This window comes from Odocoileus virginianus, chromosome 7 (genome assembly GCF_023699985.2).
Source record: "Odocoileus virginianus isolate 20LAN1187 ecotype Illinois chromosome 7, Ovbor_1.2, whole genome shotgun sequence".
Classification (NCBI taxonomy): Eukaryota; Metazoa; Chordata; class Mammalia; order Artiodactyla; family Cervidae; genus Odocoileus; species Odocoileus virginianus.
The window spans coordinates 47,709,995-47,981,210 of record NC_069680.1 but is presented as its reverse complement, the minus strand read 5'-3'; the positions used below and the strand labels follow the sequence as shown (position 1 = coordinate 47,981,210).

General features: G+C 45.2%; 2 protein-coding genes and 2 long non-coding RNA genes across 14 annotated transcripts; 2 read left to right on the top strand and 2 right to left on the bottom strand.

Annotated features, from left to right (window-relative positions):
- The first annotated feature begins 20,697 nt into the window (after nt 1-20,697).
- On the top strand, nt 20,698-30,486 carry LOC110147581 (uncharacterized). Its single transcript, XR_011488750.1, has 3 exons — nt 20,698-20,731; nt 21,316-21,373; nt 30,185-30,486. It is a non-coding gene; the product is annotated as an uncharacterized lncRNA (long non-coding RNA).
- A 30,967-nt stretch (nt 30,487-61,453) lies between these two features.
- RASGEF1A (RasGEF domain family member 1A) lies at nt 61,454-197,171 on the top strand. Of its 6 annotated transcripts, XM_070470674.1 has the most exons (15): nt 61,454-61,628; nt 68,676-68,738; nt 68,852-68,955; nt 186,219-186,419; nt 188,717-188,839; nt 190,839-190,976; nt 191,308-191,529; nt 192,085-192,159; nt 192,471-192,563; nt 192,974-193,076; nt 193,161-193,240; nt 193,932-194,123; nt 194,495-194,657; nt 195,085-195,157; nt 195,404-197,171. In XM_070470674.1, exons 4-15 carry the CDS (start codon nt 186,225-186,227, stop codon nt 195,426-195,428), a joined length of 1,482 nt encoding a protein of 493 aa, XP_070326775.1. In that variant the 5' UTR covers nt 61,454-61,628; nt 68,676-68,738; nt 68,852-68,955; nt 186,219-186,224; the 3' UTR covers nt 195,429-197,171. The 6 variants fall into 6 exon arrangements, with proteins under 6 accessions (XP_070326775.1, XP_070326776.1, XP_020764867.2 ...); XM_070470675.1 differs by lacking the exons at nt 61,454-61,628; nt 68,676-68,738; nt 68,852-68,955 and adding exons at nt 106,118-106,428; nt 158,405-158,528; XM_020909208.2 differs by lacking the exons at nt 61,454-61,628; nt 68,676-68,738; nt 68,852-68,955 and adding an exon at nt 106,118-106,428.
- LOC110147617 (uncharacterized) lies at nt 192,638-206,950 on the bottom strand. Of its 3 annotated transcripts, XR_011488749.1 has the most exons (4): nt 203,532-206,911; nt 198,263-198,479; nt 195,044-197,620; nt 192,638-193,425 (listed from the first exon to the last, which is right to left on the bottom strand). It is a non-coding gene; the product is annotated as an uncharacterized lncRNA (long non-coding RNA). The 3 variants fall into 3 exon arrangements; XR_011488747.1 differs by having other exon boundaries at nt 192,638-197,620; nt 203,532-206,950; XR_011488748.1 differs by having other exon boundaries at nt 192,638-197,620; nt 198,268-198,479; nt 203,532-206,950.
- Nucleotides 206,951-215,657: 8,707 nt separating this feature from the next.
- On the bottom strand, nt 215,658-270,881 carry LOC110147625 (chondroitin sulfate N-acetylgalactosaminyltransferase 2). Of its 4 annotated transcripts, XM_070470671.1 has the most exons (8): nt 270,733-270,879; nt 245,513-246,439; nt 243,225-243,441; nt 241,769-241,870; nt 238,399-238,577; nt 236,702-236,796; nt 225,824-225,905; nt 215,658-218,652 (listed from the first exon to the last, which is right to left on the bottom strand). In XM_070470671.1, exons 2-8 carry the CDS (start codon nt 246,171-246,173, stop codon nt 218,360-218,362), a joined length of 1,629 nt encoding a protein of 542 aa, XP_070326772.1. In that variant the 5' UTR covers nt 246,174-246,439; nt 270,733-270,879; the 3' UTR covers nt 215,658-218,359. The 4 variants fall into 4 exon arrangements, with proteins under 4 accessions (XP_070326772.1, XP_070326773.1, XP_020764923.2 ...); XM_070470672.1 differs by lacking the exon at nt 241,769-241,870 and having other exon boundaries at nt 270,733-270,880; XM_020909264.2 differs by lacking the exon at nt 270,733-270,879 and having other exon boundaries at nt 245,513-248,076.
- Between the last annotated feature and the right edge of the window lie 335 nt (nt 270,882-271,216).

Here is a 271,216-nt window from a genome sequence, read left to right as displayed (position 1 = left end):
TTAAAAATATTTGTGTTGACATAGTCATAAATTTCCCTTTGCCCATTTCACCCTTGTTAAACTGAGCCAATGAAGTCAAATACATACCCAGATTTCAGATTAGAGCATAATTTATGAAAAGGGTCTCTTATCTAGATCAAGTTGCTCTCATTCCAAGAAATGTCTCTCCTTTAAACTTGTTTATCCACATCTTTGTATAAGTTAGTTAAAATAAGATTAAGTGTCTGATAAAGAGCATTACTTACTTATTTGGCAATAATAGAATAAAAGAATGTTTTTACTGGCATTGAATGTTACGGTTGAAAAGCTGAAAACAGTAGCTTAATAGACCAAAGACACTAGGATTGGAAGGGGTCTAATTCTGTTTATTAGCACTGAATATGACTATGAATGTCAGTAGTTTCTAGAACCTTGCCTGGAAGATAAAGAATGCATAGAATTTGTGGTCACCTGAAATCAAAAGCAATCAAAACTTGACAAAGTCTTTGCTGTATCCAATACAGTAGCTCATCTAAAAGTCCCCTAATGTTTTGCAGTTATATGTTAGGCAGTGTTACCAAACAAAGAGAGCTACTGTTCTGTTCTATTCCAGTCAGACTACAAAACAGGATGACAAGTTCCTCCCAGAAATGTTTACCAAATTAAAATGAACTACTGAAGTTGAAGATTAGTGAACAATGGGAAATCATATTTTAAAAGTTGTGTAGCACTTTTTCCTCCTGTCATGTAGAATGTCTTGTAGTTTCATGGATAAAGTCTTTAAGTTCTTAATAAACTAGTGAAGTATTAATATATTAACTTCTAATGATCAACATTGGAATTTTCCATAGAGAGGGTCTGAAGCCATCTCTGCTCCACCACGCAGCACTTGGAGAACCAGTTTTGCCACTAGAACTGGGTGGAGTTTGCTGTATTCTACTTTTTCATCCATGGTGACTAAGACCTTCAAAGATACTAGGCTTGGGCAGAGTGGGGTGCACAGGATCTCAATTTGATTTCTAAATTGGCATACTTGCCTTGGGAAACAAGAGGCATTGCTTCTGAAAAGTGGAATAGTGCAAACATGGTGCCCAGCAGCAATGCCCCACTTAAGGGCCTCAGAGCACAAACATACCAGCCCCAGAAGTGAGGCAAGGGCAGTTGTTGGAAGTGGGAGCTGAAACCGGTTCAGTGCTGAAAGTTCTAAGAAAAATAACACAAAGTATGAACATAATATGTTTGTGTGAAAGTTCATATGTATTTAGAATAACAGAACAATTCCTTTTTTTTTAACTGCATGGCTTGTGGGATCTTATTTCTTGGACTAGGGATTGAACCTAGGCCCAGGGCAGTGAAAGCACTGAGTCTTAACCACTGGACTTCCAGGGTTAATATTCCAAAGTGTGTGCCCATTTTACAGATGAGAAATGGAAGTTTGGAAGGATTAAATGAATTCCCCAAGGCCAGACTGACTCCAAAGTCCCAAGTTTTAACTCTGTTCAGTGCCACACTTTGCAGTATTAACTGAATCCTCACGACAATGTTATGAAGTGGACCATGTTAGTATTCTGTCTTATCTTTGGGGAAGTGGAAGCAAGGACAGCCAGATGGTAAGTGGTAGGATCAGAATTAGAATCCAGGGGACTTCCCTGGCAGTCCTGTGGTTAAGACTCCGTGCTTTCATTGCAGGGGGGTGCAAGTGCCATCCCTGACTGAGAAACTAAAATCCTGTGTGCTGTGTGGAGTGGCCAAAAAAGTCAAAAAGAAAGAATTAGAATCCAGAAGGTCAGTTTACGTAATCTAGGCCTCTAGGCCACAGACAGTGGCCTCAGGGTGAGACCAGGTGGGAAAGTAAGAAGAGAATGCAGGAGAACTGAAGTTGGGAGTTGACATTTCCTACCTTCCCAAGTCCCTCCGTTGTTAACTCACCCCCCGTTCTCCAGGAGTTTGCTAAGTGCCAGCAAGGAGGTGGTCCTGGAACACAACACAAAAATTAGCAGACTGCATGGGGCAGATGAAGCCACGAGGTGTCCACGGTGGGTTAAAACAGATCCTGTTTTTCATCAGCCAGTCAGGGATCTTTAGCAAGCCAGGAGAAATCCCTGGACCCTCCAAATTCACAGCTCTTTATGCCTCAGCAGAACAGAGTCAGTTGGGAGGAAACCCATAGTCAGTTTTGTTTTCTCCAGGCAAAGTGCTACAGAATTTTTTTTTTTTTTTTTTAACTTTTCAGCCCAGCCACACAGCTTGTGGGATCTTAGTTTCCTGACCAAGGATGGCACCTGTGCCCCCTGCACTGGAAGCACAGATCCTTAACCACTGGACTGCCAGGGAAGTCCCTACTGAAGTTTAAAAAAATATGTATTTATTTATTTATTTGGCTGTTCTGGGTCTTAGACGCGGCGTGCAGGATCTTCAGTTGTAGCATATGGGATTTAGTTCCCTGGTCCCCAGGCCCCCTGTGCTGGGGGCGTGGAGTTTTAGCCATCATCAGGGAAGTCCCTACAGAGGTTTTTATGTATAAGAAAATATACATTATGTATATGAAGGAGACCTGGGAAATACACTCACCAGGAGAAAGAGAAGGGCAAAGAGACAGTGGCTGCCGGGTTTCAGAAACTGTAAATCTGGACCTGCCACAGCAGAGGTGGCACCTCAGCCTGTCCCAGGGAAAGCCCTGAAATAAGCTAATTTGTACCAATGAGTCTCAGAAAGGACTAGGAATTAGAGCGCCAGGACCTTCTGAAAGGTGTATTTGGATGAGGCTGGAGGACTACCTGGAAGTCTGGGAACAACAGGGCGCTTCCTGTTTGGCACGTCCTCCCACCTGCCAGCAGCTTTGTGTGTCTGTGTCTCCGAATGTTGCTTGTTGTTGCTCTCTGAATCTGTCTGAGACTTTCTGTCTCTCTCTCATCCCTCTGGGTCTCTTAAGTTGTTGGCATCTTTATTTTTGTATCTTTGCTATATCCATGTGCCTCTCAATGCCTCCCTGCTTTAGTTTCTCTGTGACATTACTGTCCCTCCAGGCCAGGCCCAGAAACTGCCCCCTCAGGCCACAGCCCCACCAGGCATGAAGCCAGTGGTCAGCTCATCATTGCACTTACCCAGAGCCCTTTCTGTGGCCTGGCCTCTGAGTCAGGCAAGAAAGGGTGTGGGATCCCAAGGTGGTTTTCATTTGGGGAGACAGGGAGGAGTCCACCCCCATTAGCCATTAGGTGGCAGTCAAGGACTGCTTCAGCATTGGTTCTTCCCCTCTGCGGCCCCCACTAGACACTCTAAGGTTAGCGAGGAGTAGATTTTGGGAGCAGCAGATTTACTCTACCCTGAAGTTGCCTTTACAAATCAGGAGTAGCCCATTAATTCTCATGACACCTAAAATTTATAAACTTACTAGTGCACCAGATGTTTCCTTGTTGGGCCCCAGTTTCCTCTACTCTAACTTGGGGTTAATCCACCTGGGGAGGTAACTGAGATCAACCTAAGTGCCCAGTGCCTATGGAATACCGTTACTATCACATTCTTGTATTTTTCATTCATTCTTTTTTTAAAAAAATTATTTATTTTGGGCTGTTCTGGGTCTTCATTGCTGTGTGGGCTTTTCTCAAGTTGCAGTGCACAGGCTTCTGGTTGCAGTGGCTTTTCTCATTGTGGAGCATGGGCTCTAGGGCACACGGACTTCAGTAGTTTCAGCTCCCAGACTCTAGAGCACAGGCTCAATAGTTGTGGCACACAGGTTTAGTTGCTCCATGGCATGTGGGATCTTAACCAGATCAGGGATTGAACCCAGGTTTCCTGCATTGGCAGGTGGATTCTTTACCACTGAATCACCAGGGAAGCCCTTCTTATCCATTCTTACCTCTGGCTGGTACTATCCCCATGGGTCAGTGCTCCCACTGGTACTCCTGATACAGGACTTGACAGGACTGTTCTTGGCTTGACCTGGCTGAAGCTGTTGGTGGGAAAAGCTTGTCTTCATAGCATTCAAGTGCCTTAACAACTACACTTAACTAACCATTAAGTATCTGATTATATGTTTCTTGAATCACTCTATACATCTTGTTTATCAAGAAATGTGAAAAATATATTTTCCTATGTATATAGTGTCAACTGAGACATATTTATCTAACTACTGCATATAAGCATCACTACGAACAAAGATAGTGGAGGTGATGGAATTCCAATTGAGTTATTTCAAATCCTGAAAGATGATGCTGTGAAAGTGCTGCACTCAATATGCCAGCGAATTTTGAAAACTCAGCAGTGGCCACAGGACTGGAAAAGGTCAGTTTTCATTCCAATCCCAAAGAAAGGCAATGCCAAAGAATGCTCAAACTACCTCACAATTGCACTCATCTCACACGCTAGTAAAGTAATGCTCAAAATTCTCCAAGCCAGGCTTCAGCAATACGTGAACCGTGAAGTTCCAGATGTTCAAGCTGGTTTTAGAAAAGGCAGAGGAACCAAAGATCAAATTTCCAACATCCACTGGATCATCAAAAAAGCAAGAGAGTTCCAGATAAACATCTATTTCTGTTTTATCGACTATGCCAAAGCCTTTGACTATGTGGGTCACAATAAACTGTGGAAAATTCTTCAAGAGATGGGAATACCAGACCACCTGACCTGCCTCTTGAGAAATCTGTATGCAAGTCAAGAAGCAACAGTTAGAACTGGACATGGAACAACAGACTGGTTTCAAATAGGAAAAGGAGTACGTCAAGGCTGTATATTATCACCCTGCTTATTTAACTTATATGCAGAGTACATTATGAGAAACGCTGGGCTGGAAGAAGCACAAGCTGGAATCAAGATTGCCGGGAGAAATATCAATAACCTCAGATATGCAGATGACACCACCCTTATAGCAGAAAGTGAAGAGGAACTAAAAAGCCTCTTGATGAAAGTGAAAGAGGAGAGTGAAAAAGTTGGCTTAAAGCTCAACATTCAGAAAACTAAGATCATGGCATCTGGTCCCATCACTTCATGGGAAATAGATGGGGAGACAGTGGAAACAGTGTCAGACTTTATTTTGGGGGGCTCCAAAATCACTGCAGATGGTGATTGCAGCCATGAGATTAAAAGATGCTTACTCCTTGGAAAGAAAGTTATGACCAACCTGGATAGTACTAAAAAGCAGAGACATTACTTTGCCAACAAACGTCCATCTAGTCAAGGCTATGGTTTTTCCAGTGGTCATGTATGGATGTGAGAGTTGGACTGTGAAGAAAGCTGAGTGCTGAAGAATTGATTGATGCTTTTGAACTGTGGTGTTGGAGAAGACTCTTGAGAGTCCCTTGGACTGCAAGGAGATCCAACCAGTCCATCCTAAAGGAGATCAGTCCTGGGTGTTCATTGGAAGGACTGATGCTGAAGCTGAAACTCCAATATTTTGGCCACCTCATGCGAAGAGTTGACTCACTGGAAAAGACCCTGATGCTGGGAGGGATTGGGGGCAGGAGGAGAAGGGGACGACAGAGGATGAGATGGCTGGATGGCATCTCAGGCTCGATGGACATGAGTTTGAGTAAACTTCGGGAGTTGGTGATGGACAGGGAGGCCTGGAGTGCTGTAATTCATGAGGTTGCAAAGAGTCAGACACGACTGAGCGACTGAACTGAGCTGAACTGAACTGAACTACTGGATATGCAAATAGTTATCTTTACCAATCTACACAGATAAATCTGTATGTTTACTATGCATGGGCTTCCCTGGTGGCACAGTGGTAAAGAATCCACCTGTCAATGCAGGAGACATAAGGGATGTGGGTTCAGTCCCTGAGTTGTGAAGATCCCCTGGAGGAGGAAATAGCAACCCACTTCAGTATACTTGCCTGGGAAATCCCATGGACAGAGGAGCCTGGAGGGCTACAGTCCATGGGGTTGCAAAGAGTCGAACACAATTGAGTGATTGAGCATGCACGTACTATGCATATGTATACCATTTCTCCACTTAGAATTAATTCAAGCACTATTCTACACTTTTTCTTCATTTTTAAAAATATTTATGTAACCACTATATTTGTCTAACCATGTAATTTTTATTAAAGTAGTCTTCATCTCTGTCTTTAGGGAGATAGATGTTATTACATTTCTTATATAGATGGCAGATTCTTTCTCTGTTTTATGAAATGTTTGATATACTGCATGCTTCATATTGCTGACATCTGTGTACATTTCCAGTGCTCTTCATGAGGACCTATTCCATCCAGGCTGTTGTTGTTGATCACTGTGAACCTGAGTCTTTGGGGCCTTCAAACCAATCAGCCTAAATTATCATCATATATCACATGTCTTTATTTAGCACTTATGTATGCATGTCCCCATTGTGTTCCACAGTTCTTACCAAAGGTCCCTGTCCTCTCTGCCCTTCTCACGCAGGATAGACTCTTAGATGATGTGGCCTTTGGTGGCAGCGGCTCAGCAGGCCAGCGTATCATCCACATGGCTCAGGGTAGCTCCAAGGACACCACATGCACTCGACTAACACCCTCCCTTCCAAAGCTTACCTGTACTTCTCACTTTTCATTGCCCTATCCTTTTCTTTGGGAAGGTTTTCTCTCATGGTGGGAGGAGGAACGGTGTCCCAGGACAGGTTACAAAGGTCATACATCATCTGGGGGCTGTAGGGGAACAAAATTCACCATTCCAAAATGTCTCTCTGGTATGTGGATTATTTCCAGCTGAAAATAGTCAAGGACCAAAAGACTCTGGAAGAAACTTTGGCCCTGCCCTTCACCTCCCCAGTCCACATTCAGCCTGTTCTAGTGTGAACAGGAATTCAAGGTGAGGTAGACCAACAGAAGTGAGAGTTCATGGGAAACAGGTCAATAACCATCTCGGGACTTCCCTGGTGGTCCAGTGGCTAAGACTCCGCACTCCCAATGCAGGGGGCCTGGGTTAGATCCCTGCTTATGGAATTAGATCCCACATGCTGCAACTAAAGATCCTGCATGCCTGTTTTCACCTCACAGTTATGGGGGTCAGGAGTCCAGGTGTGGCCAGGCAGGGTTCTCTGGCAGGGCCCCAGGGGCCAAATCAAGGTGTGGGCCAGCTGGGTTCTTATCTGGAGGCTCTGAGCAGGAATATTTCTAAGTCCAGTTGAGTTATTGGCAGAATCCAGTTCCTTGGGGTTGTAAAACTTGCAGCGCAGGGGCGGGGGAGAGGTCCTTGAGGGTAGTGGTCCGTGGAGCCCCAGAGCCCACCTCTCTCCCAGGGGCCTCAGCCCCTAAGCCCCACCCACCCACAGCAGTCCACCATGGCCTCCATGGTGATGGTAAACCTCAGCTTTCATCTGGCTACCCTTTTCATCTCTCAAGTATAACCCAGGGAGATGGAACGGGAGGTGAGATGAGGTCTGGTGCCCAGGGCAGCAGGCACTGGGAGGACAGGGTGGGGCTAAGAGCCTAGATGGAAATGGAGGGATATGGGGAGGGGACCTTGAGGGTCCTGGGTCCCAGAGCAGAGTTTAGAGCTCAGATCAGTACACCCTGGTCCTTATTGATGTCACTGCCTGCATCCACCTTGCCCTCCTTGCTTCTCTGGATCATTATGTTCATTATGTTCATTATGTTCTGCCCCCTAGTATTCTACACCTGTCCATGGATTAATAGCCCAGGGAGAGGGACCTCCACAACCACCCTGATGATTTAAACATGACTCTGAGCTTGGAACTGACCTTGGCACTGCCTTTCATGCTCCTACTGCATGTGTGTTAGTTGTTCAGTTGTGTCCAACTCTTCCGGACCCCATGGACTGTAGCCTGCCAAGCCCTCCAGGCTCCCCTGTCCATGGAATTTTTCAGGCAAGAATACTGGAGTGGGTTGCCATTTCTGCTTCTGGCCAATTCACTGTCCCAAGACATCCTCCTTGCCCTGACTCTCCGTGAAAACTTGGTTTCATTTTGACTAACTTGACAGAAGCAATCAGGAGAGAATCTCTGGGCTGCCCTTCAGGGAGAACTCTTCTGCTCCTCCAAGTGACCCCTCATTGCCTCTCCTTGCTCAGGGACATGTTCCTCCACTCCTGCACTTCCTCTGTCCTCCTCCACTGAAACATTCCCATCAGTAGGAAAGCATGACCCCACTGGTCTTTCTTGACCTAGCAGATATTTCATGGATGATAATTTCTTTCTTTTTGAAGTATTCATAGTTTTTTCCTTGGCCTCCAGCACCACTGTCTCATTGTTCTCTTACCCCACTGGCTGGTCCTTCTTGGACTCCTTTGCTGGTTGCTGCTCACCATCCTGACCTTTTAAAGTTGAAATGCCCAGGGATCAGCCTTTGGAATTCTTCTCTAAAACATCCAGTGCCTGGGGGTCTTTTTCCTTCCTCAGTGAAAGATCATGATTCCAAATTTCTCTTCTTGGACCAGGGATCAAATCCATGTTCACTGCATTGGCAGACAGATTCTTATGCGGTGAGCCATCGGGGAAGTCCCACACACAGCTCTTTGCGGAGCTCATTGCTCTCTCTTCCCCTCCAGCCTGCACTGGCCTCTTCAGCGTGGCCTCTCTCCCAGCTCCTGTAACAGAGTCTATTAGACACTGCCAGGCCCTCAACCTGCCACTGGGATTCTTCTTCCCTTTCTGAAAAATATCCTAGGCATGTCTGTTCCCACCACACCACTCCCTTTCTGTCCTCCCCCAGCCCCAGTGTTCCTGGGAGCCACTTTGTCAAGGCTGTTCCTGGCCCTTCCATCTCTCTCTCTCTCTCTCTTTTTTGTCTGCGCAACACAGTTTGCAGGGTTAGTTCCCTGACCAGGGATCAAACTTAGGGCCCCTGCAGTAGAAGGTTGGAGTCCTAACCACTGGACCACCAGGGAAGTCCTGGACTTCTTCATTCTTGACTTCCTGAAGCCTCACAATAGGCAGAGTGGCTTGGCATCTAGGGTCATGGGTTAGGGTGCCAACTCAGGTTCAGGTCCTGACCCAAGCACTTCTAAGCTGCATTGTTTTGGGCCTGTTACTTCCCCTGGGAGGAGATTCCTTTCCTGAGAGAGGGAGATGAGGGCACATCAACCCACTTAGGATGAGCCGAGGTGTAGGTGCCTGGCAGCTGGTACTTGATACATGAGTGTTTTACTGGAGGACTTTGTCTCCTGCCTGACAGCCTTACTGCTGGGCCTCCAATGGCCTGACTTTGGCTTAGTCCCAGAATTTCTGGTGGCTCCTTCCCTGAGAAAATACAGCAGGATTTTTTTTTTTTAAGTATTTATCTATCTTGGGTCTTAGTTGAGGCATGCAAACTCTTATTGCAGCATGTGGGATTTAGTTCCTTGTTGTTCAGTTGCTAAGTTGTGTCTGATTCTTTGCAACCCCATGAACGGCAGTACACCAGGATTCCCTGTCTTTCACTGTCACCCAGTTTGCTCAAACTCATGTCCATTGAGTTGGTGATGCCATCCAATCATCTCATCCTCTGTTGTCCCCTTCTCCTCCTGCCCTCAATCTTTCCCAGCATTAGGGGCTTTTACAATGAGTCTGCTCTTCCTATCAGGTGCCCAAAGTATTGGAGTTTCAGCTTCAGCATCAGTCCTTCCAGTAACTATTTAGATTCTTTGACTAGGGATTGAACCTGGGTTCCCTGCATTTAGAATGCAGAGTCTTAGCTATTGAACCACCAGGGAAGTCCCTAGCAGAAGCTATTTTTGTAAATTTGCTCAGACAGTAAAGAATCTGCCTGCAGTGCAGGAGCTGCAGGATACATGGGTTCGATCCCTGGGTAAGGAAGATCCCCTGGAGGAGGGCATGGCAACCCACTCCAATATTCTTGCCTGGAGAATTCCATAGACAGAGGAGTCTGGTGGGCTACAGTCCATGGGGTTGCAAAGAGTTGGGTATGACTGAAGTGATTAACATTAATACACTGATCAGTGAAGGCATTGAGAGCCCTGGGCCATGGCCAGGACCACACAGCTTTTTATTTATTTATTTATTTATTTTTATTTTTTTCATACAGCTTGATTTCAGATACACACAGCAGTAAGTGGCAGCTTGTGTCAAGCAGCAGTGAGCAGTAGCAGGGATCAAGATCGTAGTTCCCAGCCTGGGAACTAAAAGGTTTTTACAACCACTAGACCACAGGACCAGTGACTAGGGCCTAGACTCCCTAGTTCTTGCCTGCCTTGTCAAGAAAGAATTCAGGCAAGGAGGCAGAAGGTAAAGAGAAAAGTAAGTTTAATGGAAAAGAAAATTACATATGCGACAATGCACGGGAAAACTCAGAGAGAGGGTTGCACCTTTGGGAAGTTTAAATTCTTTATAAGAGAGAAGTTTTTCAGGTCTTTGTCTTCCTTCAGGCCAATCATTTCATTTTGCTCCCCCTGACTAATTAATCTCAGGACCCTCCCCTTAGTTGTGCATATACCCCCTCAGCCAAGATGGATCTTGATGTGAAGGCATCTGGGAAAAGTAAGACTCATTATGGCCTGACATTGTCCCCTGACTCTTGACCTTCAAGGACCCTTTCTTTGCATTTGTAGTGTCTCCCCAAATGGCAACCCACTCCAGTGTTATTGCCTGGAGAATCCCAGGGACGGCGGAGCCTAGTGGGCTGCTGTCTATGGGGTCGCACAGAGTCAGACACGACTGACGCGATTTAGCAGCAGCAGCAGCAGCCCCTGTCTCAAGAAGGTAGGGAGTGGAGATCCCTTAATCCGTTACTCAAACAGGGTTTTGTTCTTCTTCATTCGTGCCATGACTGTTATCTTAAGGTGTTTACAAGAGACAAAGCTTGGCTATTTACCCTGTTTCTACTGTTACTTCCATTTCAGAGAGCAAACAGAAGGTTGAATGTAAACGCCTTACCTGGAATCCACCTATCTCCTATCTCAGGAAATGCAAACAGGAGGCCAGTTGTAAATGCCTAACCTGAAGCCTGTCTGTCTCCTGCCTCAAGCTGACCGCGGTAGATCCTGCATCAAAAACTGACCCCTTGATTCAAGGGCACCGCTTCTCTGCTCTGCTTCAGACTCAATCCAGGTACGCAGCCCTCTCTCCAGCCCTCATTTAGCATCTAGGAGCTGTGTAGACGTAGCCTAGGCTCCACCCTGCCCCCTGGGTCTGGGCCTCCAAAGCCCGGTGGGTGCCCTCCCCCAGCCCTGCTTTGGCCTCCCCAGGTGCTGCTCCTCTCACATTCCTTTCTCCCTTGTGCATTCCTGCTTCCTCATTCTGAGGCTCCTGGAGGTTGTGAAAGCAGTCCTTTGGGCACCTTGCACAGCCCCAGGAAATTCGTGCTTCTACCCACCTCTGATCTGCCTCCTACTCTTGCTCTTCTGGTCTTTCTGGCTGATCTGGGTGCAAAACTGTACTGCTGCCTCACCCTCCATCCAGTTTCTAGGCTGGCTGCCACTAGTTGTCTCTCTCCTCTGTCCCCTCGTTGCCCTGGGGACTTACCCTCCTCCCACACCTTATCCTTTCCCAGACTTGCTTGGCCGCTCTCCCCTCCACATCAGATGGAGTTTTCTCAAGCATTGCTCTAACTACACCTGGTCCCTGCTGGAAACCTCCCGGGGCTTCCTCCTTCCTCCCCAATCATGCCCAGCTCCTCAGCTCCAGCTGCAGCATTTCCCTGCCTGCTTGATCACTCCCTGCCTATTCCACCCCCTCTCCAGCTTCTCCCCAACACCCAGCGTTTGCTCCAGGCTGTCAGATGCCTCTTCAAACTCACAATATGCTCAGGCCGACTGCCTGTCCCCTTCTCTTGTCCACATCTCCAGTGCTGGCAGTCAGCCTGGCCCTCATGGCATTTGGAATTGGAGGTGTGCCCACAGTATTGTGCAGTCCAGGGTGGAATGTGCTGGAAGGGACATTCAGAAGCATGTGGTATGATGGACTGTGGAGGACTGCAGGGCAGGATTGAGGCAGGAGATAGATGGGCTCCAGGCTGGGTATTTACAACTAGCCTCCTGGTTACATTTCCAGGGATAAGAGGCAAGTGGGCTCCAGGGTAGATATTTATGACCAGCCTTCTGCCTGCACTTAGAGATAGAATTAGCAAGAACAGGGTAAATAGCTGGTCTTCGTTTCCTGTGGATTCTTTAAGTTAACAGTTAAGGCAGGGACGTGCATACATGCTCAGTTACCCAGTTACTCTGGGACCGCATGGACTGTACCCTGTCAGGCTCCTCTGTCCATGGTATTCTCCAGGTGAGAATCCTAGAGTGGGTTGCCATTTCCTACACTAGGGATCTTCCTGACCCAGGGATTGAACCCATGTCTGACAGAGAGGGGCTAAACTCTGTCTGACTAAAAGCTCAAGAGGTTACATATTCCCCACCATTGGGGCAAGAGATATACTACACATGTTTGGAAAAGTCTCCTGCAGGGGTGTGTCAAAAGGCAGAGGGCGACAGACCATGAGTCATGTCAACCTCCTCCTCCCCCAAGCCTTTGCACTAAAATCCATCTTGGCTGAAACGTGTGTGCACACATAGGGAAGGGTCCTGAGGCAAATCAGCCATGGGGTCAAAGCAAGACAACTGGCCAGAGGGAAAGCAAAGATTTGGAAAATTGCCCCCGCTTGAAAGGATTTAAACTTCCCAATGTCTCAACTCTCATGCTGACTCACCAGTGCGTCTGCACATACTCTGCTTTTCTACTAAACACTTAACTTGCACACTGTGGCATGCTTTCCTCTCTATCTTCTGTCTCCTTGTCAGAATTTTTTCTTTTCGAGGGAGACAAGAACCAGGACCCAAACTCTAGCAACTGGCTCTATGGTCTAGTGGTTAGAATTTGACACTCTCACCACCACAACTAGGGTTTTTTTTTTTTTTTTCCAACTATTTATTTCTGGCTATGCTGGATCTTCATTGCTATGTGTGGCCTTTTTCTTGTTGCAGTGAGCAGGGGCTACTCTCTAGTTGTGGTGAGTGGCTTTCTCATTGAGGTGGCTTCTCTTGTTATAGAGTACGGGCTCTAGCATGCAGGCTTCAGTAGCTCTGGCTCCCAAGCTCTAGAATACAGGCTCAGGAGTTGTGGTACATGTACTTAGTTACTCTGGGGCACGTGGGATCTTCCCAGATTAGCAATCAAAACTGTGTCCCCTGCATTGGCAGGTAGATTCCTAACCACCACACCGCCGGGGAAGTCCTGCAACCAGGGTTTGATCTTTGGTCAGGGAACTAAGGTCTTGCTTCAAGTTGCTGCTCATTGCTAGCTACCATTCAAGTAGTGGCTGTTGTTGACTCTCAGCTGAGTCCTGCTCCAGGAACTGCCTTTGGCCCAAGGCCACAATCCCTCCCTGGGGGCAGTCCACCTCCAGTGACACAGCAAGGCAATGCATTGGCAAAAAAGCTCCCTTGCCTCAAGGCAGGACATCCCTGACCAGCCAGCCAGGCTCCAGAGCTTCTCTGTGGGCTTGAATGAGGTCTCTGGTGTCCTGGGTCACTCCTCCTCTGCCCATCCTACTTTCAACCATGTCTCATGGATATTGTTCCCAAGAACACTCACCAATAAACTTCCTGCATGCACATGGCCAGTTCAGCCTTCCCCAGGGATCTTGACCTAAGGCAGTCGGTTCCAGGGTGGGTCAAGATAGGTGGGACCCTAAATGGGATTCTGGAGTTTCATTGCTGAGTTGTTGCCTAGTGAAAACCTCCCACCCCGATCCCCCCATCACTGATGGTGGGGATGTGTTGATGCCCATGGCATGCTGAGAATAGGTGACATTGTTAATTCTTTCGCTGGTGGTAAATTGGGATGGGAGAAAAAAAATGCACTGGAGACACAGTGTCTCAGGCTTCTGAGACGTTATTTCTGGCTTCTGAGAGGACTAATTATAAGGTCTGGAATGGGATGGCTGCTGTTGAGACCACTGACTAGGAAAAGACAATGAGAAGCTAAGTATGACTCATCACCAACAGGTAGTAAAATGTCAGAGTCAGAAGCTTTCCATGCTGTGTTTAAAGAGACACTTTTTCCTGCTGCTAGAGCACTGAAAACGCTGAGAACTGGACCCACGGCTTAATTAGACCTGGAGCAAACGAGGAACTCTCAGCCTTAGCAAGTTTCCCTTCCCTCGTTGAGACAGAAGTTCCCTGAGACTTAGCACGGGGACATCTGAGCAGATAATTGTACTCAGATTTCCATGAACCCTCTGCACCTGCAGAAGTGCCTTCCCTCCCTTTCAGGATCCCCCTACCTCTAACCTGGTAATAATACCAAGTACTTGGGCTTCCCTTGTGGCTCAGCTGGTAAAGAATCCGCCTGCAATGTGGGAGACCTGGGTTCGATCCCTGGGTTGGGAAGATCCCCTGGAGAAGGGAAAGGCTACCCACTCCAGTATTCTGGCCTGGAGAATTTCATGGACTGTATAGTCCATGGGGTCACAAAGAGTTGAAGACCACTGAGTGACTTTCACTTTTGGGCAGTGAAAATGCTGAGTCCTAACCACTGGATCACCAGGGAATTCCCAAGGTGGCCACTTTTCTTGCTTCATGAGTGTGTGCACTGGGGTTACTCAGTTTTCAGCTAGTTACTGGGGTGATCTGGGGCCCATGATGGCTTCATTTATGTGTCTGATGCTTTTGTTATGACCAGAAGCTGGGCTCAGCAAGTTCTCTCTCTACGCAGTTTCATGGGCTCTCAATATGGTATCTTCAGAAAGGTAGCAGAAATTCTTACCTGGCAGCTGAGAACCCCAAGGCTGAGTGTTCTGAGAGACATAAAGTGGAAGCTTCTAAAATCCTGAGCCCCAAATTGGCCTAGCATCACTTCCTCTATATTCTATTGGTCAAACCAGTTGAAGAGCCTGACAGACTTAAGGGGAGGGGACATAGACCCCACTTCAGTATGGGAGAAGATCCAAAAAATTCATGGCCATCTTTGAACTGCCATGGTGGCACAGCAAGAACCCTCTTTGAAAGGAGAGTCCATACTCAGACTAAGTGTCTATTCCAGTAAGATCAAAGGTGATTTTTCTTCCATGATGTAAGCTGTCCAGCAGAATCAACTTGGCACTGTGGCCACTTTGCTCATGAGCCCATTGGGTGATGACAGGGTGGCTGAGGAAAGAGGCTGAATGGTAACCACAGAAGGGATCATCCTATCCTCTTGATTATTAAAATTCTCCTCTGCTGAAATCACACTTGGGTGAGCATTCACACAAGACACAAATGGTTCGGTTTTTGTTTTGCCTATTCAGAGAAGCAGATCCACATACTTCTTCCCCAAACCTCACTGTCACCAATATTGCAATTGTGTTCCTTGTTAAATCCCTAAACAACCCAGTTCACTGTCATTCTCCAAGATCTACCTGTCTTTCACATATGCCAAAAGAGTGAGTTGAATGGATTTGTGGGTGGGAATCACCGCCACTCCAGTATCCTTCAGATCCTTGATGGTGGCACTAATCTCTGCAATCCCTCCAGGAACAGTGTTTCATTTTTTGTTTTGTTAACTGTTCTGGTAGAGGCTGTTCTAGTGGCTTCCACCTGGCCTTTCCTACGATAACAGCCCTCGGTCCATAGATCAAGGAACCAATGTGCGAATTGTCAGTTGCCAAGTATGTCTATTCCAATTCTGCAACTGGGCAAATAACCATACGGTGACCTCAGGGATCCACTGTAAGATGGACCGAAGCTAAAACTTCATTCAGAAATGGTGATCTTCAGAAATTACTTCAGAACCAATATGCAGTAATTTCTGAAAAGTATGATTATCTTTACCCATTGCACTGTAATGACGCTGGCAAACAGCTTTTAATCTTTTTGGGGAAGGCTGAGAGAAAGATTAACAATATCTGTGGTTGTTTTTGGCTCTCTGCTTCTCAGTTTCACGTGTCCTACAGAAAAAAGTTTCTCTGCGGGGGTGTGGGGGATCAGGAGCGGCCAGCAGGATATTTTTATTCCTCTGGAGGTCCCTTAAAGTGACGAGAAGGGTCAAACATCTACCTCTATGACTTTGCCAGGCCCCAGAAATGAGGTTTCTACCTGAGCCTTAAATCCACTACCCACCTGGTGCTTCCAGGCTCTCAGCCGGCCCCGCCCCGCACCCTACCGACCAATCCGAGGCTCCGATCTGTGAGAGTCACAATGACGGCTTCGCAGCCCCGCCCATGGTGTTCCCATGGTGATAGTAGGTAGCCATTGTATATAGAGAGGCTCACTTTCCTGAGAGCAGGCAACCTCAGGCATGGAGACCCGCACAGGTAACTTAGGCTGAGACTGCAGGGAAAACAGTTTCTTCAGAGGGCCCCGCGCCTCCCCCGCAGCCCTCCTTGTTGGTTAGTGAAAATTTTGGGTTCACCTAGCGTGTCTTCTGTTTCCCTCATCTTCTCACGGGTACTCTGGCCTCTTCTTGTCTCCGAAACCAAAACTGTAGTAACATTCGTGGGGTGCTCTGAGCAAAGTTCGCGGAGCCTCCTGAGGGCCGGTCTTTGTGTCAGGGAGGAGGCAGCCTGGCTCAGTGTTGACCGTATCCCGAGATTTGGTACGGGGGACGGGTGTGTGGTTTGGGCGAGTTTTGTTCTGGGTAAATGGTATGTGGAACTGTGGTGCCACCTGTGACCATGAAGGGCAGGAAGAGCTTGTTGGGGAAGTGGGCTTAGTTACGGCGGTTAAGAGGCTGAACTAACGAAGCCCACCACCGGTAATACCCATTTCAGCATCTCCCTCTCACTCACATCTCCAAGCTTTCCAGTTTACCTCACCTTCGCTCTTCTTTGAAGCCCTTGTTCACAAAAAAATTATTCACAACCTTAAAGTTGAGGGTTTACTGCAGGAGCCTAAGAAGGGATCACCCTATTGCTGCTCTGGATCCGTATCTGCTCTCCCCAAATATTGGAGCATGTCACCTTGAACTTTCCCCCCACCCCATCCCTGTTCCTGAATTTCCCTGTCCTGCTCACACCGGCCCCTTGCAGTTCTCCTGGCTTTGAAAACTTCCTCCTGCATGACCCACCTTTGCTGATCATTATATCTAAACCTGCCCCTTGGTCCAAGGCACTCCAAAATAATACTCCAAAGTAAGGAATACCACTAATAAGCATGTAAGGTAGTGTTCAGCGTCACAGTTCCAGTGGAATTACTAGTCTGGATGCTTCATTTTCCTGCAGTAGGGAAATGCTGATGTCATCAGCCACCATGACATCATGGTGAGTGGCATGGACTTCCTGTCCCTTGACACTGGGCTTGGCAGGGACTTGTTTTGAAACTCTTGTGGTTATGATGTGAGCAGAGACTTTTTCTCCTGTGTTTCTGCAGCACACAGAATGTATGCTCTTTCTGCAGCAGAAAAATGTATGTGGGTTGTCATTGGTCCCAGAAGAATTAGAGACCCAGGGAGCAGACCTGAGCATACCGTGTTGGCTGAAGTCCAGCCACCCCATGGGTGCATAAATGTGGAACAAAGTTTTTTACACCGTGGAAACTTTGTGGCTGTTTGTACATAGTATTCTGGCAATAACCAACCAATATACTTTTACAGGAACTTTTATACTTCAGAGATAATTTTTCATCTGTGAAACTGGCAGAGATATATAGATATATAGACTATGAAATGTGTTTGGGGACTTCCCTTGAGGTCCAGAGGTTAAGATTCCATGTGCTTCCAATTCAGGGGGTGTGGGTTCGATCCCTGGTTGGGGAACTAAGATTCCACATGCCTCTTGGTGTGGCCAAAAAATAAAATGTAGAAAACCCCAAAACTATGAAATGTGTTTTTGGTAAGGGCTCAGGAAACAGGAATGCCAATTTGTGGCCATATGTGTTAAAATTATTACACTAGCCCATTACTTCTATTACTAAAAACTTACTTTAAGAAACACTTAAGGGTCTTCCCTGGTAGTCCAGTGGTTAAGAGTCTGCTAATGCAGGAGACAGGTTCAGTCCATGGTCTGGGAAAATTCCACATGCCTCAGGGCAACTAAGCCCATGCACCATAACTACAGAGCCTGCGCTCAGGGCCTGCATGCTGCAGCTGCAGAGCTTGTGTGCCACAGCGACTGACGCCTGAGCGCCCTGGAGCCCATGCTCTGCAACAAGAGAAGCTGCCACAGTGAGAAGCACACACACTGTAACTAGAGAAAATACACGCGCAGCAACCAAGACCCAGTACAGCCAAAAAAAACGGGGGTGGGGGGGCATGCTCAGAGAATTTTTATTATTATTATTGACAAGGATATTCACTAAAATGTTATTTCAAGTGGTGCGTGTGTACTAAGTCACTTCAGTTGTGTACAGCTCTTTGCGACCCTATGGACAGGGTTGATAAATATTCCCCTGACAGCCTGACAGGCTCCTCTGTCCATGGGATTTCCCAGGCAAGAATACTGGAGTGGGTTGCCATCTCTTATGTCTTCTGCATTAGGAGGCAGGTTCTTTACCACCACCGCTACCTGGAAAACCCATAAGTGAAAGTGTTAGTCGCTCAGTTGTATCCAACCCTTTGCAATCCCATGAACTATAGCTCACCAGGCTCCTCTGTCCATGGAATTCTCCATGCAAGGATACTGGAGTGGGGATTCCCTTCTCCAGAAGATCTTCCCAACCTAGGGATGGAACCTGGGTCAGTTGCACTGCAGGTGGCTTACTGTCTGAGCCACCAGGGAAGCCCGTTTCAAAGGGTAGTAAAATGTAAATGTTAGTAGGGGACATTGTTGTTTTATAAGCCTCCAATGATAGGCAATAGAGCACTTCTGACATAGGCCTCAGTTATAGGGAATGTTTATCAATGTGCCAGGCAAATATTACTAGCTCTCTCCGTGAGGACTGGGACCCACTTTCATCCTATGGCCCAGACTTCACCCTCAGGCCTAACAATATGGAGTGGAGCTTGTCGACAGCCATTTGCTTGCCCACCCTGCTCCTGCCCTAAAGAACTGGAGACAAAAACCTAGTTAGGAATGTCAGGTTCTTCAGCAGGGAGGGGCCCACAGAGGGCTCCCTCCAGCAGGAGACAGGGGGCATAGCCCTGCAAGGGGAAGGGCACACCATTGTTTTAGGGAAGCTACAGAAACTTGCTATAGTGACTTTATGAGTCTCTCCTATGTTGTCAAGTGGCCCTGGGTGAAGCACTTTCCCGTGATCTCATTTGATCTTCAGTTTGGGGCTGAGATGGACAGTGGTCACCAGAGCTCAAGCAACAATCTTCCTCGAGGTCTCTGGATGAAAATGACAGCTAACACCATGGGCACTCGTAAGGCTATTCTTAGTTTTTTGAACATATTAATTCATTGAAGGTTACAAGGCAAGGGAAGAGGCTTTCTTACCATTATTCTATAGAAAGGCAGCGAGGCCACAGCCAGTTTGTGGCAGAGCTGGGTCATGAACTTAGGAGTCGTCACTCAGGTTCCACACACTCAGCCCCTCTGGCCTAGATCCCAGCTGGCTCCTGGATCCACCTCACTGGTTTTCAGCCTGACTCTCAAATGTCTTCTCTGCCTTACTGCCTGTCCCTGGGAAAAGGGCAGGCCCTGAGGGCTGGGAGTAAGTGAATTGTCCTGTTTGGCCACACTAGGGCCAAAACGTACGGTTTCCTCTTTTTTTAAAAAATAATTTTTTAATTGAGTTATAATTCTCATGCTTTACTTGCACAGTTCAGTGACTTTGGTATATTTACAGAGTTGTGTAACTATCACCACAGACATAGAGATTTTTTTGGGGGGCTACTCCCAGCACATAGGACCTTAATTCTCCAATCAGGGATTGAACCTGTACCCCCTATATTGGAAGAACTTAGCTTAGTCTTGGCTGCTGGACCACCAGAGAAATCTCTTACAGTTTCTTCTTGATGCCAAGCCCACTTTTAGGCAGGAATGAAGCTGAGGAGGATTCTGGAGTGGCAGCTGCCGGCCTCTCTCAGGCATGAGCCAGGCATCTGTCATCTTGTGGGGTGGGGGCTGGGGGCAAGGCACTCTGGACTATCCCTGTCTTTGTTTCCTTCCCCTCCATAGCACAGGCATGTCTACTCATGGAGTTCATCAGACAGAGTGAGGGTCCTTGCCAGAAGATGTGATTCTGTTCCCCTGCACCCTGAAGGCAAGGCAGTGCCAACACATGATGCAACGATGTGTCCATCTCCGTGGATTCCTGAAACACAGACAGGTCAGTGTCCCAGGCACACAGTCATGATTCACTTGCTTTTGTTCTGAACTCAGAGTCCTAGAAGCTCTCACTCAGTTCCCTGGGACAGTTTTACAGGTGATGTTAGCTGATGCTAAGAATCATGTACCCATGAGTCTTTCTTGTAGTGTCCTTTGCTGAGTATACAATCCAGTCCTTCCCATCCTGGCTTTGAGAGGATCCTTTGTTGGACATGCAGTTTCTGGCTCTTAGCTTAAAATGGGTCTTCAGGCAAGCCTGGCAGGAAAGCAGAAGCCATCTGCTGAAGACATGACTGCTTGACCTGGTGAAATTATTACAGTAACCAGCAATATCAGAATGAAGAGAAGTAACGTTTCGAGGGGTTTGATACAGAACTACTTCACACATGACCTTTCCCAGAGGCCTGAGCACCATGACATAGCCAGACCTTCTGAGTCACCCTGTAAAGTGTACAAACTCTAAAATGTTTTTTTTTAATAAAACATTTTATTTATACTCCGTACATTTTGCATATACAAAATTAACCTCTAAAAGGTTGAACTTCATTTTTAGATTTTAGAGCTTTTCCTACCCTGCAGGCTGGATAAATGGGTCAGCAGGTCAGTTCTTTAATGTTGCTTTAATAAAAAATGTGGAGCTAATTAAATGTAAAGGATAACGCTATGCCTCTTATTTCTAAGGTCTCTTACATGTGACTGCTATGACGGGTGGTAAGTGAAGGAACAAAAATTTCTGGGGCTTTTGCTTATTCAGGAGGCATCAAAATAGATTGGGTGTAAAACCACATTGAGAGCACTGTTTTTCCCCTGGAGTTTAGTGTCTGATCATAAGAAGGGCAACACCAAAAAGGCTTGTCTGGACAGACTGACCTCTTGGTTGAGGCGGAATCCTGACTTCCTAATCCTAACTTCCTGGGAGGAAGACACAGGCACAAGGTCATGGACAGAGACTGTCCAGGGCATGTAAAGCCAGCCCTTTCAGGATACGGTGCAAAGGGAGTAAGACTATGAAGAAAAGCAAGGATTAAAATTGAGGATCAAAGTGAACCCCTGGGTGGGTCTCAGGGATATGACCACATCTGGTTCGCCCACCTCTAATTGCAGCTCAGGCTCAGGTACACAGAGGACCTCTGAGATGGTGGTGTGTCTACTTCATCCACTGAGACTTAGTAATACACTGGCCCTACTTCCTAGTGTTCTTTTTTTTTTTTTTTAAGTCTTTATTGAATTTGTTACAATGTTGCTTCTGTTGTTTATATTCTGTTTTTTGTTTTTGTTTTTGTTTTTGGCTGGAGGCATGTGGGATCTGACCTCCCCTACCAGCAGTGAAACCCACATCTCCCTCATTGGAAGGTAAAGTCTTTAACCCTGGACAACCAGCGAAGTTCCCCTAGTGCTCTTAATGCCCTACCTTTATGACCTCTCATATACATAGTGTGACATTTATTCTTTCAAGATGAGAAAAACGATTACATATAAAAACTTGAATCACCACAAAATCTATGCAAGCCTAGAATACAGCACTGACACTCACAGCCCCGATTCTCCCTGACACAAATGTCTTGTGCAAATCTGATACAGGAAAAACTCAATTCCAAGATGAGATAAGGAAAAGAAACCAGCAAAGGATTGTTTTGGAGGTCACTACAGGAGAATTCCCCAGGCAAGAATGCTGGAGTGGGTTGCCATTTCCTTCTTCGGGGGATCTTCCTGACTCGGATCAAATTCGTATCTCTTGCATCTCCTGCATTGGCAGGCAGATCCTTTACCACTGAGTCACCCAGGAACCCCCCCAAAAGAAGTCCAGGCAACACAAATGGATGAGGGACAGCTGCCATGAGGCACATCTTGTGTTAAGTGACGGTGACTGATAGAATCCCTTCTGCAAACAGGAGACAAATACAGAGACACAGAGCTGAGGGGAAGATGGCAGGACTTCAGAGATGAACTGTGACCTGGAAGCGCTCAGGGATGGAAAAGCCCAGCTTGGGAGTGATTTCCTCTGAGAGCAGGCAGTGGGAAAAGGAGGAGGGAGTCACTATCTTTTGTGATACAGCCTTAGAGAAATATTTGACTTTTCCAACTATGTGATACGTAACTAAGATTTAAAACATTTACAAAGAGCCTCTTTCCTCACCCGACTCAGTGTCTGAGCCCTCTGGACAGATTGCTTGCAGGAATGATCAGGAGTCTGCCCGCATGTATCCAGGGCCTGGTGGCCTATTCTAGGACTGCTCTACAATGGAGAAGGCCTTCCTTAGGATGAGCTTTTCTCTCCCCCACCTTAATTCCCCACTAGCTAGTCCTAGATCTCTGCTTTTTATGTCTCCATGAACTTCTGGGCTTCCGCTCATGGGCCTCCCACTCATGTTCCCAAGTCACATTAAATCCCCAATCCTTGACCTCTCAGATGCTACACAGCCTTGGACCATAGGCTCATAGTTCCTGACCTCAGAGGCCCTCTGCCTCCTGTCAAAAGCACCCTGGCCGCTCCTTCCCCAGGACCTTTGTAGCCCCACTTCTTCGTGTTCTGCCTCATTGCACATAGACATCTGAGCACTGAATTAGGGATGGGGGTGTGAGGACCTGGACATGATACAGAAACAAGAGTTTAGGGTTGTATGTCATCATCATGGAAACACCTTCTGTGATCTGGGTGCAGCTTCAGAGAGGTGGGACCAGAAACAGACCAGAAGAGGCACCAGTCACCTCCAGTTCACAGTGTTTCTCTTACTGAGCTTCTCTCTCCTAATTTTGCCAGAGCGTTGGGTCCCTGGGAAGCGTCAGATTCCTGGGCCTTAGTGAGCAACTGGGGAGCTCTTGGGTTGAGTGGCTGCCCTCTGTAGTCTTAATGTGTGAGGGATGCAGAACAAGTATCAGATAAGGAGCCCATCGCAGGACACCTACAGCTGACAAAGAAGCATAAACACCAGCTAAAGGAGATAATCAGAAAACCCTCAGGATTACAGATGTGAGTAAGTGGGGTGAGGACTGTCACCACTCAGCAGACCAGAGAGTAGAGAAGCCAGTCTTGGAACAGAAATACAGGAAGAGGGCTAGGCATACTGGAAGACTCCCATGACCCAAGAACTCAACACCTCTGAGTCTGGCTTAGAAGAGGCCTAAGTCCTCAAGCTATGTTGAGGGCAGGGCTTTTAATGAAATAACATGTTAAGAAGGACTGAGTGACTTAAACGCTGTTCTGCTTGAGGATCCATGGCCTGGGCCAGTTTCTTATTGTGCATTGGCAGCCAGTGCCTAGTACCATTTTATTCTTGGAGCTCCACTTTCTTTAAGACATTGAGTGAATCAGCATGAACTGAGCGAGAGTTTAGAAATGTCTGCATAGAAATGTAGCAAGTGCTTGGAAAATGGCCAGATTGTGAATAGAGGGCCAGAGCAACAGAGTAGCCTTTTGAAAATACCACATGGCTGGCCTCCAAGAGGCAACTCCCAAAAGATACGTTCATAAAAATCTCTCCAGAAAAGTCACATCTGAGTCAAGAAGGCTCTTTTGGCCTGTCTCCTGAAACTGGAGAAGTCTTTCACCACCCATTGGGTGATGTCCCAAACTGACTCTCTAGTTTCTAAATGTGTCTGAGAATGAGCCTCAGCCTTGACTAGGAAGTCACCCACAAGTCCTCAAAGTCAAGCCACATACAGAAGGCCACACACAGAACTGAGAGAGTACCTGAAAAACTATGGATAGAGGTTCATGACATTGTACAGGAGGCAGTCCATCCCTAAGAAAAAGAAATGCAAAAAGGCAAAATGGTTGTCTGAGGAGGCCTTACAAATAGCTGAGAAAAGAAGAGACGCTAAAGGCAAAGGAGGAAAGGAAAGATATACCTATCTGAATGCAGAGTTCCAAAGAACAGCAAAGAGAGATAAGAAAGCCCTCCTAAGTGATCAATGTGAAGAAATAGAGGAAAACAATAGAATGGAAAGACTAGAGATCTCTTCAGGAAAATTAGAGATACCAAAGGAACATTTCATGCAAAGATGGACACAATAAAGGACAGAAATGGTAGGGACCTAACAGAAGCAGAAAATATTAAGAAGAGGTGGCAAAAATACACAGAAAAACAATACAAAAAAGATCTTCAATGACCCAGATAACCACAATGGTGTGATCACTCACCTAGAGCCAGGCATCCTGGAGTCCAAAGTCAAGTAGGCCTTAGGAAGCATCACTACAAACAAAGATAGTGGAGGTGATGGAATTCCAGCTGCGCTATTTTAAATCCTAAAATATGCTGTGAAATCCTTAAAAATGCTGTGAAAGTGCTGCACTCAACATGCCAGCAAATTTTGAAAACTCAGCAATGGCCACAGGACTAGAAAAGGTCAGTTTTCATTCCAATTCCAAAGAAAGGCAATGCCAAAGATGTTCAAACTACCGCACAATTGCACTTACCTCACGTTAACAAAGTAATGCTCAAAATTGTCCAAATGAAGCTTTAACAGTATGTGAACTGTGAACTTCCAGATGTTCAAGCTGGATTTAGAAAAGGCAGAGGAAGCAGAGATCAAATTGTCAACATCCACTGAATCATAGAAAAAGCAAGAGAATTCCAGAAAAACATCTACTTCTGCTTTATTGATTATGCCAAAGCCTTTGACAGTATGGATCACAATAAACTGGAAAATTCTTCAAGAGATGGGAATACCAGACCACCTGACCTGCCTTCTGAGAAAACTGTATGCAGGTCAAGAACAAACAGTTAGAACTGGACATGGAACAACAGACTGGTTCCAAATTGGGAAAGGAGTACATCAAGGCTGTATTTTGTCACCCTGCTTATTTAACTTCTATGCAGAGTACATTATGTGAAGTGCCAGGCTGAATGAAGCACAAGCTGGAATCAAGATTTCCAGGAGAAACATCAATAACCTCAGATATGTAGATGACAGAAAGCAAAGAAGAACTAAAGAGCCTCTTGATGAAAATGAAAGAGAGTGAAAAAGCTGGCTTAAAACTCAACATTCAGAACACAAAGATCATGGCATCTGGTCCCATCACTTCATGGCAAATAGATGGAGAAACAGTGGAAATAGTGAGAGACTGTTTTTTGGGCTCCAAAATCACTGCAGATGGTGACTGCAGCCATGAAATTAAGACATTCACTCCTTGGAAGAAAAGCTATGACAAACCTAGATAGCATATTAAAACACAGAGACATTACTTTGCTGACAAAGGTCTGTCTAGTCAAGGCTATGGTTTTTCCAGTAGTCATGTATGGATGTGAGAGTTGGACCATAAAGAAAGCTGAGCACCGAAGAATTGATGCTTTTGAACTGTGGTATTGGAGAAGACTCTTGAGAGTCCCTTGTACTGGAAGGAGATCAAACCAGTCCATCCTAAAGAATATTTATTGGAAGGACTGATGCTGAAGCTGAAGCTTCAATACTTTGGGCACCTCCTGTGAAGAACTGACTCACTGGAAAAGACCCTGATGCTGGCAAAGATTGAAAGCAGGAGGAGAAGGGGACAACAGAGGAAGAGATGTTTGGATGACATCACCGACTCAATGGACATGAGTTTGAGCAACCTCTGGGAGTTGGTGATGGACAGGGAAGCCTAGCATGTTGCAGCCCATGGGGTCGCAAAGAGTCCGACACGACTGAGTGACTGAAATGAACTGAACATACAGAAGGCCCAGGGCTGCACTCACTGGGTCTCTGGAGGGGCCGGCAGCCTGCAGAGGCAGCTGGGGTAGGGGCAGCAGGAAGCACAATGCTGGGATGTGCAGCAGTCAAGGCCTGAGATTTGCAGAAAGGAAGAGAGGAATGCAAGGCACAAGAAAATGCAGAGACAGGAACAAGCAAAACCCATCAGAGCAAATAAAAGCATACAAGGAGGGACTTCCCTGGCAGTCCAGATTTCACTTTTCGATGAAGGCAGTACAGGTTTGATCCCTAAATGGTGCTAAGATCTCATATACCTCTCAGGTGAAAAAAACAAAACATGAAACAGAGCAATATTGTAACAAATTCAATAAAGACTTTGCAAATTGTCCATATTAAAAAAAAATCTTTAAAAACAACCACAGCGACAACAACACACATGGAGAGGAGTCAAGAACTGCAGGAAAAATGACAGAAAACCATGGACCCATCTGGAATGCAGGCAGGCATCCTTGGTACCCAAGAGCCCCAGAATACCTCACTCCCTCCGCTTAGTGGCCACACAGAAAACTCTGGGGTGCTCAAAGCGGCCCTTTGGTGGGAGCTGAAAATCTTTGTGGCTGGCCTTCCACTGAGCAGGAACCTGGCAGGCAGTGGGCTAGGGAGCAGATGGTACTTATTTGGAGACTGCCTCACTTTCACAAACCTAATAACACACTTCTTTTGCTTTATACCTCGCTAATGACCTATATGCTGTAAACGTCTTTGTTTGACACCTAATTTTTCTTGACAAGTGGTGCCAAAATGTTACAGTGCTATTTGACTATCCCATAGGAGTGTTTTGGTTAAAAAAGCAGACCATCGAGTGGTTCCCAGTGACTGGTATTGGATTGTGGCACAGAAGCTGCCTTCTTCTTCTTTTTTTTTTTGACTGTGCCTCAAGTCTTGTGAGATCTTAATTCCCTGACCAAGGATTGGATCTGGGCCCTTAGTAGTGCAAGTACTGAGTCTTAACCACTGGGCCACCAGGGAAGTCCCATGAAAGCCCTCTTGTTCATCCCCACAAATTGGTTGGGAACATGTGGCTTGCTTCCAGGATTATTCCTGACATTGCTCAGTGACCATTTTAGTCCATCAGTTGCTCCTCTAGGAAAAAAGATTAGATAACTTAATTCAAGTAGGGAAAAAAACTGGACCTCGAGTTACAAACAGGAACCCCAAACACCCAAGGGGAATTCTGGATTGCTTTCTTCTTTCCTCGGTCTTCTTGATTTCATGCTTTACAACAGTCCCAGAAAATGGGGGACTGCCATGTGCTATGACTCAGAAACCAGCAGGCAACTCAGACCAAGCACTACAGTGCTGTAGATCTCATTATAGAGGTTTCTGAATTGGGTGGGGACCACACCACCCTTGAGGCAGGTGTGGACATAACATTTAAAGGAGTGCCCCAGATGCCTGTAATCCAGATAATATTTTAATGTAGTCTTTTTAGAAATAAAAATTAATGCAAAAATTTCACAATGAATAAAATATCAACATTTGAAATAAAGAAGGATCAGTCCCATGCTAAGCCAAATTGGAATTTGAAGCTAAAGAAACAACCAGTAATGTTGATTTTATTTTTATTTAAAATGTTGATATTTTTCTCATCATGATTTTTTTTTTTTTTGCATTGGTTTGTCACATTCACCTTACTCTAGTTCTGCATAAAATTGGACAGGGGATGGTTCAAAACAGAGTGTCCTTAGCTGTACCAGTGATCTCTCAAGGGGACGATGTGATATTTGGGAGGAAAAGGCAGTACTTACATTCCTGTGCACCCATCTGGTATTTTTAATATTAATATTACTAAAAAGATGCAGGGGGAAAAAAAAGAAGGCAGATATGAAGGAGGAGGAGGCAGAGGAGGATGAGAAAATTTCAGCATTGGGTGATTTTAGGCAACTTCCACTTTTTTCTACTGCTTAACTTTTTCATTTTTACTAATTTTCTACAATCAACAGTAATACATAATAGAGATTAAAAAATGAAAATAGAAACAAAAATAGTCAAGGGCAGATAATTCACAGAACCAGAAACGTACTTTTAGCTTTCAGGTTCAACTTCTTGAGTTGTTACGTGAAAACCAAAATCCTGTTACTCTTTTTCAGTTCTCATAGAAACAGATTAAAAACTCTAGGATATGAAATAGAGAGGGACTTCCAGGGTGGTTCAGTGGCTAAGACTCTGCTTTCCCAATGCAGGGGGCCTGGGTTTGTTTCTTGGTCAGGGAACTAGATCCCACATGCTGCAACTAAGACCTGGTGCAGCCAAGTAAGTAAGTATTTAAAAAAAAAAAAAAGAGAGTGAGAGAGGGAGATAGCTGATAGACAGATAGAAATGAGAGAAAAGAATAAAAAGAGAGATTGGAACTTCCCTGGCGGTCCGGTGAAGACTCCACATTCCCATCACAGTAAATGTTGGTTTGATCCCTTGTTGAGGAACTAAGAACCTGCGTGCTTCAAGGCGTAGACAAAAAGAAAATAAAAAGAGAGGTAATAACATTGACATAATTCACAGGCAATGTGGCCATCTATTAAGAATACTCTCCAAATCAAACAGTCATTTCTGTGTTTTGTCCCAAGCATCATGAATCTCCTCCTTAATCTGGGTGTCTTCTCCCTGTGGACATGACTTTAGGAAAGGAGGCAGAAAATGCCAGGCAATGGTAGTTCCCACAGTAGGAGTGCTAGTTTCTGCCTCTGGCATCCTAGGGGTAGCATGAGAGGAGAAAAGACTTGGGATTTACCCTACCTGCAAAAGTAAATTTTACTATTTTTACCATGTTTAATACTTTTTCTGGGCTTCCCAGGTGGTGCTAGTGGTAAAGAATCCAGTTGCCAATGCAGGAGACTTAAGAGATCCCTGGGTCGGGAAGACCTCCTGGAAGAGGGCATGGCAACCCATTCCAGTATTCTTCCCTGCAGAATTCCATGGACAGAGGAACCTGGAGGGTACAGTCCATGGGCTCGCAAAGAGTCAGACACAACTAAAGCGACTTAGCACGCAAACAATGTCCTTTCTACCAGTTCAAAAATAGCTCACTCTCTCTCTCCACACACACACACACACACACACACACACACACACTACCTTGACCAAAGTAGTGTAAACTGGAATTAGAAAAGTATTTACTAAGTGACATTTCATGTTGTGGGCCATTAACTGTCTCTTAGGTTTTACATCGGAAAGAAAGGTAGGACTTCCTTGGTGGTCCAGTGGTTAAGAATTCACCTTCAAGTGTAGGTGATGGGTTTGATCCCTGGTCTGGGAAGATTCCATGTGCTTCTGAGCAACTAAGCCCATGTACCACAGCTACTGAACCCATATTCTGCAACAAGAGAAGCCACCACAGTGAGAAACTCATGCACGGCAGTGAACAGTAGCACTGGCTTGCCACAACCAAGATCCAGCACGGCCAAAAATGAATGAATAGAGAAATAAAATTAATTTTAAAAGTAGAGTATATATATAAGCAAAGATAGGTAATTGTATAATTGAGTGTCCATCCCAGAGGAGAAAAAATCAAGTGTTTAAATGGTTGACTCTCCATATCCTTGGGTCCTGAATCAGCAGGTTCAGCCAATCGTAATAAATTGGGTGAATCCTCAGAGGCAGAGCTCTTAGAGACAACCAGCTGGCTTACTGTGTCATTTTATAAAAGGGACTTGAGCCGCCACACATTTTGTTATTTGTGGGGTCCTGGGATCGATCCATCGAGGATATCAGGAGACTACTGTTTTAAATAAGAAACAAAGCCAAAAGCCAACAACAGTCAAAGAAAACTCCAATTTACCTACTCTGGAGTCACTTTCAGGATTTTTTTTGTTGTAACTGGAAATTCAAAGATCCTGGTGATTGTTTCCAGGAACTGAGCCCAGAGAAAGTGAAGGCATTGATACTTAAAGAAATGTTTACATCTTTAGGAATATATTTCCTTTGATAGGCACTTCTTGCCTTTCTAGGAGGAATTAGAGATAAACTGATGGGACACCAAAAGCTAAGCACTTAGTCTGATGCCTGACACAGGCTGAGATTTCAGTTCTCACAAACTCAGATAGTACAAGCAGCCATGGGTTCACAGGGCCAGCCTCTCCAGTACACAAGGATGGGAAACCAAGATGGTGCCAGGCAGCCACTGGACTTTAATATTTCAGAGGCTTTCCTGGCGGCTCAGTGGTAAAGAATCGGCCTGCTAATGCAGGAGACACGGGTTCAATCCCTAATCCAGGAAGATCCCACATGTCTCAGAACCACTTAAGCCCATGTGCCACAACAGTTGAGCCTGCCTGTGCTCTAGAACCCGTTAGCTGCAACTACTGAAGCCCCCATGTACCCTAGAGCCTGGATTCTGCAACAAGAAAAGCCCATGGACCACAAGAGAGTAGCCCCAGATCACCACAACTAGAAAAAAAGCCTGTGCAGCAGCAAAGATCCAGCACAGCCAAAAATAAATAAATAAAATTAAAAAAAATTTCTCATTGCATCCTTTAGGTAAGCAAACCAACATGTGGAAGACTCCCCTGTTGCCAGGAAACAAATGTAACAAAGAAGCCAAGTCATTAACAAGCTAATTTATAATATAAACCTAATCATTTGAGTAAATAAAATTGAATGTTTATCTCTCAGGCCAAATATAGATCAAGAAGCACAATTGTTGAAGAATTATTAAGTAAGAGACAAGTTTCATATAAAAGGAAAAAAGAAATCTGGAAATGTCCTAACAGATTAGTTCTTGTAAAAGATTGGTTCTCAAGTAAAAATTATAGGAAGAACAAGACTTAGGTAGAAAGTCTTTTCTGTGTCAAATCTGTTGAAAATGACTTTCTACTTAAATCACCTGGAGGGTTTTTTTTTTTTTTTTTTTTGGCATCACTTTATTATTATTATTTGGCAACACAGCGTTTGGGATCTTAGTTCCCCCAAGTAGAGATTGAACCCATGCCCTCAGCAGAAAAAGCACAGAGTCGTAACCACTAGACTGCCAAGGAATCTCACTTGGAGAGATTTTTTTTTTCCATTTATTTTTATTAGTTGGTGGCTAATTACTTTACAATATTGTAGTGGTTTTTGTCATACATTGACATGAATCAGTCATGGATTTACATGTATTCTCCATCCCGATCCCCCCTCCCACCTCCTCTCCACCCGATCCCTCTGGGTCTTCCCAGTGCACCAGGCCCGAGCACTTGTCTCATGTACCCAACCTGGGCTGGTTATCTGTTTCACCCTAGATAATATACATGTTTCCAAAACATCCCACCCTCGCCTTCTCCCACAGAGTCCAAAAGTCTGTTCTGTACATCTGTGTCTCTTTTTCTGATTTGCATATAGGGTTATCATCGCCATCTTTCTAAATTCCATATATATGTGTTAGTATACTGTATTGGTCTTTATCTTTCTGGCTTACTTCACTCTGTATGATGGGCTCCAGTTTTCATCCATCTCATTAGAACTGATTCAAGTGAATTCCTTTTAATGGCTGAGTAATATTCCATGGTGTATATGTACCACAGCTTCCTTATCCACTCGTCTGCTGATGGGCGTCTAGGTTGCTTCCATCTCCTGGCTATTATAAACAGTGCTGCGATGAACATTGGGGTGCACGTGTCTCTTTCAGATCTGGTTTCCTTGGTGTGTATGCCCAGAAGTGGGATTGCTGGGTCATATGGCAGTTCTATTTCCAGCTTTTTAAGAAATCTCCACACTGTTCTCCATAACGGCTGTACTAGTTTGCATTCCCACCAACAGTGTAAGAGGGTTCCCTTTTCTCCACACCCTCTCCAGCATTTATTGCTGGTAGACTTTTGGATAGCAACCATTCTGACTGGCGTGTAATGGTACCTCGTTGTGGTTTTGATTTGCATTTCTCTGATAATGAGTGATGTTGAGCATCTTTTCATGTGTTTATTAGCCATCTGTATGTCTTCTTTGGAGAAATGTCTGTTTAGTTCTTTGGCCCATTTTTTGATTGGGTCATTAATTTTTCTGGAGTTGAGCTGGAGGAGTTGCTTGTATATTTTTGAGATTAATCCTTTGTCTGTTGCTTCGTTTGCTATTATTTTCTCCCAATCTGAGGGCTGTCTTTTCACCTTGCTTATAGTCTCCTTTGTTGTGCAAAAGCTTTTAAGTTTCATTAGGTCCCATTTGTTTATTTTTGCTTTTATTTCCGATATTCTGGGAAGTGGGTCATAGAGGATCCTGCTGTGATTTATGTCGGAGAGTGTTTTGCCTGTGTTCTCCTCTAGGAGTTTTATAATTTCTGGTCTTACATTTAGATCTTTAATTCATTTTGAGTTTATTTTTGTGTATGGTGTTAGAAAGTGTTCTAGTTTCATTCTTTTACAAGTGGTTGACCAGTTTTCCCAGCACCACTTGTTAAAGAGGTTGTCTTTTTTCCATTGTGTATTCTTGCCTCCTTTGTCGAAGATAAGGTGTTCATAGGTTCATGGATTTATCTCTGGGCTTTCTATTCTGTTCCATTGATCTATATTTCTGTCTTTGTGCCAGTACCATATTGTCTTGATGACTGTGGCTTTGTAGTATAGTCTGAAGTCAGGCAGGTTGATTCCTCCAGTTGCATTCTTCTTTCTCAAGATTACTTTGGCTATTTGAGGTTTTTTGTATTTCCATACAAATTGTGAAATTATTTGTTCTAGTTCTGTGAAAAATACCATTGGTAGCTTGAATCTATAGATTGCTCTGGGTAGTATAGTCATTTTGACAATATTGATTCTTCCAATCCATGAACACGGTATATTTCACCATCTGTTTGTGTCCTCTTTTATTTCTTTCATCAGTGTTTTATAGTTTTCTATGTATAGGTCTTTTGTTTCTTTAGGTAGATATACTCCTAAGTATTTTATTCTTTTTGTTGCAATGGTGAATGGTATTGTTTCCTTAATTTCTCTTTCTGTTTTCTCATTGTTAGTGTATAGGAATGCAAGGGATTTCTGTGTGTTAATTTTATATCCTGCAACTTTATTATATTCGTTGATTAGCTCTAGTAATTTTCTGGTAGAGTAGGGTTTTCTATGTAGAGGATCATGTCATCTGCAAACAGTGAGAGTTTCACTTCTTCTTTTCCTATCTGGATTCCTTTTACTTCTTTTTCTGCTCTGATTGCTATGCCCAAAACCTGGAGAGATTTTTTTAAACATACAGATACTCAGGGTCTCATCTGGAAATACCTAGTGCAAGGGAGCTAGGACTGGTCTGAGAAATTGATGCTTTTAAGAGTCTTGGAGGGACTTCTCTGGTGGTGCAGTGGTTAAGAATCCACCTGCCAATGCAGGGGACACAGGTTGGATCCCTGGTCTGGGAGGATTCCATGTGCCACAATTACTGAAACCTGTGCACCTAGAGCCCGTGCTCCATAACAAGAGAAGCTAGAAGCCTGTGCACCGCAATGAAGAGTAGCCCTCACTCACTGCAACTAGCCATGCACAGCAACAAAGACACAGCATAGTAAAAAAAAAAAAAAAAGAAAAGCAAAAAACAGTGTCTTGGAGTCTTTCCATTTAATAATAGTGACTCTCAGTTGGCATTTCCTTCTCTTTTCAAAACCAGATAAGAACAAATATGGTCTTCAACTAAACTAGGGAGAGCTGAAATGCCAAACCAATCAAGTAGAAGAGGAGCCATCCACAGGGCCAGAAGAGGGAGGTTGCAGAATGGGCTGCAGAAGGAGTGGACATCCTGCAGTCCAAAATGCAGACACCTCTCTTGTGAGATCAGGAATGAAATGCAACCAGCTTCTCTACAGGGAAAAAAATGAATGAGTATGAATAAGGAACCACATACTGGTCACATAGAAGATAGTTTGGTGGAAAAAAGGAGTGTGGGGGGTTTCCCCCATGTCTCCCACTGTCCACTCACTGTTGGTGAGAATGACAAAAATATGAAAGATGTGAAGGACATAGAACAGTGAGCCATATAGAACAGTGAGCCATCTCTGAGAGTTCGAGCATTATCAGTACAGTCACATTGGAAACCAGTGTGCAGGGTGGGGTAGACTTGGGGCCTGTCCCAGATCCCAGCAGTTCCTCTCCAAGAAGCATAGCCCGTGGGACTCTTGGAAAGGAGTCCCAGGGACCAGGTGATTTTGTTCTAGGCAGTCTAGATGGATAACATCGTGGAGTCTGGGACAACACAAAGGTCCTTCAACAGAAGAATGGAGAAATCAGTTGTGTACAGTCAGTAGAATGGAATGCCATTCTGAAGGGAGTGTAACAAGTGTCAGTCACCACCATCTCCAGCATGGAGCCATCTCTCAAATATGATGTTGACTAAGAAAATCATATCAGGGACTTTCTAGGTGTTCCAGTGATTAAGTCTCTGCCCTTCAAGGGACATGGGTTCTATCCCTTCCAATGGTTAGAAGACACGCCATTAAAAAAAAAAAGCAAATCATAGAAGATGATATAAAGCATAAAACTGCATCTTTGAAAGTCCAACTATATATAATACTATTTAATAGAATGTGTAGACATAAAAAAGGACACTGAAAATTATGAAAAATAACAGGGATTAGTAAGCACACATTTAGGATTATGTTGCTTTAGGGTGGGTGCCCTGCAAGGGCCCCAAAGATAGAGATAGCACCTGATTTTGTTACCTGAGTTCCAGATACACTGATCTTTGTTCTATTTTCTTTCTTTAATCTTACATATACATTTTATATTTCATATATTCTCTCAATTTAATTTTTCAAAATGCAAAAGAAATAATTACACATTAAAGCCTTGACTAGCCCTGGGCCCTCCTCCAAGTGAACCTTCTGCAAAGTGCTGGTTCAGAAAACACCTCAAGGGAGATGAATTATCAAAAATGAACCGGAGAAAGTTCTATACAAAGACATTACAAGGGAAAGGGAAGGAAGAGAAAAAAACAGTTGACCAAGAACTTGCAGAAAAACACTGCTACAAGACCAATAGAAAGGAAGCCCAGCATTTCCCATGAACATTTACTGAGGTGTGTGTGTGTGTGTGTATGAGTGTGTGAAAGTTGCTTGGTCATGTCCGATTCTTTGCAACCCCATGACTACAGCTCCCCAGGTTCCTCTGTCCATGGAATTCTCCAGGCAAGAAAATTAGAATGGGTAGCCATTCCCATCCCCAGGGGATCTTCTTGATCCAGGGATAAAACTGGGGTCTCTCGCATTGCAGGCAGATTCTTTACAATCTGAGCCACCTGGGAAGCCCTTACTGATGTGATCACCGCTAAAAAACAAGACAGATTCTTATAGAAATACAAGAGTTCAATACTAGATGGTGGTCTAGCTCAGCAAAACTGAGCATGGAACTGCAACCTGGTCCTGCCCTCTGCCTGTGTGTCAGGGAGAATGAGTATGTTCCCAGGGACTAAAACTGACTTGGGGAACTTCCCTGCTGCTTTAGTGGTTAAGAATCCGCCTTGCAATGCAAAGGACTCAGGTTTGATCCCTGGTCAGAGAACTAAGATCCCACATGCCATGGAGCTACTGAATCCCTCTGGCTCTGGAGCTCTGGCACCACCACAAGAGACCCCCTGCACGGCAACAAAAGACCCACAATGACACAACAAAGATCCCAAGTGCTGTGACTAAGCTGACACTGCCAAATAAATATGAAAAAGATAAAATAAAACTGACTTGGGAGAGTTTCTTAAGGATCTGTCCAGTCTCCCATATATCCTAACTGAACCACTTAAGCCATTTCGAATGATATCTATTTCATTTTTTTTCATTTATTTTTATTAGTTGGAGTGAATGATATCTATTTCATTTTTAACCGCTGTCTTTCAAACATTCCTGCATGTCAGGTGCTGTGCTAGGCAAGTTGTGTTCTAGAGCCCTTGGTGCCTGGAAGTGGAGATGGTGATTAGATGATTAGATGGTGCCACAGGAGGGGGTATCTAGGTCCCCTCTATGCAGAAGCATCTAACTGGTCTAGGCGTCTGGGAAATTTGCCAGAGGAAGCATCCCAGATGGGGCCTGAAGGAGGAGTAAGAGTCAGCCAGGGAATATAAAGGGTGGGGGGTGGGAAGAATGTTCCAGATAGGGAAATAGAATATCCAAAGGCCTAAAGGAGGCAGAGGGTATGGAATCCTAAAGGAAAGGCTTGAGTGGCAGGCCAGGCCCAAATAGGGATGCCTTGTAGGCCAAGTTAGGGAATGTATTTGCTGCTTATAGGAGTTGGAAAATACCATTTTAAGCAAGAGAGTTATATATCAGACTGGTATTTTAGACCCCACCTGTGGCACGGGGCAGCCAAAAAAAAAAAACAGTTATAGAGGTCAGAAATCCACCATGGGTTTCACTGGTTGTATTTGCTAGGATGCAAGTCTCCTGTGGCTCCTGCATTACAGGAGGATTCTTTACCCGCTGAGCCCTCAGGGAAGTCCATCTCAAACTTACTACGTCCCAGATAGAACATCTGATTTCCCCACAACCTGTTATCCTAGCTTCTCTATTCCAAGAAATGCACCCTCTCCACTCATTTGCTCAAGACAAAGACCTGTGAGTCTTTGCCTAACCCCACTGCCAGTGCTGTGGAATTTACCCTACAGGTGCATCTACATCCATGTAATAAAATTATTGTCATAGCAGTGCTATCCAATAGAACTTTCTGAGATGATGAGAATACTCTATCTCTGCATTGTGTAATTTGGTGGCTACTAGTCTCATGTGGCTGTTAAGCATTTGAAATGTGGCTAGTGTACCCAAGGAGTAAATTTTTAAGTTAATTAGCTACATGTGGCTAGTGCTACCATATTGGAAAGCACAGGTCTACTGTGACTCATTTCATATCCTTTTTTGTTCTCAGCCCACTCTACTTATCTTTTCCCCCCACTTCTCTACCAGAATTTCTTTTCTCAAGGCCACCAATGGTTATGTGTTGTCAAGTCTGGTGATCATTGCTCTGTCCTTTTTTATCTTACTTCTCAATTGTTATTGGCTCAGTTGACCAGACCTTCATTTTTATTTTAATTTTTTTGGTTGTGCAGCATGTGGGATTTAGTTCCCTGACCAGTACTTGAACCCGTGTGTCTGCATTGGGAGCACGGAGTCTTAATCACTGAATGGCCAGGGAAGTCCTGACCAGACCTTCATTATGAAGTGTTCTCTGCTGGGGTTCCATGACTCTCTGTCTTCATCATTCTGTACCATTGTCCTACTCCATCCCTGTGGCTGGCCTCTTCCTCTGCTTAAACTGGAAGTGTCTGAATTCCCCAAATATCTATTCTATACCCTTCGCCATCTATTCACCTCTTTCCAGGTGCTCTCACCCAGTTACCTAGCATTAGATACAGTCTATGTACTGATCAGAACCAACTCTGTGTCTCCAGCCCGTCTTCTCCACTGAACTCTGAACACTCATATCCAATTGCCTACTTCACATATCCATGGAGATTTTCAATAAGCACCTCAAACTTGAGCTGCCATCTTTGCCCCTGAATTATGGCAAAAACCTCACCATTGTTTCCTCTGTTGCCACCCTCCCCCCACCACCACTACATACAATGTCTGTACAGCAGCCAGAAAGAACATTCAAAATTGCAAACACTTTAGAAAATGTTTTGAAAATCCTCCAGTAGCTTTCTCTTGCATTTAAAATATGGGATCAGTGAGTCTCTCTGTCAACCCACTTGGGAATTTCCCCACCTCTGAGTTTCATATAACGAGGTCCTGCACTATTATTGTTTAAACCTCTTTCATTTGGATTTACTGTTACTTGAAGCCAAACACATCCTAACTGATCCAGTGCTCAGTGGATCCTTACTGAGTGTGTGTGCTCAGTCTCTCCAGTTGTGTCCAACTCTTTGCGACCCTCTGGACTGTAGCCCACCAGGCTCCTCTGTCCATGGGGTTCTCCAGGCAAGAATACTGGAGTGGGTTGTCCTGCCTTCTTGCGAGGGATCTTCTCGACCCAGGGATTGTACCTGTGTCACTTTCGTTGCAGGTGGATTCTTTACCCGCTGAGCCACCTGGGAAACCCAGAGAACTGCATATTAGTAAACAAAGTCCTCTAAGATGGCAAGCTTCTAGGGTCCTAGAGAACTGTCTTGCCAGGGTCTGGATGGAGGGAGAGGTGAGGAGGTAAAGTAAGAAGACCAGTAAACGTTGTTGCAAAGATGTTCTAATTTTGGCCTGACTGGGGAGGAGGTGTGTTAATTTCTTCTTTCCTGCAGCCATTCACAGGTGGGCTAGATCAGGATGTTTCCTTTGAGCTGAACAAAGGTATTTTTAACCTTCAGGCATGGGGGTGTTTCTCAGAGATGGGCCATCGTGTAAATTTTAAAATAGACAGCATCCCTTTAGTGATTAACTTGTAGCAAAAGCAATAGAAAACAAAGGTTAAAGTAAAAGAAACAGATCTAATATGGAGTCAGATTTGTTATTCCCTATCCTTATCCCAACCTAATTCAATTAATAAATTTTTAATTAGATGAAGGTAAACCTGCAGGCCTGGATCTAAATAACAATCAGTTCAGAATCATGTCAGAAAGTGACTGAATTACCAAAATATCTTGTAGTTTTTCTTACTGTATCAGAGGAGCTAAAGGAAGGCAGTTCTTTTTTTAAAAAATTACTATTTATTTATTTTTGGCTGCTTTGGGTCTTAGTTGTGGCACATGGACTCCAGAGTGCATGGGCTCAGTTGCTCTATGGCATGTGGGATCAGCCCTGACCAGGGACTGAACCTGTGTCCCCTGCGTTGGAGTGGACTCCCACCCACTGGACCACCAGGGAAGTCCCAGAATGGCAGTTCTGATCAGGCCAAAAATAAAATGGAAAAATCATTATCCTATAGAAAATGACTACAGGGTAACCATAGATGAACTTATTTTAAATTATTTAAGAACAGCGAGCTGGAAAGCATTCTGGTAGAGAGGAGTGTTGTAATTGATGAAGGTAAATTCTAGCTCCTAGGAAGGAAGGGTCTGTCCAGAGTCCCTCAAGACAGTCTCTGCAGAACTTGAACCAAAATGATTTTTTAGAAGTCCCCAGATCAAATATTTGTACTCTATTTATTTTTGTCAATTGATGCTCCTATTCAACTAACATTTCTGAAGCCCTACTATGAGTCAGTTACCATTCTAAGCACTGTGCATGTAGCATTGAAAAAAGTCCCTGTTTTCGTTCCTTCTAATGGAGGGAGATAGACATCAAAAACTAATTTAGGACTTCCTTCATGGTACAGTGGATAAGAGTCTGCTTGCCAATGCAGGGGACATGGGTTCAGTCCGGGAAGATCCTGCATGCTACGGAGCAACTAGAGCCCATGTACCGAACTACTGAAGCCATGCTCCTCAGCAAGAAAAGCCACTGCAATGAGAAGCCAATGGAAGAGTAGCCCCGGCTTGCTGCCACTACAGAAGACCCACGCAGAGCAACAGAGACTCAGCGTAGCCAAAAATAAAATAAAGAAATTAAAAAATAATTTACCGTGCAAAACTGGGCAGGTAGATGGAGAGCAGGAGTGATAAGGGTGGGACTCATGAAGGAATGGTTAACTCTGGAGCTCAGATCTGCAAAGAAAGGAGGGGCGAGGAGATCTGAGGGAAGATGGCTCTAGACACAGAAAAGAGCAAGCGCGAGTCTCCAAGGAGGGGCTGCCTGATCTGTTTGAGAAACTCAAGGAGGTCAGGGTGGCCAGAGCCTGAGGAGCAAGGGGGAGGTTAGCAGGTGTCAAGAAGGAGCCAGATTGCTGAGGGCCTTGGGATGTTTTAAGAACTATACTGGGACTGTGGATGAGACCATGTGCCACAGCCATGAAGACTTTAAGCTGTGTCAGAATCTGACTTGTACTTGAAAATTCTCAGCCTGGCTGCTGTCTTGATGGTAGGCATCAGAGTTCAGGGTGAAAAAAAGGGGGCTGGTTAGAGGTTCCCCTTGGATGCAGGTGAGGGCCCTAGGGGCTTTAACCAGAGCAGTGGTGGGGGATGGGGTGAGGGGAGCTCAGATTCTGAGGACATAGAGCAGAGGGGAGTCACTGACAGGCTGCAGGTGGAGGCGGAAGAATGAAGAGAGTTAATAGTGACTCCAAGGCTTTCGTCTTGGGAACTGGAAGAATGAGGTTTCCATTTTCTAAAATAGGAAGATCCCAGTTCAGGTTTTCTCTTTTCATCTGTAGCTCTCTCTCTCTCTCTTTCTTTTATTTATTCATTTGACTGTGTTGGTTCTTAGTTGATCATGTGGGATCTTTCATTGTGGCACAGGGACTCTCTAGTTGTGGTGGGTGGGTTCAGTGGTTGCAGCGTGCAAGCTTAGTTACTCCATGGCATATGGGATTTTATTTCCCTGACCAGGGATTGAACCTGAATCCCCTGCATTGCAAGGGAAATTCTTAACCACTGGACTGCCAAAGAAGTCCCTGTCAGTCTCTTTCTGTCTCTCTTCCTTTGTAATGTATTGCTTACCTGTTGAAAAACTAGGTTATATGATCTATATGGTTTTCCACAGCACGTATCTTGTTGATTGTTTCCCTTTGGTTCATTTTGATGTGTTCCCCTTTCCCTTGTATTTTCTAGCAGTTGGGAGGTAGGACTATTCATTCCTGTGTGCTCAGTTGCATCTGACTTTGTGACCCCACAGACTCTAGCCCTTCAGTCTCCTCTGTCCATGAGATTATCCCAGAGTTTGTACTTGAGCTGGTTGCCATTTCCTCCTCCAGAGGATCTTCCTGATCCAGGGATTGAACCCTTGTTTCTTGCATCTTGTGCATTGACCGGCGGGTATTTACCTATCCTTTAGGACTATAAGCTTGGTGAAATCCATGTCTGATTTGTGTCTGCATTGCTTCACAGTAGTGCGGGTACCTGCTCTCCTATCCCAAACCCATGAGACAGACCTCTTCTCGTTTCACTTGTGGATGTGGTTAGCGGACATGAGTAATCCTCCTTGTGTGGATGCATGCTCAATCACTTCAGTTGTTTCCAATTCTTTGCGACCCTATGGACTGTAGCCTGCCGGGCTTCTCTGTCCATGGCATTTTCCAGGCAAGAATACTGACATGTGTTGCCGTCCCCTCCTCCAGGGGATTGTCCCCACCCAGGGATTGAGCCTGCGTCTCTTGCATTGGCAGGCGGATTCTTTACTGCTGAGTCACCGGGGAAGCCCAATCCTCCTTAGATTCTACTAACTTTTTACAAGTTACAAAATGATAACACTCTAATTTACCATTTAGCCTTTATTTATGAGCTGAAATATTTTCATAAAGGGAGTATCTATACTAAATATTTAGTTATATTACACTTCATATAGGTAACTTGGACTTAATGCTGTATTTTTTTGCCTTCATATACTATATTCATATATTCAAAATAATGTGTTAGTTACCTAGCATCTTTCAAAATTAAATGTTTTTTTTTTTCAGTGAACTCATAGAATTAAATATCCTTGATGTATTTTAATTCATTGCAGGAAATTCTGATTCATGTTAATTAAAATCTTTCTTCTTTGACCCTGGGGATTTTTGAATGGTCGTCTGTCTCCAATAATTTATTTGTTTCTAGTATGACAATATGTTCCAGACACCTTTTACCATTTCCAGCCCTGGAATCAGCCATTTCTCCAGGAGCTTAGTTTTCTCTTAAAAGAAAATGGTATTGAGTGGTGATATTCTGGTGCCAGAGGTTGGTCCTTGTTTGGGGACTTTGTCAGTGGACAGAGTTAGAACATATATCTACATTTTTAAAAAAGATAACATCATCATGGGTTTATAATAACACTTAAAAAAGCTTCTGAAAAGTAATTTTATTTATTTATTGGCTGCCCTGGGTCTTTGTTGCTGGTCGGGCTTTTCTCTAGTTCCAGTGAGCAGGGACTACTTCCACTGCAGTGGCTTTTCTGGCTGTGGAGCACGGGTTCTAGGGCTCTCAGGCCTCAATAATTTTGGCATGTGGGCTCAGTAGTTGGCGATCCCTGGGCTCTAGAGCACAGGCTCAGTAGTTGTGGTGTACGGGCTTAGTTGCTCTGTGGCATGTGGAATCTTCCTGGTCGGGGATTCTTTACCATCTGAGCCACCAGGGAATCCCATGAGAAGAGAGTAGGGCTACTTTAAAGATTACTGTCCTTAACTGTTCTATAGCAGTTCCAGGAAAACACTGTAAAAATGAAAGTATAACTCACTTATTTTCTGATATTTGAAGATGCCTTTGCATGCTAAAAACCCCTCCTTGTGGCATTTTTCTCCCTACGGAGCACAAAGTATGGACCAGAGTGTCTCACTATGTGCAGATGTAGAGAACCGTGGTGGGTTACAACCCAGTGGCCAGCCCATTTACAATGCCACCTCCATGTAAGCAGTATGTCATTATTCTGGCAAGCTGTTGACGTTGTTGAACACCTCAGGTAGGCCAAGAAGGAGAATGTTACTTTTCATTACTGTATTAGCTGGTGATTGGAATGACCGAAACAATCCAACAGGTGTGGTTTATTCTCTGACCAGTCCAGTCTTCAAAGTGCTGGCAACTGTGAAACTGAAATAGAATCTCTTGGTCTGTTTTCTGGGTAAGGAAGCTAAGGAACGTATGATAAAAATTTCATTGTCTTTATACATTTTTTTTCAATTTTTTATGCAATATGTGTATGTGAATGCTTCCGGTGTTTAATGATCAGTAATTGTTTTGGGCAAAAGTTTATCAGAGCTCCTTGTGAACTTTCAAGTAGTTCCCTTTGAGTTCTTCAGTTGTCTTTAGGCTGTCTGCAGGTAAATAGCATAGAGAACAGTGATAGAATTTAGACTCTTTTCTGTCTGTAGTCATTTAACAGTATCTGTTGGTCTCAAGAAATCCTCTCTAAATTTCTTTCTTCACAATGGCTTACTTTTAGGATGTGTATGTGTATACATTAGGGGTGTAGAAAATAAGAGAGTTACAAACAGTATACTGGAAGTGTCTTTATTGCAAGACCCATACATTCTGGGGTTCTTGGCAGTAAGTTCGATATGATGACAGAACACCAAATCTCTCTGTCTCTAGTATAACATAGTGGAGATAATGCACATGCTTTGAGTCAGAGAAACACAGGCTCGCACTTTTCAGCATTGCTGCTCCTGGGGTATGTGGCTTTGGGAGAGTTCGTTGAACTCTTCTGCCTTAGTTTCCAGTGTCTTTTTTCAGTCAAATAAAGATCATAATGCCCATTTCAGAATGATTGTGAGAATTTAATGTGGTAATGTACTTAGTGCTTATTATAGGACTTGACTCACTTAAGGAGTTAATAAATAGCAAATGATATATTGATTATTTCTTGTAATATTAAGCAACTTTGGAAGTATCATTCTGTTAGAGATCAGCGGGCTGTTTGGAGTCAGTGTTGTACTGAAGTCAGTGTTGTAGGGATTTGCTCACAGAGAAGAGTTATAAGCAAGACAATTAATATTTTGAAGATTTAAGTACTGTTTCTGTGCAAGTTCAGTTCAGTTCAGTTTAGTCACTCAGTCATGTCTGACTCTGCGACCCCAATGGACTGCAGCACACCAGGCCTCCCTGTCCATCACAAACTCCCAGAGTTTACTCAGACTCATGTCCATTGAGTTGGTGATGCCATCCAACCATCTCATCCTCTGTCGTCACCTTCTCCTCCCATCTTCAGTCTCTCCCAGCATCAGGGTCTTTTCCAGTGAGTCAGTTCTTCACAGGAGGTGCCCAAAGTATTGGAGCTTCAGCTTCAGCATCAGTTCTTCCAAAGAATATTCAGGACTGATTTACTTTAGGATAGACTGGTTGGGTCTCCTTGCAGTCCAAGGGACTCTTGAGAGTCTTCTCCAAAACCATAGTTCAAAAGCATCAATTCTTCAGTTCTCAGTTTTCTTTATAGTCCAACTCTCACATCCATACATGACTACTGGAGAAACCATAGCTTTGACTAGATGGACCTTTGTTGGCAAAGTAATGTCTCTGCTTTTTAGCATGCTGTCTAGGTTGGTCTTAACTTTTCTTCCAAGGAACAAGTGTCTTTTGATTTCATGGCTGCAGTCACCAACTGTAGTGATTTTGGAGCCCCACAAAATAAAGTCTGTCACTGTTCCCACTGTTTGCCCATCTATTTGCCATGAAGTGATGGGACCAGATGCCATGATATTAGTTTTCTGAATTCTGAGTTTTAAGCCAGCTTTTTCACTCTCCTCTTTCACCTTCATCAAGAGGCTCTTCAGTTCTTCTTCACTTTCTGCCATAAGGGTGTCATCTGCATATCTGAGGTTATTGATATTTCTCCTGGCAATCTTGATTCCAGCTTGTGCTTCATCCAACACAGTGTTTTTCATGATGTACTCTGCATATAAGTTAAATAAGCAGGGTCACAATATACAGCCTTGACATACTCCTTTCCCAATTTGGAGCCAGTCTGTTGTTCCATGTCCAGTTCTAATTGTTGCTTCCTGACCTGCTTACAGATTTCTCAAGAGGCAGGTCAGGTGGTCTGGTATTCCCATCTCTTGAAGAATTTTCCACAGTTTATTGTGACCCACACAAAGGCTTTGGCATAGTCAATAAAGCAAAAGTAGATGTTTTTCTGGAACTCTCTTGGTTTTTCAATGATCCAACGGATGTTGGCAATTTGATCTCTGCTTCCTCTGCCTTTTCTAAAACCAGCTTGAATATCTGGAAGCTCATGGTTCACGTACTGTTGAAGCCTGGCTTGGAGAATTTTAAGCATTATTTTACTAGTGTGTAAGATGAGTGCAATTGTGCAGTAGTTTGAGCATCTTTTTGGCATTGCCTTTCTTTGGGATTGGAATGAAAATTGACCTTTTCCAGTCCTGTGGCCATTGCTGAGTTTTCCAAATTTGCTGGCATATCGAGTGCAGCATTTTTATAGCATCATCTTTTAGGATTTGAAATAGCTCAGCTGGAATTCTATCACCTCCACTAGCTGTGTTCATAGTGATGCTTCCTAAGGTCTACTTGCTGTTGCATTCCAGGATATCTGGCTCTAGGTGAGTGATCATACCATTGTGATTATCTGGGTCGTGAAGATCTTTTTTGTACAGTTCTTCTGTGTATTCTTGCCACCTCTTCTTAATATCTTCTGCTTCTGTTATGTCCATACCATCTCTGTCCTTTATTGAGCCCATCTTTGCATGAAATGTTCCCTAGGTATCTTTAATTTTCTTGAAGAGATCTCTAGTCTTTCCCATCCTATTGTTTTCCTTTATTTCTTTGCATTGACCACTGAGGAAGGCTTTCTAATCTTTCCTTGCTATTCTTTGGAACCCTGCAAATGTGTATATCTTTCCTTTTCTTGTTTGCCTTTCACAGAAGACCTGGGTTCAATCCTTAGGTCGGGAAGATCCCCTGGAGAAGAAAATGGCAACCCACTCCAGTATTCTTGCCTGAAGAATCCCAGGGACAGAGGAGCCTGGTGGACTGCCGTCTATGGGGTCGCACAGAATCGGACACGACTGAAGTGACTTAGCAACAGCAGCAGCCAGGTATTTCTTGACTTCCTACTTTTATATTCCAGTCCCCTATAATGAAAAAGACATCTTTTCTGGGTGTTAGTTCTAGAAGGTCTTGTAGTTCTTCATAGAACTGTTCAACTTCAGCTTCTTCAGCATTACTAGTCGGGGTATAGACTTGGATTACTGTGATATTGAATGGTTTGCCTTGGAGATGAATAGAGATCATTCTGTTGTTTTTGAGATTGTATTCAAGTATTTCAACTACAACTCTTTTGTTGAATATGAGGGCTACTCCATTTCTTCTAAGGGATTCTTGCCCACAGTAGTATGATGGTCATCTGAGTTAAACTCACCCACTTCCAGTCCATTTTAGTTTGCTGGTTCCTAAAATGTTGACGTTCACTCTTGCCATCTCCTGTTTGACCACTTCCAATTTGTCTTGATTCATGGACCTAACATTCCAGGTTCCTATGCAATATTGCTCTTTACAGCATCAGACTTTACTTCCATCACCAGTCACATCCACAGCTGAGTGTCGTTATTGCTTTGGCTCAGTCTCTTCATTCTTTCTGGAGTTATTTCTCCACTGATCTCCAGTAGCATATTGGACATCTACCGACCTGGAGAGTTCATCTTTCAGTGTTTGCTTTTCTGTGCAAAGCCTTGTGCTAAAGTTACAGACAAGTGTAACCTATGAACTCTAAGAAAGTAAAATCTGTAAAATAAGAAATTGATTGGTTCAGACAATTGGTGCTTTTGCTATTTGGAGAAAGAAGACAAGACCATGCATGGCTGGGATGTTAAAGTAATGCTTTGTTAAAGAGGTCAAAAGGCAGTTTGAGTTTGTCGAAAGAGGCTAAACAAGAGTCTGAAAGACAGAACATGAATGATCCTTTAGGCCATGGTGAAAAGTGTTTTAGCAGAAACAGTGCTGTGCTCAGTTTGCGTGCTCAGTGTGTGACTCTCTGTGACCTCATGGACTTTAGCTCACCAGGCTCCTCTGTCCATAGAATTGTCCAGGCAAGAATACTGGAGTGAGTGGGTTGCCATTTCTTATTCCAGGAGATCTTCCCCCACTCAGGGATTGAATCCATGTCTCTTGCATAGCCTTCATTGGCAGGCAGATTCTTAACCATTGGTGCCACCTGGGAAGTCCTGAGAACCATGGATGGGGGCAATAAATCCTTAAGGTCCCTACAGTTGTTTTTCTTTTTTTTTTTTTTTTATTTTATTAATAATTTATTGTCAGTAAGAAAGACTGGTTAATGGTAGTTTTCAGTAAAAACCTTTACAAGACCTTGCATCACAAATATACAGACACTATAAAAATTGTGTCCTGGTGGTTTTGGTTCTAAACGATTCTGCAGAAGGTCCTCATTACACTTTCCAATAATGAAAAATGTTTATAATCCTAAAATACAGCAACCCATTTATTTAAGACATGTTCATGGATCAGGTCTGTCCTCATCCTATGTACAGCTGGAAATGAATGACTATACTGAAATGTATGAATGAAATGTCCTACTTCAGTTGAAAAGGACAGAGAGTGAAACCCTGGTTATATTAAAAAAAAAAAATCAGGGTGCTAGGTAAATGACACAAACACTACCAAAATCCGGTCAAAAACAAAATGCACAAAGTTATCTTGAAAATCTGGGGGAAAACTGAAAAATCAAATCTCCTACAGTTGTTTTTCTGTCCACCATTACTTATCATGACTTAGCTACTGAGCATGCACACATGCTGGGCCACTCTCATCTTCTGAGATGGTTCATACTCTGTGAAGTGTGTTTCTCTCTAAATAAAACACTTCTTATAAAGAAGAAACTGCCTGAAGGTTGGATGAGGTAATATTTATACTCTTTGCAACCCCATGGACTGTAACCCTCCAGGCTCCTCTGTCCATGGAATTTTCCAGCCTAGAATACCAGAGTGGGTTGCCATTTTCTCCAGGGCATCTTCCCAACCCAGGAATCAAGCCTGCATCTACTGTGCCTCCTGCATTGGCAGGCAGTTTAATGCAAAGCCACCTGGGGAGCACTTAAAATAAGTGTGTATGTCAAAATTTTCAGATTGCTTGTCAAAATGCTGATTCTCATGATTCTGTCTTGGTAGAACTTGGTTGAGGCACAGGAATGTTTGTTTTTAACAAACATCCAGGGGTCATTCTATGACCTGTACATTGAAAAATACCATCTTGAATTTATGGCATGAGGTCTCTAATGTTGGATTTTCAAGTGTCAGTCCTCCAATGTAGGAGAAAATTAAAGGGAACGTTAGAATTTGTCTGGCCAGTCGAAATAAAATAACATACACAACTACCTCTTCCTTCAGCTAAAATATATTGACCTAGTGCTTCCCTTGTGGCTGAGCTGGTAAAAGAATCCACCTGCAATGCCAGAGACCTGGGTTCAATCTCTGGGTTGGGAAGACCCCCTGGAGAAGGGAAAGGTTACCCACTCTAGTATTCTGGCCTGGAGAATTCCATGGACTGTATAGTCCATGGGGTCACAAAGAGTTGGACATGACTGAGCGACTTCACTTCACTTCAGTGGTATTTTTCAAACCTTTTTCATAGACTAAATATTGTAAAGTGAATTTCAGCCTTCCCTTCTGAGTCATTTTTTGCATCCCAGTTTCTATTTTCCAGGCTTATTGATCCATAGAACAGCTGAGGCAAGGAAAAGGAGTGGTTGATATAGCTAAATTTCCTGTATTATTGTATTCTGCACATGTCCAGAGAAGAAATAACACAATTTAATACAAATCTTTCATTTGCTATTTTAAAAAACTAATGTTTGCTGTAATTGGTTTTTTCCCTCCTTCCTGGTAACATGTAATTTTAAATATCCATTTACTTCTTAACTAAGGCTGAATTATATTGAAACTGCTGTAGTAGTACTTGTGACCTCCGTTTGAATACAAACTATATTCATCAGCATCATGGCAATTAAAAGGAATATCAAATGGGTTTATAATAGCTATGCACTTAAAATGTTATTGTTTTAAGAGCCTTACTAGCACTCAAGAGTTCATTTGGGGCTCTATAGTTTCTGGTGATACTTAAGATAAAGAGTTGATTTTGTATGTATATGGACCTCATTTTTATTTTGATAAATGTTTGGTTATACCATACTATTAGGTAATGTAGAATTACTCATTCATGCCTTCTCAGAAATTTTACTAGGATGGTATCTACAATATGTGATCAGTAACATTCTCTCTTCTTTTTATTACTACAAAATTCTTTTTATTTATTTATGGTTGTGTTGGGTCTTGGTTTTTGCACAGGGAGTTTCTCTAACTGCAGTGAGTGAGGGCTACTCTTCTTTGTGCTCGGGTTTCTCATAGTGGTGGCTTCTCGTTGCAGAGCACAGACTCTAGGCACATGCACAGGCTTCAGTAGCCGCAGCACTCAGGCTCAGTAGTTGTGGCTCTAGGTCTCTAGGAGGCACACTCAGTATTTGTGGAGCAGGGGCTTACTTGCTCCGCAGCATGTGGAATCTTCTGGATAAGGATCGAACTTGTATTCCCTGCACTGGCAGGTGGAATCTTATCCACTGTACCACCAGGGAAGTCCACAAAATTCTTTTTTTTTTTTTTTTTTGGTCTGGACACTTTTTTTTCAAAGCTGTTTACTCAGTACTAGACGTGTAGTGTTCAGGTCACAGGTGAGCCTTGTTTAGCATGTGGGATCTTCTTGGGTAAGGGATTGAACTTGAGTGTCTTGCATTGTCAGGCAGATTCTTTACCACTGAGCCACCAGAGAAGCCCCCACAAAATTCTTAAAAAAAAAAAATTCTAACGCTTTTTTCTACCTTTCTGACTATATTTAGTGTAATTTTCATTGCTTCCCAGTGTATCATTTCTTTTAATTTCTCAATGTAGTCTTATTCTCATAAGTCATTGTTTTATTATTATTATTATTATTTTTGTTTAAAGTAGCAATATAAATTATCCACCCTTTGGGGTAGTTTACTGTTAGATCTTGTGCCTATTGTAAAGGAGTTAAGTTCACAAATTTGCCTATAAAGTAAGCTGTGTAAAATTCAGCATAACCTTGATGATACTAAACTGTGATTTAGGGGCAGCCAAAAGACAAGAAAGTTGCCCAGTCGTGTCCAACTCTTTGTGACCCCATGAACTATACAGTCCAGGGAATTTTCCAGGCCAGAATACTGCAGCGGGTAGCCTTTCCCTTTTCCAGGGGGTCTTCCCAACCCAGGGATTGAACCCAGGTTTCCCCCATTGCAGGCAGATTCTTTACCAGCTGAGCCACAAGAAAGGGAAAGATACACCCATCTGAATGCAGAGTTCCAAAGAATAGCAAGGAGAGATAAGAAAGCCTTCCTCAGTGATCAGTGCAAAGAAATAGAGGAAAATAATAGAATGGGAAAGACTAGAGATCTCTTCAAGAAAATTAGAGATACCAAGGGAACATTTCATGCAAAGATGGGCTCAATAAAGGACAGAGATGGTATGGACATAACAGAAGCAGAAGATATTAAGAAGAGGTGGCAAGAATAAACAGAAGAACTACACAAAAAAGATCTTCATGACCCAGGTAACTATGATGGTGTGATCATTCACCTAGAGCCAGATATCCTGGAGTGTGAAGTCAAGCAGGCCTTAGGAAGCATCACTACAAAGATAGTGGAGGTGATGGAATTCCAGCTGAGCCATTTCAAATCCTAAAAGATGATGCTGTGAAAGTGCTGCACTCAATATGCCAGCAAATTTGGAGAACTCAGCAGTGGGCACAGGACTGGAAAAGGTCAGTTTTCATTCCAATCCCAAAGAAAGGCAATCCCAAAGAATGCTCAAAACTACTCCACAATAGCACTCATCTCACACGCTAGTAAAATAATGCTCGAAATTCTCCAAGCCAGGCTTCAACAGTACATGAATTGTGAACTTCCAGATGTTCGAGCTGGATTTAGAAAAGGCAGAGGAAGCAGAGATCAAATTGCCAACATCCATTGGATCATCGAAAAAGCAAGAGAGTTCCAGAAAAACATCTACTTCTGCCTTATTGACTATGCCAAGCCTTTGACAGTGTGGATCACAACAAACTGTGGAAAATTCTTCAAGAGATGGGAATACCAGACCACCTGACCTGCCTCCTGAGACATCTGTATGCAGGTCAAGAAGCAACAGTTAGAACTGGATATGGAACAATGAACTTGTTCCAAATTGGGAAAGGAGTATGTCAAGGCTGTATATTGTGACCCTGCTTATTTAACTTATATGCAGAATATATCATACAAAATGCCAGGCTGGATGAAGCACAAGCTGGAATCAAGATTGCTGGGAGAAATATCAATAACCTCAGATATGCAGATGACAGGGCAGAAAGCAAAGAACTAAAGAGCCTCTTGATGAAGGTGAAAGAAGAGAGTGAAAAAGCTGATTTAAAACTCAACCTTCAAAAAACGAAGATCATGGCATCTGGTCCCATCACTTCATGGCAAATAGATGGGGAAACGATGGAAACAGTGACAGACCTTATTTTGGGGGGCTCCAAAATCACTGCAGATGGTGGCTGCAGCCACGAAATTAAAAGACGCTTGCTCCTTGGAAGAAAAGCTATGACCAACCTAGACAGCATGCTAAAAAGCAGAGACATTATTTTGCCAGTCCATTGGGGTCACAAAGAGTCGGACACAATTGAAGGACTGAACTGAACTTACAGAAAAGATAGGAAAACATGATGCTGACATTCTAACTTAAAACCTATTTTTAGCAAAATTCTACACTTTGGTGAAGCTATCAAGAAAGTGAATTTCCCGTTTGTGATATGCCTTATAAGAAACTATGATATATGACTCTTGTAACAACATCTTATAAGACATCACTCAAGTGCAACTAAAGATGGGCATTTTCAGTAAATGAGATCTATGCTGACTAGTCAGTATGTTAATCAAAAGATGAATCATTTATCTAATAAATTACTGTGTTAAGTACTGAAATTGGAGAATACAATTAAATGGGAACAAAGAAGGAAGAGGTAAAATTAGAGAATTAAACCTAGTAATTAAACCCAGCATCTTCATAGAGGACACTGTATAGTAAATCCCCTACATATGAATGAGCTTTGTTCTGGGAGTGTATTCATAAGTCAACCAAGTTAGCCTTGGTACGCAACCAACACGATCAGCTATATAGTACTGTACTGTATAGATGTACAATATTTTTCACACAAATAATACATAAAAAACACAAAAATTAAAACCATCTTAAATCTTACAGCATTGTACCTTGAAAAGTACAGTAGTACAATACAACAGCTGGTGTAAAGGGGCTGGCATTGAGTGAACAGGCAAGAAGAATACTGACTGGAGGAGGGAGAGGAGGTGGGAGATGGTAGAGCTAAAGGATTATTACCAATAGGAGACAGAGGGCAAGCTGCAATTACACTTATGCCTGACATTGATGGAACACATGTTCGCATCTTTGTTGTTCGAAACTTGAAGGTCAGTATATAGGGGACTCACTGTAGTTAAAAGGGACAGAATGATACAGAAGAGATTGGAGGCTATTTCAGTAGTGTGGATCAGAGTTGGTGGAAGTCTCAGCTGCAATAATAGAGGGAATCAAGCCACAGATATTTATTGTTTCTTGTGTATCAGGAATTGTGATGTATGATGTATAGGCTGAGATGTAAAGGATTCATATGAGTCAAGTAAGAGGAAAATGGCAGGGGAACTTCTAGGTTTGAGATGTCAGAATGGGCAGTATTCTGAGATGCAGGTCAAGAAACAGGATTTTGAGGGAAATGGGAGAGATCAGAGTGGCTGCAGCAGAGACTTAAGTGTGAGAGAGAGGAGAGCAGACAGATCAGTCCAGAGTGTCTGTGTGATGTTGAGGGTTTCACTTGAAGGGCAAAGGGAATGGTTCTAAGGGAATTCTGGCTGTGATGTGGAGAACAGAATCCAGAAAGGGCAGAATTTGTATGAAGAGACCATCTGGCACAATGAGATTGGGTGAGATTGGGAGGTCCAATTGGAATTAACAGGAAATATTTTTTTTTTAAGATTAGATAGAATAAACAGGATCTGTGACTGCTTCTATGTGGAGCAACTCTGTTGTTATTTAGTTGCTAAGTCATGTCCAACTTTGTGATCTCGTGGACTGCAGCACGCCAGGCTTCCCTGTCCTTCACTATCTCCTGGAGTTTGCTCAAACTCATGTCCATTGAGTCGATGATGCCATCCAACCATCTCATCCTCTGTCATCCCCTTCTCCTCCTGTCTTCAGTCTTTCCCAGCATCAGGGTCTTTTCCAATGAGTCAGCTCTTTGCATCAGGTGGCCAAAGTATTGGAACTTCAACTTCAGGGTCAGTCCTTCCAATGAATGTTCAGGGTTGATTTCTTTTAGGATTGATTGGTTTGATCTCCTTGCAACTTTGTTGTTGTTCAGTAACCCAGTCATGTCTGACTCTTGGTGACCTCGTGGACTGTAGCACGCCAGGCCTCCCTGTCCCTCCTCATCTCCCAAAGTTTGCCCAAGTTCATGTCCATTGCATTGGTGATGCCATCCAGCCATCTCATCCTCTCATGCCCTCTTCTCCTTCTGCCCTCAACTTCCCCAGCATCAGGGATTTTTCCAGTGAGTTGGCTGTTCTCATAAGAGGACCAAAATACTGGAGCTTCATCTTCAGCATGTCTTCATCTTCAGTGAGTATTCAGGGTTGATTTCCCTTAAGATTGACTAGTTTGATCTCCTTGCGTCCAAGGGACTTTGAGGAGACTTCTCCAGCACCACAGTTCAAAGGCATCAATTCTTTGTCATTCTGCCTTCTTTATAGTCCATCTCTCACAACCGTATGTGACCACTGGGAAGACCACAGCCTTAACCATATGGACTTTTGTTGGCAAAGTTATGTCTCTACTTTTCAACACACTGTTGACTTTAGGGAAGGTGAAAATGCAATCCTCCCATGTACCTAGAGGTAAGGATAAAATGAATGACATGAATAGTTGTAAAGCCTTCATAAGGTGACTCAAAGAGGTCATGGGAGGAGCAGGAAAAGAAAAGGAAGAAATACTAGTTTGAAAAAAATGATTGAAGGAGAGGATGCTACTAATTAAAGGGACTCAAAAATAATGATCAGAGCAGAAGGAGGAGAATCAAATTAGAAAAGCCTTACAATGGGGACGCCAAGGAAAATGAGTGCTGAACAATCCACAAGTAACAAAAAAACATAATCAGGAAAACTGAGCTGTCAGTCAAGTCTTCAGACATCAAAGAAGGAAGCCAGCCCCTGGCTTTGGCTCTTTGGAGGCCATTGGAGTTTCCCATCTAGTGGGTGGAGCCACTGAAGATTGAATGGGAGGGACTTCCCTGGTGGTCTAGTGGCTAAGGATCCATGCTCCCAAAGCAGAGGGCCTGGGTTCCATCCCTGGTCAAGGAATTAGATCCCACATGTCATAACCAAGACCCAGTGCAACCAAATAAATAAATAGAGAAGGAATGGGAAAAGGAAACAGCAAGTGAAGTTTTTTTAAAAAGTCCCATGTAAAAAAAAAAAAAAGTCCCATGTAAACGGGATGGCTAAATACAGAATTGCTGCTTAATCAGGAGTCAAAGCAAGGAACTGAGATTTTTTAAAAAATAATTTTAAGGGTGAGGAAATTAGGAGTAAGTTTATAAATGTAGGAGTTGGTGGAACTGATGAGGATAAAGACGTGAGAAAAGGAACATATAAGACACTGAAGAGAAAACAGAGTATTCTGGACAAAGAATTAACACCTGCTTTGAGAAAGGAGTTAAAGGAAAAGGTGGAGATTTTCTTTAAATTCTATTGACCAATACCGTTCTTGACATTTTATCTCATTTAATTCTAAAAGTTACACGATGTGGGTTTTATTAGCTGCATGTTACAAAAACAGTGTCAAGAGGTGAATAAACACACTGAAGAGGAAAAGCTGGAAGAGGAAAAGCTGGGATTCACAGCCTGGGATCTATCCTATTATAAATCTTTCTCTCTGACACACTGAGAAAGTGTGAACACGCAGAGAGGTCAGTGCCCTGCTCCCACAGTGAGGGTAGAACAGACCCTAGCAGGAATCACACCCACCCCGACGATTCAAGCATCATGAAAGAACCTGCTGTTATTTACTCTTTCTGTCTTTGATTAGAACTACTCTTTGTCAAGTGGCCTTTGGTCAAGTCCAATATTTCAAAATAAATAAATAGAAAATAAATTTAAAAATTAAAGAAAAAAACTTAAGGTCAGATTTACTGAGGATAGGCCGCGCTGTCCCAGGGATGGGGAGGGGAGGGAGGCAGGAGGAAGGGCTGCGAGTTGCCCTTAGAGCCGACCACCACAAGAGGGCGCCAGAGCACCACCAGGGCCCGCCCGCAGCTCCTCGACCAAACCTCCCGGCTCTGAGATTAGGGTGGATGTGGTGTTGGCAGGACCCTAAGAAGGTGCCCAGAGAGGAGGAGCCGGTTATCGGGTGCCTCTGAATTTACAGCTCAAATTGCCTCACCTCAAATACGGGGAGAAGTCGGCCGTCAGCTTTGGTGGTGGCACTTCCAGCCTGGTGGGGTGACCCAGTGGTTATACAGCCTGACAGGCTGACTGGACTGATAGACTTGTTTCTCCAGAGGCAGGGTCCTGGACCCAGAAGTATCTGATTTCCTGGTGGGCTGCTGGGAAAGGTTTTAAACTGCAGCTCTGCGATGGTGTCGGCATCTGGAAATCGAGACTGCTGGTCCCGAACCCAAAGTCTGTATTGGCTGGGTGGGCTGTGCTCATTCCTGTGCCCTTTCTTTTTCTCTAGAGTTCTCCGCAAAGAATTTCTTTTCTTTCTCTCTGATTCTTTACTGTTTCCAACCCCCTGCCAGGGGGACCTGACCTAAAGCCAGGTCGCCTGAATTGAGGAGGAAATGATTGATTTAAAGCCTGGTGGCATCATGTGAGTTCACTTGTTCAGTGGCTAAGTTGTGTCTGACTCTTTGTGACCCCATGGACTGCAACATGCCAGGTTTCCCTGGGCTTCACCGTCTCCCAGAGTTTGCTCAAACTCTTGTTCACTGAGTCGGTGATGCCATCCAATCACCTCATCCTCTGTTGTCCCTTCTCCTGCCCTAAACCTTTCCTAGCATCAGGGTCTTTTCCAGTGAGTCGGCTCATCACATCAGGTTGCCAGATTATTGGAGCTTCAACTTCAGCATCAGTCCTTAGAATGAATACTCAGGGTTGATTTCCTTTAAGATTGACTGGTTTGATCCTGCTGTCCAAGAAAATCTCAAGAGTCTTCTCCAGCATCACTGTTCAAAAGCATCAGTTCTTTGGCACTCAGCCTTCTTTATGGTCCAACTCTCACATCCATATATGACTACTGGAAAAACCATAACTTTGACCATACGGACCTTTGTCAGCAAAGTGACATCTCTGCTTTTTTCATATGCTGTCCAAGTTTGTTATAGCTTTTATTCCAAGGAGCAAGGAAGCGTCTTTTAATTTCATCATTGCAGTCGTTGTCTGCAATGATTTTGGAGCCCAAGAAAATAAAATCTGTCACTGTTTCCATTTTTTCTTCATCTGATGCTGAAGCTGAAACTCCAATATTTTGGCCACCTGATGTGAAGAACTGACTCATTAGAAAAGACCCTGATGCTGGGAAAGGTTGAAGGCAGGAGGAGAAGTGGATGACAGAGGATGAGATGGTTGGATGGTTTTATTTATTTCAACTTTTTTATAAACTAGTAAATTTTATATTGTAATATCTAGTTCATGACCAAACTTAAAAAATGAAGCTAGATCTTGCACTGTGTCTGTCTAAATATGTCTTGGTATGTCTTTGTCTCTGGGTAATATTTTTTAGGTTAATTTGTAAATGAGCTCTATTTAATTGGCTAAAAAAAAAAGGTAAGTGCTTACAAATCAAATAATTCTAAATTAAACAATGAATTCCAGGTTCAGGTAAACTGGAAAATATTTGGTATTAAATACCTGATATTAATGTTTGTTTGTTGACCTATCTAATATAGACATGTCTTAGAGTAATTAACATCAAGTAAAATATTTTCATTATGCCTAGGTTTATTATAAGTTAAATATTGTGATATCTGTTACAAGTTTGTCAACAAGGAAAGTACCTGAAGTAAAGAAACTTCAAAAAAAATGTAAATGAGATAGGAGTTTTTAGATAAACTATTAAAAATCATCATACTTTAAAAATGTCTCTCTAAAACAGTCCCTTTAGATTTTGGTAACCTGAATTTCTAGGGTTGTGCTAAATTAAGTGACTGATTTATTGAATAGCTAGATCATTGCAAAAAAAAAATAAAATAAGATTCTGAAACATTCATTACTGAATACGAACTTACAGAGGAACTAAAGATTTTAGACTATTAATAAACAATGTTTGATGCCATCCTGAGATGTTCGTTAGAATTTTTTTAGAAATTATCACTGGTATTTATGTTCACCAATCTATAGAATGCTAATATAAAGGTAAATTCTTGGTTGCTTAAAGAAAGTAGGATGTGTGTGTTCAGTAAAGAAGGTATGAGGATTGAAGTTTTATTTTATGAAGGGAAAAGTAAGTATGTCTGACTTACAGGTGGCTGTTTCAGGATGAGAGAACAAAGTAATGGGTACAGAAAGTGTTAAGAAGGTTTGATGGAAAGTGCACTCCAAGGAAAGAGTTTTGTGCATAAATACAAGTTTTCTTGAGATGTTAAACTGCCTTTGATAATGGATTTTAAGTTTCTTTACCTCTGAAGTGATCTGTTCTATGTTTATCTTTAAAATCTTCTTTTTCACTTTGGCTAAGTAAATATATTATTTCACAGTGATCTATATGATTCTACCTGACAGAGTACTATAAACCCTTTTGATATTTATTGACAAAACTGCCTAAATAGCTTGACTTCTAGCTGACTTTGGGATGCTTCAGAGGGCCCCTGAAACATCCCAAAGAGCTATTAAACTACCTGAGTTCATTTGACATGTTAAATTGCATGGGAATTATTGTTGGAAGAGTGATAAATCTTCTCAGGTTATATTGTATGGTTGATGTTACTTATATAGATATCCTAGAAATTATGAGAAATTCATGAAAATCTGATATGTTCTGGTAAAATGTTGTCAGTTATAATTTTAGTTATCACGTTAAAGTGTTACAAGTCACAGCAATGACCAGGCTACTTTGTCAATTACAGTTTAATTAGATTTTAAACATGCCTTGTATGGTTTCACTCTTAAGCCTTTAAAAAAATACTGCTAGTTCTTCAAGATTTATAAAAAGACTTTTCTAAGATTAACTGAAAAATTTTGTTTGTTTGCTATCTGGTAAATTGGTAACAGACTGGAATTTAGTCTACTCTCTATGTTAAGAGAACAGTTTTCTTAGAATGAATCTTTCAATAACAGATTATGAATTTCTTTGCCTTTAAGTGATTTATATTTGTTTTTAAAATCTTTTGTTACTTTAGTAAAGTAAATAAGTGTTATTTAAGATTATGGTACATATAAAAGCTCATTCTGCTTCTACCAAAAATAACCCCTCACTGTTAGACTTGTGCTGTCTTACTGTCTTAAAGCTGGCAACGCCCCTGCTTACACTTCTAAATCTTTTCAAGACTTTTGTAAAAGGTTTCATATAAAACATAGCATAGGTATCCCTTATAACCCATCGTAGAAAGAGCACATCAGACCCTAAAAACTCAAAATTTAAAACTACAGGAAGGTGAGTTTAAGTATAGTTCCCCTCACCAGATTCTACAACACACTCTTTTTGTGATAAACAATCTAAACACTGATTCATTTGGGGTTACTGCAATGCTCCGACATTGGAGTCCAGAGCAGCAGAGTACAAAACCTCTGGTTAAATGGAAAGACCTTCTTTCAGGACAATGGAGGGGTCCTGACCCATTACTAACCAGCGGCCGAGGGTGTGCTTGTTATTTTCCCCCAGGGTGCTGAGTAGCCAATTTGGATCCCGGACAGACTGATTCGCCATGTCTCAGTCCCCCAGACATCCGGTTCCCCCGTTGCTTAGACCACAAAAGAAGGACACTCCTCTGCCCCTGCCTCCGCCGCCCACCTAGAAGGTCCAGCAGACTCTGAGACAACCGGCAGTGGAGATCCCGGAAGAACAAATGGAAACCACCAGGACGTCCAGCGCGGGCAACTCAACAAGCCTCCATACCCACATGGGGGCAAATTAAGTCACTCTGTCATCAAGCACAGGGAATAGCTTCCCTGCAGGGATTCTCAGCCTCTCCCAAAAGGGTTTTTATTGCTATGCTTGCTTTACTTTCTTGCCAGATAAATGCTACCTCTTCTACATCAGAAAAATATTGGGCATATTTCCCTGATCCCCCGACCTTCCAAGTAGTTACTTGGAACAATGACCCTATACGGGTCAACACAGACCAGCCTCATCTCTTGGGAGGATCCTATACTTCTTATAATAAAGATCATTATCCCATCAATTTTAACTATACTTTTAGGGGATTAATGGATGACCTTCCCTTTTGCTTTAACTTCCCCCATAGTCATACAAGCGATCTTATCACTCCCTCTAAGGAGGGGTGTGTTGGAGCCTCCAAAAAAGAAATTCTGACATTCTCCAGCATGAAAATTTTCAGATAAAACAGGAGATCAGCTGGTTTGGATATTACAGGCCAGTATGCCCGGGGTCCTTGACCCCTATAAATCCTTGTTCCTCAACGCTCCACCAAAATATCCAAATTGTATTGATGTTGCTCCTTCAGATGTCATATGGAAAACTATAGACAACCGCCTTGGATACCTGGTATGGAAATCTTGTACTTATAATTCAGAATAGATTATAGAATACTGGGAAGCGGAAACTATTCGGTACAAGACTGGAGCAATCCAAATCCAAGTCAGAATCCAGGATCTGTTTCTGACCATGTCAGTAGGTTTAGCAATTGGAAAGATGATTCCCTCCCTTGGCCATTGGTGGCCAGCAGATGGTATTATAATCAATTTGTTCCCCCCATGTTGTCCTATACAACTAAGGGTAAAACTTTTTGGCAACCAGAAATTTGGGGAGCCCTTGCTGCCACCTCCCTTGTTACTCTATCTTGGCCAGAAAATGATTCCACCTATTCTGTGCTGGCTTGTTTACCCTCCCCTTACATTTTTTTGCTTACTAATGATTCAAAAAGGCTTCATATACAAATGAATTATTCAGGTGGACCAAATATAGTCTACTGTGAGCAATGCATGCTTTCATCCTGTTTAACCCCTCAGTATAATATTTGTTCTTTTGTGGTGCTGCAACTCCACCTTATATTATGGTGCCCATCACAGTGAATGCCTGGTGGTATGACAATTACGGTTTAGCCTTTCTGCAACAACTGCAAGATTTAATGTGTTCCGACGGTTTGTCTGATTACTTATCTTAGGGATTTCAGCTTTGATAGCAGCAATCACCTCTGTCACTGTGGCAGTGATATCATTGACTCAACAGGTACATACTGCTCAATATGTCAGTGATATGTCAAAAAATGTTTCTTTAGCTCTAGCTACGCAAAAATTTATGGATAGAAAATTAGAAGTAAAAATAGATACCCTAAAAGAAACAGTCATGCATATTGGAACTGAGTTGCAGGCTTTAAGGGTAAAGTTAGCACTATCCTGTCATGCCGACTATCGATGGATCTGTGTAACACCCCTGAAAGTAAATGATACAGATTACAATTGGGAAAGGATTAAAAATCATATTTCAGGTGTATGGAATAGCTCCAGCATTAGTTTAGATCTTGGAAAGCTTCACGGTCAGATAAAAACCTTAGAACATTCCCGCCTGGACTTTACTGCTGCAGGAGCTGCTAATGATTTTTTTCATACCTTTTCTAACTTTATTACTGGAAAAAATATCCTATCAACTATCTTCAGTTACGCTGCTGTAGCAGCCCTAGTTTTACTTCTCATTATAATCCTTCCTTGCATTGTCAGAACTCTCCGGCAGAGCACTCAGAAGCTCGCGACTGAGATCCATCTGGCTGTCTTAAAAAGTAAAAAAGTAAAAAAAGGGAGAGATGCCGGGAGCCAACACTCAAGACCCTACCAATGACAAGGTCATGAGGGAGAAAACCTGACAGGCAAGGCGGATCAGGTTTTCGGGGGTTTCGAAAAGGCCAGCTCACGAGATCCCACCCATGAAAAGGTCACGAGGAGAAAGCCTGACAGGCAAGGCAGATCAGGTTTTCAGGGATTCCGAAAAGCTGCCCCCGGCGCTCACCATAAAGATGATATCTGTCTTTCTGATGCCTGCCTCAATAGACTACTCCCTAATTTCTGTGACACAGGCAGGAGGCCTTCCCTGATCTCTTCCCAAATAAGAATCAATTTAGAACTTTAATCAGTAAGTTTCCCAGGTAGTGGTATTTTATGAGATTATTCAGGGTGAAAGGAGTGTTTTAATTTAAACTCCTTTGCTGGTAGTTTGTTAGACAAATGTATTTATGCCCTTGGTACTAATATGCATGATTGCTTATAATACCCTAATCCTAAAATAACATAAAGAACCTGATCATATAAAGGCCCTAATAGACATAGAGCCCTTCGGGGGGTGAGGAAGCCCTATTAGAAAACATGAGAAAAATTATTCTAAAGGTGGTTATTGGGTTAACATTTGCTTGCTGTGTTTTTACTCTTAATGTGCTAAGGTTGTGTTATGGAAACCATTGTTAATATAGTTAAAGATCTAGAAAAATAAGAGCTTAGCCCTAGTGTGGTAACAATGAGATGGTTGTTAATTGTCAGCCTGGAGTGCTAGGCAGAAGCTGCCTCACCAAAGTCTCAGAGTCAGTGTGGGGTAAACTTCTTAGATAAATGCAACTGACAACTTCTGCAGAAGGATTAATTTTTGTGTTAACAAGGTTATACTTCTACTCTGTATAGAAGTCTCTGTTGCCCCATGAGACTGCTACCTTTCAGTTAAGGTCACCACAGAAACAGAAAATAGGTTTACATTCACCTGACTTGCATAAAATATTAATAGGCCCCAAGGCCGGAAGATAATGTACAAGACCCTCATAAGCAAAGAAGTATGCAGAAAACACCCTGGTTTTGTGAAGAACAAGCTGATGTAATGTTAAACTATCTTCCCCTTAGAAATGTACTAACTTAGGGTATAAAAGCTATGGTAAAAAATAAAGGATTGCCAGACTCTGCCAGACCCTGCAAACACCCCCAATCTGGTCATTCTCTCTCTCTCTCTCTCTCTCTCTCTCTCTCCCTCACAGACTTGGCCCTATCAAGGCTGGTCTCACGTGTCTTCTCTCTCTCTCTCTCCCCGATGCCGTTCATCCTGAGGGTACCCCTGGATCCTGCCGAGGCTGGACCCTGGCAGATGGCATCACCGACTCAATGGACATGGGTTTGGGTGGACTCTGGGAGTTGGTGATGGACAGGGAGGCCTGGTGTGCTGCAGTCCATGGGGTCGCAGAGTCGAACATGACTGAACGACTGAACTGAACTGAACAGAACTGAACTGAATCCTTCCTAAGGTCCACTTGACTTCACTTCACACTCTAGGATGTCTGGCTGTAGGTGAGTGACCACACCATCATGGTAATCTGAGTCATTAAGAGCTTTATTGTACAGTTCTGTGTATTCTTGCCACCTCTTCTTAATCTCTTCTGCTTCTGTTAGGTCTATACCATTTCTGTCCTTTATTGTGCCCATCTTTGCGTGAAATGTTCCCTTGGTGTCTCTAGTTTGCTTAAAGGCATCTCTAGTCTTTCCCATTCTACTGTTTTCCTCTATTTCTTTGCATTGTTCACTTAAGAAGATTTTCTTATCTCTCTTTGCTATTCTTGGGAACTCTGCATTCACTTGGGTATATATTTCCCTCTCTCCTTTGCCTTTCACTTCTCTTCTTTTCTCAGCTTTTTGTAAGGCCTCCTCAGATGACTATTTTCCCTTTTTGCATTTCTTTTTCTTTGGGATGGTTTTGGTCACCACCTTCTGTACAATGTTACAAACCTCCATTCATGGTTTTGCAGGCACTCTGTCTACTAGACCTAATCCCTTGAATCTATTTGTCACTTCCACTGTATAATCATAAGGGATTCGATTTGGGCCGTACCTGAATGGCTTAGTGATTTCCCCTTCTTTCTCCAATTTAACTCTGAATTTTGCAATAAGAAGATCATAATCTGAGCCACAGCTCCAGTGAGTTCAGGGGCTATTTAATTTGAAGCGGTGGGGTAGGGAGGGGTGAGTGCCCTGGGAGATAAGGAAAGAGAACTATCCTCATGTGTAGGGCACTTCATTGCGCTTAGAGGGAGAGGAGGAAGAAATCAGGCTGGCAGTGCGTAAGACCAGTGTAGCCCCTGGTATGGGGAGGGAGCGGAGGAAGGGCTGAGAATTGGAGTTAGAGCTGATGGCCACAAGAGGGCGCCAGAGCACCACCGGAGCCCGCCTGTGGGTCCCTGGCCACCAGGCTCCGAGATGGGGTTGGATTTGGGGTTGGCAGAACCGCAAGCAGGTGCCCAGAGAGGAGGGGTTGGTTACTGGGCCCTCTGACTCACTGGCTCAAATCGCTTCACCTCACAGAGCAGGCAGAGGTCTGCCTTCGGCTTCGATGCTGGCACTTGCAGCCTGGTGGGGTGCCCAAGTGTCCAGACAGGCTGTCTGCAGACTGAACATCTCTTATTCCTCCAGAGGAGGGACACTCTGAACCCAGAAATACCTGGCCCAGCTCTTGGGTTTGCAGCTTTTAAGCTGCAGGTCTGCGAGGGTGTCAGCATCTGGAAAGTGGGGCTGGTGGTCCTGAACCCGAAGCCTGTAAAAGCCCTGGCACTTGTTGGGTGGGTTGAGTTCATCCCTGTGCCCTTTTCCTCAAAAGTTCTCCCCAAATGCTTTCCTTCCCTTTCCACATGATCCACTTCTTCCTGTGCCCACAGCCCTGCTAGGGGAACCTGACCAAAGCCAGTTCACCTGAATTAATGAGGAACTAATAGAGTTAAGAGGAGAGTGAAAAAGTTGGCTTAAAGCTCAATATTCAGAAAACTAAGATCATGGCATCTGGTCCCATCACTTCACGGGAAATAGATGGGGATACAGGGGAAACAGTGTCAGACTATATTTTTGGGGGCTCCAAAATCACTGCAGATGGTGACTGCAGCCATGAAATTAAGACGCTTACTCCTTGGAAGGAAAGTTATGACCAACCTAGATAGCATATTAAAAAGCAGAGACATTACTTTGCCAACAAAGGTCTGTCTAGTCAAGGCTATGGTTTTTCCAGTGGTCATGTATGGATGTGAGAGTTGGACTGTGAAGAAAGCTGAGTGCCAGAGAATTGATGCTTTTGATCTGTGGTGTTGGAGAAGACTCTTGAGAGTCCCCTGGACTGCAAGGAGATCCAACCAGTCCATCCTAAAGGAGATCAGTCCTGGGTGTTCATTGGAAGGACTGATGCTGAAGCTGAAACTCCAATATTTTGGCCACCTCATGCGAAGAGTTGACTCACTGGAAAAGACCCTGATGCTGGGAGGGATTGGGGGCAGGAGGAGAAGGGGACGACAGAGGATGAGATGGCTGGACAGCATTTCCGGCTCGATGGACATGAGTTTGAGTAAACTCCGGGAGCTGGTGATGGACAGGGAGGCCTGGTATGCTGCGATGCATGGGGTCGCAAAGAGTCGGACACGACCGAGCGACTGAACTGAACTGAATTGAGTTAAAGTCGGGTAACTTCATCTGACTTTCGGGGGCTGATTGATTTAAAGTAGTGGTCTGGGGTAGGGAGGGGTGAGTGCCCTTGGAGACTCTGAGGGAGAAATACCCTCCCCTGTAGGGAACTTCATTGTGCTTGGAGGGAGAGAAGAAGGGATATCAAGGTGTCAGGTGTCCAAAGCAAGCGCAGCCAATAAAGTGGAGGGAGGCAGGAGGAAGGGCTGAGAGTTTATGTTAGAGCAGATGGCCACTAGAGGGCGCCAGAGCACCAAGGCAGCTCACGTGAGGCGTCCCAGCTGGACCTCCAAGCTTGGACTGGGATTGAAGGTGGCGTCTCCATGTGGCCGCCCCAGCATAGAGGGGGCCGGGGGGGGGGGGGCGCGCAGACTCCTCACCTGTCAACTGAGATACCCAAGGCACCTGTTCCAAGAGAGTCCAGGAGGAGGCTGTGTTGACTCGGATGACTGGCCTTTGGAGCCTCGTGCTCTTGGTTGAGGCAGCTATTGAGGTCTGCCCAGGCTCAGGGGACGGGACTCAGCCTCTTGCTGGAGGCGAGTTCCTGTAACACTTTAGAAAGAGCATGTGTGGCCACCTGTGGGAAATACTGCTGCAGGAGTTCCTACATTAACGTTCAACCTGAATCACAATCTGTTAAAAATATGTAGCCCATCCTGTTGATAAGTTCCACCTGCATTTTTCTAAATGCCTCTTTCTCTAACACCACTTCCATGTCTGTCTTGACCGTTGAGGGGGACTGAATGATCCCCACCCACCAAAGGCAGATTACAACCTTCTGGGCTCCAGAGATGTGAGTTCTGGTTCTGCCACCTATAAACCTTGTGGCTTCGGTCAAGTCTCTTAATCTCCCCAGCTTTAGTTTTGTTATTTTTAAAATGTCGGTGATAATATCTCTTTTCAGAAAACAAATATTTATTGAACTCTTACTATGTGCCTGACCTGTTACTTTGGATTGTTGGATGCAGTAGTCAAACACGCCTCATGGAGCTTATACTCCAGTGGCTGTGCTGGCTTGTGAGCTGTTGAGAAAATTCAAAGAAACAGTGCACAGGATGCAGCCCAACCTGGCCATAGGACTGCTTGGGAATCCAGGTCATCATCGTCTTCAGCATCCTTCTCCTCTCTTTGATGCTCTTCCTCCTACGATAGGTAGAATATGTTCCCACAAACAATGATACCCAGGAAACCTTAAGACAATGAATTTGCGTTTCAGATCAAGAGTCTGAATCTTTTGGGACAAAGAAAGAGAAGAACTGGCTGGGGAAAAAAAAAGTTAAAAGCATTTCAAGCACATCATCACCAGTGTTATAATCACTTAAGAACAGTTAAGTCAACCATGAAATTAACAAGAAGCAGAAATCTGTGCTCCTTCCACTCAGATCTCTGTGGCTGGGCTTCACATTTACCAAGATAAACGTCTCCAACCATCATCCTGTGCCTCCAAGAGAGCGTCCTTTCTCAGAGATAATATTCTTATTAACGCTAGTCAAACAGAAGGCAGGCTTTGGCAGGAGTCCCAGCCCTGACAATCTCTGAGTGCATGACAGTCTCCCTCCTGTGGAGAACCCTGGGCTGGGGACAAGGACAGAGGTCATCTACATATGGTTCTGCCCTATATGCAGCCCACCCCATGCACACCAACCGGTGCACCTGTGGTCTGCTTCCAGCCTCTGGTCTTCGGGGTCTGTGCCATCCCACCTACACTACATGACCTGGGGACCGGCCGTAAGCCTTCGGCCAGGTGTGCTAACACCTGGGATACCTGGCTTGTCTTCTGCCTGAATGTCTAAAATAGGATCTGTGACACCTCATCCCAAATGAAGGCTTCCCTGGTGATTCAGTGGTAAAGAAGCCGCCTGCCAATGCAGGAGATGCAGGTTCTATCCCTGTGTGGGAAAGATCCCCTGGAGGAGGAAATGGCAACCCGCTCCAGTATTCTTGCCTGGAGAATTCCATGGACAGAGAAGCCTGGCAGGTTTCAGTCATGGGGTTTCGAAGAGTTGGACATGACTTAGCGACTGAGCATGCATGCGTGCATCTCAAATAAGTCACTGACAAAATTTCATGATTACTGAAAGACTTGGGGGACTTCTCTGCTGATCCAGTGGCTAAGACTCTATGTTCCCAATGCAGGGGACCTTGGTTTGATCCCTGGTCAGGGAGATAGATCCCACATGCTGCCACTAAGAGTTTGCATGTCACAACTGAAAAAAAAAATATCCCTCAAGCTGCAGCTAAGATCCAGCACAGTCAAACAAATAAATGTTTTTTAAAATGAAAAAAGAAGAACTTGGAAGATAAGTAATGATACTATTTTTACACTGAAACACAGCCAAGAATGCAGCATCACTGAGTCCCTCTCGGTCTTCAACCCAGAACATCCAAGATTCTCCACCTGTCCACCCCCTCCCTCTGCTCCATCACTCCTGGCCGTGCCACTCCCAGCCACTGTCCTTGGTCCCCTCCTGTGCCTCTGAAATTTGGAGAATTTCTCTTCCTAATTCACTATACTAAGCCTGATGGGTGCTTCTTCCTTCTGGGGAGATGGTGAGAAACCAACAAATACCCCCCGTCTGCTGTGCTTGTATCATTCAGCGTGGGCTAAGAGATGATGCTGAAACAAATGACCCCAACTCTCAGTGCTACATGACAGCAAAGGATTATTTCTTACCTGTGTCTAAAGTCCACTGCAAGCTGGCCTCAGCTCTGTACACTTAGGGTCTCAGAATTCAGAAGCAGTCAGTCTGTGGGACCTACCAGTCTCCCAGGCAAGAGAAAAGAGCAATGGGAGAACCACATGATGGCTCCTTATGTTCCACTTGGAAGAGGCACATGGTACTTCCACTCAGATTTCTTCGGCCAAAACAAGTCAGTTGCCAAACCCACTGTCAGTGGGTGGGAAGCATGGTCCTAAGAGGGAGGGGCTGTAGGAGGGACATCAGGCTTTCAGAGCAAGTCAGGCCAAATGCAGCAGAACCACTCACTGGGCTGGTGCTTCTCTGATGGAAATGCCTTGAGGCTCCTCCAGGGAACCCTGTGGAGAAGATAGAAGTGACTCATTGTATAGAGATAAATGGGGGCTCTGGGGCCATGTGAGCAGCAACTCAGGGAAGGTCTGGAATTCTCTCTGGAGAGCCCTGGAGTGCTGCATTCCAGCACTGGTTTGGAGTCAGAGTGACCTGGGAAATTCCGTAGGGAATTCCAGCTCTAACCCAGGTGGGCAGAGGGACACAGGATGTTTAGGGAGACATGCAGAGGCAGCTGGAGTTCTAGTCAGATTGGTCAGGAGGGTCCAAAATGGCCCACGGGTGGGAATGGAGTGGTTAATGGGGGGGACTGGGCTGATCCATAGGTAGGCCAGCCTTTCCTGCTGGGAGCAGCCCCGCTGCTCTGCAGAATACCATCTGAATTTCCGTTCTGAGACTTTCTCCAAAATCAAGGGAGGACCTTTTGGTCCTGGCTGACAAGGACCCTGTTTTCCCCATTCTTTGTTTCTAGCTCCATGATCCTGGGCTCTCAAAAGCTGGGCTTAGCAATCCATGGCCAGAGACATTCGCTCACAGGTGTTCCCTGGACCCAGTGGACTGTGGAGCCACCTTCCCTGAGAGGTGGAGCCCCGTTGATTGAACTGCAGTCACACAGTCTTTCGCTGCCCACCAAGTGCAAGTCCTTGGGCAGGACAAAGCAGAGTCCTCAGTTCAGACACTCCCACTAGACTCCACAAGCCCATTTGCAAAGAAAGGAGGCTACACAGTCTCACACAGTTTTCTTTTTGGAAATCACCCAGTTGCAGAGCTTCAGAGCTAGGAGGGCTTTCAAACACCCTACAGTCCAACATGCTCTTTCCAGAACTCACGTCCAAGGGGAAGAAGATCAAGAGCAAAGTCACCAGCAGTTTAGGGCTGAAACAGAAACCAAGCATATTATGGCCTACCCCCTCCTGTCCCCAACAGTGTCTGGTCCTATGAACAGTGAGAGCCATGCTGTGCCATCCTCTCCAGGTGTTCCCAGAAGCCAGAACATGCTGCAAGGTCGCGGACCAGCCCCAAGCCCTGTCCTCCAGAAGGCTCCCTTGGACGTGTAGCAGAATAGAGTGAGCACTGGATTCAGAGCCGCAGGCCATGAGTCAAGTCCTGACTGTCATTTATTGCCTGTGTGACCCTGAGGAATTGACTTAACCTCTCTTCTCTGAGCATCTGTAAATTTGGACTGGAGCTGCACCAACCTTATTTGATGGGTTTCAGATGATAAGAAGACTGCACTGCTCGTTCCCACCTCCCCTGGACTTCCTACAGACAGACTAATGACTTCTTTGGGTGTATGGAGTTGATGGGAGAGAAACCATGCATTTAATCAGTTCTGAAATGTAAACTTGTATACCTCAACATTTCAGAAATCATGTCATATCTCTCCATCAACAGTTTTAATTTTCTGTTGGCTCGGTGGCAGCCCTGGGGTTAATATTGCTTCCTGCACACGTTACTCCTGGTAGCTTACTGGATGACCTCACCCCCTCAATGTTTCTGTCAACAAACTACTGAAGGACCATTGGAGGAAGGAACCAGAGTCTTGAATGGTGTCTGAAGTGTTCTACTGATGCCTTCTGGGAAGATCAAGAAAGAGCCAGCACGCAACCTTGTAGAATGGGGATCACTGGTGTATCTTGAAAAAGCTAATGGGGTGTTGTGTTTAGAAATGCCACATCATTCATGCTCCTGTTGGCATGGAGGAGAGCTTCATGTGGAAAAACCTAGAGGTTGATGTCACAGAGTTAGAAAGTGCCCATCAGCACCTCTCTGTCTCCCACACACATACACACTCATCCCCTACCTTTGGACAAGTTGTCTCCTGTGATGGGGCAGAGAGTCATGTTCTTTCCTCTTTTTTCTGCCCCAGGAAGCCTTTGTGACTGGGAATGCAGCCTAGGAGGCCACATTAAGCATAACCAAGACCTGGCAGGTACTTTCACATATATGCCCATTGTTTGCTTCCAATCAAAACAAATCTGTTATGTTTACATTTGATTATATTCTAATTGCACAAATAGTACATACACATGTTCTGTTATTTAGAAAAATGAAGCTTAGCAATGCATCAGAAATCTTCTTTCATGGCCACCTGCTCCCTGCCACTAAGCCCAAGGCCCTCCCCAAAGATGACATCATAACTGTCTGGGGTATGTATCCTTCCTTACAGTTTTTTGCTTGATTTGCTTTTGCATAATTTGGGTTTCATGGTGAGTTAACACAAATTGAAAATGAACAGAGATCATTCTGTCGTTTTTGAGACTGCACCCAAGTACTACATTTCAGACTTTTGTTGACTGAGGGCTACTACATTTCTTCTAAGGGATTCTTGCCCACAGTAGATATAATGGTCATCTGAGTTAAATTCACCCATTCCAGTCCATTTTAGTTCACTGGTTCCTAAAATGTTGATGTTCACTCTTGCCATCTCTTGCTTGACTACTTCCAATTTGCCTTGATCCATGGACCTAACATTCCAGGTTCCTATGCAATATTGCTTTTTACAGCATTGGACTTTACTTCCATCACCAGTCACATCCACAACTGAGTGGCGTTTTTCCTTTGGCTCAGTCTCTTCATTCTTTCTGGAGTTATTTCTCCACTGATCTCCAGTAACATATTGGGCACCTACTGACCTGGGGAGTTCATCTTTCAGTGTCCTATCTTTTTGCCTTTTCATACTGTCCATGGGGTTCCCAAGGCAAGAATACTGAAGTGGTTTGCCATTCCCTTCCCCAGTGGGCCACATTTTGTCAGAACTCTTCACCGTGACCCATCCATCTTGGGTGGCCCATTGGAAAAGACCCTGATGGTGGGAAAGATAGGCAGGAGGAGAAGGAGATGACAGAAGATGAGATGGTTGGATGGCATCATTGACTTGATGGACATGAGTTTGAGTAAGCTCTGGGAGTTGGTGATGGACAGGGAAGCCTGGTGTGCTGCAGTCCATGCGGTTGCAAAAAGTCGGACATGACTGAGTGACTGAACTGAACTAACACAGATAGTTAACATAAATAGTATTCCGGGTAGTTAGACTTTTGCAATATACTGTCTCTTTAACAAGAAATCTTGGAGAACCTCCCATATTAAGGGCATATAGGAAGATCTCATTTATAAACAATATTGATAAAATGTATTTACCCTTTTTCATGTTGATAGACATTTGGTTGTTTATTTTATATATTTGTGTTGCTACTATTGTTGTTGTTGTTTTTGTTGAGTTACTTCATGTCCAACTCTTTGCAACCCTGTGAACTGTAACACACCAGACTTCCTTGTCCTTTACCATTTCCTGGAATTTGCTCAAACTCATGTCCACTGAGTTGGTGATGTCATCCAACCATATCATCCTCTATCACCCCCTTCTCCTCTTGCCCTCAATCATTTCTAGCATTAGAATCTTTTCCAATGAGTTGGCTCTTCACATCAGGTGGCCACAAGTATTGGAGTTTCAGCTTCAGCTTCAGTTCTTCCAAAGAGTATTCAGGACTGATTTCCTTTAGGATAGACTAGTTTGATCTCCTTGGGGTCCAAGGGGCTCTGAACAGTCTTCTCCAACACCACAGTTTGAAAGCATCAATTCTTGGTACTCAGCCCTCTTTGTGGTCCAACTCTCACATCTGTACATGACTACTGGAAAAACCATAACTTTGACTATATGAACATTTGTTGGCAAAATGATGTCTTTGCATTTTTTAATATACTGTCTAGGTTTGTCATACCTTTTCTTCCAAACAGCAGGCATCTTTTAATTTTGTGGCTGCAGTCGCCATCTGCGGTGATTTTGGAGCCCAAGAAAAACTTGTTTTCACTTTCTCCCCATCTATCTGCCATGGAGTTATGGGACCAGATGGCATGATCTTCATTTTTTGAACGTTGAGTTTTAAGCCAGCTTTTTCACTCTTCTCTTTCATACTCACCAAGAGGCTCTTTGGTTCCTCTTCAATTTCTGCCTTTAGAGTGATACCATCTGCATAACTGAGATTGTTGATATTTCTGCTGGCAATCTTGATTCCAGCTTGTGATTCATCCAGACCAGCATTTCACATGATGTACTCTGCATATAAGTTAAATAAGCAGGGTGAATATATATTGCCTTGACACGCCTTTCCCAATTTGGAACCAGTTGCTACTATCAGTTGAGTTCAATTTGGTCACTCAGTCATGTCTAACTCTTTGTGACCCCGTGGACTGCAGCATGCCAGGCTTCCCTGTCCATCACCAACTCCCGGAGCTTGCTCCAACTCATGCCCATCAAGTCAGTGATGACATCCAATCATCTCATCTTCTGTTGTCCCCTTCTCCTCCTGCCTTCAATCTTTCCCAGCATCAGGGTCTTTTCTAATGAGTCAGTTCTTAGCATCAGGTGGCCAAAGTATTGGAGTTTTAGCTTCAACATCAGTCCTTCCAATGAATATTCAGGACTTATTTCATTTAGGATTGATCTCCTTGTTGTCCAAGGGACTCTCAAGAGTCTTCTCCAACACCACAGTTCGAAAGCATCAATTCTTCAGTGCTCAGCTTTCTTTATGATCCAACTCTCACATCCATACATGACTACTGGAAAAAACATAGCTTTGACTAGATGGACCTTTGTTGGCAAAGTAATGTCTGTGCTTTTTAGCATGCTGTCTAGTTTGGTCATAGCTTTTCTTCCAAGGAGCAAGTGTCTTTTAATTTCATGGCTGCAGTCACCATTTGGAGCAATTTTGGAGCCCCCCAAAATAAAGTCTGTCACAGTTTCCATCGTTTCCCCATCTATTTGCCATGAAGTGATGAGACTGGATGCCATGATCTTCGTTTATTGAATGTTAAGTTTTAAGCCAGCTTTTTCACTCTCCTCTTTCACTTTTATCAAGAGGCTCTTTACTTCTTTGCTTTCTGCCATAAGGGTGGTGTCATCTGCGTATCTGAGGTTATTAATGAAATAATCAAAATGAAAAGGCAAAAAGATATGACACTGAAAGATGGACTCCCCAGGTCAGTAGGTGCCCAATATACTAGAAAATATATGCCCAATATGCTGCTAGAAAAGAGTGGAGAAATAACTCCAGAAAGAATGAAGAGAGGAACCAAAGTGAAAACAACATCCAATTGTAGGTGTGACTGGTGATGGAAGTAAAGTCCAATGCTGTAAAGAACAATATTGCATAGGAACCTGGATGTTAGGTCCATGAATCAAAGTAAATTGGAAGTGGTCAAGCAGGAGATGGCAACAGTGAACATCGACGTTTTAGGAATCAGTAAAGTAAAATGGACTGGAATGTGTGAACTTAATTCAGATGACCATTTATCTACTACTGTGGGCAAGAATCCCTTAGAAGAAATGGAGTAGCCCTCATAGTCAACAAAAGAGTCTGAAATGTAGTACTTGGGTGCAGTCTCAAAAATGACAGAATGATCCCTGTTCATTTCCAAGGCAAACCATTCAATATCATAGTAATCCAAGTCTATGCTCCAACCACTATTGCTGAAGCTGAAGTTGAATGGTTCTATTAAGACCTACAAGACCTTCTAGAACTAATCCAAAAAAACAATGTCCTTTTCATCATAGGGGACTGGAATGCCAAAGTAGGAAGTCAAGAGATAGCTAGAGTAACAGGCAAGTTTGGCCTTGGAGCACAAAATGAAGCAGGGCAAAGGCTAACAGAGTTTTACCAAGAGAGTGCACTGATCATAGCAAACACCCTCCTCCAGCAACACAAGAGATGACTACACATGGCATCACCAGATGGTCAACACTGAAGTCAGATTGGTTATATTCTTTGTAGCCGAAGATGGAGAAGCTCTATACAGTCAGCAAAAACAAGACTGGGAGCTGACTGTGGCTCAGATCATGAATCCCTTGTTGCCAAATTCAGACTTAAATTGAAGAAAGTAGGGAAAACCACTAGACCATTCAGGTATGACCTAAATCAAATCCCTTACAATTATACAGTGGAAGTGACAAATAGATTCAAGGGACTAGATTTGATAGAGTGCCTGAAGAACTATGGATGAAGGTTCATGACATTGTACAGAAGGCAGTGATCAAGACCAAATCCAAGAAAAAGAAATGCAAAAAGGCAAAATGCTTGTCTGAGAAGGCCTTACAAATAGCTGTGAAAAGAAGAGAAGTGAAAGGCAAAAGAGAAAAGGAAAGATATACTCATCTGAATGCAGAGTTCCAAAGAATTGCAAGGAGACATAAAAAAGCCTTCCTAAATGATCAATGCAAAGAAACAGAGGAAAACAATATAATGGGAAAGACTAGAGATCTCTTCAAGAAAATTAGAGATAACCAAGGGAACATTTCATGCCAAAATGGACACAATAAAGGACAGAAGCGGTATGGACCTAACAGAAGCAGAAGATATTAAGAAGAGGTGGCAAGAATACACAAAATAACTATACAAAAAAGATCTTCATGATCCAGATAACCACGATGGTATGATCACTCACCTAGAGCCAGACATCCTGGAGTGTGAAGGCAGGTGGGCCTTAGGAAGCATCACTACCGACATAGCTAGTGGAGGTGATGGAATTCCAGCTGAGCTACTTCAAATCCTAAAAGATGATGCTGTGAAAGTGCTGCACCCAATATGCCAGGAAATTTGGAAAGCTCAGCAATAGCCATAGGACTGGAAAAAGTCAGTTTTCATTCTAATCCCAAAGAAAGGCAATGCCAAAAATGTTGCTACTATAAACAAGGCTAAATAAATATCCTTGTTTAGCCAGCTTATGTATTTCAGTTACCCTGAACTGAAATTGTTTTACACTTTAGTAGATATGGCCAAATTGTCCTGAAAAATGCTGTACCTATTTACACTCTTGGGGCTTCCCTGGTCGCTCAAACCGTAAAGAGTCTTCCTGAAATCAGTCTTATCAATTCTAAATATTATTCATTTTTAAAAGATAAATTAGTGAAAAATGTACCTCATATCTTGAAGTTTTACAAAGTAATATTAGTGTAAATTTATTTTATAGATTCTGTACTTTGTGTCTTAAGAATGACTTTCCTACCTCAATATATATTCTTTCATATTTTCTTTATGTATTTTAAAATATTTTCTTCAAATGATTTTTATCATTTTCTTGGAATAAATCATCTGTTTGTTTTAACTATCTACCTTTATTATATTATAAATATATAGTTAGTCAACCCAGGACCATTTTAAAAATAGTGTATATATTTTACACTCTTTCAGTTTATATAGTAAATTCCTAAATGGATAGGCCAGTTTCAGGAAATTTTGTTCTTTCAAAGTGAATATCTGATATTCTGTATGTTTATTCTTACATATTGCTTCAATCACAATAGTTTATTTTATATATTTATATATCACAGATATTTCATATTTCATTGTTTTACTTTTCCAAAACAGTCTTGACTAGTCTTGCACATTTTCTCCTTTGACTGAAAGAGTGTGTTTGTCAATTTCATGGGGAAAACCCTGTGATATTGTAATTACTGTTGAATTTAAATTCTATACTAATTTTGGGGGAAATGGACATTTGTGTCATATTTAATCTCTCCATCAAAGAACACAGTGTATCTCTTTTTTTTAATTAAATTTTTTTCACAGTGTCTCTCTTTATTCATGTATATTTTAATTAGAAAATTATACATTTTATCATTTTCTCGTATAGGTACTGCATGAGATTTTTTTCTGTGGTTGTTGGCTTATCCCTCACTGTGAGATAAGTGTTGCGATTATGAATGACATTTTTCTTTATATGTTATAATTCATTGCTGGTAGATAGGAGGGCTTGACAAGACAGGCAGTTCTCTCCACCTAATGAAATTTATCCAAATTATTCTTACAGTTTGTTAGCTCAATTTTCTTGGTAGGAAATCACATTGTCTGAAACAAATGACCCTGCATTTTAGGACAAACTTTGTACTCTCTTGTCCATTTCCTCCCTTGCAGTTATTAGTTTGAGTTTTCTCACTCTTTTTGATAATTCACATTTTTCTGTGAATTTCTCCATGATGTCTATGATCTCAAGCCTTTTACCACACATATTGGCCTGTTGTTGTTTAGTTGCTAAGTTGCGTCTGACTCTTTTGTGACCCCATGGACTATAGTCCTCCAGGCTCCTCTGTTCACGGAATTTTCCAGGCGAGAATACTGGAGCGGGTTGCTATTTCTTTCCAGGGAATCTTCCAGGGGTTAGACCTTCATCTCTAGCATTGAAGGCAGATTCTTTACTACTGAGCCACCAGGAAAGCTGATATGTCAGCCTGTTATGATTTAGTTTCCTTGATCTTGCTTCATTTTCCCTCACCTTGTCTGTGTTTTCTCCTCGTGGGTCTGACCGAGTTGCAGTACCCATGTTGTAAACATGCATGTGACAGCACCGAACCACTCAGCATTTATGCAAACTCAGCATTGCTAATTCCGAGAGAACGTTTTGGGTTTTATGGATTAACAGGGCAAGTTTTTTCCTACTGTATGTTTGATTTCTATTTTATTACATTCATCTTCTTTATCAATCACTGTTCAACTTTCTTGGGTTTGTTTTAATGTTGGCATTCCTGCTTTTGAACTAAGATAGTAGTTTAATTATTTTTAATTTTCCTTTCTTTAAGTAATGCATTTAAGGTTCTAAATTTTCTTGGGCTACTGCTTTGGAAATTTTGAAAACTACTGCTTTGAAAACTGCTTTTGAAAACTTTAAAAAGTGGAGTACTCTGCCATCTATTCCTCAGTTGTCATCAATTTCTGTTATTGTGTTGGTAATTTCTGTCATGGTGTTCTTTTAAATACAAGAGTTATTATTAAGTGTATTTTGTAATTTGTTGGTGGTGGTGGTTTAGTTGCTAAGTTCTGTCCAACTCTTTTGCAGCCTCATGGACTGTAGCCTCCCGGGCTCTTATGTCCATGGGATTTCCCAGGCAAGAATACTGGATTGGATTGCCACTTCCTTCTCCAGGGGATCTTCCTGACCCAGGGATTGAACCTGCACCTTCTGCTTGGCAGGCAGATTCTTTACCATTGAACCACTTAGGAAGCTGTTATGTAATTTGGGGGATCACTAATTTCTAATTTAATTACTTTGAGGTCAGTGAATATGTCTATATGAGTTACACTTTTTAGACTTAATTTAGAAGTATCTGAGAGCTTCAGTCTTTTCACTCACTCAGTCATGTCCAACTGTCTGTGACCCCATGGATTGCAGTATGCCAGGCTTCCCTGTCCATCACCAACTCCCAGAGCCTACTCAAACTCATGTCCATTGAGTTGGTAATACCATCCAACCATCTCATCCTCTGTCATCCCCTTCTCCTCCTGCCTTCAATCTTTCCCAGCATCAGGGTCTTGTCCAATGTGTTAGTTCTTCATATCAGGTGGCCAAAGTATTGGAGTTTCAGCTTCAGCTTCAGTACTTCCATTGAATATTCAGGACTGATTTCCTTTAGGATTGATTGGTTGGATCTCCTTGCAGTCTAAGGGACTCTCAAGAGTCTTCTCCAACACCACAGTTCAAAAGCATCAATTCTTCAGTGCTCAGCTTTCTTTATGGTCCAGCTCTCACATCCATACATGACTACTGGAAAAACCATAGCCTTGACTAGATGGACCTTTGTTGGCAAAGTAATGTCTTTGCTTTTTAGCATGCTGTCTATGTTGGTCATAGCTTTTCTTATATCTCAGGAGATTTTGTACCTTTTAAAGATTAATTCTATTGTTGATAAAAAGATTTTAGTATCAAACCCAGGTCTCCAAGCCCAGATCTCCTGCATTACGGGCAGATTCTTTGCCATCTGAGCCATCAGGGAAGTCCAAAATTAATTCTACTGTTGATAGAAAGATTTTAATGGCATTTTTCAAGTTTGTTTATTGGTTTTCCACTTTATATGGTAATTTACTAGTAAGATAAATAGATCTATAAATAATTATATATATAAAAAACCTACTATGTGTGTGTATGAGCTAGTTTAATATCTTCTAATGTTTTCCATCAGTTTTAAAAAATAGCTTTACTGACATAATTCACGTTCTATAGAGTTCACACATTTAATGAGTACAATTCAATAGCTTTTGATCTTATTACATTATTAACTTTTTAAAATTGTGGTGAAAAATATAACATAAAATTTGCCATTTTAACCATTTTAAAGTACACAGTTCAGTGGCATTAATGACATTCACAACCTTCACCAGTATCTATTCCCAAGGTTTTTTCGTCACCCCAAACAGAAACTCTATCCATTAAACAAAAACTCCTCATCTTCTCCCAAGACCCTGGTAATCTTTAATCTACTTTCAATCTCTATGAATTTGCTTCATATATTCTGGATGCCTCATATTGTGAAATCATACAGTATTTTCACTTTTCTGGTTTTTTCACCTTATTTTCAAGGTTCATCCATGTTGTAGCATGTATCAGAACTTCATTTCTTTGTATGGATGATATGTCATGTATATAATACATTTTGTTTATCCATTCAGTTTTTAATGAACACTTGGGTTGTTTTCACCTTTTGGCTACTGTGAATAATGCGTTGAACACTGGGATGCAAATATCTGTTCCAGTTCTTGCTTTTCAATTCCTTTGGGGTATATAACTAGGAGTAGAACTGTTGAGTCACAGTAATTCCATGTTAAGCTTTTTGAGGAAGTTCCAAACTGTTTTCCACAGCAGCTGCATCATCTTAACATTCCCACTAGCAATCTCTGAGAGTTCCAATATCTGTGCTTTTGTTGTCTAATCCAAAAAATAATTGCTAAATGCAGTGCAATGAAGATTTCACTTACATTTTCTTCTAAAATATAGTTTCAGCTCTTATTTTTGAGTCTTTCATCCATTTTGAGTGAACATTTTTAATATGGCTTCAGTCTGACTTTGTTTACGTGAATATCCAGTTTTCCTAGCATCTTTTGTTGAAAACATTATCGTCTCCTTATTGAATGATCTTGGAACCCTTGTCAAAAATAATTTGATCATGTGTGGGAAGGTTTACTTCTGGGGTCTCTATTCTGTTCCATTGGTTTAAATGGAATACAGTCCAGTACTGTACAGTGCTGTACTTTAGGCCAATACTGTACTGTTTTTGATCACTGTAGCTTTGTAATATAGCACAAAATCATAAACTGTGAGGCCTCCAGCTTTGCTCTTCTTTTTCAAAATTGTTTTGGCTGTTTGGGGTCCCTTGATATTCCATATAGGCTTCCTGGGTGGCGCAGTGGTAAAGAATCTGCCTGCCAATGCAGAAGATATAGGAGACTTGGGTTCGATTCCTGGGTCAGGAAGATACCTTGGAGTAGAAAATGGCAATTCACTCTAGTGTTCTTGCCTGGAAAATTTCATGGTGCAGAGGATCTTGGTGAGCTACAGTCCATAGGGTTGCAAAGAGTTGGACATGACTGAGTGACTGAGCACCCATGATATTCCATATAAATTTTAGGATTTTTTCTGTAAAAAATGCCATTGGAATTTTGATAGATTGTAATTATTCTGTAGATTGTTTTGGATATTATTCTTATGTTAACAATATTAACTCTTCCAATCAATGAACATGGGTTGACTTTTCATTTATTTATGTCTTCTTTAATTTATTTCAGCAAAATTTTCAATCTTTAGTATATAAATCTTTAAGTTCTAGGTTAAAATTATTCCAGTAAGGACCTACTTCAGAGCATAGGAAACTATGCTCAATATTTTATAAAAATCTATAATGGAAGACAATCTGAAAAAATAGCTGAATCACTGTGCTGTATACCTGAAACTAATACCACATTGTAAATCAACTACACTTCAGTAAAATAAAATAATAAAGATTATTACTAAGAATTTTACTCTTTTTGATGCTATCACAAATCAATTAAATTTTATCTTTTGATGTGTTTGTTATGAACATATAGAAATATAACTGATTTTTGTTTACTGATTTTATATCCTGTAACTTTCCTGAATCATGTATTCGCTCTAACAGTTTTTTTGTGTGTGGTTAAGAGCTTTATTGAGTTGTAATTTATGTACCATAAAATTCACTCATTTTGTGTGTATAATTCAATGAGTTTTTAGTAAATTTACAGAGTTGTATAGCCACTGTGTGTGCTAAGTCACTTCAGTCACATCTGACTGTTTGTGACACTATGGACTGTAGCCCACAGGCTCCTCTGTCCATGGGGATTCTCCAGGCAAGAATACTGGAGTGGGTGGCCATGCCCTCCTCCAGGGGATCTTTGCAACTCAGAGATCAAAACCAGGTCTCCCGCATTGCAGGCTGAATCTTTACTGCCCGAGCCATCAGGGAAACCCATGAATACTGGAGTGGGTAGCCTATCCCTTCTCTAGGGGATCTTCCCAACTCAGGAATCAAACCAGGGTCTCCTGCATTGCAGGCAGATTCTTTACCAGCTGAGCTGCCATTACTCTAATCCAATTCTGAACATTTCAATCACCCTGAAAAAACCCTTTATGTCCATCTGTAGTAAATTCCTATTTCTACTCCCAGCCTTAGGCAATCACTAATCTACTTTCTGTCCATAGATTTGCCTTTTCTTGGCATTTAATACAAATTGAATCATAGAATGTGTGGTCTTTTGCTTCTGGTTTTTTTCTTTCACTTAGCTTTCAAGTTTCATCTTTGTTGTAGCTTGTATCTGTACTTTCTTCCTTTTTATTGCCAAATAATATTCCTTTGTATGGATACACTAATTTTGTTTACCAGTTCACCAGTTGGTGGACTTTTTGGCTACTATGAATAATGCTGCTACAAACATTTGTGTACACATCTTTATGTGGAGATAGGATTTCATTTACCTTGGGTAGATACCTAAGAGTAGGTATCACTTGGATCATACAGTAAATTTATGTTTACCTTTTAAAGAAAGTACTGGAGTGTTTTTCCAAAGTAGGTGCATTTTCCAAATGCATCATTTAAGTTTCATCAACAATGTATGCATTCCAATTTCCTGTATTCTCACCAAAAACTGGTATGGATAGTCTAGATAGTCTTTTTATTACAGTTATGCTCAGTCATGCCCGACTCTTTGAGACCCCATGCACTGCAGCATGCCAGGCTTCCCTGTCCTTCACCATCTCCCAGAGTTTGCTCAAACTCATGTCCACTGAGACGGTGATGCCATCCACCCATCTTGTTCTCTGTCATCCCTTTCTCCTCCTGCCTTCAGTCTTCTCAGCATCAGGGTCTTTTCTAATGAGTCAGCTCTTTGCATCAGGTGGCCAAAGTATTGGAGCCTCAGCTTCAGCATCAGTCCTTCCAATGAATATTCGGGGTTGATTTCCTTTAGGATTGACTGATTTGATCTCCTTGCAGTCCAAGGGACTCAAGAGTCTTCTCCATCACCACAGCTCAAAAGCATCAATTCTTCTGCCCTCAGTCTTCTTTATGGTCCAACTCTCACATCCATACATGACTACTGGAAAAACCATAGCTTTGACTAGACAGACCTTTTGGCTAAGTAATGTCTCTGCTTTTTAATAATGGTGACCTCCTTCAGAAGGTCTTATGCACAGTTATGCTAGTGAATGGCAAATGATATGTCACTGTGGTTTCAATTTGCATATCCCTAAATGATGAATGATGATGAACATCTTTTCATTTGCTTATTAATGATCCCTACATATTCTTTGGTGAATGTCTCTTCAAATCCTTTACCTATTTAAATTTTTTTTTTTTTTGCTGATTTTTAAGAGATCTTTATATTCTGAATACAATTTTTTAAAGCAGATAGATGATTTACAAATATTTTCTCCCAGTTTCTGGCTTGATTTTTAGTTTTCTTAATCATGTCTTTTGAAATATAAAAGTTTTTAATGTTAAGAAAGTCTAATTTACCTGTTTATCTTTGATTGCTTGCATTTTAGGTGTCATATCTAAGAAACTATTGTTTAATCCAAAGTCGATGATTTATACCTGTTAGCTTCTAAGAGCTATGTATATTTAGCTCTTACATTGATGTTTCATATTTATTTTCAGTTAATTTTGATATATTGTATGAGGGTAGGATCTGTCTCCATTCTATTGCATGTGAACGTTCAGTTGTCCCAATACCATTTGTTGAAAAGATGATTCTTTCCTCCATTGTATTGTCTTGGCAACATTTTCAAAATCAATTACTCATAAATTTGAGGGTTTATTTTTGGCTTCTCAATTCTATTTCTTTGATATCCGTGTATATCCTTATGCTAATATCACAGTCTTGTTATTGTAACTTGGCGGTAAATTTTGCAACCCCTAAAATTGGAAACCTCTAATTCAATATGGCTGTGTGCTTATAAGAAGGGGAAATTTGGACATAGACATGCACACAAAGGGGCTTCCCACGTGGCAATAGTGATAAAGAACCTGGCTGCTAATGCAGGAGATGTAAGAGACAAGGGTTTGATCCTGGGTCAGGAAGATCCCCTAGAGGAGGGCGCGGCAACCCACTCCAGTATTCTTGCCTGGAGAATCCCATGGACAGAGGAGCCTAGTGAGTTATGGTCCATAGGGTCACAAAGAGTCAAACATAACTGAAGCTTCTTAGCACACTAGCTAGGAGAGAGGCCTGGAAGAGACCTTTCCCTCATAACCATCAGAAGAAACCAAACAAGCCAACAACTTTGTCTTAGACTTCTGGCCTCCAGAACCATGAGATGAAAAAAAAATTCCTGTTTAAGAAACAGACCCAGACTTAGAGAATGAACTTATGGTGCTGGGGGAATAGATAGGGAGTTTGGTATTAATGTGTACACACTGCTACGTTTAAGATGGATAACCAACAAGGACCTACTATGTAGCACAGTGAACTCTGCTCAGTGTTATGTGGAAGCCTGGATGGGAGGGGAGTTTGGGAGAGAGTGGATACTCTGTCCACCTGAAATTATCACAACATTGTTTATTGACTATACTCCAATATAAAGCAAACAGTTATTTTTTTAAAAAAGAAAATTAAAAACATTTCTATTTAAGCCACCTATTTTGTGGCATGTTGTTATGGCAGCTCTAGCAAACTAACACAGAATTGTTCTCTTAACTTTATTTTTAGATTGATCACTGCTGATATATAAAGATAAAACCGATTGTACACTACTGATCTTGTATACCCTGCAATCTTGCTGAACTCATTTATTAGCTCTGATAGTTGTGTGTATGTGTTTTTAAATTTTATTTATTCTTTGGCTATGCTGGCTCTTTATTGATGTGTGTGAACTCTGTCTAGTTGTGTGTAGAGTTCTCATTGTGTGGTGTCTCCTGTTGTGGAACATGGCTCTAGGTGTGTGGGCTTCACTAGTTGTCATACACAGGCTCAGCTGCCCCATGGCATACGGAACCTTCCTGGATCAGGGACTGAACCTCTGTCCCCTGCATTGACAGGGTCTTAACCACTGGACCACCAGGGAAGTCCTGTATGTGTGTTTGTGTGTGTGTGTGTGACTGAGTGTGTATTCTTTAAAATTTTCTAGATACTAGAGCATATTATCTGCAAATAGAGATGGTTTTACTTCTTCCTTTCCAATCTGGATGCCTTCAAGATTTGTAATTGAATATTTCTCTGGCTTCCTAGTCAGTCAGATCTGCCTGTGGATATTAATTACACTTATGCTAAAGTCTTTTCTGTTTGCTCATTTAACTCTAGGTCCTTGAATGTCGATTTCCCCTGGATGCGTTTGTTTCCTCTTTTGTGGGATTTTTTTCCTTTGGCACATGTTAAATCACAGGAACATGTGACTGTCACTCATCCTTGTCTTTGCCATTTCCTGTTTACTCTGTAGAAATGTCCTATTTCTTCCTACAGCCTCCTGCTCAAGGAATATGAGGGACAGGGGCAAACCTTGTGGTCAGTCATGAGCCCCAGTGATGGAGGTTTCTAGACAGGGGACTACTTGGCCTCCTAGAAGTTGCCCCAGGTTTTGTCCTCTGAAGCCCAAGTGCCCACACCTACTGCTCCCGGAGCAAGTGAAGGAAAGAGCACTTCCCAGTGTCCCAAGTCTTGTCCCCTCTGCTCCGTGTCTATTTCCTCAGAGCCTCCAACACAGCCCACCTTTCACAGAGGTCTCTTTTTGATGTGCTTTCTTTCTTTTTTTTCACAAAGGTAGTTTTTTGTTCCATAAAGTTGTGACTCTGTGCTATGTTGCTTCAGTGTGTCTGACTCTGTGCAACACTATGGACAGTAGCCCACCAGGCTCCTCTATCCTTGGGATTCTTCAGGCAGGAATACTGGAGAGGGTTGCCATGCCCTACTCCAGGGGATCTTTCCCACCCAGGGATTGAACCTGCATCTCCTGCATTGCAGGCAGATTCTTCCCTGAGCCACCAGGAAGCTCAAAGTTGTAGCCACAAGGGATTAAAAGACTGACCTCATTGGTTCCATCCTCTCATCTGTAAAATGGGTATACTATTCCTTCTCAAAATGTCAACATGGAAAGGAACACGGAAAATTTCAGACAGCACCTGTGCATTGAAGTGCATTCAGATGTCCAAGACTGTCCTCACTGCAAGCAACTTTGGGAAGTGCCTGCACCATGCTAGCTTGTCTGTAGGCCCCAGTCCCTGGCCAGTGGGTGACCAGAGTCTCTGGGAACTCATGGGAGCAGGAAAGGTCACATTTTATCCTGGCTCCACCTCCTTGAGATTTCTAGAAGCTTCAACATGTTTTGCTACCTTCCTGGCAGTGCCCACATGACAGATGCCCAAACCGTGATGGTGGCCAGTTGACTGATGCTCACCTGAAGCTTGGCAAGACTCAAGGAAACAAGCCTTATTCACACACATGCCCCCACACCTGGCTCATGTGTGTGTGCAAACACTGTCCCCTTAAGGAGTCAGTTTTATTCTTTCTTTCCCCATCCTTACCCGTTTCTTCATCTTTTCCTGTCCTCTTTCTCAAGAAGTCTTCTCTTCCTCCATCTCTCTGTCTCCCTTTCTGTTCCATCTGCCTCAGTTTTGGTTTTCTGTCTGTGTGTGGTTTTTTGAATATTTGTCTGTGCTGGATTTTAGTCGTGGTGTGTGGGATTTTCTATTTTTGTTGTGGCACATGGGATCTAGTTCCCCAACCAGGGATCGAACCTGGGTCCCCCGCACTGGGAGTGTAGAGTCTTAGTCACTGGGCTACCAGGGAGGTCCCTGTTTTGTATTGTTTTTACCAGCCGTCAGCTGTGCTGCAGGCAGAGCAGGGGTGGTCAGTTCAACAACAGTCACGATGGCCCCTGAGCAGGGGGCAAGGCTGAAGCTGCCCCTTGGTCCTGACTGGGGAGGGCTGGCGCGGCGTGAGAATCAGGACCACTGCAGTGCGCTCGTGGAGCACAGACCCTGCTGCCCCTGGAGGAGGCTCCGAGCGCTTCCAGAACACCTCATCCCTCTTCCCTCATTTCCTGCGCAGGGGTTCACGGGGCACCGCTGCGGGGACAGCTGTGATTCCAGTCCTGGGGTCCCCAGAGGAGACTGGAACCTGGAAGAATGGCCAGGGGGCTGGCTGTGAGCCACTCAGGCTGCAGGAAGGGTGGGGCGGGCCTGTTGCTGTGCGATCTGGACCCTGCCTAACCTCTGCCATTGGCTTGGAGCCAGTCCCCCAGCGCCTTGACTCAGTCTCCTCTGTCAGACGGCTGCGTGTTTTCCCTGTGAGATGTGAGCGTTAGGGGACCTGAGTGGCCATCTTACCAAGTTAAGCAAACACCAGTTCTCCCCTGCATCTCCCACTCCTCTGCCTGTTTTCGTCATTCATTCATTCACTCATTCATCCGTTCAGCCTGCCACGCGCTGGACATGGCCTGTGTTTCGGGGCTGCAGCAACGCGCTCCAGCCCTGGCCCTTTGAAAACTGTTTTCTCTTTCATGCATCCCACCTTCCTTGCTTCTCTGGGAACCTTTAACTTATGGGCCCCCCCAACCTGGACCCCACTATTTGCTTCCTTGAAATTGACATTTAAAAGCAGATAAATCAGAAGAATGGAGGAAATTTTTAAACCAGTTATGATCTGTTTAGATCAGAGATAAATATTGTTAACAGAAGCACACATGTAGGAGCTTTTTTATCTATCTCAGAGCTTTTTATCCAAATGAGAAATGAGTCATTTAATAAACTGTGAGGAGGGGCAGAAGTTGGATTTCAACAAACACGTCAACCTTCAGAAAGACAAGAGTACTCAACTCTCTCGGTCTCAATTAGCAGGACACCCCCCTACTCCCCAACCCCATATGTGGTTCTGTTTTCAAGTAGAGAAAAGAGTGGGGAAGGGGGAGGGGGAAAGAGGAATGGATGTGTCCACAGACCACCAGTGTCCTGATGGGTGTGGGTCAGGAGCCTGGGTGGTGAGGGAAGCATGGGTGTGGACCCAGGGCTCCATGTCCTCTCTTTTCAAATTCCAGCCACCCCCTCTCCTGTGGGGTTGGGGGAGTGGACAGCACATCGTGTGGGAAGCAGGGCATCAACTGCATTTTCTGAGAAATGCTGTCGGCCTCAGGCATTTATCACTTGCAAATTGTTTTCATTATTCAAAACTCAGTCTCAGAGAGCATGCCCTGATGGATGAGTTAAGCAGGCTTTGAGCGGTGTGTGTGTGTGTGTGTGTGTGTGTGTGTGTGTGTACTGTCAACCTCTGTTGATCACTGCCACTGTGAGGACTTTCCTGGTGTCTTCCACATGTTACCTCCTCCTTTATCTAAAGAAGGAGCTTCAGCTGACTCACTTGACTGAAGTGGAAACGGCTGCTTGTGGCGTATGAGGGATTGCCCAAGTCCGAACAGCCAGTGAGTGGCAGAACTGGGACAGAAATCAGCTGTGACCACTCCCAAGCCCTCTGGGACCACAGCTCTGTCTGCCTCTAGTGCAGCTGTACCTAACAGCTTTCCTCACCTCTCAGTTTGGGACACAACCCTCCCCTCCAGATCCCCATGCTCTGTGCGTTTCAAGCAATCTCCTTACTGAGAGGCACCTTGGGCTTCCAAGGAAGCAAATCCTGTGGCCTGGGAGGCCACCATACTGGCCTTCAACAGTGTAAGGGTAAACGAAAGGGAAGTGACCAGGAAGTGGTCATGGCAAGGGTCCACCTCCCACCCCCGGGACAGCAGATAGACCGCGATGCGCAGCTGCTCAGCCTTCATGACCCCTGGCTGGGGATCTGCTGCTCGTGACTCAGTGTCCAGAAGGGCCAGGCTCAGTTCACAGGCCCCCAGTGTGCAGCTTAGCAGGAGGTCATGTCTATTGAGCATGTACTGTGGGCTAGACACCTTTTAGTGGAATTTCTTCCTGGGCAGTGCATGAGAGAAACATGGAAAGACATGGTGTGGAGGCTGGGAAGTTAACACTGTATGGCTATTTGTGCATCAAGGCTGGTCTTCCTGTTGAAGTCTTAATTTCAGGAGCAGAGACATTGTAAGCCCAGCATTGAGCAATACCATTTGTTTGCTGGCCCTCAAATCTAAATGGCCCCTGACTACCTAGAGAAGCTCTTGGCTGTAGTGTGTCATTTACTCCAGGATCCCCACCCCAGGAATCCTCTGCCCTTGGAGTCATTCAGTATGTAACAGGGACATTGATCGGAGGAAGATCTGAGTGGCAGTCCTGGCTACAGTTCCTGGCTGTGATTTACCCTCTCTTAATCTCACTTTCTTGTCTGCAGAATGGGAACAGCAGCCGGACCCCCCCACAGGGTTGCTGTGATGGCCAAAGAGAGAACACAGGTAAAGAGATCAGTGTTTGTGGGACATTGGAAGTGGTCAGTAGAAGGTAGCTTCTCAGAAGGCCAAGAAGGAACCATGTTGCTCCACTCAGTGATCTGAGAATGGAACTCTGCCCCACCCCAGAAGTAGTGTTGGAACCCTGGGCTGGAACCTGGGGCAGCCTCATCCCATTGTGACTCTCCCCCTTCTCCCTCTTGCAGTGGTTTCTACTGCTCTCAGGATTTCTCCACTTAAAGGTGTATCTATAAAGGCACTTCCTTTCCCATGTCAAGAGTCCTTGGAAAGCCCAGCATCCCAGGTGAACAGCATGAGCACACAAACTAGACAGAAAGTGTGTTCTGAGCCAGGAGGCAGAGCCATGAGGCCACTCTGTGTTGGTCAGGTAGAGCTTGCCATTTGGGGAGGCATGTCACATATCTCTCTCCAGTGGAATTGTCCAGACTCCAGTCTTCTCATGACATCCATTTGTGCCAAATGTTTGCCTCCTAGCCCCTAAGTCAGTGTCTGTACTTTAGAAGGTGCCACTAGATAACTAACATTGTGATGACAAGAAGGGGGATGTCAGCTGCTTGTGGTATTTGCAGGACACCTGGGTACACCCCTACCCTCAGTCTCACTCTTCCTGGTATCCGTGAGGAGGCTCTTCTTTCCAAACTTGACATCCAATAAATCTATTAAGTGCCGGTCCGGGAGCTGTCCTTGGTGTTGACCAACATCACACCTCCTTATGACAAGCTGCCAAGGATCCCTATGATAGAGGGTGAGCTTTAAAATTTTTGTGTAAATCTGCATTTGGTTTCAGAATTGCAAGCTTCTAAGTGTTCATGCTACCTGAAGCCTGATGCCTCCTGACTTCTCAGACTCAAGAGGTGCTGAGACCCCGTTTGGCCATGGGACAAGCACAGCATGCACAGTCTGCTGCTTGTAGAGCAGGAAACAACCGACAGATCACAGTGTCTAGAGCAGAAGCAGCTGCAGTGAACACACTCCCCCATCAGAGGTAGAAGCTCTACCCCATCCAGGGCAGAGAGGTATCAGTCTTGGCCTTTGTTTTAAATATGTATTTGTCTGATATTTCCCTTTCCATGTAGTTTAAAAAAATCCTGTTCTTCTGTGAAATGAGAGAAATTTGACATCTTTAAGGAGACAAATTGAACCCAAGCCTTGGCTACTGATGGAACTGAACTCGCCACCACCGTCTGGGGCAGGGTGCTTCTGTCTCTGCCACAGGACTTCCTGGCTCAGGGTAAGGACTGAACCTCACTCAGAAGCCCCCATGCCTTTCTCACAAGGAGGCTCTGAATCAATCGTACTCATATCATCCATAAATGTCTGACCAGGACTCAGACCGTGTTCCTAGCATAGATACACACAGAGCTGCTTGGATGAAGTGGGGATACAGGCTCTGGGGTCTCACACTCAACCTCCTTCTCACTCCCCAGGGACCCACAGAGTTCACTCTGAAAACCATGACCCTAAAAAGAGCCTTGTAAACAGTGGTCTTTGAATGGGTCCATGTGGAGTGAACAGAAAAGTTGAGCCTGGGGATATTTTGAAGGACCCAACCTCTTCTACCTTCTAGCTTCTCCTGGGCCTGATAATTTGGTAAATGCACATACTGTGGACTACTTTAAGGTATGAGTGCTTAGACTGGATGAAAGAAAGAATGTCTCAGTTCAGAGAACTAGCCCATAATCATGCTCTAGATGCAAGAAAAATGTTTAGCTTTTGTACTTGATGCAATACACTTCTGGATAAGATGGCTACATTTGTACACAATGCTAACCTCTTTACAAATTTCCATCAATAGAATACAGAAATAGGAAAAGCATGCATAAATGCTAGAAGGTGGAGCAATGTGGCATTGCCAAATCATAAATTCAGATGTCTGAGATATTCTTCCAGAAAAAAAATGGGATATAGCCAAATAGAAACAAGGACCAACTGAACCCCTGGTAGAATACCAGGAGCATCGCCTGTGGACATCAAGGGGTTAGAGGCAAGGACAGCTCAGGATGCAAATAGATTTCAGCCTCCCCTCTGAGAAAGGACTAGAGCCTTGGGTCATAGCAAAAGTGTTGCATAAGGTGGCACTTGATTTGTGTCTAGTAAAAAGGGCGACTGCACTAAACAAAGAATGGGAATACTGCCCCAATTATGGTTGCCATTACAAATATGGTTAAAGCAATGTCTCTGATCGGGTCAGAGAGCAGTGCCAGAGATCTCTGAATCTTCATCTAACCCTCAATAGCTGAGTGACCTTAGGAAAGCTACTTCATTATCTCTGAACATCAATTTCTTCCATCAGTGAAGATTATCTTAGAATCAACTCCACAGAGCTGTGAGAATTAAATATAATAAAAATTTACATAAACTCACCACAGGGACTGTCCTTAGTAGGTAAATATTCCTTCCTGAGCTCATTCCAGTGTTAGGTGAGGAAGATGATTCATTTATATCTAATTATTTAAAATAGATAAGTTCAGCTTTACCAATAGCTAATATGCAGACCAACTCAGGTACCTGCCTTGACCAAGTGTCAGGTGGATTTTGGTCACGTCTGGTAAAGGCCACATACTTTTTAAAGGGCAGAGCAGGAACTCCCACTGCAGAAGGTGGACAGTGCTTTCCTCACATGTTTTCCTGCTGTCATAATTTTGTACCTACTATAGTTTCCATGGGCCCAGCTACACACAAATACATGTAGACTGTATTTTCTTAAGTAGCTGAATCTTTGTTTGTACTATCTTTGTTTCAGCTCTGAGGGTAATGTTAGCCTCACCAAATGATTTACAAAGTCATCCCTCTACTTCAGTCTTCTGGAAGAGTTTGTAGAAAATTGGAATACTTTCTTAAATGTTTGATAGAATTCATCAGTGAAAGCATATGGGGCTGGTGTTTTTGTTACATTATAAATTACTAATTCAATCTCTTTAATAGATATGGGCCTATTCAGATTATCTGTTTATTCTCAAGTGGCTTTTGGCAGATTGTGTCTTTCAAGGAAATGGTTTGTTTCATCTAGGTTATCAAATTTTTGAGCATAGAGTTGTTCATAATCTTCCTTTGTTATCTTTTTTAATATTCACAGGCTTTGTAGAAATGTCCCTTTTTCATTTCTGATAAGTTATTTGTATTCTTTCTTAGCCTGGCCTGATACTTATTGATTTTATTGATTCTTTCAAAGAATTAGCTTTTGGTTTCATGGATTTTCCTTTTTTTAAAAAAAAAAACCTTTATATATATAGAGTTGGTTTACAATGTTGTGTTAGTTTCTGGTGTTATTCAGAGTTAAAGTGATTCAGAGTTAGGTTCATTTGTGCCATATTTTTATTCCATATATAAGTGATACCATATGATATTTGTCTTTGTCTGACTTACTTCACTTAGTATGATAATCTCTAGGTCTATCCATATTGCTGAAAATGGCATTATTTTGTTCCTTTTTTAAAAATAGCACTGAAGAATTGATGCTTTTGAACTGTGGTGTTGGAGAAGACTCTTGAGAGTCTCTTGGACTGCAAGAAGATCAAACCAGCCAATCCTAGAAGAAATCAGTCCTGAATATTCATTGGAAGGACTGATGCTGAAGCTGAAACTCCTAGTACTTTGGCCACCTGATGTGAAGAACTGATTCATTGGAAAAGACCCTTATTCTGGGAAAGATTGAAGGTGGGAGGAGAAGGGGATGACAGAGGATGAGATGGCTGGATGGCATCACCAACTCGATGGGCCTGAGTTTGAGTAAGCCCCGGGAGTTGGTGATTGACAGGGAAACCTGGCATGCTGCAGTCCATGGGGTCGCAAAGAGTCAGACACAACTGAGCTACTGATCTGATTACTTTTAATCTATATAGGTCTCTATTTAAGTGGGTTTATGCAGACAACAGGCTTCCCTTGTAGGTCAGTCAGTAATGAAATCTGCCTGCAATGTGGGAGACCCCAGTTCAATTCCTGAGTCAGGAAGATCTGCTGGAGAAGGGATAGGCTACCCACTCCAGTATTCTTGGGCTTCCTTTGTGGCTCAGCTTGTAAAGAATCCACCTGCAATGTGGGAGACTTGGTTTCGATCCCTGGATTGGGACAATCCCCTGGAGAAGGGAAAGGCTACCCATTCAAGTATTCTGGCCTGGAGAATTCCATGGAAGAAAAGCTATGACCAACTTAGACAGCATATGAAAAGCAGAGACATTACTTTGCCAATTAAGGTCCATCTAATCACAGCTTTGGTTTTTCCAGTAGTCATGTATGGATGTGAGAGTTGGACCATAAAGAAGGCTGAGCGCCAAAGAATTGATGCTTTTGAACTGTGGTGCTGGAGAAGACTCTTGAGAGTCCCTTGGACAGCGGAGAGATCAAACTAGTCAATCCCAAAGGAAATCAACCCTGAATATTCATTGGAATGACTGATGCTGAAGTTGAAGCTTCAATACTTTGGCCACCTGATGCGAAGAGCCGACTCACTGGGAAAGACCCTGATGCTGGATAAGATTGAGGGCAGGAGGATAAGGGGATGACAGAAGCTGAGATGGTTGGATGGCCTCATTGGCTCAATGGACATGAGTTTGAGCAAGCTCCGGGAGATGGTGAAGGACAGAGAAGCCTGGCATGCTGCAGTCCATCAAGTTGCAAAGAGTTTGACATGACTGAGTGATTAGACAACAACAATTTAGATAATTGACACTTAAAGTGATTATTGACATAGTTGGATTAATATCTACCATATTTGTTATTCTTTTCTATTTGTTGCCCTTGTTTCTGTTTCTATTTTTGTCTTTTAACACATTTTTTCTGCCTTTTGTAGTTTTAAAAATTTTTATTTCTTTATTTATCTTTGGCTGTGCTGGGTCTTTATTGCCGTGTGGGCTTTCTCTAGTTGTGAGTGGGGGCTACTCTTCTTTGCAGTGCTCAGACTTCTCATTGCTGTGGCTCCTCTTAACAGAGCACAGCCTCCAGAGCACAGGCTCAGTAGTTGTCACATACCTGCTTAGTTGCTCCATAGCATGTGGAATCTTCCTGGACCAGGGATCGAATCTGGGTCCCCTGAATTGGCAGATGGATTCTTAACCACTAGACCACTAGGGAAGTCTGTGCCTTTTGTAGTTTTAGTTGAGCATTTTATGATTCCATTTTCTCTCCTTGATTAGCATATTTGTTCTACTTTTTTTTTTTTTTACTGTTTTTAGTGGTTGCGCTAGAATTTTTACTGTATATTTACAACTAATCCAAAGTCACTTTCAAGTGACTATGGTTTTATACTCATGAAACCTACTCAGTGAAAGTATCTTATATAACAAAATATCTCTAATTCTTCCCTCCCATCCCTTGTATCATTACTGACAATAATTTCACTTATATATAAGTATAAATATGGTTATACATATAGTTATTTTGAACAAACCGTTATCTGTTAGATCAGTTTAAGAAACTAAAAGTTTTTGTTTTACCTTCACATATTCATTTTCAAGTGTTCTCCCTTTCTTTATAAATAAGACTTTATGACCTATATAATTTTCCTTCTCTCTGAAGAATTTCTTTTAACATTTCTTGCAAAGCTGGTCTGCTGGAAACAAATTCTCTCAGTTTTTTTTGTTTGTCTGAGAAAATCTTTTTTATCCCTTCTCTTTTTAAGGAGATTTCACCAGGATACAGAGTTCTAAGTCAGTTTTTTTTTTCTTTCTCTAGACACTTAAAATATTTCACTCCATTCTCATCTTGCTTGCATAATTTCTGAGGGAAAGTCAAACATCAGTATTATGTTTGCTTCTCTATAGGTACGTTCCCCCTGCCCCCTGCCCCGGGCTTCTCTCAAAATTTTTTCTTCACCTTTAATTTTCTGAAGTTGGAACCCAATATGCCTGATTATAGGTTTTTTATTATTATTCTTTGGCATTTGTCCTCCTTGGTGTTTTCTGAGCTTCTCAGATCTGTGGTTTAGTGTCTGACATTAATTTGAGGGAAATTAATCAGCCAGTATTCCTTCATATATTGCTTCTTACCCCCCACCCCTTTTTCTTCTTTTGACAGTCATATCATATACATGTTACACATTTTGTAGTTGCCCCACAGTTTTTGGATGTTTTGTGCTGTAGGTTTTTTTTTTCTCTTTGCTTTTCAGTTTTGGAAGTTTCTATTGTCATGTTTTCAAGTTCAGAGATTCTTTCCTCAGCCATGTTCAGTCTACTAATAAGCCCATCAAAGGCGTTCTTCATTTCTGTTCTAGTCTTTGTGATTGCTAGCATTTCTTATTGATTCTTTCTTGGAATATCTATCTGCTTACATTACCCATCTGTTCTTGCATGTTGTCTATTTTTTCCATTAAACCCCTTAGCATATTAATTATACTTTTAAAAATTTCCAGTCTGATAATTCCAGCACCCCTGCTCTATCTGGCTCTTATTCTGATGCTCGTTCAGTCTTTTCAAACCGTGATTTTTCCTCTTTAGAATGTGTTGTAATTTTTTTTTTTTCTGTTGAACTCTGCAGATGATGTACTGAGTGAAAGGAACTCTGGTAGATAGACCTTTAGTAATATGGTGGTAAGGTGTGGGGGAAGGGGAAACTATATAGTCCTATGATTAGATCTCAGTCTTTTGATGAACCTGTACCTTGGTCTGTGAACTTCACTAGTACTTCTCAGTTGTCTTCCCATCTTAGGTGGGACAGGATGGCTAGAAGGGGCTGGAATTGGGTATTTCCCTTTCCCTGGGTAGATTAGGCTCTGATAGAGCTCCAGTTAGGCTTTGGTAAAACAGATTTTCAAGAGTCCAGGCATTGTTAAGAAGAACAGAATGCTCTGATATATTTCAAAATTATTTCCTTTCCCTCTTCTCTGCCAGAATCTTGGGGGATTTTTCTGTGATATGCACTGCTGGAACTTGGTAGGGCTCTTGGAGATAAAACTCACAAAATGTCCAATGACTAGGAACCCCTGAAATTTTTAACTCTCAGACTTGTCCATAGGGCTTTCAGAAATCCATCAATTACAGTTTAGGTTGCTCTGACACTAGTTCCTCTGGAGGTTTCTGCTCCATTAACTTGTGATTTTCCGTATCTGCCTATCTCTCCAATTTGGGGAATAGTTTGTCCTGTGATTTCACTTCTCTGAAGAATCTAAGAAAAGGTGTTGATTTTTCAGCTTGTTCAGCCTTTTGCTTGTTAGGACAGAGTGACAACTTCTAAACTCCTTACATATTGGACTAGAGTACCAAAGAGCTGAATCTTAATGTTCTCTGTGAGGAGACAGAGGACAACCATGAAAGTCTTCTGTATCATGGACAGCTGTCCTGGTTACTATGTGCAAATCACTAAAAGGAGTTATTGAAATTCATGGTGTTACACATTTTTCTTAGACAAGAGGATAAGTGTTCTAAGGTGTTGACATTAATGGAACTTTTGCTTGATCCTAAATGTGATGGAAAATGAATGTCTCAGGGAAGGGAGAGACATGTCAGATTTGAGTGTTTGAAAGATCACTGTGGCTGCATCAGGCAAAATAGGTCTCAGGCAACCTCAGCAAGAATGGTTTTAATCTAATATTTGGGGTGGAGCTCTTTGTTACTCACTTTGGATACCAAATATATAGGGTTTTTTTTTTTTTTTTTCCCTCTTTGTACCAACCAGTTCCCTGACTCTTCAGACACGAACAGGGTATTCTTAATTCAATTAGATTTTGACATCCTGAGTTAGAATTAGACTCCACAGGTTTAAAGACTTAGTCTCAGGGAATTTCCTGATGGTCTAGTGGTTAGGATTCTGTGCTTTCACTCCAGGGGTCTCAGGTTCAATCCCCGGTCAGAGAACTAAGATCCCATGAGCCATGTGGCTGGCCAAAAAAACAAAACAAAACAAAAACCCTCTCAGTCCCATAAGACTGCCTTTACTTCAGACTTCAGTCACAAATGTTACCCACATTACTGTCTTACTTGGATTCCCATGACCACCCCCTGCCCCAAGTTTTGATAATTTGCTAGAACAGTTCACAAAACTCAGCAAAACAGTTTACTTACAGTGGTTTATCATAGAGGATATGACTCAGGAACATCCACACGGAGGAGACACGTAGGTCATGGAAGGAGGGCACGATGTCTCCAGGCTCACCACCCTTCCAGGTCTTCAGTGTGTTCACCAACCAGCAAAACTCTCCGAATCACATTGTTTACCTCCATTTTATGGAGGTTTAATCATGTAGGCATCATTGATTATTAAATCAATCTTCAGCCCTTCTACCTCCTGGAGGTTGGGGAATGGGGATGAAACTTCCAAGATTCTTATCAAGGTTTGGTCTTTCTGGTGACCAGCCCCCATCCTGAAGTAAGGCATTTGCCAAAAGTCATCTTATTAGAAGAAAATGCACTTCTCTCACTCAGGAAATTCCAAGGCATTTTGGAGTTCCATGCCAGGGAAAGGGGACAAAGACCGAGTATATATTTCTCATGCCACAGAGGTTCAGGCAGATTGGAGGGAGACTGTTAATTCTTTCAAGAAGCCTGGGAATTTGCTGTATGTCTCAGGAAACTCAAACAAGGGCTCTATACCAACCTAGAGGGGTGGGATGGGGAGGGAGATGGGAGGGAGGTTCAAAAGAGAGGGGAGATATATGTATACCTATGGCTGATTCATGTTGAGGCTTGACAGAAAATAACAAAATTCTGTAAAGTGATTATCCTTCAATTTATATATATATATATATATATATATATATATATATATATATATATAAAAGAAGCCTGACTCTGGGTGGGAAAAAAAAGGCAGGATGGACTCTATGAGGCATGGATATTCCAGGTATTTTTTGAAAATGGGAAAGCTTAGGTGTTTAAATGGAGGACACTAAAGAGAGAGAAGAGAGAGGCTATATTTAAATGCACCATATTAAAGAGGAGATATGTGGAATGGCAGCCAGGGCAGAGGAGGAAAGAATGACCTCTGAGAGAGAAAGGATTGTGTCCTCCATTGTGACAGGAAGGAAGGAGGGGAGGATGCAGACAAATGTATAAATTTGGGATAAGAGTTGAGGCAGTTCTTGGTGACAGTTTAGAATTTCCCTGTGAGATCCAATATTTTGGCCACCTGATGCAAAGAGCTGACTCACTGGAAAAAAGACCCTGATGCTGGGAAAGACTGAAGGCAGGCGGCAAAGGGGATGACAGAGGATGAGATGGTTGGATGGCATTACCAATTCAATGGACATGAGTTTGAGCAGACTCCGGGAGATGGTGAAGGACAGGGAAGCCTAGTGTGCTGCAGTTCATGGGGTCACAAAGAGTCAGACACGACTGAACAACTGAAACACAACAATGAGGTAAAAGTGGGAGAGTCACTATCTGATATGGAAAGAAATAGCAGTCTAGGGATTGTAAAGGCCTGGAGGACTTGAAATTCTTGGGAGTGTTTGGAGAATTTAGAAAAGAGTAGGGTGAAAAACTCCCAGGTGGTATAGTGGTAAAGAATCTGCTTGGCAATCTGCCTGGAGATGAAATAGAAGCAGGTTCAATCCCTGGGTCAGGAAGGTCCCCTGGAGTAGGAAATGACAACCCACTGCAGTATTCTTGCCTGGAAAATTCCATAGACAGAGGAGCCTGGTGGGCTACAGTCCGTGGCGTCTCAGAGAGTTGGACATGATTAAGCACACATGCATGCAACAACACTGAGTGGGAAACTCAAACCATGAAAAAAAAGCCATAAATGGGATTCTTTCATATGAATTATGACTATTATCAAAAGAACACAGAGAGGGTGGTTATACAAGTTATGAATCAGGAGACAGTTGTCCAAACAATTGAATGTTTACCAATTTATAACACATTTAACTCTCATCATACCAATATTTGTGTGTACAAAAAGCTTCTAAATCAATAAGAAAAAAGAATAATCAATAGAAAACTGAGCAAAAACCTTGAACAGGCATTTTACTAAAGGGTAAACTCATCATGTTGATGTTTGACAGAAAGCAACAAAATTCTGTAAAGTAATTATCCTTATTATCCTTCAGTTAAAAAAGAAAAAAAAAAGAGCAAACTCAAATAACTAATAGATATATGAAGATGTTTGATATTATTCATAATCAGGAAAATAAAAATTAAATCAACAGTGAGATAATACTATACAACAAACATTATCAAAAAATGAGAAATCAACACTTATAAAGTATTGGCAAGGATTACGTAGTATTTTCCAATTGCTGCTGGAATAAAGTACCACAACCCCAGTGGCTTAAAACAACACCTATTTCTGGAGGTCAATCTCACTGGGATAAATTCAAGATGTTGGCAGGGCTAGTTCTTTATGGAGCCTATAGGAGGGAATCTGTTTTCCAGACTTTTACAGCTTCTACAGGCTATCCACTTTCCTTGGTTTGTAGTCCTGAAACTGTATACCTCAAGTTCGGACTTGAACCCACAGGCTGGTACTTGAACTCAGCCAAAACCCAGACTAGGGCTTGAACTCATGGTCTTTTAGTTAGAATTACTCATGTGGTGTCTGGACCTACTGAGGCTCAGCACAGGAATTAAGCAGGCTACATTTTTATAATGAAAGGAAAGTGGGGAGGGGGAGAAGACCACCTTCCTCCTCATTCTTTGAGTAGAAGCCAGGCTTACCTCATTAGCTCCTCCTTTGCATTGGGCAGGAGAGTGTTTGATCCTGTGAGGTCAAACTAGGACTGTCATGGTGTTTATTCAAATCAGCAGAAGGGTGGTGACATATACTAAATGATGTTAAAATCATCTCAGGTTTCAGTGTAGTGAGGGTCTCTCACTTTGGAATGTTACCTTTCCCTGATATCCTGTCCTTGGTTCTAAGGATCATCATCTTGCTGGACTTGAGCAACAGGATGCAGGCCTCATTTTTTTCACTTAATGACCAGGGGCATAGCCTGTGCTTTTATTGATGACTTTATAGTTAAGCAAGTCTGATGCATTCCAGTAGCTTTCTTGAGTGATCATTAACTTATAGTGGTCTCCCAAAGTTTCCTAAGTTTCCCTATCTATAACCCCCTAGTGGGATTTCTAAAACTACCTGTGTAACTATCCTATTCTATTCTTATCAGTCCCTCCTTTCATCTTCAAAGTCAGCAATGAAGCATCTTCAAGCCTCTCTCAGAGAAGGCAATGGCAGCCCACTCCAGTACTCTTGCCTGGAAAATCCCATGCACGGAGGAGCCTGATAGGCTACAGTTCATGGGGTCGCTAAGAGTCGGACATGACTGAGCAACTTCACTTTCACTTTTCACTTTCATGCATTGGAGAAGGAAATGGCAACCCACTCTACTGTTCTTGCCTGGAGAATCCCAGGGATGGGGGAGCCTGGTGCTGCCGTCTATGGGGTCACACAGAGTCGGACACGACTGAAATGACTTAGCAGCACCAGCAGCAAGCCTCTCTCACCCTTTCTGACCGCTGCTTTTCTTATCACATCTCCTGTGACTCTGAACCTCATGCCACCCTCTGTTTAAGTTTCATTATCATTGCGTTGGCCACCCCCATTCCCTCCAATCTCCCCAAGTCAAGATCCTTAACTAATCACATCTACAAAGTTTTTTTTATAATATAAGAAAAGGAAACATACTAACAGATTCTGGGAATTAGGACTTTTGGGGTGCCATTATTCTGCCTACCACAGACTGAAACAATGGGAACTCATTGTGCTGCTGGTAACTGTATATACTGATATAGCTGAAATTGAGTCTCAACTCAGATTGAGACTTGAACACATGGGCTGGAACTCAAATCCAGCCAAAAGTCAGATTGGGACTTAAACCCATAGTCTTTTAATTGAGATCACACACCTGGTTTCAGGACTTAATGAGGCTTGGGTTCTTGATGTCTTACCACAGGAAGAATTCAGTGAGAGACAAAGTAATAGATAAGAAGTGAATTTACTTAGAGAGAAACTGACTCCACAGATAGAGCATTGGCCATTTCAGAAGGAGAGAGTGGCCTTGAAATTTTTTTCAAGTGGCATGATTAATTTTTATGGGCTGGGTAATTTCATAGGCTAATGAGTAGGAGGACTATTCCAACCATTTTGGGGTAAGGGGTAGGGATTTCCAGGAATTGGGCCACGGCTCACTTTTTTACCTTTGATGGTTGGCCTCAAAACTGTCATGGTGCAAGTGGGTGTGTCATTTAGCTTGCTGATGTGGAAGTCTACCCATTTGCCATCTTGGACTTACTTGATTCTATTCAGTTTGTGTTTATCCTCAGGCTATATAGTTCTTTTAAACTTTGTGCCCTGCTCCCTTCCTTCCTGTTTCAAAACTACTTTAGAAAACAATTGGATATTTCCCAGCAGAATTGAACTCATGCATTTCCTATGACCCAGGAGTTGCACTTTCAGCCTCTACCTGAGAGAACCCTTGCACCCAGGTACCAGAATAATCAAAGAGATCTAGTTCAAGTATCTCTCTGATCTCATCTCCTTTTATTTTTGGACTTGCTTACTCTTCTTCAGACACAAAGGGTGTTTTAAGATGAAGAATTTGACTGATCTTTGTCCCTTGGTTCCTGGGACAGAGCTCCTGAATCCTTGGAATTTCCTCAGTGATAGAAGTGTCTTTGTTTTGTTAGTTTTTGGTCATGCTGGGTCTTTGTTGCAGCACTCAGGCTTGGTTGCCCCATGGCATGTGGGATTTTAGTTCCATGACCAGGGATCCTCTACATTGGAAGGTGGATTTTTAACTACTGGACCATGAGGAAAGTCCTAGAAGTGCCTCTGTTATTCATGGTGGGCCCTCAGATCACACCTAAGTTCATGCAAATGATGTGATTCAGGATGGGGGCTGGTCATGCCAGAAAGACCATATGATAAGAGGGTTGGGGCTTTGAGTCATGTGACATGAGCCCATCTTATGGGGGAAGGGGCTGCAGATCGAACTACATGGGCAACAGCTGATTTAATCATACCTACTTAATGAAACCCTGGACACAGAAATAGAACTCAGGACACAAAAGCTCAGGGGAGACTCCCTGGATAATAATACTCTGTGCCAGGAGGGTGATGCATCCTGATGGTGGGGAGTAGACATGGAAACTTTGTGTTTGGAATCCTCCTAGATCTTGCCCTGTGAGACTTTTCTTCCTGATTTGAATCCTTTTTATTATTGTAAGATTGTAATCATAAGTAGAGTGTGTACTTGAGTCTATTCTTAGACTTGAGGAGTAGGGGGGATCTCCACATGTTTAACCAGTTTTGGGTGGCCTGGGGACCCCTGAGCTTGGAGCTGGTGTCTGAAGTGGAGGTAGTCTTATGGGGAATGTGCCCTTATCTTGTGAAGTTTGGCCTAACTCTGAGCAGTTAGTGATAGAACTGCACTGTACAGGCCCTTCTGTGTGGGTCATGCCTTGAAACTGCCACGCTGCTCCTTATTCTGCTAGAGCTTCTTTTGCTCACCTTAGATCTTCTCACCTTAGATGGCTGTGTGTCTTGTCTTAGATGTCAACTCAGTGGGAAACCTGCTTATTTAACTTCTATGTAGAGTACATCATGCAAAACACCAGGCTAGATGAATCACAAACTGGAATCAAGATTGCCAGGAGAAATATCAATAACCTCAGATAGGCAGATGATACCACTCTAATGACAGAAAGCAAAGAGAAACTAAAGAGCCTCTTAATGAAGGTGAAAGAGGAGAGTGAAAAAGCTGGATTGAACCTCAACAGTCAAAAAACTATAATCATGGCATCCAGTCCTACCACTTCATGGCAAATAAAAGGGGAAAAGTAGAAGCAGTGACAGATTTTATTTTCTTGGGCTCCAAAATCACTGTGAACAGTGACTGAAGCCATGAAATTAATAGATGCTTGCTCTTTGGAAAGAAAGCTGTGACAAACCTAGACAATGTATTAAAAAGAAGAGACATCACTTTGCTGACAAAGGTCTGTATAGCCAAAGCTATGGTTTATCCAGTGGTTATGTATGGATGTGAGAGTTGGACCATAAAGAAGGCTGAGCGCTAAAGAATTGATGTTTTTGAATTGTGGTTCTAGAGAAGACTCTTGAGAGCCCCTTGGACTGCAAGGAGACCAAATCAGTCAATCCTAAAGGAAATTCTGAATATTCATTGGAAAGACTGATGCTGAAGTTGAAGCTGCAATACTTTGGCCACCTGATGCAAAGAGCCAACTCATTGGAAAAGACCTGATGCTGGGAAAGATTGAAGGCAAAAGGAGAAGGGGGTGGTAGAGGTTGAGATGGTTAGATAGCATCACCAACTCAATGGACATGAATTTGAGCAAACTCTAGGAGACAGTAGAGGACAGAGGAGCCTGCTGTGCTGCAGTCCATGGGTTGCAAAGAGTGGGACACAGCTAGCGACTGAGTAACACACAACAGTAGCAACAGTGGGAAATACATAAAGCCTCCCATCCTGGTACTTTCCATCTCTTTCCCTGCTTTTGTTCCTAATTAGGACATCTCACCATTTAACATACAATATAGCTTATCTATTCTTAAAATATTGATTGTAGTCCTCCACACCTAGAATACCCATGTAGAAAGGGATTTTACCAGTTTTGATCACACTTCTATACTAATGCCTAAAGTAGTGCCTGGCATCTACTATAGTAGATGCTCAAGAAATGCTCAAGTAGATGCTCAGGGAGCAAATGAGTAATACCAAAAATGTCAGCTCCCCAAATGTCTACTAATAGTAGGCCAAATAAATATAACAGAATACCAAACAACACATGAATAAACTACACACACAACATGGGTGAATCTCACAAGCCTAATATTGGTGATACAAACAAATGACAGTGGAAAATATACAATATGATTCCATCCACAAAAATTCAAAAATAGGCATACATATCTAGGGATAAAAGTTTAAACAGAGGCATGAGAATTAATATCAGGATAATGTTTACCTCTGAGAGGGAAGTGGTAGGGAGAGGAGATGAGACAATTGGGGAGGACACATATGGGACCTCACATGTACTGTACAAATGTACATACATGTGTGCTCAGTAGTTTCTGACTCTTTGTAACCTCATGGACTGTATGTAGCCTGCTAGGTTCCTCTGTTCATGGGATTTTCCCACCTAGAATACTGGAGTGGGTTGCCATTTCCTTCTCCAGGGGATCTTCCCAACCCAGGGAATGAGTCCGCATCTCTTGCATCTCCTGCATTGGCAGGTAGGTTCTTTACCACTAGCACAAACTCTCAGGTACTGACAATGTCCTAAGTCCTGATTCCAAGGTTATTCTCATTGTGATTATTCTTGAAATTGTACATACACATTTCATACACTCTTCAGTCTGTCTGACATATTTCACAGTTAAGGAGAGACAAAAACATAAAAGGATGACTGAATAATGTTGAGTTCTCAGTTCCATTGATGAATTTACTGTGAATTTAGAGTGATAGCTAGGCTGTGCTGCCTCTGGCAGTGCTTAGATACCTGAGGGTACATCTGGAGAAGGCAGAGTTGGATTTGTCTGTCACTGGAGTTTTGCAGGTGGGAGGCATGAAGGTAAAACGAGCAAGACATTTAGTGTATTGGAAAGAGAATAACCAAAAACTTGTTCTGTGGAAACAAGGCTGAAAGGGGAGGCAAGTGAAACCAGGAGGGAGAAAGCTGAAATCCTGGAAAGATCTGGTTTGGGCCAGGGATCAGAGATCTTGAGGACCCACGGAGGTCAATGAGCTGGACTCCATGAAAGTAAAAAGCTGCAAGACGATGCAGTCATGGTGTTGGGAGGTGTTCAAAGGGGGCACAAGCCAATGTCTGGTGCAGGGGCTGAATTGTCATAAACATATTTATTTTAAAAATATTTCTATTAATTATTTATTTGTCTGTGCTGGGTCTTAGATGTGGCATGCAGAATCTTTAGTTGCGGCATGTGAGATCTAGTTCCCTGAACATGGATTGAACCTGGGCTTTCTGCTTTGGGAGCATGGAGTCTTAGCCACTAGATCACAAGGGAAGTCCCAGACATATATGTCTTAGTTCCTACACCTGCAGAAATCCCTCTACCCCAAACAGGCCTAAATAAAGCAACATTCAAAGCACTACCAGCGTCCCACTGTGCAGAGGTACCTTGGGATGGGACGTGCTCCCCAGCATGGGAAAGGGGCTCAGAAGCAGTCACTGGAGCCAAAGGATTTGGGGCTCCTCCCTTTTCTCTGACCCAGGCACTTCTGGCTCCATATGCAGTCCGTGCCAGTTGCAAACGTTTAGCACCATTAGCCCTATTAGCTCCACTAGGTATCCTAGTCTGTCACCATCATCCATCATCTAACTATTGCAACAGTCTTTTAACCTCTCCCTCCACTTCCCCTGTGCATCCTACAGACTTCATCTTTGTGGCAACAGTGGCCATGTTCACTGGTAGTAATGTATCATCCTGATTCCCCCCCCCAACAATAATGGATACAGCAAAAAGGAAGGGACAGTCACAAACTTATGGACAACATCTCAAGAAAAAGAGATGACAAGGTAGTCATAGAGGCCCATAATTATACTGGAGATTAAAAAAAATTAATTTACATACAGTAAAATTCACTCTTTTTGGTGTACAGTTACTTTAAGTCTTGACAATGCAGAAAGTTATATGATCATGACCACAAATCAAGATACAGATACGCTCCATGGTTCCTAAAATTTTACCTAGGATGTAGTCAACCCTCCTCTGCCCTCACCCTACCAACTCCTGGGGACCACCAATCTGTTCTCCATCTCTTGGAATTTTGCCTTTTCTAGAATGTCATATAAATGTTATATACATGGACTCATTCTGTTTGGATTCCTTTGAGTCTGGCTTCTTCACTCAGCATAATGCTTTTGAGAATCATGCATGTTGTTGCTCAGTAGTTTTCCACTCTGTGGATGTATACTCATCGAAGGACTTTTGGGTTGTTTGCAGTTTGTCCCAGGAACTGACAGAATACAAGATACAGTTCAGTGGCAATATAGATTTGGACTTGACTAATCTGGGGCGAAAAATTGATGCTTTTGAACTATGGTGTTGGAGAAGACTCTTGAGAGTCCCTTGGACTGCAAGGAGATCCAACCAGTCCATCCTAAAGGAGATCAGTCCTGGGTGTTCATTGGAAGGACTGATGCTGAAGCTGAAACTCCAATAATTTGGCCACCTCATGCGAAGAGTTGACTTGTTGGAAAAGACCCTTGTTGGAGGGATTGGGGGCAGGAGGAGAAGGGGACGACAGAGGATGAGATGGCTGGATGGCATCACCAACTCGATGGGCATGAGTTTGAGTAAACTCTGGGAGTTGGTGATGGACAAGGAGGCCTGGTGTGCTGCGATGCATGGGGTCGCAAAGAGTTGGACATGACTGAGCGACTGAACTGAACTGAACCAACCTGACCTAACTCATACATACAGGATTTTCATTCTTTTCAAAGGCATATGGGACATTTACCAAAATAGAACCTATTCTGGGTCATAAAGAATGTGTAAGCAGATTTCATATAATTGAAGTAATTCAGAGTCTCTGCCTTTAGTATAATTAAATTGAAACTCAATAACAGGAAGATAACTAGAAAAATCCCCTAATACTTGGAAACTAAGTAACACCCTTCTAATAATACATAACTCATAGGCTAAGAGAAAAATCAAAATGGAAATTTAAATATTTTGAGCCAAATGATAATTTTAAAAAACACTTAAAATTTGTGAGAGACAGTAAAGCAGTGCCTAAAAGGAAAATTATAGCTTTAAATGTACCTAGTCAAAAAGAAGTTTGAAAATGAGCCTAGCTTCCAACTTAAGAAACAAACAAAAGGACAATAAATATCCCTCTAAATGTAGAAATATAGACATGATAAACTAAGGACAGAGATCAATTAAATAGACAACACAATAGAAAAAAACTCAACAAAGCAGAAAGTTGCTTATCTGGAAAAAAAAATGATAAAATTGACAAAATTCCAGCAAGACTGATTAAGAAAAACACCAAGAGTCCCAATATCAGAATGAAAAGTGGGACATCACTACAGAGTCTACAGATATCTGAGGGATAATATGAGGATGTTATGAATAACATGTCAGTAAATCTGAAAATTTACACAAAATGGAAAAATATTTCAAAAACAGTTTACCAAAGTGATACAGGAAGAAGTGGATAATCTGCATGGTCCTCTATCAAAGAAAATGATTCTGTAATTTAAAACCTTTCCACAATAAAAATCAAGGTACAGATGGTTATTAGTGTCCTCACTGAAAATCTATCAAGCACAAATTTATGATTTATGTACTATTGCATATGTATAATATATATGTTATATAGAAAGCTGTCGGTGTTCACTTAAATAATATAGGGAATGGTGGGTGACGGTACAGATGGAGCAAAGTTGGCCACATATTGATGCTTACTGAAGCCCAACATTGGGCTTATTATGCCTTCTTAGGGCCTACTTTTGAAAATGCAGTTTTCCATAATCAAATATTTTTGTTAAAAAAAAGTCAGCATAGCATCACTGTGAAAAACCCTCCACCAGCTATGTAGCTCCCTCTGAGTCAAAGCCACAGTGGGCTGATGGCCAACTAACCAGGCTCTTCCTCATATAGTCACCCTGGCACCCCCTGGAATCTCATCACCACCACACTCTCACTCACTCTCATATCACTCTGACCTCCTCCTTATTGCTTGCACACATCCAAGGCATACTCTCATTTCAGGGTCTTTGCACTTCCTGTTCCCTTTGTGTCACATCTTCATTTTTCAGATTGAGCATGCTTTGCCTAAGTCAAATCTTTGTTCTAACATCACCCTTTCAGTGAAGACTTCCCTGATCATAGTCAAAGCCAAAAAACCCCATAAATTGCCCTCTCCTCACCATGCTTTTTTTCAGAGCATCTGCATCATGACATATGGAATATTTACTTGTGTTTTTTATTTATTGCTTACTTCCCTCAAAAATGTAGACTTCAACCAGACAGGGACATTCACACCTGTACCCCAGAGCCCAGAATGGCACAGTAGGTGCTCAATAAACATGTACTGAATGAATGAGTAAAAAAGGTCCTCAGCTTCTCCAAGGGGTGTGGTGGGGCACCAGACCTGTTCCTAGTCACCTGAGCCTGAGTCACTCCTGACCCCTGACCCCACCCCCACCTTGTTGTTAGAAAACAGGGGTATCCCTTCAGAGAGCGAGAGGCAGGAGGCTCCTCTGGGAGCCAGAAGACCTGGATCGTCCTCTTAGTGGTTTTGGAAAAATGGGGACTATGGAATCTTGTAAGATGATTTTGGACTCTGGTTCTGCCCCTTATCAGCTCTGACATGCTGCTGGGTCACTGCACTTCCCTGGCCATATATCTGTTTCTGACCAATGGCAACAAAACCAAAACCAACCCCACAGGATGGTTGTGATGGTTGGAATAACCAAAGGGACCAGATTTGCCCACGGAAGCGCTTTCACTGTCAGATGCCGATGATAAGAATTTTGGCAGCTCTATGAGAATTTCCAAAGGGTCTTTTGCCTGAGGCGGCCACATCACCTTTTGGGGTGTTTGTTGCCTTGTCCTTTTTAAAATGAAAGGCTGACCCTGTGTCTCCCTGCGCCCCCCCCCCCCCTTAGCCCCCAACCCCCTGCCCCCGCCCGCCGCCCTGCGCCCTGGACACGCGCCCTACCTCTCCTTGCACCTTCGTCCCACACTGTCGCTCTCCACTCGCCCATCCCACACCACTCCTCACCCCGCTCTCTCTCTCTCTCTCTCTCTCTCTCTCTCTCTCTCTCTCTCTCTCTCAGCCCGCCCCGCATCCTCTCGCTCCCCGCGCTCTCGCGCCCGCCTGCTCCGTGCCCGCTTCGTGCCCGATCCGCGCCCGTTCCGTGCTCGCTGCGTGCTCGCTCGCTCGCGCTCCCCGGCGCCGGCTGCGGAGGGAGCCGCTCTGCCCGCAGCTGGCGCAGCGGGGGCGGCCGTGGGTGGGCGGGTGCCGCGGGCCCAAGTGCAGAGCATGAGCCGCCGCCGGCGCCGGCCGCGCGCTGCTTGGGGCCCGACTGCGGCGCAAGGGCTGCGCGGGAGCTACGCTGGCCCGGACCGAGGTAGGCAGCGGCCGCCCGATCCTCAGTCCCTCCGTCCCTCCCTCCCTCCTGCGGGCCGTCCCCTCCGGTCGCCCACGCCGGCAGGGCGGGGCGTACGCGGGTCCAGGGTCCCGCCCGGCTCGACCGTCGTGGGGCCGGGGCGCGGGCTCCCGGCACGGGTCGGGGGACGCGCGTGGAGAAGGGCGTGCGGGAGCCCAGTGCGGAGTTCCCGAGAACTCCGCCCGGGGCTGGACAGCGCCAGGACCCCCCAGTCTCCAGCCTCTGCAGGGCACCGGGCGGTCTCAGCCTGGGCGTGGAGGGAACGCACTTGGCAGGCTGGTGTTGGCTCCCGCGCGCTGGTCCTCTGACCCGGGCCTGGCGTGGAGGAGGGGGCTGGGAAATCTGAGGAGCTGGGGCTGCGCAGTTGGAAGTTTCCATTTGCTTGTCTGCATTCTGGGCCCCGCGGTGGCATCTCGCGCCCTTGCTGTTTGGCGAGGAATTGGGGCGTGAGCTCAGCCTTTGAGGAGAGCCGGCCAGGGCGAGATGCCCCTCTCTGCACGGTGGGCAAGGGTCATTTGAAGGACCGCGCTCTCTTTGCCCCATGCCCTCCCTGCTGGAAACGAGTCTGGGGCAGGTGCAGCTAGTTCTGATCTGCGCTTGTGGGGGTGGGGGCACTGCTGTCTAGGGAGAGACACACAGCAGGCCCGTGGCGCCCTCATATCTAGCTGCTTGGGCGTGTTGGAGCTGGTGGACAGTTACAAGGAGGCCGTCTACTTCTTGGGAACCACCTGGGGCTGAGATGTGGTGGGGGCCGGGACACCCTCCTTTGCCTGCTTAGAAGTGGGAGCCCCATCAGATTCAGCCTCCCCACTGCTCTCATACATCCCTCCAAACCAATGGAAGGGCTCCGATGGCCACCTGCCCTGGGAGCCCAGAATGTGCAGAGTTAGCTTGGCGTGCTGGGGGACCTCGAAGAGGCAGTGGTCTGTTCTGCCCCTCAGGGGTCTCCCACCTCCCTCTGGACATAGTCTTTCCCAGCCCAGCCTGGGTCCAGGCCCTTCCCTGCCCAGGTAGGAGGCATAGAGAGCAAAGCAGTAGCTCTTGTGTACAGTTGGGAGGCCACGGGCCTTGACTTTGGAGCTGTGGGCAGGCTGCAGGCTCCATTGAGACTCAGTTTCCTTGCCTGTAGAATGACACCATGGTTTCAGTGACTTCTGAGGGTATGTCCCCTACATTTGGGGACACTTTGCACTGGCACCTCTGGACCCCAGCCCAGAATAAGAGGAGGGGATTCAGAGTGGGGGGATGTGGAGGGTGTTGGCTGGGGGCACAAGGGTAGGTTTTCTCCCCTCCTGCCTTTCTTCGTTCGTAGGGACATGTATCATAGTGACCAGCAGGTCTCTGGAGTCTGGGTGGGCCTGGGTGGGGGTGGCAGTGGAATCTGCAAGCCCTGCCCCTGAGAAGAGTAAGCAGTGTGGACCCACAGGCTAACACCCTCCCGAGGGCAGCTGTGTGCTCCAGCACATGGCTCCGGGGTTGGGGAGCATAAACACGTGTCCCCAGGTGTGCCCTGGGGGCCAGAGAGACAGCCAACAAGTTTGTTTTTCTCTGGGAGGCATCCTCGAGCTGCCAGCCTGATGGCTCCCTTCCACCTGGCAAATCGTGGAAATGGAACAGTTCACACAGAGCAGAGGGGTTTTCTGGTGTAACTTAGCAACTGCAGGCGGAGGAGGAGGAGGAGGAGGAGGAGGAGGGGTAGGAGGAAGAAGAGGATGGAGAGGAGGAGGAGGATTCGGGGAGGAGCAGTAGGAAGACGAGGGGGGAGGAGGGAGAAATACCAGCACCACCAGCGTCTGTGCTGGGTCGGCCTGAGTGAGGCTGGTGGGCCCAGGCTGGTGGGGGAGGGCATCCTCTGCAGCTGGCCAGGCCAGGAACAGACCCACCAGTCTGTCTCCTGGGTCTTCCAGAGGAGATCCATTGGAGGCTGGGTTGCTCAGGTATAGCCTGAGTACCCCTGAGCCCACCTGTCTCCTTATCTGTGATAATAGGCCGAATGGGTGGGACTGGAATAGCTTTGGTTGATATTTGCTTTTTAAACCACAGAACCCTGTTCTGAAGCCATATGTTTCAAAGCCAAGTTGGTCAAATAGACCAAGTGAAGGTGCAGGGCTAGGAGCTGAAGTTGGGACCAGGGTGGGCGAGGGTAGGCTGCACATCTCTGTATGACCCTACCCCAGAAGAGGGGCCCCGGGCCGCCCCACAGGGGTGCTGGGGGTAGGTGCCAGGCCACAGTGGGGGAGAGGGGCAAAGATGCAGGAGAGGCCTGTCCAGGTGGTCTTGGCTCAGTGTGGCTCCCAGTCCAGGTCGGCCCTCCTACTGCCCCCTGCTGGGCCGCCTCCTCCCTCCCTCTCCCCTCCCGAGGCCATCTGCTTGCTTCAGCTCTGGTCCGCTCTGGCTGTTTTTTCTCTCAGAGCCTCCAAATGCTGAGCAGAAATCTGCTTCGTGGAGCTCCCACCCACTGCAGGCTGCCGCTCATCCCTTTGCCCTTGCCTGCCCACCTCCCTCCTGAGATGTGTGTTTACTTGGCAACGCGGCTTCCAGCTGAATCTGAGAAGGGAGGCAGGGAGCACGGAGGCAAGCAGAGGGGATGAAGGGAGGCCTGGAGTCACAGGGCGGCTTTGGTGGGAAGCTCCCGGGCCCTTGGCCACAGGAGGGAAGGATGGCCTCTTGACACCCACTGGCCGCATGTCGGGGGCCCCCGATCTGCTGGGGTCTGGGAGGACACTCTGCCCTCTTTTACGACTGTGTTTCTCACCTCTTTCTGGGCACAGAGCCTGGGGCTTTGTGTGTGTGTGTCAGAGAGTGAACACAAGGATGCCCTGGGTGTGCAGAGTGAACTGGCCTCTATGGATCCATTCAGAATGTCCCTGCAGTGGGGACACTGGGAAGTCCCAGTCTCACAACCCTGAAGCAAGCTTTGGGTAGGTCAGCAGACATCAGCATGGCAGGAACCATGGAAGGGAGAGTCAACAGCCTCATGTTCTGGCCCGCACAGAGTATGGGAGGGCTGGGGGCCTGGAGTGGAGGAGCGGGGGTCACCTTAGGGCAGGGAAGGCCTCAAGGACTCACCTCCTGAGATGGGGCTCAGGCCTGAGAAAAGGTGACAGGTGTCTGGTATGGTGGTGTTAGGGTCACATCGATGCCTGCAGGGCCAGGGAAGGGTAGGGGTGTGAGCCCTGCCTGGCACTGACCCTGCCTCAGGGTGGACAGACATGGTTTCCCGTGTCTGTGTGCCAAGCATTTTTCTTGTGTGCAGAGCATTTCCTCAGAGCCCCACAGGGGTCTTGGGGCAGGATTCAGGGCAACACCCAGGGGTCCTGCCCTGGATGCTTCTCCCCAGCTCACTTGACAGGGCAGCTCCTCAGGGCTGGTGCACGGGCTGGGGAGCGGAGGGGCAGGCTGCGGCCTGTTCCGCCCGGGCTGGTGGTGGGAGCTCGAGGTCCCCGGTGTCCATTCTGAGCGGCTGTGTTCTCCGCAGTGCAGGGTGACTTTGGGGAGTGGTGGGTGAGTGCCAGCTCAAGGAGGAGGGGCTTGGGCCTTGGTAAGTGCCCTAGCTCTTCAGAGGAGAGGTCCCCATTTCTCCCGGGGGACACACGTGCTGAGACCCCCAGCCAGGGAGCTGGCCCGTTAGGTGTAGCCTTGAGAACTCAGGGGGCGCTTTGATTGGCTTGTCCAGCTCCTCCCACCCCGGCTCCTCCCTGGTGCGGTGCTGCTGCCCTAGTTGACATGCCTCAGAGGTGAAGCCATTTGCCTACTGCTTCTTCCAGTTTCAACACAACAGCAAACCTTGCTTACTGTCTCTCCCTCTGGCTCTTCTGCACCCCGCTCTCCTCCCCTGCGCGGGGCTGACTGTGAAGGGTGTGCTCTGCGTGCTCACTGCACCCCATCACCTCCCACACAGCCTGGCCCACTCCCAGCTGTGTGCCCCCCACTCCTGGGGAACAGGCTCCAGGGGCCTGGGGATGTCTCCGGCCCTGCTCCCAGGCTCTGGTCCCCAGGGCTGTGCAGGTCCCCCCTCCTCTCCTGGGGCACTCGGTGTCCCCCTTCCTGGGACCTGGGCCTCCACTTTCTCTTCCTCAACCCTGGTTTCCATTTCCTCCTTGGTGCTGATCCCACCCCAGCTCTTCCGGGCAGCATTCAAGCCCAGACCTGCCTGCTGCCTCCCAAGTGACCACTGTCATTGCACCCCTAATCCTCCCCTGCCCCGTCCCCTCTCTGAGCAGGTGGGACAGCCAGGGTCTCTCTTAGACCTCTGCCAGGTCAACCCTGGCATTGATTGAGCATTCAGCTAGTTTGCCCCCACCCCTGACTTCTCTTCCATGCCTCCCCCTCCCTCTGCCCACTGCCACCTCCTGGGGCGGGGCTGCCCTCCCCCGGCCTGGACACCCCAGCAGCCTCCTGCCCCTGCAGTGCCTGCCCCACGGTGCAGCCAGGTGACCTTTTTAACCTTCCCTTTGTAAAAATGCTGAGCCTTATGCGCCATGCAGCCCTGCCTCTCCCCACCTAGTCGGCTCCCAGCCCTCCTCAGGGAGCCTCCCTGCACAGGTGTGCTCTGAGGGTGCCCTGGGCACGTGGTGTCATTGTCAGGCTGTGATTCCTCAGGATCAAGTCTGTACTTGGCCCGTTGGCCCCAGTTGGACCACCAGCCCTGAGAGTGTGGCTATGCTGGAGGATTCAGCAGACATTCGTGGGATGTGTATGAAAATCTACGAGCTGCTGTGCATGGCGGGGTAGAGAAGTGCACATCTGTGTCTGGGAACCTGTGTGTTGGGGGTGGGGGCCCCCCATCCCCCAGCCTCAGCCATCTTGCTTCCCCTTTCAGGGAGGGGAGAGGTGAGCAGACCCACAAGCTCTGGGAATGGCAAGAGGGGGGCATCTCTGGGGATCCAGACCCCTGTTCAAGGAGTAGTGGGGTGGGGCTGGGAGGCCAGGCCCTTGCCCGTTGTCACCACCACTTCCGTTTCTCCAAGTGTCACCCTCAGACTCTACCTTGAAGAGAGAGTTCTCCCTGGATCTGGTTGTCATGGCAACGCTGTTAACAAAGAGTTGCTTCCGTGGAGGAGGCTGGCTCACCCAGAAACTGAGGGGGCTGGGCGAGGGTGTGTGTTCTGATGGGTTCATTAGCAGAGCCTGTTTCCCCAACCCCCACTAAGGCTGCCCAAGTTGCATGGACCCCTCTCCTGGGCCGCTGGTACCCAGACCCTCCCCATGTGACTGTCATGAAGCCTCCATCCCGTCTGGGTGTGGCTTGTATTTCAGCCACAGCTGGCTCTCGGGGCAGGACCAGGGAGGCTCCTGAGTTGGGGGGTTTCAGGCTGTGTTCTGGCACCAGGCACTTCCCAGGGTGATGCCCTTGTGGAAACCCAGGCTCAGAGGCCCAGACTTCTCTTGCCCAAGACTTTCCTGAAGGCTGGTTCTGTGCCCAAGACCATTTCAGTTGTGGACTCTGAACAAGCCCTGTCCGGACTCTGTTACTGCTCTGAGGTTAGGGCTTTGGTTAAATGAGGGGCAGCCCTGGCCAAGCTGATGGGGGATGGTAGGCTCTGGGGTCCAGGTCTTTGCCCCTAGAGTGGCGTAAGACTGAAGGAAGGCAAGAGCTGGCCACGTGCACCAGCTCAGGGACAAGACTGGGTGGGTTAGGGTTGAATGGGATTAGAGGCTCATAGGGGAGGAGCTTGTGGAGTTCTGAGGCGAGCTTCCTCAGCTTTCCTGAGCTAATCACTCTGAGCAGGCAGGAGGCTCCGTCAATTATTTGTTTGACTGTGGTTATTAGCAGTGGGTGGCCCCCACTGGGCAGATGAGGCCAGGAGCAGGAAGACATCAGGGCTGCTCCTGGAAGAGCCTGCGTCCTGTCCACACCGCCCAGGTCTGATAGAAATTAATAATAAAACAGAGTCTAGGTATTTGGAAAATTTGAAATACATGTATAAAGACTTAGTGAATCCAATAAGCAATCATAATGGAAATGAGATGACAATGACAGAAGCATTATGAGGGACACTTGTTGGACTCAGCCTTCATGGCACTGCAGATGTCACCAGCTGACCTCGTCTAGAGAGCCCGCATCCGTGTCCAGGTGCTGCCTCCTCGACCCTGGGTGCTCTGAAAAGGGTCAGAGCAGTAGGCAGGCCTCCCGAGACTGCAGGGGTGCCTAGGGGAGAATTCAGTATCCCTTGGCTTCTCCATGTGATCACGCCAGGCTGGGTCTGGGGGAGCTGCCTTGCCCCCAGTACACAGACACAGCTTTTGAAGAATATTTCTTTGGCTGCGCAGGGTCCTAGTGGCAGCATGTGGAATCTCCTATCTTCCTTGCGGCATGTGGATCTTTAGTTACGGCGTGTGAACTCTCAGTTGCTGCATGTGGGATTAAGTTTCCTGACCAGGGATCCAACCCAGGGCCCCTGCGTTGGGAGTGAGGCGTCTTTTTTTTTTCCATTTATTTTTATTAGTTGGAGGCTAATTACTTTACAATATTGTAGTGATTTTTGTCATACACTGACATGAATCAGCCATGGATCCACATGTATTCCCCATCCTGATCCCCCCTCCCACCTCCCTTTCCACCCGATCCCTCTGGGTCTTCCCAGTGCACCAGGCCCGAGCACTTGTCTCATGCATTCAACCTGGGCTGATGATCTGTTTCACCCTAGATAATATACATGTTTTGATGCTGTTCTCTCGAAACATCCCACCCTCGGGGAGTGAGGCGTCTTAGCCACTGGACCACCAGGGAAGCCCTGAGACCAAGGCTTCTAAAGCACATCCTCTGGCCATGGCCACCATTCACACATCATAGCCACTCCCACCCCCGGAGGGGAGACACCATGTGTGTCTCAGGTTGGACTGAGACTTTGAAAAGCTGTGGTTCTGTGAGGTGACTGGGGCACGTTAGGGGAAGAAAGGGGAGGACCGGTGCAGGGAAAGGCCCAAGGCCGCAGAGAAGAGCGAGGACGGAGCCGTGGCAGCGTGGCGGCCAGAGCGCTGCATCGCCCCGTCTGTGCTCTGCATGTGTATGTGGGCTCAGCTTGTGTATCCCATCTGGCGTACAGCGTGTGTATGTGGGCTCCGTGTGTGTGCACACTCACACGCAAGCACCGGCCCAGCCCTCTATCCCAAGGACTCTGCTGGGCATTTCACTAATACCTGACGTAATTTAATGCTGTAGACTTCTTTTTTGATGCTGGTATCATTATACCAACTTTGCTCATGAGCCTCTTGGGTCTGGAGAGAGAGGCCAAGGCAGGGTTTGAATGCAGGTCTTTCCTCTGGGCCAAGGACACTTTGGAGAGTAGGTGATGTGCTTCTTCAGTGCCTCTCCTCATCTTCCTGTGCCCTTCGTGCTGCCCTCTCCCTGGCTGCAGCCCCTGAGCGGGCTCTTGTTCCCTTCCCTGGCTTTGACTGTGACCTCCCCTTGCCTGCTGTGCTTCCCTGAACTCACACTCACACCTCAGGTCTCAGCTTGGACAGGGTTCCTGGCAGGAGGCTCTCCACCCCCTGGGTTGCACCCCCTGGGGCTGCTGAGGCTGTGGAGCCCCAGGGGTGTGTAGTGGGTGTAAGAGGCTCCCCAGGTGCCAGTTGTTCTTCTGAGTACTTCGTCTGTATCCACTCATCTCACACACACTTTTGAAAGATCAGGTTCGCTAGACACAGAGCCTGAGATGGGGCTTCTGACATATGGGGTGTACAGGGTGTGCTCTTGGGGGCATATGGAGGTGAGTAAGCAGGTAGGAAAAAGGAGAGGCAAGCATGCAGTTTCACAAACATGCAGTTCCTTTTCTATTTATACTATTATAAATAGTATAATAAATTATTTATACTATTTATATTTTGTTTCGGAGTATATTTTGGAGTATACTATTTTATTGGATATAATTTACAATGTTGTATTAGTTTCTGCTGTACAATGAAGTGAATCAACTGTATGTATACATATACCTGCTCTCTCTTGGACCTCTCTCCTGCCCCACAATCCCAACCCTCTGGGTCATCACAGAGCCCCGAGCTGAGCTCCCTGTGCTATACAGCAGGTTCCCACTAGCTGTTTCACATGTGGTAGTGTATATAGGTCAATCCTACTCTCTCAGTTCATCCCACCCTCCCCTTTCCCCCTTGTATCCATATGATTATTCTCTATATCTGCAACTCTATTCCTGCCCTGGAAATTTTACTTTTATTGGAACATACTTACTTGATTTACAATGTTGGGTTAGTTTCAGGTGTACAGCAAAGTGATTCAGTTGTACATATACATATGTCCACTCTTTTTTAGATTCTCTTCCTACGTAGTTCATTACAGAGTATTGAGTAGAGTTCCCTGTGCTATACAGTAGGTCCGTATTCAGTTCAGTTCAGTCACTCAGTTGTGTCTGACTCTTAGCGACCCCATGGACTGCAGCATGCCAGAGTTCCCTGTCTATCACCAACTCCCAGAGCTTACTCAAACTCATGCCCATAGAGTCAGTGATGCCATCCGACCATCTCATCCTCTGTCATCCCCTGGTCCTCCCACCTTCAATCTTTCCCAGCATCAGGGTCTTTTCCAGTGAGTTGATTCTTCACATCAGGTAGCCCAGAGTATTGGAGTTTCAGCTTCAGCATCAGTCCTTGCAATGAATATTCAGGACTTATTTCCTTTAGGATTGATTGGTTTGATCTCCTCAAATTCCAAGGGACTTTCAAGAGTCTTCTCCAACACCACAGTTTAAAAGCATCAACTATTCGGTGCTCAGCTTTCTTTATGGTCCAACTCTCATATCCATACATATTACTGGAAAAACCATAGCTTTGACTCTTTGTTGGCAAAGTAATGTCTTTGTTTTTTAATATGCTGTCTAGGTTGGTCATAGCTTTTCTTCCAAGGAGGAAGTGTCTTTTATTGAATGGCTGCAGTCACTATCTGCAGTGATTTTGGAGCCCAAGGAAATAGTCTGTCACTGTTTCTGTCAATCCCAATCTTCCAATTTATACCTCTTTCCCCCTTTGGTAACCATGAGTTTGTTCTCTACATCTGTGACTTGATTTCTGATTTGTAAGTAGGTTCATTTGTACCATTTTTTTAGACTCCACATATAAGCAATATCATGTGATATTTGTCTTTCTCTGTCTGACTTTATGCAGTATGACTATAGGTCCATCCATGTTGCTACAAATGCATTACTTCATTCTTCTTAGGAGCTTGTTTTTACCTGCCCTTGCCTTTCACCTCAGGCCTCCTGATAAGGCAGACTTGTTTGGAAGAGCCTTCATCCATGCAGGAGTCCCCCACCTTAGCGTTACATACCCCCACACCCACCTACTCAGAACTGAGTAAATTATTCTGAGTTGAAATCGTTCTGAACTGAACTAAGTCGTTCATCTGTTTTCCCATTGTTTGTTAACAGGTTGACTCAAACAGTTTTTAGAGCTCAGGTCCCCGAGGGGCTCAGGGGAGGACTGGCTTCTGTCAGTGCTCCTGTGCACACCCCCCGGCAGGCCTGAGCTCACCTGTGCTGTGTGGCTTCCGCCAGGGGCTATAAATGTCCTCCCATAGATGACCGCTGCAAACCTGAGCCTCTGCAGCTCTGATGTTGGAGGCCTGTGGGTCCTGGCCCCAGGCTGCAGCCGTGTGCCTTGGCTGGAAGTGCCAACAGCCCAGTTGGCCAGACCCTGGGCAGTAGGAGGAGGGTGGTTGTGGCCTTGTGAGTCTGTCAGCGCCAAGGGGGCACCTGGTGCCCCAGGCCAGCAGGGGAAACTGAAGCAGGGCCCACCTGCCCTCGTGGGAACCCAGTGAGGATGAACCCAGTTTCCATCAGACATTTTATACAGGGATTAAAAACTATAAGCACAGCCTAATGAGATAGTCACCAGGGCTAGTGCTGGAGAATGATAACATGTCTGTCCCAGGCCTGCTCCAGGGTTGGAGGAGGCCCTGGACTCTGGAAGCTGTCATTGCCCAGGGCTCGGTGCTCTCATGGTGGGGATGAGCGAGGCAGGAAGAGTGTGCTTCACAGGACACTGATGCTGGGTAGATCAGCAGGCCAAATCAACAGAGGTGGAGACTGGGCAGAGAGGAGTATGGGGCCCAAGTGCCCATGAGGGGAGGTGGATGTGGAGAGGTGGTCAGATACAAGCGCGAGCCAGGTGGCCATGAAAATGGTCACCCTTGTAGCAACAAGTCTCCAAGGGTTTGAGAACCTTGCCCAAGCCCAGACAGCTGAGAAGTGGCCAGTCCAGGATGTGGACCCAGGTCTGCACTCTTCACCACACTCTGCGGGCCAAAAGAGACCCATAGTCTGAGGTGCTGCCCGTCCTCACTTCTTTCTGAGATGGCAGAGCCATGGAAGAACTGGAAGTACCTGGATGGATGCCCATCTGTCTTCGTCCCATTCCTGAGGGTGTGCGCGGAGGACCTTTGTGCCAGGCCCAGCCCAGGCCCAGGGAGTGCAGATGCTATCCTAGTTTGAAAAAAGCTAGAGAAAGGCAGAACAGGGAATCAGAAATCAATGAGGGGGAGGGGGAGGGAGAGGAAGCACCCGGAGGCTTCTGATCAGAACAGAGGGACTAGGACAGCCTCACTGGAAAGAAAGAGGAGGAAGCTGCATGGACATCGGGAGAGAGGGGACTCCCTGCAGCTGGTGGTGGTGGTTTAGTCGCTAAGTCATCTCTGACTCTTGCGACCCCATGGATTGAGGCTTCAGGGCTCCTCTGTCCATGGGGAGTCTCTAGGCAAGAATACTGGAGGCCATTTTCTTCTTCTGGTGATCTTCCCAACTCAGGAATAGAACCCAGGTCTCCTGCATTGCAGGTAGATTCTTTACTGACTGAGCTATGAGGGAAGCCCCTCATACTTGGGGAGTCTAAGTAAAAGTACATAGTAACAGCATGGATCACAAGTTCCTTGAAAGTCCGTGATATAACAGATTATGTTAGTAGTTCTAATTCCCTATGCAATTACAAAATGGTCAAAGAGACCAGGAAAAGGTGATGGAGAAAGGAAAGTTTGGTCCATGCACTTTGCTTATCTCTGGCCGCTCCCCTGGCAAGGATGTTGGGTGTCTCTTGGCATTGGCAGGTCGATGTTAAAACCCCGATAAAACTCCCCTTTTGGGGGCTGCCTTCAGTCATTACGAGGCACCACGAAACTGCAGAGCAGGGCTCATCACTTGCTTGGGCAGTGTCATTCATTCACACAAGCACACCGTAGAAGTTAGTAAAGTAAAGCAGAAAACGTACTTACTGAGAAAGCAGAGAGGCTAGAGCTGAGTCTTCTTACCTTGTCCTGAAGATTCTGGACGAGCCCCCAAGATGATAGCTTATGGTGAACAATGTCAGATTTGTGATCTCTGAAGAAGATTTAGCTTTGGGACCAGGGACTAGGCTTGATCATTCAAGAGCATTTGTGTAGCAGAGTTTTTTTAAAGTAAGAAAAGAGAGAAAGCTTCTGACATGGACATCAGAAGGGGTATGAGAGTGCCGCTGCAGAGGGTGCAGCTAGCCCCCAGCCCCGAGGTGGACACACACTGACACATCTGGGAATGCCAAGTCAGTGAGGGGATACAGTCTGGGCAGACAGTGACTGTCACCACTAGTGACAGGTCACCCTGGGGTGAGCCAGGGGAGTTGGCTTTGACTGGGGTTTCATGCCACCTCCATGGCTCAGCTGTGTCCATGTGTGGATGACTCTGGCGGAGGGGCAACTGACCCCCCACACCAGCCGTGTTCCAGCCCCACGTGGACAGTGTTGCACCTCCTCCAGGAGAGAGCCTGGTGGTGGGCCTTGCTCAGGGGGCCTGCCTGGGGGAAGAGGCTGAGATCAATGGAGTCAGGTTGATTTTGAGGTGCTCTGGGAAGCTGAGAGAGGCATGGCTGGCATGTGGGCATGTGGTTGTGTGGGTGGAGCCCTCCCCAGCTCTTCACCCTCCCCAGCTCTTCTTTCCTAGGGATTCCCTTCCCCCTCCTCAATGTACAAATTCCAATATTGTATCTATTCTAATAGCATTCAAAAAGTAGAAAAGGGGGAATTCCCTGGCAGTGCAGTGGTGAGGGCTTAGCGCTTCCACTGTTGGTGGGACTAGTTCAATCCCTGGTTAGGGAACTAAGATCCTGCATGCCTCATGGTCAAAAAAAAGTAAAAAAAAAAAAAGTGTCCAGGTGGAGCATGTCTCCTTCCATCCCCAGCCACTTGATAGCTCCTCCCAGCTGAAGCCCTGTTTTTATCTGTTTCCTGAGTATCTGCCTTGTATTTCCGGTTCCCACACACCGGCAGTGCATTAATCTCCGTCAGGCACGTGGTTCTCCCCGGAGCATGTTGTAGCTCCTGTCTCAGTGTGTGTAGAGGGGCCTTGCTGCTTTTAGCACATATGTGGTTTTCCCACAGTGGATGTATGTGTGATGATAACTCAGGACTTCCCAGGTGGCTCAGAGGGTAAAGAATCCACCTGCAATACAGGCAGGTGCGGGTTCTATCCCTGGGTTGGGAAGATCCTCTGGAGAAGGGCATGGCAATCCACTCCAGTATTCTTGCCTTGAGAATCTCATGAACAGAGGAGCCTGGAGGGCTATGGTCCATAGGGTTGCAAAGAGTCGGACACGACTGAAGCGACTGAGCGCGCACGCATGATAACTCATTCATCCAGGGACTGAAAAGTGGACATTCAGACTGTGTCCACGCTCCTTTTCTAAGCAGTGCTGCAGTGAGGATCCTTAGACATATATGCTTTTGCTCAAGTGTGAGCATATTTGTAGGAGACATCCCTAGAAATAAAATAGCAAGGTGAAATGGTGGTGCATTTATAATCTTGATAGATTTTGCCCAACTGTCCTCCATGGCCATACTTGGTTATACCTCTGTTGGCAAGTTATGTGAGCCTCTGTTTTTCTATCCTCTTATCTTGGCCAGTCTGATAGGTGAGAAATGGTATATTGTTGCAATTTTATTTAGAATTTCTCTGACTATGAATGCGATTGAGGATATTTTTGTATGTTTAAGATCCACCCGTAGTCTCTTTTTGATGAACTGGTGTTTGAATTATTAACATAGTATTTATGTTGGGTTGATGGCATTTTTCTTATGATTCACAGAAGTTCTCTATGTATTGAGGCAGCTGATATTTTGGAGTATGAGTTGCAAATCTTTTCCCCAATTTATCTGTATTTTCATTTTGTTATGATTTTTGCCATGCAAAAATTTTTAAAATGTATGCATCCAGAACCATCATTTTTAAAAATGGTTTTGGGGTTTTGTAACATACATGAACTTGTGTGAAATTACTATTTCTGTAGGCAAAAATGGTTGCCTACCAGTACTTTTGTGGGATTCAAATGAACAGAAAGACCTTCTCTTCTGTGAGAGTATAAAGAAATTCTTGTATGTTCTCATAAACTTATGGTTTCATTTTTTTTTCAAGTGTGAATGTTTGATCCATCTGCTGGACTCCAACTTAATTTTTTTCCAGATGGTCATCCATTTGTCCAATGCTACTTATAATTACTTTTTTTTCTACTGATTTGAAATATCACCTTTATCATATATTGAGCTGCCATGTGTTTGTTTCTAGACTTTCTCATTGGCTTCATTGCTCTGACTGTATATTCATGGGCTGATACCGTGTTTTAAATTTAACTGTTATGCAAATTTTCAAATGCCATGGAAGGTAAAAAGAATAGTCATGAACCCTCATATTCTTATCACACAGATTCAGTAGTTAGGATTTTACCCACTTGATTCACTTATATTCATTTTTATTTCTTCCTATCTCTTTTTGTCTCCTGTTTTTCTTTTGATTGAAGTATTTAAATCAATCCCCAACCTCAGTAATTTGCCCTTATATACTCTGGTATGGATCTCTAAAACAAACAAGGCCATTTTCAAACAAAACCACATGGTTATTAGCACATTTAACAAAATTAACAGCAATTTCTTGCTATCATCTAACACCCAGTACACATGCCATTTTCCTTAATTGTCTTGAAAATGCCTTTTTGCAGTTGGTTTGTAAAATTGGTAACTGAATTAAATCCATATGTGGCATTTGGTTTGTATTGTCCTTAAAGCCTCTTTAATCTAAAGCAGCTTATTTCCCCCACCACTCTCTTTAAAAGCTGTTGGCTTGTTGCATAATCTTGAGTTCTCTAGAGTGTCCTGTTTTCAAGACTTGTCTATTTGCTTCCTCTTGGTGTCATTTAACTAGTTCCTCCAGTCCTAGCATTTCCTCTAAACTAGGATGTAGCTCAAACAACTTCATTTTTGGGGGGTTCATGTTATCTGGGCAAGAATGCTTCATGGTGTTTCCCTGTGTCTGGCATTGTGACAGGAGTCTATCACGTCAAGTCTGGTTGCAGTGGTCATGAACGTGGGGGAGAAAGGGGGAGATACCCTCATGCCCTGGCATCTCTTTGTCCTGATTGTTTGAGCCATTAATGACCACCGTCTGAGTCAAGCATGGCATCCAGGGTTGCAACATGGCACCTATCTAAGTGTTCCGTCTGAATGCATTAGTGGAATTCTGTGACAAACGTCCCTTCATCAACCAGGGCTATTTGGGTGCCCTGAAATAATTTCATTAAAAAAACGAAGATAAGTGTTAAATTCTTTCCTTTACCAACACATGGTTCCTCTGATTTTTGCAATTTGTGCTTGTTCTAAAACTCAGCAGCCTCACCTGACCACATTCCTTCTCAAGTTGCCTTTACCATTTTTTTTTTTCAAGTTGTGTCTTGAAAATACAGTCCTGTATTTGCTGTAGGATTCCTTTATCTGGTAGGACTTAGCCTTGTTAACTGTGCTGGTATTTACTGTGGTTGTCACTGCGACTGTTTCCTAGTGTGACATCACACCCATGGGGGTGGTTGACCCGACCTGGTTTTCTCATCAGTCCTGATATGCTGAGGGTCAGTCTTACAGCAGGTGAGGCTTTTTTCTCCCTGAATGCTAGATCTTGTTGGAGCAGAAATACATGCACATTTGAGAAGCTGGTGAAGAGGATTTGTGGGGGGAGACCAGCCTGGGATGTCTCAGCTTTCGATCCACGGATATGAGCTGTCTGTGCATTAGGAGAGAGGGTGGGACGAAAGCTGAAGGCCTTAACAGACCCAGCATCTATTGAAACCAAAGCAGCCTCTTCTCATGGTTGAGAACATTAGAGAGCATCAAACAGTGGCAGCCTCATGACATGGCAGGGTTCCCAGCTGGGAGGAGACCCTGGAGCTCTACGAGAGGTGGGGCACCCACTTGGTACATACAGAAGCTGGGTTTTCCCAGTGAAGGGCTTAAGAAGGTTCAGACTTGTGATGAAGAAGGGCCCCTGGAGGCACAGACCTGGGCCTTATGGGTCAGCAGGGTCTGTGGGGGCAGGGCCTGTGGGGGCAGGGCCTGTGGGAGGGGCCAACACAGGGAGTCCCTGTGGTCTAGATCCCAGCTCAGAGTCCTGCTCCATCCATGCTGGCTTTTGGGGATCTGAGCTCTGTCCCTGTCCTGCGATGCCTGGGTTCTGCTGAGGCCGTCTATGGATGGGCTGATGCTGGTGTGGATCATGGGCAGTGAGCAGGGGGTGTCTGACTTCAAGGGCCAGAAGAGTCCACCAGTAGCAGAATCCACACCTAAGAGTTCTCTTGCCTCTTTCTTGCCAGGAGGCCTTTCACAGCCTGGTCTTGCTCCAAGGCCTGCCTGGCTGGGAGTGTGGACACTGACAGCAGGGATTTGTTGTTGTTGTTGTTTAGTTGCTAAGTTGTGTCAGACTCTTTGTGACCCCATGGACTATAGCCCACCAGACTCCTCTGTCCGTGGGATTGCTTCGGCAAGAATACCGGAGTGGGTTGCCATTTCCTTGTCCAGACAGCAGGGATGTGTGGTGCATGTACAAAGGGTCTCGAGTGTTTAGGCAGCCTCCTTCCCTCTCCCCTTCCTCCTCCCTTCCCCCCAGCACCTAGCCCCTTTGCTGAGTGAATGAACAGGCAGAAGCTGTCTCCTCGCCAATGCATTGCTGGAGCCACAGAGGCAGCCACGCCTGTGGCCCCCTGGCTGCTCTACGTCTGATTCTGCAACGGTGTTGGCGCAGCCAGAGGTATGTGACCAGTCACAGGGCTTTGCTCAGCTGGGGGCTGGGAGCCTCCCCGGAGGTGAAGCTGAAGGATTGGTGGGTGATGGACAAGGGCCCAGAAGCAGGAACACGCACCATGGGGGGAAGCAGGTTTCTAGAAGCTCCCAGGGCCACCTGTCCAGTGTGAGGGACAGTGATGGACAAGGGTCCTAAAGCCCAGGGCTCCTTTCCTGGCAGGCTGGGGTGTTCTTGCCGTGAGGTGTGGCCTTCATCTTGAGCTACCTGCATCCCAGCCCTGCCCAGCCCAGCCTGGACTCCTGCCGACCCTGCAGCTGCCTCTGATGGGGAGGGGCACCAGGCTCTGACCACAGGGCCTCCTTCTTTCTGCTTCCCAGGCCCTCTCCCAATTATGATTTTATTTTACTTAAAATATTTAGTTATTTATTTTTGGCTGTGCGGGGTCTTTGTTGCTGAGTGTGAGTTTCTCATTGCGGTGGCGTCTCTGGTTGCAGAGCACGGGCTCTAGGTGCACAGGCTTTAGTATATGCAGCTCATCGTCTCAGTAGTTGTGGAGCACAGGCTCAATAGTTGTGGCACACAGGCTTAGTTGCTCTGCGGCATGTGGGATCTTCCCAGACCAGGGATCAAACCTGTTTCCCCTGCACTGGCAGGCAGATTCTTAACCAATGGACCACCAGTGAAATCCTTCAACTATGATTTTAGATCAGCGGTTCTCAGAGTGGGATCCCAGGACTGTGTTAGAAATGCAGGTTCTCAGGCCCCAGCCCCGACCTCCTGATCAGACACTTTGGGGGAGGGGCTTCCCACCAGGGGATTCTGATACCTTCTCAAGAGCAAACAGACCAACCCAGGGGTTCAGGCCTGGGTGAGAATAAGACCCTTCCTCTTGTTTCTGGCGTCTTCCCAGATCACAGTCTGCCGTCCTGAGCCAACTGGGCCCCACTGACTGCCACGTCTGCTCCCAGATGTGGACTGACCAGAGCCAGCCCCAGATGTCAAGTTGAGTTGGGACCTGGACACTACTCCCTGCACTGGGGAGCCCGAAGGTCTCAGCGCAGGGACCTTTCATTTGATTTGCTTTGGTCTCTGGAGAGCTGCCCGGTGGCCTTTGGCCAACTCTCAGCATCAGTTACAGAGTCATGGGGCAGAATCGTGGGGCAGATCAGGTCCATCACACCCTTGGAGATCCCTCAGGGGGCTGTGGTTCATGCCCTTACCTGAGAGCCTCTGGGAGAGGTTAGTGGCTGGCCCAGGGCCAGGACATGGGAGAGCACTTTCCTAGGCCACCTCTGCCTGTTGCCCGCCCCCTCACCCCCCCGCCCCGCTCACACACACACATTCAGCTCAGACAACCACTCGGGTGTCACTTGGATCCAGTTACTCAGAGCACAGATGAATCCGACTTTCCGTAACCGGCATTCAGGAGCTTGAAAGGGCTTCGAGGACATGCGGGGACCTGATGTCTCTCCCTGGTGTCTCTCTCCGTGCCTGGGGCAAGACAGCATCTGGGTCAAGGAGTCACTGTGTTAGCAGGAATCTTATCTGGCAGGAGTGTTCCCAGGTGGCTCAGCGGTAAAGAACCCACCTACCAGGGCAGGAGGTGCAGGAGACATGGGTTTGATCCCTGGATTGGGAAGATCTCCTGGAGGAGGAAACGGCAACACACTCCAGTATTCTTGCCTGGGAATTTCCATGGACAGAGGAGCCTGGCGGGCTACCGTTGATGGGGTCGCAGAGTTGAACATGACTGATCATGCATGTGGTGTACCTACCTGGCAAAAACCTTCTCTAAATTGACCATTTGACACGGATCCCTGACTTTGGGTAAGAGAGGGGGCAGGTTGAGAGGGAAGGGGATGTTTTCAGGTGAGATCTCTTCATTCTCATGCCTTTTCCAGTCCTATAGAAATATAAAGTAGGCTCAGAGAGGCTGGGAAACCCAGGAAAAGTCACACAGAGTGGCCACTCTGTGGATCAGAGTGGATCAGAGTGGACACTCATTTCCTGTCTGGCTGTCCCCAGAGCCCCAGGCCCTATCATCAGGTAAAACACAAGCCTCAGTCTTTAGGAGCAAATGTGTAACCTGGGGGTCCCCTCTCTCCAAAATACAGGGAGGGATATTTGGTCATTACATAGCAAGTTAAACTGATGTGTTTATCATGGGCTTTGCTGGGACCTTAGTGTATTCATTTAGTTTCTGAAGTTTCAGGAGGGAAACAGGGTGTTTAAAATCTTCATAGCCTCCAGGGAGGAAGGACTGGTCCCACTAGACCCTGGGTGAGGGGCCCCTGGACTGGGAGGCTGCACAGGCAGCTGTGGGCCAAGGCCCTGGGAACCCGCCCCCAGCAGCTCCTCCAGGCTGACCAGCAGCCTGGCAGCCCAGGCCATGTGGTGCTGGATTTGCCTCGGGTGGGGGGCGGGGAAGGCAGGTTCAATGGTGGCCCTGGGGACCACAGCCTGGCTGCCTGCCTTCCACTGCCTTCCCTGTGCACCCATGGGGCCCAGGCCGCAGCCCCTCCCCTTCCCAGTCCAGGCCTGGGGAGAGTGGGGGCCCTTCGTTGTTAGGTGCAGGGGGTAGTGAGTGGACGAAATGTCCCGGGACAGGTGTTCCTTGAGAGCTCAGAGGTGGGTCTCACCTGCCTGGCTGAGCCTCCCCCCAGGTTCTGGGTGGATGCGAGCAGAGACTCAGCCCCGGGAGGGTGGGGGACAGGACCCTTCACAGCCCAGGGGGAGTCCCCGGTGGGGGAGCGTCCGTCTGATGCTGGGAGACTGCGCCTACTTCGTTCACTCACCCCTGTGGAGCTCCAGCCCACCAAGACTTTCCTCTTCACCCCTCCCCCTGTCACACACGATGCCCCCTCCAGTGGTATTCATTTCGCCACGGATGCTGTCCCGCCTCCCCGCCTCACCCTTGCTCTGTGCCCTCAGCTTCACCTGGCCCTCTGTTCCACTCCCCAGGCCTGATTCCAGCAGCCTGTGGACCACCTCAGGTCTCAGGTCTGGAGCCGGAGTCCTGGTCAGGCCCGGAGGCCCTGGCCTGGGTCTTCATGAGCTCTGGCTCAGGCCATGTCCTTCCTAAGACCAGCCTCTGTCCCTCACTGTCTGCCCCACACCCTGCAGCTCTGCCCTAGCAGGCCACCTCCTACGGGTGACCCCACTGTGGACTGCAGCCCTCCTGACTTCACCTTCCTCCCTGCGGATAAGCCGCCTGCCCCTCCCCACCCCTCCTGTCCGGGAGCAGAGTGCCACAGCCTGAGCCCAGACCGGTGAGTTCTGCAGCCTTTTCCGTGGAAAGGAAGCCTGTGGGCCGGGGACCTCAGCGACAAGCTCGCCCTCCTGTTCCAGGGGTTGCAGAGCTGGGCTGTGGGCACGGGGACGGGGCTGCGGTTCAGTGAGGTAGGACCAGATGCACACGTGGGGTCCTCGTGTGGTAGTGTGGGCAGAGGATGTGACGATTACGATGGCTGCTCACAGGGGATGCTCTGTATGGGTTCTGTGAGCATCTCATGCACGGTAACTCATCTAGTCCTGAGACACAGGGCCGTTCCCACCCCCATCTTACAGGTGAGGAAACCAAGAGGTTAAGGACTAGCCAGGAGGTGCAGGCTGGCTCCAGGCTGTGCTGTTGACCACAGAGGAGAAAGGGATGCTGCAGGGGTACCAACTGAGCACTGTGGGCACCCTGCTGGGCTCAGAGGCCCCACAAGCACGCCCTGGGCAGGTCTGGCTTGTGACTTTGCCTGCAGCACCCTGCTAGAGCTGGCCCATTCAGTGGTACCACAGGCAATTTCTCTGGCTGCTTGCTTGGGCGGGGTGAGATGACCAGACCCGCCTTCCCTCTTCCTGCTCCCCAAATGCAGTGGGAGCCATGCTCTGGGCTACCAGAGTTAGCCCAGAACCAATGTCTGCTGCCTGTCTGGGCCCAGGATAAGCAGTGTGGTACCCAAGCCTCAGTTTCCCCATCTGTGAGGCAGATAGTCAGGCTGGGGCTACCCCAGTGCTTCCCAGGGTCAGTGCACACGGGCTGGCTGGACCCACCCCCAAGTCCCCCAGAAACCATTTCCCTGGGTCCCCAGGCAGGTTGATGGGCCGATTCTCCTTACTGTGCTTCTCATGTGAGGCCAGGTGGTGTCCATAACCCCTGGAGAGGCCTGAGTCCCTGTTGCCTCTTGTTGATAGGGGGGCCCTGTGGTGGTCGGGTGGTTTGGGGTTCTCCTCAGGGCAGGAATGGTGAGAGGTACCAGGAATGTCAGATGACTAGAGGCGCTGGTAAGAGATGCCCCGAAGTGTCTGGCCTGGGGGCTGCCAGGCTGGAGCTCTGGTCCCTGCTCTGTGTCTCCCCCAGATGTCTGCACCCCCAGATTCTGACTCCCCAGCACGGAGCTCCTGCTCAGGCCTGGGCCTCCTCCTCATGTCTGGAGCCAGGGGGGGCTGCTCTCCCACATGATCCCCTTCGGGAAAGCCTAACAGGCACACAGTGGCCAGGGTACAGCCCTGTGTTGGAAGGCAGTTCTGCAACTTCCAGCCTGGCACAAGTGGCTGCCTCCCCAGCCCCTCCCCGGGTGACCTGTAAGCTGTGCCCCAGGGCTGGATGAATGCACGTCGCTAGGGGCTGGGCCATATCTGCCCTTCCCCCCCCCCCGCCGCCAGCTCTCCCACCTGGTAGGGACCCCCAGCACTCTCCAGCCCAGGCCCATGTGGGCTCCACCCAGCTTGGCCTCTCAGGGTCCAGCTTGGAGAGTGAGTGAGCCCGGCTCACCGGCTGAGTGAAGGGGAGGCTGCATGGCAGGCCCAGCTCAGTGTGGCCTGGATGTCAGTGAGCATCAGTTCCCTGCCATCAGGTCTACTCTGGGTCACCTCAGGGGCCTCCTCCCGTACATGCTTCCCCCGGGCAGGGGACACAGTGCACAGCCTCTACTGTAAACAGTCTGACAGAGGCAGCAGGGGGTAAGGGAAGGGAGAGGGAAGGAAGGCTGGAAGGGCCTCCTGAATTCTCATGCATGCTGAAGCTTTTAATGTTGCCTGGCAACCAGAGGAGCAAGGAGGGTGTCAGAGAGGAGCCCAGCCCACACTGATGCTCAGCCCCACGCTGGGTAGTCTTCCTCTGAAGGGGCTGTCAGAGGGCTAGGAATCAGGCTCCTGGAGGTACCAGGGTCTCCCTCCAGGCCTGTCTTCTCTAAGGAGCTGAGGGTGATGGGGCTCCCAAGAATGGCACACACCTGCCACCTGGTGGTCCTGAGGCTGGCCTCCCCTTCCCTCCAGCACTAGCTTAGGGCACCCCTGGAGTCTCGGCTTTGGTCTCGACTTTGACTCTGACCAGTGTCTTGTATCCTTGGACAGACTGCTTCACGTCTCTGACCTCAGTCTACACTCCTATAAAATGGGCCGGTAGCACTCTTCATAGGAGTTACTGTGAGGAATAAATGACAAAGCTGTGTGGGGCTGCAGGACATGGGAGGCTCCATGAGGAGTGGTCCCTGCCCCCAGGGGGTGACAACCTAGAAAATGATGGTGACAGACTATCCAGGGCCTTTGGAAGAACTGGTTGAAGGTACCGAGGTCAGCTCTCCATACCCCAGCCTGTAAGACTATCCAGGACATCCTGGGAGGGGTCCAGACCTAGAGTGAGGCCAGGGTGGTTGGCAGTGCGTGGGGCAGGAAGGAGTGATGCTGAGCAGGTGGCCGGCGAGGGCATGAGGACCACATGGTTAGCCAAGGCTGGGGGTGGGGAGAGTGCCTGGGTGTTGGCTCCAGGGAGGGGCTGTGGCTCTTTGGTGACATTGGGAGGGTTTTCGTGTGTCTCCATGTGGCATTTCCACCTCGGCCAACCAGAGGGCTTGGCCTGGGCTGAGTGGGGCTGGACTCTGCCTGGCAGTGACCAGGCAGTGGCCGAGGGGACTTCCCGGGAGGGTGCTGGAAACCCCAGCGCTGCCTGGTTTCCGCTCCAAAGGCCTGGGAATGCTGTGGCCTCTGCCCAGGAGGAAAGTCCCCAGCTTTCCTGCTGTGCGCTGTGGCCAGGGCTGCTGGGGCCAGGGGCCTGGAGTGGGTGCCAGCACCAGCCAGGCCGGGGGTGCCCGTGTGGTCAGACCCCCATGGGGACATACATACAAGTGTCACTCATGTCACCCGTGTGCCATGCTGAGGCTACCTCACAGCCCCTCCCTTTAACCACAGTGTTGGGGTCTCCAGGGAGAACCCCTGCTTGAAGTTCATCCCTCAGTGACCTTGAGCTGCAGCTGTGGCTCCAATCTTGGTTTCGCAATAGACACTGTGCTCAGGAAACACCACCTTAAGCAGGGCACCACCCAGAGTGACTGCTGAGCGGGGTGCCCACCATCCCCCCACCCCTCCTGCAGCACAGGGCCCAGAAAACCTGGTGTCTCAGGGTGGTAAACTGGGTGTGAAGGTGTCAGTTCCAGGTCCTCTGAGAAGCCGAGGGCGGCGGCTGGAGGTGGCAGGCCGGCAGAGCCTGGGTGAGCCCCAGATGGAGAGATTAGGACAGGAAGGGCCAGGTAGGAGGAGCCACAGACCACAGACCACATGGAGCCTGCAGGAAAGGTGCCTGTTAGCAGAGGCCTGCCCTCAGCAGGAGTGGTTTGGGGTGGGGACAGCCCCAGTGCCCTGCGGTGGGAGCAGCTTGGGGAAGTGCGGCCTCAGTGTGCACCAGGGCGGATGCAGACAGGCTGCGCTGGGGGCTGTCAGCCTGCAGGGGCCCCTCACAGTTATCTTGGTGCTATCTTTGCAGTGTGGGGGCCGAAGAGCGTCCTGAGAGCAGCCCCCCACCCCCATGCACCCCTTGCCCTCTTTGCATCCCAACTCCTGGGCTTCCTGCCTTGGGTATTTTGGTCCAGCTTGCTTCCTCCTTGGACAATTGGGATCATGACAACCTCCAGGATCAAAGGAAGCACTTCTGAAGGGATGCGCCTTCTCTCGGTTCCCATGCTGACGTGTGCTAGGACCTGGCATGCAGGTCCCACTCAGCCCTCATTCAGCCTTGCGGGGTGGGGACAATGGTGCTGGCCCTGGGCCCCGCTCCTGAGCTCATTAGGGACAGGCAGGTGGACCATCAGCTCTGTGCATGCGGCTATGTGGCAGCTGCTGGTTGTGGGCAGCTCCAGAGCCCACATCCAGATGGGCTTGTGCATGGAGCCCAGGTGGTGTGTGAGGCCCCTTTCATGGCCACCCCCTGGTGCTTTGAACCATGGCTGGTTGCCACGACCCCAGGGATGTGCATGGGGTGGCTGCCACAAGATGATCAATAATACATACTTATCATCTTACAGACTTCCCTGATAGCGCAGCTGGTAAAGAATCTGCCTGCAATGCGGGAGACTTGGGTTTGATTCCTGGGCTGGGAAGATCCCCTGGAGAAGAGAAAGGCTACCCACTCCAGCATTCTGGCCTGGAGAATTCCATGGACTGTATATTCCATGGGATCGCAAAGAGTCCAATGCGACTTTCAGTTTTTTTTATCATACGGTTCTGTGGTTCAGAGGCCAGCGGTCTCAGTAGGGTGAGGAGGGGCTCTGGGGGAGGGTCTTTTCCTGCTCATCCAGGTTCCACGTGCTGTGGGACCACGATTCCCATTCTCTGCTGGCTGTCAGCTGGGGCCCCTCACCCCCAGGCTTGTCATATGGCCCCCTGCACCTCAGAGCCTGCAGTGGTCGAGGGAGGGGAGGTCTGCTCATCTCTCTGACTCTATGCTATCATCACATCTCTTGCTCTGACCACAGCCTAGAAGGTTCCCCAATCTAATCACAGACTCGTGATTAGATCGAGCCCACCTGGGTGACACAGGATAATAATCTCAAAAGCCTTAATTTAATCACACGTAAAAACTTCCCTGGTGGCTCAGATGGTAAAGAAAGTGAAAGTGAAGTTGCTCAGTCGTGTCTGACTCTTTGTAACCCTATAGACTGTAGCCCACCAGGCTCCTCTTTCCACAGGATTCTCCAGGCAAGAATACTGGAGTGGGTTGCCATTTCCTTCTCCAGGGAATCTTCCCCACCCAGGGATCGAACCCAGGTCTCCTGCATTGCAGGCAGATGCTTTAACCTCTGAGCCACCAGGGAAGCCCAATGGTAAAGAATCTGCCTGCAATGCAGGAGACCTGAGTTTTATCCCTGGGCCGGAAGATCCCCTGGAGAAGGAAATGGCTACCTTCTCCAGTATTCTTGCCTGGAGAATCCCATGGACAGAGGAGCCTGGCAGGCTACAGTCCATGGGGTCGCAGAGTTGGGCACAACTGAGTGACTAACACACACACACACGCGCACACACACACACACACACACACACACACACCAAGTCCCTTTTGCAGTGGAGTCTTTTTGCCAGAAGTCCATTTTGTCACATTCACAGTCCCAGGATTTAGGCATAGTTGGGGCCCATACCCACTGTTAGGAGCCTGATCCCTCCTCTAGCGAGTCAGAGGGCCTTGGGCAGTCACAGCCCAGGGCGAGCCTGGTGGGGCTCCCCTGCTGCCCAGCCTCTCTGCTGTGTGGGGGTGTCAGGCCCCGTCGCCCCCACTGTGCCACACTGACACCATGGGAGTGTGTGGGGCAGCCACTCCCCACAGTGGGCTTTCCCTGGACTGGGTGTGCAGCGCCCCCTGTTTGTGGGATGGACACCAGAGAGGCATGGTGGTCTCCATCATCTGCCTCCTTGTGAGCTTGGGTGGTCCTGTGGGAAGGGAGCAGCAGGTGCTCTGTGAGGGGAGTTTGGGGGAGAGGCATCTGCTACACATTGTGGAGTTCCGGTGGGGTCGGGGCACAGGGGGAGCCTCTGCTCAGAGCAGGGAGCCTGTGAGGGGGCAGGGAGGGTTCCCAGGGCTGCTCTCAGGATGCTGGCAGCGAGAGCCCCAGTCCCGCCCGGCCGGCCACAGGGCAGGAAGGGCAGAGTTCCCATGTGCGCCATCCTGCCCAGCCCTTCCTGCGGGCGGCTGTCTGGCTGTGCAGCTAGATGGAGCCGGCAAGCACACTACATAGTGCTCGCCCAGCCCTCTGCTCCTGGCAGGCAGTCCTGTAGCCTGAGCCCAGAATGCCCCTCCTGTGGTGCTGCTAAGAATCCCGAAGTTTGGGGCAGGAGAGGGGAGTGCAGAGCACTGTGTGGGTGCTCACTGTGTGCCACATGAAATCTGGGTTCTTCATGTACCCGAGTTAAGCCACTGTGCCTGACCTTGGATCTGAAACTCTGTCAGGGGTCCAACCAGGGAGGTCCAGCCTCCCTCCCTCTCTCCATCCACCTGTCCATCTGTCCCTCCATCCCTGTGCGTGGGCTGTCCCACCCCACCCCACCCCCATCCGTGATGGATGTTCTATCTAGCCCAGTATCTCTGCCTAGTGGCCCTCTAGCCAAAGCTTATGTACCCTTCCTCCCTCCTAGAAGAGGCTGCTGGATATTGAACTCCCACCTGTCTTGAGGCCCTCTCCCCACTCCAGTCTACCCCATCCCATTGTCAAAGCTCACAGCTCACAGCTCATGGATCAAATTCCTCTGCCTTGGCCAGGCTGGGCCTGGGGAGAGTCAGGTCTGCTCCATCTGCTGACAGCTTCTGACCTGGAGGCAGGTCTTCTGATGTGCAGAGTGTGTGTGTTTGGTGGGACACCAGACATGGATGGGAGGGATGTCCTGATTGATCCACCAGGGGCTCCTAGCTCCGTTTTCTCCTGGGGGCCTGACATGGGCAAGTCTTTGTCCTGGCGCCTTCTAGGATCATTGGGGACAGGTGTCCCCCCATGCCCTCATCCAGGACTCTGACACCACACGTCCTGGCCTGGCCAGGCAGGAACTGGCCAAGGAACGGCAGGCCACTGCTGTATGTCCTCAGGGATGGTGCCACCACTCACCCAGGGACCTCTCCCCTGCCACCTGTTCCCATGTTATCGGCCATCAGTCTGTCCTGGGAGAGGGGCATGGCATCATCACCTGTCTTCCTCTGAACCCAAGGAGAACAAGAGGAAACTGATACTCATAGAGGCAGGGGGCCAGTTCAGGTTATCCACCGGAGGCAGAGCTGGGCCAGAGCACGGCTTGTCCTTGTCGGGTAGCACCCTGTGCCCCTGGGGGTGCAGGCCTGGAGGAGTGTGCCGTGATCGGGAGCAGAAGCGCGGGTGCCCCTCAGCTGAGCTGTGAGGGCAGAGGCCACGACCCAGATTTCTCACGAACCCGAAAGGCCTGAGGCTCTGCCACCCCTGTAATTAGCTCGTTTCACAGTCTGCTCAGGGTTCGCACGACGAACAGAACTGCGCTGTGTGTCCCTGGCCACGTCTGGAGGTGAGATGGCATGACTGGGGGCTCGGGGCTGACATCTCAATTTTCACAGCTGCCTGCGTTCTTCACACACCCCAGCGCCTCCTGCTCTGCTGCGAATGAGGAACAGAAAATCAATCTGTGTGGATTTTTCTTTTCTTTTCAATACGCCTGTAGGTGTGTTCCTGCTCCAGCATTTGCGCCTCCTGGGGCGCGCCTGCTAAAGCCCTGAATCGCAGGATGGCGAGGGGGTGGCCTGGGAGGCGCATGTGGCTGCAGCCCACCCCAGGCGGATGAGGGGACCTGCTGCTGAGCCCACAGGGACACTTCTCTCCGGGGATCTGCCCGGGACTGGGGCGGGAAATGGGGTCACAGTGCAAGTGGAACCAGGCTCCAATCTCAGAGCCACCTCTCCCCTTCCTGCTGGATTTCTGGTGCACCCCAGGTTTCTTTCATGGGCCGCTGCCCCTCAGAGGAGCGAGGCGTGCCTTCCGTGACCTGCAGCCGTGGGGCACCCCCGCCCCGCCCCCGGCATGCCTGGGTTTGTAATGTAGTATGCACTGCCCTCGCTGCCTCTGTCTGCTCCTCGGGACAGAGGCCCTGCTCACACCCATCCTTCTAGGTATTCAGCGAGCTGTAGGAGCCACTGCCTGGCCCGGGACAGGTTCTGCCGGCAAGTCACCCCCCACCCCCACCCAGGGTGGACAAACCTTGTCCCCTGAGGACTGCCCAGCCCTGCATGGCTCCCTTTTCTCTGCCCTATGCGAAACTGGCCTTGACCAGTTGGCATGTGGGAAATAGCTGAGCCGTGGTGCCTCTTGTGTGCTTTTGACTTTTTAAAAAAACATATTTATTTATTTTGGCTGCACCGGGTCTTAGGCATGGCACATGGGATCTTTGATCTTTGCTGTGGCATGCGGGATCTAGTTCCCTAACCAGGGAACAAACCCCTGCCCCCTAACACTGGGAGCACAGAGTCTTAGGCACTAGACCACCAGGGAAGTCCCTGCCTTTGATGCTTCTTAGCCTGACCTTATGGAGAAGGCAATGGCAAACTACTCCACTACTCTTGCCTGGAAAATCCCATGGACAGAGGAGCCTGGTAGGCTGCAGTCCATGGGGTCGCTAAGAGTCGGACACTACTGAAGCGAGTTAGCAGCAGCAGTGGCAGCAGCAGCCTGACCTTGGGGCTGGTTGAGGGGCTGATGCAAACAAGCTGATGGGGTTAAGGGCCTCACCGAGGGTACCCGGCCCACCTTTCCCTGCGGCATGCACTTCTCACACCCAGTGGTTCTCAGACCTGACTGCACAGTAGAAGTCCCTCAAGTTGATGGGAAGTATAAATTCCTGAGCCACATCTCCAGAGACTCTGGTTTAATTGGCTCCACTTCTGGTGGAGCCCAGAAGTCTGTTTTTATCAGTCTTGTGGGGTGGTGGAGGTGGGGGTGTAGTTTTTGAGAGTGAATTGTGCCAGACAATAGGCAGAAACTGGACCCTCCTCTGTCCGCTGGGACAACTTGTGGTTGGTGACAGATGCTTGCCGAACGGGGGCTGGTCTCTGCATCACCCCAGCTGGGAATTGTCGAAGCTTCTTGGTGTGTCCCCTGGAGGGGACTCCTCCTGGTCTCCCCATCTCCAGGGTCACCCTTCATAGGCCTGAGTCCTTAGCTGCATCTGTGGGTGTATTGTGCTGGGAGGGTAGCTGCACCCACCCTCCTGGGTGTCCATCACATGCTGTGTTTTCTAGAAGAGGAAACTGAGGCTCAGAGAGATGGAAGGCTTGTGCTGGCTTCCTCAGGGGGACGCAGAGCTGGAGACCTCACCAGGCTACCGGGCACCGCTGCATGCCCTGTGTGCCCTCCCTCGGGGGGCTCTACCTGGAGAGGACATTGAATAATCCTGCTTTAAAAAGAAACTTTAAACACCTGAATTGAATCTCTGCAGGAGCATTTTCTCTGATGAAAGAACTATCAGAGCCTGGAGCCAGATACTTCAGTTGGCACCCCCGACTCAGACAAGTTCCCCTCCATCTCAGGACCTGGTCTCCTGACCCGACACCCCCTCACCCCCAAAACTCTTGACCTCAGACCCTTGGGGTAGTGGTGCTCACTGAGCCCTGGTCCTGAGAGTGAAAATGTGCCTTGTATCTCATTCTAAAGAAGGTTCCTTCTCAGAGTCCTGTGAATGTCTGAAGGAAGATTGAGTTCGTGATGAGAGCTTGATAAGCAGAGACAGCAGAGCTTCATTCATGTCTGTAACGTGTTCTTGGATCCTGGGTCTCCATCCCTTGCCCCTACCCTCCACTCATCAAGTAAGATAGGACTCAGGCCAGACTGCAAAGGGCTCAGCTCACCAACCGCATTACTCAGAGTGCCTCTTCCAAATTGGAGGTATATGCCAGGCATTCTCAAACTTTCTGTAGCAGTGAAGTGAAAGAAACCCAGGATGATGCAAAATACATCAAAGGGAATCAGCTCGGCTTGAAAGGAGGTGGAGAAGGTGGCTGAGAGTCTGGTAGGAGACACAGTCACAGGATGGTCCCCGGAATAGCACACCTGAGATCTGGGAAATGCTGCTGTGAGAAGGCTGCTGCTCCCAGGCAGGGAGGTGGGGCCGGGGGAGGCCAGACGGGAAGAACACCCTAAGCAGAGGGAGCAGCCCGTGTGGGGCCCTGTGGGGGTGCAGGAGCAGAGCCATGGGACAGCAATGGGTGTGGGTCAGGGTGAGGCTAGGCCTTGCCAGCCATGTCACCAGGTTTTGACTTCTATCAAGTGTTTTAAGTTGAAGTGTGAGTGCATGCTAAGTCACTTTAGTTGTGTCCGACTCTTTGCCACCCTATGGACCATAGCCCTCCATGGGAATCCTCTGTCCGTGGGATTCTCCAGGCAAGAACTGGAGTGGGTTGCCATTTCCTTCTCCAGGGGATCTTCCCGACCCAGGGATTGAACCCTCGACTCTTAAGGTGTGCAGAAGACACACGTGTGATCCCATCTGTAGAGTGATTAGCAGATGCAGAGGGGATGGGATGTGGGGCACGGTCATGAAACAGCCAGTGGGAGGTCAGTGTGGAGAGGGGAAGCTTCTTGGGCTAGGGTGTGCCAGTTGAGATGGACAGACAGATGTGGTCAGACGTGAGAAATGCAGAGCAGGCACACTGCTGGCATTGGGCGGCAGATTGGCTGTGGGGCAGGGGCCAGGGAGGGGCCTTGGCAGCTCTTCTTGGTCCTCGATGCGGCATCCTACTCACTAGAGGGATCCAGCTTCTTGAGTCTCTCTCTTTCATAGTTGTTTCTTCTTTTAAGATTTCTTTTGTTTCTCTAGGATTGGTTCTTCCCTTGGCTGTTTGGCCTTTTGCTTTTTTGCTGTCTATCCTCTCAGACAAGGCCTCCACCATCTCAGGACCAGGTCTCCTGCCCTGACGACCCTTGACCCCAAGAGCCTTGGCCTCCGACCCTTGGGGCAGGGGTGCTCAGAGCCCTGAATCCTGAGAGTGAATTGTTAACATGTTAATGTGCACTTGTTAACACACCTCCTGAACTTGGGGCTGTCTGTCCATTATAAGAATGAGGTCTGGGGGTCCACCAAATGCGCCCTTTGTTGTATTGGGGTCTGACTGCCCCACAGCATCTTTCCCCCCTGTGGCATTTCTGAGCAGACACGTACAGTGAGGTTGGCTGTGCCAGCACTTGGAGGGCTTCGCGCTGGCCTCCCAGCTCCATGCTGGAAGCCCCCTCCGAGGACAGTTCTCCGTGTGGGGTCTGCCCTGCCTCCGAGCCCGGTAATGACCTCCTGTCCATGTCCTGTGTCTGGAGGGTGGGGGTGACACTTTCCTGCCCCCAGGCAGCCCTCTGCCTTTGTCTGTGTACCCACCTGAAAGGTGGGGTTTCCTGCTTGGGCTCCTCTGTGGTTTCTGCCATCCACCCGCCTCTCATGCCTTCCGTTTTCCAGAAGCATGAGTCAGTCTTGTCCATCAGTCACCCACCCTCTTTCACAACGGTTCCTCTGTTCTCTCTTATCTCATGGAGGTTGGAGGAGTATAAAGCAAGTGCATGTGCTCAGTTTCCCTCTTGAACTAGAATTCAGAAGTGCTACATGAAGTACTCTTACAAATCCATAGATTTTGTTACCCTTCCTTGGGCCTGACTCTGCTGTGGCACCCTTGATTTCTCTTTCTCTTAAACCCTACATCTGATCAATGAACAAACCCTGTCTCTGCAAGAAAGTCCAGAACCTGCCACTTCTCACTCCCTACACATCCTCCAGAGCACATAGGTTTTTTGCAGGAGCTTCTAACTGGGCTTCTGTTTCGCCTCTGCCTCCTGTGGTTTTGGCTCTGTAAATCAACCAGAGTGGTTTAAATTCGATTGTGTCAACCCCCACTCCAACCCTCCAGTGGGAAGTAAAGAGATTGTGAGGATGGATGAAAGAGGCAGGGAACACCACACACAGACGTAGACTCCAAGGGTCTGAAGAGGAGCCCTGTATTGGGGTGAACGGTGTCCCCCCAAATTTATGTCCACTTGGAAACAGTGATGTGACCTTATGTGAAAATGTGCTTTGTTGCTCACTCGGGTCCTACTCTTTGTGAACCCACTAACTGTAGCCTGCTGGGCTCCTCTGTCCATGGAATTCTCCAGGCAAGAATACTGGAGTGGGTTGCCATTGCCTTCTCCAGTATGTGAAAATAAGGTCTATGTAATCAAGTGAAAATGAGGCCGTATTGGATAATAATGTTAGTCACTCAGTTGTGTCTGAGTTTTTGTGACCCCATGGACTGTAGCCCACCAGGCTCCTCTGTCCGTGGGATTTCCCAGGCAGGAACCTGGAGTGGGTAGCCATTTCCTTCTCCAGGGGATCTTCCTGACCAGGGATCGAACCTGGGTCTCTTGCATTGCAGGCAGATTTTCTGCCATCTGAGCCACCAGGGAAGCCGGGTTCTTTTTTTTTTTTTTTTTTCCATTTATTTTTATTAGTTGGAGGCTAATTACAGTATTGTAGTGGTTTTTGCCATACATTGATTGAATCAGCCATGGATTTACATGTATTCCCCATCCCGATCACCCCTCCCACTTCCCTCCCCATCTGATCCCTCTGGGTCTTCCCAGTGAAGCCTGGTTCTTAAATCCAATGACTGGTGTCCTTATAAAGAGAGTGAGTGTAGAGGCACATGACTATAAAGACAGACGTTGAAGCAAAACATCTACAAGTCAAGGGGTGCTGAGCATCACTGGCAACCAGTGGAAGCTGGAAAGAGGCAAAGGGCTGTAGCATGGACTTTTCCCTAGGACCTGAGGGAACATGGCCCTGCTAACACCTTGATTCTAGACTTCCAGCACCCCAAATTGTGATAGAATACATTTTCACTGTTTCAGGCCACCCATTTTTTGGTAGTTTATACAGAAACCCTAAGAAACAGCCCTTATCCAGGCCTACAGAGCCTAGCAGGGCCTGTGCTCACCTCTTTCCATCCTTGCTTTGCCTCCACGTATGCTCTTGCCCCAGGGCCTTTGCACTAGCTGTTCCCTCAGACCCACAGGGATTACTTTAGTCAGGGCTTGCTAAGTCACCTCATCGGAAGGAAGTCCCCTGAATGCCTGCTTTAAACAGCAAAGCCCCACCTCCCCTATCTGTTCCTGGTCCACCCTGCCTGCTCTGGTTCTCTGCTCTTCCAGACAGCTGGGGTCTATCCACTTGTTTGGTATTTATGTCTTCCCTCTGCCAGGGGACCTGGACTCTGTTGATTGTTTTGCTAGCACCTAGAACAGTGCTGCAGCAGCAGAACAGTGCAAGTCACATGCTTAGTATGTAGTCACCGAATGAATGGATAAGAAAAATCCACAAGTCAGTTGAATAAAGGGGAAAACCCCAAAGTAGGCAATTTCAGGGGAAAAAAAGCCTTTGTAAATCTCAGTCTCACTCATAATTAAAGAAATACAAATTAAGTCTGCAATGAGACCATTCTCAAATATTAGAATGTATTGTCAGGGATTTGGATGCTGTCCTGAGCCTATAACTTGGACCATTTCTTTTTTTCTTCACAAAAAATTGGCATATAGAATTCATATAAGGGGCTTCCCAGGTGGCATAGTGGTAAAGAATCTGCCTGTCAATGGAGGAAATGCAAGGGAGGTGGATTTGATCCCTGGGTTAGAGGAGGGGATGGCAGCCCACTCCAATATTCCTGCCTGGAAAATTCCATGGACAGAGGAGCCTGGTGAGCTATAGTCCATGGAGTCGCAAAGAGTCGGACACAATTGAGTATGCATGCACTGAATTCATATAACATAAAATCTACCCTTTCTTTCAAAGTGAATAATTCAGTGGTTCTTAGTATATTCATGGGGTTATAGAAACATCATCACTAATTCCACTATATTTACATATCCCAGAAAGAAACTGCATACTTATTAATATCTACATTTTCTTCTCCTACCCACCAGCCCTGGCAACCACTATCTATTTTATAACTCTGTAGTGAAAGTGAAACTGTTACTCACTCAGTCCTGTCTGACTCTTTGAGACCCTACGGACTGTAGCCTGCCAGGCTCCTCTGTCCATGGAATTCTCCAGGCTAGAATACTGGAGTGGGTAGCCATTCCTTTCTCCAGGGGATCTTCCCAACCCAAGGATAGAAGCCGGGTCTCTTGCCTTGCAGGTGGATTCTTTACTGTCTGAGCGACCAGGGAAGCCCGTTTGTATAACTGTATGGATTTGTCTGTTCTGAACATTTCATGTAAAGGAATCAGGCAGTATGCAACCTTTTATGTTTGGTGTCTTTAACTTGGCATAATGTTCTCAAGGTTCACCCGTGTTGTAGCCTGTACTTCATTCCGTCTTATTGCCATGTAATCTCCACTGTGGGCTTCCCCAGTGGCTCAGTGGTAAGAGTCCACCTGCAGTGCAGGAGATGCAGGAGATGTGGGCTCGATCCCTGGCTTGGGAAAATCCCTTGGAGGAGGGCATGCAACACACTCCAGTATTCTTGCTTGTAAAATTCCATGGACAGAGGAAACTGGTGGGCTACAGTCCATGGACCGCAGAGTCAGACATGGTTGAAGGGGTTGAGCACAGCGATACCCTATTGTATGGATTTCCCACATTTTGTTTGTCCCTTCATGAGTTGATGGATATTGAGGTATTTCCACTTTGTGGCTAAAATGAGCTATGAATTTCCCACATTTTGTTTGTCCCTTCATAAGTTGATGGGTATTGAGGTATTTCCACTTTGTGGCTAAAATGAGCTATGAAAATTTGTGTGCAATTTTTACGTGGGCATAAACTTCCAAATTTCTTGACTATGTACCCAAGATTGTAAACGTTGGTAACTCTATGCTTGAAATCTTAAGGAACTGACAGACTATTTTCCAAAGTGCAAAAAAATTTTTTGGCAATGACTTTTATTTTTTAATTGAAGTATAGTTGATTTACAGTGTTATGTTAGTTTCTAGTGTACAAGGTGATTCAGTTATATATATATATGTATTCTTTTTCATATTCTTCTCCATTATGATTTATTACAGGATATTGAATATAGCTTTCTGTGCTATATACTAGGACCTTGTTTATTTTATGTATATTTATTGTTCTTGTTTAGATGCTGAGTCGTGTCCAACTCTTTGAGAACCCATGGACTGCAGCACGCCAGGATTCCCTATCCATCACAATTTCCCCGGGTTTGCTCGAACTCGTGTTCATTGAATCGGTGATGTCATCCAACCATCTCATCCTCTGTCGCCCTTCTCTTTCTGCCCTCAATCTTCCCCAGCGTCAGGGTCTTTTCTAATGAGTCAGCTTTTCACATCAGGTGGCCAAAGTATTGGAGCAGTATTGCCTTCTTAATAGTATTGCCTTCTAACCCAAGAACATGGCTGTCCTCCCATTTATTTAAGACTAAATCTCTCCAACTATGTTTTCTAGTTTCCAGTGTACAATTCTTGCACTTCTTCTGTTAAATTTATTGCCAAGTATTTTTTTCTTTTGTTCTTTCACATCAGGTGGCCAAAGTATTGGAGCTTCAGCTTCACCATCAGTCCTTCCAATGAATAGTCAGGGTTGATTTCCTTTAGGATTGACTGGTTTGATCTCCTTGCTATCCAAGGGACTCTCAAGAGTCTTCCCCACACGACAATTCAAAAGCATCTATTCTTCAGCATTCAGCCTTCTTTATGGCCCAGTATATAGTAGTGTGTATCTGTTTATTCCAAACTCCTAATTTATCTCCTCTTCTTTTTTGTAGTTTGTAACCATAAATTTGTTTCCTATGTTTGTCAGCCTGTTTTGTAAGTAAGTTCATTGTTTTTTGGACATTTTAGGTTCCACATGTAAGAGATTCCACATAGGATATTTGTCTTTCTCTTTCTGACTTATTTCACTTAGTGTGATAATCACTGGAGAAGGAAATGGCAACCCACTCCAGTACTCTTGCCTGGAAAATTCCATGGATGAAGGAGCCTGGTAGGCTACAGTCCATGGTTGTTGCAAATAGCATTATTTCATTCTTTTTTATGCCTGAGTAATTTTCTGTATTATATATGCACCAGATCTTCCTTATCCATTCATCTGTTGATATACATTTTGGTGGCTTCCATAGCTTGACTATTGTAAATAGTGCTGCTGTGAACATTGGAGTGCATGTGTCTTCGAATTATGGTTTTCTCTAGATATGACTGCACAACTTTACGTTGTCACCAGTATTGTACTAGAGTTCCAGTTCCTTAACAGTTTCATTAAGACTTCTTATAGGAGTCTGTTTATATCCTAGTGGGTATAAAGTGGTATCTCATTTTGGTTTTGATTTGTATTCCTCTGATGATGTTAAGTTTTATGTGTTTATTTGTAGTTTGCATACTGTCTTTAGAGAAATACTATTCAGAGTCTGCTCATTTTTATTTTTTAATTTTTTATTAAAAAGTATTTAATTATTTAGTTGGTTATGCCAGGTCTTAGTTGCAGCCTGTGGGAGTTTTAGTTGCAGCATGCAAACTCTTAGTTGAGTGTGGGATCTAGTTCCCTGACCAGGGGTTAAACCAAGGCCCCCTGCATTGGGAGCACAGAGTCTTAAGCCATTGGTCCACGAGGGAAGTCCCCTCTTTGCCTGTTTCTAAAGTGAAATTATGGCTAAGGGGAGACTACTGCATATGATATACATTTTTTTTCTTTTTTCCATTCTGGAGGTTGTATTTTCAATACCTTTATAGTGTTCTTTGAAGCACAAAAATTTTAAATTGTCATGAAATCCAATTCATCTCTTTTTCACTTGATTGCTTGTGCTTTTGTAGTCATAACTAAAAAACCATTGCTTTATCCAGAGTCACAAAGATGCTTTTTCTTTGAGTTTTATGGTTTTCAATCCTATATTTAGATTGAGTTAATTTTTGCACATAGTAGTGAGATAGGGGTTCAACTTGGTTTTTTCAGATGTGACTCTTTAATTATCTCAGTACCATTTGTTGAAAAGACTGTCCTTTCCCCAGTGAAAAGCCTTGCTACCTTGGTTAAAAATCAATTGATTATCAATGCACAAGTGTATTTTTGAACTCTCAATCCTATTCCCCTGGTCTATATATAACTAACCTTATGCCAGTATTATACAGACTTGATTACTGTAGGCTTTGTAGTAAGTTTTAAAATGGGGAAGTGTGAACTTTCCAACTTCGTTTATCTTTTTTAAATTGCTTTTGCAATCCTTTGTTCTAGGTCTCTTGCATTTTCCTGTGAATTTTAGGAGCAACTTGTCAGTTTATGCAAAAAATAAGAAAAGTAGCTAGAGTTTTGGGGCAATCACATTAAATATGAAGATCAATTTGGGCAATATTGCCTTCTTAATAATATTGCCTTGTAACCCAAGAACATGGCTGATCTCCCATTTATTTAAGACTAAATCTCTCCAACTATGTTTTCTAGTTTCCAGTGTATAATTTTTGCACTTCTTCTGTTAAATTTATTGCCAAGCATTTTGTTCTTTTGGATGCTGTTGTGAATGAAACTGTTTTCTTAATTTTACTTTCAGGTTGTTCATTACAAGTGTATAGCGTTACAATTGATTTTTGTGTATTGATCTTATATTCTGTAGCCTTGCTGAACTTATTTATTAGTTCTAATTGTGTGCATTTGTGTATGTGTGTATTTTTAAAGGAATTTTCATACAAAAGACCATGTCATCTACAAAAAAGATTGTCTTACTTCTTCCTTCCAATATGGATGTCTTTTATGTCTTATATCTTTCCTAATCAGTTCCCTTCTGTTCAGTTCAGTTGCTCAGTCATGTCCAACTCTTTGTGACCCCATGGGCTGTAGTATGTCAGGCTTCCCTGTCCATCACCAACTCCCAGAGCTTGCTCAAACTCATGCCCATCGAGTTGGTGATGCCATCTAACCATCTCATCCTCTGTCATCCCCTTCTCCTCCTGCCTTCAATATTTCCCAGCATCAGGGTCTTTTTCAGACGAGTCAGTTCTTTGCATCAGGTGGCCAAAGTATTGGAGTTTCAGCTTCAGCATCAGTCCTTCCAAAGAATATTCAGGACTTATTTCCTTTAGGAATTGAGTGGTTTGATCTCCTTGCAGTCCAAGGGACTCTCAAGAGTCTTCTCCAGCACCACAGTTCAAAAGCATCAATTTTTTGGTGTTCAGGTTCCTTTATAGTCCAGCTCTCAAATTTCATACATGACTACTGGAAAAACCATAGCTTTGACTAGACAGACCTTTTTTAATATGCTGTCTAGGTTGGTCATAGCTTTTCTTCCAAGGAGCAAGCGTCTTTTAATTTCATGGCTGCAGTCACCATCTGCAGTGATTTGGGAACCCCAAAAAAATAAAGTCAGCCACTGTTCCCTAATAGTCCTGGTTAAAACCTCTAGTACAATACTGAATAGAAGTTGAGATCTCTCTTTTTTACATACATATATTTACAGTTATAAATATCATTCTAAGCACTGTTATCTGCATTCCTTAAGTTTTGGTATATTGTGTTTTCATTTCCATTTATCTCAAGTCATCTAAAATTTCCCCCATTATTTCTTTCACCAGTGGTTATATAGTAGTGGTTTGTGTAATTTCCACACATATTTGTGAATTTCCCATATTTCTTTCTGTTATTGACTTCTGCTATCCCTTTATGGCCACAGAACATACTTTGTATGATTTTAGTTCTTTTAAATTTACTAAAATGTGTTTTATGGCCTAACATGTGTATCTTGGGGAATGTTCCATGTCCACTAGAGGAGAATATGTATTCTGTTATTGTTAAATATTCTATGCATGTCTGTTAGTTCTAGTTGGTTTATTGTGTTGTTCAAGTCTTCTATTTACAAAACGACCTACTATCTAGTTGTTTTATCCATTATTGAAAGTGGGATAGTGAAAACTCAACTTTTTTTGATAAATTGTCTATTTTACTCCTTAATTCTATCAGTTTTTGCTCTTAAATTCAGGGGTTCCATTGTTAGGTGCATACATTTATAATTGTTATATCCTCTTGAGGGATTGACTTATCATTATAAAATGCCCTTTGTCTCTAGTAACATTTTTTCTTAAAGTCTATTGTATCTAATAAAGTCTGTGTTGTCTGATATTAAAGTCTATTTTGACTGATCTAGCCATTCCAGCTCTTTTTTGGTTACTGTTTACATGAGATATCTTTTCCATCCTTTCTTTCAACCTATTTGTCTTGGAATCTAAATTGTGTCTCTTGTAGAAAACATGGTTAGATAATGTTTTTAAATTCATTTTGCCAATCTCTGGGTTTTAATTGCAGTGTTTAGTCTAATCCATATATGTTTGAGGCAATTACTGGTAAGATAGGGTTTGCTATTTGTTTTTCATATGTTATGTTTGTTCTATTCCTTCATTATTGCTTTGTTTTGTGTTGAGTAGTTCTTTTGTAGTACCATTTTAATTTCCTTGTCATTTCTTTTACTGTATATTTTGTTGCTTGGCAGATTAACATTAACATCTTTACTAATAACAATATAATTCTGATTAATATCATCTTAATTTCAATAGTGTACAAAAACTTTGCTCCTCTGTAGTTCTGTTATCTCCCCTCTGTTTATGCTCTTATTGTCATAAAATTTACATTTTATACATTGTGTACTCCTCAGCAATACTTATAATTATTGGTTTATACAGTTGTTTTTTTAATTCAGATAGGAGAAAAAAAGAGTTACAAACATAAAATACATTTGTGCTGTCTTTTATATTTACCTATATAGTTACTTTTATTGATCCTTTTCATTTTTTCATCTGTATTTGAGTTCCTGGTTAGTGTCCTTTAATTTCAGCCTGAAGGACTTTCTTTAGTAATTATTATAGGGTAAGCCTCCTAATGACAGGTTCTGTTTTTATTTGCTGGGTAATTCCTTCCTCATTTTTGAAGGACAGTTTTGCTGTATAAAGAATTGTTGATTGACATCTTTTTTCTTTCAGTACTTTGTATATGTTATCCCACTGCTTTCTGCCCTGCCCTTCTCTGGTTTCTGATAGGGAATCTACTTGGAGTTTGTTGAGCTTTTCGGTTGTATAGATTGATGTTTTTCATCAGGTTTGGGACATTTTAGCCATCAATGCTTCTAATATTCTTTTTATTTATTTGTGGTTGCACTGGGTCTTTGTTGATGCATTAACTTCCTCTAGTTTTGCCAAGCAAGGGCTACTCTTCAGTGTGGTGCATGGTCTTCTCATTGCAGCGCCTTCTCTTGTTGCAGAGCACAGGCTTCAGCAGTTGCTGCAGGCAGGCTCAGTAGTTGTGGCATGTAGTCCAGTATTCTTGTTGCTCCTTTCTCTCTTTTCTTTCTGAGACTTCCATTATACACCTGTTGGTATGTGTGATGATATCTGAGGCTCTATTTTCCTTCATTCTTTTTAGTTTCTTTCGTTCCTCAGTTTCTTAGTTCTTTAGTTCCTCAGACTGGGTGACATTAGTTGACCTCTTCAGGTTTATTGGTTCTTTATTCTGCCTGTACAGATCTGCTGTTGAGTCCCCTAGTTAAATTTTCATTTCAGTTACTGTAGTTTTCAGTACTGGAATTTCTATTTTTTTAAATAATTTACACCCCTTTGTTGATATTCTTTATTTGGTGAAGCATTGTTTCCATACTTTAATTATTCTGACATAGTTTCCTTAGTTCCTTTTTTCCTATTTTATTGAGAATTGACATAATATTGTAAAAGTTTAAGGTATAAACCATGATTATTTCATATATGCATATTTTTCAAAATGATTAGCACAAAAGTTTAGTTGATATCCATCATGCAACAGTTACAAATTTAGTTTCTTTAAAAAAAAATTATTTTCTTTGTGCCAGGTCTTAGTTGTGGCATGCAGGCCCTTCAGTCTTCATTGCTGCATGCTGAATCTTTTAGTTGTGGCATGTGAACTCTTAGTCATGGCGTCGGGGATCTAGCTTCCTGACCAGGGATCCAATCTGGGCCCCCTGCATTGGGAGCATGAAATCTTAGCCACTGGACCATCAGGGAAGTCCCACAAATTGTTTCTTTATGATGATAACTTTTTAAGATTTACTCTCTTAGCTACTTTTAAATATACTCTACAGTACTGTTAACTGTAGTCATCATGTTGTAATTATATCGTCAGAGCTTATTTATCTTACTGGGAGTTTTTACCTTTTGACCGCTTTGTCAGGATGGTCACTGAGGTATGTTTGTGGTCACTGCATCACACCAGACTTGAGTGCCTTGTGCTAGGGGACAGCCCAGCCACCCAGCAGAATGTCCTGAAGCTGGTACAGAACATGAAGAGTTGCCCAGAGAAAAGAGCGAGTTGAAACTAGTGTGTGAAGTGTGTGCCTTTTAGTTCAGAAAAAGAACCCCACATGTACATGTAAATCATCTCATGAACACAGAAAATTCTGAGTGGTTGCACACAAGATTAATTAATTGTGGATGTCTCTGGGGAGGGGCTGGGACCTGGGGTGGGAGGGCATTTACTCTTCCTTGTGTAATCTTTTGTACTATTGAGTGTTTTTTCATGAGCATATATTGCATTTTCAATTTTAAAACAGGTAAAATAAACAAGCAAACTAGGCAAACAAACATGTGAATGCAAGCGAAGACCCTGCCCAACTAGGCTTTGGTCTCTTCCTCTCCTCTGGGGCCCTGGTGCTGGTGGGGAGAATGAACACTTCTCTGTAGGCAGTGCCCACAACTCCTATCATGCCCCCAGGACAGGGGTGGGACCTGGAGGGGAGAGGGCACATTGTCTGCTCTCAGCTCTGTGCCCTTGCTGGGTGTTCTCAGGACAGGCCTCAAGGCAGTGAGGGCCAGGATGGGGGTGCTGGCCTGGGGGCTGCAGCTGTCTAGGGTTAGAGAAGAGGGTAGGTTGGTGGGATCCTCTAAGACGCCATGATTCTGGAACTAACTGTGAGAGACCCCTCCTGGGAATGTTTGTGTCTGCCTAGGGACAGGCACGTGCACAGAAGTACACACAGGTCACCTTGCGTCCGTTTGGGGTCGGGTCCCTTCCCACCAGCCCAGAGCATCAGTCTCTCTGGCTCCAGACAGGATGTGGCTATGAGGATGCTCCTGAGCAGGTGGCCACGGCCCCTCCCCAAGGAGGTGCTCAGAACTCCCAGAGGCCCCCCGCTTGCTCACTCCCATCAGCTCAACCAGCCTTTCCTCTGGACTCTCCTCAGGGTCCCTCAGTGAGCCTCCCCTGCTCAGTTGCCTCCCTGTCCATCACAGACAGCCTCTTCCTGCCTCAGGAGAGAGGGCTGGGAGAGAGCCTGGGACCCTCACAATGGCCCGGGTGTGTTTTCATGGTTGTAGGGTCTCTGCAGGACCATATGTGGTGTTGAGGATGGGACAGTGATCAAGGAAATCAAAGGAGGAACCCAAACTTCCCTCAATATATAAGTAAACTGTCACAAAGCATAATGTAACTTTCCAAAATATTGAAGTCAGCCAAGTAAATAGAGAAGCTCAAGCGTAGGAGACCATATGTTTTGCTCTGGGTAAAACCTTTTCTCGAAGGTGGAATTCAAACTTACCTGCATCACACGCTGCACACTTCTACCTGCTCAGCTCGCCACTCCCCCACCAGGTCAGGGCCTCACCCGGCCTAGGTCACTGCCCACAGTGTGTGAGGAGTGGGTCCCCTGGTGCCTGCGGCCAAGAATCACAGGACAAGTCTCCACTCTCCACCATGAGGAGGAAGGCGTGTGGTGGTCCTGGGATGTGTGTCTTGATGGCTTTGGGCTGGGACATGCAGGTGAGTGGGTTCTCAGGGGCTCCCGCAGGGCTGGCTGGTAGGGAGGTCCCCCACAGAGGAGCAGCTCAGGAGGAGGGGAGCCCAGGCCAGTCCCAGCATCTGGCATGGAGCCCCTGAGGACTTCCCTGGGCTTGGCACCAAGCTGAAGCTTGGCTGTGAGCAGTTATGTCCTGTTGAAATCCTGGGCCTGGGTCAGCTGGGCGCCCCAGGATGGGTCATGTGGCCACAGTGAGGGAAGAGGTGGGAAGACTGTTCCAGAGGCTGAGGGTGAGGGGAGGCCAGGGCTGGAGAGTGTGCGCCAAACCAGGAGAAAAAGAAGTGGCAGATGCAGTCTGCTTTTTTTTTTTTTTTAGAAATGTGGATGATAAGAGATTGGAAGGCAGCTAACAGGGGTCAGGGGTCAGGGAGACTGTGTGGATCTGGAGAACTGCAGAGCTGAGAAAATGTAGAAACAGAGGCTGAAGGGGAGAGGGAGTTGGGAAGGAGGAGAGCCCCCCAGGGGGCTCCAAGGACCAGCCCACCTGATGGCTAGGGCTCCATCCAAAGGAGAGGATGAAGTGGGAGGGCAGACCAGGAGCCCCAGGGCTGGGGAGGGGCAGGAGGAGCTCCAGAAGCACAAAGTGGGGTTGGGAAGGAGTTTGGGAGATGGCCAAGGATAAGGGGAACCCAGTGAGATGGGAGAAGTCCCTCCCTCATATGCTGGCAGCTCCAAATCCTGGCCATCCCCACCCCTACCGCACCAAGCTAGGCTGGTACTGACTCCCTGTCCCCATTCCCCACCCCCACTCCAAGCAGGTCCAAAGCATCCACCCACCCCAACACACACACACACACACACACACACACACACACACACACAGGTGCTCAGGGGATCTCAGGTATGAGTTCTCTGGCAGTCTTCTCTGAGAACTGGAGCTAAATAACCTTGTGGGTAGCAGTCACTGACCCAGCCCACCACATCTTCTCTGTTGTTGTTCAGTGTTCAGTTGTTCCGACTCTTTGTGACCCCATGGACTGCAGCACACCAGGTTTCCTTGTCCTTCACTATCTCCCAGAGTTTGCTCAAACTCATGTCCATTTGAGTCGATGATACCATCCAGCTATCTCACCCTCTGTCGCCCCCTTCTCCTTTTGCCTTCAGTCTTTCCCAGCATCAGGGTCTTTTCCAGTGAGTCAGCTCTTTGCATCAGGTGGCCAAAGTATTGGAACTTCAGCTTCAGCAGCAGTCCTTACAATGAGTATTCAGGGTTGATTTCCTGAAGGATTGACTGGTTTGATCTCCTTGCAGTCCAAGGGACTCTCAAGAGTCTTCTCCAGCACCACAATTCAAAAGCATCAATTCTTTGGCACTCAGCCTTCTTTATGGTTCAAATCTTCATACATGACTACTGGAAAAACCATAGCTTTGACTGTATGGATCTTTGTCAGCAAAGTGATGTCTCTGCTTTTTAATATGCTTTCTAGGTTTGTCATAGCTTTTCTTCCATGGAGCAAGCATCTTTTAATTTCATGGCTGCAGTCACCGTCCACAGTGATTTTGGAGCCCAAGAAAATAAAGTCTGTCACTGTTTCCATTTTTTCCCCATCTATTTTCATGAAGTGATGGGACCGAATGCCATGATCTTAGTTTTTTGAATATTGAGCTTTAAGCCAGCTTTTTCACTCTCCTCTTTCACCTTCATCAAGAGGCTCTTTAGTTCCTCTTCACTTTCTGCCATTAGGGGTGGTGACATCTGCATATCTGAGGTTATTGATATTTCTCTGAGCATCCCTAAGAGGTCACTGCTGAGTCAGCTCCCAAGAACTTAAAGCTAGTACCCAGCTGCACTGGGACTGCTCAGGGTCTTGAGAGGGAGCTTCAAACCTGAACCTTCTGTTTCATACTTTCTATTGGGGAAAGCCTCACAGGTAGCTTGTGTCTCCCTTCCTCCCTGCCCCCTCTCAACTCAGCTGAGCTTCTGAAGAATCCCCAGGACAGCAATAGTGTGCATGGGTAAATAATCTACCTGCCAGTGCAGAGACATGGGAGATGCAGGTTTGACCCCTGCGTCAGGAAGATCCCCTAGAGAAGGGAATGGCAACCTGCTCCAGTATTCTTGCCTGGAAAATTCCATGGACAGAGGATCCTGGCAGGCTACAGTCCGTGGGGTTTCAAAGAGTCAGACACGACTGAGCACTTATGCATGTACGCACGCACATCTCTCACTGCAGGCCCCCACATCAGTCTTTCTTTGCCTTGAGTGCACTAAGCTCCTTCCGTTCTTAGGGGCCTTTGCACTTGCTGTGCTTCTGCCTGGCTTCCCTTCCTGGTACCTTTACCAGGACATTCCCACCCAGCATAGCAGCCTCTGCTCCAGGCTCAACACCCCTGCCCAGGGAGGTGGCCTTGGACCCCCAGGCTCTATGCCATCCATCTTCTCATCACCAGCTAGATTTTTTTCATTTGTTTACCATTCTCCCCTCCCATAACCCTAAGGGTAAACCCCCAAAGCAGGGACTATGTCTCTGAGAACTTGGCACATAGTAAATGCTCATTAACTTTAAAAAAATGAATAAGTGAATAGTTAGGAATGCAAAATGCTATGCAGTGGTTGAGGAGCCCACCAATGAGGAGCTGGAGGAGTGTTGCAGATCCAGGCTCTGGTGCCTCTTTCTCCACGTTCTCACCTGAGGCAGACATCACTAGTACCACATAGCACATGTGACTGATGGAAACCAGACAGGAACTCAGATCTCAGGGAGGCTGTCCAGGGAGCCACTCACTCTCCTTAAGAGGTGGTGGGAGGAAGACTAGGGTATAAGGTGTCATCCAAGGGCAAGGCTCTTGAGCATGCTCAAGCCTCTTGAGCGTCAGGAGGCTTCCTGTAGGAGGTGACAGGATGGGCCCAAAAGGCACTGGGACAGAGAGAGAAGAACCACAGTTTGAACGATGGGTGATCACGTAAGTCGTGGAGCTGAGAATCAAGTGGATACATCCCCAAGACGTAAAAACCAGCCTGTATAGGGAGGAGGGTGCCTGTTAGGCTGGCTCCCACAGATTGTCCCTGCTTGGGATCAGGCAGAGCCTTCTGGTCTGCCAGCTGGAGGGAGAAGCTAGTGGGATGTAAGGAGAGAAGCGACGAGTGCTGCTGAGAACATACAGCAGATCACATTCTCAGTGAGCGAGACAGCACAGGGCCCTGTCCTGAGGCTGGAGGGTGCTGCTCCCATTCAGCTGTGCTGCCTGATGCAGCCTTTCCTGATGCCCACCCAGCAGGGTCCGTAGGCTCTTCTGACCCTTCATGCTGCCTGCCTACCCTGGGCACCCTCTCTCCCTTGGTTACACCCTGGCTGGCAGGAATAGGTCTCCCTTCTCTAGGAGCGGTGAGGATGCTCAAGGGCCGGCACCCCCTGGTGGGCTACTGCCAAGCTAGCCCTGCTTCCTACCAGGCATTCTCAGGAGGAGCACCATAGCATCCCATCCTGGTTTTAGCAAAAGAACATGTATTTCAATATGCTGATGACAGAGACATTCATGTGCAGTGGAGAAAATTTGGGAAGTGTTCGATGAAGACATAGAAGAGGAGGCCAGTGGTGGGCAGGTGGCCTGATGACCCTTTCAGGGTGGATATGCCAGTCTGTGTTATAGGCACATACTCGTGCACAGGGAGGCCACAGGTACATGCATGCAAACACGTGTGCACACATGTGTACTCATGATACCCATGCACACTCATGCACAAAGAACACACATGCAAATATTGATACATGCACACAGGCACACACAAACCTGTGCACAAGTGCAAGATCACGTGTATGTGCGTGGACCTGCTATGCTGTTTGTGGACCTGCTATACTTTCCACCAGGCTGCCAAGCAGGAGCTGTTGTCCTGCGAGGTGCCTTATGGAAACCCACCTCTGTCATCTGCTTCTCACCTTTCCCACCAGTGACTCTGACACTCGCGCTAACACCCTGTACTACATTAAAGGGTATTTTTGCAGATGGCACAAATGAGAATTGAGACTCAGGCTTCTGGTTGCCATGAAGCAGCTTGCTCCTGGTAGATGGGCCTCTCCTGCTTCTTCATTTGCAGGCCCTCTGTCTCTCGCCAGCTCTGAGGTGGAGACCCTGCAGGGTGCCGTGAGGACATTCACACCTTGTCCTGGTCCCACACCTGGCCTGTTCCCCAGGCAGGCCTCACTCCTCTAGTCTGGGAGCTTTGCGTGGGGCAGGGTCTCTCCCTTTACACCTTCTGCCTTTGCCGCCCCTGTGTATCCTCTCGTCAGGCTCTTTTCTGGTGCCTGGTTGACATTGTGACCTACGTCATCCCAGGGAGTGAGTCCCTGTTTGGGGTGGGGACTGAGGCTCGCAGAAGCTGTGACCTGGCCCAGGGCCATCTGCTAGTGACTGCTGAGTCCAGGGGCAGCTCGCTGAGGGCCCCATGTGCTTCCTCGTCCACCACCACCCAGAGAACAACCACCATCTTGGACAGAGTGGCCTGCGGGGCTCCAAGGCCACAGGGCTGCCCAGCCTCAGGTCACGGGCCTTCTGGAGGACCCAACCTCGGGATCGTCATCCTCTCAGCGTGGGGCCCTGCAGAACCCAGAAGTCTCACCATGGCCCTGACCTCCACATGACCCCTCCAGGGTCAGCTTCTGCATGGCAAGACTCCAAATGGGGAGGTCGTGTTCTCTTGGCCAGAGGACTGTTCTCTGGCGATAACCAGTACTAGAATGGCTGTTTAACATCAGGGTTGCCCATCAGTTTGGCAAATATTTGACTTAGAGGAATGGAAACTTTTGGGGTGCCATGGCAGGTGGGGCCTTGCCCCTCTGGTCCAGGGGGAGTCTGTCTGCCCGGGCCAGTAGCCAGGTTCTTCTGCAGCTCCCACCGCTGTCACGGGCCAGAGACTCAGGTCTGGGTTCCTCAGGGAAAGGGGTTTCTTTCTCCTCTTCTGCTATTGGGAGATAAATGCTGGTGGCTGGTTCCACACATAGACCAGAAAACTGCCTCACTCCAGAAGCTGAACCGGCTAAGGAGTGTCGCCAGAAGGGAGGCCTCGGTTGTGAGGAACTGACTGACTTCTTGGAGAGCAGGAACCTGAGTGTGGCCTCTCTAGGCCTGTGGGTGGGGCCGTGGGAGGGTCTGGGTGTGGCCTGGGGTGGCCTCCCGGTGCTTGGTTGCCCCCCACCCCTTCCTGGTCCACCCAGCATGGGCCCCAGGGCACCAGCCCAGAGACTCTGCAGGCCCCCCTGGGCTGGTTGCTCCACCTCTGCCTGGTGATCTCTGCCCAGTACTGCCAGCCAGGATTGGTGGGCACTCAGTGTGAAGAGGTGGCAGGATTTAGAGGAGCATGGCCGGGAGGGGCTGCTAGGAACTGGTCCCCATTCACTGGAGGACAGGACCAGATATGCTCATGCCCAGGCCCCCCTCTTCCCTCCCTCCCTCCACTGAGGGACCTCACGGGACTTCCTCCCACCTACCATCCCTCCTTCTCTGGAAGTGGAAGCCAGGCTTCTGGCACCGAGCATGGAGGGACGGCTCTCCTGATGCACCCAGTTCCCCTTCCAAAGGGCTGCTTCTCTAACGTCTGGCACCTCCTGGCGCCCTTTGTGAGAGCAGGCCCCCGTGCCCAACCCCATGCACCAGGATCTCTGCATCCTCCCAGCCCTACCCACTGGGGCACCCAGGCCCTTCCCCAACCCCTAGGGCCCTCTGGGTCTGGCTAGGCCCCCGGGGAACTGTCCCCACCTAGCCTGCCTGGCCCCTTGGTCCCCCTGTGCCTGGGCCTGGGGAGGGAGCCATGCTGCAGTTAACACACGACCCTGTGGCCGCCTGAGGTCCCTTCTCCACCTACTCCTTTCCCAGCTTGTTGACAGGAGAGTGATGACAGGCCCGGGTGCAGGGAGCGGCCGCCATCCCAGGTGGTCTGTGCTATTAGCGATGGTTAGTTACACGCCTAGTTACACACAGTTACACGCCTAGTTACACACTCGCAGCAAGTTACACAATCTGGTGGATGGGTGGCTCTACCTTAATCTATTTTCACCTAAGACAAAGGGGAGTGCCACAGTCAAGGCAAACAGAGACAACGGGAAGGCTTCTTGGGGGGTCCTGCAGGGGGCTGTCTCTGCTGGCAGGGCAGTAACCTGTGTGCTGTGAGGGGGCATCAGAATGGTCTACTCTCCTCTCCTTTGCCCTCCCCTGCCCTTGTGCTCCGGTGGTACCTAAAACCATATCAGTTTGTTTGCTTCCAACATTATTCTCCAAAAGGAAGTATTAATGGGACAGGGCTAGGGAAGTGTAGAGACCCGTGTGTGTTCTCAGTGGATATCAGCCTACCTACCTCAGCTGGGTCCCCGAAGGACAGGGTCAGCAGTCAGGGTCCTGCCCCGGGGTATGAAGCACACGTGCCATGAAGCTCATGGGTTAGTGTGGGTGTGAGCTTGGGTGACCCACGACCACTCAGACTGCTGACTGGCCCTCAAGGCACACCACGTCCCATAGGTTCCTGTTAAACACTGTTAGCAAGGGCGTGGAGGAAACTGGAGAGGGCCTCTCCAGAGGTGGTTGAGTTCAGATGGCCTGGGCTGCCTCCCAGGGCAGGTGGAGAGCCCCTGGACAGCTCAAGCCCTTGGAACTGGAAACTGAGAAGTTTCCAGGGTTTACCACGTGCTTGATTCTCTGGCTTCATGTTTTGCCAGCCGCCCTGTGACCTGGGGGTCATCAACCCTGCTTTATATCCAGGAAATGATAACTCAGAGAGGCGCCTGCCTCATCCATGACACTCAGGGTTGGAGCCGAAGCTCTGCCTGCACGGCTGCCCTGGGTGATAAGTGGCTGGTGGGGTTGGGGGTGGCCCCAGCTGGACAGTGTGGGGAGGGGAGTGAGTGCAGGAAGCAGAACCTGACTGTCACCTGCTCCCTCACCAGTGGTCGTCACCTCTATGTGGTCTCAGTGCCCATCAGACTTTCACCTGAGCCTGCGGGCACCTGCCCCTCCCCCCTTCCTCCCCACCCCCGGGGCCCTAGCTTCTGAGGATAGCCTCCACAGGGTATTTGTCGTGATGCTGGTCCACGCCCACTGTGTGGGCACCTGGGTCCCTACTTCCTCTGTTCTGCAACAGCAGTCACCAACACAAGGCCCCCTTCCATCTTCCAAAACTAAAACCTTGCAGGCTGTACCTTTTTAAAGGAAGGAAGTTTTTACCCAGAGTGGCCTTTGGTTTTGGAGAGAATGAAGAAAGGGAGGCAGAGACCACCTTAAAATGCTCCTTTCCCCAGTTCTGCTTCTCTGAGTTGCGGCTCACAACACACTTGGAAGGGTCGTGGGGCTCAGACAGCTTTGCCCTGCCTGGAATGTTATTTCTTCTTCTTTTTTTTTTCTCTCTTTCAAGTTTTTTCTAAACATAAATTGTTCTGAAGTGTAATGTACATATAGCAAAGTGCGTGAGTCATAAATGTTGCAGCTCAGACTTTTCAAGGGGTGAATACATGGGTGATCAGTACCCAGCCCCAGCAGACCCCTCGGATCCTGAATAGATGTTCTTTCGTGTCTGGTTTCTTCTGCTCCACATGATGCTGGTAAAACTGATCCTGGTGTGTCCACTCTTGTTGATGGTGGTGCTCCCAGAGTGATTCTACCTCCTCGCTGTGGGCTGGTTCCCAGGATAGAACCATTGTGGACAGTGCTGCTCTAAGCACTGGTGGATGGGTCTTTGGGTGTGAGTATGTAAGCATTTCTGGTGGTTCTACACCCAGTGAGGAGTTCTTCAGCCTGTGTATACTAGGCTTTCTTAGGCATTGGTCCGTCTTCCCATGTGGCTTTACCAGTTCAGCTCTCACCAGCAGCGATGGGAGTTTCTCTTGTGCCACATCCTTGTCAGCACCTGGAATTTTCTGCCTTTCCATTTTTAGCCACCCTAGTGGGCGTACAGCAGTATCATACGGTGATGTGAATTTTCCTTCCCCTGATGACTAATGAAATTGAGTGCTTTTTCTTATGTTTATCATCTTTTTGGATGTCCTTCTTCAAGTCTTTTGCATATTTTTAAAAAGTTGGGTCTTCAGACTTTTTGATATATGTGAGTTCTTTATATATTCTGGACATGAGGCCTGCACTGGGTGTATACACCTATGTCTAGCTATGCACACGTATTCACAGGTATACATACACACATGTGTTCACTCAACAGAGAGGTGTCAAGTGCCCCCATATGCAAACATGTCCCAGTCTCTGGGGCACAGCAGTGAACAGACCAAGGCCTTGCTCTCACAGGGCTCACTTCTCCCTAGAGGAGACTGACAAATAAGGAAGCAGAAAGAATTATGTCTGACTGAAGTGGCCATGAGAAGGAAAGTTCAGGGGGAGAGGAAGTGTGGGAGTGTAGGTTAACACTAAACATGTCACCAAGAAGGTGACACATCAGTAAAGACTCAAGAGGAAGAGCGTAGCACGCAGAGGGAGGGCGTGCAGGGGGTGGGGGTGACTGGAAGGTGGGAGGTTTCCAGTCGGCACACCCACATGGCCACTAGACCCTGGCCTTCATTTCACTAAGGGTTCTGGGCAGTGGAGGGGCAAGACCTGACATAGGTTTTAACAGGGCCAGTTGAGCTACTGTGTCAAGGCAGGATGGGTGGAAGCAGGGGCATTAATTAGGAGCCTGTAGCACCGAGTCCAGCCTCCTGCCCTAGTTTCTCGTTGGTCCCAGGTGTCTGTACTTGTGAGGATGTCCAGCATCACTGTCATCCCAGAATTAGGCTTTGTTGCTCTTTGCTCAGAGCATCCTCTCATGGTCATGGGATAGATGCCCTGTTCCTGGCCTCATGGCTAGCCCATGTCATCTGGGCTGCCTCATCTTCCCAGAAGCCCCCAGCACGTGTCTGCTGGCCGCACCACGCCTGGTTCCTTTTTCACTTTCTAAAGCCAGCTCTGGCAAGGTTACCGGGTTCCCATATTGGTCCCTACAAGCTCTCCCTGCATCACCTTGCTCCCTGAGCCCAGCCCCACCCGCAGCTTCAAGCGGGAGAACACCCTGGCAGGGGTCAGCCTTAGCAGGCCCATCTCCCTGCCTCCATGGGAACCAGGAAGGATGTGGCTGTGGTCTATGTATACACATGAATGCTGAGGTCACACCTGTGAGCAGAGGAGAGAGAGCACCATCCATGTATGTGAGGACATTCCCATCGCAGGGACAATGGGCAGCGGGTGCTCCTTCCTTCTGGGCAAGCATCTACCTTATTAAGGGATGCTGGTGAAACCTGTGAGTGAGCATGTATAGAAAGGCATCGTGGAGCTGTACATGGGCCCAGCCACCTCCTCTGGACCATAACACCTAGAGAGGCAGAGGGGAAGTTTTGCTCTAGATGCAGGTGGCAGTAGGGGTGTTAACTGCCCACGTGGACTTTCTGGAACTATACTTTGGCCACCTGAGGGCCTAACTGTCGTGCAGGGCTGTGGGACATAGCTGAGGACTGCAGGGGTGGGTGCCTGGCAGACTCCCTCAGGGCAAACCCCTCACCCCTCTTGGCACTATGGAGTTTTCTGAAGGGGCAAGGTGGCCAGGCAGGCTCAGGACCAAGGACCCAGACTAGTCCTGGTGCCATGAGTCCCCTGTGGAGGCCACTGTAAGCTCCGCATCCTCTGACTGGCCTGAAAGGAGATGCAGAAGCAGCAGGGGGAGGATAGTGTGAAAGCTTGTGGGGTTGCGGGGGTGGGGGGGTGGGGGGTATCTGCAGCCCTAGCCATTTCTGCTGATGTTGTCCCCTTCTACCTAACTATCCACCCCAGGAGCTGTACAAGGCTGTAGCTAATAGCACAGGTGCTGGAACAGTGAGATCTGGGTTCCAGTGTTAGAAGAGAAAGTGGGGTGGTTTCCAAGCTGCTGTATCCTCTTGGAGGAGACTAGTGAAGGGAGACTCCGCACAGCCCCTCATTCTTCGGGACGAAATAGCTGTCTGGACTGAGGGCCAGTCTTGTTACTGGTGAGAAAACAGGCAAAGGAGAGGGATTAGCTGAGGGGAGAGATGGCTGTCTCACAAGGCTGCTGGGGGTGAGGTGTGGGGCTGTTGAAGGCAGGCTTCCAGGGGACCTACCTGAATACTGATAGGGTCGCCTCTTCCCATTCCAGCCCCAGGCTTGCTCATGAGCTCTCCCAGATTCTGCCCTGCTCCTGTTCCCAACTCAGCCTCTGGGCCCTCTGGTTCTAGACCTCCCAGTGAGGATAGTCTTCCCTCAGTCCACCTTTTCCTTTCAGATCCTCAGAGCCTGGGTTGAGGGCAACGCAGGAACCCGGTGGAGGGGAAGATGGGTCACCTGACAGGATTCTTTCTCAGCGCTGGGGCTCCTGAGGGCTGAATGACGCTTCGCTGTGCCAAGCCGTGTCTTAAATTAACCCTCCCACAAAAGCAGCTGCTGTGTCCCCTGTGTTCATTCAATCAAACAGGACAGAGTTCCGTGGGACGCTCGAGGCCAGAGCAGTGTGGAGTGAGAAGCCCGTGAGGGGAGGCATTCAAGTCAGGCTCTGGCCAAGCACCTGCCGTAGCTCTGTAGTGGACATCTAAGATGAGGTGAGGCTGGGAAGGGCGAAGAGAGGCTCGAGGGAGGATACGGGGTCGAAGGGGGCTCTCTGTGAGCTGGATCTCACCAACACGACCTTTCCCACCCCGTGCGAAGCGCCTACCAGCACGGCGCCCCTTCGCCTAGTGGCAGAGCCCGTCCGGACCACCCAGCTCCGACATCCTGCTGTGGCCTCTGTACTGACGCCACGGCCCGCTCTCCCTGCACTCCCGGCGTCCCCAAACCCCGCGCCGGGCCTGTGAGCCTGGCCCACGGGGCGCGCGTCCCCGCTCCCCAACCCCTGCACCTTCCGGGTGGCCCTCCGGCAGCGCCCCGCCCCCGACTTGCCCCGCCCCCTACGCCACGCCCCATTCGAACCCAGGCCGGGCGCCTGCCCCTGCCACGTGGCCCGCTCGGCCCCACCCAAGTCCCCTGTACCCGTGGGCCCTCTATCTCGGTCCCACCCAGACTCCTAACGTTCCCGGCCCTGGGCCCTCCCCGGGCGCCCGCCGCCCCTCGGCCCGGCCCCTGGCCTGGCCCCGCCCTGCGGGAGGAGACGGGCGTGGGGAAGTCCGCGGGCCGGGCTGGGGTTTAGAGCCGCCTGGGCGCGCGGGCAGAGAGGCGGCCGCACCCGAGACGCCCCGGGCGCCGGGGAGCAGCGCTGGGAGCAGGTAGCCAGGATGTTTCTGGAGCCCCAGGTAGGGCTGCGGCTCGTGGCAGGTGCGGGGCGGCGGGTGGCGGAGGCGGTGACGCAGACGCGCTCGCAGGGCAACCCCTTGATTGCAGTGGGACCGCGGGGCTAGGGATTCCTACACCGCCGAGCTCCGGAAGCAGGGCTGACCACCCGGCAAGGAGTGCAGCCACCCGGAGAACATCTTCGGCCAGGCCTGGAAGAAGCTTGTCCTTGGGAACCACTCCCTCTGTGGGTCCCCCCGGGCACCTGCTGCCAGGTGGGCTGCGCCCAGGGCTCAGAACGGATGGGCAGCCCAGGCTGCCACTGCCTTGCCTGGCCCGGCTTGCGGAGGCCAGTGTTAGTCTGCGGCTGAGTGGCACCTGCACAGCTGGTACAGACCCCTGTGGGGCGGATAGCGCAGGGGAGGCAGGTGACAACAACCCAGCAGCACCACCCAGTGGGGGGGGGGGGGGGGTGGCCGCCCTGGGACTGACACAAGCAGGCGTGTAAGAGACAAGACGACAGTGCATCCTTTTCCCGACTTGAGGGGCACAGAACCACCTATCTGCCCTGGAGGAGACAGGGGGACTGTAATGAGGTGGGCACGTGGGAGGTGTGTATGTGTGATGTGTGGGTGAGAGTGATATTATGTGAAAACCGTGGGATGTTTATATATGGGACGTGTGTGTGAGAGAGGGAGAAGCACGGAGTGGGGCAGGACTGCACCTGTGTGAGCTCACAGACACCTGTGTATTTAAGGGCAGTGAGCCTCAGGCTGGGGCTTTGAGGGATGAGGGGCAGCTTCTTTTCTACAGGAAGGGAGACTGAGAACCTGTTGTGGAATTAATCCTGAGTATGAGGCAGTGTTGCATTTCCATGACTGTTTATTACAGTTCTTCCTTTGAGATGATCGGGTGATGCGATTTAGGTGCTGCTCTTTGAGCCCTCTAAGCCTGGAGCTGATCACTTTAGACCCAGGACCTCAGGGGCAGAGAAGGGGGCTGCAGCTGGGCTAATCAGGCCTGGCTGTGCCCAAGAAGCAGGACTCATTCGTTCTTTCACGTAGTCATCACTCATTTATTGAGCCCCTGCTATGTGCAGGCACTGTGGATTCAGCAGGGAGGGAACCAGATACAAACCACAGCTTCTGTCCTCATGGCTCACCTTCTAGCAAGAGAGACCAGGGGTTGGGGGGATGTGGGGGTGGAGCACAATCAATAAATGAGATATGGAATGTTACAAAGGGATGTTTTAAAAGAGAAAAAGTAAATGAATAGAAAATATCAAGGGTGCATCAGGCAGGATAACTTAGATTATCAGCAGTAGTCAAACAACCCCCAAAGCCAGGGGCTTTACAACACAGTGTAATTTTCACTTATTGGCTTGTCTGTCAGGGGTTGACAGGGCCCCACCCCAGGCCTTCCTCTCCCAAGGACCTGGGCTGACAGGTCCCATGGCAGAGGGGGAGTGAGGCCCTTGCACTGACATTTCAATGCCCCACTTCACAGTGCCACACGTCACTTCCACTCACTGTTCTTGAGCCAGATGAGTCACATGGCCCCACTCAATCTCACTAGGACCAGCAGTGACAGTTCTGCTCAGCCTGGCCACATGTCCAGCGTGTTTGGGGCCCAGCACACTGACCACCAGTGTGGGGCTGCCTTGAGTGGGCAGTCCAGGGAGGCCTTCACCTGAGGACCTGCTGGACAAGAGGCAGGGAGATAGTGGCAGCAGGAGCAGGAGGCACAGCAAGAGGTCAGACCAAGCTTGGAAGAGGAAGCTGCCTGTGTTCAGGCACCAGACTGGAAGCCAGTGTCAGGGGCAGGGCTGGTGAGGGTGAGAGGATAGTTTGGCCAAAGCTCAGTTGCTCAGGGGCTCAGCTGAGGGAGTGGAGGAGGAGAGAAGGCCCGATTTGAACACAATCTGAAGGTTAAGCGAGAGGCCCTGCTGATGGTGGAAATGTGGGGTACAGATGGAGAAGAGGCAGCAATTCCAGGAAGGAGAGGTGGGAAAGGATGCAGGTGGAGCAGGTGGGGGTGGGGAGGAGGGGGAACAGTTTGACACCCCCTGGGGCAATGGCACCTGGCACTCTCGGGCAGTATGGAGTCCAGGGAGGGTCTGGCCCTGGTGCTGATGTGGAGCTCCAGCCTTCTCCATCCTGCGGGCTCTTGCCACCTCTTGGCCATGCTGCCTACACTTGTACCTGCTGGTTCAGGATGGCCCGCCCAGGCGCCACGCCCCCATCTTGCTGGGCCTGCCTGCTGCTGGGGTTGGGGGGAGCCTCATGTGAGCTCCACCAGGGGAGGCAAGGTGAGTGGAGGGGAGCCACAGCATCCTGTGTCGACCTGGCTGCCTTCTGAGGTGCTGGAGCACTGGGAACAGTCGCATAACCACCAAGACAGGGACCACAGTGGTGCAGGGTCTTCACAGGCTAGGCCATCTAGGGCAGCTGCTTGGGTCGGCTTTGGGATGGGTAGGGTTTGACCAGAGAGATGGAGCTGAGGTACCTGTGGAAGCCACCTGCACCCTCTGTACCTCCGGATTCCTTGGGAGTCTCCCTCTGGGGAGTTGCAAGTGAGTGACCAGAAGAGGGTTGGTCTCTCAGGGCTCTGGTTTCAGTGAGGAGACCTGTTATGTCTCCCTGTTATCCCTTCTCCTGACCCACTAGAAACTCCCTGGTTTGAAGTTTCCGTGGAAACCACCTCAGGTCCTCCCTGACTTCTCCCTGCAGAGTTATACCCCACACTCTTGTGCCCCTCAGCACCCAGCGCAGACATCTGATCCTGCATCTCTCACGCCGCACAGTGGTGTCACTGCTGCCTGCGCCAGCTGACTCGGTGCTCTATGGGCTCCCCCAGTCCCAAGTGTGTGGCACAGGTCAAAGGACCTCAGGGATGTTTGTCAACTAAATAAGTGAGGGAAGGAAGAAGCAGACGCAAGGGCTGGAGCGGCCCGCAGAGGCTGCCCAGTCCTACTTCCTTGTTTTACACGTGGGGAGGCTGAGGCCCACAGGGGCTGCGGTTGGCCTGAGTTCAGCCAGGGGTCAGAGCTGGCCCCTTGACCACGATGTCCACTGTCCCAGGTTCTGGGCTGGCTGGAGCCCTGTGGGTTCCGGGACAAGGGGAGCCTGGAGGCAGACAGAATGGAGAGTCCTAGGTGACGGGTCGGGTGGGAGCATGTGGAAGATGGCGTCTACTGGGGTTCTCCACTTCTTTCCCCCTGGAGCCCTGCTGCCTCCAAGGGCTCCGGCCCTGTGGCCTCAGGGTGGTTGGTGGGCCGTGGGGTTTCTCTGGCAAACCCACTGCCCTGTGTCTCGGCCTCCAATGGAACCACCCCACCCCACCCTCACTGTCCTGCTCACCCCCGCCTGCCTGGCTGGGGCCAAGCCCACGGCATTTCCCAGAGGTTAGTGTGGCTGCCGCACGAGCCGCCCCCCTGTCCATGGCGAGTGTGAGTCACAGGCCCTGGGAGCCAGCTCTCTGGTCTCCTCTAACCCTCACAAGGTCACCGTGCCAGTGAGGCTGAGGCTCCACGATGTAGGGCAGCACCGTGAGCAGACCAGGAGTTCATCCTGAGGTTGGCTGACCCCAGAGCCTGGACCCCCTGCACGCACCAGGGGCCTGTGCAGCATCTTTAGAAGAGGGAAGCAAGTTCCCAGGGGTGTCCAGCCCAGAGGGCAACATGGGGGGCTGTCAGGGGTGTGTGGCCAGGAAAGGGGACTGTGAATCGGGTGGCTGATGTGGGTGGCAGAGCAGGCCCACTGGGAATGTGTCCCTGGCCAGTGAAGAGCTGGGAAGCCCCAGGGCATGCACACACGCCCACACACGCAGATTCCTGGCTCACACATACCCCCTTCTGTTTCCCCACTGGAGTGAAAACACACATTCCACATGGACTGAGTCGGGATGTTCCCTGAGGAGGTTGATAGGTAAGATATTGATCTTTAAAAAAAAAATGTGTGTTAGGTAATTGATAATTAAACTCTCTTATTAGTTTTAACAGATTTTCAGTTGGGCTCCCTGGAAAACCCAAGAATGATTTAATTAATTTCTAATGTATCTTTTAAAAACTTTCTGATCTTACTGTGTTTTCTAAAAGGTACACAGCAGCTTTCAATAATAGCAGTTGCCCTTGGCTTGATCTTCATTTTAATAAAGAGGCCTCTGATGTTTTGTTGTGAAGTCTGAAATTGGCCCTAAATTTCAAACAGATATTCTTCATCATGAGGTATACTTCATTCCCACGTTAAGTGCCAAGAGTGTACAACAAGAATGGATATTCATCCGAGGCTTTCCTATATCTGGCAAAATCATCAAATTCCTTTCCTCCTTGACCTATTAATGTGTTGACTTATTAGCTTTTCTGAGCTAAATCATCCTGCTCCTGGAATAAATCCCACAGGGTCAGGCTCAATTGTGCTCTGAAATACTGCTGAGTTCATTCTGCTGATATGTTGCTTGGGGTATTTTTCATCTATATTCATAGGTGAGAATTTATTCGTACTTTTCTATTAGGGTGGATATTTGTCACATCTATACATCATGGTTATGTTAGCTTCATAAAATGAATAGGAAAGTTTTTCAATATGAATTCTGTAGTTGAAATAGTTTAAATATCATATAAAATTATCTGACTCTCTAAGGCTTGAAATAATTCATTTTGGAAACTGGCTAAGCTGGGGCTTGCTTTTATTTTTCCCTGAGGTTTTAGTTGGCTGTGAAGTTACTTAATTTGTACTATGGTTATTGGTCCTTTTGGGTTCTAAATATTTTTAGCCTATTTTGGTTATTTATATTTTCTAGGTAATATCCCAGTTTGAAATGCTTTCAGGCCTTTCAGCACAGATTTATATCACCTATCCTTTTCAGGTTTCTTCTTCACATCTTCTCCACATTGGCTTCTCTTTCTCATCCCTCTGTTTTTGCATTTCTTCTTCTCCAGTCTTTGCTTCCCTTCCATCCTCCCTCTTTCCGTTTCTGCTGGCGTCCTTCTTTTCTTCCTTCCTTTTGTTGATGAGAATTGCCAAAGGTTTCTCTTTTAAATTTTCATTTTCAAAAGAAAACCAGCCCTTAGTGTACAGCAAGTCCTACTGTCTTCCTTTCCTTAAATCCACTAATTTCTCAGTTAGTAATTTCTTCCTCCAGTTTGATTTGCTGAATGTCTGTTTTGTTTAGAATTTCTTAAGCTTTTTGAATCAAGTGCTTAGTTTGTTTTAAATTCCCCCTCATTTATTTAAAATATATTGAAGTCTATGAATTTTTCTGTGAGTACAGCTTTGGGCATATTGAATTTCACGGGATTTCTTCTAAGGGTTATTTTTCTTATGTGTCTATAATTGGAGTTTTGATTGCTACTTGAACACAAACATGACTTAGGGAAGCTTTTTATTAAGTGGGTGATTTTTTTTTTTTTTTTGGTTCATCGTTTGTTTATTAACATCCAGACATATTCTGTCGCCTGTACAGACGACAGTTCTGTTTGGGAACTCCATCAGGGTTTCATTGGTCATTTGATGTGTGAGCAATGTGGATGAGTACTCTTGGATAGAAGAACATGCCTTGCTGTTTTTAGGGCATGATATTTCACATATTTTTCTCTTTATGCTTCCATCCCCACGTCCTGAGAGAATGCCCTGCAGTATTTTCATTCCTTTCTACCAATCATCTCTTTGGGTCTGAATCGCGTGTCAGGAATTGTAGAAAGTTCTAGTTGTCATCCTGCCTGTTTCTGGTCTATGAAGAGGCCTATGCGCTGTGCTTGGGTGCTGGGCCCATCTCCTGGGCACAGCGGGGCAAGCATGTTCTCAGCAGTGTGCCTTTCATTTTCAACCTTTGGCAGAAAGCACCAGCCTGCAGGCTGGAGCAGTGGGCTGTTCCTGGCTCTGCTTGGCTAGACCGTGTTACCTCAGGCTGTCCTTGGCCTCCTGGGCTGCACCTCATCCCCGCAGTGGTCAGTAATGCCTTGGGGGGTGCTGTGGGGCTGTGTAGGATGGCCCAGTAGGTGGAAACCTGTGAGCGTCACTTATTGGCAGTGACACTGCCAGCTGTTTCAGGTCAGGCCTGGATCTGGCCGCCCAGCACGGGGCCCCTCAGGTGCATATGCACACCTGGCCTTCGGCTCCTGCCCTGGCATCCCACAGTGCTGTGCTCACTGGCCCCTCCATGCACTCTGCAAGCAGGTGGCTCTGGGCCAGGCCTTGTCCATCTCTCAGGGACCCTGGCAGTCTCCCTCCACCTGCCTTCGCCTTACACCTGTCCTCCCTTCTCTGGAGCCTGTGCTGAATCCTGGGTTTCATAGCAGATCATGGTGGTCACACTCACTGGGGTTCACCACTTTGGAGCTGGAAAGCCTGGGGCTGATGACTTAAACCTTTGGGGATTTGTTCCCTGTCTGGAAAATGGGATGACAGCTGCTGTGCCAGCCACGTGTGCAGAGCGGTGAGTGGGAAAGTGCAGTGCCCCGGGGGGCAATGGAGACAGCTGTGCCGCTGGTGCTCCTGGGGGCCAGCCAGTTCTAGACACTAGGGGGTTCAGGGCACGGGACAGGAAAGCTGCCTGTGTACCCAGCGTGTGCATAGAGAGCGGGAGATGTTTCTGTTTGAGGGTCAGGATGCGAGTCCAGGTCCTGTTTCTAAGAGGCCATGGCCACTGGACAGGCTGTGCTGTCCAGGCCCAGTGGGGAACTGGGTGCCTGCTGGCCTCCACCCTGAGGCTGGCACACACAAACCTCCAGCCCCTGCAGAGCAGCAGGATCCCAGGGGTGCCACTCAGGGTGTCTGCCAGGAGGATGACAATTCAGGCGAAGGAAATGGATTTTTATTTGTTTTTAAACACAAAGGAAAATCGTTGCTCAGCCTAATTAGATGTCATTTAAAAATAAAAGAACTGTATGTTCTTTTCCCCCCTGCACCCCCAGACAGCCTGCAGGGTGGAATAGAGGCCACTCTCTACTCAGGCCTGAGTGTGGCTTGTCTCTCCAGACCCTCCAGCCCTAGGGGCCCAGCCTCCCTGCCTCTCAAGGACCCTCAACTCTGACCCAGTTCCCTGTTGTCCTGCTGGCTCACAGTCATGCCCCTGCTGCTCCTTGGGGTCCTTCCTGTGTGGAGTACCGGGGGAGCCTGGGTCAGACACCCCCTTCTGGAACCTGGGGTCCTGACAGGTGGCAGAGTTTTGCAGACTTTTTTTTTGCCCCAGATTTTGCTTCACATACTTAGCACCAATCTTAAGTGGACGCCCAATAGAGGAAGGAGATCCCAGAGTTGAGATTCCAGTGGAGGTGAGGGGCTGCACAACGCCATCCTTGGTGGCACTTTGAGGACAGGAATGCCTCCCAAGTCTATCTCATCTTCCTCCCCCTTCTGTCTGAGGCTGTGCCCAGCTCAGCCTCCAGGAGTCTGAGAGCTACCTGCCCATGTGCAGGAGTGCACCATGACCCTTGTGGAATCTGAGGCCAGAGGGGGGATGGGGAGGCCCTGGGCACCATCCTCTTGCCCTGGGGGCCCTGAGTGGGAGGTTGGCATGCCAGCAGCCCGCCCTCCAGGAAAAGGGCAGGGATTCTCTGAAATCCCACCTGCTCCTCCCTGGGCCTCTCAAGGCTCAATAATGGGATGGTTATTGGTGGACAATGACATTTTGTCCCTCAAGCAGCCACTAGAAGAAGCTGACTGGGCAGAACAGGAAAGAAGGAGGAGGAGGAAACCCGAACTCGGCAGAATCAGTGTTTAGGAGGGTGAAGAGGAGATGGCAAGATTCCTTTAATCAATTCAAATAGGATTTGATAATAGGAAAGAATTCAGAAGGAGAAAAAAAAATGAATCATGCATCTGTAACAAAGCTTTAATTGTTGGCATCTCTCCGAGGCTGGGCCTTTGTGGAGAAGGCGCCAAGGTGTTGCGTGGCTCCGTTCCCACGGCAGCCACCTCCTGGCTGGAGTCCGGCCCACAGCCCTCCGCCAGCCTCCAGGACTGCCCTGGCGGGCCCAGAGGGTGCACGGAGGTAAATACGGCTCTTCTTCCTGGCATTTGTGAATATGATTTCTTGAAGCTTGGTTTCTGTGAAAAATGCCACCCCTTGCCCTCATTCCCCGCAAGGTCCATCAGGCTGGGAGGATGGTAGCTGCGCAGAGCTGCACAGCACCCTGCCTGCAAGGATGGGGCCAGCTGTGCCCTCCTAAGGGCTTCCCTGATGGGAGGGCCACAGGGGTACAGGGGTGAGGACTAATGAAGCCTCTCCACAGAGGCATGTCACCCCTGCCACTCTCCATCCCAGGGAGAGCAGCCACCTCGAAGGCACAGCCAGTTCTTTTATTTAAGAAATGTTTTTAAAAAGTTTGGCCATGCTGCAAGGCTTATAGGATCTTAGTTCCCTGACCAGGGATTGAATCTGTGCCCTCAGCAGTGAAAGCACTGAATCCTAACCACTGGACACCAGGGAAGTCCCCAGAGTCAGTTCTGAGCCCACATGCTGGGACAGGGCAGCGTGGCCAGGCAAGTGGGTCTGCTTGCCTGGAAGGAGAGGCAGCTTCCCCCAACTTTCTCCCTGTCTGCATCAGGGGCCCAGTGACTATTCAGAGTGTATGCCCAGAGGAGAGAGGGCCCCAGGGTAGGGTCAGGAGAGGGGCAGCGCCAGCCCCCATAACTGTGTCTAGAAAGGTGATGGGGACCCTGGAGAACAAGTGTCCCTGGGGCCTACCATTGTCCTGCAGTTCTGACTCCACTGAAACCAACAAGTGCTAAGACTGTCCCGAGCGTGGTGGCCTCAGGTCACACTCAGTACCACCCGTGAAGCCCCTGCTGGAGGTGCCAGCTTATAGAGGAGGTTGCTAGCTCCCAATCCAGGGGTGGCCAGGTGTCACTCCCAGCCTGCTGGACCCCCGGCCCATGTTTGCAGCCAGACCCTGTTTCTTTAGTATGTGGTCCCAGCAGACAAGACTAGGGCTGCAGGAGTTTAAGAGGTATATTTGAGCTCAAAGGTAGGAAGATCTGAAAGCCAGGATTTGGGGAGGGGAAGAACCGCCCCAGGAGAGAGCTGTCTGCCTACCTGTGTCTGAATTCAGGCTGGCAGCTGCTCTCCCGACCTTCTCCTCTTCTGGAGGACTGATCTTTTAACCCATCATATCACATCCTTATCTGTGTAGTCACTGTGCATCCCAGCCACAGCCTGCCCCAAGAGGCTCAGTGGAGACAGAGACCCAGTTTCCTTCATTGGTAGGTCTCCAAGATGTAGGCGGGTTCCTTGGTAACACTTGTGAATGAATGAATGAATGGTCAGTTGGTCAAGGAGTGAGGGCACTGTGGAACATCCTCCTCCAGCGCAAGTGACATCAGAGAACCAGACAGTGAGCCCTAGAGGGTGAAGGGCTCCATTTTGCAGATGTAGGAGGCCCAGCCCCAGCTGCCCTAAGGTTCCCAGCACAGGTCCCTGGGCCAAGCAGCCAGCATGGATCTTTCCCTAACTGTGGCTTCTGAGTGCTGTTGGGGCTACTGCCCTGCTCCCACCAAGCCTGGGTTTTTCTGGAACTGGATGAAACCAGAGACAGCCCCACATATGCACTCATTCTGAAATCTCTGTCAAAGGCTGCCCTCTTGGTTGAGTGGTCCTCCAGGGTGAGGGGCCAGGGCTGGCACCCAGTGTCCCCCCAGGAGCACTTGCTCTCACTCTCCTCCAGTCAACAGAGGGGAGACTGGCAAGATGTGTAATTTTCAGTTGCTAATTGTGATGCCCTGCAGCTTGCTGAGCTAAAAATAGTCTCCATTTTGTTGAGTAGGTTAAAAAATAGAAGCCCATGTGCTGCCTCCAAAAAAGCACCCCTTGCAGAGCCTGGCAGAGGCAGGGGGCTGTGGTGCCCCTCCTCCACCTCCCAGCAGCTCCGTGGGGGCTCATGCGAGATGGCCCTTCAGGGCCATTTTTGTCCCCGTTTTCCAGGAAGCTGGGATGTTTAACTTGGCATCCATGGATGAGCTTCCAGGAGCCCCGTCAGTCCCTGAAATTTTATGCAGAAGGTCGTGGGAAGGTGTACTTATCCGTGTGCCCAGGGTGAGGGCCTCAGTGTTCATCTGATGCTCAGAGGGTCAAGCCCTGGCCAGGCACTATGATGAGCTGGAATGAAAGTCTCCAGATGGAGCAGGAAAGTGGGGCAGGCAGGCCTGGGCACACCTACTCCCCACCGCCTGCCTGGGCAGCCTTGTACAAGTCCGGTGCACTTGACACCCTCATCTAAGAAATGAGCATCTCCACACTGCCCTCTGTGGGTTGGGGGAATTGCACTGGATGAGATGTAACACCCAGCACCTGGCTGGGCTCCCAAATCCCAGTGATAAACATCTCAAGTACAAAAGGTTAGGACTTCCCTGGTGGTCCAGTGGTTAAAATGCTACACTTCTACTGCAGGGAGCATGGGTTAAATCCCTGGTCAGGGAACTAAGATCCCACATGTGGCATGGCCACACACACAAAAAGTTAAAAAAAAAAAAAAAATATATATATATATATATACACACATATATATAGTTAGTCAAAGAAAGCTTATCCCTGCTTCTCCATTTCTTAGAAACTTCCAGAACTGCAGATTCCAGAATTGAAAGGAGTCCTATATTCTGACTGTACCCTGGGAACCTGACCTAGACAGCTCCTCCCCTTCAGAGATGGATGGTGGCCTGACATTGTTCCGTCTAGCTGCACAGGAGTCTGTCCCCTCCCTGGGTTGTTGACCCCCCTCTTAGCTGGGCAGAGCCGGTGGACAGTTATTCCTGAAGCCACCCTCTGACTCCTCACTCTGGAGCTGAGAGACGTGTGTCGTGCAGACCCCCCTGGGGTGGGGGCCATGCATGCCCATTGGGCAGTGCCTTCCCTTTCCTGGGATGCCTCCTGAGAGCAGAGTTGGTGTTAGGAACAGGTAAGGGCATCAGAGGCCAGGAGGCTGAACGACCCCTGAGAGCCCATGGGTGGGGTCCCGCCCAAGTGGCTCCTGAAGGTTGAGGTCTCTGACCCACCTCCTGCCCCAAGTCCCTTCCTGCCCTCCCCTCCCATCCTACCTTCCTGCCCTGCCCTTCCACCCCACCTTCCTGCCCTGCCCTTCCACCCTACCTTTCTGCCCAGAGCTTGGGGCATCAAGCCAGGGGTCTGACTAGTGCCCCACCGGCCCTGTTCCTGGGCAGAGAACATTACCTCCCAGGGCTGGGAGGCAAGAAGTGAGGCAGGAGCAGACCTCAGGTGTGGGAACACCTCCAGGAGGGTGTGCAAGGTTGCCCCAGACAGTCGTGAGCATGCACAACCCTGCACACAGATGCTGCAGTAATTGGATGTTTGTCTAGAGTCAGTGTCACTTACATTCTTTACCCTAGTATGTTTAAGTAAATCGTCTGTGATAGCTTCAGCTGTGGAAGTCTGTTACGAGACCACTGGGCACGGTTAGGCCTCCCCCAGGCCTTGTTGGGTCTCTCATACCAGAAGCAGGAAAAGCACTTGGGAAAGGTCTTTACCCAGGCCTGGATGAGGGTGCAAGTGGAGGATGTGAAGATGCACGAAGGTGTAGCCATGGGCCCATCCGGGTGCACGTAGTGGGTTCTGGCCACCTTAGTAAGGCCAGGAGCCCTGGGCCTCTGTCACAGCTGCATATCCCAGAGGTGCAGCGTCTCTGAAGGCCCTCTTGGGCACAGCTGAAGTTTGTGAGTGGAAGGACTGTGCCTCAGGTCACAAAAGCTATACACATGTGCACATGTGGGTATCTGGCTTTTGCATGCATGTGGCCAGCAGCAGATACCCTCCTCCTGATTTCACTGCCTAATGGGGAGGCATGGACTTCCCTGTCCTAGGGCCACATTAGAAAGCATATAGCAGTGAGTGGCCCCCAGCAGTGAGTGGCCCCCAGATCTCTAGCTAAAGTCTCTTGACAACACTGCAAAAGGGAATTTCGTTCATAATCTTCTGTGGAATAGTCCTAAACTCCCTCTTTTCCCACCTTTGTCAGCATCTCTCACAGCACAGGGGCTGCCCAAGATCTCCTCTTACTCCCCCCCTGGGCCTCCCTCACCTCCTGGCCCTCAGTCCAGCAGTTTCTATGTCCTTGATGCTTTGGTGCAGTGTGTTTCTTAGAAGGTGTGCATACATGTGACACCTGGAGGGAGGCTCGGACCCAGGTCGAGGGGTGTGTGTCGGCTCCTAAGCCCTGGCCCTTAGGGCACGTAGGAGCCGCTGGGTCTCATTCAGATGTGGGGATGGGGGCAGGGGTCTGGAAACCAGAAGAATGGCTGCCCTTCTCTGAACTCAGCCTCCCTAGAGATGGAAGCAAGGCTAAGGTGTGAGCACTTTACTGGGGACTGGCCCCGGGACACAGGAGGGAGGAAGGAGAGAAGCCAGATAACGGTTCTGTGTTCTGACGATCAGCCTTACTGCGGTCTCTGGAGGCGCTGTGAAGCTTGTGATCTGAGTCTGCCGGGGGTTTTCACCTGGCTCCGTCCGGATGGCTGGTTATGTGTATGCGCACACCCACACGGGCCAGGGTGGAGCCACAGGGTCTCCCTGCCATCTCCCAGCCCACCCTCGACACCCACTGGTGCCCGCAGTGCCACCACCTGGCTGATCACTGAAATGCAGGGCGTTGAGTCCCAGCCCAGGCCTGCTGGGTCATGCCCGCACTTTCCCTGGAGGTGCTTGTCCCTTTGAAAGTTGAAGCCTCCAGGTGACAAGAGCAGCTGTGCCCTCGGGGCTGCTCTGCCCTGCTGATGGCTGTGAGGCTGTAGGTCAGAGGCTGTAGGTCAGAAGTGGTGGCGGGCGGTACTGGGCCACTTGAGTGCCACCGAGGCAAGGCACAGATGCGAGTGGCACACAACGGCCCCAGGGACATGTTTTCTCATCTATCCCTCATCCCTACCCAGTGAGGGAGGAGGCGCAAGAAACTCTACGGCCCATGTTACAGCCAAGGAGAATGAGGTTCAGAGCGGCTCAGAGGTTTCCCTACGGTGTGGAGACCGTGTCTCCTGACTCCAGCCTGGACTCTCTCACCCGCTCCCAGGACTGAAACAGCAGGAGAGGACTCAGCAGGTGTGTGTGTGGAGGTCACAGGTGAGGGTGCAGGCAGGGAGTGTTAAAGGAATGTAGTTTCTAGGAGGCCGGAGGCTGGGCTGGACCATGATGTAGGGGGTAGCTGGTGTCCGGCTCCGGGCGGCAGCAGGAAATGGAGCCTTGGGGGCCAGGACAGCCTGCGATCAGGCAGTGGGGCAGCCCAGGAAGGGTGGAAAGAGGAAAAGGGCAACAGTACAGCCACAGGAAGCCCTTGTGCTTCCTTGCGTGGCCTACCCGGCCCTCCTGACCTATAGCCAGCCCGCTGGACACTATTGGTGGCAGTGCATCCAGGCAGGTAGCAGAGGGCCCCTTAGGCTCAGCCTTTGCCCAGCCAGACCTCCCTGCTTGCTCCCAGCCCACCCACGGTGCGGCTCTGCCCATGCAGGGGCACCTGGTACCCTCTGAGGCTTGGCCACAGGGACTCTGGGCCCAGTTGCAGGGAGGACCCTCTTCTTCCATAGTGCCCCCAGAGAGCCGGGTAAACCCATGTGTGAGACAGGCAAGTGTTGACACACGGCCGCTGCCTCTGCACTCAGTGCCCGTTCGCTCCCAAGCTGGCAGGAGTGCCCGCTCCCCCCGCTCCTGGGCCTGCCCTCGTACCCACTTGCACCTGTGTGGGAGGTAGGAGACTCGCCGGCCTGGCTTCCAAGAACCAGTGAATCACTTTTACCTGCCTGACTGTGAGTTGATTGCATCTATAATTAGAAGGTGCTGGCCTTCCTGTCAAAACAGAGGGAGAGCTGTAAGGAGTCAGAGGAGGCAGTGCAAGTCTGTCTCCCACCCCCCCTACAAGGGCTGCTGCCTTGTCCAGACCAGTACCAGCTGACTTGTGCCAGAGGTGCAGGTTCCTGGGAGCTCCATCATTGTCCTCCCAACCCCAGCCCCGTCTTCCCCCTCCCTCGTTCTGGCCTCTGGAGGCTTCCAGAGAGCTCCACCAGTGTCTGAGTTTGCAGCCTTGAAGCAGGTCTGGCTGTAGGCAGGAGCCGCGGAGGCAGGAGAGAGGCTCTGTGTACTTCTTGTTTTGCCCTTTTCACCTGGAAAGCCTTGAAAAACACCAGTGCCCAGGCTTGTACCCCCCGCCAGTTAGAATTGTTGCGGTGGAAGCTGGACAAAGTGGTTTTCTAAATTCTCCAGGTGATTGTTAGGCAGTCACACCCCGAGGCACTGACCTAGGTGAAGCTGCTCTCATCACCTGGAGGCTAAAACTTTCAAACGGACAAGCACGTCCAGGGAAAGTGCGGGCATGACCTGGCAGGCCTGGGCTGGGACTCAACGCCCTGCATTTCAGTGATCAGCCAGGTGGTGGCGCTGTGGGCTGGGCCACACCAGGTGGGGCTGCTGCTACCGCTGTTTAATTGCCAAGTTGTGTTGGCCTCTTGTGACCCCGTGGACTATAGCCTACAAGACTGCTCTGTCCATGGAATTCTCCAGGCAAGAATACTGGAGTGGGTTGCCATTTCCTTATCCAGGGGATCTTCCTGACCCAGGGATCGAACCCGAGTCTCCTGATTGGCAGGTGGATTCTTTATCACTGAGTTACCAGGAAAGCACACACTAGGAGCAGCAAAGCTTTATAAAGGAGAGGATTTGAAACTCCAGCGAACAGTGAGTTCTGACTCAGGGGAAGGTGCATTGCTGCCGCCGCCAAGTTCTTGGTGGTGCTGACCCTGCGGCTCCAGCTTTGCATTTGTTTTAGAGCATCCCTGCAGGGTCTGGCTCCCCCGGGGCCTGTGTGTCTAAAGTGGCCTGTGTGGGGCATGGAGTAGGTACATGTGTGGGAGTTTGCTCCTCAGGTGGGAGGTGGTACCGTGTTCTAGTGTGCAGTGCTTTATCCAAGTGAGCATACTCCGTCCTCCCAGCATACCTCTGAAACAGTGTTCCCTGTGCCCATTTACAGATGAGGTCATTAAGTCTCCAAGAGGTTGAGGGTCCTGATAAAGCCACAGGTGGCTGATCCAGGCACAGACTCAGGCCTGCCTGACCACCTTTGCTGCCATCCTGACCCTGCTGCAATCTGCCCCATCTTAAACCCTTTTCTGTGTCTTCCAACATCTCCATGCCTTCATCATTATCACCTACTGAAGGTTTATCAGACTTGTCAATGGCAGTCTGGAGACCTCATTGTATTCGCTTCCTCGGATTATCTGCTGTGTGACCTAGGACAGTTACTTGGCCTCTCTGTGCCTTGTCCTCACTGACAGCATGCAGAGAGTAGCATTTGCTCACTTGGGGTTATTGTGAGGATTCATGAGATGGTTCAACTCTAGCAATAGTGTCACTGGTGGCACATACAAAGTACTCAGAATTTTAGCTACTGATATTTCATTAAAAAAATTTTTATTGGAGTATAGTTGATCTACAAGGTTGTATTAGTTTCTGCTGTACAGCAAAGTGAATCAGTTGTACATAACCTATATCCACTCTTTTTAAAGATTCTTTTCCATATAGATCATTACTTAGGATTGAGTTGAGTTCTCTTTACTATATAGTACATCCTTATTAGTTATCTATTTTACATATAGTAGTGTGTATATAGGGCTTCCCAGGGAGCACTAGTGATAAAGAACCTGCTTGCCAATACAGGAGATGTAAGAGAGGCTGCTTCGATCCCTGTGTCAGGAAGATCCCCTGGAGGAGGGCATGGCAGCCCACTCCAAGTGTGTACATGTCAGTCCCAACCTCCCAATTTATCCCTCCCTTTCCTCCCCATCCCCCCCACCCCGCCCCAGTAACCACAAGTTTCTTTTCTACATCTGTTGTTTTCTTCTTTACCATTTGTACCATTTTTAAAGATTCTGCTAATATAAGCGATACATAGTATTTGTATGTCTCTGACTTCACTCCTTATGACAATCTCTAGGTCCATCCATGTGGCTGCAAATGGCATTCATTTGTTTTTATGGCTGAATCATATTCCATTGTGTGTACACACACCACATCTTCTTTATCTGTACCTCTGTCAATGGACATTTAGGTTACTTTCATGTCTTGGCTATTGTACATAGCGCTGTGAACACTGGGATACATGTGTCTTTTTGAATTACGGTTTTCTCTGAATATACGCCCAGGAGAGGGATTGCTGGATCATATAGTAGATCTGCATCTGTTTTTTTTTTAGGGAACCTCCTTACTGTTCTACATAATGGTTGCACCAATTTACATTTCCATCAACAGTGTGGGAGGGTTCCCTTTTCTCCACATCCTCTCCAGCACTTTTTTTTTCTTTTTTCTTTTTTTCCTCCTGTGTCTGTTGGTTTTCCAGCTCCAAACCCAACTTTCTTTTTTGTTTTTTTTTTTTTTTTCAACCCGACTTTCCTCTGAGTTTGGTGACCAGGCTCTGCCGATTACCATTCTGGACAGCTGGTTTCCTATCAGGTTCTACCAGCAGGGGTCACTGTAAGGAAGCTGGCAGCCAGGGGAGCTCTCCAGCACTGTTGGTGATGGTCATTCTGATTGGTGTACGGTGATAGCTCACTGTAGTTTTGATTTTCATTTCTCTGTTAGTTAGTGATGTTGAGCATCTTTTCATGTGCTTTTTGGCCATCTATATGTCTTCTTTGGAGAGATGTCTATTTAGATCTTCAGGCCACTTTCCAATTGAGTTATTTTTTGTTATTGAGCTGCGTGAGCTGTTTGTGTGTTTTGGAGATTGATCACTTGTTGGTAGCTTTGTACACAAATATCATCTCCCATTCTGTGGATTGTTTTTCATTTTGTTATGGTTTCCTTTGCTGTGCAAAAGCTTTTAAGTTTTATTAGGTCCCATTTGTTTATTTTTGTTTTTATTTTCATTACTCTAGGAGATGAATCCAAAAAGATTTTGTTGTTATTTATGTGAGAGAGTGTCCTGCCTATGTTTTTCTCAAGGAGTTTTATAGTATCTGGTCTTACATTTAGGTCTTTAATCTATTTTGAGTTTATTTTTGTGTTTCATGTTAGAGAGTGTTCTAATTTCATTCTTTTACATGCAGTCATCTAGTTTTCCCAGCACTACTTACTGAAGAGACTGTCTTTTCTTCTTTGTATACTCTTGCCTCCTTTGTCATAAAGTAGTTGACCATAGGTACGTGGGTTTATCTCTGGATTGTCTATCCTGTTCCATTGATTTATATTTCTGTTTCTGTGCCAGTACCATACTGTTTTGATTAATGTAGCTTTGTAATATAGTCTGAAGTCAGGGAGCCTAATTCCTCCAGCTCTATTTTTCTTTTTCAAGATTGCTTTAGCTCTTTGGGGTCATTTGTGTTTCAACTGAACTGAACTGTGTTTCCTTACAAATTGTAATGTTTTTGTTCTAATTCTGTGAAAAATTCCATTGGTAATTTGATAGGGATTGCATTGAATCTGTGGATTGCTTTGGGTACTAGTCTCATTTTCACAATATTTATCTTACAATCCAAGAACATGGATATCTCTCCATCTGTTTGTATCATCTTTGACTTCTTTCATCAGCATCTTACAGTTTTCTGAGTACAGGTCTTTTGCCCCCTTAGTTAGGTTTATTCCTAGACATTTTATTCTTTTGGATGCAATGGTAAATGGGATTGTTTTCTTAATTTCTTTTTCTGATCTTTCATTGTTGCTATATAGGAATGCAAGATATTTCTGTGTATTAATTTTGTATCCTGCAACTTTACCAAATTCATTGATGAACTCTAGTAGTTTTCTGGTAATGTCTTTAGAATTTTCTATGTATAGTATCATGTCATCTGCAAACATTGACAGTTTTACTTCTTTTCCAGTTGGTTTCCTTTTATTATTTTTTTTTCTGATTGCCTTGACTAGACCTTCAAAAACTGTGTTGAATAAAAGTGCTGAGAGTGGGCATCCTTTTCTTGTTCCTGATCTTAGAGGAAATGCTTTCAGTTTTTCACAGTTGAGAATGATGTTAGCTGTGGCTTGATGTATATGATCTTTTTTATGTTGAGGAAGTTTCCCTCTGTGCCCAGTTTCTGGAGTTTTTGTCATAAACGGGTGTTGAATTTTGTCAAAAGCTTTTTCTGCATCTGTTGAGATCATCATATGGTTTTTATTCTTCAGTTTGTTAATTGTGTTATCACATTGATTTATTTGCATATGTTGAAGAATCCTTGCATCCCTGGGATAAATCCCACTTGATCATGGTGTATGGTCCTTTTAATGTGTGGTTGGATTTGGTTTGGTAGTATTTTGTTGAGGATTTTTGTGTCTATGTTCATCAGTGATATTGGCCTGTAATTTTCTTTTTTTGTGGTATCTTTGTTTTTGGTATCAAGGTGATGTTGGCCTTATAGAGTGAGCTTGGGAATGTTGTAGCCTCTGTGATTTTGGGGAAGAGTTTCAGAAAGATAGCTTTTAACTCTTCTCTAAATATTTTATAGAATTCTCCTGTGAAGCCATCTTGTCCTGGACTTTTGCTTGAAAGCTTTTTAATTACTTTCAATTTTAGTACATGTGATTGATCTGTACATAATTTCCATTTATCCCTGATTCAGTGTTTGATGGTTGTACCTTTCTGAGAATTTGTCCATTTCTTCTAGATTTTCTTTTTATTGGTATATAGTTGTTTGTAGTTGTCTCTTATGACCTCTTTGTATTTCTTTGGTGTCCACTGTAACTTCTCTTTTTTCATATCTTATTTTATTGATTTCAACCCTTTCCCTTTCTTTCTTGATGAATCTGGCTAAAGGGTTATTAGTGTTTATGTTTTCACAGAACCAATTTTTTTTTTTAACTCCACTGATCCTTTCGATTGCTTTCTTCATCTGTTTCATTTATTTCTGCTCTGATTTTTATGATTTCTTTCCTTCTACTAACTTTGGGTTTTGTTTGTTCTCTCTTATTGCTCTAGGTGTGAGGTTAGGTGGTTTATTTGAGATTTTTCTTGTTTTGTGAGGTAAGATTGTGTCACTGTAAACTTCCCTCTTAGAACTGCATACATTTTTGGATCATCATGTTTTTGTTGTCATATGTTTCTTGGTGTTTTTGGTTTCCTCTTTGATTTTTTCAGTGATCCATTGGTTGTTTAGTAACATGTTGTTTAGCCTCAACATGTTTGTGTGTTTTTACTATTTTTTTTCCTGCAATTTATTTCTAATCTCATAGTTTTGTGGTCGGAAAAGATGCGTGATATTATTTCAGTTTCCTTAAATTTAGCTAGGCTTGATACGTGGCCCAAGATGTGATCTATCCTGGAGAATATTCCATGTGCACTCGAGGAGAAAGTGTATTCTGCTTCTTTCAGATAGAATGCCCTATAAATTTCAATTAAGTCCATCTTGTCTAATGTGTCATTTAAGACTTCTTTCCTTATTGATTTTATGTCTTGATGATCTGTCCATTGGTGTAAGTGGGATGTTAAAGCCGCCCATAATTGTTGTGTTACTATTGATTTCCTCTTTTATGGCTGTTAGCATTTAACTTATATATTGAGGTGCTCCTATGTTGGATACATATATATTTACAAATTGTTATATCTTTTTCTTTGATTGATCTCTTGATCATTATTTAGTGTCCTTCTTTGTCTCTTGTAATAGTCTATTTATTCATTTATTTTTGGCAGCACTGTCTTCGTTGCTCTGCAGGGTTTTCTCTAGTTGTGGTGAGTGGGGGCTCCTCTGTAGATGCAGTGCAAGGGCTTCTCATTGCAGTGGCTTCTCTTTTTGTTGAGCATGGCCTCTAGGGCGTGAAGGCTTTGATAGTTGTGTCACATGGGCTCAGTAGTTGTGGTTCCCGGGCTCCAGAGCACAGACTGAGTGGTTGTGGCACACAGACTTAGTTGCTCTGCGGCATTTGGGATCTTTCTGGCCCGGGAATCAAACCCACATCTCCTGCATTGGCAGTGGATTCTTTACCACTGAATCATCAGGGAAGCCCCTAATAGTCTTTTAATTAAAGTCTACTTTGTCTGATATGAGTATGGCTACTCCAGTATTCTTTTGATTTCACTTTGCATGGAATATCTTCTTCTAGTCCCTCACTTTCTGTCTGTATGTGTCCCTAGATCTGAAGTGGGTCTCTTGTAGACAGCATGTATAGTGGTCTTGTGTTTGTATCCATTCAGCCAATCTGTGTCTTTTGGTTGGAGCATTTAATCCATTTATATTTAAGGTAATTATTGATATGTATGATTTCTTAATTGTTTTGGATTTGTTTTTTTAAGTCTTTTTTTCTTCCCTTCCTCTTTTGTTCTCTTCTCTTGTGATTCAGGTGACTACTTTTAGTGTTGTGTTTGGGTTGCTTTTTCTTTTTTATGTGTATATCTATTGTAGGTTTTTTGGTTTGCGTTTCCCGCTGAGAGAAGTTCCTTTAGCATTTATTGTGAAGCTGTTTGATGGCACTGAATTCTCTTATATTTTGCTTGTCTGTAAAGCTTTTGATTTTTCTGTTGAATCTGAATGAGAGCCTTGCTGGGTAGAGTATTCTTGGTTGTAGGTTTTCCCCTTTCATCACTTTAAATATATTGTGTATATAGGCCCTTTTGGCCTGCAGAGTTTCTGCTGAAAAACCAGCTGATAACCGTATGGGGATTCCCTTGTATGTTATCTGTTGCTTTTCCTTTTTTGCTTTTAATATTTTTTCTTTGTATTTAATTTTTGTCAGTTTCATTACTGTGTGTTTCTGCATGTTCCTCCTTGGTTTTATCCTGTATGGGACTCTCTACACTTCCTGGACTTGGGTGACTGTTTCCTTTCCCATGTTAGTGAAATTTTTGTAACCTCTTGAAATATTTTCTCAGGCCCTTTATCTTTGTCTTCTTCTTCTGGGATCCATCTAATGTAAATGTTGGTGTGTTTAATGTTGTCCCAGAGGTCTCTGAGACTGTCCTCAGTTCTTTTCATTCCTTTTTCTTATGCTCCATGGAAGTTATTTCTACCACTCTTGACTTTCAGCTAACTTATTCATTCTTCTGCTTCTGATTCTGCTATTGATTCCCTTTTATGTATTTTTCATTTCAGTTATTGTGTTGTTTATCTGGCTTTGTTGTTGTTCTTTAAATCTTCTCTTTGTTAAACATTTCTTACATTTTCTCAGTCTGTGCTTCCATTCTTTTTTTTTTTTTTTTTGAGATTTTACATCATTTTTACTGTCATTTCTCTGAATTCTTTTCCAGATAGTTTGCCTATTTCCTCTTTATTTAGCAGTCCTCATGGGGTTTTCTGTCTTGCTCCTTCATCTGCACTGTATTTCTTTGTCATCTCATTTTGTCTTAACTTGTTTGTGGTCCCCTTTCTGCAGGCTGCAAGATAGTAGTTCCTCTTGCTTCTAGTGTCTGCCCCCTGGTGGATGAGGTTGGTACTAGGGCTTGTGCAGGTTTCCCAGCGGGAGACTGGTGCCTTCCCGCTTGGAGCTGGGTCTTGTCCCTCTGATGGGCAGGGCTGTGTCGAGTGGTGTGTTTTGAGGTGGCTGTGAGCTCAGTATGACCTCAGGCAGCCTGTCTGCTGATGGGTGGAGTTGTGCTCCTGTCTTGCTGGTTGTTTGGCCTCAGGCGTTCCAGGGCTGAAGCCTGCAGGCTGTTGGTGCAGTCAGGTCAGCTGACCTTTGCCTCTCCAGGAGAGTGTCCAAGATCCCTAAGTATGTCTTGCCCAGGTTCTTGTGGAGGTACCGCTTTGGTCTTGGTGTACATAAGACCTTGTATATGGCCTCCAAGAATGGAGTCTGTTTCCCCCAGCTCTGTGGGCTCTTGTATTCAAGCCCTGCTGACCTTCAGGGCTCAGAGCTCTGGGGGTCTTCCCAGTTCCAGACCCTCAGACTGTCTTGGTGGGATGTTTTTAGGAAGGATCATCCCGATGGGGGGGTTAATATTTTTGGTGTGAGGGCTCCTTTTAGCTTGGATGTCTGCCACCTCTTTCCTTGTGTATGCTGGCTGTTACCTGCTTGATGAAACATGTGACTGATGTGGTGGTGACCAGACCCTGCCCTGGGTGTTCAGCAGGGCCTCCCCTTGCTGTGGGTGTCACTGCCCCATGAGGGGCAGGGTCTCCTCCCCACTTGTTGCTGTAGAAGCCCCCGGATCTGTTGTTGATCTGTTTCTTAGCTGTGTTTCTGATCTTTTGTGTGAAGTAGGGAGGGTTGGAACACTCCCACTGGGAGGGAAGTCACTGAATATTGGTTCTCTGGAGCAGTTCACTCATGAGCATGCTCTGTGTATCCCCTCCCCCTGTGACGTGAGCTCACATTACACTCTAGTTGGTATTCCTCTCGTGTGTGTGTGTGTGCTTAGTCGTTTCAGTCGTGTCCGACTCTTTGTGACCCCATAGTCTGTAGCCCGCCAGACTCCTCTGCCCATGGGATTCTCCAGGCAAGAATACCGGAGTGGGTTGCCATGCTCTCCTCCAGGGCATCTTCCTGACCCAGGCATCAAACTTGAGTCTTTCTTGTCTGCCTGCCTTGGCAGGCGGGTTCTTTACCACTGAGCCACCAGGGAAGCCCCTGCTCCTCTTGGCCCCACCTTAACCCTGTGTGCCGGCAGTTGGCCCTGATGTCTCTCAGGTGTTGTTTTCATCAGATCCCCCCAGGGCCCGAGGCTGTGGTGTCATGTAGTTAGACCTGCTGTGGGCACAGCTCAGACTCTGGCCTGGCCCAGCCCCCAGGTGTGTAGCCCACGAGTCCACAGGTGCTGAAGGTAGACTCATCTCCGCCGTGGGAGCACTGCTTGTCCATTCAAATGTTCTGCAGGCACTGAGTTTACGAAGCAGGTTGTGGGGATGTAAATCTGTGGTTCGCATGAGGAGAGATTTCAGCTCTTTCTCCCTTGCACAGCCCTCGGGGCTCAGTGATGATTTTAGCCCCACCTCTGCGTGTGGATCCCCCCCGCTGGCATCTGCTCCCAAGGATGCCCTCACCCATCCAGGTGGGAGGGGATGGACGGAATGACCAATCAGGGGCATGTGCCCGGTCCAGCAGTAGTAGGAGCCCCTCCTAATAGCTACTGTACTGATTGCAATTGCTTGTGCTGTGAGATCCCTCCTGAGACAGGAGCCCAGATTTCCTGGTGCTCTGCTCTGAGTGGCTCCTGTCTGAGAAGAAGTCCAGTCAGGGGCGACGGACACACAGGTGTGGCTCTTGCTGGAACTGAGGGGAGGGCCTCACATGTAGGAGCAGGAGGGACCACAGAGTGGACTGGGATAGCCAGCAGAGATGCCAGGCAGAGGTCTCAACAGGGTTGGTCCTGCCATCATCCCCTTTGACAGCTGAGGAAATCAAGGCTGGTTAGATTCGTCTAGGAGCAAGGACCTGGCCTGTTGCAGAGCTGGGATTCAAACCCAGGGGTGATCTAAACTCCTGTCCTGGAAGACCCACTCAGGGAACCTGTCTCCTTCCACTTGGCACTGAGCCTGGAGACCCTCCCCAAGGTGCTCATGACCAGGCAGGGATGGGTTCTACTAGGGACTGGGCAGGGGCTAGTAAGGAAGGGGCTCTGGGGGGCAGTCCCCAGGATCCACAGGGCTCCATGAACATAGGAGGGGGAGGAGGCTTGTGGTCAGGGAGATCTGGCCCCAGGCTGGGTTCTAGGGTAGGGGAGAGGCTGGGGTGGTCCTGCACAGTCCCTGTGGGCTCTCCCAATTCCCCAAAAGGTTTTGGGCCTCTACCTTGAAGCCCACCTCACAGGTGACCTGCTGGATGGTGGCCATGCTTCTGTCTGTAGACCCAGCACCTGTTTATTGTGCCTTTATGCATGCATGCTAAGTTGCTTCAGTTGTGTCCAACTCTTTACAACCCCATGGACTGTAGTCTGCCAGGCTCCTGTGTCCATGGGATTCTCCAGGCAAGAATACTGGAGTGGGTTACCATGTCCTCCTCCAGGGGATCTTCCCCACCCAGGGATGGAACCCAAGTCTCTTATGTCTCCTGCATTGGCAGGCGGGTTCTTTACCACTAGCGCCACCTGGGAAGCCTATTTTGCCTTTATAAGAAATGCTGATTTCAAAACTCAGCTTCTTTGCTCTAAAAAAGAAAAGTTATTTAAAAGATGACAAGATAGATGTGCCATTTAGAAACATTATCAGATAGTTTACAAATGAGTAGAATGGAAAGCAAGTCCCCTCCCTCCTCTGCTCCCTTGCAGTAATCTCTGTGACGAGCATGGCCAGGGGTGGCTGGATGTCCTCTGTGCATTTATGTACGTGTCACAGTCACGTCCGCTGATGTCACTTAATGACTGATATGGGGTCTTGTGCAACTGGTGAGTCCAGTACTGGGGTCACCACCCCAAGCTGGAGGGATGGGCCTCACCCGGCCGCTCGTTCCCATGGCCTCCTGGGCTGTGTGTAGGCAGGTGTTGGGACACAGTCTCTGGGGGAACAGAGACCCTCACACAGGTGGGGAGCCTTGGGGTAGGAGCAGCATGATGAGTCCAGGACACATGGATGGGGGCCCCACCCCTGGGTAGGTGACTCTACCCTGAGCATCTGCCCCACACCTGTCAAGGGGGACAGTGAGTGCCAAGGCTCCCAGGGAGTGGTGGGCTGGCGCCCAGAGTAGAACTCACCCTGTGGCCTCCTGGACTTGTCCATCCCCTTATGGGTGGCAGAGCTGAGGGGCTGAGTCCCCAGGCTGGCTTCCCACTGACTCCTGACCTCCCAGCCCCAGGGCAGGTGTCCCTGCAGGTTGCCTTGCCCTGTGGGGGATTGGGTGGGGACTGAGCGAATTAGCTGGAGGTATCAGTGTGCTCCCTCCATAGCACCTCCCGACCAGAGCAGCCTACTCCCTCCGCAGGTGAGGGGCTAGGGGCTCTGGAAACACCATCTCTGATGACCGAGAAGCTTGGGGTCAGGATGTCCAGCTGACCACGGTTACCAGTCTCAGGTAACCTTTTGAACCCAGAACTGTGTGATCGTGGGAAGTCACCCACAGCGATGGCCCCTTAGCTGAAGCTCTGGGGTCCAGGTCTCCTCCAGAGCTAGTGACGGCAGCAGAACAGCCACCAGGGCGTCCACTGTTCCCTCCCCCAAATGATTCTGGAGTGTGGCTACAGGCCGGGCTCCAGCCAGACAGGAAGACGTTAAGGCGGATGATCAGGCACTTCTTGCCTTGTGGGTCAGCAGTCCAGGGATTAACCCAGGGGAGCTTGCTAGAGGTGGTGTCACCTAGGCTGGACTTGGAAATCCTAGGGTTTCCTCAGTTGAGTTCCTTCTTGTGGAGCCTCTGATTCATTATCTGAAAGATGAAGAGTTCTTCCGAGTCAGTGATTCTCTGACTTGAGCGGCAAAGAAGACCCAACCCAAATTTCTGACCCAGCGGGGTCTGGGAATGTCCATTTTAACATGGGTTGCGGGGAATGTTCTGTGAGCCTGAACCCGTGGAGCAAGGGCAGCACGGAGCCTGGGGGGCAGACACTGCAGTCCTGGCCTTGGCCCCGGGGACTTGCCTTGAGCACTTGCCCTCATCTCAAAGGATGTTCTGAGAATTCTAAGGTGACCTCCAGGTGTTTGGCAGGGAAGCCAGTGTCGTTTGACCTGGGGCCCCTTTCACCCTGGTGTGAGGCTCAGCCTATGTCCTGCGGGGCAGGAGCGAGCTCTGCTGGTAAAGCCCTTGGAGGGACCCCTTGTGGCAGCGAGGTAATTGTGGCTGCTGTTTGCTCTGCACAGTGGGGAAACTGAGGCCGGAAGGGCTCCAGGGCTGGCCCTGGTCCCAGTGGGAGAGCAGACCAGGTCCAGTTGAAGGCATCATCCCTGGCAGGTTGGCCCTGGGGGCTCTTTCTGCTCCCCAGGGCTTGGAGAGGTCCGTGTGGCCACCTGGGGACCTGGGCGTGGGGTGGTAGCCCCTGCCTGTTGGTGACCCGAGAGGGTGAGACCTGGCTACGGTCCCCACAGAGGCAGGAAGGGCCAGCTCCTCCACCCCTGCTTTAGTCTCCCTGTCCTGCCTGAGGGGACTAGCCCAGCGGGTGGGATAGGGCCCCCACTCCCCGTCCAGGGAGTAGGAGGGGAAGTGCGCCCATGGGCGCTGGCTCCTGAGCCTCGGGCTGGCAGGTGTGTACCGCTGACACTGCAGAATCAGCTGCCTGGGCAAAGAGGAAGCGGAGGCACAGAGGGCTACAGACTGTCCCAGGCTGCAGGAGAGCCTTCAGCGGAGCCTGGCTGCCGTGCGAGGGGGGACCCTCAACCCATCACACTGAACTCCAGACTGCTGCCCAACACCCGCGTCTAATAGGCATTTGAGATCCAACGCGTCTAAAGCAAGTTCCAGGTCTTTCCCCAGACCCTACCCTCAGAGCGCTCCCCCATGCTGGTCAGTGGCTCAGGTCAAATACCATCCATCCCAGTGTCCAGAGCTGACCCTTCCCCACTCCTCTGTCACCTGATCTGAGCCATCTCTTCCAGGGTTTCGTATGGCAAAGCCCAGACCAGTTGGTTTTCAGATCTCTCCCTTGCTGGTCTCCACACGGCGGCCACAGTGATCCTCCCCCTGAGTCACGTCACTCCTGTGCCCGGAGCGCCCATGCCTCCTGGGTCACTCACTGCCTGCGCCCTGGGCAGCCAGTGTGCATGGTCAGGCTGCTCACTCCCCAGACTACTCTCTGCTGATCCCCTCCCCAACCCTGGCCTCAGGACCTTGGCTGTGCCTTGTACCTGGAACATCCCTCTTTTATGCTGGAAGCCGCAAAACTCACGCTCAGTCTGCCTCAGGGCCGCCTCCCTGCAGCTGCTGTGGCCACCCCTACACACTCGGTGTTCCCCTGGTGCTGTTTTTACTTCTTCCCCGTGGTTTGTCTTTTCTGCTGGGACAGAACCCCAGGAGGTGGAGCGCTCTGTGTCCAGGTTGCTGGAATGAGGCCTGGTATGCACAGAGCAGATGCTGAGGAAATGTTTATCAGACACCTTGATCGGTGGCTTCAGGGCCACTGAGGAGCCTGTCCTCTGCCTGTGCTGACATCTGATGACCCCCTCCCGGCCCTGCTGGGGCTCAGGCCCTCCTGGTGGCCGGCCGGGGAGGAGGGCTAGGCGGAGGAGCCTTTGATGTCTGACCGCCCCATTCCTTCCTCCCAGGAAACTATGCCCCAGACGTCCGTGGTCTTCTCCAGCATCCTCGGGCCCAGCTGTAGCGGACAGGGACAGCCCGGCATGGGGGAGCGAGGCGGTGGGGCCGGTGGCTCTGGGGACCTCATCTTCCAAGATGGACGTCTCGTCTCAGGGTCCCTGGAGGCCCTGATGGAACACCTGGTCCCCACAGTGGACTATTACCCTGACGTGAGTCCTGGTGACCGACAGGGACAGCCAGGGAGGGAGGCCGGGCTGGGGAGGGAGGCCGGGTCAGCGTGGGCGGAGCAGTGGGGGAGGTGCAGGGTGGCCGGGAGCCCTGCTCTCCTGCCCCTCCCGTCTCTGCCCCTGCTGCCCCAGGCAGGTAGGAGGTGGCCCTGGGGGAGAAGAGGAGGCTAAGGTGCAGGCTGGTGCCTCGGGGTTCCGGGGAGGGTCCACCCAGCTTGGGGCCTGTCTCCTAGCTGGGAAGCTGACTTTGTTCCTGAGCTGCCATGCTTCAGAATGACTTCCACTCCCGCCACCTACAGACCCTGGGGCACCTGCCTTTGCGGGCAGGGCGGCCCCAGTCCTCCCCATCACTCCAGATGACGTTGGCACGCTCTTGGAAGCGTGAGAAAGTGTCCCCTGTCATGTTTGGCTTCCCTTCCTGCCAGTAGTGACAACTCATGGTGGAGTGGGCTTGCTCCTGGCTCCCGCTCCAGGCGCCCCTCTATCCTGGAGGCCGCGCCACACACGGGGCTGCAAGGGAGGGTGGGGAGCAGCCACCCCGTCCCCCCTCCAGCTGGGCTTCCCGGGTTCCTGGCCCACCCTCACCTGTCAGGCTGCCTCCCTCCCTCCAGGAGTTCTATCCACTCCTCCGTCTGTCCATCCATCTACCCCATCCATCCTCTCAGGGCCCGGCCGGAGCTGCTGTTGGGGGTTCAGGCATGGGAGCTGAGGTTCCGGGCGGCAGAGCTGGGAAGAGGGGACCCCAGGCCCTGAAGAAGCCTGGAGTGGCGCTGCAGCCCCCAGGGGCAGGGACCTCCAAGCCCAGTGCTGGTCTGTGCCAGTGGCCTTGTGTCCACGCCGGAGGAGGAGTCTCCCCTCTCAGCCCTTCCCAGAGGAGCCTCTTCAGCCAGCTCCTCCTGTGTTGTCCCCAAAACACTGTGCCCCAGGGGAGAGCAAAGGGCGGGTGGTGGCAGAATGGGGTCCCTCTGGTGAGCACCTGGGCTCCCTGCCTTCTCCTCACTGCCCCTGCCCTGCAGACCCCTCAGAGACACCAGCTCCTGTTCTGGGCTCTCCTCTGCCCTCAGCTAAGAGCTCCCAGATGTGGCCGCCGGGCTCCTTTCTTCACATTCAAAGCCTTCTGCTTCAAAGGGGTCCTTGAGGGTCTCACACTGACCAGCTGGGACCCCGGTGTCTTCATGCTGCACAGCCTGGGGACAGGAAGTGGGCAGTTGGAGTTGCCGGGAGTGGAGGTGGTGGGGGCAGGGGGAGGGTGGTGGTAGAGGACCCCTGCTACTCCAGGCAAACCCGCCTCTCCCGGTGGCCTCTGAAGGCTGTGTGGGGGCCTTGGGGGCCTGAGGGTGGAGCCCGGTTCCAGGAGCTGCACACCCAGCACACACGGCCTGGCTGGCATCAGGGTGGAGCAAGGGAGACCTGCTTCTTTGGGCCTAGGGTTGGAGCGGAGGCTCCCGGGTCCCCCAGCCTGCAGCAACCAGGTGGGGGTGGATTACTGTCAGATTGCTAGAGTCCCCGGGAGAGTCCCAAGCAGCCTCCCCACCCCCAAGTCTGCCTTGTCTGCAGGCAGGGGTCTGGCAGAGCCCACAGCAGGCAAAAGCTTCTGAGAGCCCTGGGCCCTGGGCCCTGGGCCCTGCCATCTCTCAAACCATGAGCACCCCTCACTGCACCACAGCCCAGTGACAAGGACACGTGGATGTGGGACTGGGGGGCCCTGGTGTGGCAGGTGAGGGTGAGGCCCACAACTGACTGGCGACCGGGGGCTTGCAACAGTTTCTGATGTGGGATCCTGGGGCCAAGGAGAGCCTGCCCTGCCTCACAGATAAGACCCCCACTGACCCCCCACCACCCAGGCCCTGCCCCACTGGCCACTGAACATCTACCACAGAGCAAGCTTGGCGCCTGGCCCAGAGAGTACTGTGGCCTGGGCAGCAGGCCCACCCAGGCCTGGAGGGTCCCCCCAACATGCACGTTTGGGTTTAGTTCCCAGCGTGGGGTCGGGTAGTGGGTAGGGGATCCTCCCAGCAGAATAAGAGCACTGGGAGCTGAGCTCGTCGGGGGAGGTGGCGGAGAGCTGCTGCCAAGTGGGGTCTCGTCTGTGCCGTGCCTGGTGGGCAGGATTGGGGAGCAGTGAGGAGGGAGGAGGAAGGGCATTCAAGGTGAGCTGAGCTGTGCAGGTGATGCTGGGTCTGGGGGGCGGCTGGGCCAGGTGGAAGGGTCGGCCGCGCCACCCCTGGGGACCACACCAGGCCTGACTCCCTTGTCACTCTCTCCATCTCTGTCTTCAGAGGACGTACATCTTCACGTTTCTCCTGAGCTCCCGGGTCTTCATCCCCCCTCATGACTTGCTGGCTCGTGTGGGGCAGCTCTGCATGGAGCAGAGGCAACAGCTGGAGGCTGGGTCTGAGAAGGTAAAGTGAGCTCCTGACTGTGCCCATTTCGCTCGCCTTTGGGCAAGAAGCTGGCTCAGGACAGGGCCTGGCTGAGCTGGCCAGGGGCCCTTCCTCTTGGGGGCAGCTCTGTTTGTCTGGCCTCCTGGCATTGCCGGAGCTGGGTTCCCTGGGGGTCTGCAGGGGCACGCGTGGAGCACACTCCCAGGGTGCTGGAGGGATTGCTGCTGGCGAGTGCCTGCACCCCTCCTGGTGGAGGACCACGGTGCACGGCTCTCCTGCTCCATGCCAGGACCCCCAGAGGGAGAGAGCTCCAGTTCCAGCTGGTGGAGAAGCCTGGGTCACCTTCTGGTCACTGCCCCCCTAAGGAAGGTAGGGGGGCGGCACCCTCAGGCTGGAGTTTGCAGTGACTCAGATAGGGTTGTCTGTCACTGTCATGTCTTCTGATTGAGTCAGGCGTTGGGTGGTCAGGATGGTTAAGAAATCACAGTTTATCCCTGAGGCCCTGGGGCAGGGGCTGGGGTGTGGATTTCAGAAACCCAGGGTCTGGTACGGAAGCAAGGGCGGTAGGCAGACTGGCAAAAAGCTGGCAGGGCCTGTTCCCGAAGACCTGTCCCTCCACCTGGCTGGGCCTCCTGCCCCTGGGGGTTTGCAGTGAAGGCCCATGGAGGGCTCTTCCGAGGCCCCCTCGGGGGTCTGTCTTGGGGTTGCTGGGCTGAGAGGGGGATGGGCACTGACGGCAGCCTGGGGACCAGGAAGGGCTCCTGAGGGTGTGGGTGGAAAACAGCCAGAACAGGGTGAGTGGGAGATGGAATCTGAGGTTGAGGGTCAGCGAGGGGTCCCGTAGAGGCCTGAGAGGAGCCCGCCAGCCTTGTCGGGTGACGTGCAGGGCAGGGCCTCTGAGGAGGGAATGCAGGCCCCTTGTTCCTGCTGAGCGTGGGTGCAGTGGGCACCTGGGGGTTGTCAGCAGGGCCTCCTGAGGTGCCGTGACTCAGTGCTGTGAGTGGCTGGGGGAGGAGGCTCTGAAGGGCATGGGAGCCATCACCAGGGCATGGGCAGAGGGCGAGGGTGGAATCAGTGGGCTAAACAAGGCAGGTGTGGGTGGATGGGGGCAGGCAGGTGCAGGGGTGGGCAGTGGGGTCATGAGGGGGCCGTGCCCCGAGGGCAGTCGAGGCCAGGATGGTCCAGGCAGGCCCAGGGAGCTGGTCATGGGCAGGCAGGAGCCAAGGTGGGCCCAGGAAGGGTTTGGTGAACCTGAGCGGGGCTGGGCACCGAGCATCCTGAACCCGCTTGAGCCGTGTATGCATGTGGACCTGGGGAGAGGACGCCTGGGTGTCTGCAGTCCTTCCTGGCACTTGCCAGCCTGCTTTTCACGGAGAGAAGGCAGTTTCTTGCTTAACATTCATGATTTTGCTTGGTTTTCATCATTTTTTTAAAAAATTATTTTTTATTTTTGGCTGTGCTGGATTTTCATTGCTGTGAGGGTTTGTTTCCTAGTTACGGCGAGTGGGGGCTACTCTGTATGTAGCGTGCAGGCTTCTCATTGTGGTGGCTTCTCCTGTTGTGGAGCATGGGCTCTAGGGTGTGTGGGCTCAATAGTTGTGCCTTCCAGGCCCTGGAGAACAGGCCCAGTAGTTGCGGTGCACGGGCTTAGCTGCTCCGTGGCATGTGGGATCTTCCTGGATCAGGCATCGAACCTGTGTCTTCTTCACTGGTAGGTCAATTGTTTACCACTGAGCCATCAGGGAGGCCCTTCATCATGTTTTTTATGGGTAACTTTTAATTACAGCAAATGAAACTAGTTTTCTATGTCATGGTGGTCTTTTGAAAATGAATTTAAGAGAGCTGGCATCAGGGGAATGGAAAGTGAAGCAGGAAAAGACAGTACCGCAGGTGGACGAAGGCAGCAGGGGTCTGTCCCTTCCTGGTAGCGCTCAGCCCGGTGTCGGGGCAGGGGACGCAGGTCCTGTGGGGATGGGTGAGAGGAGCCATAGACCTCACTTTACCTGCCCTGACCCAGGCCAAGCTGAAGTCCTTCTCAGCCAAGATCGTGCAGCTGCTTAAGGAGTGGACGGAGGCCTTCCCCTTTGACTTCCAGGACGAGAAGGCCATGGCTGAGTTGAAGGCCATCACCCATCGGGTCACCCAGTGTGATGAGGTGAGGTCCCTCTCAGACCCTGGCAGGGTGCCTTGTCTGGGGGAGCTCTCTACATGGTCTCCTTGGCAGTCATTCTCCTGAAGAGGGTGCCGGGCAGCCCCGTTTGCCTCTCACCCATGAAGGCAGCTCAGCTGGCCGGCAACACACAGACCTGCCCTCAGCATCCTCTGCACACGGAATACCCTGTGGCTAGAGTGGGAATGGTCCCAGGCCCCCTCCTCCTGCCCTGTGGGTGGGTGCCTAGTGAGAGGTAGGTCCCTGGAGGTGAGCTGGGTACCGCCAGCAGGTCTCTCCATCCCACAGCAGCGCCTTCTCCGCCCCCGCCCCTCAGGAGAATAGCACTGTGAAGAAGGCTATCTCCCAGATGACGCAGAGCCTGCTGCTGTCCCTGGCTGCCCGGAGCCAGCTTCAGGAGCTGCGGGAGAAGCTCCGCTCACCAGCTATGGACAAAGGGCCCGTCCTCAAGGCCAAGCCTCCAGCTGCTCAGAAGGACATCCTGGGCGTGTGCTGCGACCCCCTGGTGCTGGCCCAGCAGCTGACACATATCGAGCTGGTTAGTGTGGTGGACAGCCTTCCAGGGTGGGGCTGGGGGGCATTCAGAGGCTCATCTTCTCACCACCCCTCACAGGGTGCGGCAGGGTCTCCCCTGCTGGTCAGACTGGGGTGTCGGGGGAAGCCTGCATGGCAGCTTTGACCACTGCCTCTGGCAGGCGTGTGTACACTTGAGCAGCAGGTTCCCCGGATCATGGCAGCCCTGTGCTCATGGCAGGGGCTTCCGGGGCAGAGCTCCTCCCACTGGCTCTGGTACCCTAGTCCTGCCTGCGCCCTGGGCTGGGCAGGTACCCTGCGTGTAGCAGCTGTGGCCCTGAGTCATACATACAGTCCTGTCCCCCTGTTCCCAGGGGGGCCTTCCAGACCCCTGGAGTGCTCCTGGGGGGGGGGGCCTGTCCACTGGGCGCTCTGATCGAGGAAGGGCCGTGGCTGTGGTGCCCACCCCTGCAGGGAGGTCTTGACTGCTGCTCTGGACACACTCTGTGCCCTGAGGGTGGGGCTGGCCTGAGGAAGGCAGATGGTCACCCCTCCTGTGCCGTCTCCCCGTTACTCCCAGGAGAGAGTCAGCAGCATCCACCCCGAGGACCTGATGCAGATCGTCAGCCACATGGACTCCCGGGACAAGCACAGGGTGAGGGCTGCGGGTGCACTGGAAGGGGGGCTCACAACTGATGCATGTGGGTCTGGTCTCCAGCACCTGCTCCAGGGGTGGTGGATGGCCATGCAGGGTGCTGTATGCTGGGGGGGGGGGGGGGGGCAGTGTTCCCAGAGGCCTCCAAGCTGATCCCTGCAGGGCTTGGGGGGATCCCCTGGGGGCCCCACTCCCCTCTCCTCCCCGCTTTCACAGTCTCCTCTCCTGGCTTCTTGGTTCTGGGGGTTAGGGTAGAGCAGCACCCACTGGCAGGGTCCTCGGGCTCCCTCTGACCTGCCACGTCCCCACAGTGCCGAGGGGACATGACAAAGACCTACAGCCTGGAGGCCTACGACAACTGGTTCAACTGCCTCAGCATGCTGGTGGCCACCGAGGTGTGCCGGGTGAGTGCTGCAGGGCAGCCTTGGTGGGGCACAGTCTCCTCCTGACCCCATGGTGTCCCCGCAGAGGATGAAACTTTGTAAGTGGAGACAGGAAACTTTTATTGCCAGGGCCTTGGAAGTACCATGCCCACCCCACCCCCCAAGTGATGACCTAAATTACAACAGTGACCCACGGTGGAAGCACCTGTGGTGCCCAGCGTGGTCCCCTCTGCCTGCCCTCCCACCGCTTGGCCCAGCATCAAACCACCACGGCCTCATCTCCTGCCTCTGCAGCCTGGGCAGCTCCCCTCAGCCTGGCCCCACCGCTCTGTGGGCACAGGCAGCTTCCCATCAGCCTGCCCTTCAGGGGCTGGTGCTGGAGGGGACGGCCCCCAGCGGGGTCCAGGCTGAGTTGTCGGGCCGCCCTCCAGGTAGTGAAGAAGAAGCACCGGACCCGCATGCTGGAGTTCTTCATTGACGTGGCTCGAGAGTGCTTCAATATCGGCAACTTCAACTCCATGATGGCCATCATCTGTGAGTGTGCGGCCCCCGGGGTCCCCCTCCAGTGCTGCGGGGCCTGCCTCCCCCTGCCCTCACCCTGCCTGTCACCCCCTGCAGCTGGCATGAACCTCAGTCCTGTGGCGAGGCTGAAGAAAACGTGGTCCAAGGTCAAGACGGCAAAGTTCGACGTCTTAGAGGTAGGCATCAGCCTCGGGAGGGGGCTCCCATCATGCTTCGGCCCCTGTGAAGATGTGCTGCCCCGGGTGCCATCCGGTGTCGGGAGTGTCAGCAGACCTGGCTGCGCTGCCCCCGGGAGGCAGGCAGCCCACACTTCCTCGGCTTCAGGACTTCAGTCAGAACCAGCACTGCCTAAAGCAGAATTCTGGGGAGAGATTAGTAGGGGTTCGGCAAAGGCAGGCCGATAGCCCCAGGCTGGGCAAGGCTGACCAAGCAGAGAGTGGCCTGTTCCCTGAAGTCCTGGGTCGTCTGGGTGGCCCAGGGGCTGGCCAGTGAGTGTGCAGCCTTGACCAGATGTATTTGATCACAGAATCCAGTTTTATAGGCGTGTCTGTGCAGCTGGTCAGGTTTGGGGCTATTGGCCTCCACAGAAGGGCACAGGAAGATTTTGAAGGAGGTTAAGACGCATACTTAGGAGGGAAAGAGGCGGTGTGAGTGCACTGCTGAGTCTCTCCAGCTCTTCCTGTGATGCTCAGACCCCAACCCAAAGGCCTGGCATGGTGCACAGCCCAGAGCCCTCTGCACTTCTCCCACTGGGCTCACTCCTGGAAATGACAGGCTGCCCAGAGCTGGTTTCTGCAGAGGGTGTCCTGAGCAGGTCTGACGGCGGTGGAGGTGCAGTGCCCACCACATCCTCCTGTCTGCCCACAGCACCACATGGACCCATCCAGCAATTTCTGCAATTACCGGACAGCCCTGCAGGGGGCCACGCAGAGGTCACAGACGGCCAACAGCAGCCGGGAGAAGATCGTCATCCCCGTGTTCAACCTTTTCGTCAAGGACATCTACTTCCTGCACAAAATCCACACCAACCACCTGCCCAACGGACACATTAACTTCAAGGTTAGCTCAGCCCCATGCCCTGTCCCCAGGCAGGGAGGGAGACCGGGCTTCACTCTTGAACAGGCAGAGTCTGTCTCTGCCTGCCAGTGGCTGGGTGGTGGCCTGGACAGCTCCAGGGTGGGTCCTGGCTGCCAAGTGACCTCCGGGTGTGCGGTGGCCCTAGCTCTGGGTGGGTGGTCTGGTTACAGAGCTAGGAGACACGAGGCCCCCAGGAGTGAGGTCAGGGTGTGTTCTGGCTGGTGGTGCTGTGCTGTGTGTGGGGGCCCTTCTGGGTCCGAGTTGGCTCTGAAGGGCTACCGTCCTGTCTCGCTGGGACCAAGGAGGTGAGCAGCAGACTGAAAGCGGAGCCTCCGTCCCCTTCCCTAACCAAGGTTTTCAAGCTTAAGGTGACAAATCTTCTGACCCTTCAGAAATTTTGGGAGATCTCCAGGCAGATCCATGAGTTCATGACATGGACACAGGTGGAGTGTCCCTTTGAGAAGGACAAGAAGATTCAGAGTTACCTGCTGACGGCTCCCATCTACAGCGAAGAAGGTGAGGGCCACCGCCCCCAACCCCCTGCCCAGACACACACTGTAAAAGTCACTCTGACTCGGGGTGCCCTCCCAGGTTATTCCCATGCTATGCTGGGGAAGCTCAGCTCTCAGGGGAGAGTGCATGAGGGTGGGCTGCGAGCGGATGGGAGATGGAAGGACAAGAAGAGATCGGGCTCCTGAGAGCCAGGATGGGCCTGGACCGGCGCTGTGGAGCCAGAGAAGTCTCAGAGTCCCCAGGCAGCCGGGAGCCCCACACAGCAGACCCCTGGGGACCATCCCGGGCCAGACGTCACTGCCTGCTTGGTCTGGGAGTTCCTTCCTGGGCCTTGTTCCACCCTGGAAGGGAGGGTTTGAGAAGGGTATGTGTGTCAGGGGCAGACTGACCGTGTGTGGACATGGCTTCTGAGGGTCTTCTCGTCTCTCAGCTCTCTTCATCGCCTCCTTTGAAAGTGAAGGTCCAGAAAACCACATGGAAAAGGACAGCTGGAAGACCCTCAGGTAGGAGAACTCAAGGGGAAGTCTCCTGACCCCACGACCAACCCCCATGCCTGAGTTTATAAGGAAGGGAAAGGATGAGGTGGGGGAGCATCCCTGAGGACTTGGGGTTTGAACTTCCCTGATCATCCCTCCATGGCCAGTTCCTGGCAGCCAGACCTCCCCTAGTTGCACAGGCCTGCCCTCTGCCTGGTCGGGGGAAGGGCCTGTGGCCACTTGACCATTTCCTCATTCCCTGCCCACCTTTAGGACCACTCTCCTTAACAGAGCCTGAAGGCATGGATGCGGCCTGCAGACGCTGGATGAAGCACACTTATGTACTGAGTTCTAATCTTGATTGATATGGGTTGAGATGAGGAGGCCTCACTGGTTGGGGTCCATTTTGTACATAACTTTTGTGAAGAAAAAAATAATTATTTCATGCATCAACCTTTGGCACTTAACAAAGTTCTTTTGTTTACTTTAAATAACAGGGCAGGGCCCTGCTTTGGGGAGGGGTGGGGAAAGAGTATCATGGGAGATGGTGTCCATGATAACATCTTATTCTAATGAAATGTAGATTTTTATTTTCTACTTTTGATTATTAACATCTTACAAAAAAAAAAATTTTAAAAAACCCAACCAAAACCAACGTGAGCCCTGCCTCCTTTCCAGCCAGTGTCTCTGATGTCGGGGTTAGTGCCTTAGAGGGTACTGGAGGCCGGTCTCGCCCGCAGCCGGGCTGCTGGAGGTGCCGGGAAAGTGCTGCCCTCAGCGCCCAGGCCTGCGAGGGTCCAGCAAGAAGGGCTCGGGTGGCCGGGGTGGTGGGGGCGGGTGGATCTCATTTGCTTATTTCTAGAAGTGCACCTTGAACATGGGCTTTCCAAAGTTTACATTTTCATTTTCCTTTATCAGGGATTTATGGGGGTCAGTAGGGAGGGAAGGGGGATACCTGGCAGCGTATTTTCTGTTGGAATATGTCTGGCAAAACTCAACTACATTTTAGGAAAAGAGAAAATCTCAAATAACGTAAGGAGGGGGATCATGGAATTGTCAGTTTTCCAGGCTATCACTTTGAGACACTTAGCCATAATGAAGTGAAAAAAAAGTAAAATTGAAGGATGGGGACACTGAAAGCCACCTTGAAGTCCAAGTACAAAGTGAAAAGAAGCAACTTACAAATCAGTACCCTCCTTCCTTCTGGGCGGGGAGCTCCCCTAGTGGAACTGAAACCCAAAGTTAGCCAGGCCTGTATCTGCTGGAGCCCATGCACATACAACCGCCCAACATTTGGAGTTGTTTTCCACACCAAGACTCGAGGTGTGCACTCCATTTTCTGTCTGACTTCCTGGCCGTGGGACCACGACAGCCCTGCTCCCGTCAAGGTCAGAAGTGGGCAGTCCACACTGTATCCCTGCCTCTTGGCAGGCTTTCATTCCACGCAAGCAGACCTGGAACTACTCACCCTCTCCCCACATGGCTGGGGTTCGCCAGAGTCTCCAGCGGGGAGGCCTGGGTGAGGATGGATCTGTTAGCTGCCAATTCCCAGAACTCCTGGGAGAGCCTGGAGATGTGAGGACGCCGCCTCAGGGGGAGGTGGCTTTGTGATCTGCTGCTGATGTCGCCCTCAGCCCTGGGTGGAGCAAGGATATTCACACTGTATTGTCACAGTGTTTTTGCACTTTTCAGATGTTCTAGATAGTACATACTGTATACTGATAATACATATTGCTTTATGTATTTGAGATAAAGGTTTAAAACTTGAGAATCTATATTTGGAATACAATGTTAGAACCTTTTTTGTCCACGTGTTAAGGAGCTTTCACATCAATGTGCACTTCCCTGGGTTATCAGTTCTAGTACCGACCTGCCACAGTGTCTACATTTGCTATTTTGTTTTTCCAATTTGATACATACCCTAACTCTGATGTTTTGGTATTTCGAGATGAACTGAGTATAAAGCTGTACCATAATGCAGGATGTCAGCTACTGGTGTGACTGGACGTACTTGCATCAATAAAAGAACATGTTGCTCCCATCGTTTGCCTGTTCTCTGTGCGCGGCTGTGAGGATGTGGCTCTGATGCTGGCAGGAGGCATGGGGATGCCTGGCCAGAGGGCAGGATGAGATGCCAGGGCCACCATGGCCTTTCAGAGATGGAACAGGAACTCTCACCTCCACATTCTGAGAAAGGGCTTTTCAAATAATGTAAAAACAAGAAAAGATTGTACAAGAGGCAGGTTCTATCCTGCTTTCCTCAAAGACAGATCCAGAAGGATTTCACTAGCAACTTTGAATTATGTGGTCATGTAAGTTCAGGGCCTACCTTCAGCGACTGTCGAGGTTCCTTTACTGCAGGGCTGATAGGAACCTTCGGTGTCAGTGGGCTCTGTGGATCTCTCTGGGGGGCTGGGGATGTTGGGGTGCACTGGTTGATGTGCTTCTCCATCGCGGTTCTTCTGTTTCAGTTGGTCATGTTCAGGAGTACTAAAGGAGAAAGAATTGTTGAGGGGCACACAAGAGCTTGTGGAACTGAAGGAAAAGAAGTGAGATGCTGCCTTTGTCTGGACTGTCTCATGGCCAACCTGTCAGGCGCCCAGGCTGGATGAGGTCAGCTCCACAGACCTGACGCTGTTCCTCAGAGCCAGCCCATTAAAGAGTGCTGCCTGCAGAAACCTTTCTGTGCTGGGGGGATGCTGTGCTGAGGGGGGATAGAGCCAGCTCAGCCCATTAAAGAGCGCTACCCACAGAAACCTTTCTGTACTGAGGGGGATGCTGTGCTGCGTCATCACCCACCAGTATAGTGGTCACCAGGTGTGCCGAGGGACTGGCACCAAAATGTGGCCAGGGAAAGAGGAATAGAACTCTGACTTATTTACATTTAAATAGCTAATGGTCACTGGGTACTGGAGAGAGGCAAGGCCTGGGGGGTCTCGTCACCTGCTGCCCCTCCAAGTGCCTTGTGGAATGGACAGCATGCGATAGGGGCTCGGTGTTTGTGGAGCAAATGAGGACTCATGTGAGGATTCCTAAGTGAGCTTTGGATCAATGAAAACACTTTTTTAGGTCTTTCCACTCAATGGCATCCTTACTTTCTTGGCATAGTTAGTTTTGGAAGTTACTACATACCTTACCTGGAGAAGGAGCAGCACCTCACTTGTTCTGCATCTTGGAGCTTGAGCTGGGAGTGGGAGGCGAGCTGGCTTGGTGAGCCATGGGACTGTCCCTTCACTCATGGTGTGGCACCCTCCAGGCAGTGTTTCTCAAGGTGTTGGTTCCCACCCAGCAGGAGCAACAATGGGAGACTCAGGTATGGATCTTCAGCAACAATGTTAAGGGAACAATGCTGTCAAGAATAAAATAAAATATCCATCAACAGATACATAAAGAAGTTGTGGTACATATATACAATGGAATATTACTCAGCCATACAAAGGAACAATATTGGGTCATTTGTAGTTAGTTATGTGGATGAACCTAGAGCTTGTCATACAGAATGAAGTAAGTCAGAAAGAGAAAAAGAAATATTGTATGTTAACACATATGTATGGAATCTAGAAAAATGGTACTGATGGGCAAATTTGCAAGTCTGACATAGAGAACAGAGCTGTGGACACAGCAGGGAAAGTAGCGGGTGGGGTGACTTGAGAGAATAGCACTGATATATATACACTACCTGTGTTTAACAGATAGCTAGCAGGAAGCTGCTGTATAGTACCGGGAGAGAGCTCAGTGCTCAGTGATGACCTAGAAGGGAGGGGTGGGGGTGGGCAGGAGGGAGGCTACAGAAGGAGGGGATACATGTATACATATAGCTGATTCATTTTGTTGTACAACAAAAATAATGACACAACATTATAAAGCAATTATCCAATTAGGGCTTCCCTAGTGACTCAGTGGTAAAGAATCTGCCTGCCAATGCAGGTTCATAACCTGGTCTAGGAAAATCCCCTGGAGAAGGAATTGGCAACCCACTCCAGTATCCTTGCCTAGGAAATCCCATGGACAGAGGAACTTGCTCCCAAGAGTTGCAAAGAGTCAGACATGACTTAGCAACTGACAACAAATCTTCCATTTAAAAAATTTTTGAAATGGGAGAAAAAAGAATATGAGAGTTAAGCACCTGCCCATTTCTGACAGCATGAAAGACAAATGCTTCAGTTCAGTTCAGTCGCTCAGTTGTGTCTGACTCTTTGTGACCACACAGACTGCAGCACGCCGGGCCTCCCTGTCCATTACCAACGACCGGAGTTTACTCAAACTTATGTCCATTGAGTTGGTGATGCCATCCAACGATCTCATCCTCTGTTGTCCCCTTCTCTTCCCACCTTCAACCTTTCCGAGCCTTAGGGTCTTTTCAAATGAGTCGGTTCTTCTCATCAGGTAGCCAAAGTATTGGGAGTTTCAGCTTCAGCATCAGTCCCTTCACAGAATATTCAGGACTGACTTCCTTTAGGATGGACTGGTTGGATCTCCTGGCTGTCCAAGGGACTCTCAAGAGTCTTCTCCAACACCACAGTTCAAAAGCATCAATTCTTCTGCACTCAGCTTTCTTTATAGTCTAACTCTCATATCAATACACGACTACTAGAAAAACCATAGCTTTGACTAGACAGCCCTTTGTTGGCAAAGTAATGTCTCTCTGCTTTTTAATATGATGTCTAGATTGGTCATAACTTTTCTTCCAAGGAGCAAGCGTCTTTTAATTTCATGGCTGTAGTCACCATCTGCGGTGATTTTGGAGTCCAAGAAAAAAATCTGTCACTGTTTCCACTGTTTCCCCATCTATTTCCCATGAAGTGATGGGACCAGATGCCATGATCTTAGTTTTCTGAATGTTGAGCTTTAAGCCAGCTTTTTCACTCTCCTCTTACACCCTCCTCAAGAGGCTCTTTAGTTCTTTGCTTTCTGCCATGAGGGTGGTGTCATCTGCATATCTGAGGTTATTGATATTTCTCCCAGAAATCTTGATTCCAGCTTGTGCTTCATCCAGCCCAGCATTTGTCATGATGTACTCTGCATGTAAGTTAAAGAAGCAGGGTGACAATATACAGCCTTGATGTACTCCTTTGCTGATCTGGAACCAGTCTGCTATTCCATGTCCAGTTCTAACTGTTGCTTCTTGACCTGCATACAGATTTCTTAGGAGACATGTTAGGTGGTCTGGTAGTCCCATCTCTTGAAGAATTTTCCACAGTTTGTTGTGATCCACACAGTCAAAGGCTTTGGCATAATCAATAAAGCAGAAGTAGATGTTTTTCTGGAACTCTCTTGCTTTTTCAATGATGTTAGCAATTTGATCTCTGGTTCCTCTGCCTTTTCTAACTCCAGCTTGAACATCTAGAAGTGCATGGTTCACATACTGTTGAAGCCTGGCTTGGAGAATTTTGAGCATTACTTTGCTAGCATGTGAGATGAGTGCTTAAACGCTTACCTACTGAAACTGACTGATAAACCTATGCAAAATTTTAACATCCATGTAAAGGCAGAAACTCATAGTTTTAATTTTCAGTCCACAAGGGGGTCAGAGAAGAAAGTCCAGGGCCTGCTCAAGAAGGGTCAAATAGGAGACTTTAGCTCATTAAGCTGCCATATCAAAGAGCCACCCCTCAGCATAACAGTGAACTTGAAATAAAACACTCCTACTCCAATCCCACCAAGATGCTAAGGAAGACTGCCTGTTTTGAACCTCAGCACTCCATGGGAATAGGGAGAATTTACCCCTGATAATTGACAACCACATATCAGTGAGTTTCACAAAGTTTTACAGCACAAATCACACTGGTCAAAAAAACTTCAAGCTTAGAATTTAGTTTAACATGGCCCTAAACTGATATTGTCCCTAAGTTACCCAGTAGAAACAAAAGTTCTGATCTATATTCTAGTTGGAAAAGTCTCTCCTTAGCTGTATCTAATATACCATTAAATCCACCTACTAGATTAAAAAATTTTTCATTTCTAGATGCTCTATTTGGATAAATTCTGTATAAATTGCCTACTTATACAGATGCTCTATTTTTGTCCAAGTCCACTTGGACAAAATTCTGGATAAATAACTGGAATATAACACAGAAAGGCAAAGGTTGGAAAATATGAAACAGACTTAACATATGTTATTAGAGTTACAGAAGGAAAAAGAATGAGGCAGAGACAATGAAAATTAAATATCTGAGAATGTTTCAGAACTGACAAGAGACAATCCAATTAACCCAAAGATTCTCAAGTAGGATCAGAAGGAAAAAAAAAATATGTATACAGACATATCATAGTGATTCAGAATAGAGATAAAGAAGAGATTTTAAAGACAGAGAGAAAAAAGGTTGATTACCTTTAATGGCATATCAACTGTTAAGCTAATAGTTTATTTCACAACAGAAATAACTGAAGGCAGAAGACAGTGGAATCATAACATCAGTGTGCTGTGGAATTAAAGAAACCTCAGCTAGAGTTGGAATAGGCCAGTAGGGGGAGGTCTCATACCCAGCTACGCATCATCAATTACTCCAAATAGCAAGAAAGGCAGCAAATATCTCCATCACAGGAAGGTGTTGCCTGCTTTATCACCAACCAGGAAGAGAGAAAACTTCTCTTTTTCTTCAGAGAGTACAGTAGCCCACCAACTGGAATGAACTCCCAGCTTCCTCCAATGAACATTTTGGTTAATACAGTTCCTCCCAATTCCCCATTTTACCATATATAAGCAAGTTTCCTTTTCTTGTTCTCTGATTTGCCTATGACCCACTGTAGTTCACTTATTCTGAATTGCAATTCCTCTGGCTATTCCTGAGTAAACTCACTTTTCCTGGTCAAATAGCTGAATATATTATTAGAGTTGACAGTGCTAAAAAATTTCTCAACCTAGAATTCTAAACCCTTCAAAAATATTTCTTCAAGATATTTATAAACTAAAATAGAGTCTGGCATAATGCCTTTGCCAAAAGAAATTCTAAAGGATGAATCTTGACTCTACTACATGAAAATTATTTCCATATGAATCACAGATCTAAATATGAAACACAATCAATAAAGCACTTAAAAGAAAACATAGACATTTAATCTTTACTTTGGAGTAGGCAAAGGTTTTTAAAATTGCACACCAAAATCACTAGCCATAAAATAAAGCTGATAAATTGGACTTTATTACTAACAACTTCTGCTTATTAACAGGTAAATATTAAGAGAATGAAGACCAGTCCCTTGCCTGGCAGAAGATATTTGCAATATATAAATCTGACAAAAGACTCATATCCAGAATACAGAAGCAACTCTTATACATCAATTAAAAAAAAGCCCATGAAAGAAAAAAGGGCAAAAAAATGGAATAGGCATTTCACAAATAAGATATTCAAATGGCCAATATGCATCTGAAAAGATAATCAACATCATTTTCCTAATGATAAGCTAAAATCAAAATTAAATAACTGTACACATTCAATAGAAATTAAAGAGTCTGAATTAAAAATGTTGAAAATATTTGTGGGGAGGATATGAAGCAATGAGATCTTTCCTATGTGGCTGGTAGGGGTTCAGTTATTTGGAAGGACTGAGAAAAATTTGACAACACTTGGTAAGACTATTTAAGAAAAAAGAAAAGCACAAATAAACAATATCAAGAAAAAGAGGTTATCATGATTGATCCCATACATATTACACAGATAACAAGAGGAAATGTCAAACAGCTTTGTATGTTTCATCTCAAATTTCAAGTTTATAAGTATAAATTCCTAACAAACAGCCCCTTACCTAAAATAACTCAATCAAAACTGACTTTAGAAGAAACAGAAAATCTGAACAGTTCTACAGTCATTAAATAAATTGAGCTTGTGATCAGAGATTTTCCTATATAGAAAGGTTCAGGCCCAGATAACTTTCAGGAAGTTTTGTCAAATATTCTAAGGAGGAAATAATTACAGTCATACAAAACTTTTCTAGAAACACAGTACAAAGGAACACCTGTAACTTAGTTTATAAGCGAGCAAAACCTTTATAGAAGAGCCCAAGAATGAGAAAGGAAGTACAATATATAGGCATTCTTAGTCATGAACACAGATGAAAAACACCCCAAAAAAGTTTTTACATATACAACACCCATACACACATATATACAGATATGCAACTAAATGCTTGTATATGCATGCAAACTGAATCCAGCAATGTGTAAGCATCATATATCATGACAGATTGGTGTTTACCCCAGGAATGCAAGGGTACTTCAGAAAATTAATTCATCAATTTAACATATTTAAGATGGGAAAAATCATATAATCATTTCAAAAGATATAGTAAAAATATTTAACAAATGCTTTCAAGCATGATAAAAACTTGCCAAGTGGTAACAGAAGGTAACTTTTATTAACTTAAAAAAGGGTATGTATTAAAAAAAAAATACCATACTTACTGATGAAACTGCGAATGTCTCCCTTGAAATCAGAAATATGGGCAGGAAGTCCACTATTACCACTTCCAGTCAATACTGCAAAACAAATCCTAACAAGCACAGTTTAAAACAAGAAAAATATATAGAAATTGAAAAGAAACAAAAATTCTCTATTACTCATAGATATATTGTCAGGAAGCATTTAACAGGAGGTTTCCTGTGTGCTGTTTTGGATCTGTCATGAATCCTCTGTTCCTTATTAATTCCTGAATATTCAGGAATTTAGAGGAGTGGCACGCTACTCCCGGGGCTGAGGAATACATGCATTTCCTTTGTTAGTTTTTCCATACGGTGATAAGCAACTATTTACAACCCTCTTCCTTTTTATGAACCATACAGTAAAAGTGATTATTTACAACCCTCTCTCTTTGATATGGATCGCCTCATGTTTCCTTGATAATTTGTAAGTCTGGACTTTTTTAATCTTTGCTGAAAATAGCTACCTTGCAAGACAGTATATATACCCACACTATGTTGAATAAAACACCTTTGCTCCATCAGAGCTTTCTTTCCTTCTCTCTCTCTCAGGCTAATTCTTTGGAGCGCAGAAGCCCGCTGAGCTCACTTTCTTGCCCGGGCTTCTGAGACCCTCTCGAGAAGGCACACTGTGCCTTCACCCCCTGGAGAGGGCGCCCGGTGCCTATGTGAAGCAGTGCAAGCTCTGTGTCAAGAGCTTTATTGGTTTTCTGCGTAAACCAAGGAATATCAGCCTCTTTCTCTATCTCCTTTACTTTCTTATCGTCGACTCCGGATCACCAGGTTCCGGTCCATTAAAGGACCTCAACAAGTGGCGCCCAGAACAGGGGCCTGGTACATGTGGCAGATTCGGACGGAGTGACTCCAGGGCCTATGGAGGCTGGTAAGTACAAAGACACGGGTCAATCGGCTGGAAAGCCCCCTCACTTTTCTACTTTACTTAAAGTTCAGGGACTTTCGGTTTTGCGCCAACGAGTAGAGGCTTGCCTTCAAACAATAGTTAAACATAATCCCTGGTTCCCTGATGAAGGCAGTTTTGATTCAGAAATTTGGCACCGGGTCAAAGAGAATGTTGAACGAGCCGCCAGACAGGGAAAAAATATTCCGATAGATTTCTGGCCCCTATGGGCTCTCATTAAAGCTGTGTTTCTGCCATTTCAAGGTAATTCTAGCCCTTCTGATATTCGGCAACAGGCAGAACACTTATTACATGAATATGAATTAGATGATGAAACCTTACAAAAGGCCCAATTAGAACAACATAAAATATTTCAGAATTTTCCTACAAGCCCTGCCCTGGTTGCTCCAAACGCTCCTCCCCTGCCAGCAGGCACAAATCCCAAAGTCTCTCCCTTGCTAGAACCTAATGATTCTGGCAACGACTCCCCTAAGACACCTTTTGACATTAAAACCGACAACACCTTTCTGAATAATAATCTACCTACTCACTCTCCTTCATGACAGAGGCTCTCTGAATTGCTGGCTTTGCAATCATAAGTCTCTGAAGCTGAAGGTTTCTCCACCTTTCCAGTTTTTAGAAATCCTGATGCTCAAGGGAAAATAATACCTTAATATGAATGTCACATGCAACAAATGAAAAAGGCTGTAACTATGTATGACCCACATTCGCCTTTTACTAGAGAGATTCTAAATGCTATCGCATCTTCTATTGGAACCTTTATTCCCTATGATTGATGAATTTTAATAAAAGCTCTCCTTAAATAAGGAGAGTATCTTCAATGGACAATGTGGTTTCAAAATATAGCCAGAGATCATGCTAACAAAAATGCTTGAGCTGGCGCTCCCCAAAACCAAATTACTTTTAAAATGTTAATTGGCACCGAACAATTTGATGCTTATAAAAGTTCAAATACAATGCCCTCCTTTGTTGCATGGACAATTAAAAACAATGGCCCTTGAAGCTTGAGATAGAATTACTCCTCAAGAAAAACCTACAGGTAGCTACACTAAAATATTACAAGGACCTAATGAAACTTATGCTGATTTTTTAGCTAGAGTAAAAACTGCTATTTCCTGTACTGTAATTGGAGAAAAAGTCAAAAGGCAACTAGAGAAATTACTTGCTTATGAAAATGCAAATCAGCAATGTCAAAAGGCTATAGTTCCAATTCGTGAGACAAGGACTATTATTATTTGAAGGCTTGTCACAATCTAGGATCAGAAACTCAAAAGGTGCAAATGCTAGCTGAAACAATGGTTGCTGCCTTAAGAAAGGGAAATGAAGAATGCTTTACATGTGGAGATAAGAACCATTTAAAAAGGGACTGCCCTAAGAAGACTAATAAAAAAACCTCCAAAAATCTGCCCTCGCTGCCGTAGAGGAATGCACTGGGCCAAAGACTGTAAATCCAAATTTGACACTGTAGGGAAACCTATTGTGGAAAACACCAACCAGGGGACCCCCCAGGTCCCCTTCAACAAAAACTAGGGACAAGATCCATCTTTTCCCTCAAATCCTCTACATCTGGCAGTGCTGCCGTCAATATACCAGCCCTAAATGATTTTCTCCTTTACCCTCAAACAGTCCCCTCTAAAGTATCTTCTGGACTTTTTGGATCCCTGCCCCCACAAACCTTCAGTCTTTTACTTGGCCGATCTAGTTTGACTTCTAAAGGAATTACTGTTCACCCTGGAGTAATTGATTCAGATTATAAAGGAGAAATTCAAATTATGATGTCATCTCAGATTTTATGGCAATTTAAAAAGGGGGACAAAATTGCTCAATTACTCCTTCTACCTTACATTTCTATTAACTCCTCTAATGTATGGACAGGTGGATTCAGCAGTACAGATCAAAAACAGTCCTTATGGACATCATTGGTATCTGAATTTTCCCGACCAACTATGAATATCAAAGTTAACGGTAAAAGGTTTTCTGCTCTCCTCAACACTGGGTCTGATATTACTATTATTTCCAAACATTTATGGCCCAAATCGTGGCCTATACAAAAAATTTCTTGCCAAATTGCAGGGATTTCTCAGACCAAAGTACAAGAGGTTTATCAGAGTACTCAAATTTATCCATGTGAGGGACCAGAATGCCAACCTGCAACATTAAAACCTTATGTGATAGATGCACCCCTTAATCTAATAGGAAGGGACTTATTTATGCAATGGCAAACTCAGATATACATTCCACATTTTTCCTAGGGGCCACTGCTCATTTAACAAATAATACAATTGTTAAAATAACTTAGGAGAATGACAAGCCTATTTGGACAGAGCAGTGGCCCCTCACGAAAGAGAAATTACAGGCGGCTAAGGAACTCATAGATACACAACAAGAATTAAAGAATTCCTCAATATTGAGGAATCTTGTTCTCCTTGGAACTCTATTTTTGTTATAAAAAAATCTAACAAATGGTGTCTCCTAACAGACCTTAGAAAAGTTAATGCAACTTTTAGGTTGCAACCTATGACAACCAGGAATCCCATCACCGACCACTATTCCTCAAAATTGGCACATTCTTATTATCGATTTACAAGATTGCTTTTTTAATATACCTTTACACCCTCTAGACCTAGAGAGATTTGCTTTCTCTCTCCCTTATCCTAATCATATCAGACCTCATAAACGGTACCAATGGACTATACTGCCACAAGGGATGATGAATTCTCCCATCATGTGTCAGTATTACGTAGCTAAAGCCCTTGAGCCTGTGAAGAAACAATTTCCTAACTTTCTTGTTATTCACTATATGGACGATATATTGTTCTTGGCTCCATCTATCTTAGAAACTCAACACATGTTTGATACAGCTCAACTAAGCTTAAAAAACTCTGGATTAATCATTGCCCCTGAAAAAATTCAAACCTCTACACCTTACCACTACTTAGGGTTTGTTGTTAATAGACAACGTATTACTCCCCAACTAACTCAGATCTGTACTGATAAATTATCAACCTTAAATGATTTTCAAAAGCTCTTAGGTGATATAAATTGGATTAGATCTTCTTTAGGCATTGCTAATTATCAACTAAATAACCTATTTAAATACTTTAAAAGGAGATCCTGATTAAAATTGCCCTTGTTCACCTTCTCAAGTGGCACAAGAGGAACTCTAGTACAAAATAAATTACAAAAACAATATCTTACTTGCATCAAACTAGATTTACCTCTAGAATTATTTACGCTCCCCTCTCTTCATTCTCCCACGGGACTTCTTGCCCAACAAGAACACCCAGTAGAATGGATCTATACCCGTTTTAGGGGAATAAAGTCACTTACCTCCTACCTTGATTTAATTGCTCTAATCATTATCAATGGAAGAAATAGGACTAAAACTCTAATTGGCTCTGATCCTCATAAAATTGTAAAACCTATCAATAAATCTCAATTTGAACACACATTACAAACTTCTACCGATTTCCAAATAGCTTTTCTGGAATATTTTGGAGAAATTTCATTTCATTATCCTTCTGGTAAGCTGTGGAATTTCTCCAAAAATACTGAATTTATTATTTCCTGCATTATCAGCTCACAGCCTATATCACAAGCTGAGGTTTTTTTATATAGATGGGACTAAAAACGCCAAAGCTTCATTCTGGTCTCTTAAGAAATATAAAGTCTTTTATACTAAATTTCATTCTGCTCAACAAAATGAATTATATGCTCTTATTCAAGTTATTTGCCTACATCCTTACCCCATTAATATAGTCTCTAAATCTATATATTCAGTTTTTGTATTAAAAAATATAGAAACCTCCACCATAAACTCCGATCAACCCATTATTCAACAACTCTTTTTCAAATTACAATCTGTTGTTAGAACCTCAATTCTCCCATTTATATTACACATATTTGAGCACATTCTTGCCTTCCTGGCCCCATGACTTATGGTAATGAGCAGACTGATAAACTGGTTTCCTTTGCTACTCCGAAGAAACAGCATGCTCTGTTGCACAACAATGCTGGTTCCCTACAGCAGCTATGGAAAATCCCATACCGCCAGGCTTAAAAAATGATTAGCAATTGTTCTTCTTGTAGACCCCTACATCTTCGACCCATCACACAAGGTATTAATCCTCGCGGTTTACAACCTAATGAACTATGACAAATGGATGTAACTCATTGCCCTGAACTTTCTCCATTTTCTTTCTTGCATGTCTGTATCAACACTAATTCTTCTTTTATTTGGGCCACACCTCTTCGCGGTGCAGCTACACAACTCACTTATTAGCTTGTTTTGCTGTAATGGAAACGTCTCGTTCTATTAATACAGACAATGGCCCTGCCTATATTTCTAGACACTTTAAACAATTTTTACAATCTTTTTCTATTAAACATATTACAGGTATTCCTTATAATCCACAGACACAAGACATAGTCAAATGAACATATCACACACTAAAGTTGCAAATAAAATTTAAAAAGGGGGAACACACAGGAACACTACTGTCTTCCTTATCTAAAGCAGACTTTACTAGATTCCAACATAAGATATTTCCTAAACCTATAACTATTGTTAATACAGCTTTATTTGTTTAAATTTTTTTTTTTAACTTGCCACAAGGAGATATCTTGACAAGAACAGAAAAGCATTTCGAGGAATTGAAGGACACCTCCTCCTCTGCTCATTTGGTACCAAGACGGGTTAACGAAACAATGGAAATCTGGGAAACTAATCTTACAAGGAAAGGGATATGTTTGTATTTCCCCAGATGGATCCAACGAACTCACATGGCTTCCTCTTCGGAAGATTCGACCCAAAGGGGACCCCCGGCATTCAAAATGGAGACGAAACAAGAACCCCAGGAGGAAGAAATTCCAATACTGGCCATGGCGGCTCTAAAGATCTCCAGGAAGCGCCGCCCTCGGCGGCATCAACCTTATGATCTCCCCACTTGGGGACAAATAAAAACCCTTACTAATCAAGCTGAAAATCTGGTTTCTCAACAGGGAATGCCTTGGAGTCCTGAAAACCTTCTTATCGCTATGCTCTGTTGGCCTGTGCTACCCCCGGATTAACTAATCAGATTTAACTGGGCTTACTTACCTACCCCCCCCCCCCTTTATTGCAGGTCATAAAATGGACAGAGAAAGGATATCAACTAATGACTCCACCCTTATGCCCCCTCCCTGGAACTTGGAGGGGCCATCACACCCCAGGGAGGAAGGAAAACTAATTAACATTTCTTTAGGCTATGAAGTCCTCCCATTGTACCTGGGCCCAGGAGAATTATGCATAAACGTCAGCGACAAACTTGGGCTTTTGTCCTGCCTCCAAAAGAAGACTTTTGGACATTGCTTGGATTATTTACTGCCCTTTCTTTGTCTATGAACCATGTTTATACTACTGAAACTAGGGGAAGAGTTAGGGAAAGAACAAAGAACATTATGTGAAGGGTTTATTTATAAGAACTTTAAATATACTCCTGTTCGTTGGAACAAATGTCAAGCCAAATCAGGAAAACTAATATTTGTGGCTAGCCACACCATTGTCGATTAGGGACCCCATGGTATGTGGTTATCTAACTGCTCAGATGATATAAACAACACTGCATGTGATTATGCTACTCAGAGTTACTAACACCATGATAGAGTATTACCATGACAAAGGACTTCTTGGCTGGCTTGACAGTGGAATAGCACCCCTGGTGGAATAGCATCCCTTGTCCTCAGATCGTCCTCGATAAACAGAGTGGGCCTGAACAATGGGACATCTGGAAACTTGTTGCCACCACCGAAAAACTTGGGACTTGGACCGGACATTTCACAGGGACCAATCGTGGTCATAGTAACTATTTCTTTTGCTATAATCAGTCATATTTTATACAGGCCTGTGTCCCACTTCCTTTTATTATAGCCACAGTAAATTTACAATTTAATAAGACTTTATGTTCTGTAACTTGTATTAATTGCAAACTATATACTTGTCTTAACTCCTCTATTTCTTTAAAAAATGATTCTCTTTTGATTTCTTCTATCTCGATGTCATTTGTGGTTACCAATAAATCTCCAATGACCCTGGGAAGAAGGTCCCATGGTTGGACTCGCTTCCAGATTACTTACTAAACTGCTCCAATTATCTAAACGATTCGTTGGATGGCTGATTCTTGGCATTTTGGGGTTAATAGCTATTTGCATCACTGCTGCTGTTGCCGGCACTGCTTTACAAACCTCAATTCAAACACATAATTTTATCCAAAATTGGACTGAGGATGCTCATAATATGTGGGCTACTCAGGCTCAGGTAGATGAGGATATTCATAAGGAAATACAAGAACTAAAAGCAGCCATCAAATGGGTCGGAGATCAATTAATAGATTTGCAAAAACAAGTGATACTAAAACATGATTGGAATCCTACTCAATTTTGTGTTACTCCTGCTCAATTCATAGTGCCTTCAACTGGGAACAAATCAAATTTCATTTACAAAATATACATGATAATGCCTCTCTGAATGTACAATTACTGCAAAAGGAAATCTTTGAAACTTTTTCTAAACATCTTCCCTCTTCCACTAATTTGGAAACTTTAGCTGAACAACTTGTTGATCAATTATCTGGGCTAGACCCAAGGGGATGGTTTCAAAGTACTACCCACAGCATCGGGTCTGGAACTGTAACTTTGGTGATTGTCTTGGTAATTATATTTGTTGTTTATTGTTGTCTTTCTATAATGTTGGTTAATACTAACAAAAACTCATTTGGACAGGACCTTTTTAACAAATATAATAAAATAGGGGGAATTGTCAGAAAGCATGTAACAGGAGGCTTCCTGTGTGCTGTTTCGGATCTGTCATGAATCCTCTGTTTCTTATTAATTCCTGAATATTCAGGAATTTAGAGGAGTGGCACACTACTCCCAGGGCTGAGGAACGCATGCGTTTCCTTCGTTAGTTTTTCCATACGATGATAAGTAACTATTTACAACCCTCTTCCTTTTTATGAGCCGTATGGTTCAGTTCAGTTCAGTTCAGTTCAGTCGCTCAGTTGTGTCCAAGTCTTTGCGACCCCATGAATCGCAGCACGCCAGGCCTCTCTGTCCATCACCAATTGCCGGAGTTTACTCAAACTCATGCCCATCGAGTCGGTGATGCCATCCAGCCATCTCATCCTCTGTCATCCCCTTCTCCTCCTGCCCCCAACCCCTCCCAGCATCAGGGTCTTTTCCAACGAGTCAACTCTTCACATGAGGTGGCCAAAGTGTTGGAGTTTCAGCTTCAGCATCAGTCCTTCCAATGAACACCCAGGACTGATCTCCTTTAGGATGGACTGGTTGGATCTCCTTGCAGTCCAAGGGACTCTCAAGAATCTTCTCCAGCACCATAGTTCAAAACCATCAATTCTTTGGTGCTCAGCTTTCTTTATAGTCCAACTCTCACATCCATACATGACCACTGGAAAACCATAGTCTTGACCAGACGGACTTTTGTTGGCAAAGTAATGTCTCTGCATTTTAATATGCTATCTAGGTTGGTCATAACTTTCCTTCCAAGGAGTAAGCATCTTTTAATTTCATGGCTGCAGTCACCATCTGCAGTGATTTTGGAGCCCCCAAAAATAAAGTCTGACACTATTTCCACTGTTTCCCCATCTATTTCCCATGAGGTGATGGGACCAGATGCCGTGATCTTAGTTTTCTGAATGTTAAGCTTTAAGCCAGCTTTTTCACTCTTCTCCTTCACTTTGATCAGAGGCTTTTAAGTTCCTCTTCACTTTCTGCCATAAGGGTGGTGTCATCTGCATATCTGAGGTTATTGATATTTCTTCTGGCAATCTTGATTCCAGCTTGTGATTCTTCCAACCCAGCATTTCTCATGATGTACTCTGCATAAAAGTTAAATAAGCAGGGTGACAATACACAGCCTTGATGTACTCCTTTTCCTATTTGGAACCAGTCTGTTGTTTCATGTCCAGTTCTAACTGTTGCTTCCTGACCTGCATACAGGTTTCTCAAGAGGCAGGTCAGGTGGTCTGGTATTCCCATCTCCTTCAGAATTTTCCACAGTTTGTTGTGATCCACACAGTCGAAGGCTTTGGCGTAGTCAATAAAGCAGAAATAGATGTTTTTCTAGAACTCTCTTGCTTTTTTCAATGATCCAGCAGATATTGGCAATTTGATCTCTGCTTCCTCTGCCTTTTCTAAAAGTAGCTTGAACATCTGGAAGTTCACAGTTCACATACTGCTGAAGCCTGGCTTGGGAGAATTTTGAGCAGTACTTTGCTAGCGTGTGAGATGAGTGCAATTGTGCAGTAGTTTGAGCATTCTTTGGGATTGCCTTTCTTAGGGATTGGAATGAAAACTGACCTTTTCCAATCCTGTGGCCACTGCTGAGTTTTCCAAATTTGATGGCATATTGAGTGCAGCACTTTCACAGAGTCATCTTTCAGGATTTGAAATAGCTCAACTGGAATTCCATCACCTCCAGTAGCTTTGTTCATAATGATGCTTTCTAAGGCCCACTTGAGTTCACATTCCAGGATGTCTGGCTCTAGGTGAGTGATCACACCATCGTCATTATCTGGGTCATGAAGATCTTTTTTGTACAGTTCTTCTGTGTATTCTTGCCACCCCTTCTTAATATCTTCTGCTTCTGTTAGGTCCATACCATTTCTGTCCTTTATTGAGCCCATCTTTGCATGAAATGTTCCCTTGGTATCTCTAATTTTCTTGAAGAGATCTCTAGTCTTTCCCATTCTGTTGTTTTCCTCTATTTCTTTGCATTGATCACTGAGGAAGGCTCTCTCATCTCTCCTGGCTATTCTCTGGAACTCTGTATTCAAATGGGACTAACTTTCCTTTTCTGCTTTGCTTTTCACTTCTCTTCACAGCTATTTGTAAGGCCTCCTCAGACACCCATTATGCCTTTTTGCATTTCTTTTCCATGGGGATGGTCTTGATCCCTGTCTCCTGTACAATGTCACGAACCTCTGTACATAGTTCAACAGGCTCTCTATCAGATCTAGTCCCTTAAATCTATTTCTCACTTCCACTGTATAGTCATAAGGGATTTGATTTAGGTCATACCTGAATGGTCTAGTGGTTTTCTTCACTTTCTTCAATTTAAGTCTGAATTTGGCAATAAGGAGTTCATGATCTGAGCCACAGTCAGCTCCCGGTCTTGTTTTGCTGACTATATAGAGCTTCTCCATCTTTGGCTGCAAAGAATATAATCAATCTGATTTCGATGTTGACCATCTGGTGATGTCCATGTGTAGAGTCTTCTCTTGTGCTGTTGGAAAAGGTTGTTTGCTATGACCAGTGCATTCTCTTGGCAAAACTCTAGTTCTAAAAGGTCTTGTAGGTCTTCATAGAACCGTTCAACTGCAGCTTCTTCAGCATTACTGGTTGGGGCATAGGCTTGGATTACCGTGATATTGAATGGTTTGCCTTGGAAATGGACAGAGATCATTCTGTCGTTTTTGAGATTGCACCCAAGTACTGCATTTCAGACTCTCTTGTTGACCATGATGGCTACTCCATTTCTTCTAAGGGATTCCTGCCCACAGTAGTAGATATAATGGTCATCTGAGTTAAATTCACCCATTCCAGTCCATTTTAGTTCACTGATTCCTAGAATGTCGCTGTTCACCCTTGTCATCTGTTTGACCACTTCCAATTTGCCTTGATTCATGGACCTAACAGTCCAGGTTCCTATGCAATATTGCTCTTTATAGCATCGGACTTTGCTTCTATCACCAGTCCCATCCACAGCTGGGTATTGTTTTGCTTTGGCTCCCTCCCCTCACTCTTTCTGGAGTGATTTCTCCACTGATCTCCAGCAGCATATTGGGCACCTACCAACCTGGGGAGCTCCTCTTTCAGTGTCCTATCATTTTGCCTTCTCATACTGTTCATGGGGTTCTCAAGGCAAGAATACTGAAGTGGTTTGCCATTCCCTTCTCCAGTGGACCACATTCTGTCAGACCTCTCCACCATGACCCAACCGTCTTGGGTGGCCCCACACGGCATGGTTTAGTTTCATTGAGTTAGACAAGATGGTAAAAGTGATTATTTACAACCTTCTCTCTTTGATATGGATCGCCTTATGTTTCCTTGATAATTTGTAAGTCCAGACTTTTGATTTTTATCTTTGCTGAAAATAGCTACCTTGTAAGACAGTATATATACCCACACTATGTTGAATAAAACACCTTCACTCCATCAGAGCTTTCTTTCCTTCTCTCTCTCTCAGGCTAATTCTTTGGAGCAGAGAAGCCCACTGAGCTCACTTTCTTGCCCGGGCTTCTAAGACCCTCTCGAGAAGGCACACTGTGCCTTCACCCCTGGAGAGGGCACCTGGTGCCTACATGAAGCAGTGCAAGCTCTGTGTCAAGAGCTTTACTGGTTTTCTGTGTAATCCAAAGAATATCAGCCTCTTTCTCTCTCTTTTACTTTCTTATCATCGACTCCAGACCACCAGGTTCCAGTCTATTAAAGGACCGCAACAAAACATAACTGCGTAACAGAAAAAATGCCAACTAGAAATACAATACTAGAAATGTTTGGGACTTCACTGGTAGTCTAGTGGTTACCACTGCACTCTTTTTTTGTTTTTTACTACTGCACTCTTTCATTGCAGGAGGCATGGGTTTGATCCCTGGTCAGGAAACTAAGATCCCACATGATGGTGTGGGAAAAAAAAAATTGTGTTTGGCAAGGTTACTGAACACAAAAATTAACAAAAATCAGTTTGATTTCTAAATACCAGCAAAAAATAAAAAAAGATATTTACAGTGGCATAAAAAATGCAAACTATCTATGAAAAAAAACTTTAAAAAATACATGTAAATCCACTGTGTGAAAAAGTACAAAACTTAACTGAAGATAATAAAGGCCAAAATAGATAGTATCATGTTCAAGGACTGGGGGGCTCTGTATGATAAAATGTACTTTTTCCCCAAAGTGATCTTATAGATTCAATGAGATTCTAATAAAAATTCACAAAAGTTTTCATGAAACTTAACAAGCTTATTCTAAAAGTTTTATGAAAGTACAAAGGTTACAAATAACCATGACAATCCTTCAGAATAAAGCTATGTATGAGGTACGCAGAAGATAATACAGAACAACAGCTTTAAAATACTTTTCCCCATTATGATGTCAAAAATTAACAATAAAAAGAATACATAAAGGAAAAAAGATTAACTAAACACATTGAAGTTAATTTTTATTCATCAAAAAGTACCATGAAGAATGGGAAAGGACAGTTACATCCCAGAGAAGATATTTGCAAATATTTAACCAGTAAGAATTAGTACTCAGAATATGTGAAGAATTCTTATGAATTTATAATAATGGGCAAAAAGACTGGAAATGAAAATTATAACTACAATTCATGCCTAAAGCCCACTAGATTAGCAAGAATTAAAAAGTTTGACATAATTAAGTATTGCCAGGAATGCAAAGTGAATCTCTTACAGTGCTGGAAGTGGTCCACTTTGGGAAGTAAGTTGAATATACACACAACTGGTGACTTGGCATCATTACTCCTAGAGAAGTTCTCAAATGCTCGTAAGAGATACACACAGCAGTATTCATGGCAACACTGCTTGTGACAGCCAAAGCAAATAAGGAAACAAACAACATAAAAAAATGAGTGATCCAAATATCTATCAAGAGTAGAAAGAATACTGCAGTGTATTCATTTAGTGGAATCCTAATCAGTAATTAAAATGAATTAACTTTGAGATTAACATGAATGAACAAAAAAAACACCACTGACTGTTAGAGAATATATGATGAAATAATACACATATTAATTCAAAACAGGCAAAATAGTCTATCGTGTAGATATACATACATAGTTGGGAAAACAGTGAAGAAAAATAAGTGAAAAATTATCACAAAAATCATCAGGATAGTGACTATATGGACAGAGTGAGGGTATGTGATTAAGAAAGTGCACACAGAGGCCTTTCATCAACAAAGTTTGAGATTCTAATCTGAATAGCTGCTATACTGGTGTTGGCGTCACTATTCTTTAAAGTACACAGTTATATGTCATGCAATTTTCTGTATTTGATACTTTTCAACAGAAAGAAATTAGCTTATCACATTTTGATTTAACTTTTGGTAATAAAATACTTTATTGGTACCTTTTACTATCAAAAACATAGTAAAGTTTCCATTGCTTAGCTTCCATATTTAAATTAAAAGCTTGTTTTTTAAAAAAGAAAAAATTCATTTGGTTCTGTCAAAAAACAAACTACAACTCACTTCTGTAAATAATTAGGTTCTCTCACTTTAAATATCTTAATTCACTGGTCTTTACAATAAATAACTGTATATAAAAGGAGACAATGACCTGAACAATTTTGCAGAGAACATTTTACACATCTTAAAAAACCAAGTCTAAAAGGAATCCCAACTTAATACTTAAAAGAACAGTAAGAGTTACTGTAAAATTGAATTCATGTAGCACCAAGAAATTTGGGACTTATAATTTTCAGATGATATGATATACGGAGCAAAAAGAATAATGATTTGTCTTCCATGAATTTTCAGAGGTTTATATACGATAGAAAGAATTCCTTATAGGTCCCTTTGAAAAGCAAAAGGTTCAAAAATCTATGCATACCTTTCACCACATCTCCAATTTGTGGATATAGCGCTTGACCCTATGGCAAAAGATCCATGTGTGATAAACAGCACAGTACAGTCCTATCTGAATGTAACTGCTTCCTCATCTTGTCTCATTAATATAATTTATACCTCAATTAAAACATCATTCTATCTGCAAGTTATATATTCCCTAAAATACTCTATAATTCAGATTTCCATTTAGACAATGTTCTGCTCTGCCCCTTTCCTTGAATCAGTATGATCTTATGGCATACCTCATTAAATTGCTTGGTTTTTCTCCCCTCAACTCAAAGTATTATAATAATGTAAATACAGATGTAGCATAATTAACATAGAAGACAAAAAGGATAAAACAAACATATGGATCCATGCTAAATGAGACAACACAAAGCAAAAAACACACAACACTATGCTATGTTCATCTATTCTGAGCCACAAGGAGGCCCTGCAAGAGCCTTGGCTCATGTAAACTGATGTTCCCAGACACCCCTAGTGTCCTGTGTTCCAGCATAACTAACTGTTATGTTTAAGGTGTTTCCATATTTATTTGTTCAGAACAGCCTACAGCAACTCTGACTCCTAATCCTGAACATGATGATAAATTAATAACACATTATATTTTTGATCAAGTGATAGATTCTATCCTTAGTATTTTCTACTATTACCCATTTGTTTAAAAATAGACATTCAGGGGGCTAGGCAACACAAAGCTGAGGAATTTTTATCTCTGCCTGCTCTTCATTAGTTGGGAATTTTAGATATGTCATTTAGTTATCCTCTGCTTCAGTGAAAATGGATTCTTTAAGCAAATGACCAAAGATCTTCATATAAAACCAAGCAGGTTGACTCAGTGGTCAGCAGGTGAAGAACCCTTGTTGACACACTCCATCCATAACACTCCATCCTCTCTAAAGGAATAGGATGCTCCAACCTACCTTGAGCACAACACATTTCACCCCTCAGCCCAGATGCAACCAGGATACACATCAGAACATGAAGCCAGGTAGAACTTAACTCAAGACTACTCTCAGAACAAATACCAGATTTTGATTTGTCAATGATCCATAGTGAGGTATGTTCAGAAAAAGAGACTCTGCATTGCAACACTGCTTTTTCTTCTCACACCAAGTTAAACTGCTGAAGTAACATCAGCAAGAACACAAAAGCATGTCTTCCTGAAAGAGGCACTGCATCTAGAATTGGAATTAAGGCTAAACAAATAGTCCTGGTTTGTGGTTCAGATAATGTGTCAATGATTACATTAACCAACAGCTTCGCTATTTGTCCTGTATGCCTGTTTGTGAAGATGCGTCTCTATCTCCTCCCTGAAGACCAGCATTCCCAGGTGAGAGTGAGAGGCCTCGTTCATGGCTTTGGACTGGATGCACATGCGGTACTGCTCAGGGGTCAGCTCGTCAGCACAGCGCTTCTCATGCCAGAGGTGGAAAAGACCAGGAACCGGAGTCCGGATCACAATCAGGTCACTGTGTAAGTACTTTCGATACAGATGAACATCTTCTCCACCCCAACCTTTTACTTCCATGTCAAATCCACCTGCAGGATCAAAACTCATACTATTAAATAGCTGCCTGGCAGAGCAGAGTCAAACCTGATAAAGATTTAAACATTCTGCCTCAAATAAGATGACATGTACAATCTAAAGACACCTGAAGTAGAGGACTGACATCCTGGCTTAGAAATACAGTTACCAGCTGATAGCTGGAAGGTCAAGGGTCTGTTGTTGAGTATCAAAATAAGACTAAATATTTGAGAATACTTTGCCAACTTCAGTTTTATAGAAAATTTTTAGAAAGTCAAATAAAGGAGAAGGAAACCTAAATCACTCACAATATCACCACCATTAGTGTTTTATGGTGTTTTTCTTCTAACCTTTGAGATCCAAATTTTTCTGGGTCACAGAAAATTTTCCAGAGGGGAAAACACAAGAAATGGGCCAAGTGGGACACATAAAATTGAGAATGGACACACAGATGATTTAAAGCCACATTAGTAGGTGAAATTACTAAGAAAGTTTATAAGGAAAACAGGGCCCAGGTCTAACTGCTAAGAAATGCCAAGTATCTGGAGGGCAAACAGGCAGAGAAAGTTAGCAAAAGAGACTGAGGCAGCCCCAGAGGAAGAAGAGAATTCTGGAGAATGTGTCATCACAGCAGTCAAGTGAGGAAAGCATCCTAAGGAAGAAATGGTCATGTGCTGCTCAATTAAACAGAATCAAGTAGATTTGGCAATGTTAAATGTCACTTACAGCCTTACCTAGAGCATAGATCAAGTTCATACTATTTTTAAGTTGATTTAGGCTGAACTAACTGTAGAGAAGCATGGAGAATACAAACTGTTTTGGGTTTTTTGAAGAGTTAGAAAGGATTCAGAAAGATGGAGAAAAAAATTAATTCTGTTATTAAAATCTAGGTTTCCAAATGATGTCTTTTATCAAATAATTCCATGTCACTTAATTTCATACTTACAGGATGACAAGAATCCTGAGATCTCCGAAAAGTATTATTTTAAATAATCACAGCTTTACTAAATGCTATGTTTGGTATATCTTGGCTTTTCTTACTTGTAGATACGAATAAGTTCCTCAAATATTACAGATGGTGTAGACAGTGAAAATAAATAGAGGACTTCCCATTTCTGTCCAACATGTACAGACAGACCTTCATTCCATCCTTCCAACAAATAAAAAGTTGAACAAACTGAAAACTCAACTCTTCTCAGATCCCTCAGAGAAATTCACAGGGCAAACTGCTCTTCCCTAAACTGAAGAGACAGACTAGGTGTGTAAGACAGAATCACAACTATTAATGTTAGAGAAGAAACAGACTAGAAGAAATCTCCAGGGGAACCAGTACAGGGGTAGGAAAGTCTGAGTTGATGAACTGCTAGAGGCTCAGTGGAAAAATCTAAGAATTGAAAACTCCAGAGGGGCCCATACACTTTTGTGAGTTTACCTCTAGGTTTACCAGGTTCTCACAATGAAGACTGCAGAAAAATCCTGCAGTGCTTTCACGAGTGGGAAAGTAACCATACTGAAATATGCCAGGGTGTTTTTTGTTCCTAACAAGGTCTACCCTCAGGAAAAACTATCCTACCAGAGCCTAACCTATCTGGGGGAAAGGATATAGCCAACTAGTCCACTCTAGCCATCCTGTCCTACGTAAGATTGGGGGCAGTGTCTGAGAAATGACTGCAAAATTCATGGTCCAGATTCACAGGATCGCTAGAGAAAGGACTGAGACCTTATCATAGGACTATAGAACACTTTCTCATCTCCCATGCCTTATCATCACATCACTGAAGGCCTATTTACTTCAGTCTTCTTTACCCAGTACATCATGTTCAGCTACAAAATAAAAAATCATGCAAACTGAAGGTCAAAAAAGATTGAAGAGAAAGAGGAACATCAGAACCAGACTCAGATATGGCAGGGATGTTGGATATAGGACTGTGGATTTAAAACAACTATGATTAATACACTAAGGGCTGTAATGGAAAAAGACAAAATGCAAGAACTGATGGGCAATGAAGCAGAGATAGATTCTAAGAATGAATCAAAAGAAATGTTAAAGATAAAAAGCAGTAACGAAAGGAAGAATGCCTTTGCAGGGCTCACTAGTAGACTGGACTTGGCTGAGCAAAGATCTCTAAACTTGAGGACACATGAATAGAAACTTCCAAGACTGAAACGAAAGAGAAAGAAGATTGGAGGTGGGGGGAAAAAAGAAAAAAAACAGAACAGAACATCCAAGAACTATGGGACAACTACCAAAGGTATAATGTTTGTATAATGGGACAGCCAGAAGGAAAGAGGGAAGGAATACAAGCTCCAAGTGAAAGAGGTGAAATTGCAAACAAGTGCTGCTGAGTGAGGGGCTCCCTGTCTTCCCCAGCCCACATTCACAGGATAGAGGCTCTTCACTAGGGAGAGGGAGTTGGTGATGGACAGGGAGGCCTGGCATGCTGTAGTCCATGGGGTTGCAAAGAGTTGAACATGACAGAGCGACTGAACTGAACTGAAGAGGGAGAGGGGCCTTTCGGCTCCCACCTAATGTTCTGATCAGAAGGCAGGGGTGTCCCTCTGAGAAAACTGTGTCACCATCTCCACCCCCAGGTCTCGAGCAGAGACTCAGAGCTTTTTAGGGGAAGAGGCAGTCCATAAGAACAAACACGCCAGAGCTCTTCCCAAAGGAACTGACTTTATCTGAAAGAAAGTGTACAGAAATTAAGGCCTAAAGGGGCTCCTGTAAATATTGGAGATTTGGTGATGAACAATTAAGAGGCGCTGGTAACCATTAGGGCAAGCTAAAATGTAGGCCACCCAGTTTACCAGAGAGGAAGGAAGAGAAACACTTAAGAGCCATCCTGGGGTCCAAACAAACCTCAAAAACTTGCCTCCAAAACTACCTTACAAAAGGGTTTAAGGGCTTCTCTGGTGGCTCAGATGGTAAAGAAACTGCCTGCAATGAAGACCTGGCTTCGATTCCTGGGTCAGGAAGATACCCTGGAGGACAGAATGGCAACCCACTCCAGTATTCTTGCCTGGAGAATTCCATGGACGGAGGAGACTGGTGAGCTACATACAGTCCATGGGGTTGCAGAGAGTCAGACACTTAGCTGAGGGACTAACACTTTCAAAAGGGTTTAGTTTAATTCATTCAGACTGTGGAGCAATCTATGTCCCAGAGCACTGTCCTGTGAGCAAATTAATGCAGCCTAATAACTGGGCGTGACACCAGCAGAGGCATGGGAGGAGACAGTGAAAAAGATATCCACTCAATCCAATGTCATCCCTGGATGACTGTACACATACCCTGATGAGTGACGTGAGAACTGACATGAGATGGAGGATGGGGAGCCATAATTCACTGAAATAGTAAAGCCGAGTCAATCAATAAACAAGTAAAGTGGAATTGGAGTTGCTCAGTCGTGTCCTACTCTTTGCGATCCCATGGATTGTAGCCTACCAGGCTCCTCTGTCCATGGGATTTTCCAGGCAAGAATACTGGAGTGGGCTGCCATTTCCTTCTCCAGGGGATCTTCCCGACCCAGGGATCGAACCACTGTATCCCACATTATAGACAGACGCTTTACTGTCTGAGCCACCGGGGTGGGGTCAATAAACAAGTAAAGGTAAAACAAAATATAAGCCCTGGGGGCAGGGGAAATTAATATCTAGAATCAACACAATATATAACTTAAAATGTCTCATTTTCAAAAAAGAAAGGTATTGAAAGAAATAAAACTGTGACCTATATATCAAAAGAGAAGCAGGCAACAGAAACTGCCTATGAGAGGGACCAGATGTCAGTTTTAGCAAAGATTTCAAAACAACCATGATAAATATGTTCAAAGAATTAAGAGAAACCATGCTTAAAGAAGTAACAGAAAAATGACAATGTCTCATCAAGTACAGAACATTATAACGAGATGGAAATCATATATTTTTAATAAGAGAAATTCTGGAGTTAAAAAGCACCATAACTCAAATGAAAAATTCACTAGCGCAACTCAACAAGTAGATATGAACTAACAAAAGAATCAGAGAACCTGAAGACAGATCAATTGAGATTATGTTACACGAAAGACAAGAGGAAATGGATGAAGAAAAATGAACATGTCTCAGAGAAATGTGGAACACCATTAACTGCTCCAATATACACCTGATAGGAATATGAGGGGGGAAAAGAGAAAGGAGCAGTGAGAAATAACAGAGGTCAGAAGGCGATAATGGATCCTTACTATTTTATTAAGCAAGAAATCAGGGGGAAAATGTATTAGTTTTACTTAATAGTCTTTTTATTACTATTTGCTGATTTTCCATCATTTGTTACAGAGATGAAAAGGTGGAGGAATTTCCAAAGCAAATGGTTGACTATAAAAATGAAGGTAAAATGGACATATATATATTCTATTAAAAATACATCAGCTTCTCAGAGCAAAATTCAGGCTTAAACTTAAGAAAGCAGGGAAAACCACCAGGCCAACCAGATACAACTTATATCAAATCCCCTATGCATATATAGTGGAAGTGACAGATAGATTCAAGGGATTAGATCTAGTAAACAGAGTGCCTGAAGAACTATGGATATTGCACACTGCCTCTGTAATATTGCACAGGAGGCAGTGAACAAAACCATCCCAAAGAAAAAGAAAAGCAAGAAGGCAAAGTGGTTGTCTGAGGAGGCTTTACAAATAGCTGAAGAAGAGAAGTGAAAAGCAAGGAAGAAAGGGAAAGGTACACCCAACTAAATGTAGAGTTCCAGAGAAAAGCAAGGAGAGACAAGAAGGCCTTCTTCAATGAACAATGCAAAGAAATAGAGGAAAACAAGAGAAGGGAAAAGACTAGAGATCTTGTCAAGAAAACTAGAAATATCAAAGGAACATTTCATCCAAAGACGGGAACAATAAAGGACAGAAACAGTAAAGACCTAATAGAAGTAGGAGAGACCAAAAAGAGATAGAAAGAATACACAGAATCACTGTATAAAAAAGATCTTAATGACATCAATAACCATGATGGTGTGGCCACACACCCAGAGTCAGACATTCTGGAGTGTGAAGTCAAGTAGGCCTTAGGAAGCACAGCTGTCAATAAAGCTAGTGCAGGTGATGGAATTCCAGCAGACCTATTTAAAATCCTAAATGATGCTATCAAAGTGCTGCACTCAATATGTCGGCAAATTTGGAAAACCCAGCAGTGGCCACAGGATTGGAAAAGGTCAGTTCTCATCCCAATTCCAAGAAGGGCAGTACTAAAGATTGTTCAGACCACCGGACGACTGCATTCATATCCTATGCTAGTAAGGTCATGCTCAAAATCCTTCAAGCTAGGCTTTAGCATTATGTGAACGAGAACTTTCAGACATCCAAACTGGGTTTAGAAAAGGCAGAGGAACCAGAGATCAAATTGCCCACATTTGCTGCAACATAGAGAAAGCAAGGGAATTTCAGAAAAACATATATCTCTGTTTCATTGACTATGCTAAAGCCTTTGACTGTATGGATCATTAACGAACTGTGGAAAACTTTTTAAAGAGATGGGAATATCAGATAATCTTACCTGTCTCCTGAGAAACCTGTACGCCAGTCAAGAAGCAACAGTTAGAATTCTGTATGGAACAACTGATTGGTGCAGGACTGCAAAAGGAGTATGACAAGGCTGTTTGTTGTCACCCTGCTTACTTACCTTATACACAGAGCACATCATGAGAAATGCTGGGCTGGATGAGTTACAAGCTGGAATCAAGACTGCCGGAAGAAGTATCAACAAACTCAGATATGCAGATGATACCACTCTAACGGCAGAAACTGAAGCAGAACTAAAGTACCTCTTGATGAGGGTTAAGGAGGACAGTGAAAAAGTCAGTTTAAATATTAAAAAAACTAAGATCACAGCATCCAGCCCCATCACTTCATGGCAAATAGAAGGGGAAAATGTAGAAGCAGTGACAGATTTCTTATTGGGCTCTAAAATCAATGTGGATGATTACTGCAGCCATGAAATTAGAAGACAACTGCTTCTTGGCAGGAAGGCTATGACAAACCTAGACAGTATGTTAAAAAGTAAAGACATCACTTTGCTGACAAAGGTCCATATAGTCTTTCCAGTGGTCACGTATGGTTGTGAGAGCTGAACCATAAAGAACGAAGAGTGCCAAAGAATTGATGCTTTCGAACTGTGGTGCTGGAAAAGATTCTTTTTTTTTTGGAAAAGACTCTTGATAGTCCCTTGGACAGCAAGGAGATCAAACTAGTTAATCTTAAAGGAAATCAACCCTGAATACTCACTCATTGGAAGGACTGATGCTGAAGCTGAAGCTCCAATATTTTGGCCACCTGATGTGAGCAGCCAACTCACTGGAAAAGACCCTGATGCTGGAAAAGATTGAAGGCAGAAGGAGAAGAGGGTGCCAGAGGATGAGATGGCTGGATGGCATCACCAAGTCAATGGACACGAACTTGGGCAAACTCCGAGAGATGGTGAGGGAGAGAGAAGCCTGGCATGCTATAGTCCGCGGGGATGCAGAGTTGGAGATGACTTAGCTACTGAACAACAACAATATGCAGTGGAAAGGGAGCTCCTGAGTGAATCAGGAAACATGGAATGAATAAATCAGGTTTCAGTTTGCTTTCTTAAACTATGCTCTGATGCTTTATTTTTGCTAGGTAAGACTGATGGTGGGGTGGGGCAGGTAGCTTAGATCAGATTCTTCATGGTCAACTTGCTTCAGGGGAGTGGATGACTAAGCCAGTGATTCCAAGTCCCTTACTCCAACTACAACCAGAGTTAGAGAGAGATTTTTTCCCCCCATTTGTTTTAAATACTGAAATTCTGCATTATGTTCAAAAGACAAATAAAGGTGGTTTCCTCTCTAAATAAAAAATATGAAAGCCCTTGAGCCAGACAATTGAACATTACTTCTAGCCATCTGTGATTACAACACCAAAGTTAGGTACAGATCTTTTGTTACAGTACTAGAAACAACTGCAAACATGGCTATTTTATCTTTATGACCTCATTTTTCTAGTCAAAGACTCTAATAAAATAAACTTATTTTGTCTTTCATATTTCCAGACTCTTCAGCCAATCTCAGATATTCAAAATTTATTAGAAAAATATTTAAATCTGAGACCTTTAGAAAAACGTCTTAAGATATTATAGTAAACACCTAAAGTCCTATTCTTAAACATAAGGTATACTTACCAATGGTCAGGAAATCTGATTGGTACTGACAAGTCATTCCAAATCCAAAATCTCGCCAAAAGCCAGAATCCTTTTTGTGAACCTTAAGTTTAAAAAACAAAACTCAATTTAATCCCTCAAAAACCAGAAGTAGTTTCAATCAACGATGAAACAAATTAAAATATTTTCCAAATAATTTTTTCTATAAAAAAGGAATCATTTATGTGACTAATAATGGGATCACATGGCTTTATATTATTAAATCCTTATAAAAACCAACAAAGTATAGTAATCCCCATGAGCATAGGATTCTTAACCGCCTTCAACTTAATCTGATTCAAGTCTTGTACAAGGTTCGAGCTGAGGTTACTAATAATCAAAGAGTGTGATGCTTGACCTCAGAGGGCTTACATTTTAGGAGGACACCAGTGGCGTAAGCACATACTGTAATACACCAATCACTTCTCCACAGCAGACCTCATTTGATGCATGGCCAGCATCCATTCCCCTACTCCCATTCCTGTGTACAGTTTTGCTCAGTAATTACCTGGCCCCATGCAGCCCATGAGCTTCAGGGATGCTCCTTCCACTAGCAGCATCAGATAGGACTGCGAGCACTCTCCACCAGTGAGACAGTTTCATCCCACTCATTCACGAACTACTTCACTAACAGGCATTAGATAATGTTCAGGCCAACATGCTAAAATAAGATGCTTGTTGGGAACTTTGGAAAACAGAAAGCCCCCTCATTCTTCTGAGAGAGATACCAGAAAAGACACTTGCTCCCTTTGGATGGTACAAACTATACAAAGTTTGGTATAGTAAGCAAACTATAGCCTCCGGGCTACATCTGGCTGGCTACTGGCTTTGAACATCATTTTACTGTAACACAGGCACACTCATTTTTTTATGAATTGTCTTTGGGTGTTTTCATGGTACAATGACAGAGCTGAATAGTTGTAACAGGGATTTATGGCCCGCAAAACCTAAAATATTTCCTATGTGGCTCTTTACAGAGTAAGTTTATCAGCCTCTAGCATAGGGTATAAATATGAAGTCTGGAACTGCTGCAGTTTTTTCCCACCACGAGGGAAACCACCTTTAAAACGGAATAGTCACCACTGAAGTCCAAGCAGAGAAAGAAAAAAATCAGGGCTTTGATGATATTGGGCATGTAGAATCAAGTAAAAGTTGAAGCTTGATAGACCGCCTTTTAAAATTCACAATTCAGTGGGGACCCAGCCATGAACAGAGGTGACAGAGTCCCTGCTACCACAGAGCCTCCGTTTTGATGGGAAAATAGCGAATAAATAAATATAGGTCTCAGGTGGTGACACATGTTAGGAAGAAAGATGCCGTAGGCCAAAGAGAGAGCAAAACAGAAAGCCTATTTTAGATATAACAGCCACAAAAGGCCCGAGGAGGTAAAGTTTGGGCAGGGACCCTATTGAAATCAGGGAGTGAACAATGCAAATATCTGGAGATCATTCCAGGAGCATGTACCATAGCTCTGAGGTAGGAGCACATTTGGAGTGTTCGACAGTAAAGAAACAACTGTGGCAAGAGCTCAGAAAACAAGGGCAAGAAGAATGTGGCTCCAGGTCAAGAAAGAGCTATTACATTTTTCAGACCTAAGTGGTATTACAGTATTTTTGTAGGCTAATGGCGATGATCCAGAAGAAGCAAAATGTTAGGACACGAGAGAGTGAAGAAAGCTGCAGGGATGTCCTTGTTTAGACATCAGGAATGAGACATCTAGTTCACTATAGAAGGACGAGCTGGCCTTAGGAAGGGATGTGGGGAGTTCCTCCACTGGGACTGGAGAGAGAGGCTGAGGATGTGACAGGGCCAGTGAGGCCCATGGTCTCATGACAGGAGAATAAGGAAGTGAACGCTTGACTGCTTCTCCTTCCTAAGTGAAACAGGAAGCAGGATACACGGAGTGAGAAGTGGTGAGGGTTGCTGGGAGGCGTAGGACAGTGCAGCTGGACTGGAGGACAGAGTAAGGGGACTAGGGGCAGCCTGAGACCCAGAGGCCTGTGGTCAAGCGTTCAAAGTCGTTCTGTGCGGTGGGAGTGTGTTCCTCACTCTACCTGCTGCTGCTCTGCAGCCTGGCTGACAGAGGTGCCCTTAACTAGGCTGGGGTTAGAAGACAAAACACTGGAAGGAGTGACAATGAAGGAGGTGAGCGTATAGCAGAGAAGAGGCTGTGGCTCATGACTGACCACAGAGTCTAGTCAGGTATGGAGGGAAGTGAGGATATGGCTGTGAGGAGGTGACAGAAAGGAGAGAGACTGATCCCTCACCCAAAGTGCAGCATTCTGAGATGGCTTTCTCAAGAAATGAAGTGAGAGCTGGGATCTGAGAGAGAAGCAAGAGTTAATCAAGTAAAAGAAGATATGCTGGGACAGAGTTTCAGGCAAGACAACAGTTTGTGCAAAGGCCTGAGGTGGGAGAGAGCACTGTGGGTGAAAAATGATGTGCCTAAACACTTCAGTCAGATGTATCGGTGCCCACGAATGTAGAGCAGGTCTCAGGAAACTTTGATAAAAACTAGATAGAAAATATTTTAGGGTCTGAAGAACACAGAATCTGTCTCAACTTTGCCAGTGTAGAGTGAAAGCAGTAATCAACAACAGTTAAAGAAACATGCTGTGTTCCAAAACACTTTAAGGCCACTGAAATTTGAATTTCATGAAATTTTCATGGCATGAAATATTATCCTTTTGAAAATATTTTTCATCCATTCTTAACTCCTGGGCCCTACAAAATTAGGCAGGAGGTCGGACTGCAGACTGCTGTCCTGACAAAGGGTACGTGACGGTTGTCTCCCCCAAGAGTGGTAGTACCAGGAAAGGGTCAGCCCAGGAGGAATGATGTGGAGCAATGTTCTGGACATAATGAATTTGAGTGATCTATAGGGCAAACATGTGGAAATTCTTACAGATAGCAGGAATACAAGAATATACAGGTCTGTAGAGGCAGAGAAGGGTTAGGGGAGTTGAGAGTTTCAGGAGACAGTCTGAAAAAGCTGCTGTGCAGAATGAGAGAACAAACTGGAAAACAGAATGACCCAGGCAGTACTGAGGATCTGGCTCAAGTAGGAGCTAATAAATGAAACACAAACTTTCCTATTCCATTTGGGAGGTTGTGGGGGAGAAGGCAGCTTCTCTCCTGCTTCTAGTAGAATGTAAAACTTCCTGAGGGTAGGACCTTTTGCTAATTTTAATCAATTCTATATCTCTAGCACCTGGAACAATGCAAGGCACAGGATAGGCTTTCAATAAATATTTAAACGAATAAACAAACTTATAGAGGTATGACTTCTGTGGCAAAACCAAGATTAGGCTCTAATATTCTTATCTCTCCAGTCAAAAAATATATAATACATATAATCCTGGTGCAAAGTATTAAAACATCTACTCTGACATTTCTACCCTATGCCAATTCTGATTTAATAAATATTATGAAAATTCTGCAAATATTATCAGACTTGGGGGAAAGAGTCATTGGCTTTGATTTTTAAATCGGCACATTTTCATGGAGGAAAGTAGAAGGAAACTCACATTATCCATAATCCCTGATTGTTAATATTTTACTGCATTTTGTTTTTACTCTTATTTTTCTCCTAAGCAAGTGGGGGATGCAGCTATCCACACATAAGCTACATCTCCAGCTCTCAACCCCTCACGAACAATAGGTTCATGAATCCCCTGGCAACCCTGGCATGTCCCCTCAGGCCACTAATAAGCAAGATGCACCTACCATGCTCAAACCGAAGTCCTGTTCTCTCCTCTTCCAACTCCTGTCTCTCCCTCACTCCCCACATTCTAATCCAACAGCAAGTGCTATTTCTAAATCATACCTAAACCTTTCTCCACAGTTACCACCCTTGCCTAAGCCACAGCACCTCCTCGATCTACTGCAAAAGCCTAGCTGGCTACTTGCAGCTGGAGCCACACACAATTCATTCTCCACAGAATCAAAGCTCCCAGGGCTGTTTATCACCCTTAGCATAAATTCAAACCTCTCACAGGGGTATAAACAGGCTCTCCATGACCTGGCCTTTGTGCTCCCTCACCCACTGTTCTCCAGTCACCTTAGGAAATCCACCAGCTATCTTTCTGTCTGGAACCACCTTCCCCAGTCTCTGTGCAGCAGGTTCCTTCCTGTCATTCAGATGGCCCTCCAAAAGCCTCATCTCAGAGAGGCCTTTCTGACCAAACAGCACAGAAATGATCTCATCATTCTTCATAACTCAGACTCTTTTAATTATCAGCTGGTTATTTGCTACCTGTTTTTATTTTCTGTCTCTTCCTGCAAGACTAAACATTCTTATGAATAATAACCACATTTGTATGGATCTTGGGGTTCCAGTGGTGAATAATGGCTGGCACAGAATGGATACTCACTATTTAATGAATTAATATAACAGAGTGGAGACTATGAAGCCAACACTGCCCGGGCTCCTGGCGCCATCATGACGAGCTGTGCACTGGGGGAGGGGCACCCATTCATGCCTAGCTCTCTCTTCATTTAAAAAATATGGGTAATAATAGTGCCTACCTGAGAGACTGTTACAGGATTAAATGAATTAACATGCATAAAAAATAGAACAGTACCTTGCATGAAGAAAAATGTACATAAAAATACTAGATATTATAGTATTAAAATATCTATATATATACACCATCTTCCATTTTTTAACCTTACATTTACTTCTACATTTATGCAGTTGAATTTATTTCCATTTCATGAACAATCTCCTCTTGACACATAACATTCACCACAGTATATTCTATAATTCAATCTGTCATTTTATTATTAGAGTTCTACTTGACTTGAATGTTGTCAAAGTTCTGCATATTGCTACTCTACACCTCTGATTATTTCCTCAGGAGAGACTCCTGCCATGGAAATTACTGGATCAGAGGGATGAACTTACCTGACAACTCTCAAACCAGAAAGTGCACCTGCATTCCCACACCACTGCAGGGATGGAAGAGACCCTTACCCTGCCAGCCTCACTCATGTGACTTTTTTAAAAAAATCGATTTAACAGCAGAAAAAAATCATCACCTGTTGTTTTAACTCATTTTTGTGAAGAATGACTATATCAAACTGTTTATTATGAATTACTGTCAGATGTCTTTTACCTATTTTTTTTCTGTTTGGTGTATTTCCTATTTACTTTCTAATGTATCTTTAAATATTATAGAGAGCAAACTTTTGTCTTATGCTTTTTAAGGAGAATGAAGCTTAAATAGGTTAAATAACTTGCAATGGTTACAAAGTGATGAAACTAGAATTTGAAGTGGAAGCACTTAAACTTATTTTTCTATACAACATCTAGAATGTATCTACTTCAAAACATTCTTTGTCCACATTCTCTCAAACCAGACAAGAATATTAGCCCTTCATTCTTATAGGTTGAGTCCATTTTGCATTTCTTTTGGTATTTTTTTTCAATTAAAAGTTTTAGATTTTTAAATTTTGAAACAATTTCAGGTTTACAGAAAAGTTACAACATAATAAGGAGTTCCCATATATTTCTCATGTAGTTTCAGCTTCCTTTGAAAGTTATGATCTTACACTGTTGTGGTACATTTATCAAAACTAAGAAGCCAACATTGATACATTACTACTAACTCACTTTATTTGGATTCCATCAGTTTTTTTCTTCATTTGAATTCTACCAGTTTTTCCTTTAATGTTCTTTTTTCTGTTCTAGGAGCTGTGCCAGGGCACAGTACATTTGATGTTGTCTCCTTAGTCTCCTGAGAAACTGTGAGTGCCTCTCAGTCTTCTTTTTGATGATCTTGACAGTTTGGAGGAGTAATGGTCAGATATTTAATAGGATGTCCCTCAATTTGGGTTTGTCTGAAGTTTTTCTCATGATTTAGGCTGGGGTTATAGGTTTTTGATGGACATGAGTTTGAGTAGACTCCGGAGTTGGTGATGGACAGGGAGGCCTGGCGTGCTGCGATTCATGGGGTCGCAAAGAGTCAGACACGACTGAGCAACTGAACGGAACTGAACTGAATAGGGTTTTGGAAGAAAGACCACAAGGGTGACAAGCCCTTCTTGTTACATCATATGTGGGGGGTACAACACTAGTGATGTTAACCTTCATTATTTAGTTTAAGGTGGTGCCTGCCAGGTAAGTTTCTCTGTTGAAAAGTTAAGAAAAAAAAGTTTTCTTTTTTTCTTACTTGTTTCTTTGGAAGTGAATCAACTAGCTCCACCTTGTGGAAAAGGAAGTACCTACAAGAGTTCTTTAAAATTCTGGGGAAGATCTGTTCCTTTTCCCCCCCATCTAATCTAATCAACCCATCAATCTGTCATTTATTATTATTATCTATCTCCTTATTCACTCACAAAGTTATTCATATCAGTAATGGACTCATGATATTTATTTTATGCTGGTGTTATAATCCAGTACTAGTTTGTTGCTCAAATTGTTCCAGCTTTGCCACTGGGAGCTCTTTCAGGGTCTTACATCCCTCTGACATATACCATCATCTTTTTTTTCTAGAGCTACAAGATGTTCTGGGCTCCTCTATTACCCATCTCAGCACTAAGATCTGGGAGCTGGGCATGGTTATTACTCTAAGGATGTCACTGCTTCTGGGTATCTTGGGACAGAGGTAATACACATATGTATACTATGTATATACCTTTTGACTTTTTAATCCTAAATTGCTTTTTAACTTTTTTTATTATGTGTTTCATCAACTATTTAAAGAAATTAATTAAAGAAGTTTTACTCGGGTTCTTATTGTTGTTGACCACTCTTATTCTTAGGTCTTCCTCTTTCAATATGTTCATTTTTCATTCTGCTGAATTAGAAAAGGCCTCTGAAAAATAGTTAAACTGAGTTCTTCAGTGTTCAAAAATATCTACTTTGCTTTCAAATAGGTCAAATATGGATTCTATAATTGAAGTTATTTTTCTTTAGAATGTTCAAGGGACTGTTTTAGTATTTTCTAGTATCAATATTATCACAAAGGCTCTAAGTGCCAACCTGATTATTATTCCTTTGTAGATAAGCTAGATTCTGCTACTTTGAGCATCTCTGGGAACTATTAGGATTGTCCCTTCTGTTCTCAAATGCCAGAAGACTTCTCTTTCCCTAGTTCTTTGATGTTTTCTTCTATTTCCTTCTCGCTCTGTTCTCTCTTTTCTCTCCCTTTCGGAACTCCAATTATTTAACAGTCTTAGAGCTTCTGAACTGATTTCCCATATCTTGATTTTTCTCTCACACTGCCTCTTGGTCTTTATATGTCCAGTTGGCCTGTCTGCTAGTTTACAAATCTATTTCAACTGTGATCATTCTGCTAGTCAGCCCATTTACTGAGTTCAATATTTTTGCAATTTCCAAGTTCTATTTTTAGTAACAAATGTTAATAATTTTATGAAATTAACATTTTCTTTAATTTCCTTAAAGATATATTTACGTTAAAGTTGTTTTCTATTTCTATTCATATACTCACATGTCAATTTTTCTATTTATTAAAATTTGGTCTTCTTTCATGGTGTTAGTTTTCCTCAACTGTTTGGCTGGTTGTGGTTAGTTGCTTCTCATTTTTGTTTCAAAAATCACTGTTCAAAAACCATGGTTGTTTGCTATGATTGCAAAGGTCTATCTCCAGTAACAGTGAAGAAGGGGCTAAACATGGTCTTGGACAGAATGTGCCAACAGCAGTTCACCTTTGGAGTCTGGGACTCCCCATCCACCCTACAATCGGTAATCTTAGGGCTCTACCCTGCCTCTCTAGCTCCAGGGACCAAACATATTTCCTCAGCCTGTGGGTCAATGCCTGTGATGCCTGCTGCTCAGCACACCTCCCAGAGAAGCACACAGACTCCACCACTCCTGTCTTCCATGAGCTCAGAGGATGCAAGGCAACCTCATTGTCACTGTTCTCCTAAATATGTTCCAGACTGCTCTCTCCTCCAGTAACCAATCCTATGACAACTATTGTCATCTTATAGAAAGTTCTCAAAATTTAGATCTCCCAACGGCACTTCTCTCATTCTCCAATACTAATATGGCTTTTCATTTTTAATAATTTATTTCTACAAAGGATTTAGAGTGTCAGATAAGGCAGATGTGGATGCCCAGACCCCGTGTCAGGAAGCAACAGACAGAACTGGACATGGAACAACAGACTGGTTCCAAATAGGAAAAGGAGTACGTCAAGGCTGTATATTGTTACCCTGCTTAATTGCCTTATATGCACAGTACATCATGAGAAACGCTGGGCTGGAAGAAGCACAAGCTGGAACCAAGATTGCCAGGAGAAATATCAATAAACTCAGATATGCAGATGACACCACCCTTATGGCAGAAAGTAAACAGGAACTAAAAAGTTTCTTGATGAAAGTGGAAGAGGAGAGTGAAAAAGTTGGCTTAAAGCTCAACATTCACAAGACTAAGATCATGGCATCTGGTCCCATCACTTCATGGGAAATAGATGGGGAGACAGTGGAAACAGTGGCTGACTTTATTTTTGGGGCCTCCAAGATCACTGCAGATGGTGATTCTAGCCATGAAATTAAAGGCGCTTATTCCTTGGAAGAAAAGTTATGACCAACCTAGACAGCATATTAAAAAGCAGAGACATTACTTTGCCAACAAAGGTCCGTCTAGTCAAGGCTATGGTTTTTCCAGTGGTCATGTGTGGATGTGAGAGTTGGACTGTGAAGAAGGCTGAGTGCTGAAGAATTGATGCTTTTGAACTGTGGTGTTGGAGAAGACTCTTGAGAGTCCCTTGGACTGCAAGGAGATCCAAACAGTCCATCCTAAAGGAGATCAGTCCTGGGTGTTCATTGGAAGGACTGATGCTGAAGTTGAAACTCCAATACTTTGGCCACCTCATGTGAAGAGTTGACTCACTGGAAAAGACCCTGATGTTGGGAGGGATTGGGGGCAGGAGGAGAAGGGGACGACAGAGGATGAGATGGCTGGGTGGCATCACTGACTCAATGGACATGAGTTTGAGTAAACTCCGGGAGTTGGTGATGGACAGGGAGGCCTGGCGTGTTGCGATTCAAGGGGTTGCAAAGAGTCGGACACGACTGAGCGATTGAACTGACTAACTCTATCTATATTCCTAATACCATCCTACAGATAAAGTAGACATCTGTGTATGTGTATGCTATGTACACATGTTTTACCAGGGGTTGGTATGAAGATGGGCTTCCCTGGTAGCTCAGACAGTAAAGAATCTGCCTGCAGTGTGGGAGACCTGGGTTTGATCCCCAGGTCGGGAAGAACCCCTGGAGGAGGAAATGGCAACATGCTCCAGTAATTTTGCCTGGAGAATCCCTATAGACAGAGGAGCCTGGCAGGCAGATGACATGGTACTAATATTATCTGTTCTTTGAAAGTTTGGAAAAACTCAACAGTGAAATATATATATGTATGTGTATATATATATATATATATCTGGAGGTTAACTATTTGATAACTGTTCTTATATTTTTAGTTGCTCTTAATCTCTTAAGAGCTTCCACCTCTTTTATTTATAGAATACTAAGATGAACTTTTATAAAATACTAAAACGAATTTAGTTCATGTTAATATTTTATAAACTTTCAAATTTTTCCTTTTAGTTAGATTTTTTTTTGGTTGTGCTGCATCTCCATTGCTGTGTGTGGCCTTTCTTTATTGCAGTCAGTGAGGGTTACTGTTCGTTGCAGTGCACTGGCTTCTCTTGTTGCAGAGCACAGATTCTAGCAGCTGCAATACACACGCTCAGTAGCTGCAGCGTGTGCTTTAGCTGCTCTGAGGCATGAATAATCCAGAGCAGGGATCAAACCATGTTCTCTGAATCCACAGGCAGATTCTTATCCACTATACCACCAGGCAATTCCTATTTAGAATTTTTTTTTTTCCTATTTAGAATTTTTAAAAACTTACTATATGAGGTTGATTTCTTGTAATGTTTTCTTATTCTAATTTCCCATGTTGTGTTTTCTTTTATACCCTGAATTCACCTAACTTTATGACTAGTTTTTTCCTGCACATAAAGAATAAGCTCCTATGTGTGGTAGCCTATTATTTTTGGTTCATTAATTTCTGTTTTTATCTTTAATTCTTTCCTGGAGTTATTTTTCATTTTTTAAACATTTTAAATTATCTTCTTAGTTTATATGTTTCCTTTTTGTTCTTAATGTTATTAATAACAATAAAAGATTAGGCTAAATGCAATGTACTATGGACCGGATCCTGGAACAGAAAGAGGACTGTAGTAGAAAAACTGGTGAAATCCTAATAAAATCTATAGTGGAGTTAGAAGTAACTTACCAATGTTCATTTCTTAATTTTGACAAATGAACCATGGTTATGTAAGATGCTAACATTAGGGGAAACTGGGTGAAGTATAGGAATGCCCTATACTATTCTTCCAACTTTTTCTGTAAATCTGAATTATTCCATAGAAGTTTAACTTTTTTTCCCCCAAAACTTGTGTAACTGTCAATAACTGTTAAGTTCTGATATATGGCATTCCCATTCTAAGACTTTCTAAGTAATTTCCCATAGTATACTATTCCTTCTTATTTAGTAGTTTTAATTTCCAATAAGGTTTTAAAATTAAATTTTATTTTTAATTTAAAGTAATTTGGTAGAAATGACCAGAAAATTTTCACTATCTAGAACATGAATTTTTCTCTATAGCCTAAACTTTTCTCTCCCATCTCCAGCATCCCTGCCAGAATGACACAACTCTGAAATAACAAATATGAAAGCATGTTATGTAAGAGGGTACACTATGAAAATGTGTTTATAGTAACCATAGTTTTTAACTGAAACTTTTTCTACTAGTGAAACAAACATTAAGGAACGTAGCAAGGATCTTTGAGGCTTTTCATAACTGACAATAAGAGTCTTACCAGCTGCTGTTCCACAGGTGGGGGCACATCCAGGTTGGCATAAACGATGGCAGGGTTGTAAAGACTGAACACCACAGGGTAAAACACCTTCTTACCTATAAATGAAAATATACATTTACATCACAAAAAGAATAAAATAAAGCACTGATCTTTATTGCAATATATACTACACTTTTGTTAAATTTTTTATTACACAGGATGATTTTATTAATATTGCATTCTATCAACGTTCAGGTTACTAAAACCTCATGTTGATGATCATGATAATGATTTTACACATGTAGCAGTAATTCAGGCTATGAAACTATAACCCTGCAAAAGAACAGAGAAAAAAGACTAAAAGATGTTTTATTCCCTTTTGACATGTTTATTCCCTTGACTCTGAGGAGATGCTCAAAAGTATTCTCTTAGCTGTTCATGAGGTGAGCCATTTATTAATCATTATTTCATTGAATTAACAGTAACAGATGTAGGTTAACCAATCACCAAGAAACTCCAAAACATCTATTAAATCCATCCTTCAAAATGAATTGTGAAACAGTGAATCCAGAGGATATTGTACAATGGATGTACAGAGAATAAGTAAAATATAGAATGGCAAACAGATCTGAACAAGACTTGGAAAACTTGGGAAGACTGAGTTTTAAGTACCCGATGACCCCTCAAAAGGCCTTGTTATTAGTTTTCAAATAGCACCGAAGAGACCATTAAGGCTCACTAGCTAGCCCATCTCCCCTCAACAGAGAACACCGTGCTGAAATTGGCTTCAATCAGATATGGTAATATAAAGTGCTCAGAAACTGCAAAGGACCCTGTAAATAATGTGGCAGTCTTTTCAATACAAGATCCCCAGCAGACTTCATTCATCTTCATTAAAACCCAGGTAGGGAGGGGAGCTCAATTTCCCCAAGGCAAATTGTTCTTTTACATTAAAGAAACAATTTAAAAATGTATATAAAATACTTCAGATAAAATATTTCTTTTACATTAAGCAAATACATCTCCTTCAACTACCACATTCTGGCCTTCATGCTATCTGCTGCAAAAACAGTAAATCTAACTCTCATTTATCCCCCCAAGTCTCAGAGTTCCTCACAACCATCCCTAACCAAAATGATTTGCAAGAAGATAACCTGCATGATCTGAGTAGTTCTATATAAAAAACATACACTATGAGAATTTTTAATATAGAAAAACCTCCTTATCACATTAGGATAATATCTGATATATAAAAGTTATTTGCTCTTAACATTTTTGAAATACGTATAAATAAAACAAAGTACAGTCAGTAGTCACCCCAAAATGCACAGTCAGGAGTCCAAGCACCATCTGTACCTAGACTTCTTCATGAGTTCATGCCTACATGAGTGTTGGCAGCACCTGCCTGAGGAAGAGTGCTTCTGACTCACACATATCACACTGCTTGGCTTTTTCTGATGCGTTCTACTTCCTCCTTAATCAATTTCAAGACTTTTTATTTCGTTGCATTTGTTTATTTGGATTCTAATGTATACACTGGAATCTGGCCACAAAATAATAAGGGGTATGAACTTTAGAGGGGCAAATTTTAATTTCCTACTTAATATTCCAATTAAATTATGCCAAATATAACTTAAAAAAACTTGATTCAAAATATGGAATGTGCTGACACTGTTCTAAAAGTTTACACTCAATTCACCTACCAACATTTTACGCACCTGGCTCAGCATTTAATCGGCAGCTGTTAAGGAATTCGGCTGAGAAATATATATCGACATCACAGAAAAACATCAAGACTTCTCCCTTGTCCCAGGCTCGGGCACCCACGTTTAGTCCTCGTCCACGATTAAATTCTTCATTCAATGAGACCAAGGTGTAATTGTGAAAATTAGACTCACTATGAGGAAAACACATACAACAAATGGTAAGTCCCACTTGAAGTTGACTCTGTAACACAAGTTACAAAAAATATTTTACACTTCAGGTATTTATTATGTTGGGTCTATATTCATGTAGGGAAATCATCAACTTTGAATGTCTGTATCATCAGGGACAGATATTCAACTAAATGCCCACATCTGAGGCAACATGCTAGTGATGTGAAGTTATTAAGTGTTGAGAGGCCACTACCTTTCAGGATCTTAAAAACGTATTGGGGAGGTTAAGAAATATACACACGGGAAAACAATAATAATGTCTGGTAATAAATAATGCAATCCACATAAATGATACATACAAAGAATATTCTTTTCTCGAATTTGTTAGACCTCTGCTCAAATGTGCCCTCATCAGAGGGATACCCTTCACACCATACGTGAAGTAGCCCTGACCTCCCTTTGCTTCAATCTTCATCCCTCTGCCCAGAGTTGTTTCCCTCAGTATCACCAGACATGTCTGTTCCAGTGTCTCCCACTAGAATGTAAGCTCCATGAGAGCAGGGATTTTGTTTCGTTCATTACTATGGACACAGTGCTCCTCATAGGGTATGAGTTCAGTAAGTATTTTCTGCTTGAATGAATCATTCATTCATTCAAAAAAACTGCTTGTGTCTGTAGTAGTTAGAAAAGATGTTAGAAGCAGAATTTAAGTTATGCCTTGGTTAAAATACTGAATTCAGTGGGGAATGTAAAGGTCATTCCAATCAATTAATCTCAAAGGCAAGGAGGTAAGAAAGTAGAAAGCCTTTTAAAGAACAGTAATCTGACAAATCAGACTGGAACACAGGGATAAAAATGGCAACAATGAGAGAAGACCAGAATAGGGTCAGATTGAGGAGAGGTTAAAGAACTTGGTTAGTGTTCTGAAGTCAGGGAGGAGTCAGAGTTTTTCCACAAGGGCAGTGGTTTCCACAGCCAAGGGACTGCACCCACTGCATCAGATCTGCCTGGGAACGTGTTAGAAACACAAATTCTCAGGCCCCACCCCAGACCACTGAATCAGATACTAGGGAAGGAGCCAAGCATCTGCGACTCTCTCGCGACAAGTCACTCCCAGGTGATTGATGTTGGAGAACTGCGGCACTAGGGGATAGCTGGATCAAAAAAGGAACATTTTTAAAAGATTACTCTTACAACAGGATAGAATGGGGACTGGAGAGATGGATGCCAAGGCTCAAACAAGGCATGGAGTGGACTCTAAGTGCCCATCCCCCTCCACCCCACATGTTGCAGATCTCTCTCCTCTTTTGAGGAAACTGTCAATCACCACCTCTCACTCCAGGATCAAGTGGAGGAACTAATCATAGAATATACCAACCACAGTGACTTCCTAGGGGCAGGGAGCCAGACTCAAGCTGGGCTAATCAAAATATCCCCACACCACCTGGCTATAGTAACTGGCTCAAGACTGGGCAAAAGTCCTTCTCTGGGATTTTCTCAACTGGACCTGGGAGAAAGCTCTTTCCTCTCTGACAGCAAAGCTGAGAAGATGTGAGCCCAGAGCCGCCAACAGCCATATACCTCATATATGGAAGGAGCCAATCTGCAACAGGAGAATGAAGTCAACATGCAGAGAAAAACAGATAAGAAGATAAGAGAATTCTGATGGTATTCAAGTCTCTGACCCCAGTCACTGAGACACCAAAGCTGTTTTGGTATTCTTCATTAAATTTGGTTTTAATAATCCCTTTAATCTGGGGAGTTGTCCAAGATTCTTCAATAATGCTCCCATTTGCCTCAACTAAATTAAAAATAAGTTATAAGTTTCCATTATTTGCCACAGAGGAGTCTTGATTAACGCAACTTCCGTGATACTAACATCAGTCACTGGCACTTAGTAGGTGATCTGAAAATGGTAAGGAGGGAAAGGAACCTGGGTTAAGGTGGTGGCAGCAGCAAGGAAAGGACAGAGCAGAGGTCCTGGGCAATGCGCAGAAACTGACTGACTAGAGGGAAAGAATCAGTGAAAGATGCTACTCTCAGACATCAAGCCCAGGCATTATGAGAATGAGCTTAGTGTGAACTGAAAGAGGGACATCAGGAGGAGCAGCTAGCGAAGGGGACGGAGAAGACAGTGTTTTTCATACCCCAATGCTGTGAGTCCCTTTGGGATAGGGAGCGCACTCCCTCCTCTGTGCCCAGTCCTATCCCAACCACCCCAGTCAGACTCCCAAGCAGTGTACCTGAAACATAGTCGGTGGGACTCAATGAATGTTAGTTGAACGACTCGAGAAGAAAGGCCGGACAAAGCTGGACTCTTAGGGAGTGGCCACAACTAGCAGAAAGGTAAAGAAGCAAGTAAAGGATACAGAGTTGATGTGGTCAGAAAAGACAATCAACCTAGTATCTTACATTATAACATATCTACATTTACAAAATATATACATTTTACAAACATCAGAGGAGAGTTTCAAGAAGGAAATACTGGTTAGGAAGCAAGTGTAAGAAAGCAGTCAAAGAGGATGTCAGAGAAAAGGCTGAAATTGGCAGTTAGGTCATAACTCTGGGCCCATAACTTAGAGATGAAAAGGAAGAGAAGCTACAGAATTAATAAAGGAGTATTAAGGAATGACTAATTCATTCATTCAAACCTCTGAGCACCTACTACGTGCCAGGTACTACATGAGTTGCTTGGTTAGAGAACTACTGTTCTGTGAGGTTTAGTTGTGAAAGGACAGAAACCTAATGGTAGTTACTGGGTACTGCACAGTCAGGTGGGGGTCTCTGAAGGATAGGGGAGACCTAAGCATCATTTGTAGGGAGAGAAAGAACTTAGGAAAATGGAAGGAAAGAAAGGTGGCAAGTAAGAGACAAGCTTAGGAGATGATATCAAAGTGAAAGGATTAGATTTAGAAAAAAGTAAAGAGTTCAAAAGAAGGAAATGAAGAGTGAATGGAGGCAAATACAGAGAAGGTGAGTGGGCCACAGAGTAACAGCGCCCTAACCATGCCGCGCCGAGGTTAAAGGAAGACGAGTCACTAGAGCTGCATGAATAAACTCAGGGGTGAAATGAGGAACTACCACCACCACTCACATCTCAGCCAACTTTCAACAGCAACTATTCAAAATTATTCATTCATTCGGTATCTGAAATCCTCATTCTTCTGCTATTATACATACAAGACTTCAATTGTGGACATGGCTCACCAACCTTGCGACAGATTCTAGGATAGACTTGACTTTAGAAAGTCCTTCTTTACCAAAATACACCACTGTGAGATGAATTCTCTTGTCCTGATGAATACATACATCCCTGACAGGGTTGAAAAATAAAGTTCATTCAGGAAAATATAGAAGGCACTACTCATTCAGAAGGCAATCATATGAAGCTTTACAAGAAAACAATAAAGCATTACTCATTTAGAACAAAATCACACGAAGTTAAGGAAATATAAAACTGGCAACACTGCTGAATTATTAAAGGCATCACAGCAAACGTGTAACAGCATATATGTCTAAATGAATGCAACACACTTGGGAGAGCCAATGTAAGCAGCCCAAGAAGCTGCCATATTTTGAAACATTTTTGGAACTTTAGGTTTGGTATTGCCTTCAGAAGCAAACTATAAGTTACTCAAAGAATTAAGTTCAATCAGTTCAAAATCAAATAAATAACTCAAGTTTTAGTTCAAAACTTATTTTGTCCTCAGACTACCTAATTAGAGAAATTATACCTATCATCAAGGAATAATTATTTGTCATGATTGAGATTATTAACTGTAAAGAAAAATGTAGCATCTGAAGGTAATTCCAAAAAGGCAATTAAAAATGCTTTAGGAAATCAGATCTCAAGCAAGAAATTTCAAAAAGGCAAAACTCATTTGGAAGCATGATTTCCAGATGTTCTGCAACAGAATTGTGTTAACTAGTTTTCATATCCAACAACTCCAATGAGAACAAAAATTGGGATTACATAGAATTAAGACTATCATATTAAAATATTAAAAACATGACAATTATTAAAAAATAAAATTTTTCTCAAATACAAACTCTAATATGTAGTTGTTAATTTTTAACACTTCAGCATATAAAAATATTCAAATTTAATAATTTTTAAAAATGCTTTTAAAACCGTTACAATCTCTGATTCCCAAGATGGAATAACATTCTCCCATTTTTACTTGAATATTTGTCTTTTATTCCAATTTTGAAATTCAAATTGTTCTCAGTGGAGTTTTCTGAGGAGATAGTAATGTTCCATATCTTAATTGGAAAGGCAGTTACAAGAATGTATAAATTTGTCAGAAGTCATGAAACCTGTATGCTTGGAATAGGTCAATTTTATTGTATATAAGTTACGCCTCAATAAAGTTATTTTTAAAAATTCAACTTGGCTTAAAATGAATTGAAACACAATTATAAAGGTAATCAAATTTAGTTCCTAATAGTTGTCACCCTCAATTTACTCCACAGTTCAAATTGTCAATAACACAATATACTATACATGCCTTAAGAATAAAGGGAATATTAAAAACATAAAGTTCCCCAAAGCCTATAAAATTATTCTGCGATTCTAAGTAACCCTACTCAGTGAAGGTAAACTAAATAAAATGGCATGAAATGTATTTTTCTTTTTTTAGGCGCAATCACTAAGCTCTGGGAATTACCTGAAGTTCTGCATAAACTGTGCAAATGCTTCAGTTCTTTCAGCAAGTGGCACGATGATATTAATAACTGATCTAGTAATGTCAATCATCTCACTCTTCACTTTCATGAGAGGTCCAAAAGGGCGAAAAAGAGTCACGTGTCTATATTCCATAAGGTCTGCTTTCTTAAAAAATAGTTCATACTGTGTGCCCTTATCTTTCTCAGTGCGATAATAACCTAAAGGAAAGAATTAGGAACAAAGATGTATATCAAAGTTCACAAATTCAGTACGACTAATGACTGTACTCGATCAAAAGTGTGAAATCAGACTTGTAGACCTTTTACACATTTGTGAAAATTTTATCCCCATGATACAACCAGTAAAAACTACTACTTTAAAAGAAGGTTAAAAGAAGGTTTAAAGGAAGGTTAAAAAAATATTCTATTATTCTATTATTCAATCCATAAAATTTACTCCAAATGATGATGATTCCTTTTTACATATGACTTTTTTAAATAGCAGAATCTATCAACACAGAAACCAAATGATGAAAATAAAGAAATTACTTCTAGCAATAGTAAATTCTAGACTGAAAGTCAAAACTTCTGTTGCTTGGTTCAGCGTAACAAAAAATGAATTGAGTGTATCTGTGTCAGGTACTAATGGCATAAAGAGGGCTACATGGTCCCAGTTCTGTCTAGCAATGGAGACAGAAAAAGGAAATAATAATATAGTGATATACACATGCAAACACACAGACTCTAGACAGAATGAACTCAGACAAAGAAAAATTAGTATAAATTTAAACATAGTGATTTGAGATGCCTTTGGGAGAAAAGCCTGGAAGTCTATTAGGCAATTTGATTTTTAAGTGTGACACTCAGGAGAGAGTTCAGACCTACAGATGTGTCAGTCAGCCAATATATGGAAATAAAACGGTGAACAAGAGATTGGTCCCACTCCTCCTAAGGCTTACAGTGTAACAGGAACTACAAATCAGGAAATGGGCAATGTGGTATATTAAGACAGTGCTGTGAGAGGGGGCCCAGGGTAGAGATTACAAAAACATACAGAACACTGCTATCTTAAACTTGTAGGTTGGTAATGACCTTCCCAGAAGAAGTGACATCTAAGCTGAAGTCTGGAAGAGGAACAAGAGCTACTAAATCATTGTAAGTAATTATTTTTCTGAAGTGGCACAATGGAGGAGAAGCAAGGGACAAAATATGTTCCATAACAGAGAAAAATCCTATAAGTGACAGAATCCCAGGAGAATTACATTAAAAAAAAAAAGAAAGCAGAAGCTACAGAACATAAAACTGGCATAGGTTCCTTTCTTTTTAAGAAGATATGAAGACATTTTACATATCTTAGTTACTTCCTTTGCAGCTTTCAATTCTGCCATACACTATAAACATAGAGTGAAAAGATAAAAAGCTGAGCCTGCAGAAAAACTACAGGAGTTTTGAAAGAAACAACCCATCAAAAACTGCAGGAAGTAACAGGGGGTAAAAAGAGATGGCTATAGGGAGAAGATAGCTAAAATGCCACAGAAAAGCACAAGGCCCTTGCTGACGGCCTCCAAAGGCTGAAGGTATTATATTATAGCAAGTGACACCCATGAAGATTGGGGTCTAAAAAAAACAAAAAACTACATGTGGCATACAGAATCAAGCAAAGAGAATTTTTAAGAAATATTTGTATTCAAAGCGGCTTTAAGCCTACAATTAAATATCTAGCATGGGGTATAAGATGGAGATGGGTTGGGGTCTATAATTATTCCTGATATAATCTATAATTACATCAATCCACAAATTTCTTAAGTGTATATAAGTGCTCCTCAACTTTTGAGCCATGTCCCATCTTGACATATAAAAATGCTATGCCCTTTCTGCAGTCTGTATTAAGAAAATGGGTTTATTTCTTTACTTTCCCAAACGCCAAATATGCTTTTCAAAATTACGTACGCCTCCTTGATGTTCTGACATGTGTTTCTCCTCCACTCAAAATACAGAATAACCACTAATCTTAATTAGGTTCTTCTTTCCTTTAGCAAATGGTTTTCAAATCTTGAGCCTTAGTTCATACATTTAAAAAGATATAAAAAAGGAACATCAAAACCAGTTCAGAGATGAATGCAAATACATATACATGCAAATACATACACAACCCTAAGAGCCCTTCAACTTGGGAAGTATTCTGCTATATATGCTTAGATTTCTTCTATTTCCCAGGGAAAATTATCAGCATAGAATAACAGAATATTGTCATACTAACATTAATGGACCAACACATTTTTCACATTACCTTCTATGAAGTCATTTTCATTAAATATCAGTTTCTCTCCAAGGGGACCATCCTCATCTTCCTGTTCATCATCTTCATCAGGATTATTAATGACCTCCAAGCCAGCTTCAATAACTTCAACCAATTCATCTCGCTTATCTTTTCTAACTGGCTTTTCCTCAGGATGGCGAGTGAGACCCATTTCTAACTGGAATACTTTCATTAAGGTAAAACTTTCAAAGGGAATGACTCCATACTCACTAGGTAGTTTGGCTCCTATGCTAACTTCAGCTTTGTCAATTTGTGAATGAAGAAACTCTAAAAGATCACTAGGTGCTTGTTCTTTGTTGCCTTGATAGCCTATGCCATTAGCCCCTACATTCTTTCTCTCCTGCAAAAATCTCATCTTCTCACTCATTTCTTGTAGTTCTTGTTTCAGTTGGGCAATTTGGCGTTTTAGACTGGTTGCTCTGGTTTGATAATGTTCTTCTTGCTCCTGTAGGAGGGCTTGATAATACTCTTTACCATAATTTTCCCCAATGATACCAGGAAGAGATGCATTTCCATCAGTCTGGGGGGCACACTCCAGAAGGTATAAAAATAATATCAAACTGCAGAGTAAAGCAAGACCCAACAGTAGCCAGTGGGTCCGGGTCTGAAGAATCAACCCTCTTCTAGGCATTCTTATTAATGTGGACTTGCCTGAGATGAGCTCTTTGCTTGTTCATACCCTTTGCAAAAGGTTATAAAAAAGTAAAAAGAAAATCAAGATTTCCATAAAAGGTACCAAAATGAATTTGGCTGTAGCTTAAAAAATTGCTTCCTTCAGCAGTGAAGACTACTTGCAGACATGAGAAATAATGCATATTTCCTGTGCTGTTACCATGATATCCAGAATAAAAAAACCTGATCTACACAGTCAGATAAAATCCATGGGTGTTGATTTTTCTGAAAGAAACACATCAAAATCAATCAGAATTTTGTTTCCTTAAGTATATCAAACTGTTGACAGCTTTAGTAAACTTAGCTAGGTGATATCATAAGCAGAGCACCATGAGAGCCACTAAAATATAATATTCAGTTAATGCTGGGGAAAAGTATTAAGAAAAATACCTTCTGAAACACTAAAATATATGTAATACTTTCAACTAGAATATTTACATGTCCATAAGTTGAATGAATCACAGAAACATTAAAATTATGTTTAGCATAGTTTGTGTTACATAGATTGTATCGGTCTCTGAGTGAGTGAGTAAGTGAAGTCGCTCAGTTGTGTCCAAATCTTTGCGATCCCATGGACTGTAGCCTACCAGGCTCCTCCCTCCGTGGGATTCTCCAGGCAAGAATACTGGAGTGGGTTGCCATTTCCTTCTCCAGGGGATCTTCCTGACTCAGGGATCGAATCCAGGTCTCCTGCATTGCAGGCAGACGCTTTAACCTCTGAGCCACCAGGGAAGCCCGTATCGGTCCCTAACTATTTGCAAATTACATCACGTATAACTCTGTACTAACATAGTATTTCAATTAACTTACTATTTCCCAACTATAACATATCACCATTTGGGAGCTGAGCTTCTATAAACTGTTTTTGTTATATTGGTAATGGCTTTCTAGAGAGAGAGATTTTCTTACTGTTTATTCAATTTAAGCATTCTACTTTATTAATTTCTATAGCTCAACTTAGTGAATCTAAGAGACTTAAAATTAAGTAGGGGGGGAAGCAATTTCAGAAGGCCACAGACATCTGGAAAACACATTAAGAAACATTTTTATATCCAAAGTCTTTCTTCCAGTAGATTATTTGAGCATTAGATCACATAATTATTTCCACTGTATTACACAGCAACAGATCTCGTACAAGTCTGGAAAGGTTTGGAGTCTATATAAAGAAAAACATGAACATGTTTATCTGCAGGAAAAAAATTAAAGAATCCATTATGTGGGTGGGTGGGTTAGTCACTCAGTCATGTCCGACTCTGCGACCCCATGGACTGTAGCCCACCAGGTTCTTCTGTCCATGGAATTCTCCAGGCAAGAATACTGGAGTGGGTTGCCATTCCCTTCTCCAAAGAATCCATTATAAATTTACAAAATTACATGCTATCGTTCATACCACAACCAGTTATGTGAGTTCTTCCATGTTTATTTCTAAACTTTAAGGATACTTAATTCTAGAAATAGATTAAACCGAGGAGACAGGAAGCAGGGAAGGCCTCTACTGCAGAGAGAACTACTCTACTAAAGAAGTGTCTGTCAAGGAGAATATGTGATACTACAGCTAGCTTGTAATAGAATTGGTTTCTACCAATGCAGCAGAACCTATGGAACAAAGTCACAGGGGAACAACGATCCTCATCAGTTTCTTACTGATCTGGAAAGTCTGGATGCCTTCTGTGTAACATGCTGTGATTTCCCCCTCCCCCAAGTGGCACATATCTGTATAAAATGTAGGATAGATTCAAACTTCTTTGGGCTAGTGGTTCACAAACAATGGACTTTACTATCCTTAGCCATTTATTACTTTAGTTAACCAAAAGATAACCATGTATGCTTAAAAATTTAATTCACAAATAAATTTTACTATGATGGCATCTGTTTTACTGATCTTAAATCTCCTTTTAAGTGATACAGAAAAAATAAAGAAAAAAATAAATATTAAGAAAACTAAGTAAAAAATAAGGATGCAAAGCTAATAATAGTTCCAGGACTTTTAACATGTTTCAAAACTATTTCTCTACATAAGAAGCCACTTAAATTTCATTGTTTAAAACTTACAGACATCGCTCTAAATTATTTATGAGTTATTACCAGCTTGTTTATCAGGGGAAAGAAAGACTAAAACTAAAAATGTGGAGATATAATTTTGAATAAATTATTAATAAAGTTACACATATTTAACTATATTCAAACTTGGTAATATTTTGAATGAAATAATCTAAATACTTCAACCTTTCATTAATATGATACCTCATAATTTCTTTCTTTATACAGACAGTGTATTTGAAACTGAGATATCATCCATTAATGGCTTCCTAGGTGGCACAGTGGCCTGCCAATGCAGGAGACGCCAAGAGACACAGGTTTGATCTGTGGGTTGGGAAGATCCCCTGGAGTAGGAAATGGCAACCCACTCCAATATTCTTGTCTGGAAAATTCCATGGACAGAGGAGCCTGGGGGGAACTACAATCCATGGGGTTACAAAGAATTGAATCCAAGTGAATGCACTGACACACACCTAAGGTGTACTTTTCAATGAAACAGAACAGGAAATATTGGCATACATTATGTACAGTAGCAAATTTTGTATTGTAAATCCATACACATATGCATGAGCTAGCCACACAAAATGTTTATAAGTGAGTTGTGATCCAAAAATCTTGAAAAAATACTGATTTATAAAGTATTTTTATACATTTCTCATGCTATCCTTTCAGAACAGTGCTGTTTTTATCTCCATTTTGTCTAGGAAAAACAGGTCCAGAAATGAAAAGATTTAATTTAAATATGGTAATATAACTATTAAGTGGTTGCATTAAAGCCAAGGTCATCTTTCTCCTTCCTTTAAGCAAAATACAGGTCTGAGAAATCTTACATGCCTATCTTACAGTTAAATATCTTACGCTGAATATTACCCACTGAAATGAAAGAGAAGTTGTAATTACTTTAGAATATAAATGTTAGTTGCAGAGCTCCGTAGTTGTTAACCATAAAAGAAGCATTCTACTTTAAGCATTCCAATTAAAGTCTCATTTACCTAGTTCCTAAAAGAAATTCTTTAACAACATCCTAAAAAACTGGATTATAACAGCTCTGAATATGTTAAGAACAGTATTAGAGAACACACCCATTTTCATGCTGTTACACCCTGACTGCCATCACTGTAGTATGTGTTTGTATGATAAACAAAATTCACTCATAACCCAAAGGTAATCCCAAGAAACCTTCCAAGCACCAACAGTAGACAGTTAAGTATTCTGAGGGTGTGATACTGTGGAAATGGGAAATGGAACTGTCACAGATGTAAAACAAAATCAACGAGCTCGAGGTAGAAAGAAATCCTTGTCATTGTTCAGTCACTAAGCCTGCCAGGCTCCAGTATTCATGGGGTTTTCCAGGCAGAATACTGAACTGGGTTCATTTCCTACTCCAGGGATCCTCCCCACCTAGGAATCGAACCCACATCTCCTGAGTCTTCTGTGCTGGCAGGCACATTCTTTACCACTGAGCCACCAGGAAAGCCCCAGAAAGAAAGTTTAGGAGCCAGCAATTCTTACTCTTTAAAACAGACTAAAGAGATTTTCTCTTATAGCCAAGATGAAGAAATATGGACCAGATTTACTCTCACACTTGAAACAACTAAACACAAAATCAATTAAAAAATAAACCCAATATAGGAAACAATGATTTTCAAAATACTGAATATTAGGTAATAAAGTACACTGATCTCTGGAAGAACAAGAAACAAGTGCCTGCACAGCTAACTGCCTTAGTTTCCACGCCATAGCACAGGCGGTCCTCTCCTAAGCAGAGTCCAGCTAACTCCCTGAGTTGATGAGGGGAAGCTGACAAGTCTGAGGAGACCAAGGCAACTAGGTTCAAAGGACACAGTACCAGAGGAGAGAGCTGCACAGGGAGAAAGGCCAGAGATCTTAAGAGGACACCCTCTGGGTGTGCAGCGGAGCACTGATGAGGGCAGAAACACAAGGAAACTAACTGAGGCGAAGGAAAGCAGCACGTAAAAATGAGACACAGGACTCAGCGCGCAAACAGGACCAGGAATAGTCAAGGTTCCCACCAGACAGGCCAGAAAATTTCAAATTCATGGGGCACTGACTGCATACAGGACTCAAAAAGGTCTTGCCTCAGTAGTGGGAAATAATTAGCTCCAGACTAAACATGGACCTGATCCTGCCAACAAATCTTAAAAGCAAGACCTGAAAGGATCAAATTGTTTCCATGTAACTACACAAGCCACACAAATATTTATAGAAATATAAAAATATCTAGCATTCAGTAAAATAAAATTCAAATTTTTGACATCCAAACAAAAATGATCAGACATACAAAGAAAAACACAATCCATAATTTTAAAAATTAATGACTGAAATTGACCTAGAAAGACACAGAGGCTGGAATTCACAGAAAGACATTAAAAAAGCGATTACAACTGTATTTTAAAAGACACATAAAAAACATAGGGAGAGACAAATGACATTAAAAAAAAAGAAGACCCAAATTAAACTAAGGAGATGAAAACATCAATGTATGAGATGAAAAATACACTGAACGGGATCAACAGCAGGCTAAATATTTCACAACAAACTATTAATGAATTGAAGACATAACAAATTGTTCAAAATGTAGAAGGAAAAAAGAATGAAAAGCATGAATAAAGCACCTGGTAAGCATCAAGGAGCCAGTATGACCACTTCAAGCAGCCTCATATATATATATATTTATAAATATAAATAAATAAATAAATATATCATAAATATTTATATTTATATTTATAAATATATATTATAAATAAACATTTATATTTATAAATATAAATATAAATATAAAATTAGAGAGCTGAATTGTAAAGAAGGCTGAGTGCTGATGAATTGATGCTTTTAACTATGGTGCTGGAGAAGACTCTATAGAGTCCCTTGGATGGCAAGAAGATCAAACCAGTCAATCCTAAAGGAAATCAACCTTGAATATTCACTGGAAGGACTGATGCTAAAGCTGAAACTCCAACAACTGGCCACCTGATGTGAAGAGCAAAAGACCCTGGTGCTGGGAAAGACTGAGGGCAAGAGGAGAAGGGGGCAACAGAGAATGAGATGGTTGGACGGCATCACTGACTCAATGACATGAGTTTGAGAAAACTCCGGGAGATAGTGAAGGAGAGAGAAGCCTAGTGTGGTGCAGTTCATGGGGTCACAAAGAGTTGGACTTAGTGACTGAACAACAGAGCCTCCAAAGAAGGGGGAGGGGGCTAGGGGAAATATTTAAAGCAATAAAGCTGAAAATTTCCAAATTTGATGGAAACTATCAACATATAGATGCAAGAAGCTCAATGAATACCAAATACAAAAGCCACAAAGAAAACTAAAGTAAGGCTCATGATAATTGAACTGCTCAAATCCTACTGATAAACCGAAAACCCTAAAGTGAACCCTAGGAGAAAGACATATCATACACATACAAGAAACAAAGACAATGGAGCAATGTCTTTATAAAATTGAAAGGAAAAATTAAAAAGTCTCTTTCAAGAATAAAGGCAGAAAACTTTTTTTTTTTAAACATTAGAAAGTTAAAAATAATTCATCATCATCAGACCTGCACTAAAGTCCTTTAAGCAGAAAGAAAATGTTAGCAGTTGAAAACATGGATCAACACAAAACAATGAAGAAACAAGAAGTGTTAACTTCATGGATAATTACAAGATTTCATTTTTCCTTCCTTTTTTTTTTTCCCTTCTTTTGGTTGCATCACACACCTTGTGGGATTGTTAGTTCTCTGACCAGGACTGAATCTGGGCCACTGAAGTAAAAGCACAGCATCCTAACACTGAACTGCCAGGGAACTCCTCAAGATTTCTTTTATTATTTAAATTGCTTTAAAATATAACTGAATGAAACGGGTAAATTCCTAGACAAACTACTGTAACTGACTCAGGAGAAACAGCAAATATGAATAGATCTATAATGAGACTGAATAAGGAATGAAAAAAACTACCCACCAAGAAAAATTCAGAACCTGACAGTTTTACCAGTGAATTCAAGCATTAATAAGACTTAATATCAATTCTTCACAAAATCCTTCAAAAAACAGAATATTTCTTAACTCACTCTATAAGGCCAGTATTACTCTTGATATCAAGACCAGACAAAGATATCAATGGAAAATAACATTCCTTATGAATACAGACACAAAAATAGTCAACAAAATATAAGCACACTAAATCTATCAACAAGCAACACCATGACCAACTGAAATTTATCCCAAAAATGCAAACTGGATTTACCATCTGAAACTCAATTAATGCAATACACCACATCAATAGAATAAAGGACAAACCCCGTAAGATTTTATCCATAGATTGAACACATTTCACAAAATTCAGCACCATTTCCTGATAAAATCACTCAACAAACAAGGAAAGGTTTTGTATTTCTTCTAAACATATTTTTTACCCCAGTGTTCAGGACGGAAAGAAAATTATCTAGTGAAGTTTTTACAGAGTATAACTACTCATAACATGTATTACTGCTTACTTTTAAGTCTACTGCTAAAAGCACACGTACAATGTTTGTGTCACAATTTGGTATAATTGATAAAAACATGTAGGCTATAAAATGTTTTCCTATTAGCATGACCAAAAAAAAAAAAAAAAAAACAGCCCTCACAGCAAACATATATTAAACCCACACAGGCTACACCAGGATGCTCCTGACTATAAATAGCTCTCCAAGATTATAGTAGATAATTGTTTCTCCTAAACTCACAGAGTAACAGAAATATAATCAAAATGAAGAAGTAGAGAAACCAATAGTCCAAGAGAATTCCCCTGATGGAACAACCAATGAAACAGATCTCTCTGGTCTGACACCAAGTTCAAAAGGAAATGAAGATACTGAAGTAAAGAATTAAGAAAGGGTAGCAACAGAAATGCAGATTACTGTAAAAAGGAACTAGAAACTATATGGAGGAGTCAAGAAAAATTAGAAAATTGATTGGCCAAGATGAAACCTGAGCTAAAGGCAGTGAATAGCAGAATGAATAATGCAGAAGTGCCGGGGTCCAGCCTCAGCAGGATCCAGGGGGTACCCTCAGGATGAACGGCGTCGGCGAGAGAGAGAAGACACGTGAGACCAGCCTTGATAGGGCCAAATCTCTGAGGGAGAGAGAGACAGAGACAGATACAGAGAGAGACAGAGAGAGAGAGTGAGAGAGAGTGAGAGAGAGTGAGAGAGAGAGAGAGAGAGTGACCAGACGGGGGTGTTTGCAGGATCTGGCAGAGTCTGGCAATGCTTTATTTTTTACCATAGCTTTTATACCCTAAGTTAGTACATTTCTAAGGGGAAGATAGTTTAACATTACATCAGCTTGTTCGTCACGAAACCAGGGTGTTTTCTGCATACTTCTTTGTTTCTGAGGGTCTTGTACATTATCTTCTGGCCTTGGGGCCTATTAACATTTTATGCAAGTCAGGTGAATGTAAACCTATTTTCTGTTTTTATGGTGACCTTAACTGAAAGGTAACAGGGTCATAGGGAAATAGTACAGAGTAGAATTATATTCTTGTTAATACAAAAATTAATCTTTCTGCAAAAGTTGTCAGTTGCGTTTATCTAAGAAGTTTACCCCATACAGACTCTGCAGCTTCAGTGAGGCAGCTTCTGCCTAGCACTCCTCGCTGACAATTAACAACCATCTCATTGTTACCACGCTAGGGCTAAGTCCTTATTTCTCTAGCTCTTAAACTATATTAACAATGGTTTCTATAACACTACCTTAGCACATTAAAAGCAAAACACAGCAAGCAAAACACAGCAGGCAAATCACAACCCAATAACCACCTCTAGAATAATTTTTCTTATGTTTTCTAATAGGACTCCTTTACCCCTTAAAAGGGCTCTATATCTATTAGGGCTTTTATATAATCAGGTTCTTTATGCTATTTTATGATTAGGATATTATAAGCAATCATGCATATTAGTACCAAGCGCATAAATGTATTTGGCTAACAAACTACCAGCAAAGGAGTTTAAATTAAAACACTTCTTTCACCCTGAATAATCTCATAAAATACCACCACCTGGGAAACTTATTGATTAAAGTTCTAAATTGATTCTTATTTGGGAAGAGATCGGGGAAGGCCTTCCTGCCTGTGTCAGAGAAATTAGGGAGTAGTCCATTGAGGCAGGCATCAGAAAGACAGATATCATCTTTAAGGTGAGAGCCGGGGGCAGCTTTTCGAAATCCCTGAAAACCTGATCCGCCTTGCCCGTCAGGTTTTCTCCCTTACGGCCTTGTTAGGGGTAGGGTCTTGTGAGCTGATTTTTTCGAAACCCCTGAAAACCTGATTCGCCTTGCCCGTCAGGTTTTCTCCCCTATAGTCTTTTTAGGGGTAGGGTCTCGTGTGTTGGCTCCAGGCACAGAAGAAAGAATAAGTGATTTGGAAGATAGAATAATGGAAATTACTCATATCAAAACAAAAGGCAGAAAGTAAAAAGAAATGAAAGCAATATAAGAGATCTATGGGATAATATAGGCTTCCCTGATAGCTCAGTTGGTAAAGAATCCACGTGCAATGAAGGAGACCCTGGTTCAATTCCTGGGTCATGAAGATCCACTGAAGAAGGGATAGGATACCCACTGCAGTAATCTTGGGCTTCCCTTGTGGCTCAGCTGGTAAAGAATCTGCCTGCAATGTGGGAAACCTGGGTTTGATCCCTGGGTGGGGAAGATCCCCTGGAGAAGGGAAAGACTACCCATTCCTGTATTCTGATCTGGAAAATTCCACGAAGTATGAAAAGGCAAAAAGACAGGACACTGAAAGATGAACTCCCCAGGTCAGTATGTGCCCAATATGCTACTGGAGATCAGTGGAGAAATAACTCCAGAAAGAATGAAGGGATGGAGCCAAAGCAAAAACAACACACAGTTGTGAATGGGACTGGTGATAGAAGCAAGATTCGCATGCTGTAAAGAGCAATATTGCATAGGAACCTGGAATGTTAGGTCCATGAATCAAGGCAAATTGGAAGTGGTCAAACAGGAGATGACAAGGGTGAATATTGACATTCTAGGAATCAGCGAACTAATATGGACTGGAATGGGTAAATTTAACTCAGATGACCATTATATCTACTACTGTGGGCAGGAATCCCTTAGAAGAAATGGAGTAGTCATCAGGCAACAAAAGAGTCAGAAATGCAGTACTTGGATAGAATCTCAAAAATGACAGAATGATCCCTGTTCGTTTCCAAGGCAAACCATTCAATATCCCAGTAATTCAAGTCTATGCCCCGACCAGTAATGCCGAACAAGCTGAAGTTGAACAGTTCTATGAAGACCTACAAGACTTTTTAGAACTAACACCCAAAAAAGATGTCCTTTTAATTATAGGGGACTGAAATGCAAAAGTAGGAAGTCAAGAAACACCTGGAGTAACAGGCAAATTTGGCCTTGGAGTACAGAATGAAGCAGGGCAAAGGCTAATAGAATGCTGCCAAGAGAAGACACTGGTCACAGCAAACACCTCTTCCAACAACACAAAAGAAGACTCTACACACGGACATCATCAGATGGTTGACAATGAAATCAGACTGATTATCTTCTTTGCAGCCAAAGATGGCAAAGCCCTATACAGTCAGCAAAAACAAGAGCAGGAGCTGACTGTGGCTCAGATCATGAACTCCTTATTGCCAAATTCAGACCTAAATTGAAGAAAGTGAAGAAAACCACTAGACCATTCAGGTATGACCTAAATCAAATCCCTTATGACTATACAGTGGAAGTGAGAAATAGATTTAAGGGACTAGATCTGATAGACAGAGAGCCTGTTGAACTATGGATGGAGGTTCATGACATTGTACAGGAGACAGAAAACAAGACCATCCCCAAGAAAAAGAAATGCAAATAAGCAAAATGGGTGTCTGAGGAGGCCTTACAAATAGCTGTGAAAAGATTGGAAGGAAAAAGCAAAGGAGAAAAGGAAAGTTAGTCCCATTTGAATGCAGAGTTCCAAAGAATAGCAAGGAGAGATAAGAAAGCCTTCCTCAGTGATCAATGCAAAGAAATAGAGGAAAACAACAGAATGGGAAAGACTAGAGATCTTTTCAAGAAAATCAGATATACCAAGGGAACATTTCATGCAAAGATGGGCTCGATAAAGGACAGAAATGGTATGGACCTAACAGAAGCAGAAGATATTAAGAAGAGGTGGCAAGAATACACAGAAGAACTGTACAAACAAGATCTTCATGACCCAGATAATGACGATGGTGTGATCACTCACCTAGAGCCAGACATCCTGGAATGTGAACTCAAGTGGGCCTTAGAAAGCATCACTATGAACAAAGCTAGTGGAGGTGATGGAATTCCAGATGAGCTATTTCAAATCCTGAAAGATGACGCTGTGAAAGTGCTGTATTCAATATACCAGCAAATTTGGAAAACTCAGCAGTGGCCACAGGACTGGAAAAGGTCAGTTTTCATTCCAATCCCAAAGAAGGGCAATCCCAAAGAATGCTCAAACTACCGCACAATTGCACTCATCTCACACGCTAGTAAGGTGATGCTCAAAATTCTCCAAGCCAGGCTTCAGCAATACGTGAACTGTGAACTTCCAGACGTTCAAGCTGCTTTAAGAAAAGGCAGAGGAACCAGGGATCAAATTGCCAACATCCACTGGATCATCGAAAAAGCAAGAGAGTTTCAGAAAAATATCTATTTTTGCTTTATTGACTACGCCAAAGTCTTTGACTGTGTGGATCACAATAAACTGTGGAAAATTCTGAAAGAGATGGGCATACCAGACCACCTGACCTGCCTCTTGAGAAACCTGTATGCAGATCAGGAAGCAACAGTTAGAACTGGACATGGAACAAGACTGGTTCCAAATAGGAAAAGGAGTACATCAAGGCTGTATATTGTCACCCTGCTTATTTAACTTCTATGCAGAAGAAACCTCATGAGAAACGCTGGGCTGGAAGAAGCACATGCTGGAATCAAGACTGCTGGAAGAAATATCAGTAACCTCAGATATGCAGATGACACCACCCTTATGGCAGAAAGTGAACAGGAACTAAAAAGCTTCTTGATGAAAGTGGAAGAGGAGTGTGAAAAAGTTGGCTTAAAGCTCAAAATTCAGAAAACTAAGACCATGGCATCCAGTCCCATCACTTCATGGCAGATAGATGGGGAAACAGTGGAAACAGTGGCTGACTTTATTTTTTTGGGCTCCAAAATCACTGCAGATGGTGACTGCAGCCATGAAATTAAAAGACACTTACTCCTTGGAAGGAAAGTTATGACCAACCTAGACAGCATATTAAAAAGCAGAGACATTACTTTGCCAACAAAGGTCCGTCTAGTCAAGGCTATGGTTTTTCCAGTGGTCATGTATGGATATGAGAGTTGGACTGTGAAGAAAGCTGAGCACCAGAGAATTGATGCTTTTGAACTGTGGTGTTGGAGAAGACTCTTGAGAGTCCCTTGGACTGCAAGGAGATCCAACCAGTCCATCCTAAAGGAGATCAGTCCTGGGTGTTCATTGGAAGAACTGATGCTGAAGCTGAAACTCCAATACTTTGGCCACCTGATGAGAAGAGCTGACTCATTGGAAAAGACCCTGATGCTGGGAAAGATTGAGGGCAGGAGGAGAAGGGGATGACAGAGGATGAGATGGTTGGATGGCACCATCACTCGATGGACATGGGTTTGGGTGGACTCCAGGAGTTGGTGATGGACAGGGAGGCCTGGCGTGCTGTGGTTCATGGGGTCACAAAGTGTCGGACACGACTGAGTGACTGAACTGAACTGATATAGTCCATGGGGTCGCAAAGAATTGGATATGACTGAGCAACTTTCACTTTCATGGAATAGTATAAAGCATGGGATGCAGGAAAAGCAGTCTTCAGAGGGAAGTTCATAGTGATATAGGTCTTCCTCACACACACACAAAAAAAAAGCAAGAAAAATCTCAAATAAAATTAAACAACCTTACTTACTACCTCATGAATCCTGAATGAATATTCATTGGAAGGACTGAAGCTGAAACTCCAATACTTTGGCCACCCAGTGCAAAGAACTTACTCATTGGAAAAGACCCTGATGCTGGGAAAGGTTGAAGGTGATAGGAGAAGGGGACAAGAGAGGATGAGATGGTTGGATGGCATCACCGACTTAATGGACATGAGTTTGCGTAAACTCTGGGAGTTGGCAATGGACAAGGAGGCCTGGCGTGCTGTAGTCCATGGGGTCACAAACAGTCGGACACGACTGAGTGACTGAACTAACTGACTGAAAAGATTTAGAAAAAGAAGGACAAACAAAAACTAAGGTCAGCAGAAGGAAGGAAACAAGAATCAGGCAGGAACCAAAATAGAGATTAAAAAACAATAGAAAAAAATCACTAAAACTAAGGGTTGGTTTGAAACAAAACTGACAAACCTCTGGCCAGGCTTACCAAGAAGAAGAAGAGAGAGAATCCAAATAAAACAAAAAATGAAAAAGGAGAAACCTCAACCTATACCACAGAAATACATGAAAAAAATATATAAGAGAATACTATGAACAATTATAAGTCAACAGTGACAGCCTACAAGAAATGGACAACTTTCTAGAAGCAGCCCATCAAAAGTGAGACAGAAGAGCTAATTTGAACAGACCCATCACTAAAAGTGAAATACAATCTTTAAAAATCAAAACAAACAAAAAAAACGCCTACAAACAAAAGTCCAGGGCCAGATGGCATCACAGGCAAGAAGAAAGAGCTAATTTGAACAGACCAATCACTAAAAGTGAAATATAATCTTTAAAAATCAAAAATCAAAACAAACAAGAAACTCCCTACAAACAAAAGTCCAGGACCAGATGGCATCACAGGCAAATTCTACCAAATATACAAAGAATTTATACTGATCCTGCTCAAACGATTCCAAAAGACTGAAGAGGAGGGAATACTCCCGAAGACATTTTATGAAGCCACCGTCAATCTTGATACTAAACCAAACAAAGATAACCACCAAAAAAGAAAATCACAGGTCAATATCTTTGATGACTATAGATGCAAAAATTGTCAACACAGTATTAGCAAACCAATCCAACAACATATAAAAAGATCAGACACCATGACCACGTGGGATTCAATCCAAGTTCACAAGGATGGTTCAATATATGTAAATCAATGTAATATACCACTGTAAAAGAGAAAAGTAAAAAACCATATGATCAGAACATGCAGAAAAAGCATCTAACTAAATTCAACATTCATCCATGATAAAAACTCTTACCAGAGGGTATGAAGGGAACATATCTCTAAATAATAAAAGCCATTTATGACAAATCCACTGCCAAAATAATACTCAATGGTGAAAAGCTGAAAACCTGTCTGCTAAAATCTGGAACAAGACAAGGATGCCCACACTAACCACTTCTATTCAATACAGTGTTAAAAGTCCTAGCCACAGCAAAAAGACAAAAAAAAAAAAAAAAAAAAAAAGAAGTAAAAGGTATCCAAATTGGAAGGGGAATAGGTAAAACTGTCACCATATGCAGATGACATGATATATAGAGAAAATCCTAATGACTCCACACAAAAACTATTAGATCTAGTAAATGAATTCAGCACATTGGCAGGATACAAGATTAACATTCAAAAATTGGTTGCATTTATTTACACTAACAATAAAACATCAGAAAGAGAATGTAAAGAGAATGTAACATCATTTAAAACCACACCAAAACAACAACAAAAAAACCCCAAACCTAGGAATAAATCTGACCAGGGAAGTGAAAGACTTATACGATGAGAACTATAAAACATTTATAAAGGAAAATGAAAGATGATTCAAAGAAATGGAAAGAAATCCCACACTCCAAAAATTTATATGGAATCATAAAAGACAGAATTGACAAAGCAATTCTGAGGGGGAAAAAAACAAAGCAAGAGGCATAACTCTCTCTCTCAGACTTCAGACAACACCAAAGCTACAGTAAAGAAAACAGTCTGGTATTGGTACAAAAACAGGACATTTGGATCAGTGGAAAGTAATAGAGTCCAGAAATAAACCCACACACCTAAAGTCAATTAACCTTCAACAAACATAAAATGGGAAAAGGATAACCTCTTCAGCATGTGATGTAGGGAAAGCTGGACAGCTGCATGCAAATCAATGAAGTTAGAACACACTCTCACACCATGCACAAAAATAAGCTCAAAATGGCTCCTAGAGTTAGAAATAAGACATGACACCATAAAACTCCTAGAACAGAACATGGGCAAAACATTCTCTGACATAAACCACACCAATGTTTTCTTAGGTCAGTTTCCCAAGGCAATAGAAATAAAAACAAAAAGAAACAAATGGGACCTAATCAAGCTTATGAGCTTTTGCACAGTAAAGGAAACCATTAAAAAAAAATGAAAAGACAAACTACAGAGTGAGAGAAAATATGTGCAAATGATGTTACTGACAAGGGCTTGACCTCCTCCAAAATATACAAAGAGGCCAAACAATTCAACAACAAAAAAAGCCAATTAAAAAAAGGGCAGAAGACCTTAATAGACATTTCTCCACAGAAAATATACAGATGGCCAGCCGGCACATGAAAATATGCTTAATATCACTAATTATTAGAGAAATGCAAATCAAAACTACAAGGTACCACCTCACACCAGTCAGAATAACCAAAATTAAGAAGTCTACAAATAGCAAATGCTGGAGAGGGCGTGGAGAGAAGGGAACCCTTCTACACTGTTTATGGGAATGTAAGTTGGCACAGCCACTATGGAAAACAGTGTGAAGTTTCTTAAAAAACTAATAACAGAATCACCATATGATCCAGAAATCCCACTCCTGAGCATATACTTGATAAAACTATAATACCAAAAGATACACGCAGCCTATGTTCACAGCAGCACTGTTCACAATAGTCAATACATGGAAATAACCTAAATCATCAACAGATGAATGTATAAAGAATATGTGTTACATATATACAGTGGAATACTACTAAGCCATAAAAAAGAATGAAATAGTCATCTGCAGCAACATGGATGCAATTAGAGATTATCATGCTAAGTGAAGTAAGTCAGAAACAGACAAACACCATTATCACTTATATGTGGAATCTAAAATATGGCACAAATGAACCTTTTAGCAAAAAACACACAGACTCATAGACATAGAAAACAGACTTGTGGTTGCCATGGGGTTAGGAGGAGGGAAAGGGAAAGACTGAGTTTTGGGTTAGTAGATGCAAACTATTACATTTAGAATGGATAAACAACAAGGTCTTATTGTATGGCAAAGAAGCTATATCCAATCTCCTGGGATAAACTATAATGGAAAGAATATTAAAAAAGAATGTCTATGTATGTATAACTGAATCATTTTGCTGTACAGCAGAAATTAGCACAGCACTGTACATCAACTATACCTTAATTTTTAAAAGAAGTTACAAGTCCTGTACTCTGAAAACTACAAAAGACTGTTAAAAGAAACTAAAAATTTAAATAAATGGAAAGATAGCAATGCTTACTGACTGGAAGACTTAATATTATTAAGATGGCAATACTCTCCAAATTGATTTATAGATTCAACACAATCTCCTTCAGATTCTCAGCTTTACAGAAATTGACAAGTTTATCCTAAAACTCATAAGGAAATTCAAAGAACCCAGAATAGCCAAAACAGTACTAAGAAAGAACAAAATTGCAGAACTCAACTTTTCCATTTCAAAACTTACTTCAAAGCTATAGTAATCAAGAGAGCATGGAACTAGCATAAGACTAGACATATGGATCAGTGGGGCAGAATTGAGGGTCCAGAAATAAACCTTCACATTAAGTCAACTGATTTTCAACAAAGGTGGCAAGGTAACTCAATGGAAAAAGAACAGTCTTTTTAATAACTGGTGCTAGGATACCTACTCACAAGCAAAAGAACAAAACTGAATCTCTACCTCACCCTATAGCCAAAAATTAACCCAAAATGGATCAAAGATCTAAGTGTTTTAGAGTTAAAACTATAAAGCTTACTTTACAAACAAACAAAAAAACACAAACAAAAAAAGCTTACAAACATAAGTGTAAATCTTTGGGACCTTAGATTGGGCAATGGTTTCTTAGACATGACATCAAAATACCAAAGATCAAATAAAGTAGACTTCATTAAAATTAAAAACTTTTGTGCTGCAAAGGGTATCATCAAGAAAATATTTGTAAATCATATATCTAATAGAGGTCTGCAGCTAGAATATATAAATAATTCTTACTACTCAATATTAAAAAGACAAATAACAGGGAATTCCCTGGCAGTCCAGTGGTTAAGACTCTGTGATTCCAATGCAGAGGGCATGGGCTCCATTTCTGGTCAGGAAATTAATTAAGATCCTGCATGCTGCCTAATGCAGCCCCTCCCCAAAAAAAGATACATAACCCAAAAGGTATGAGTAGACACTTCTTTAAAGATTAAGTCTACAAGTATATAAAAAGATGCTCAACATCATAATCCAACAGGAAAATGAAAACCACAATGAGACACTGCTTCATATGCACTAGTGTATAGTTCAAACTGAATCATAGGGGGAAGGGCCATGATAGCGGAAAGGGTTTAAGAGATATGAACTACTAGGTATAAATAAGATACAAGGATGTATGTATAGCACAGGGAACACAGCTGATATTTTATAATAACTTTAAATGCAGAATAACCTATAAAAATAGTGAATCACTATGTCATACACCTAAAAACTTAAATAATATTTTAAGTTAACTACACCTCAACTTAAAAAAAAATCACAAAATGAATCATAGTTCTATATGCAAACTATAAAACTAGAAGCATAGGGGAAAATCTTTGTGCCCTTGAATTAGGCAAAGATTTCTTTGATATGTAACTATCAGCATAATTAATAAATTGAACTTTATCAAAATTTGTGCTCTTTGAAGAACATTATTAAGGGAATGGTGAAACAAGTCACAGACCAGGAAAAAATATGGGTCAAGCAAATATATGATAAAAGACTTACATTCAGAATATATTTTTTAAAGTATCAAAATGCAATAGCAACAAAACAAACACAATAAAAAAATTGGCAACAGATGTGAAGAAACACTTCAAATAAGAACATGAAAAAAATACTCAACACTGTTAGCCATTAGAGAAATATAAATTCAAAACATAATGAGACACCACAATGGTTAATCTCAGATGCACTAAAAGTTAAAAGCCTTGATGTTAGTGACAAGTGGAGGAATTAGAACTTCCGTACACTGCTGGTGAAAATGCAAGATGGTTTCAGTTTCTTAACAAGTTAAATATAAGCCTACCATTTGATAGAGCCATTCCATTCCATATTTAACCAAGAGAAATGAAAGTGTATGTCCATACAAAGACTTGTACACAAATGTTCAAAACAGCTGTACATGAAACAGCCAAAAACTAGAAACAACTCAAATGTCCATTAACAAGTGAATGGATAAACAAACTAGCACATCCATACAGTGGAACACTGCTAGCAATAAAAATGAATAAACTACTGATACAGACTTCAGTGGGTTTCCCCAATGGCTCAGTGAGTAAAGCATCCACCTGCAACAGGAGAGACAGTTCGATCCCTGGTTCAGGAAGATCCCCTGGAGGAGGAAGTGGCAGCCCACTCCAGTATTCTTGCCTGAAAAATCTCATGGACAGAGGAGCCTGACAGGTTACAGTTCAAAGGGTCACAAAGAGATGGGAGTGACTGAGCTTCAATATGGATGAATCTCAATAACAGAACTAGTCCAACAATAAAAGAGTACAATGAAAGACTATGGTTCCATTTACATAAATTCAAGACAATGTAAGGTAATTTGTAGTGACAGAAAGCAGAGAAGTCAGTGGCTGCCTGGAATGGGGTGAGAGTAGGGGAAGGTGATACCAGGAAGAAATTATTAAAGGGCACAAAAAAACTTTTGGTAGTGATGGATATGTCTTATCATTTTGAGTGTGGTGATGATTTCAGGTAGACATGTTCAAATTATCAAATTTTATACTTTAAATATGTGTAGGGTATTATAAGTCAATTATACCTCAATGAAGCTGTTTAAAAAATAAACTCAAATCCGATTTAGTTTGAGTAGTAGTGCCAAAGAGGCATTTGCAAATAAACTCCATTTTGGTCATTTGGACAAGTACAAAGATTTATTAACAACAAATCTGTAATTTAAAAAAACAAAACTAAGAATACCCCAGGCTCCATCCCTGCTAAAGTAGAACTTGGATTACTCTGAAAGTCTCATTCATCTTTTCTATTTGCCTTGTGACTTCGAGACAAGAAGAGAGTTCATTCTATAGTACTGATCCCTACATAATATGAACTTTCCAGTTCCTACTCAAACATTTGATTCTATAATTTTATGGAACTACTAATAAACTTTTCAAACATCACTTCCAGAATGCTTACACTGCAGGATGACAAACTAACTTCTGCAATAAGAGGGGCCTACTGTCTTCTGCAAAATACAAGCAATTCATTTAATCTGAATATTGATATTTTCAAAGTTCTAGTCTGTATAATCTTCCTAAATTTTCTGTGCAGAATAATGTCTTATTAAGTTTTCAAAAACTTAATATATAATTTTGAGTTCATTTAAACAAAATCACAAAAATTATTAGGAAAACAAAGCCTGTCAGTAGACCAAACATGAAGTACAAACATATGTGAGGGAGGGAATTACAACTTTTTATTTCTTGAGCAACTGATGAATATTCCAATGATACATGGATTCTTTAACATGTTATTGAATAAATGTTTTGTAGATATTTAGCAATACTGATTACCAAAAGGCAGTGTGCATTCAACAAATATTTTGAGTACCTACTGTGTGTCCAGGCACTGCAATCAATGAGCCGCACTCCCCACCCCCCAGCAAATTCATATGTTAAAATCCTAAACCCCAATATGGCAGTATTAGGAGTCAGGGCCTTTGGCAGCTAATCAGTTCATGAAGGTGGAGCCCTCTTGAATGGGACTTGAATGAGAAAACAAAAGTGAAGTCGTTCAGTCATATCTGACTCTTTGTGACACCATGGAATGCAGCCTGCCAGGCTCCTCTGTCCATGGGATTTTCCAGGCAAGAATACTGGAGTGGGTTGCCATTTCCTTCTCCGGAGGATCTTCCTGACCCAGGGATTGAACCCAGGTCTCCTGCACTGCAAGCAGACTCCTTATCATCTGAGCCAGCCAGGGAAGCCCTATCAGAGAACAAAGTAGCCCTCTTTCTGCTTTGTGAAGAGAAAATAAGATACAGCCTGGAAGAGGGTCCTCACCATAACCCAACCAGGCTGGCATCCCGATCTCAGACTTGAGAAATATACTTGTTATAAGTCACTCAGTCTATGGTCACTTGCTCAGTTGCATCTGACTCTTTGTGACCCCACAAACTGTAGCCCACCAGGCTCCTCTGTCCATGGGATTTTCCCGGAAAGCATACTGGAATGGGCTGCCATTTCCACCTCCAGGGGATCATCCAGACCCAACGATCTAATCTGCATCTCTTTCGTTGCAGGCAGATTCTCTGCCTCTGAGCCACAGGGGAAGCCCTCAGTCTACAAGTACTTTATTATAATTGCCCAAACTGACTGAGAGAGGCATAGTGCTGGGGGTAAGTAAGGTCAGATGGATTAATTCTGACAAATGTTTCTGGAGAAAGCCAAACTTAAGGTACATGGATTTCAGCAAGATAAATGGCAGTAACATCAATATCATTATAGATAAAGCAGAAAATTGTGCCAAAGGCAGCCTGTAGCACAATAAAAGAGTCAAATCATAGCTACTTAATAGCTATGTAAACTTGAGCATAACACTTAACCTTTCTGGGCTTGGTCTGTAAAAAGAAATGGTTTGTCTGGATGACAAAAGATAAACTAAAAATATACACATACAGACAAAGATAAGCTTAAAATACACACATTATACAGACACACATGCACACACATTCTTATTTTTTGGAGGACAAACCTGATTTAAATGCACATGGCCTTTAATTCAACAATTTGCAATTCCGTGTTTAAGATTCTAAACTATAGAAATATTTATACTAATATATAAAGTCAATGCATAAGATGTTTGCTAGTGTTATGAGTGTGAGTGAGTATTATTCGCTCAGTCTGACTCTTTGTGATCCAACGGACTGTAGCCCACCAGGCTTCTCTGTCCATAGAATTCTTCAGGCAAGAACACTGGAGTGGGTAGTCATTCCCTTCTCCAGGGAATCTTCGCAACTCAGGGACCAAACCCAGGTCTCCAGCACCGCAGGCAGATTCTTCACCGCCTGAACTCCAGGGATATAACAGCTAACTAAAAGCAATTTAAAGTCCTTCAATAGGGGAAAGGTTTAGTAAACTGCAGAATGTCTACCAGAAAACAACAGAATGTCTATCTAAAAGGGATGAAATAAAATAAATAAATAAATAAAAGGGACAAGGTAGATCCAAATGTGGCTCACACAGATAGTATCTACACAGTGGTGTTAACAACCTACAAACACTTCTGTCAGGTTTTGTCTGTGTAACAGTCCTGGGAGCCGGATGGCCTGAGTTCACACATCTGCTCTAACACTTTCTAATTCATCAACACAAACAAACTCCTGAGTCTATCTATAAACTTCAGTTTTCTCACCTGTTAGGTGGGGACAGTTACAGAATCGACCTTAGAGTGTCATTGTACAAATTAACCAAGCAAAATACGCCAATCATTAAGTGTTCAATAAGTGTTAGGTATTATTTCGCATTACACAAAGTTTTGCTTTGTTGTTGCTGTTAATGGTTAAACCTATCAATCTTTTCCGGCACAACTTCTCAATTTTGGCTTCCCTACCAGAAATAATTCTAGTATAAAATTTATTTCCTCAAATAGTCAATTCTTACAATTTATTAAATAATCCATGCTCTTGACACTAATTTGAAATGCCCCTTTAATCAAAGCAAAATTCCTATATATATGGAAGTCTATTTCTGGCCTCTAAATTAGAGGTTAGCAAACATTTTAGGTAAACGGTCAAGCAGTAAATATCACAACAAGTCAACTCTGCCTTGCAGCACAAAGGCAGCCATAGAAAATGAGTAAATGAATGGCAGAGGTGTGTTCTAAAGGATGCTGAAATTTTAACTTCATATAATTTTCATGTTACAAACTATTCTTTTCCCCAAGCACTTAAAAATATAAAAGCCACTCTTAGGTCACAGATCATACTAAAGTAGGTGGTCAACCAGACTTGGTAACTCATGCTCTAAACCCTTACAGATTTTTACATTCTTAAAAATGTTTTATATTTTTAAAATTCCACAAAACAAATACATGTAATTAAAAGGGTAAACACAATATAGAGGCTTACAGTGACACCTATCCTTCTAACCCAGAGCCCGGGTTCCCCTCTCTAATTTTTGTGTATTCTTCTAAATCCACTGACATTACTAACATCTCAGCAGAAACAGTTATATGTGTATAGGTAACTTTCCACATGTGAATTCATCTTCAGGATAAATCCTTGGAAATGGAACTTTCCAGCTGGGACAAATTTCCATAAAGCATTCATTTCAACAGTAAATGGTCAGTTATCTATAGCTTCTCCCTTACTCAGGATAAACCTTCCAACATGCTTTATCTATTATCCACCTTCCCAATTAACTTTAAAATCATGTCAAATATCTGTTCCAGATTACAGACTTAAAAACTATATACTCTGGTTTAAGAATTCTTCTTTTGCATTAAACTTCTTAGCTAGTTAGCAATGCCTTGGAGTAAAGAAGTACATTTTACTATTTTCTTTGATTACTGTTTCTTGAATTCCACATGTACTTTTCTTGGATTAATTTTTCATTTGATATAGTACATCCTGAGACATTCCAAGTGGGTCTGGGTAAAAATGATTTTATTTGGCCACTACTTTGAATGAGAGTTTGGTGAGAAGTAAGATTCTGAATTCAAAACATGTCCAATGGGGGGAAAATGCTCAATGAGAGCTTTTCTGGGGGAGGAGCCACAAAGCATGGCATGTGCAATCTTAGCTCCCCATCCAGGGATGGAACCCTTGCCGCCTGTAGTGGAAGCCTGGACTCTTAAGCAATGGACCACCAGGGAAGGTCTTTTTCCAACACTCTTATGTTTTAATATTCAAGAACTGACTGTGGATTTTCAGGCCAGCTGGTATATATTCAGTAGGTATGTGACTGTGCTAACTGTGCTCAGCTGCTCAGTCATGTCCGACTCCGCAACTCCATGGACTGTAGCCCGCCAGGCTCCTCTATCCATGGGATTGTCCCAACAAGACTACTGGAGTGGGTTGCCATTTCCTCCTCCGGGGATTTCCCCACCCAGGGATCGTACCCACATCTACAATGTATCCTGCACTGCAGGCAGATTCTTTACCACTGAACCACTGGGGAAGCCATACCTTCCCAAATCTGGGCATATCAATATTTATATTAAAGTTTTCTTCTTTTTCTTACATGAACTCCATTGCTTCAGGCCCAGTCCTTTGTGTTTTGTTCAGTCAGGGGTAACTTTTATGTGCTACCCATTTCCCACAAATGTTTAGTGATCTTTGTGGTCTGTTTCCATTATAAATGTATCACTATCTCAGCACAGGTAGAAATCACTCTACTTCTGTAGTAAATTCACATTTGTAACTAACCTTATAATTCAATTTTACATTTATACCCAGAACTTTGTGCAGTATGACAACAACAATGTTAAGTGTTTTGACTTGCAATCCTATTTTTAGTGACCTTCTTTCAGTGTTTCATTTCCCCTAACAACCACTAACTTGAGTAACACAGTTCTTACCTAAGTGTTATACAACAAGTTTCAGGGACAAAACAGAACCAGCTCTATCTAACAGACTTACCTAACGGACAGTTAAATAATGACAGTCACAGATGTGCAATCCAAGGAGTAAATAATATGATAATAAATCACTTAAGTCTTGAAAATATTAATGGTTACAAAAGTTAAGATAACAAATTGTATTTTTTAAAAAGGAAGACTCCATGATGGTTAAAAAGTAATTTTCCATCTACTTTATGATTTAGCCATTCCACAGCTGACAGAAATACACAGATGTTCACCAAGACATCTGTAAGAATGTTCATAGCAGTCTTCAAAATACACAATATAGAAAAGCTGGAAACAAAAAGATCAACCAACAGAGCAGTCATATAATCATGCAATGGATTCTACACAACAATAAAAAAGAACAAACTACTGATACATGAAACATTATGGGTGAAACTCTTAAGCAGTATGCAGAGTATACTGTATGATTCCATTAATATAAACCCCCAACTAAACAAAACTAATAGATGACAGAAATCTGAATACTGATGGGGGGGGGGTGGGTATAGGGGTATAACTGACTTAGAAGTAGCAGGGGGAAACTCCTAGAATGATGGAAACGTTCCATAGGTATAAAATATGATGTGGCTGGTGGTTGCAAAACTTAATAAATACATAAAAGTTCACTGAGCTGTACAACTAAGATTCATGCACTTTATGATTTCACATAATTTTATACTTCAATCAAAAAGTTAACAAAAAATGTAATTTCCAAACTGATGGACTAAAATTCTGTTTATGTCAAAATTCTCTGAGCCACAAATACTGGATATCCAAAATCCTTTTTACATTCTTTAAATCACAAGACAATTTAAAACAAACCGTATCAGAATAATACGAAACCAACGTTAACATTCTCAGTCATAAGATACTTGGGAGTCCTACTTCCACATTTGAAGTACTATTTTAATACAACATTAATTCCAGCAAAAATGAAGGCCCAGGTCCTGAGAACCATCAATGATAGTTAAATATCCAAACCGCATATAAATCTGAAAAGCAGGCTGAAGGATAAAAGCTTGAGATTTACAATCAAATTTTCATTCTGCCAACAACATCATTATCAACAAAAGCCTCACTATGGCGTTTACAAATTATTCCTCTGCAAATTGCTCTGGAATAGTATAATTTTCAAGATGAAGTCTGAAAATGCAAGGTTTCCCGACCCTTGGTCTCCTCGGCCCCACTAATTGCTCCACAAATGTGCGTCTTTCAAAGGTGCCTAGGTCTGGCAGAAAGCGAGGCTGCCGCCAGAGAATACTAATTTAACGCAATAAACAGGTAACAGCTGACTACAAAGTTTATCCACTGAGTGGAGCAGAGACAGTGGTGTAGTGGTTCTTAAAAAAAGTGATAAAAATAAAACACGCAAACCAACGGTCTCTGGCAGCGCTGTTCATAAAAAGACAACTCAAACCACTCCGAAAAACCGCGGCTTTTCCTGACACGGGAGCCGACTTCGGAGGGCTTGTCCGTGCGGCGACCCCCGCGGACAGGATCCCCCCCGAAGAGCTCGTCCGTGAGATGACCCGACCAGGACGGAGACCCACAGTCCGGGACTCACGCCCCAAAGCCCGGAAGGGCCGGACCCGCGCTCTGGAAGCTGCAGGCGGGTGAGCCAGGAGGCCTGGGTACTCACCGCGTTCACCCATCTGCTCACGGCGGCCGCTGCCCCACCGCCAGCTCTCCAGCCGTACGCACTCCTGGGCGGCGCCCGGCTCTCAGAGACCGCCACCTCCTCACCTCCCACCCTCCGGGCGCGCCGCCTCGCCGCCACCTCCACTTCCGGCGCGCGTGAGGAAATGGGGGCAGCCGCAGCGGAGCGATCTCGCCAAGCCCACGCCCGCCCCGGCCCCGCCCCCGCCTCGGCCCCGCCTCGGCCCCGCCCCCGCCCCGCCCCATCCGCGCCCAGTGCTTGGCAAAGAAAGCGCAATAATTAGCATCCAGTACTGATTATAATCCGTGATCTGTTACACATATGCCTGTATGCTTGTCCGCGCGTGTGTAGCTCAAAAAACGATTTGTGGAGGCTAGGAGAGTGCGGGAGGCAGGAAAGCGCTTTTGCCCGAGCAAGCGCCTACAAGGACGGGAGTACCAGCTTGATCCGGACGGCTGGCTTTGCA

What these genes read in the sequence shown, in the direction of transcription:
- RASGEF1A (XM_020909176.2), top strand. An exon ending in CAAAGTTCGACGTCTTAGAG is followed by an intron (nt 193,241 to 193,931) that starts GTAGGCATCAGC and finishes GTCTGCCCACAG; the next exon opens with CACCACATGGACCCATCCAG. An exon ending in ACGGACACATTAACTTCAAG is followed by an intron (nt 194,124 to 194,494) that starts GTTAGCTCAGCC and finishes TCCCTAACCAAG; the next exon opens with GTTTTCAAGCTTAAGGTGAC.
- LOC110147625 (XM_070470671.1), bottom strand. Translation starts at nt 246,173, where the DNA reads ATGCCTAGAAGAGGGTTGATTCTTCAGACCCGGACCCACTGGCTACTG. An exon ending in TGAAAATGACTTCATAGAAG is followed by an intron (nt 243,442 to 245,512) that starts GTAATGTGAAAA and finishes TCTTTCCTTTAG; the next exon opens with GTTATTATCGCACTGAGAAA. An exon ending in CCGATTAAATGCTGAGCCAG is followed by an intron (nt 236,797 to 238,398) that starts GTGCGTAAAATG and finishes TTTCATTTATAG; the next exon opens with GTAAGAAGGTGTTTTACCCT.